General features: G+C 46.7%; 5 protein-coding genes, 2 long non-coding RNA genes and 1 pseudogene across 32 annotated transcripts; 3 read left to right on the forward strand and 5 right to left on the reverse strand.

Annotated features, from left to right (window-relative positions):
* Positions 1-6292: 6292 nt before the first annotated feature.
* On the reverse strand, positions 6293-15461 carry DLL1 (delta like canonical Notch ligand 1). Its single transcript, XM_086708368.1, has 11 exons — positions 14610-15461; positions 14110-14406; positions 13358-13418; positions 12860-13117; positions 11016-11076; positions 10350-10480; positions 10057-10226; positions 9727-9943; positions 7410-8211; positions 7093-7210; positions 6293-6982 (listed from the first exon to the last, which is right to left on the reverse strand). Exons 1-11 carry the CDS (start codon positions 14661-14663, stop codon positions 6977-6979), a joined length of 2175 nt encoding a protein of 724 aa, XP_086564494.1. The 5' UTR covers positions 14664-15461; the 3' UTR covers positions 6293-6976.
* A 97-nt stretch (positions 15462-15558) lies between these two features.
* On the forward strand, positions 15559-128041 carry FAM120B (family with sequence similarity 120 member B). Of its 24 annotated transcripts, none has more exons than XM_086708348.1 (11): positions 31473-31629; positions 43311-44948; positions 47937-48117; positions 60896-60997; positions 69562-69734; positions 74341-74433; positions 103164-103370; positions 104699-104807; positions 106667-106759; positions 111578-111626; positions 123928-124538. In XM_086708348.1, exons 2-11 carry the CDS (start codon positions 43332-43334, stop codon positions 124199-124201), a joined length of 2898 nt encoding a protein of 965 aa, XP_086564474.1. In that variant the 5' UTR covers positions 31473-31629; positions 43311-43331; the 3' UTR covers positions 124202-124538. The 24 variants fall into 24 exon arrangements, 20 of the variants coding, with proteins under 20 accessions (XP_086564487.1, XP_086564489.1, XP_086564488.1 ...); XM_086708349.1 differs by lacking the exon at positions 31473-31629 and adding an exon at positions 40379-40505; XR_015251744.1 differs by lacking the exons at positions 31473-31629; positions 123928-124538 and adding exons at positions 112159-112347; positions 126787-128041.
* LOC147581390 (prefoldin subunit 1 pseudogene) lies at positions 26765-31431 on the reverse strand (annotated as a pseudogene).
* A 61881-nt stretch (positions 128042-189922) lies between the features above and the next one.
* Positions 189923-194016, reverse strand: LOC147581391 (uncharacterized). The gene is made up of 2 exons (XR_015251749.1): positions 193874-194016; positions 189923-190138 (listed from the first exon to the last, which is right to left on the reverse strand). It is a non-coding gene; the product is annotated as an uncharacterized LOC147581391 (long non-coding RNA).
* A 17933-nt stretch (positions 194017-211949) lies between these two features.
* On the reverse strand, positions 211950-229577 carry PSMB1 (proteasome 20S subunit beta 1). The gene is made up of 6 exons (XM_025912866.2): positions 229409-229577; positions 225272-225379; positions 221692-221773; positions 219270-219399; positions 213252-213358; positions 211950-212241 (listed from the first exon to the last, which is right to left on the reverse strand). Exons 1-6 carry the CDS (start codon positions 229519-229521, stop codon positions 212056-212058), a joined length of 726 nt encoding a protein of 241 aa, XP_025768651.1. The 5' UTR covers positions 229522-229577; the 3' UTR covers positions 211950-212055.
* Positions 229578-239907: 10330 nt separating this feature from the next.
* On the forward strand, positions 239908-269464 carry TBP (TATA-box binding protein). Of its 3 annotated transcripts, XR_015251750.1 has the most exons (9): positions 239908-240037; positions 243679-243885; positions 246574-246983; positions 252854-252941; positions 258494-258585; positions 260199-260366; positions 261271-261365; positions 262026-262321; positions 269010-269464. XR_015251750.1 is itself a non-coding variant. In XM_025912871.2 (8 exons), exons 2-8 carry the CDS (start codon positions 243832-243834, stop codon positions 262103-262105), a joined length of 987 nt encoding a protein of 328 aa, XP_025768656.1. In that variant the 5' UTR covers positions 239908-240037; positions 243679-243831; the 3' UTR covers positions 262106-262786. The 3 variants fall into 3 exon arrangements, 2 of the variants coding, with proteins under 2 accessions (XP_025768656.1, XP_086564495.1); XM_025912871.2 differs by lacking the exon at positions 269010-269464 and having other exon boundaries at positions 262026-262786; XM_086708369.1 differs by lacking the exons at positions 239908-240037; positions 269010-269464 and adding an exon at positions 240073-240586 and having other exon boundaries at positions 262026-262786.
* LOC147581392 (uncharacterized) lies at positions 246998-252422 on the forward strand. The gene is made up of 2 exons (XR_015251751.1): positions 246998-248566; positions 248798-252422. It is a non-coding gene; the product is annotated as an uncharacterized LOC147581392 (long non-coding RNA).
* On the reverse strand, positions 265378-271475 carry PDCD2 (programmed cell death 2). Its single transcript, XM_025912868.2, has 6 exons — positions 271133-271475; positions 269956-270198; positions 269466-269597; positions 268028-268131; positions 266750-266863; positions 265378-265982 (listed from the first exon to the last, which is right to left on the reverse strand). The coding sequence occupies exons 1-6, from the start codon at positions 271413-271415 to the stop codon at positions 265824-265826; spliced, it is 1035 nt and encodes a 344-aa protein (XP_025768653.1). The 5' UTR covers positions 271416-271475; the 3' UTR covers positions 265378-265823.
* Positions 271476-286386: the final 14911 nt, after the last annotated feature.

Consider the following 286386-nt stretch of genomic DNA (forward strand, 5'->3'; position numbering starts at 1 on the left):
TACTCACTCAGGTGTGTTATGAACTCTAAGCTGATGTGTTTTAAAATACCTGACACACAGTAGGTCCTCACTAACGGGCAGTGGGGGTACCTGGTGTGACAGAAAGAATGTGAACTCAAATAGCAAACAAAAAGGACTTTTCAGCCCCTCATTTAACAAACTAAAGTGGAAAACAGCTTTTATACACTATTCATCAGATTGGTGAATAAATGTTAAAATCATGATACATTTTGTTGGTAAAGAGCAGCTGGTTGGTTTATGTAAATTGGCATAAGTTTTCCAGTGGGAATTCATAAAGAGACAGCAAGTGTCTTTACAATGTTCATTCCCTTTGACAATATAATTCCACCTAAAAATTTATTATAAAGGAAAAATGAGACACAATGATTATGTAAAGATATTCAATAAATACTATTCGGATGCTAGAATTTGGAAACAATCCAAACATCGAAAGATAGGAGAAAGATCAACTCTATCAGGGTGCAGCTGGAGAACAGGACACACTTGTTCTCCACCAGATTCTTTCCAGCTGCATCATACAGTAAACGTTTGTTTATTACATCATACATACATCATACAATACTTACAATATGTACATACATCATACAATAAACATTTGTTTATTGGTTGGTTGGTTTGAACAACAAATGTTTGAAGTAAAGTTCTTCAAGCAAGACTTGGTTCAGTCCCTCCGTTCAGAAGACCCAGGGGTGTCAGGGTGTCCAGAGAAGAGGGGTGGGAGAGCCTCACCCCAGCACCTAACCCTTCAGCCTGAGGGACCTGACCCCCACTCCCATCTGCTGACGACAATAATCACACGGGCGCTCTACCCAAGCTTCAGGAAGCGAGACCCTCTGTGTACTCGTAGGAGGGGAACAAAATGCAAGCAGGCTTCGCCATGTTCCCCATCTTTCCTGCTGAGCTCCTAGGAACAACCTGGCATCTTGTTCAGCATTTATGCCCACTGCCAGAACAGGGCAGGGCACAGAGCAGGTCTCAGTGAGTACGGGAGTCAAAGAGACACATCTAAAAGGAGGAGATGCTTTCCAGGCAAGAATAGAACAAGCGAAGGAGGCAGGCAGACATTTAACAAGCACGTTTCACTTGACCTTGGGATTTCAAGGTCACACTACCCTGGTAATCAAGAGGCATTTTGTTACCCAGACTTATCCTTTTCAAGAAGATGGAGAAGGAAAGAAATTTGGGGGAAAAAGAGTCCAAGAACCTACCTCTGACCCCATCTGCCCTCCAGGTGCAGAAACACACACACACAACAGATGCCTTAAAGTACTTACCCAGGGCGCCTGGGGGGCTCAGTCTGTTAAGTGTCCGACCTCAGCTCAGATTATGACCTCACGGTTCGTGAGTTCCAGTCCCGCGTCGGGCTCTGTGCTGACAGCTCAGAGCCTGGAGCCTGCTTCCGATTCTGTCTCTCTCTCTCTCTCTCTCTCTCTTGCTGCCCCTCCTCTACTCGCACTCTGTCTCTCTCTGTCTCTCAAAAATAAATAAACATTAAACATATATATATGTGAAAAAAATAAAAATAAAAAAATAAAGTACTTACCAGTCTGCCGGGGGCCTCCGGGCACCCCCTCGAAACTAAGAGAGGCTTGGAACATCGCAGGGAAAGGACATGTGCTAGTCCAAATGCTTCATTCGGCAAACTCGCCGGGGCTGCTCCACTGAGGCTGGGCTCCCTCAGTCAGTGGCTTCGGAGTCCGAAACACCCCCCCGCCCCCCCGCCCCCGTACCTCCTGCGCTGCCACGCGTCCTCGTCCTCACAGGCGGTAAGAGGCAGCAGCTGCACTCGCTGCAGGAAGCGGGAAGCGTCAGGAGAGAGGGCTCAGCCCTCCACAGCAGCCTGCTCACCAGCGTCACCGAGCAGTGCGAGGACGCCACTCACCCTGGGCCCAGGGAGGGAGGGGGCTGCAGGACCTCAGCACACTCCAGGCCGCCAGCTCTGATCTCAACATTTGCTTGGAGAGTCCCCACCTACGGGAATCTCTTCTGGGCTGCTGAAAGGGAGCTGCTGGGCAGGTCACCCAAAAATCTGTTGATTGAACTCTCCTTGAACATTTTATTTCTCTCTGTTCCTCCCCATTCTGCCACTGCCTGGCACCCCGTGAGCCCGCCGGGTCAGGACCGTATAAACCAGGGGCCCCTTCCTGTGTTGGCACTGGCAACAGCCCAAAGGCTCGATAGCCTCCCTTTCCTCCTGATTGGAGGAACACAAAGCCGGCAGAAGCCGTGCCGACTGGCCCTGCCCTCTGGGTGGCTCAGGCAAGCTACCATGAGACCGGGGTGACAGGTACAGGCACCTCGTCTGGGGCGTCAAGAGAGGGTTCCCTGGAAGCTGGCATTTTGAGGAGGAGCTGGCTAGACAGCAGAGCATCCAACAGATGGAAAATGGCATCTGAGGCCTGGGCAGGAGGGAGGGTGGAGAGTGTGAGGCAGCAGCCGGCACGGCTGGAGCTGAAGTGACAGGCGGGATACAGGTCACACAAAGGACAAACCAGGTTAGGAAGTTAGACCCTTGCAGCACCTGGGTGACTCAGTCGTTGAAGCGCCCTATTCTTGACTTTGGCTCAGGTCATGATCTCATGGTAGTGAGAGCTAGCCCCCACTCAGGCTCCGTGCTAAATGTGGAGCCTGCTTAAGATGCTCTCTCTCCCTCTCTGCCCCTCCCCACTTGCATTCTCTCTCTCTCTCTCTCTCTCTCTCTCAAAATATAAAAACGAAAAAGAAAAAAGAGCTTTGAACTTCATGCTGGAGCAGTGGATGCCTTCGCTGGTTTTAACCAGGGGTGACACACTCAGAGCTGTGCTTTGGGAAGCCCCTGGTAGCCCGTGGGGAGTGTGGTCCGTATGGTGCTGCCCCACAGAGACCCTTAGCATCTACCTCTCACCGGCGTGGTGAGTAATGGGCCAACAGGCAGAGCCTGGGCCCGGACCCGGGACTGTGGCACCAAAGCTCCCAAGCAAATAAATTTGTGTCTCAGCCCGTTTGGTTTGCTTGGTTTCATCTGAACACGCAAACGGGGAAAACCTCCCTAAAGTCCACTGCATTTGAGATGCGTCATCTCATAGACACGGCCTGGCACGCACATCGGTCAATTACACCACGTGTGTGTGTGTGTGTGTGTGTGTGTGTGTGTGTGTCTATTCACCGTATAACTCACCTTCATGCATCTGCTCATGGGAGGTTTCAAACGTACGGAGGAGGGGAGAATGGCAGAGTCAACCCCACCAGGTGCCTGCATCCGGCTTCCACGAGTGGCCCTTCTTGTTCCGCCCGCGTGCCGCCCGCACTCCGTGCCCCGTCTCGGGTCATTTTGAGGCAAATCCCAAGCGTCAGAGGTAATACTGTCTCATCTATAAATATTTTAGAGTTTTTCCTCTAAAAGATGAGGGCTGTTTTTTATTTAACAATAATAACCTCTCACATCAAAAAAACCCGATGAGTACACTTAAATATCATTAAAATGCACAGCTGGCTCTGAATGTTTTTAACCAAGTTTCTTCCAACTCCTGCCATCCCCTTCCGTTCTTCTTACACCCGGGGGTGTCCTGACTGTGTCCTTCAGGGGTCTGATCAGATTCGTGTTCACCGTTCTTTGCAGAAATACCTGGTGAGTGGTGGTGTCGGCCTGTCTGAATCGACAGTGCGAGGCGAGTCACGGGGCCCCGAGTGAACGGTCCCGGAGCCGCTCTCGGGCTTTCACTCAGGTGGCCTGTCTGCAACTTGGCAACTACTCGTTGCTTGGAGCTTCCCAGCGCACGCAGTTAGAAACGTGGTCACTGCCGTTCCCCACCGAAGTGGCCCAGGGCTCACGGGGAAGAGGCAGAGCCCGGGCAGAGGAAGCAGCCGTGGGCCTGGGGCACCCGCTGAGCCTGAGAGGCGGTGCCCCTGAGGACACAGGGACACTGCCTAAATCTGCAGCAGCGACAGACCACGACCTGCTGCGTCCCAGGTGGCTTGCGAGTCTGTCCTGCCACGAGCAAGAAGGGAGTGTGCGCCCTGACTGCAGAAATGCAGACTCAGCAACACTGAAGTCCTGAGGGTTCTTTGCACCGTTCTGAAGTCTCAAATTACGTCCAGACGAAGGAAGACACCTCAGGAGAAGCACGTGTGCCTCACCTCACTCACTGGTCTCACCGGAGTCCCAGGGAGGCTGGACGGTAGAGGCCCTAACAGGAGACCCCGGCTGGGTGTTGTGCGAGCCTTTCTTACTGCGTGGCCACAGCCCACACTCAGGGTTCCTCTCAGGACCGGGAAGCCCGGCGCACGGCTCAGCGCGGCTCCTGCCGGAGGGACCCGCCACTCTCGCTGTTCTGAGTGCCCTATCGCTCCTTCCTGCCCCGGCAGGGCACTTGGAGAATGTGGCTGGAAGTGGTGGCACTGGCCACTGCCTGGCAGGTGAGTCACGGCAGGTCTACAAAGGCCCCTGTTTTTATCTGGCTCTTTTGGATCTGCCCACCTGATTTCCTGCTGCAGGTGACATAAACCCTGAAAGCTGAGAGGCCATCTGTAAATGTCAAATTAAAACATTATTCTCAGAAGGGACTCAGGGAGTCCAACAGAGCCCTGGGAGCTCCAAAACCTCAAGCTTTAAGTCTGATTTGTTCCTCAGGCAGGTTACTTGCCTCAGAGGAAAGATGGAGGGATTTCCTGACTTTACAAGGCTGAGGAGGTGAAGGTGAGGTTACCTTTGAGTATTTTGAGGTCCTTTTATGGAGTGGGCTTCACAAGAATCCCAGCAAACTCCGTACTTTTGAAAATAGATGAGCTCTCCAATTTATTACCCACACCAGGCCACTTCTGAAAGCGTGAGGGAACCACTAACACTACTCCAGGCTGGCAAGTGTGAACGGGTGCACGGCCACCAGCTCTTACACTGGATCCTGACTCCCGAGGGCAACACTGGCAGCTCCTTCGGTGATGCTAGAATATGCTGCTAACCCTTTCCAGGGAGCCTGGGGTGCAGGGCAAGGACGGAGCTGGTTCAGAGCCCCGAATCTGCCCCACTCACACCCTGGCCCTGCCACTAACTTCTTTCCATGGAGAAATCCCTCCACCGGAGCCCTCGCCTGGAAGGAGCTATTCCAAAATAACAACCCAGGCGACCCAAAGGGTCGGGATAGACTGGGTTGTGTCCGACACAGAAGCATCCACAGAGGGGTGCTCCGGGATTTGTGTGTGTCGTCGAGCCCACCTGGTGTTGTTTTGGGGGGTCTCGCTCATCTGTATACGTAAGGACAGACGTGCTGACTGGTTAGCACACATGCTGTCCTCCCCCCTCCCCGGAAGACCCCACAGTTTCCACCTGTACAGCAAGTGCCAGTGGGATAAACTTATCATGGTCACTGGACCAAGAACAGCTCACTGATGTTTTCCCTTTGGGTGATTAGACCAGTAAGTTCCGTTCCTCTCCCTGCTCCCCTCTGACCCCAGAAATAAGCCACCTGTCGCAACATGGGCTTGTCATCTTAGCTGACAAAGGACACTACGCTCTGGAGCCACCAAACCACACCGGTGATGAGGCCTATTAAATCCCCAGGTCCTGCTGTCAATGAGAAGCTGAGTGTCCGACAATTATTGAATAAATTATTACATAAATTAACAAACTGGGGTACGGAGCCCGACTGCCAGATTTGAACATTAACTCTGCCACTGACTGACCCTGAGCGAGAAGCTTCACCTCCCCAAACCTCAGCTTCCTCTCCTGTGAAAGGAGTAATGCCAGCACCAGGAGTAACCAGCCCAGCCAGGCACAGCGGTTTCCCCGGGGCCGGTAGTCAGCGTTCAATAAAAAACATTTTTATCTTACCGCTCTCTGTCCCCCCACAACTGTTGAGTTAGAAGGCAACGAACTCTCTCGAATTGACTGGAAATAACCCATAAACAAATGGATGAATAGTATTATCCTAAGACAAAAAGCCTTTGCCATGGCAATACAAAAGTGTCTCACGGGTATTTGATCCCAAATGAGGCTCTGTTCCAGCCCCTGAATAACAAGGCTCAGAAAGGTGGCCAGCTCTGAGGGTCCTCGGACCCGTCAGCACGATGCGGAGTTGCATGTGCCTGTGATACCCCCGGCGAGCCCAGGGGCTGCTCAGGAGCCGGCCAGCCTCCCTCAGCCCCTCCCGGAGACGCCCTGGTGATAACTGTGCAGGCTTCTCTGAGGCAGACAGAAGCCACTGAAACCAGGCAAAGACATTGAAAATCGACAATCAGAAGCCGTTTCTGTCTAGAGGGAGCGAGCACAGGGCGTGGTGAGGAAGCACACCTCTAGTCGTTGTTCATAATATTTATTTTGGAAAAATATTTTAAAAAGGATTTTCTTCATTAACAAAACGGTAAAAAACTCAAATAACATTTGCACAATATTCCATAAATACATTTATATACAAAAAAATATAGTCACATAGACCCGAAGTGCCTTTGTACATATTTACCAAAGATTTAAATTATAAAAAATGAACATCACAAAATACTCAAGCTTTACAGATATCATGAAAAATATTTTTACAAGTCCAAAAAAATAACACACATTTTTTTCCACCTAGAAAAAACACATTTTAGTATCAAAAAGGACGATAAAGGCAGTGTTTGTGATTCTAATTCAAGAAAAGACCGGCTCATGAGAACCCAAAATATACACTTCAGGCAGTGCATGCTTCTCACGTAGTAATTAAGTCCATTCATTTAAATATATATTTTTTAAAAGCCAACTGTCCATAGTGCAATGGGAACGTCCTAGAAGGCAGTGCAACAGGCCCCTTGGCCGCCGCCGAGCTGCAGCCACGCCGCGTCCCCAGCTGGCCTCGGAAGGGAGAGCCGGCTGGGTCCGGATCGGTTCCTCAGCAGCAGTCCGTGGGTCTCCCTTTCCTCTTTCAAGCAGCATCCACTGGGGCATATATCCTTGGAATTTTATTTATTTTAAGAGAAACGGGAACTTTGCCGTATCACCTCCATTTCACACCTGGTGGGCCCACAGGACAGGATGGGAAGTTAGTTCCGGACAGAGGTCAGCACCCTCTGACTTCTCCCCCCCGCTTCCGCCCCGACACCAGGCCCGGGCTGCGCACTGACCTCGGTCGCTATGACGCACTCGTCTTTCTCCTCCGATATGACGTACACTGACTGGTACTTTGTGTCTTTTGAAGTAGAATACACGGAGTCTGGTCTCTTTCTTTCAGGTGCTTCTCCACTGAGGGGAAAATAAAAGAACCACAAGAAACACGTGAGAACAGGAAAAACCGACCAGCGCCGGCCCAGAGTGCAGCACCCCCTTCGGGGGTAAAGCTCAGGGGTAGAGCGTCTGACTGCAGAGTGCAGCACCCCCTCGCATCGGGGCGCCCTCCCAGGCTGGCCTTCCCGCGTGTCCCCTCCCGGCCCGCAGCACGCACCCCCTGAGTGTCGGGGTGCTCTTCTCCCCTGCAGAGCCCTGGGGCTGGCCCTTGGCGTCACGCTTGCCATGGGGGTCCCTGACGGCGGCCGCAGCGTCGCCCTTGAGGTCCTGCACTAGGTTATAATCCACAGCAGGGTAGCGGGCCTTGAGACCGTTCTTATCAGCCCCGTGGTCCCCGTGGAAGTCAACCTTCTTGTTGGTGTTCTTGATCTGCGTGGCCCCGATGACGCTGACACAGATGTCCTTCTCGCGCTGGCAGTTGGCCAGGTTGTTCATCGTCTCCGCCTCCCCACGGCAGGGCTCGGCAGGGGGCCGGTCCTTCTGCAGCCTGAGCCGCACGCAGACCACGGCGGCGGCACAGCCCAGCAGCAGCATGAGGACAAGCACCACGCCGGCGCAGACGGCCACCCAGGGGAAGGGCCCGGCCTGGCCCTCCACGTACTTCTCGGTGAGGTCCACCACCACCGCCGGGCCCGGGGGCGGCTCAGGCAGCAAGAACTGGCAGTTGGGGCCCCCGTAGCCCCGGGCGCACTCACACAGGTAACGCCGGTCCCTCTCGTGGCAGGTGGCCCCGTTGTGGCAGGGCGCGTGCTCGCACCTGCTGACAGGGGCACTGCAGTTCCTGCCCGTGTAACCTGGGGGGCAGGTGCAGGAGTACTCGTTCACGCCGTCCCGGCAGGTGCCCCCGTTGGCACACGGGGAGGAGGCACAATCATCCACGTTGTCTTCGCAGCGCCTCCCGGAGAAGCCGGCCTGGCAGCGGCACAGGTAAGCATCACCAAGGTCCACACACTGTGCACCTGGAACACAGGACACATTCTGAAGCCTCGCCACGTGTCAGTCCTGCAAGGTACACCAGGGATGCGAGACAGACGAGGCAGCCGTGGCCTAGACACAAACATCAGGGGAGGGGTCTGGTCCAGCTCTAGCTCAGTAAACTGCAAACAATACAGCTAATATCTCTTTTCTTGAAGTATTGTTTTAGCGTTTGTTTATTTTTGAAAGAGACAGAGTGCAAGGAGAGGAAGGGCAGAAAGAGAGAGAGGGAGACACAGAATCCGAATCGGAAGCAGGCTCCAGGCTCTGAGCTGCCAGCACAGAGCCGGACACGGGGCTTGAACTCGTGAACTGTGATGAGATCATGACCCGAGCCGAAGTGGGACGCTCCACCGACTGAGCCCTCCAGGCGCCCCAAGTTTATTTAAATTTAAAGAGAGAGAGAGAGAGACAGAGTGTGAGCGGGGGAGGGGCAGAGAGAAAGAGGGAGACACAGAATCCGAAGCGGGCTCCAGGTTCTGAGCTCCCAGCACAGAGCCCGACGCGGGGCTCAAACTCACGGGCCTTGAGATCATGCCCTGAGCAGAAGTCGGACGCTGACTGGGCACCCCCGCAGCTAACCCTCCCAGCAGCTCCGCTCCCACCGGGGCAGTACACGGCGCTTTGGCTACAGCGTTGCATTCACTTTCACGACATCCCACAAAAGACCCGGTTTGCAGATGAGGAAACTGAGGCTTAATGAGGCTGATGTGCTTGCCTGCAGTTCCACAGTCAGTGAAAAGAGCAGGGCTGACAACAGAAAGGAAGAGGAAGAAAGGAGGGAGTGGAAGAGGTCTCTGTCCTTCGAGAGCCAATCTGTTAAACCTCCTGCTATTCTGCCTCTAAAATAAAGCAGCCAACCTTTCTGTTGCTTCAGTGGGTAGAAACAAACAGGAGGCAGAGCCTGAGCCCACAGGACCGCCACGCCCTCTGTACGGCACGTGGACAGCAGAAGGACAGGGATTTCCTCTCTGTCAATCATCGTGGCTAATGGCGAAGCTCACAGAAGGCCTGGCATGTCTGGCCCCAGCTTCTCTCCTCTACCCACTCACAGGGGAGCAGGGGGCCCGTCAACAGACCACACTTCTGCACAGACACACCAGACGGTTATGTTTGGGTGACAGAGCTGAGCCGGGCTTCCCTCCAAAAACAGTCGCTGGGCTGCCATTGGAGCGCAATCTACTGAATCATGGCCCCGACTCAGACACCTGTGGTGCGATATGACCTTGAGAAGTCATCCCACCTCTCTGCCTCAGGCTCCCCCTGTAGGACGTGAGAATCCACACTCCTGCCTGCCTTTCTTGCTCCTTGAGCTTTTCCAGGCTCGGGGATAACACTTCTCTGAAGAGTTTCTGTTCAGTTGAAAGGGCTCCGTAACCTCGGGGTAGCTTGCAAAGTGACGTGTTTGGTTGGAAACGAAACGCGTGTGCTCTCTAATGTATTCTCATCAGTGCTGACCACCTGACAAAGTCTCAGAGCGGCTGGGGCTGCCGTCCTACCATGAGAACAGGGTGAAGAGCTGCAGGAATCCACCTTCTTCTCACAGTTAAAGCCGGAGAAGCCCACGGGGCAGCGGCAGGTGTACCCTCCTTCGGGGTTGTCTGAGCACCGTCCCCCGTTGAAGCAGGGGCCGTCGGCACACGCCATGGCACTCAGCTCACAGATTCTGCCGTAGAAGCCGGGTGGGCACGTGCAAGAGTAGCCATTCTCAAGATCCTGCGTCGCAGAGAAGATAAAGCGCTGTCACAGGGTCGCTCCAAGAGACCCACGTGATGCGTATCAAACCAGCGCCCCCGTTCAACAGGAAATCCTGCTGGGGCTGGACTCACCGTGCAGCTGCCTCCATTCCTGCAGGGGCTGGCGCCACACTCGTCGATCTCTGTCTCACAGTTGGCCCCTGAGTACCCCGGCCGGCAAGAGCAGGTGTAACTTCCCTGGCCCGTGTTAGTGCAGGTGGCCCCGTTCCTGCAGGGCTTGTGGTGTGTGCAGTAGTTCAGGTCTGCGAGGGGCAGAGGCGGGAGAAGGAGGAGAGAGAAGCCCAGGGTCAGACTCAGGGAGACCACACCTTCCCCGTGACGAAGCCAGGGAAGCCCAGGGCTGCTGGATGGGGCTGGGGGCTCACCCTGGTTGCAGAAGAGGCCACCCCAGCCCTCCTGGCAGTTGCACTGCCAGGGCTGCTGGCAGGTGCCGTGGAGGCAGCCTGGGTACCGGATGCACTGGTCACAGTACCGGCTCTGCCAGCCCACTCTGCACCTAGGAAGAGAGCACGTGTCAGGCGGGCGCCGGCACCACCGGGCTCAGGGTCACACACACGCCCGACCCACGAGAAACCACCTTCCAGCGACACCAACACGTCTCTGGCTCTCAAACGAGGCAGAACACCGGAGTCTCCTCGGGAGCCTGCAAACACGCCAGTGCCTCAGAGGGTCTGATTTCTGGGAGTGAGGCTCGCTGGGACAGCATTTTTAGGGGCTCCCTAGGTGGTCCTAGGATGCCAAAAAGTTTGGGAATCCCTGAACTAAACCCATCTTCAATGTCAATTCCTTGCAGACAGCTATCCGTACGTTCCCATAACCACCGAGGGGCTTCCGTGACTGACAACCTGTGACTCTACGTGTTTCTGTATGTTTACTAAGTAGAAACACGAGAATAACGGCTCCAACCCCGACAGCCAGCTACTCTTACCCTGACGTTTTCAAACCATCACCCAGAGCTACTTTACAAATACACCAGGTACACCAGGTACAAGGAGAAGCAGAGAAGGGAAAAACCCCTTTTGCAAACTTACTTGCACTCCCCTGGCTTGTCACAAAACCCATGCAGCTCGTCGCATCCTGGCAAGCAGATTGCTACAAGCAAAGAGAAGACACGGGGTCAAGCCCCACCCCAAGATCCTCCCCAACACAACCGGGGGCTGCTGCCACAATGCGGTTGGGACAAAACTTGCTCGGCTCAGTTGGCAGACCCAGCGGAGTTAATCTCCATCTGTGGAGTATCCACGGTCCTGCCTGGTAACTGTGGACTTCACTCCGCCCTGGGATGAGCATTCTTCTTAACACAGCGGCTCCAGGACAAAAGAGCGCGGAAACCCCCACCCCCACCCCATCCCCTTTTCTTCTGAGAGGGTCAGAAGTCCTTCCCCCTCCTCCTCCCCCACTTCCCAATTCTATGCACAAAGCTCCACCTCTTAATACCCAGAAAGTGTGTGTGTCGATAAGGGTGGACAGCTGGTATGCAGAGTACCAGGGCAAGACAGCTGCTCTATTGTCTCTGCTCTCCCAGCAGCTGCCCCAGTGCGACAATACCGCCTCCCCCGCCCCCCGCCCCCACCCGCACACACACCCCCGGCGTGTGTGTACACACACACACACACACACACACACACACAGACACGCGTGTGCGCGCGAGCCCTTTCCGCCAATGGGAGCTGGCGTGCGCTCCCGCCGCCTTTGCCCGGAGAGATCTAATCGATGGCACGCGCTAGCTGGGGGCGGGGAGAGGCTCCAGTGTTTGAATAAGAAGAAAAAAGTTTAAGTTTACGGCTCCCCCGCAGCGAAGAAGAGGAGGGAGGGGAGCGGACGGAAGGCAGCAGGCAGGCCAGAGGTCCCCGCGGGGGTGGGGGCTGATGTGGAGCTGGCTTCCTTCACAGAGTTATGAAACTCATCGACGAGCTGCTCCAAGTTTGTAAGACAACAGAGCCCGCTCAGGCCCGGGCGCAGCTCAAAACAATGACCTACCCTCACCCCCAGGCACGAATCAGAACTGAGAGACCTCCCTGGCAAGAGGTTCTGGGCCTAAGGACAAGGAGGGAGGTTCGCCTGCTCCAGGGCAGGAGAAGGAAAAGTCACCAGGGTTTCTGGGGAGTTCCAGGGCCCACCCAACCCCTGGGTGTGCAGACTGGCAGTGAGGCCTCCGCAAGCTGAAGAGAGGCCTACCAACCTGAAGCAGGCCCAGGAGCCAGCGGAAGCCTCGCAGGCCTCCCGCTCTCCACCAGAATCATGGGGCAGGCAGGGCCCGTCGCCTTTTGGTGAAGGTATTTCTTCCCCAGGCAAGGTGTTTTGTGAGTGCAGTGTGCGCTCTGGCAGGCGGGCCCCTTCCCCTGTGGCTCTTGCCTACCCAGGCCTCAGCTGACACACACAGTCTCCTGTCCACAGACCCCTATGAGGGACTATGTCATTAACAACACACGTGCATCACGCAGAGTATTTGCAAATACGCTCAGTCTGCGAAAAGGCCAAGCACACCAACTCTAGAAAGAAAACGAAGCATTTTTCCAATGAGACGCTGTCCTGGCAAAGAGAACTGGTTTGGAGCATGCGCCTCCACATATAAACTCTCCTCTCTGTTCCTCCCTTCCTTCCTCCTCTCCCTCTCCCTCCGGCTCACTTCCTGACCCCTGGCCCTGTCTCCAAAATCCTCCCTGATTAAGAAAGGCAGCTTCCCATAGCGGAAGTTAAAACTTCTGAGTTGACCCCAACCCCGCTGCTGGCTAGCTGTGAGGTCTCGGGCGAGTTTCTCCAGCTCTCTGGCCTCAGTTTCCCCACCAGGGCATCACTCCACTGCTGACATCTGAGGACCCCACTGGCTCACAGAATACTCCCACCCCCACCAAGGAGGGAAGCAGGAACTCACGTTCAGTGCAGTACTGGCCTTTCCAGCCAGGATCGCAGACTTTTTCCCCCCTCTCCCCGCAGGTGAAGTGGCCGAAGGCGTCGTCTCGGGGGCGACAGAAGACGGAGCAGCCGTCCCCGTAGTAGTGCTCGTCACACACAAAGCGGTAGGAATACTTGAGGTCTGTTCGGCCGCTGCTGTGCAGGTCCTGAGACCACTCCTCGCCCACAGTCAGGTGCCTCTGCGTGGCCAGGCGGCTGATGAGTCTTTCTGGGTTTTCTGTGGGAAGACGGTGCTCCCGTTGGTTCTGACCAAGAACCCAGAGGCTTGGGGCACTGGGGGAGGTAGAACTGACGTGTGATGCAGGGGAGGAGGCCACAGGCCCTCCACCCAGAGCCTCCTGCAGGAGTTTGCAGAATGTAAGCACAGAAGCTGATTTCTGGTGGAGACAAGAGGTCAAGTGCGTACTGACTGGGGAAGCTGTTGACTTGGTTTTGGAGTTTTTTGATTTGTTTTTACCTGTTGTGAGGTCATCAGGAGAATCTGTGTGAAGGGCTTCAATGATCAGCGAAAAGGTGCCCTGGGAGAAAGGGGGAGGAGACAGAAGATAAACTAGAAATGTTAAAAACCAAAACCCAAAGGGACGCTCTCGGGTCACCCAAGTCCGGAACCGCCTGGGGTGCGGTGCAGATCTGTGTGCCCAGAGCAGGGTCTCCGGACATCTCTTGCCTGTTTTCACTTTCCTCAAGGAAATGGAAGAACTTTTTAAAGAGTGGTTTCCTGACGTGTTTTTTCAGCCTGTTAGTACAGGATATCACGTTAAAAAAAAAAAAAAAAAAAAGGCTGCGAGCAGGCGGGGCTGCAGGGATTGTCATCAGTCACCGGGTGGGGGGGGCTACACACAGGGGCCAGGGGCTGTCATGCTGCGAAAGCAGTTCAACCTGCCCATAGACGGGGCAACGAGAGAACTGTCCCCCGAGAAGGCGCTCGCTGGACCGGGGAGCTACGGTCAGAGGCCGGTTCCGAAACCTCCCAGACCCTCCGCCTCTCGGCCCCGCGGTAGCCCGGCTGTCACTCTGCCGCCTGAAGGGTCACTGGGGGCGTGGAGGTGATGCTCCGGGCCTGGCCCCTTCCGCCGCCACCCTGAGGACCGCGGCGCCCGCCCGCCTCCCCTCCCCGGCACCCCGCCGGTGCGCGCCCCCAGCGTGCCTGGCGCGGGGCTGACCCGTCGAGGCCCCCGCCCCGCCCCGCCCCGCAGGTGCAGCGCTCACCGGCCAGGTAAAGCCGAAGGGGAAGCGGATGGGGTTGCTAAAGGCGGGGTCGGCGCCCGCGCCGTCGGGCAGGCTGAAGGAGTCCACGCCCAGCACCGGCGTGACGGCGCTGCCGTAGGTACAGGGTGGCTCAGGAGACACGCTGGCCTGATAGTGCTTGAGGCACACGCGGAAGAAGGTCCTGCAGGCGCACGGCGGCGGCCCCGCGCCCCCGCGGCAGCAGTTGCGGTTTCCCAGCAGCCCCTTCTTGTTGACGAACTCCTGAAGCTTCAGCTCGAACACCCCGGAGGTCCAGACCTGGGGGGGGGGGCGGGGGGCGGGGCTGAGGGCGCGGGGCCCTGCGCTCCGAGGCTAGCTTTCGGGTTCACCGCGGGCTCCGCCGGCCCGGCTCGCCACCCCCCTGCGCCCCCTGTGCCCTGCCTGACGCCTCGCGGCTCCCGGGTGCCCCATCGACACCCGCCCTGACAGCGGGGCCCTGGACACCCCAGCCGACAACTTACCTGGCACAGCAGGGCCGACACCACGGCGAGGGCCAGGGCGCACCGGCGGCCCATGGTGCACCGCTGGACGCGCTCGAGCTCCCCTGCGCCCCCGCCTTCGGGCCCTAGAACTGCGGGGGGTGCCCGAGGGTGGCCGTGGCCCCCAGGAGCGTGGACAGAGAAGCGCCGCCGCTCCGCCGCGGGCCGGGGTGATCAGGGCTCCTTTCTTCCGGAGCCCGTGTCTCCTCTTTCGGGGGCTGCGGTCGTCTAGATCCGCCCTGCGCGGGTGACGGCGCTCTGGGGGTGCACGAGCAAAGGGCTGGCTCCGAGCCTGCTGATGGAGCCGCAACTTTCGGTTTTCCTCCTTTCTTCCAGTCCACCAGTAGGTAGGGGTCGTTGGCTTCCTGGTTTTGTCTCAAGCTTCTTCCCAGGAAAAAAAAAGGGGGGGGGAGGGGAGGAAGCGTCCAGATTTTCAGCTTAATTCCCAAAGAGCTTCCTCCGAGTCCGATTAGAGAGCCGAGGTCTGGAAATCCCACCGGCGAGGCGATAATCCCGGGCCCCGCGGAGCGCGCGCAGGGACCCCGGCGGCGGCGAGTGTGCGCGGCGCGCCCTGCGGCTCGGGCCCGTGTCACTCGGCGGCGGCGTGCGTGCCGGGAGCGTCCCGGACTCGTGTGTCCCGCGCCCCCGCGCAGACACGCGTCTCCCCGAAGGACCCAGCCGGTGCCATCCACATAAACAGCACGGGGTCCCGGCACAGGGCGGCGGGTGGCGAGCCGAGACGCCGCGCCACGGCTGCGCGTCCGGTGCGCGCTCGGCCCGGCCGCTCTCCGCGGGTGCGCGCCGAGGTCTGCGCTCGCCGGCGCCGGCCGCCCTTATATCCCGCCGGCCGCCCGCATGGCTAATGAGATGCAAATGAGCAGCCCCCCAATCTGGCGAGAGCTGTCACAAAGGAGCCACTTTTCCAAACCCTCCTCTCAATGGATCGCCAAATGGTCAGTGAGCTGTAAAATGTGCAACCTCCTCCCCGCCCCCACACCTCCCCGCCCCCGGCCCTCCCCTGCCCCCGCCCCCGCCCCCCGCCTTCCTCCGCACCACACAAAACGCGCTCATTTACATTCCTGCAAAATGTTCGCCGCGAGAATCCCCTGCGCTCGCGAGGCGGGGGCCCTGGCCGCGGCCCCTCGGCTCTGCCGCCGGCCGCAGGCTCGCGGAGCCCCGCGGGGACACGCGGGGACGCGCGGGGGCGGTGCCGAGCCTCCGGCCCCGCCGAGGGCCGCCCGCCTGGGGCCGCCGGACGCGGCCTGGGACACTCGCCCGGCCGACGCGGCGTCTGCGTGCCGTCTCCCCGCGCGGGCCGGGCCTCGGGGTCTGGGGGCGCGGGGGCCGCGAGCGTGGTCGGAAAGGGGCGGGCGCGCGCAGCGGGCGGGCGGCCGTGAGTTTCGGGAAGTTTGGGAAGGTCTGACATCGACGAGCCACCCGGCCGAGGACGGCGACGCTGCGTCCGGGAGTCCTCCGAAAGCAGGGCTGAGGCGAGCGCGGCGCCCCCGGGGACCCCGGAGTCCCCGCGCCAGCGGGAGGCCGCTGGTGGGGGCGGGGTCTGGGTAGCGCTATGCGCCTCCCCCCCCCCCCCCGCAAGCTGGGAGATCCTGACGCCTCAAACTAGTGCCCGCACCCCCGCCCCGCACACGCGTGCGCGCACATACACACGCGCGCGCGCACACGTCCTTCCCGGAGCGATTCTCGGCCACCGCCACCTTTCCTGGGTGTCCAGCCCCTCTCTCCTGGGTATTCCCCCCTCGGCCTCCCTCCGCTTGGTAAAAAGTGAGTTTGGTGTGTGTCGTTCGCGTGGCTGTCATTAAGGCAGTCTGTTATTGTGCGAGGCTGAATCAGTGGCTCTTTGTGCGCTCAGCTGTATGGTAATGCGGACCGCACCTGCTCCCCGCACAATGCCGAGAGAAAGAGCTCCCCTCCGCGCGCGCCGCGGCCTCTGCAACAATGTCCGGCACATGTTCTAAAGACCTTCCAGCCCGCCCCCCCCCACCCGAAATCTTTACACAACCATCACCTTATTAGGTTTTTACACGTCCATCAGACACTAGAACTTTTGTTTTCATTTTTTTTTAAGGGAAATGAGTTTATTGGGAGGGCTGAGAACACACGTATCACACAATGAATTATCTAAATTGCTCTCATGCTTGTGTGCTCAATGCAGAATTAAGGTGGCTCATGGACCCCTACTCTGGCATCCAGCTTCATTAGGCACACTTCGGGGTCTTTTTCCCAACCCTGTCTGCTCCCCTCCCCCTCCCCCAGCACCTCCGGCGGTGTCATCAGGGTGGAAGGTGTGAATGTGGGAGTAAATGTCACTCGGTGTGTGACACAGCCCCAGGGTGCCTGGCCACAAGGGCCTCGCCGCAGGTGTGCTATAGCCACCTTATTGGTGGGAACCGGCGCTGTCCTGGCAAAATGTGACCTTCATTGCAGCGGGTGTGGAGATCACAAAGTACTGTTTAATGAGCAGGAAGAGAGGAAATACCGAGTAAAACCACTGTAAACAACAATCTAAAATCACTTGGGGACTCAACCATGGCCATCCTTCTGGACGTTAGGCAACCAGAACCTTGTTTCTTTGGCTCCCAAATACCCGTAAAGTTCCTGAATTGACAGATCTGTACACGTTAGGTTTTCCACTGCTGCCTGGTCAAAAAGCAAAGAATGAGTCGAAAGTAATGTGCATGTAAGGGTGAAGTGAGAAAGGCAGGCTTGGACCCCACCAGAACCCCCTACTGTTTGGTTCAGAACAAATGGAGACTTCAAAGATGCTACACCCCCGGGATGGTGGCAATCCCAGTGTGGCCACCCTTTGCAGACTTTGTAAGGACGTGCTACATCCCCACAGGGCCGGGTCAGCATGAATCCTAATTTAATCTTGCCACCTAGTGTCAGCATCCTTTTCTCACTACATCCATGTTTCCTCTGAAAGCTAGTTTCTGAGAACTTTGCTCTCTCTACAGCATAGAAGTTGGTGTGTGTGTGTGTGTGTGTGTGTGTGTGTGTGTGTGTGTGTATGGTGGGGGGGAGCTGGGTGGGTGGGAGGGAGGTGAGAGGGTTCCAGGAGCAAGGGAGACACAAAGGAAGAAAGGAATGTGAGCTCTAAATCCTCTGTGCCTCTGAGTCTGAGAGTAGATTTCAGTAAGAAATGAAATTTCAGGAACCTTTTAATTAGAAAATGGAAGTGGGAAATAGTCTCGTCTGAATGCCTGTTTAGAAAACTGGAAATAAAAAGTTCCACGCGCAAGGGCTTAAACCTTGGGGGGAAAAGACTTGCCCCAAATCTTTAACAAACCCCCCTCAGTATCAAGTATTTGTTAAATTGACGTGGCACAGATTTCTCGATTACAGCGGCAAAGCGGAACTGAAAGGCATCGTAAAATCCATCAGAATCCTGCCCAAAGCGTTCATTCTTTTCCAACTTAATTTATGCCACGCGATTCTGTATTGGGGAAATCAAGCAGAAAGCTCTTTTCTTCTCCTTCCTCCTCCTCCTGTTCTTTCCTCTTCTTTTTTCTTCCTCTCCTCTCCTCTCTCCTTCTCCTTCCTCCTCCTCCCCTCCTTCTCCTCCCCCTCCCCCTTCTTCTTCTCCCCCCTCCCCCTTCTTCTCCTCCTCCTCCTCCTCCTCCTCTTTCCCTCTCCCCCCACCTCACGCTGGTCCCTCTCCCCCTCTCCCTTTCAAAGCTGAGCTAACGGGAGACTGTTTAACTTCTGTGTTTCTGTAGGGGCCTGTTGTAGTTTAACTCCTGCACACCAGTAGCTGAGATGAACAAAGGAGAGACTCGAGGTCCAACTATTCAGCCTTTCTTTGCACTTTAATTTTCATTGATTGGGAAGACAAGGGGAGCCCTTAGGGATTCAGGCTGAAGGGGGGGACACGCCTTTAGACGCCATCAGCCCCCTAGCCAGCCATCTGCTCCGAACCAAATGGCGTTTTTCCACTCCTGACTGCGTGTCTCTATACTCCCGCAACGCACTCTGAACCCCCTAAATGCAGGAGGAGGCTCCAGCTAGAGTATGTTAAATAGACTTGCCTCCACGCCGGCCCTAGTGGCCAGATCCCCTCCTCCCCGCACACCATAAATCCTCACCTTGCTTATTAGGAAAAAGCAGGAAACTTTCTTTTAAATACTTTTTGATTTCTCAGCAAATTTACTGTACAAAGTGAGACTCATTAGGGCTTAGAAGGCACCCAATCCATCAGACACAGGAGAGGACACAGAGATTTGCTGCCTGGTGGTGGGGTTTTAGTTTTGCCAGGCGTGCATAGCTCATAGCCTGAATAACCTAGTGGCTAGGGTAGGCTCGGGTTGTATGACCAGAACCATGGCCACAACAACTACAGCTAAGTTCCCTGTTTACTGGAGACCCTGGTTATTTTCTCCATCATTTTATTAGGCGACTTGGGGGAAAAGGCTCCCAGTCATCATTTTATCAAATTAAATGTGGCCACCTCAGTAGTGGTGTGACGAAATACTGTGGACACCCAAATCTGTTTCAGTCCCCTTTTGCCCAAAGAAAGGTTCTATTCTCAGGGTGTGTGTGTGTGTGTGTGTGTGTGTGTGTGTGTGTGTGTGTGTGGTGGTTGTGGGAAGAGGAAGGAGGGTCTGGGCAGATTGCAAAAAACAATGCCCAGAATAGGCTCCAGAGTCTAAGCCAGCCACAGGTTCAGTTTTCTGTATAAACAAGTCTGGAGACTGGAGTGATGTTTGTGTTTTCTTACACCAACTGAATACTGTATACCCAACAGAGAGGTTCTCTTATTCCTGAGAAGAATTAGAGTCCTTGTTCAGGACAACAAAATAAAAAAACTTCCAAGCAGCAAATCTGGTGTTGATCAAACATGCCAGGTTACTAGGAGAAGGAGGAGGAGGAGGGGACCTAAAGCATGTTTATTAATTAGTATCACATCCCCCAGCAATACATCCTACTGCCCCTTCTCATCAGTCACAGTTTGGGTATCTTTTTTTTTTTTTTTTTTTAACCATACAACGCTATTACAATCCCATTGACTATGTTCCCTATGCTGCACCTTCATCCCCGTGACTTACTTATTCCACAAACAGAAGCCCGTACCTCCCACAGCAGTTTTGGAATTACAAAGTGGTTAAAATAGCAGACAAATTGACCAACTTGCTGTGAAGGTGCAGATCTCTTCCGTAAGCCCTGGGTCTGTGTAGTGTAGTCACTAGGGACGCTTACTTCTTACTTCTTAAGGCTGTCTTGAGTCTCCCAGAGCCTCACACACACTGACCCCTATGGATATCCGGATTTGTTTAGACTTGACTGAGCCCTTGTGGATCCGTCGTCGAAGGTACATTCTGACCTAAGCCACCCATTCATACCCAGCAGGGAAAAAGAAGGGGAGGCGGGCAGAGCTAGCTTACATTTAGACACTGGAGGCCTCCCTGTTGCTGGAGAATAAACAGGTCACAGCAAACCCAGTGAGGCCCCATCCATAGCCTCTTCTGACCTCCTGGGGCAGCCCCCTCATAGCAGAGATGGCCCCACAGACAGCCAGGACAGTGACTTTGGGCCGTCAGGTTCATGTGGGGCGTGGGGGGGGGGGCTAGTGGCAGGAGGACAGACCCCAGCAGGAGAAACAGAGGTCCTGACAGTTTCTCCTAAAGCTTTCCCTTCTCAGAGCAGGCTGGGCCGCTGGAGACTGTAAGTGGCACGGTGGCCCGGCCTTCCCGGTGGGGCAGGGTCATGGCGTGTCATCTAACCTTTCCTTTTCAGTGGGAGCGGCGGCCGTGGCGCGGAAGGGAAGGCAGGTCCCAGTCCCACGTGGTTTCGCGTGGCGGTCGCGGTGCCGCGCACGGGGGACACCCCACCTCCGCGGATGCGGGGGCGGCGGGTGGAGGCCGCAGGTCCGCAGCGAGTTGCAAAGGCATGTGCTGATTTGCATGAGAAAGGGCGAGTCGCGTGCTCAGCTGGCGGCCCCGGCGCAGATGACGGGTCCCCACCCCCCGCGCCGCTCCCCCCCCCCCCCCCCCCCCCCCCCCGTCCCGGGCCGCGGCCGCGGCTCCCCGAACCCGCGGATCATCTGCTCGGGCTGTCCCGCGCTCATCTCCATGACAAAGCGCGTGTTTACCTGGCCCGGCACCGGCGGGCACGCCTTTGTCCCGGATCGGATGACCGCACAGCTGCTCCCGCCGCCGCGCGCCCGCCCCGAGTGGCCCCTCAGAACTTTCCTGCGACTGAGCGCGCGGGGGCCCCGAGGGGGGCGTGGGGCGGAGGCTGCTGCGGCCCGGGAGGGGCTGTGCCGGACCGCGGCGCAGTGCCGGAGGGCTCCCCAGAGGTGGTGGCTCGGAGAGGTGCCCGCGATGGGTTGCAAGGGCCAGGGGGGCATGGGCGTGAGGCCGGTCACCCCCACGAGCCACTGGCAGGTGCGGCGCTAGGGTGACGCAGGGCCACCCCGAGGGCCCAGGTCGACTTCGGGACGGGCCCGTGCCAGCCGCGTGCGGCGACCCGGAGCGGTGGCAGGGTCGCGGCGCGCCCTTCGTGCGCCCCTGGAGGGGTGCGGCCTCTGGGAGGCCAGACCTGAACGCGGGCCGTCCCCTGTCCGCGTCCGCGGCGGGAATCCTTGGTCCCGGGCCCAAGCGGCGCACCTGGAAACCGCAGCCTCGGACTTGGCACACAATGAGGAAGGGAAGAAAGGGCGTTGAGGGGCGCCGTCCGGCCGGCCCTGTCCCCAGGCCCTACTCCCCCAGGGCGCGCCCCCGCCCGGGGGTGGGGGGGCGGCGGGTCTCGGGCACCTGTCGCCCGGGCCCTGGGGCGGCCCGTCAATCACCCGGCTGGCGCGGGCGGGGGGCGCCTGGGGGCTGCGACCCTGTGCCCCGAGGCTCTAAAACGGAGTCGCCCGGAAACGTGGCTTGGCCCGGGGCCCTCCCCACGGAGGGTCCCCGCCGAACCCGCGCAGCCCGGGGCCGCGGCCGAGGAGCCCTGGGCGAGGCGAAGCTTTCGAGCGCGCTGTCCTTCCCACCTCCCCACCTCCCCTTTTCTGTGAGCATCTGCCCGGGGGAGAACAGATGTGGGCACCTGCGGTGACAGGCCGCATATGTTCCATCCTATTCACAGGCATTCAGACGTGGCCACAATGAGCAGCCTTTGTGCGCACAGTCACTAAATATATTAATCTGCACTCCCCAGAGCACCGGGCTGTTTAATTTTTCACTAGCAATAACATCTGATCTAATCCTTAAATCGGCTCCCGAAAGCCTGCCCTCCCGCCCTCCTTTTTTCTCTCTCTCTTTCCCCACCCCCTCTCCCGAAAAACGTGTGAAGCTATTCAACCTTCCACCTGTTGCCCGCTGAACTGGGCGTGGTTCTTGCAACATCTGATGTCGGTTCGGGCAGCGGGTGGGGGTGCGGGCGGGAGCGACCGTGTGGGGGCCGCTGTTGGGCCACATGGGCGTAGCTCGGGCATGTTTATCAGAAGGAAAATAAACACAAAGTGCAGAGTGCGGCTCCCCAAATGTTGTGCAAACAAAGAACGACAATTATTAAACAGCTTCCGAAGCAGCCCAGCACACCCATCCTCCCTGTGTACCGCCCTTAAAAACGTACGTGAAGTTGGCATTTATCTTTTTTTGATTAAACTCCAGTGGTTACTATAAACACCGGGCAATAGGCCGCGCAGCCAAAAGGTAACATAAATCTCAGACGTAAGACTTAGGTTTTTTAAGCAATTTTGTTGCATGGCTCTTTTTCTTAGCATCCCTTATTCTGTTTTGATTTGTTTTCGGCCACAATGGGTCCTTTAGTGCCATTGTGGGTGTCACAATGCAGACGGACATCAGGCTGTGAATGAAGACAGAGGCAGTTTAAACAAACCAGGCTCTTTCTTTCCTTCCCGTCCATTGTGATACGAATGGGCCTTCTGCACTGGCTGCTAGGAGACCGGCTTTGCAAGGCCCTACTCCAGTAAATGGGCTGGAGAGAAAGGGACCCCAATAAACAGCCTAAGTATTGGAGAAAAAAGAGGGGACAAATTTCGGCAAATGTCTTTCACCTTTAAATCAGCACATTTCTTAATCTCAAAAAGTAAGGCATGCTTTCTTGAGCTGCACTCCTTGCTTTTCGAGTTTCCTCCCTGCCCACTATGAAATTCTTAGTCTCTCCCCTATGATACGTCCCCGTCCCCGGAAGCAGAATGGGGACAGCACTGGCACTCCATCAAGGTTTGCTTTCAAAAAGCTATGGGAACAGGGCGGTGGCTGTTTATCAATCATTATCACTAATAACTAATGATCATAAACTGCTTTCAAACTGTAAGCTGCTCACTGCTGGTAGGTATGTAGGGGCATGGTTGTGAGTCTGGATTTTTTTAGGAACAGTCACAAACCTATGCTTTCTTTTATTTTTTTTTTTTAATTTTTTTATGTTTATTTATTTTTGAGAGAGAGAGAGAGAGAGAGAGAGAGAGAGACAGAGCATGAACAGGGGAGGGGCAGAGAGAGGGAGGGAGACACAGAATCCGAAGTAGGCTCCAGGCTCCAGGCTCCGAGCTGTCAGCACAGAGCCCGATGCGGGGCTCGAACCCACAGACCTCGAGATCATGACCTGAGCCGAAGTCGGATACTCAACCGACTGAGCCACCCAGGCACCCCTGCTTTCTTTTAATGGTAGTTGGAACTGTTCCTATTTACATTAGTAGGTTCATTAAAACAAGAAATACAGTTGTTTTTAGGTTGTTAGGGGCCCTAACACTCAGTAGGAGTGAGTTAGGAAGGAGCCACCGCCACCACCTTCACTTCTCAGTGGTTGGAACTAAGTCACAGGACACCACTGAACCGACCATAGTCAAGGCAAATGGGAAAACCATGATGGGCTTATGGACGTCACTGTTCACAGCTGGGGCTACAGGCAGATTTACTTGCCCAAAGCACATGGCAGTGAGAAGCCCACTTCAGTCACTCACTCATGTGTTCATCCACTCACCTGTCTTGGAGGCTGGAGGTGCAAAGGAAAGTTAGGTCTTCTCTCTGCCACTACGTGCAGTATACAATGAGTAGCGAAGGCTTTTATTTTCAGAAAGAGTTTGTATAGGATTACTTTGCCTTCCTTAAATGTTTGATGGAATTCACCAGTGAGGCTACGTGGGTCTGGAGTTTTCTTTGTTGGAAGGTTTTTACTTAGAAATTCAACTTAACAAATAAATGTATGGTTTAATGAATATAGGATTACTCAGATTTTCTATTTCTTCTCAGGCTTGGTAGTTTTTATGGCTCAAGAAATTAAAAAACAATTTTTTTTAATGTTTGTTTATTTTTGAGAGACAGAGACAGAGCACAAGTGGGGAAGGAGCAGCGAGAGAGGGAGACATGGAATCTGAAGCAGGCTCCAGGCCCTGAGCTGTCAGCACAGAGCCCAACTCGGGGCTCGGACTCATAAACCGTGAAATCATGACCTGAGCCGGAGCTGACTCTTAACCGCTTAACCGACAGAGCCACCTAGGCTCCCCAGGCTCAAGGGACTTTTTCCTCTTACCTGAAGCTGTTCAAATAGTCTTCTTTTAACCTTTCGGTCTAAGTAAACTCTGTGGTTCCATCTTCCATCATTAATATGGGTGATCTCTGTCTTCTTTTTTTTGTTGTGATCAATATAGCTACAGGTTTATCAGTTTCATTGCTCTCATCAAAGAACCAGTCTTGTTTCACTGAGCACCTTTGCTGATCAAGGCTAGATCTAGCCCAAGCCACTGGGCTTGCCTTCCTTCGGGAATCTCCACCCTCCACTTCCTGTTGTCTACTCCCTGAAAATAATCATTTCATATATTTTGTCTAGATTTCTAGTTGTTTAAAGTGGAAGGACAAGTTCTGTAGGAATTATTCCTTCATGGGCAGAAGCTTGAAACAGGATACTTTCGGGGGCAAGTAACAGAAAATCCTAATTCAACACACTTAACTATAAGGAAGGGACACCATCAAATAGAATTCGGAGGTGGTCTTTGTGTGAGTTAATCTTTGGCTTAACCGCATCGTCCAGGCACAAGGCACTCTCCATGTTTCTGCTCCACTGGCTTTGGATTGACTTCAAATGTTGCTTAACTCCCTCCCATGACTGCATGATGGCTGCAGGGGCCCAGAAGTCACAAGCAGACATAACAATGACCAGAGGAAGAGGCTCATTTTCTTTCTGTGTGACACTTTGTAACAGCCATAAAACACTTCAGTAATATTCAAGGTGGACTAACCATGTAGAAGTCAGTGTATTGTTAGGGTTATGGCTTTTTTTCTTTCCCAGTTTTTGGATGGTGAACTATTGCTCTAATGAAACCACATCAACCCATGTGGTTGTGTTCAAAGAAATTCAGTTCAGCATTCAAATAAAATTAAAACTAACTCCAAATAAATGTCAAAGGCTGTTTGTTACCAAGAGAAACCCGCCCTGATCCCACCCTTCCCAAGCTCATTTCATGCTCCATGTTTCTTCTGTTTCTCAGTGGATGTGAAGGCTTTCCCTTCACCATTATTCTCTCCCTTAACTCCCTTCTCCCTACTTTCAACCTACAGTTTCTTTCTTTCTTCTTTTCTTTTCTTCCCTATTTTTCTCTTTTATGTAAATCTGCCATCCTGTTTTTAGGTTCTCCTCACAATTCATGTCTGATGTGCACAATAGGGCATAGGAAACATCTATGTATGGTGTCAAGCAGGAGGTGGGGAAAGGAGCTGAATAATCACATGTAACTTTTTTGCTTCTGTTATGCTGATTTCCATGTACAATTTTTCTTCTAGTGTCCCGGGAAAGGGGCCTGCAAAAGAATCTTTGGCTTCTCCCTTCCTTCACTATTGTGCACTGGAGTTGTAAAAAAAATTTTAAAGCCTCTAGAATTTAGACAGATTTGAGTTTGAGTAACAATTGTGCCACTTACCACTTGTACTAGTTACTTAACAACTCTTTAAAACTTAAATTTTTTTCTTTTACCAAAGTAATACAGTTCCAGATTTTAAAATTCAAGTAGTATTTCCAGATTATAACAAAAAATAGCAATCACCTACATCAAGCATTCCCACTTTCAATTCCTTCCTCTAACTTAACTCTTCGCTATTGTTTTTTAAAATTTACTCTCATATTTCTTTTTTAATGTTTATTTTTGAGAGAGAGAAAGAGAGAACGAGCAGGGGAGGGGCAGAGAGAGAGAGAGGGAGATACAGAATCCGAAGCAGGCTCCAGGCTCTGAGTTGTCAGCACAGAACCCAAGCGGGGCACAAAGTGTGAGATCACCACCCGAGCTGAAGCCAGAGGCTTAATGGACTGAGCCACCCAGGCGACCCCTCCCCCCCACCCCACCCCCCCGGGCCTTTTTTTTAATGTTTACTCTCTTATTTCTTATGAAAGAGTCTCTAATGCTATGCCTGTCTTATTCCCTTGCACGTATTGTCTATGGACTTCCCAGCTTTAGCAGATGAAGATTTAACTCTTCCACCGGATTTCCCACACGCATTTATGAACACGTATAAGATTGCCTCCCATTTTTTAAAAAAAAAATTATAGCATCCTTTTGTATTAAACTACCATTCTGTATTTACTTTATTTTTTTTTTTAATGTTTATTTTTGAAAGAGGGGGAGAGAGACAGAGTGTGAGTGGGGGAGGGGCAGAGAGAGAGAGAGACACAGAATCGGAAGCAGGCTCCAGGCTCCAAGCTGTCAGCACAGAGCCCGATGCAGGCATCGAACTCACAAACTAGGAGATTATGACCTGAGCTGAAATCAAGAGTTGGATGCTTAACTGACTGAGCCACTCAGGTGCCCCTCAATTTTTTTTTTTAACAGATGTAATTTAAGGAATGTTTTCCATTCAAATAGAATTTTCTTAAAAAAATTTTTTTTTAAGATTTGTTATTTTTGAGAGACAGAGACAGAGTGTGAGCAGGGGAAGGGCAAAGAGAGAGAAAGAGAGAAAGAGAGAGAGAGAGAGAGAGAGAGAGAGAGAGACAGAGAGAATCTAAAATAGGCTCCAGGTTCTGAGCTGTCAGCACAGAGCCTGACATGGGGCTCGAACACACAAACCATGAGAACATGACCTGAGCTGAAGTCAGACGCTTAACCAACTGAGCCACATAGGTGCCCCGTGTATTTGCCTTACTAAAGCTAGGTAATTATTCGCAGCTGAGGCATATGCGGTGACTACATTTTATTTTTTGTGCAGTTTTTTTTCTTTACTGGATTCAACAATTGCCTAATATATTTGCTTGACGTTTCTGTGTACCTCTTACTTATCATCACCAAACTCCAAAGATCTTCCTTTACAGTATTCAGACACATCAGGTGTTCAAGGGTGTCACTGTCCTGGATGAGGAAGGTATCTCTGGAAGGCACCTGCCCTAGTTTAAATGGTCTCTGTCTAGGACTTACTTTCCTCCTCTGTCTTCACTTGGATTCCCTGCTACCCAGGTCCTAAATATCCCTCTTTCCTGACTACTTAATTTTGGAGAGTATCCCTCTGCAGGTTTCTGAATGGATTTGGTAGATCATATTTTTGAGCTGCGTATCTCAATATATCTTTATTCTACTCTCACACTTAACTAATATTTTGATTGAGAGTAGAATTTAGTGTTAGAATTATTTTCTTCAGAATTTTAAAGTTAAGTCTCCACTGAATTTCAGCTTCCTGGGATTCAATTGAGAATTTCCATGCCCTTCTGATTTCCAATCCTTTAAATGTGACCTTTTCTTTTTTCCTATGGAAACTTTTTTTTTTTTTTTTTTTTTTTTTTAGGAAGGGGCAAGTCTGAATATTTATTACCCTTTTTAAAAATATGATTATTTACATAACTTGGTTTTTAATAATTGGCTCTCCTGAGTCAGTACAAGCCAGCTCCAGCACACCACTGCCCCTAAGCCTCTAGGAGGCCTTAGGATTGTACTGTCCGCCAGGAGACAGCCTGACTACATTTTCTTATGGAACATGTGGGAGTAAGCAGGGAAAGAATCTTTAGGCAGAATGCCACCAAGGTTCACTTAAATTCAGTTATCTCCTGGTCTCTCTTCTTCCTAATCTGCATGGAGGCTCAGAAGTAGAAGGATTTGCTCAAAGGAACAGAAAGGAACAAAAAGAACCAGGAAAGACTTCAATGCGAAAGGAACAGAGCCAAAGCTCTGGAGGGGGACAGGTCAGGGAAGAGCTGAGGTTGAAAGCCTCTGGCCCTCGGTTCTCAAGAAAGGCAGACTTAGAGTGGGGGCGGGGGGGGGCAGATGCCTTTTATTGGTCTAACCAGCATAACTAGTAGTAGGTTTGGGCAGAGCTCCCCTATCTGTCCTGGCCCCCATCTTTCCTGGGTGTTCCTGACTCACCCCAGGGGAGGAGAGTGTTGGGCAGGGGTGGCAGGCAGAGCCAGGATCGAAAAGGGGATCAGGGTGAAGTAGAAAGCACGGGGTTACCAGATCACTCAAATAAAAAGCCCATCAGGGCAGAAGAGAGGATGTTTCCCCAAACAGGCCCCTCTGCCCTTGCCAGGAGTGGAAGGGGGCAGGAAGCTTTCACTAGAGGTTTCCTACTGTGCCCTTTGTGCTATCAGCATCTCCCGGATGTGTTCCTTAGCTTCCTTCACACTCTGCTCCAGGTAGGATTTTTTCTGTTCCAAGTCTTTAATTTTTTCTTCTGCTATTTTCTGTTTCTCTGAGTTGATTGTGAATTACCTCCTTGGACTGAAGAATAAACATTCTTCCTACACCTTCATACATGTTAGTCTCATCTATCAAAGTCATAATCCCTGTATCTGTAAGATGTGCATGCTTTTTTGTCTGTTTAGCTGTTCAATCTGTATGTCTGCAACTTCACCTTCTGTTTAATGTCAATAACTTTGGCTTGAAGCTCTGTGAAGGCCCTCTTCAATTCCAGATCCACGGGAGCGGCCATCTTGGTTCACTCAGTGTGCCTCTCCTTATGGAAACTTTTAAAGATCTTTTCTTTATCGCTGGTGTCCTGAAATTTCATGATGTACCTTAGTGTGGATCATTTTAGATTTGTTGTGCTGGGCATTTAGCAATCCTTTTCAATATAAGAACGTGTCTTTTACATCTGGGAAGTTTTCTTGAATTATTTCTTGAGTATTTCCTCCTCTTCATTTTCTCTCTTTCTTGTAATTCCTATTTTTCACATGTCAAACTTTAATCTTCTAATTTTCTTATGTTTTGTCTTTCTCCATATTTTTCTCTTTGTTCCAATATCTGTGAGATATCATCAGATTTATCTTCTAACTTTAAACACTTTTTAAATTTAGGGTGCCTGAGTGGCTCAGTCGGTTGATCGTCCGACTTCCGCTCAGGTCATGATCTCATGGCTCCTAGTTGGAACCCTGTGTCGGGCTCTGTGCTGACAGCTCAGAGCCTGGAGCCTGCTTCTGATTCTGTGTCTCCCTCTCTCTCTGCCCCTAACCCACTCGCATTGTCTCTGTCTCTCTCAAAAATAAATAAACATTAAAAAAAAATTTAAACACTTTTTAAATTTATCATGGCTTTTATACTTTTCAAGAGCTCTTATTTTTGGAATGTTCTTTTACATATTCCCTCTCTGTTTCTCTCATGGATAATCTTCAGAGATTGCAAAGAACAATGTTCTTTTACAATATTTTTCTTCTTTCTTCTAGTTTTTTGTTTTTTCCTTTTCTTCTGTCTTCCTCACATGTCTGTCAATCCTCGGTCACAGGTGTCTATTTCGCAGGGAGGTAGACATGCTTATCAGAAGCTCTGTGGGATAGATGAAGACCGCCAAGTGGTGGGAGTCACCTAAGGCAGTTTGAGGAGCTTTGGCTGGCCTGTCACCCTCCGCCTCCACCGTCTGGGTCCCCACAGGCTGCAGCTGGTGTCTCTGCTTGCCCCTTGCTCCTTCCGAACTCCTTGTTTCCTGGGTTTTCTTCTTCTGACCTTCCTCTTCTGAGATTCCACTTCCTTCCAGGCTCAAGTCACACTTTATCTTCTTGCTGCCTTCTTCATCCACATGTTATAAACTTGACACTATGTTTCACTTGTTTCCCAGTATTTAATGTATGTTCATTTGTCTTCCCAACCGCAACGTGTGTCCCTTAAGATGAGAGACCACTTCACATCCTTCTTGGTGTGGCACCCAACCAGTAGTAGCTGCTAAGCACTGTTGATTTTACTGAAAGAAAATTTTAAAGTCAGCCAGAAAGGAAAGCCTTGTATGCCGGGTGCAGAGATTCCTTCTCAGATGTAATACATACATGTGGTGTCGCTGCAGTTTGGTAATGCTTTCTGAGCGCTTGATCTGTCAAGTGCTTTGCAAGAGACTCTGAAGAGAGCAGCATTTGATCATCTTACTTCAGCGGAAGCCTCTCGTTCCCTGGGGTTCACAGCAGCACTACCAGATATGTTGTGTGTACAGACAGGTTTTGAGATGCGGCCTAAATAATTAGGTATTACTAATAATTTAACTTCCTCCGTAATTTACCTAAAAATAAATTAGATTGGTTTAAAGGCTAATCTGCTATCACACTTGGCCAGTGAAACATTCTCTTGGTTGTAGAGAAAAGGGTGGCATTGCAGCTAGAGGAATGGACATTGAGTATAGTCTGGACTGCCTGATATCTGAGCTTTAAGGGAGCATGTCCTGACTGTGAACTTGACCGATCTTAAAGCGGTTTTCGAAATAAGGTGGATATGGTGGCTTACAAGCAGAGTCCAAACTCCTTAACATGAGATGGAGACGCTGCATGACCAGGTGATCCTGTTCACCATCCAGTTTTATCTGCCACCACTCTCTCATGTATAGGTTATAGTCCGTGAAATTCCTCTAAAACGTCCTGCTTCTGCACCTGTCCTTGCTTCTCCCCAGAAACCTCACTCCATTCAAACCAGAAAACCTGCCCAGTAAATAAATTCGGCTTCAAGGGTAATTATGATCATCATCATCACAGACAGCAATACCAACAAGTGGCTAAAATGTACGTGCTTACCAAGGGCTGAGTGCTCTGCCATATTCTTTGTTTTTTGGTTTGTTTTTGCTTTTTAAAATTTATTTTGAGAGAGCGAGAGCAGCAGAGAGGCAGAGAGAGAGAGGGAGAGAGACTCTCAAGAACCGTGACACCAAGACCTGAGCAGAAACCAAGGTTTGGTCGCTTAACCTCCTGAGCCGCCAGGCGCCCCTCTGCTATATTCCTCGTAAGCACTGCCTGGGAAGTACCATTACCGTCCCAACTAAAGAGTCGAGGAAGCTGTGCGTACAGAGGTTAAAAAACAACTTGCCCAGGATCACGCACCCGATTCCGTATTCCCCACTCCCACTCCCCATACCTCACGCGTAAATGGGCACATTCAGAGTTGGTTAACACAGGTTTGCCCCGGTTTCCCAAAGTTTGTCACCCCACTTCGTCAGCGCGTTTCCGCTAACTCAAAGAAATCCGAAGAGGACTTCCGCTTGCATGAAAAAAGCCACCGGGGCACCAGTGCAGGTCTTTCCTAAAAGCGAAGTGGTGTACTCTTCGCTTTGCACCGTTTGGACTTAGAAAAGGTTTCAGAGAGCGCTCTGCTTTCCGACGGAGCGGCAACCTCCAAGAGCCTATCAGGACAGCCGGGCTTCAGGCAAGCCTGACCTTCTCCCGAGCCGGCCGCGGCGGTCACCTGGGTCCCCGAAAAACTGGCGCCAGGGGCTCCGGGTAGCGTCGGCCCCCACAGGCCAGCAGGGCGAACGAGCCCAGGCGGCCAGCCTCAATCCACCCGCGGCCCGCAGCGCAGCACCGGCAGAAAGGAGAGGAAAGAGGTGGCGCCCCGCCGACGCCCACGGGAGGCGCAGGAACCGTGTGATCCCGACCGAGGAAGCAACGCGCGGTTTCCAAAGACACGGGCGTGGCGCCTGCGCAGCTCGCTTCCCCGGAGCCTGGGGAACCGGCCGGGCAGGCCCCGCCCCCCGTGCAGGGAGGTTCCCGCGAGCGGAAGCGCTTGGGGCGGAAGCGGAAGTGCGCAGACGGCTGTGGCTGGGCCGAGGGCGGTGCGGGCGCGTCTCTGGCTGTGCTGGCGTATCTCTAGGTAGGGCCGGGTCTGCGGGGCCAGCGCCGTTCCGACCGCTCCCCGCCTGCCGGGCTCGGCTCGCTGCGCTCGCGTTTCTGCGCCGTTGCGGCCGCCCCGGCCGTGAACCCCGTCGCGGGTCCCTGGGCCCGGGTCCGAGCCCTCCGCGGCCTTGCCCGCCCTCAGCCCCGCCGCCCCGCTCCGGGTACCTGGGAATCGCCGCCCACCGCCTTTCCCCTCCTGGGTCTCTCCGTCCCTGTCACCTCATTCCCTGACCTCCCGACACCCCCCCCCCCCCCCCCCCCCGGCTGCGACCTTCGCTTCCTCCTCTTTGGTGTCATCGTGACCCGACCCTCAAGAGACGTGTGCCAATTCCGGGTCCTGACCTGACGGTCCCTTCAAGAGATGTGTGCCAATGCCGGCTCCGCTCTTCTCGGCTACCTGGCCGCACGACTGTGTGATCGCCCCCAGAGAGGCGTCCTCTGATGTCTGCACTCGCGTCTCAAAACTTGTGTGCCTTTTCCCCCAGGCATGTCTGGGCTGTCCTCAGCCGGGGCTCCAGCCCCTAGCAAGTGCTAAGTCCTTGCAGAAAGGAAGATGAAAAGACGGCAGACCAGTGTATGGATAGCCGAGAGGACGACTTGTCTACGGTGGCCAAGCAGGGGCAGGAAAGTGTCTTTGCAGGAGCGGGGATTTGAGCTGAGGTTTAAAGAAGTAGGGTTAGATAATAGAAGTAGAAGATAATAGCCTAGCGATGGGGAATGGCAGGAAGTTACAGAGAATTTGGAGCAAGGAAGTGAAGTGATCAGATGTCATTATTAAGAGTTAGCCTGGCAGGTGTAGGATGATGGCGTGGGGTGATGGTACATCATGACAAGAGGGCTTTTGCGGTTGTGCAGGAGAGAAGCTTTAAAACCTAAACCCGGAAATGGTAGTGGAGAGAACTTGGAGTGAGTTGGATGCGAAAGGCACGAGGTGTTGGTATTTCTAATGACTTGTAGGTTTTTGGCTTGACGTTTGAGATGATTCAGAGAGTGAGAAATGGCTTGGGGAGCAAGTCTGGAGCATCAGGCTGCTGACTGCTCACCTCCCAAGCGTATTAAGTTGTTTGGCCTGGAGCTGTATTTCACGGTTCCTCTAGTCACCTCGCCCTTTATTTTTGTCCTTGGTCTCTGTCATTTGTGAGTCATGGCCTCACGTCTGCATGTGCTCAGTGACCTGCCCGTGTTTGGGCCTTGCTCGTAGGAGCTAGCCTCTCTGCACCAGCACAGCCTTCACACGTTGTCTGTGTTTAGATTTCCTCGTCACCCTGTCTCCTGCCATCCCTAAGCTCTGCGAAGTGGTTCTCACCAACCGTGTGGTCACGCTGGTCTCAGAGCTGCACTTGTCCTTCCTCACCAGCTGTGCTCAGGAAAAGCGCTGACAGCATCCCAGCTGTGCCAAACCCCTCACTGCCCATGTCTGTACGCACACTGTCTCTGAACCACCTTCCCTCTTACCTACCTTGTATAATTTCTAAACCCCTAATCTTTCCGACACGTGGCGCCCTCTCCTCTGGTCACTTCTGGCCCTCTGTTTTCTCGCCTGCAAACTGAGAAGACAAGGAGGTGGCATCTGAGGTCCTACCCCATCCCTGAGCCTTAACCTGGGTGTCGTTTATGGGGTAGATTTACTGTGAAGCTAATGAAGACCAGGTTTCAGGGTCCCTCACTTTCATGAGCCCCTTCCAAGACACTGGGAAAGACCTCAGTGGTCTTGTGTTTATAATTTTGTAGTTTTTAAAAAGAAGGACCCCAACCGTGTAGGCTTCAGGCCCTGCACAACTTGGATCCCTGTGAAACTGGCCATTTGTCACATCCTGCTGTCTTGCTGTTTGCATTCTTGTCCTTCAGACTTTCCCCTTCATGTGTGTGCTAATCATCGGGGCTTGGAGACAGAACAGGAGTGAATGGAGCCCAGTTCCTGCTGGAACCCTCAGCCGGGGAGGGGCATGCATTTGGCAGAACCTTTGCAGCGATGCCTGTATTGATTTCACTGCTGCGTTGCCACCTTTTTCAAGAAAAGGTTAATGGTGAGAAGGAAAGTCTGTTTAATTGAGATCATAAAAGCAGTTCTTATCTCTGGAAGAAGCTACAGCAATACATGGAAAATCCTTCAGGGGAATTAATTGCATCCTTTCAGTAGTTTGAAAGTGAGGTAACCCTTATGCTGTAAGTTAGTTTCATAAGGCTTCATAATAAGTATGAATCACTTTTTATTTTGATTTGCTCTTACATATGTTTCTTTGTAAAGTGCCGTTGGGAAGATCTTCACAGACTAAAAACGTGTTGTTTAAGGCTTAAATTACTTACATAAAATAAGATATTTTTAAAGCATTTTGTAGCAGTAGGTTAAAATCTACCAAATTGAGAGGTAAATCATTATTTAATTTGTACAAAAAAGGGAATCGATGATCTACAAAGAGATTAAATGTTTTGTCTCCAGTCAGACATTGCCAACCAAAAACCCAGCTCCTGAGCATCCTTACAAGAAGGAACCCACTGCTTTTGCTGTAGAACATTTGCTATAGCGTGGACCAAACCAGTAGGTCCTTGAGTATGCCTGTCTAGCTGCAGAGTCCTGCCGGGACGCGTGAGGTTCCATGAGGCTGTGCAGCTGAACTACTGTTCCCATTAGCGCTGTAGCCCAGAGTGTTGCATTATTGTAAAGTCATTTATATTCAAACCATCGCCACCCAGGACAAGAGGAAGGTAATTCTGTTTGAAACAGTGGAGTTTTCTGGATAGTTTAATTCTGGGTTTTTGCCCAGTAAACACTAAAATCTCCCATTTCAGGGTGGCAGTCTTTGTAAAATATAACATTTCCCTGCTTTGTTAATAGAATGCATTGGATGTAGTATAAACTTTCTTTAATGATCTCAAACACTTTAAACATAATTTGTTAGTTGTGACGTAAACACTGTTAGAACTTGTTGAGGCGCGGGAAGCTATTCCGCTGTTATTTGTAAGGAGTTTTTGTGTCTCTCCGGTTTTTTTAGTTTTCCTGTTCTTCTGCTTTGTCCTTGTCAGCCCTCAGCAGTTCCTGCTGCTGTTGGTGTACATATGCCTGCTTCAGATGCCCTTTCCATATTTTTCTCTTCTGTGGACATAGAAGCTTCTTGTTAGAACTGAATAAAGAAATAGTCTGTAGATATAAGTAAGAGCTTGAAGAAGTCTCTTACGAATAAATTGTTTTAGCCTTAACTCATGAGTTTATATTGATTCTTACCCTGAATTCTGAATAAATGAAGCATAAATTTGTGCATGCATACGTGCGTCTTCACCTGTGTTCAGCGACAGTAATTTTCACATTATGTGTCATTGTCCTTTAAGGGGTTTTGTAGAGCTGCAGTGGGTTAGGGAAAGGCCCAGTGTTCTGGTTGCTCCTTCAGTCCTGATTATTCTGTTAATGCCCTTATGACTGGAGAACCTTCAGGAAGGAGGGCTCTCTGGCTGAGGACACCCGCAGGGTAATTCCCAGCACTGGAGCCGGCAGCAACCAGACCACTCCGATGTGACAGTTAGGTGGGGGTGTGGCTTAGTAAAAGGTGCATAGGCTTTGGAGGCCGATGGGTTCAAATCTCGCCTCTCCTATTGTCTGTGGCCTCCGGCAGGTGCCCTGATGTGGCACACACACTGCCGCCCAGCACCAGCTCTTTTTCCTTCTTGGCTGGTACAGCATGCCTGTCGCAAGTCTGAAAAATGGATCATGGGCCCGTGGGACTAGAGATGTCTGCTGCGGGGCTTTTAGAGGAAGTGTGCAATATGGTGCATTGTGACACACGTGTGCACACTGCCAGGCTTTCTTCTCTGATGGACCCTGTGCCTTTCACTCCCTCTCTCAGGGCTCATATCTTAGTGACTTTGCCTTGCCTGCTGCTGTGTCCACAGCCGCTAGCACAGGGGCTGGAGTACAGTAAACACTAGATGGACATTTATGGAGCAAATACGGGAACTTAGAACTCTTGCCTTTGGTACATGTGTGGGGGCCAAAAGAGGGTCTCTTCCTCTGTTGTCTTGCAATGGGAGTTAGGACTCTGCACCCCACCAGTGTCAGGGTTCTTCCAGAGTCGGTGTCTGGATGTTGGGCAGCTAGAGCAACCAGTGCCTCCCAGAGCCCCGTCGTTTATCTCCAGTCTTGTCTGTCTCCATCCTTTCTCCACCGCGTCAGGTGAGTGTTTCTAAAATGTTCTTGTTGGGGCGCCTGGGTGGCGCAGTCGGTTAAGCGTCCGACTTCAGCCAGGTCACGATCTCGCGGTCCGTGAGTTCGAGCCCCGCGTCAGGCTCTGGGCTGATGGCTCGGAGCCTGGAGCCTGTTTCCGATTCTGTGTCTCCCTCTCTCTCTGACCCTCCCCCATTCATGCTCTGTCTCTCTCTGTCCCAAAAATAAATAAACGTTGAAAAAAAAAAAATTTAAAAAAATAAAAAAATAAAAAAAAATAAAATGTTCTTGTTTAGGAGCCTTGACCAGTACCTGGTCTCCCTTGGGAAGAAGTGCAGGTGCCTGTGTGTCCTTTGGGAGCCCTGTGCTATCTGGCCCTGTCTGCAGCATCATCGCCTCACTCTTCCTCCTTTAAATCAGAGTTCTGGCCACACAGAGGTTGTTTTTTGTTTTGTTTTTTTCCATTTTCCATGTTCGAGGAACACATAAGTAGCGTTGCAGGTAAAACTGCTGAATAGAACACGTCTTAAGCACCTTAGAAACACCCATTTACTGATTAAAAAAAAAGATGTCTTACAAACTTTAAAACATTTTCACTCCTTATTTCTCCTGTGCCTCCCGCCTGCCTGCTGTCTCATCTCCATCTGGCGCACCCGTCTTTCCTGCCTTTCGTCAAGGCTCACTTCTAGTGCCCTGGCTCAGGACAGCCATTGTGGATCCTTGATCTGGGATGGGTCCTCCTGCTGAGTATTCCCCAGCTCTGTGCCATTTCTCTGGCCTGTAGCTATGCTCAAGTGACTGTTGTTGGTTGAATGTTTTCCTGATGAAGCATAACCCTCTGGAGGGCAGGGCCCCTGTGTCTTGTTGGTAGAGAGGGTCTGCCGTAGTCAGTGACCTAAGGTGCTTGCTGAAGGAGTAAACCAGATGTATGTTCAGACAAGATCCCTTGGTATTGTTGAGGAGAACTGAGTACTAATGAGTGGTAGCTACAAATGATATCTTGTCAAAAAAAGGACCAGTATGTGCTTTTACTTGACTCAGCAGTTTCATATCCAAGATTTGTCCCAAGGAAGTGCTCAGAGATGGGCTCAAAGATTTATATACACAGATGGGATTCGCTTTCTTATCTCTGGCGTTGTGCATCCATTAAAAGTAACACTGCAGGAGAAGTTTAACACAATGATTTGGAAATCTATTCATGATCAATTAAGACAAAAAAGTAGATTACAGAAAAGTATCCCTATTTTTAAAAACAGTGAGTAATAATAAAAAAGGCTAGAAATACGTACTCTAAAATTGTTGTAGTCATTGTCTTTGGAAGATGAGATTATGAGTAGTCTTTTTTTTCCTCCCCCTTTGTGCTATCTCTTACTTTTCTGCAAAGGACATGACTACTTGTTAAATTAGGAACATTTTTGTGAATATATTTCCGATAGTGAAAAGTAAACCAACTTGTAAAAATCATAAATACAGTAAAACCTCAGTAAAACTTATAAAGCTTTGTTTTAAATTTTGAGATAACTTAAGAATTTTGACTGGTGCTGTGATGATTTTACTAACTTTAGGCGATGATGGTATGCTTTATGAATAAATTTGTAATACAAGTGAAATTGCGTCACAGTATATGAGGCAGGTCTTATACACCTCATTTGGCAGATAAGAAAAATGAAGCTTATAGAATAAAGTAACTTGCTCAGTATTTTACTGCTGTTGAGTGGAAGTTAGAATCTGAATTCACTAGAGCCTTCCCTTTTATTGACAGTATTATACTGCCTAGCGGTCTGTCACTTCTCCCTAGGGCACTGCTTGGGGGGGACTGACCTGTTGACCTAGCAGCTGCTGAGTGCCTACATCAGCCATGCGCCAGTTTTCTGGATCTTGGCACCAGTGGTCATGGCCTGACTGTGTCCTGGAGGGCCCCCCAGGACACCCTGCATGTATGATGTACGTACGGTGTACATCAGAATAGCTATAGGCTTTCCGTTTCTCATGTGAAGAGCTTCATAGAGATGTGGTGTGGGAGAAAAAATGTTCTGACACTTGCTGAAACAGTACGGAAGGTTTTACTCAAGATTATTGCAATAGGGGTGTTCCACTAAGGGAGAGAGATGGGGCTCAGCTTTGAACACAGCAAAGATGCCTGGGGATTTGTAGCCTGCCAGCAGTAAGAACCAAGGGGATGACGCATTTGATCGGATCTTGAGGGTGATCATCTATTGAGGGCAGGGATCTTCTCCAGACAGACTCAGCAGGACTCTTGCTGAGACTGGACTCAGCCAGGATGCACGCAGATGCCCAAGGTTGAGGCCTTGTTGAGAGGAGGGCCCAGAGGAGTCTGACGGAAATCTGCCGCGGTAGGGCATCTTTTCAGTAGTTAATGAGTCCTGGGTGGAGGGGCTCCGAAGCATGGCCACCAGCGCAGTGGAGGCCGCCTGCAGCTTGCTTGTTCACCTGGTTTGTGCATTCATGAATATTCAGTAAACACTGAGCTAACCCTGTCCCATGTGCTGCTGTGGCATAGGTATTCATGTCACGGAGTTTTCAGTCCTCTTTCTTGCCTTGCTGTGCTGAAGGGGGTCCCTGTCGGTTTCCCTTTGTAGGTGAGGTTGGTGGGGAGCCAGGGAAAGAAGCCCCACGTCCAGCGACAAGGTGACCTTCCTGAGGCGCAGGCCCTGCCAGCATGTGACCGGGGAAGGAAACACCTGACTTGGAAATGAAGCAAAGAAAAAGGAGGACCGTGTGTTTTGTCACCATCGTGCAGGCCGTTATTTAACAGATTCACCCAAGATTGTTTGGTTTTCTAACCCAATGTGCCTCTCTGACTTTGCCACTTACTCTTGATTAGAGCCCAGATGCTGATGCTCCATGTGTCAATTTATAGGTTTTTGTCTTGTACAGATACAAATTATTTCTGTCTGATAAACGTAAACCCCAAAGTTTTGATTTCATTGCTTTGTAGGTCTTCAGCTGAATTTGTCTCCGGCTGAAAATAGCTCATTTCAGTGAACTCCAGCTCTTTGGTGCCCTCTGAACCAGCGTCCCCTGTACAGACTTCCTCGTTAACTTGCATGCTCATTGGAAAAGTATGCTTTGACGTTGTTGCATGCTGGTGCTTTAGGGTGGCCAGAGCTGCTGCTACCAATTGTCCTTCTGCAAACACTGATCTCTGGGTAGGAGGTGTCCCTCCCGCCCCCCCGTCTGTGGGTTGTCCACGAGTCCATTTGTCCCTGTGTCCAGAGGGACTCGGCCCCTTCTGTCAGTGGCGGTATGGAGATGTGTCTGTGCTGAGGCACTCACTGCACCTTTCATTTCTCTAAGGGTTCATCGTCGAAGGTTGTGAATAAAGAGACTTCGGGATTTCTCTTTCATCTTCTGCGTCCTCACTTCCCGGTAACCAGTATGTTGGGACGGGTCCAGCTGTATAGAGGGACGCCGTTCCTAGGAGGAGGCCCCTTCCCGTGTGACATGCTCTGTACTTGTGCGCCTGCTTCTCCTTCATCAACTTCCTGCCTTGAGGCTTTGTTTCCCAAATCAGTGTCAGCTCCTTGAGGGCAGGGTCTCTGCTTCCCACTCTTTATTTGCCTGCAAACGGAGTCCATAAACTTCAATGCCTTCTTTTCATTCATTTATTCGCAAGTACTTACTGGGCTCCTGGCATGTCGGACACAGTGCTGGGTGTTGGGGATGTGACACAGTGACATCATCTGCCCTGAGGAGGCCTGCATTAATGGAAGTGATTCCTAGATTCTACTTTGGGCAAGAAACTCCTCTAATGAGACATCTGTTTTCTTTCTGAACGATATCTAGGTAATGAAAATTGTGTATATGTAGGTATATGTACATGTATATTTATAGTCACCTTTAAAACCACCTTTAAAGAATGAAAACCTCAGTACAGTTGGCCCCTTTGCACAGTCAAAAATCTGCAAATAAACTTCTGACCCCCACCCAAGAACTTACCTCCTAATAGCATGTTGACGGAGCTGTACTGGTAACACTCAACTAACACAGTTTGTGTGCCATTTGTATTGTCTACCGTATTCTTAGAGTAAGCTAGAGAAAAGAAAACATTATTAAGAAAATCCTGGGGCGCCTGGGTGGCGCAGTCGGTTAAGCGTCCGACTTCAGCCAGGTCACGATCTCCCGGTCCGTGAGTTCGAGCCCCGCGTCAGGCTCTGGGCTGATGGCTCAGAGCCTGGAGCCTGTTTCCGATTCTGTGTCTCCCTCTCTCTCTGACCCTCCCCCGTTCATGCTCTGTCTCTCTCTGTCCCAAAAATAAATAAACGTTGAAAAAAAAAAAAAAAAAAAGAAAATCCTAAGGAAAAGATAATACTGTACTATATATATATGTGTGTATGTATATATAAAATCCACGTACAAGTGGACCCATGACAAGTGGGCCCATGCAGTTCAAACTTGTGTTCAAGGGTCAGCCGTACATGCTCTTCGCAGCAAAAGGCTTCACCAAAAAAAGGAAACCTACAATTATTTAAAACAGTAGTGTCCACAGAATTTATTTTCTTAGCCGTTTCATTTCATGTGAACTTAGGCGTCTCATTGAGGGGTGGGTGGCGTGAGCCTCAGAGCTGGAAGGACCGGAAGACGTCGTCCAGAGTCACCAGTCCCAGGTCTTCGCCTGCCCGGGGTTTTCTTTGTAAATACTGTAGAAGAGCACGTCGTAGCGGAACATTCCTGAGGTAATTTGCGATTCAGAATGTGAGAAATTGGCAGTGCGAAAGAGGAAAAACCCGTACATGTTTAATTACAATGGTGAGCTTTTCACTGCTGGGTGGGAAAGGACGAAAACATTTGAATAAAATCAAAGCAGAGGCTGAGCCTGACTTCTCCCAAAATAAAGAGGAGAGTGTTTGGAGCAGCTCAGTGTTGTCACTTGCAGTTTTAGTAGAAAAATGCTTGAAACAAAAATCCCTTTTTATTGGTGAGGGAAGGCAGCCAACCCGAATGTGGCGGAGCCGCCGCACAAATGGGAGCCCACGTCTGTGTGGGAGCGGGCACTGATCTCTTTTGCTCCAGCTTGATCTCCACGTGCGTCTTGAGCGAGCCAGTGGCCGACTGGGAGGTCCCACCGGCGCCGGTGGGCTGGATGGGAGGGGATCCTCCTGCGCCGGCGGTGGGCCCTGTCGGATGCTGGGCACCCCCCAGGGAACAAGGTGGAAGCGGGGGAGTCTCAGGTCATCGTACAGACAGAGTCGGAATCCGGAAGACCGCCTTCAGTAAAGCGCGCAAGTCTGCTGTTTTCAAAGCTGGGCACCGAATAATGGCCTGCAGTGTATGCGCTCTAAGCATCGTTTCTTTAATCCATCCTGACCACCCTTATGTGTGTTCTTTGGTTCTCTTTCCAAACCTGGGCCAGACTGCTGTGTTGGGACACCAGGACAAAAACCATCTGGCCTCAGAAACACAGCGGAACCTTCGTAAACAGAGGGTCCGCACCCAGAGGCCCAAACCGTAGAACTTCCTTGTAGCTGAAATAACCGTGAAGTCCAGCTTGGGCTTCAGACACTCCTACCTTGGTCATGTTCCCGAGGTAAATGCTATGAGGGTTCTTTCCGCAGTGGATTGGGGGGTATATTCAGTAACTTAATGGGCAAGATTTTCTAAGTTTCAACATAAATGTGTGAGGTTTATATCCACTCCATGTTTATATATTTTCAGTATTCGTGGCCATTAAACAGATACGCAACTTTGGATCCTACTAGGGGCCAGTGTCCATTAACAGGCAATAAATTCTTAAAAGACAGTCCTGTGTGAGGGTATCTTTTCTCAACATAGTGGTTTATTTGCGGTTTCTTCACTTGTAAAGTAGAGCTTATAGTGTTTTGCCTGTCAGAGATGTTTTAAAGACTGGAGATTTTGTGTGTTGAGTGCCCAGTGTCGTCTGGTAGGAGGCGAGTGTGCCGCGAGGCTGGACGTCACCGATGTGTGTTGGCAGCTGATGGCTGCCGCCCTCAGTCCCGAGCCTGGAGAGGCGTTGTTTGTCCTCCCATAGCTATTTGTGTAATAAGGACTTTTTGTTTGTTCTGTCGGTGGACATGAAGCCATGATGAGTCTTAAAAGAAAACCAAAGTGAAAATTATAGGCCGTTAAGATCAAAGGTGTCATCATGGAATTTTTTCTGACCAGTGACAGATGTTATTACCTACTTGAAGAATGTCATGGGGCGCCTGGGTGGCTTCAGCGTCCGACTTCAGCTCAGGTCATGATCTCACGGTTCATGAGTTCGAGCCCCACGTCAGACTCTGTGCTGATAGCTCCGAGCCTGGAGCCGGCTTTGGATTCTGTGTCTCCCTCTTTCTCTCTGGCCCACCCCTGCTTGCGCTCTGTCTCCATAAATGAATAAACTTAAAAAAAAAAAAAAAAGAATGTCATATGTTACATCCTTTATTATACATAGGACACCTTACTTTTTATACAAAGTACTCTGCTTAGGATTTTGCCAGATTTTCAGTTTGAAGTCTTTTTACTACTTTGTCAGTGTTTGCATTTTTTTTTAAGTTTATATATTTATTTTGAGAGAGAGCGAGTGAGTGACCGTGGGGGTGGCGCAGAGAGAGAGGGAAAGAGTGAATCCCAAGTAGGCTCCATGCTGTCGGTGCAGTGCCCAATGTGGGGCTCAATCCCACAAACTGTGAGATCATGACCTAAGCCAAAATCAAGAGTCACATGCTTAACTGACTTGAGGCACCCAGGTGCCCCTGTTTTTGCATTTTAGAGTAGACAGTTTTCCACTGAAAGCCAGTCACCAGCTCAGATGTTACATTTGACAGGGTGAAGTTTTATGTGTTTTTCTGTTTGATGCCTTTATTCAGGTATACTTGATAAATAGTAAACCACTTACAGTTTACAGTTTGACGAGGGTTAGCCTGTGTTTACCCGTGAAACTATCACCACAATTAAGGTAGTGAGCGTATCCATCACTCTAAGAGTTTGCATTATGTAAATCCCTCCCTCCCAGCTGCCCTACCCCAGACCACCACCGCCTGCTCTCTGGTGCCACAGATCAGCCCCACTCTCGGTGAAGTAGAATTTCATACAAACGGGTCACATGGTGTGTATTCCCGTTTGATCTACGTTCTTTCACTCAGCAAGATAGTTTTGAGAAGCGTCCGTGTTACGTGCATCTGTCTGTGTTTTGGGCTTTCAAAATTAACTTCTGCTTGAGTTCCTAGATGGGAAATGATGACTTTTTGAAAACTGTTACCCTTCATTAACAGTTTTAATACAAATCTTAGAGGACTGCTGCGCTGTGTTGTCCTTATGAAGGCCGACTCTGGTGACTCATGCTTAGGTTAAGGTTCCTCTTTGTCTTCAGTGAAAACTCTAGGCTTCTAACCGGTATGCCATGTTACATACCTTGTTAGTGCCTAGAGTGTTTTGAAAATAGAGTGCGAATATTAAGCATTGTCTTCTGTTTATTTACTTTAAAAGGTATCCTATGTCTAGTGATAATGTCATAATAACTCATTTATTTTCCTTTCCAGATCCTTTCCAGGAGGTCAGTTATGGGTGTGAGAGGTTTGCAGGGATTCGTGGGCAGTACCTGCCCACATATATGTACAGTAGTGAATTTCAAAGAACTGGCGGAACACCACCGAAGCAAGCATCCTGGATGTACTCCTACCATTGTGGTTGATGCCATGTGTTGTCTCAGATACTGGTACACTCCTGAATCTTGGATCTGCGGTGGCCAGTGGCGGGAATACTTCTCTGCTTTGCAGGATTTTGTTAAGACTTTTACAGCTGTTGGCATCAGGTTGATATTCTTCTTTGATGGCACGGTGGAGCAGGATAAGAGAGATGAGTGGGTGAAACGAAGACTAAAGAACAACAGGGAGATCTCTAGGATTTTCCATTATATCAAGTCACATAAGGAGCAGCCTGGCAGAAACATGTTCTTCATCCCCTCAGGGCTGGCCATATTTACACGATTTGCTTTGAAGAGCCTGGGTCAGGAAACTCTGTGTTCGTTGCAAGAGGCCGACTATGAGGTGGCATCTTATGGCCTCCAGAATAACTGTCTTGGTATTCTTGGAGAAGACACCGACTACTTAATCTATGATACCTGTCCCTACTTTTCAATTAGTGAGCTCTGTCTGGACAGTCTCGATACTGTCATGCTCTGTAGAGAGAAGCTCTGTGAGAGTCTAGATATCAGCCTGGCAGACCTTCCTCTTCTGGCCTGCCTGCTTGGCAACGATATTATTCCAGAAGGCATGTTTGAAAGCTTTCGGTACAAGTGCTTGTCTTCCTATACCTCTGTAAAGGAGAACTTTGACAAAAAAGGGAACATCATCTTAGCTGTAGCAGACCATATATCTAAAGTTCTTCGCTTGCATCAAGGTGAAAAAAAGCTAGAAGAGATGTTACCTTTGGGACCAAACAAAGCTCTTTTTTATAAGGGTGTGGCATCATATCTTTTGCCAGGACAGAAATCTCCATGGTTTTTCCAAAAACCTAAGGGTTTAATAACTTTGGACAAGGAGGTGGGATCCACGAGTTCAGCCCCCGAATCCAAGCAAGGAGTTCCCATGTGTACCGACGCTGAATCCAAACAAGGAGTTCCCATGTGTACCGACGCTGAATCCAAGCAAGGAGTTCCCATGTGGACAAATCCTGAATCCAAGCAAGGAGTTCCTGTGTGTACAGATCCTGAGTCCAAACAAGGAGTTCCTGTTTCTACAGACCCTGATTCCAAGCAAGCAGTTCCCGTGTGTATGGATCCTGGCTCCAAGGAAGGATTCCTTCCTGAATCCAAGCAAGGAGTTCCCATGTGTACACATCCTGAATTCAAGCAAGGAGATCCTGTGTGTACACACCCTGAATCCACGCAAGGAGATCCTGTGTGTACATACCCTGAATCCAAGCAAGGGGTTCCCATGTATGCATACTCTGAATACAGGCAAGGAGTTCCCATGTGTACATACTCTGAATCCAAGCAAGGAGTTCCCATGTATACACACACTGAATTCAAGCAAAAATCACCTCTGGGTGCAGACCCTGAATTTAAGCTAGAAGCACCTGTATGTACAAACCCTGGAATTAAACAAGAAGACCTTGTGAATATGGAGCCTGAAATCAAACAACAAGTAACCATGGTTTCAGACCCTGAAATCTTAAAGGTATGTAGATGTGCCCACCCAAATCTGACATGTCATGATTGAAAGTATATCCATTAATGGATTTGTCATGAATCTTTATTGACTACTTGCAGCGGTTAGGGCACTGTGGGGGACACAGAACAGGGCAATGTAGTTAGGAAGTATGACATAATGCATATGGAAACTCACATTATAAAGTATGCTGGATATTGTTACATGCCTGTTCTAGAAGAGAGCTCTAGAAATTTGAAGGAGAGGGCACTGTGGGTTAAGTACAGAGAGAAGTTACTGAAGAGGTAGAGTGGAACCAGACCTTCATGAGAGCCGATATTTGTTCTGAATAAGCAGATCTTTGTTGCTTTGGGGCACGTGGTAGAACAGTAGGCTGGAGGACAGGGTCTGAGGGGAGCCATGGGGAGAGAGGTTGGAAAGGGTAGAATGTAACCAGATTGGGAAGATTATTACCTGCCCCACTAGGAGTTTGGACTTAATTCTGAAAGTGACATAGAGCCCTTCAGAGGTTTTACGGAGGACTGCTATTGATTAACCACGTGTTACGTGTGAGGCTAGGGAGGTTACACGTGTTGTCTCTTACCCACAAACCTTCCGTTCCTAACAGAGTGTCACCATCTTCCATTCCAGGTGCGCAAGTTACAAACCTAGCAATTACCACTCCTGGTAACTGTTCTCTCCCTGTCTTGTTACTTGTACCCAGTCAGTTAGTCTCATCACCCTAGCATATGTGGTCTCTGGTCTGAATTACTCAGGAATGGCTGACAACTCTTCCGTGTAGACTTTTGCCCCTTCTGGTCCATTGGCCATGCTGCATGCAGAAATGAAGCCTTATTCTGTAACTCTTAGGGTAGAAACAGTAGCCTTAAGCAGGCCACGGCCTGCCATCACCTCACCACTGCCACTTCTCTGGCCTGGTCAGTCCCTTGTCTGTCATGGCCCGGCATGTGCTCCTCTGCCTCTTGGGAACCTCCCCTGCCCCTTTGCTGCTTCATGGCTACGAGTCTTCTGTCCCATCTGGGCGGTCACTCAGTCAGAGAAGCCCTGACCAGCCACCCACCTGCTGTAGCGCATGCCTCACTGGAATGTCATGCTCGGGACGGTGCCGCGAGGGCAGGGTCTCATTTGTTCCTCCCACTGCTGAGCCCCTTGTGCCCGTCACACTGTGTCTCACTGAATCTTGAAGGCAGTATTCCTTTTCCCTCGTGCCTTTAGGGCCTTTCCCTTGGTGGCTCCTTCCCTCCGTCCCGTACAACTACATGGGTTCCCCTGTCTTGAGAAGTCCTTCACCTCTTCCTCCATTACATACATTGTAGCAGATAAGTTCCTTTAGTAACATAAAAAATTACGGTAAAAAGTAGAATGCAATATGTACTTTAAGAGAATTACAGGTGAAAAAGTATTAAGGAGTTAAAATTATCCTACCTGGAAGCATCCTTAAAAGGTGCTTCATGGAAGGAAAAGAACGTGGGTTAGAAATTGGAGGGAGGGCAGAATCTGAACCCCAGGTGGAAGTGTGCTTGGACAGTAGAGAAGGAGAGGTACGCATGGGGAAAGGCCTGCTCTCAACACAGACTTGGACACCATCCGAGCAGACTCCACTCGAAGTGAGGGAAGTGGACAGAGAAGACCTAAATCTGATTCTGCTTGTTTATTTGGTTTGGTTTTATCATGAGGCTGGATGTGAGAATGCTAGTTTAATACGGACCATGCAGAGATGATTCTCCACTGACGTATCTTTGTACGGCTGTTTGTAGTTACTGGAGGCTGTGCCTCACATCGCCGGCCTTAATTGTCACGCAGCTCTCGGTAGACACGCTTGCCTCCCTCCTCACATGAGAACATGTTGCGAAAGGGCTAAATGACATTGCCTGCAGTCACACAGCCAGTACTTGGCAGACCCTAGCTTTGAACTCAAGCCTCTAACTGCAAGTCTGACCCTTTACAAGATCACATCTGTGCTCCCTCTCGCATGGGGAGAGGCGGGTTGGTCGTGGTCAGTAGTCTAGAAGTGCGAGCTCGGAAGAATTGGTCAGCTCCTGCTCAGGCCTGGCTTCAGAGAGAGAACTTGGAGCCACCGTAGCAGTTTGCCTGAAGGACAGGACAGGGAAAGGCACATGGGCAAAGGACGGCAGTGCAGAAGTGGAGCCTGCAGGGTACCTCAGTGCCTAGAGGAGGGCAAGGTCTGCCTTTCAGCCAGCCCGGGACTCGTGTGGAGTACGAGGCAGCATCACCCTGGGCTCTCTGCCTTTCCCGTCTTGACCCGGCCCCTGCTGGTTCCCGACCCACGCTCATTTCCCAGTTGTGTATGGCCTGAAGCACCATTAGGCAAGGGAAGGTGGGTTCTAGTTGGGAGCAGAAGACAGGGTGCCACTTGAGGTGAACCGTCACGGGAGAGGGGCTTGTGAGGTGGGGGGTGGGGAGGCCCAGAAGGGGTGCATTTCCGGGAGCCCCGGTGAGGCTGGGGAAGGCTTGACTATGCCTGAGGAACAATGGAGCTGTTCCACTGTGACCGCATGGCAGTGGTCTCTAGCGGGTGTGTTGGTGGACTGGAAAGAGGACACCGGGGCCTTGAATGTTAGGGTGAAGGTTTGTGGTAGCCATTCAGACGCTCTGGGGAGGGCAGTGGCTGGACCTTCTTCTAAGAACACAGGCTGTGGGTGCTGTGGAGGGTGGACTGGAGAGGGGAGGAATGGGCCGAAGTCAGTCGGACGTTTTCATAGTAATGCCTGTCATCGGACAGACAACACGCTGTGTGCTAAGTCTGTTGGTGATTGGGAGGCTCGAGGTGGAGGAGGAATAAGACGATTTCAAGCCCAGATGCCCCGAGGAAGGAAAACAGAGACGCCAGCTTGATGTCATGAGCTTGAGGGACGGTTGCTCCATTTCCGAGAGCCTAAAAACACTGGCATGTGATACAGGGGTGTTGATTTTTTCTCTTTAGAGGTTACTGTTTTGTTTTCAAGGAGAAACCAGTCATATCTGAATTTTGAACAGATTGCTAGAGCACATCACGTCCAGGCAGAGAGCTACCTGGTGTACAACATCATGAGCAGCGGGGAGATCGAATGCAGCAACACCTTGGAGGACGCGCTGGACCAGGCTCTGCCCAGCCAGGCTTTCGTCTACCGCCCCGTGCGCCAGCGCGTTTACTCCCTCCTGCTGGGGGGCGGCGAAGGTGAGTGGGGCGGGCCGCTTAGCAGCAGTGCTCTCTGGAGTTGGAGTCTGAGAAACGGGCCAAATGAGGTGGAATGCATTCTTTCAGGACGTGGAGACGATTGGAAAGGGGTTTGTTTGTCTTTAAAATCTGTCCTTGAGAAAACCAGTCACATCTGTACGGCATTAAGGGAAAATGCCAGGGGGCATCTCTCTCTAATTAGTAAACGGTTGATCAGTACTCATTAAAAGAAGAGTGCATCGTTGTTATAAAATCTTATGTTTTATCTATTTATATTTAATTTATTACTTCATAATTTATAATAATAATTCATATAATAATTATTTATTTATATTTAGTTTTGTATTTTTCTTCCTTAGAAGGTTTGGTGGTTTTTAAAAATGTGAAAACCCTTTTCTCCTGCAGGAGTGTGGGGTATGTTTATTATTAGAAGACAGTGCCTACTTACTCCCCCCTCAAAATGTGATTTTCATAAAATAATTTCATAAAATCTAGTACATCATTTTTTTTTTTTTTTCCAACGTTTATTTATTTTTGGGACAGAGAGAGACAGAGCATGAACGGGCGAGGGGCAGAGAGAGAGGGAGACACAGAATCGGAAACAGGCTCCAGGCTCTGAGCCATCAGCCCAGAGCCCGACGCGGGGCTCGAACTCACGGACCGCGAGATCGTGACCTGGCTGAAGTCAGACGCTTAACCGACTGCGCCACCCAGGCGCCCCTAGTACATCATGTTTTAAAGTATAAACGAAATTTTCCTTTAGAGTAGTTGTCGTTTCCTATCAATATTTTCATTGTGCAGTAGCAACAATTGTGTAGGGGGAGGACTGTCAGTGACCAGAACAGAGAATCTGGGGGCCTTCAACGCCAGGTATAAAATTAATTAGACCCTATCGCTCTCTTTTCGGAACAGTTTGGGGGGGCATCATGAGTGGAGAAGAGCACTTCATAGTAGAGACTAGGGACACATGACACATGGGTCACCTCCTGCGTAAGGTCCTGCTCCCCCGAGACAGGCCTCCTGGGACACTGCTGTCTGACTCGAGAGTGCTTTGATGAGAAACGGGGCCTCTCACACTGTGACCAGGACTGGAGATAGAAGCAGCAGGGTCCCAATAAAAGCGTGTCTTTGGTCCTTCTGCCTAAACTCCCATTATTTCCAAACATACCAATACAGTATTGGTGTTAGTATTATTCTGTTATTCCGGAAAGTAAACATTTACCTGACCTAAAGGTGGTGACAGAATTGTCAGATTAAAATGCTGTAATCATTCTTTTCTTTGGTGGGAGATGGAGTGGCAGAGTTCTTTGAATCCAGTTTTATTAGATTCCCGGCACTGCCCAGGACATACTGCCTTTTCCCATGTGTGCTGTCAGGCTTCAGAGGCTTATGGGTCCTAAGAAAGACACAAGAAAGATGCTTATGCTAATTTAAAAACAGAAGCAAAAGAACCTACGGGATAAACTTAGGGACCAGGTATTGTTTAAGTAATTTTTTCTATTTTCTTATGTGATTCTCTCTCCATATTCACTCTTCACATGAGTGATTTCACATTGATTCCCATGATAAAAAAAAGTATCTTAACCATGAAAGAATTTTTACATTACAGAACATTTCAGTTCCAGTGTATAAAGTTTACTAAAATTTCAGACTTTGTTAGTGTGATTTATTTGCAGCCATATTGATGACTTTATTACATAACCAGAATAACGGGAAAAATTTCTGTGAAGATAGGAACTCGTCCTCACAATTGATCTTTACTTTTTTCCTTTTCAACTTTGTGGCTTTCTACATGAAGTTAAGATCATTAGGACGTTATGTGGATGGAACTAAGAGGGTATTATGCTAAGCGAAATTAGAGAAAGACAAATATCCTGTGACTTCACTCATATGAGGACTTTAAGACACAGAACAGATGAACACAAGGGAAGGGAAGCAAAAATAATATAGAAACGGGCAGGGGACAAAACAGAAGAGAGTGTTAAATATGGAGAACAAACTGAGGGTGGCTGGACGGGTGGTGGGGGGGGGATGGCCTAAATGGGTAAGGGTTTAAGGAATCTACTCCTGGAATCATTGTTGCACCATATGCGAACTAACCTGGAGGTAAATTTTTAAAATAAATAAATTACTAAAAAAAAGATTATTAGGACGTGAACATACAGTGTCGCTACCGCCGGTTTACTTCCGGTGATGAGAATGGAGCGTGTTCTGTGTCGTTTGCTTAGCTGTTATCCCACGTGTGTTGGAAACCACGTCTGTTCTGCAGCTGCTGCTCCAGGAGTATCAGTGGTGTTAACAGGGCTGTTCTCCCAGTTTTCTTTTGACTTGTGCTTAGTTCTTGAGAGAAGAGTGTTGGAATCTGCACATGTTACTGTGAATGTTTTTATTTATTCCCTCAGTTCTGTTAGTTTTTGCTTCAGATATCTTTTTAACTTTTTCAAAGTTTTATTTTTTATTTACTATTTGAGGGAGAGAGTGCACATGTGTACATGAGCAGGGCACGGTGGGGGAAGAGAGAGAGAGAGAGAGAGAGAGAGAGAGAGAGAGAGAGAATGAGAGAGAGAGAGAATCCCAAGCAGGCTCTGTGCTGTCAGTGTGGAGCCCAACCCGGGGCTCTGTCTCATGGCTGTGAGATCATGACCTGAGCCAAAATCAAGAGGCAGGTGTTTGACCAACTGGGCCACCCAGGCGCCCCTGCTCCAGATATTTTTGAACTTCTGTTGTTAGGTGTGTATACGTCGAGGATTGTTATGTTTAGTGGTGAATTGACCCTTTTAACATTATGGGATTTCCCTTTAAAAAAAATCTGGTAATACTCCTTGTCTTAAAGTTGGCTTTGCCTGATACTGCTGTATACACCTTTAAGTTACCACAGTTTGCCTTCAGATAGTACGATACTGCATTATGTTTGATGTGGAAACCTCATAGCAGTGAACTTTAATTTTCCCCATCATTTTTGCTGTTATTGTTTTGTGTCTTCTGTACATTTTTAAACTTTTTATAGTGCATAGACTTTCATGTACCCTTACCCCAATTCCCCCCCCAAAGATGACTGTAGTAAAGTATATGTTAATTCATTAGTATGTTTTTTTTTTTTTTTTTAGAGAGCACGAGTAGAGGAGGGGCAGAGGGGGAGAGAGAGCGAGAGCGAGCGAGAGCGAGTGAGCGAGAGAGGGTCTAAAGCAAACCCCACACTCAGCACAGAGCCTGCCGCAGGGCTCAATCCCATGACCCTGGCATCATGACCTGAGCTGAAACCAAGAGTTGGACGCTCAACCAACTGAGCCACCTGGGTGCCCCACATTAATACAATTTTTATCACTTTTACCATTTTTTTACATTCGCTCATTTGTTTGTACGTGTGTATAGTTTTATGCAGTTCTGTTCTGTCAAGATACAGAATTGGTGCATCGCCACAGAGGAACTCTCTCATGCCATCACTTTGTACCCTGCCCTCTGGCTCTGTCCCCTGTTGGCCGCTCGTCTGTCTCCGTCTCTGCATTTTGGTTTTTTTGAGAGAGTCACAGAAATGGTTGGTCATGTCAAGAATATTACCTATAATGTATAATCTTTTGAGATTATGCATAGGTTTTAAATCTCATAATATGTGATTCTTATTTTTACTTTAAACCAGGGGTTGGCAAAGTTTTTTTGCGAAGGGCCTGATGACGGTAAATACTTTGGGCTTTGAGGGCCCTTGTAGTCTCTGTCACACAGCCCTGCTGCTGTCGCGCACACGTGACAGGGTAGAGCTCCGCGAGTTAGCTGTGTTTCAATAACGTTTAATCTCCTTGTCTCATGCCACAGAATTTGAATTTTATATTATCTTCCTGTGCCACAGAATATACTTTGTTTGATAATTTTCTGGTCATTTGAAGTAATGTGAAAAGATTTTAAGCTTTCGAACTGTATAAAAACAAGCAAGCGAGATTTGGCCCATCAGCTGTAATTTTCCAACCATTATCTTCAATAGTAAGTTGCTTTTGAGAGTTTTCAAATGAGAAGTCTTATGTCTACCATTTCTGGTGTAGATCCAAATTTCCTTTAGTATCATCTTTCTTCCTTTAGAGAACTTGGCTTTTACATTTCTTATCATGCTCATTTCAATTTCCTGATTTTTTTCACTGAAAATATCTATATTTCAGGAGTGTAATTTTGCTGTACATAGAATTTTAGGTATTTTTGTTGTTCAGCACTGTAAAGACGTTATGTTGTCTCTGGCTTGTGTTGGCTGTCATGTGGTGACAGTGGCCCTTCTTACTGTGGTTCCCCATCTGTAATGAGTGTTTTTCTCTCTGGCTGTCTGTAAGATTTTCTCTTGAGCACTGGTTTCAGCAGTTTGTTTAACTGAGCTTTGGAGTGGTACCCTCAGTGTTTATTCTGCTTGGGGTTCTCACGCTTCTTGGAGCAGTGAGTTTATATTTCCTATCAAATTTGAAACAAAGTGAGCATTACATCAACAAACATTGTTCTCTTGTCTCCGTTGCTTTCACCTCTCACACCGGGCCTCCAGCTTACGTGTGTGATTTACGGCTCATGTGCTCCTTGCATACCAAGGAGCACTTGCTTTTTAAGCCTCTTACCTCTGCTTTGATTTGGGTATCTCCTGTTGGCTTGGTTTTCGAGTTCTGTGAGCCTTTCTTCTGTAACGTCTAATCTGCTATAACCCATCCAGTGAAATTTTTATTTCAGATATTGTGTTTTTCAGCTGCTGTTAAAAAAATTTCCATTTCTTTTTTTTTTTTTTCCTGTCTTCACGTTTGCCTTTAAAACCTTAAATTTATTCATAGGAGCTGTTTCCAAGTCCTTGTCCACTAACTAACTCCCATCAGCCCCATCATTTGTGGTCCTGGGTCTGTTTACGGAGTTTCCTCCTTATAAGAGGGCCACAGGGTTCTGCTTATTCTCATGTATTTCTGCTTTTCTCATATCCATTGTGTTTAGATTGTAAGCTAGAAGATTTTGGATCACTGAAGGGTATTGTCTTGTGGTCCGTCAGGCAGTTAATTTACCTGATCCTTTAAATTTTACACTTTATTAGGATGGGTCTGTGGGAACTTCACTCTAGAGCTGGAGTGGCCCGGCTCCTGACTGTTGGCCTTCCTGGGCTGTCACCTGAGTGCTAGGTGCCTGATGAAGTAAGTCTCTGCACATTGGCTGGTAGGACTCTGATGTCACGGAGCTCTGTGCAGGCTCTGGTGGTTGCTCAGTGGGGCTGGTCAGTAGTTGTCTTGTCCAGCCTCCCTGAGTTTTGCTCTAAACACAGAGCTCAGTTCTCAACGAGGACCTCCGTGCAGAGTTTGGGAGCCCCTTTCTGCATAGGGCCAAGTCTTTGCTGTTCTGTGTTGCGTTCCCAGCTGTCCTAGCAGTCTTGATCTACAGGCTCTGTCTCCTCATCTCAGAGACTTTCTTGCTCTGCTCGGGCTCTCCCTCCCGAGGCCGCAGCCTGCACAGGCCTCTGTCCAACTCGAGAATGCAGTGGCTTCAGAAATTTGTCCAGGGGCGCCTGGGTGGTGCGGTCAGTTAAGCGTCCGACTCTTGATTTCGGCTCAGGTCATGATCTCGCAGTTTGTGGGTTCGAGCCCCACATAGGGCTGTACTCTGATGGTGCGGAGCCTACTTGGAACTCTCTCTCCCCTTCTCTCTGCCCCTCCCCTGCTTTCGTGAGCACACGAAATAAATGAATATTTTTCTCTCTCAAAATAAATAAATAAACAAAAAAAAAAAAGAAATTTGTCCAGATATAGAGGTGTCGGTGGGAACACTGGCCAAGCAGCTCTGCCCCCTCCTTGGCCACCTCCCACCCTGCTCTAGTATCGGGGGCGCTGATGAAGTCAGCGCCAGTGTGATGCCAGTGTGATTCTCGTTCCTTTTTTGGTGCCTCTCTTTTCTCTGCAAAGTTTTAATGATAGCTTCTTTATCCTTTATGTTTACAAATTTTTCTCCTCTCTGTTATCTCTGTTTCTGTTGTTAGAACTGCTAAGAAATGAATGTTTTACTTCCTAGGATGATATTCTGTGTTTCTTAATCTTCTAATTCCTGGTTTGTTTTTCCTACACTGTGGGAACATTTCACCACTTCATTGTCAACATATGGAAAAGTTTCCGTCTCTACTTCCTTTCTCCATCAAGGCCTGGTGCCCCAGTGAGTCCTCCACCTGTCTGCTCTCTGCAGACACTGTCTGTCCGCCAGCTCCTCCCTGGCAGTGAGCTTTCTGCTGGGACCCCACGTCGATGGCCCATGTCCCTCCCGGCCTTCCTCCCCCAGCCCCTGCTCTCTGCTGACCCCCATATGTGGGAGGTCCTCACACTGCGTTTGACCCCTTTACCCCCAAGTGGTCCCATCTACTTGCATTGCTCTAGAAACTATATCCATGTTGACAGGTACAACTTCTACTTTTTTCTAGCTCAGGCCATTCTGATCAATTCTGTTTGTTCCTTATGCCCTTAAAAACTACCTCCCCCAAATTCCTCCCTTATTCCTTTATCAAAAAAGGACCGTGTATGTTTGTTCTGATCTCGTCACAGTTTGTTTATGGGCTTGTTTGTCTGATGTCCCTTGTCCCCGTTTGCTGTCAGCTGAGCTAGCAGAGACTGTTCAGGTGGCATTTTACTGTGCCCTGCAGATTCTTGGTATAAACTAGGCGATTTGCGATCTGATTTTTGAGTATATGTTTAAAATATGACCATTTCAGGAGTATTTCCACTTAGCAAAGCTTTCCTCAGAAGAGGACTGTAACGGTGGAATTTCAGACACAGGAGAGAGAGTGATGGGCTTTCAAGTCCCACAGGTGAGCAGCCTTCTCTGAGCCCAGTCTGACTGGCAGGTGGGAGCCACTTGACTGAAGTGAGATTTAGAACCAAAGGCGCCTCTCACTCCACAGGTGTAGACCCTGAGTCTTAAACTTGCGCGGCCGCCGACACCGGAGGCCTGAGCCAAAAAGCGCGGGCACTGGACTGACAGGCGGGCGCTTCAGAGTCCCCAGTTTTGGGTACAGCTCGGATGGCTGGTCCGTTGGTACGCCACCTCCTCTGGTTATATTGGGGTGCTTGGCTGGCAGCTCTCCTCCGTGTATTCTGTCTGGCCAACTGTGTGCTGTTTAGACGGCCGGGTGGTGTCACGGCCCCAGACCGGCTGCCGTCGTTCCTGCCTCCTCCCATCCTGCCTTCATGCCCGTTCTCACTTTACTTCGGGTTCTGACTGTCTCCTAATGAAAAGCTTAGCTTACATCACCGTGAAGCCTTATACATTTTAGGAAATGGAAAAAACTCAGGAAGGTGCCGAAGCAAAGGCAAAGTGTGTCCTCCTTTACCGCTCCGCCGACGGAGAGGCCGGCCAGAGCCGTGCACGCAGGCAGCCGTCTGCAGTTGGGGGGGGGTCACACTCTTCCCTTGCCATTCTGCCCTCCTTCTCCCCCAGCGCCCTTCTAGGGACCCCCACACAGCTGGAGGAGGCTGGTGCTCTCCTGATGGGGCAGCCAGCCCCGTGGGTAAATAGTCACTGTCCAGGCCACCGGCTCATTAAAATCCTAGATACGTGTACACAAGAGAGTATGTTTGGGGAACTTTTTTAACTTTTTCAGGACTAAGGCCACATATAAGCATAGATTAAACTAGCAGTATAAAAATATTACAGAACCCTAAGGACAGATCTCTTTCTTTAAAAGCCTGAGGGATGTTATCAAACTTGGAAGTCCCAGTAATTGAGAGGTTGTGATCAACATTGCTTCTCCTCACTGTCTCGCCCCTTGCCCGCCGCTGCCCCAGCACACGCCTGCGGAGGAGCGGTGGGCATAAGCGAGGCAGAGTTTTCCTGGGGAGGGGCTGCCAGTGTGGACACTTCCACAACTTTGCTCCGAGAAGAGGTGTCTTCGTTACATACAGAAGATCGTACGCAGTGGAGCCGTGTGTCCGTCCTTTGGGAGTAGCAGAAGACCAAGTTTGATTATGTCTTTTTTTCCTTTTTCCGTATAAAATGTTACAGCTTGAAGGGAGTTAAACTAGCAGAGAACTTTTCTCAAGTTCTTCACTCCTTTGCACGCGCAGCCTGGCAAGTCGAAAGTCTGAGAAATCAGCCTTTTCTTTTAGGAATTACCAAACTTAATTTCCTCTTCTCTTTTTCTTGATTTTTAGGCATTTAAGAAGATTATTTCATTTCAATTCAGACACACCGAATTGTTGCCCATGTTTCTGCTGTAGTTGCAAAGTGCATGCCAGATTAAAACCTCTGAAATTTTGTTTTTCCTGTTAAACAGAGTTTTATTTTTTTAATTTTTAACATTTTTAATTGAAGTCTAGTTGACATACAATATTCATTTTAGGTGTACAACACAGTGATTCGACATTTATATAAATTAAAAAACGCTCAGCATGATAAGTATGGTTACCATCTGTCACCATACAAGCTTATTCCCACATTATTGACTACATTACCTACGCTGTACTTTCGTCTTCGTGCCTTATTTATCTTGTAACTGGAAGTCTTCTCCTTAATCCCCTTCCGCTGTTTCATCCACCCTTCCCACCCCCCACCTCGTCTCTGGCAACCTCCGCTTTCTCGGTATTTATGAGTCTCTTTCTGTTTGTACATCTGTTTTGGTTTTTTTTAGATTCCACGTGCCAGTGGAAATTATATGGTACTTGTCTTTCTCCATCTGGCTTGTTTCACTTAGCATAAGACCCTCTACACCCATCTTTGTTGTTGCAGCATTTCATTCTTTTTTATGGCTGGCTGATAATTCCTCTGTGTTTGCGTGTGTACCTTTATCCATTGGTCTATCGGTGGACAACTTGGGCTGCTTCCATATCTTGGCTGTTGTAAATAACGCTGCCACAAACATAGAGTCGCACATATCTTTTCAAATTAGTGTTTTCTTTTTATCAGGGTAAATACCCAGAAATGAAATTACTGTATCACGTGGTATTTCTATTTTTAGTTTTGTGAGGAGCCTCCATACTGTTTTCTGTAGCGGTGGCAGCAGTTTCCACTTCCACCGACAGTGAATAAGGGTTCCCTTTTCTCCACGTCCTCCCCAACGCTCGTTGTTTTTGTCTTTTTGATGCTAGCCATTCTGACAAGTGTGAGGTGGCATCTCATTGTGGTCTTGATTTGTGTTTCCCTGATGATGGGTGACACTGAGCATCTTTTCATGTGTCTGTTGGCCATCTTTGGAAAGATGTCTGTTGGATGTCTTTGGAAAATGTCTGTTCTGGACCTCTCTCCCATTTCTTAATCAGATTGTTTGATTCTTTAGTGTTGAGTTGTAGGAGTTCTTTATATATTCTGTATACTAACCCCATATTGGATATGTTGTTCGTAAATATCTTCTTCCATTCAGTAGGTTGCCTTTTGGTTTTGTTGATGGTTTCCTTCACTGTGCAGAAGTTTTTTAATTTGATGAAGTCCCAATAGTTTATTTTTGCCTTTGTTGCCCTTGCCTCAAGAGACAGATCCAAAAAAGTATCGCTCGTACCAATGTCCAAGAGTTTATTGCCTCTGTTTTCTTTAAGGAGTTTTATAGAAAAATCTCTGAAATTATGTGGCACCCCAGATAACAGGCTAACCCCTAGGATTTTTCAGCAGTATCTGTTTCTTTTAAGAGGATCTCAGGTAACACTTTACATCTAGCTCTGGGTTTTGGAAGGATTGCGGAGTTTAACCGCGTCTGTGAGAGGGATAATTTGAATAAAAGTGAAAATGCTGCCATCTGAATATTTAGGTTTGGAAAAGTCATTAACCAGACTATAAAACTTAATTCTTGTAAATGTTGACATTTTCTAGCTACCGTGCACTGCCCTTGTGGCCTCTCATGATAGAGGAAGGAAGTGAGGACGCACCTTGGGTGTCCCTGTTGCCCAGCAGCTCACGCGGGGAGGGGCAGAACCCACAAAGTGATTTAATGCTCCTTTACTTGCCCTGCACCTCAGAAAAATACTCATGTTAATATCTCTGTCACTTCCTGTATCCTGGCCCACAGCTTCAGATAAAAGTTCATTTAGGGAGTGAAAGTTCAGATCAGCAGGGCGGCTTTAACTTTAATCCTCTGGCTAGCTAATTTGTTATGTGATAGAAATTGCGGGTTTTCATATTCAAGCCTCTGTGTGGTGAGTAGCTGACAGGTACTGCGTTTTCAGCAGCGTGGTTCACTCTTGTTCCGTGACTGTATTGTGTGGTCAATGAAACTCATTGGGTTTAAGTCAATCACCTTAAAAGCAAAAGCTTTTGTTCTTTTGTTAATTAAGAGAAACTTTGTTAAGGGTTAATGTGGACTTAACCCTACTGGCCTAAATCGTGGAGAAAAGAAGGAATTTCCTGTCTGTGCTGATGAGAATTCTGGAGAAGAGGGGGAAGCCGGGGTCTCTGCTGGTCTTCGGCCCAGTGCGTGCCTTGCACAGAAGCAAGGTGTATGGATCCTATTGAGCTGGTCTCACTGGGCTGGGCAGCTCTTCCTGGATGGTAGCTGAGTAAGTGACTGCTGTGTGGCATTTCTCTTGGAATATGTGTCCAAAAACTGACTTCTCTAGGTCTTAACAGGAGAGGAAATAAAATGTACCTGGTGTTGTTTAATAAAGGATACCAGTGCCTATCATGAAACTGCTTTCTTCTCATGTTATTTGGAATTAAAACTCTGAGAAGTCAACCCCAAACCCTTATATGTAGAGATTTGGAGCAGTTGTAGATGAAAGATGACATAAAATGTGGTTTTGTAAATGTTTCAGTCTTGCTAAAGAGACAGTCGGCAGACTAGGCGCGTGACGGTGGTTGAGTGTCCTCATCCAGCGAGACGCCGAAAGCCGGTGAGGTTTGTCTTGGGTGTGAGAGAATGCTCTCCTTTTGGAAATAGTGGCTTAGAACACCATTCGCTCAGCTGACTGTTTTTTAGGGTGGTGAATACCTTGGCCAAGAGGATTACGTAGAAAGTGGGTTGGGTGTTTTTGTTTGTTTTTTTAGCAGCCGTAAGAATACTATTCAGAGTTTCTTTTTTTCTTTTTCTTTTTGTATGTGTGGGATTTAGGCTAAGTTGAATGTGTTCATTAAAGTTAGTAAGCATCTGCCCTGGGACCGTGATGACGACTCTCTCCTGGTACCAGGAGCTCGGTCGGGTGGGCAGTGAGGGGAGTAAGCAGGCACGTGCAGTGTCGGCCAGAGAACTGTGGTGGGGAAGCACACGGGTCTTGAGTGGAGGAAGGGGCGAGGGGAGGGGTGTGGACCACATCCACATGTGGAGATGAGAAAGGGCATGGTGGGGTGGAGGATGGGAGGTGCTGTAGCCGGGGAGCAGGATGTGAGCCAGAGCTGGGGTCCTCGGGGGCCCAGCCGAGCAGCACACAGCCCCAGGCACTGGTGAGCCAGAGACCTAGGGGTGCTGCAGGCCCGCCGTGCGCAGATCTAGGTGAGGACGCCAGGGCACAGGGCGTGCGTTGGGGCGGGGGCTGCGGGGCTCTACGTGCTCCCAGGTCCACGTTCTTATGCTGGCACCTTGGGCTTTATTGTGCGATTTCCATTTAGGGTGTGCAGCCTGGTCTAACTTTCATTGTAAAAAAGCAAAAGCCAAAAAGCCTGCATTTACATGGACAGTGGCTTGGATGGGGTGAGTCTGAAGACAGTCTAAGCAGGGCTGGGCCGTGTGGGGAAGGAAACCAGACCTCAAAGGGTCAGGGGGTGGTCAAGAGGGCCCTGGGGAAGGGGAGGCAGGCGTGGAGGCAGGAGGTTTGGGTGCTGAAGAGACAGCAGCCCGGAGACCCCAAGCTAGGCGAGTGTGTGCGGTAGGAGAGCCACCTTCCACCTTTGCTTACGGAGTAAGGTAGAACAGAAGACAAACGGAATTTTTTTCTAATTTCTTTTTCAAACGTTTATTTATTTTTGAGAGAGGTAGATGTGAGCAGGGGAAGGGGCAGAGAGAGAGGGAGACACAGAATCTGAAGCAGGCTCCAGGCTCCGAGCTGTCAGCACAGAGTCTGAGTGTGGTTTGAATTTGCAAAGGTCGAGATCATGACCTGAGCCAAAATTGGACGCTTAACTGACTGAGCCCCCCACATGCCCCATAAACTGAATTTTTAATAGCAGTTAATAATCCAGCACACAGAAATGCCTGTTTTATTTTTTACTTTATTTCTTTATTGAGAGAGAGAGAGAGAGTGAGCAAGCGAGCACACACATGAACAGGGGAGGGGGGGAGAGATAGAGAGAGAGAATCTTAAGCAGGCTCCACTGTCAGCGCAGAGCCCCACATGGGTCTGGATCCCATGACCCTGGGATCGTGACCTGAGCTGAAATCAAGAGTCGAATTCTAAACCAACTGAGCCACCCAGGCGTCCCAGAAATGCCTTCATTCTATATTATTCCTACCAGCTTTTTGAATTGTCTAATGTCATAGTAGTCTTGATAGTTGCATTAAATAGTAGATTGAAGACCAGAAAGGACTGTCCTCCCAGGTTTCACTAAATGCTATGTGGAGCAGTGTGAGGGCCCAAAAGGAAGGACATTATAGGAACCATCTAGGTGGTTACCTCTGCCCTCCATCATTGCTTACTTACCCAAGTTATCCTGCCGGCTCTCCCACCCCAGAGGTTCTTGTTCTTGTTGAAATGGGATCGGAGGGTAGGGAACTAATTGTTGGATGCCTGAGGTCCCTCTCAGTGGCCTTGGATGTAAGGACTCCCTGTACTCACCAGCTTGAAATTGGTCCCCGGGGGAGCTGGGTCTGTCTCACTGTTAGCCTGGTGACGTGTGTCGGTACTTATGCGTATCTATTGATCCGGCTGTCTCTACTCAGATGGCGCCAGCACCTGCCCCACTGTCAAGGAGTGGTTTGTGTACTCTGGGAACCCACTGAGGCACCCGGACCTCGTCAGGCCTCTGCAGATGAACATTCCAGGTACAGACAGCTTTGGTTTCAATAAATCAAATTTGTTCACCATTTGATACAAATCCAGTAATGGATCCATTGTGGAAACATATTTTTCTAGAACTGCGCTTAAGCCAATTTTCATTTTAACCCTGGGCCCAAGAGGAGTGTATCTAACAACATTCAAACATAGCAGAGGAAAGGGCGTTCGACAGCTGGGAACAGTCTGGGCCAGTCTGCTGCCTGACTGCCTCACCCCACCTGCGCTCTGTCCAAGGCCCACACCAGGGGAGAGCGAGCCACTCCGAGAGGAGCATGGCAGCCCATTGCTGCCAGAGGCCAGGCCTCGTGCCTGGTCATCGCTCAGTAAATGTCCACCAAATTCACAGGGTTGGGTTCTTGATATTCTGATTAAATTAACTCTTGTCTCCTCCCTACCCCTGGAAGTGTGTTTTGATGAACTGAAAAGGGAAGAGAAAGGGAAGTTATTTCAGCTGAAAAGTAGATTTTCCTTCACGAGCCTTATCTTAAAACCCTTAATGGGAGGGAAGGAAAAACAAAGTCACCTAGAAAGCAGCTGAAGTCCTTTCTTCCTGTGAGTTCTTGGTACCTACACAAGAGCACGGATTTATGACTCAGGTGGTGTTCTACACAGAGGCAGGTCCAAGGGGGGGTGGTGAGGGTTTATTTTTAGTGTCCCTTGTCATTGTTTCAGAGAACAAATATGTTCTAAAATTTTGATAATCTGTTTTTGTATGCATTAAATTCTCTCACGCCACTATTATTTTCAATCACATGGGCCTGTAGTTTACCAAATAAGGATGTGAGCACTGCAAAGTATTTTTCTTCTAAATAGAATTGTACTGGGGGAGAAGGTGAGGCAAGTTATTATACAGAATATTTCCTTATTCTCTCAGTCAGTGATAGACGCACACCTAAAAAGGTACTTATCAAAAAAACAAATGAAGATGAATTGACATTTGTGTTTACAGCAAGAAATATTTTGAAAGGATAACCAAAATAATTCTTCAGAAATGTTTTATTATTTCCATCTTATTGTGTCTTTCCAAAAATAATATGAAAAGGGATTATTATAGTTTTCTAAATTGTTTGAATTAAAGAGAATGTTTGGCTATTCGTCATTATATTATGAGTTAGTTTTAAAGGCCACTCCCTAAAATGTTTTAACAAACTCTGGAAGTCACAAAATTATCACAGAGACTCCTTCTGGGGCTTATGCAAAAAGTCTCCTTGGCATGACTGGCCCCACAAGGTTCTGCCTGTGATGCAGACCCACGCGGGGCAGCGTGCCAGGCTCTGCTCTAGGAAGAGCTCATGCAGAGGGCCGGGTCTGAAAGGCTCCTTTGTCCCCCATTGCCAGTGACCTGGATGTGGTCCTGAGCTTCCGTTGCTGATAATGTACATGAGTCGCTCTGCTTGTTTATGCTTGTGTTAATGATACAAAAATGACAAAATTTTAAATTTATTTTTTGAGTGAGAGAGCATGTGCAAGTGGGGGAGGGGGGGGAGAGAGAGAGAGAGAGAGAGAGAGAGAGAGAGAGAAGAAGCGGGGGAGGGGCAGAGGAGGGGAGAGGGGGGAGAGAATCCCAAGCAGGCTCCACTGTCAGCCCGGAACCCGCTGCTGGGCTCCATCCCATGACCCTGGGATCGTGATCTGAGCTGAAATCGAGTCGGACACTTAACCGACTGAGCCACCCAGGCGTTTCCACCCCCCCCCCCCCGCCCCCACCGCTGCTTTTTTAACAAGATTTTTTTTTTTAATATTAAATACTTTTCTGTATCCATGAGAAAACATGCCAAATGGTTTTTAAACTAAAATGGAGGAACAGACTGTCCATGCTTCTGTGACAGGCGTTTTTCGAGGCTGAGACTACATGTGGTTAAAAACCATGGAATCCTCTGACCGGTGCTTTCCTTACACCTACATCAGAAGACTTGACACCTGTAGGTGCCTCTCATGTGGGTGTGAAATGCCCCTGAGGTCTGATCAGAGCCCATGTTCCCAAGTGAGGCCAGTAGTGCTGTCGGTGGAAGGAGTGTCACCTCAGGACACACGTCTGATTTTTCTTGTTCTCCCGAGAGAGCTTCAATCAGGTTGATTCCATAAATGTTATATTTTCGGTGAATCTCCTGGTAGAGAGACCAGAGTGTTTTTCTCTTAAAGGCTTTCTTCTAACAGCACATTTGATTTAGCTTGCTTTCTTAAATAGTAGAAATAAAACAGAAATCATAAGATATTTTTCAACAAAATGGAAAGGAAACAGGGGAGCAGAAAAATTGCAGAGGTTACCTAAAAAGGAGAAAGAATTAAAATTGACCAGTCAGGGAGCAGAAAAGTAAATGTCATCACTGGCATATTGTATTCAGGTTGCTCACTGTTCTTCCTGTGTTCCCCTGTGTGTGCAGGTTGTAGACAGTCAGATGTCCCCCGTGTGTGTGTGTACAGGTTGTAGACAGATGTCCCCTGTGTGTGTATGTAGGTTTTAGACAGTCAGATGTCCCGTGTGTGTGTGTGTGTGTGTGTGTGTGTGTGTGTGTGTGTGCAGGTTGTAGACAGTCAGATGTATGTGCAAGTGCCTAATCTGTGTTACAGGGATCACGTGTTGCTACGTGTTACAGCTCTCATTTATCTCACTACGTATCGTGAGACATGCTGTTTCCAATGATGCAAGAAGGGTGTACCTTGAAATCTAGCTTCCTTTCCCCAGACACAGCTCTTGAAGAGCTGGGGACATGCAACCCGCTTTCTTTCTTCTTCCTCACTTACCAGTGTTCCGCATTTCGTGGAATGAGTCTTGGAGCAAACAACAGGCAGGCATGAGAAATAGCATTTTTATCTCCAGAATTGGAGATTTTTTTTCTTTAGACAAAGTAGTAGTGATTTTCTCCCCCCCCCCCCCATTGTCATTTTTCAGTCCCCATAAGCGTACCCTTATTTTAGAAACCTGGGACAGCTGATTATAGACTTCTAATTGGCAATTTGTCTACCTGCAGTTTTTTTCAAGTGTTGTTCAAGAATCAGTAAATAAACTTAGTATTTCTGGCTATATAAGGACATTTTACTCACCAAAATCTTTCAGGTCCTCTTAGGAGACTTTTACAAAGTGAAATGACATGAAATGGTACATTTCCTGAAAGAAGGGCTGTGTTTAACTCATGTCTCATTTGCTGGGAAGTGATAGTGAAGCTTTCTAATTTCAGCCTCTCTTCTATGTACTGTTGACGCTTTTCATCTTGACACCTGATGGGTGCAGATCAAGAAAGTTGTCAAATGTTGGCAGCTTCTATGGGTGGTGAGTAGAAATCCCCAGCTGCCATCGGGTGCACACCAGGTGAGGAGGTGATGACAGGACGGCCCACTTCTGGAACTGCCTACCTGAGATCTTGGATCAAGAGAAATGGGTTTGGGGGGCCGTGGTGGTTCAAGTCAGTGAGGTGTCTTGATACAAGCGTGGGTCATGATCTCGCATTTGTGGGATTGAGCCTCGTGCTGGGCTCCTTGGGATTCTCTCTCTCCCTCGCTCTGCTCCTCCCCTGCTGTGTGCACATGCTTTTCTCTCCCTAAATAAATAAATAAATAAACAAACATTTTTAAAAAAGAGAGAAATGGGTTTAAAACCTCAGTTGTGGTTTTCTTTCCATTTATAAAAATAGTTTGAAGATTTGTCGGATAATGTGTTACAAATACACATTTGAGTCATAAGCCAACAGTTGAATTTCACACTGCTTTTTATAGCCACATTCACTGTATTTTGAGTGCATTAGGTAGATGTGGTATAACTGTCGTTTCGCAAGCGTGAAATTAGACATTTCATCCATGTACGTTTAGAGCTGAATGTGTTATTAATGTATTCTGCTCTGTTTATAGCTGAATGAATTTTTTTTCCTCATTATAAATAGGCTCTTGAAGTTTACCCAGCCGTAGTGAAGATTCAGTTCACATATAAGTCCTCAGGGATTTTAATTTTGTTTTATTTTGGCCAGGAATGCTCTATTAAACAAATATTCATGTAAATCAAACTCATGAACTAATAAATAATAAAGTCTTCCCAGGTAAACATGAGACATAAGATGTATTTAACTTTGAGAACCTCGTCAGTCACATCCTGACAGTGGGCACAAACCAGACAGGTGTGTGGTTTTTATCACCCTAGTGATGTGCAAGGGAGATAGCCATAAGATAAGTCTTAAGACACAGCTATTGAAATACATATTTCCATATAAAAAGTGTACACAATGGCCATGGCTTAGAGTCTCAAGAGTGTCTTTACTCAGTCGTGTCCACTGCTGTAAAAACACAATCAGAACATTGCTCTATTGCTTTGTTACTCAAGAGGTGCAGCCAGCAGCCCTTTGCCAGCAGTGGGTCGTCCAGGTTTCTCTCGAGAAGGTCTTCACCCTTGCCATTCACAGAAGTGACTTCCTTCCCTAGCCCTCTGCCCCACCTCTGTGGACTCGGGTCCCCCGGAGGGCTCCTAGGCTTTCCTGACCATCTGTTCACACAAAATCTTTTACCAAGTTACATAAGCAGGTTTTGAAGCTGATGTGTTTTAGATGCGACGCTAGTTGATGACCTAAAGATGAGATTGATTTTTTAGGCCTGTGGCTCTTTGAAACATCTCAACTGCCCATGGAGCTCTGGGGGAAGTATAGGGGCCACCCTTGATCTTTTCTGGCACAGTCTTGTCTGTCCCCAGGAGTGAGGGTGTGTGTGTGTGTGTGTGTGTGTGTGTGTGTGTGTGTGTGTGTGTGTGGCTGTGGTGGAAAGAGAGGAGCTCTGAGCTGATCAGAATTGAAAATTCTGATCAAAATAGGTTTCGTGGGTTTTTTTTTTTTAATAATTTTTTTAAGTTTATTTACTTTGAGAGAGAGCATGTGTACATGAGTGGGGGGAAGGGCAAAGAAAGAGGGAGAGAGAGAATCCCAACCAGGCTCCAAGCCATCAGCATGGTACCTGACATGAGGCTCGATCCCATGAACCATGAGATCATGACCTGAGCTGAAAGCAAGAGTTGGACACTTAACCAACTGAGCCACCCAAGTGCCCCCAAATTAGGTTTCTTTTAATTTTGGCTTTCATTTTATTTATTTCAGAGAGGGAGTGCACAAGTTGGGGGGAGGGAGAGAGAGAATCCCAAACATGCCCCTTGCTCAGCACAGAGCCCAACGCAGGGCTCGATCCCACAACCCTGGGATCATGACCTGAGCCGAAATCAAGAGTCAGATGCTCAACCAGCTGAGCCACTTGGGTGCACCTTAAACTGAAATTACTAACAGTATCTTTTGTGTTAGGTAGGCCCAACCTCTTGGGTTATCATACCAAGGTTAAAAACCACTTTGACTAGAATCAGTTTACGAGTAGAAGAGAACTAATGTAAATGATCCTTCAAAGAAACTCACCCTTTATGGCTTAAGATGATGAAATGTATCAACTGAGGAGAAATCTGTGGGTAGTACTTAGGAAGAGAACCAACCTTATAATTACAGCTGTTACATGGGGTCATCAGAGGGTCCCCTTACAGCCCAGCGAGTACTGCTTGTGGCATGAAATGATGACAGCTCCAGAATATGTGGTCTTGTATTAAAGACAAAGACCCTCACGTTCTGGAGAAGGCTGTGGCGGTGTCTTACCTCCTACATTAACATGCAGATGGGTGTTCAGTGCCTATTTCTTGACTGAATAATTGATTGAATTTAGGATTAAAATTCTCTAATTTCTGAGGACATGATTTTTCTTTTTCTTTTTTTTTCTTTTTTTTCAATGTTTTTATTTATTTTTGGGACAGAGAGAGACAGAGCATGAACGGGGGAGGGGCAGAGAGAGAGGGAGACACAGAATCGGAAACAGGCTCCAGGCTCTGAGCCATCAGCCCAGAGCCTGACGCGGGGCTCGAACCCACGGACCGCGAGATCGTGACCTGGCTGAAGTCGGACGCTTAACCGACTGCGCCACCCAGGCGCCCCAGGACATGATTTTTCAAACTGGTAGTTTTCTATAATCTATTTTATCATTAGACCTCAAGAACCAATTTAATTATTGGTAAGTTATTCTTGTTTATGTAATTGATTTTTTAGCTTTTTTTTTTTTTAAGTTATTTTTGTCTGTGTAAATTATTTCTTAGCTGTTTTCGTGGTATTCAAACTTTGCCTGCACCAGAATCACCTGGAGAGCATGTTACAAAAGATTGCTGCCCCCTGTCCCCTGGAATTAGATTTAGGAGGCCTAGGGCAGGACCCCAAGAATTGGTAATTTAAAAAATATACATATTTATTTATTTTTTGAGAGAGAGTGAGAGAGAGAGAGAGAGAGAGAGAGAGGCAGGCGGGAGGGGCAGAGAGAGGAGGAGACCCAGAATCCGAAGCAGGCTCCAGGCTCCAAGCTGCCAGCACAGAGCCCAGTGTGGGGCTTGAGCTCATGAACCGTGAGATCATGACCTGAGCCGAAGTCGGACACTTAACCGACTGAGCCCCCCAGGCACCCCAAGAATTGGCAGTTTTAACAAATTCCCAGATGATGCTAAGGGTGGGAGTAACTGCCATCAGCATGTCCCACTGTTCAGAACATCTCATGTTCATTACTGCCACAATACTTGGCTCTAAATATATCTCATGAAGCTCATTCCTCCTGTATTAAACTCTTATGTGTAAGCAAATGAAACACAAGTAAAATCTTTCATTGTTCATCCCCTTGCACTGTAATGGGGACTTGGCCTCTTAGCTGGGTGGGTAGATGCTTTACATGCACTGAAAAAAGGACCAGAAGCTATGTTTTAAAATACAGCTATATCTGAGTGACAGGGTTGTCGATGATTTTTATTTTTATTTTATTTTATTTATGCTATTTTTTCTTAAGTTTTTTTTTACAATGCATGACTTGGGGAGGGTAGAGTCAGAAAAAATGTTTTTCAACTACTTTAGTATATTTGAAATAACTGATAATGGGATATTCATCCCTTACCTTAGATCAGGGCTTGGCAAACTTTTTCTGCAAAGAGTTAGATGTAAGTATTTTAGACCTTGGGGGCAACGTGGTCTCTGTGCTGCTACCCAGCTCTGCATTCAGACTGCGCAGGGAGCCACAGGCAGCACAGGAATGAATGAGTGTGGTACTGTTTCCATAAAATTTTATTTAGGGACATTGAAATTGGCACTTCATGTAATTTTCTCACATTGAGAAATATTTTTCTTTTGATTTTTTTCGGTCACTTAAACCCCCGAGAACCATTCTTAGTTTATGGGCCTACAGAAACAGGATGAAGTGCGTTTGGCCCATGGGCTACGGTTTGCTGTCGCTGCAAGATGATTATTTCCCTGAAAAGCGTGTTTCTGGGAAGTCATGACTGACCATTGTGATCACCTTGGAGTAGTATCTCTGTCTTATTAACTAGTGCGGGAGATTGGGTCTGGGGTTTTTTTTTTGCCAGTTATCTTTAGTATTTTCAGTCTTGAAAGAGAAAAATGATTTTTTTTTCTCCCCAGGATAATGATAAATGTTTTTTGATAGAGGAAACACTTCAGCCATTTCAGAAATGCAAGTGACTTTGCTCGGTTGTTTCACTTTTGATGGTGGGAGATACACAACTGAGAATGTTAAGTAATACTGTGAGCAGTATAAGGAAAAAAGAGCTTCCTTTTTGAGTCATTTAATTCTGATGCCATTTGGTTACTGGGTTTTAGACCCCAGCTGTCCTGGCTTTTCAGGCATGACCCTACAGAAATGCCCAGCAGCTGCCCGTACAGGGACCTGGCTCGGCCCGGAATCTGTAGCTCTGTCTGCCAGCACCAGCGAGGCCTCTGTCCTTCCTGCAGACTCACACTGTCATTTGTTGTGGTTTAAGGAAATGAGTGATGGCTGTCTCTTTGTTTTATTTTACTTTAATAATTTAAATGTATATGTAAAACATAGAAATGAAACACTAAAAATTATGTTAGGAATTTCTGCTTACTAGTTTTAGGGACATGCTTTGGAAAGCATGGGGTCCCCAGATGCCCTGCACCCAAGCCTGCAGGTTGTTCATTGCACACTCCAGGTACTCTCATAGCTGGTGGAGCGGGCTTTCTGCATGTAGGACCCAGGAAAACGTGGTTTTTACATTTATATCTGTCTCTGCAGCGGGTTCTTTTTACGCTCAAGTTTGGAAACTGCTGGTTAGGGGAATAAGAGAACACGCTAACAGGGTCAGTTGGTGGCCTTTCCAGCAGCGTTTTGTGTGGCTGTGTTGTTTCTCACACCCTGAGACAGGGCCTTTGACACATACTCTGAAAAGCACTCCTCACAATGCAGGATGCAGCGCAGGTAGGAAAAAAGCCCTCATTTCCCTCAAAACACAGCCTTTAAGAAAAGAAGAATGTTCTCGATGAAGTACATCTGTGTTGGCCTTTTAGGGTTGGTTTCTTTTAACCAGGTAGGTCTGTCCATGTTTACTTTCTAGCTCTTTAAGCCCTAAAGCCCAAGGATGTCAGAAAGAGAAGAGGTTTGTGTCTTTTATTCTTTTATTGTATTTCTACAAGAAGCATGTGATAACTTGGTGGTGCAAAGGATAATGATAAGTGGAGTTTGTGCTTTTACCTAGGGGGAACCCCTAACTTGAAATTACTGTGGCTGAACCAAGATGCAGGGATACAAGCCCGGCGCTTGGACGCGCTGCTAGGCTGCTTCGACCTCTCCTCCTCAAGAGAAGAGCTGCAGGCGGTGGAGAATCCCTTCAAAGCACTGTGCTGCCTCCTGACGTACCTCTTCGTGCAGGTAACCTGAGCTCCTCACCCTGGAGGCTGCAGTGGCTCCTCACTCCTGCCCTTGCCTTGTGGGAGGGTGGTGGCCTGGGGTGTGGCTACGGACTCTTTCCCGTGCCATTTTCCAGCATCTACCCCGTGAGCGCTAGCCCCCCGCGGTTCTCTAACTAAAACACGGGTTCCATGTTGGTACACACGTCAGAGGCCTGTCTGCTGTCGGACCTGGAGGCTTGCAATGCACGTGAGTTTAGTGGAGGCTGGGGAGACCTTGCAGGTGAGGGAACCTGCTTTCACTTTGCTTATGCTTTCCAAGCATTTTGACTCATGTGGTGCCTCCCCTGTGGCTGTCACTGTCTGCGAGGTGGCTCCCGTCCTGGGGTCCAGGGTTGTGGTGAGAAGGCCCAGGGCTGCTGGCAGCTTACTTCCACTGTCCAAGTCGCAGTCGCTCACTCCTCTCCAGATGTTTACTAAGCACTTCCCTATCCCAGTCTGGGACGAGGTATGGTTACTCCCTGGGGTTACTGGGGCATTGCACTGTGGGACACATGAAATGTGTTTTGTAGAAGGGCCCAATAAAGTGTCCACTAGGATCACTGTCGTCACAGTGTGTGTCCTCCTCGCCCAGATAAACCCGGGGTTGGAGGCCTCGAGTTAGGGTGCAGTGCTAGGTCTTGATTGGTGTTCCTCAACAAGTTGGACAGTTTGTTTCCTTAGTTTTACACTTAATGTGTGAGAATTATAAAGGCGCATGAAGGTATTTGCCTTTTTAAAAAAAATTTTTTTAAGGTTTATTTTTGAGACAAAGAGACATACAGCACAAGCGGAAGAGGAGCAGAGAGCAAGGGAGAGACAGAATCCAAAGCAGCTCCAGGCTCCTGAGCTGTCAGCACAGAGCCCGACACGGGGCTTGATCTCACAGACTGCAAGATCATGACCTGAACCGAAGTCGGGTGCTTCACGACTGAGCCACCCATGTGCCCCAGTGTTTGCCTTTTTAATAGTTGCCCAATGGGGCGCCTGGGTGGCGCAGTCGGTTAAGCGTCCGACTTCAGCCAGGTCACGATCTCGCGGTCCGTGAGTTCGAGCCCCGCGTCAGGCTCTGGGCTGATGGCTCGGAGCCTGGAGCCTGTTTCCGATTCTGTGTCTCCCTCTCTCTCTGCCCCTCCCCTGTTCATGCTCTGTCTCTCTCTGTCCCAAAAATAAAAAAAAAAAAAAAAAAAAAAAAAAAAGTTGAAAAAAAAAATTAAAAAAAAAAAAAAAAAAGAATAGTTGCCCAAGTGCAGGGTAATGTTTAGACACCTCAGTGAAGGAAGGACCGGATCACTCCCTCTCCCACTTCCCTTCCTTGTCTGTATTATTTTTAAATGACTTTTGTCTCACTTTTGTGGAGCAACAATAAAAAAAGGCCTTTGCAATCACTTCTCTATTTCTTTAGCCCACTTAGACCTCCCGTATTCTCAACCCCTTTGAGCCATCTTACCTTCTACTCTGGGCTCCGATGTGACAGATCTTGGGTCTCTTTCTTTGGCATAACCATCAGATTTTTACTTGGCTGGAGTAGAAAGTTACATGACTATTTCTCAAACCTGAATTCACTTTATGAATTATTGATTATCATTAAGAAACTTATTCTTGGGGCGCCTAGGTGGCTCAGTCGGTTGAGCGTCCGACTTTGGCTCAGGTCATGATCTCACAGTTCATGAGTTCGACCCCCGTGTCAGGCTCTGTGCTGACGGCTTGGAGCCTGGAGCCTGCTTTGCATTCTGTGTCTCCCTCTCTCTCTGCTCCTTCCCTGCCTCACACGTTGTCTCTCTCTCAAAAATAAATACAGATTAAAAAAATGAAAAAAAAAAAAAAAAAACTTACTCTTATCATGGAATTACATTTCAAGGGCACGTTACACTGATTTTTCTTTTTCTTTTCTAAATTTTTCTTTTGTCTCTGCCAGTCTATAGCTAGTTCTGCATTTTGCATTTTGTAAAAATGTGGTATGGCTAAATAACTCACAGAGATTTTATTGCTTCATTACTGGGTTCACATGCACCAGTGTAAACTTTAGTTTTTGCATTACTGGTTTTTTTAAAGCTTTTTTTTTTTTTTAATGTGTATTTATTCATTTTGAGAGAAAGAGTGTGGGGATGACAAGCAGAGACAGAAGAAGAGAGGGAATCCCAAGCAGGCTCTGCACTGTCAGTGCAGAACCCAACATGGGACTTGATCTCACGAACTGTGAGATCATGACCTGAGCCAAAATCAAAGAGTTGGACCCTCAACCGACTGAGCCACCCAGGCACCCTGCATTACTGTTTTGAGTAGAAAGTTCCATTATTTGTACCAGACTTAGAAATATAAATGGCAGAAGATAGATTTTTTAAGTGTAAAACTGCTTTTCTTTTGATAGTATTTATTACATACACATGCATTTATCAGCTCACATTTTTGGCTGCGAGCGGGCCATAGTGGGGACTGGGAATGGTGGATAACCAAGAGCTATAGCTTCGCATCCAGAAACATTCGTGTGTTTTCTTCCTAATAACCGTGTGCATATGGACAGTAACTTGTGGGACACACAGTTTGAATTACTTTTTCAGCACAAGAGACGGGCTGTTGGACCCATTGACGGTCACTCATACAGCTCTGTGCTTGTCACTTGTGCAGGTGACTGTCAGTTATGAAAATCCATTTCCAGCAGAAAAAAGTCCAAACCACACAACAGTAGCTCTACATCTCATATATTTATATAAACCTGAAGCACATAAGCATCAGGAGGAAAATTTCCACTTTTATCTTTCTGGTGATACTAATAATTACCTTTAAATAAGAATACTTCTAGTGGGAGTCAGCGCGAGGTAGACATGTTGGCCTGACTTAAAGGGCACATTTAAATGAGGACTTTTTAAAACTGAAAAACAATGAATCAACACATCAGTGGCATCTCTGAGATGAAGGTACTAAAATGTATTCACAGGTTCATTATTTTCTTAGGTTTCATAAGGCTAAAAATATAAATTTATAAAAATACTATATTTTTATATGGTCAAGCTTAAGTTAAATGTTTTGATGTACGGTGGGTGGTAAAGAACCTATGGAGAAGCTAAGTGGTCTCATAACCTCCAAGTTAGCAACAACACTTCCTATTAAAAGTTTATCTGAGAAAATTCCCTGGAAGAGTAAGTTTACATCAGAGCAAGTGTACGTATTTTTTATAATTTATAGTAGAGCAGATGTTTTATAATAATGTCTGTTATGTGAAATTCTAAAAAAAACTTTGGTGTTATTAAGAATTTGGCACTCTCTGCTGTGGTTTAAGATTGGTTAACTACGAAGATGGTGGCAGAATATGAAATTAGCTAAGTGTGAAAACCATGACATATGAGATAGTTATTCTTTTCTCATAAGTAGGCATTTTACTCAAAACTTGCTAATGGCAAGAAGTAGAATTACATGCGAACAAACCCAGTCTAAACAGAAGAGAGGTGGGCGCTTATGGAATAGAAAAACAGTGTGTTCTTTGCTTGGTCTGGCTTCTGTAGATTGGAGCCTTTCTTCTTGGTCATGAGTACCACACATCTGTAGACTTTTGTGTTTTTCCTGAAATCATTATAGCTGTCATTTATACAAAGGCAACAACTTCTTCAGAATAAAAATGGAACAGGGCAGGGTAGTGACAGGGTTGCTGCCTTGCGTGGGGCAGAGGTGACGGATGCCAGAAGTATTTGCTTCTCCAGGAGAGCAGGGGGGAGCAGGAGTCCCCAGGGAACAGTCGTTCTGGTTTATGATGGGGTCATTTTGATTGGGAGTAAACATATTAGCCATTTTTATCATTGATAAAGAATCGAAATTCTTATCCATGAGTTTGTGGTTGTTTCCCTGATTTTTTCCCCTTCAAGCGTTTACTTGCCACAGAATGCATTCCCTTCCAGAAAGAAGGTCTTGTGTTCCTACGATGGCAGTGAGAACGCTGAGCAAGGCTTCGTGTAGTGCTTTTGTCTGGCTGGCAGAATTTGGTGGCTCAGCTGGCAAAGTCACTGCCCGTAACCCTGAGAGGAGATGGTGTCCGAGAGTAGCCTGCTGTCGTCATTCCCATCATTCACTTGAGATCCAGAATTTCCACATCCACTCTTTCTCCATACCCCTGCCCCCCTGTTTTCACTCACACTTTGGTTAGCCCCGATTCCACGCAAGACTGGAGGGGCTCAGATGTGGGGGTTGTGGTTTCCGTCAGACTGGGATCTGAGGACACAGGTTTCACCGGGGCTGGCAGGGGCGGAAGTTTATCCCAGCCTTGATCTCGCCAGCTCACACTACAGACCCCTGAACCGCCAGCCCTGGGAATTGGTGCCCAAAACAATCACCTGTGTTGCTCTAAGAGTCCAGCTTGGTTGTGGCTCATGCCCCTCCCGGGTATCCCAGAGATTTCTGCCTTGCTAGAGAGTGACCAGGCCTGGTCCATCTTGGCCCCGGATGTCATGGAGAGCTTTACACCAGGACTGTGGACTCCTGCTCACCTCTGCCTCTTCTGCTGCCCTGTGCAAGTGCCTGCATTTAGCCATTGAGCCCATGGCAGGGTCAGGTTTTTCCCAGAGCTGATGCTGGTTCTCTTTCTCTGTCCCTTTCAGGTGGACACGCTTTGCCTGGAGGATCTGCATGCTTTCATTGCTCAGGCCTTGTGCCTCCAAGGAAAACCAACTGTGCAGCTCGTAGACTTACAGGTACTGCATGACTGACCGATTGTCACAGTTCTGAAGACACCCTGCCTCACCACCCCTTTGTTCTGTTTAGTTTTGGTTGGTGTTTCACAGAAAAGATAAAAAGGCATATTTAGCCAAGATGTTTTCCTGGTGCAGTGGTGTGGTTCGTCTGTCCACAGCGGAGCCCTGAGTCCTGCTGGGTTAGTGAACTTCAAGCAGATCTCTGTACAAATGGCGTCCCGCATTTCTTGGAAGTGGCCATCCAGACCTGTGTCACAGCTGTGTCATGTGCTCACAAGTGCTGCCTCTTTCCAGCGCTGAGAAATTGACAGTTCTTAATCCTGTCTCAGTGTTGTAGTAATATGAAGACAGCAGTCTGATCCCTTATAAGTCTTGCTAACTTTAGGAGAACAGGATGCCTTTTTCTGGTATTAGTGACTTTGGTGCATACACACCTTGTCTCCCATACTTGGTGTCTGCTCTCTGGGGCTGGGCTACATCCCACCTGCCTTGTGTCCTCTCCCAGTGCCTTGCTTGTGAAGTGTTTAGTAAACAGTGTTGGTCACCGGAGGTTATTCAGACGCTGCCATTCACGAGTGTTTACTCCTTTAATTTCACAAACTAGTCCGTTTGCAGCTAACCCCGGCTACTCTCCTTTGTGGCCACACCCTGTTACGTCTGATGGTTATTTCTTAGAAGAAGCCCCAAGGTCAGGCCAGTTGTTTGTGGAAACTTAAGACTGTGCTTTGTAAATGCCATTGGATGATGATAATGAGTTTTATCCATAGTTTCTAGTTAATTGAATTAGTTTTCACTTGTCTTTCTAGTGAAAAAAAAAGCCTGATAAATTTCATTTATAAACAATATTTAATCTAATCTCAGAACTCTTATGTACTAGGTTTACTTCATAAACTAATTCTCATGGTGGTCCAATTAAATGAACAGGGCCGGGTTTTTTTTTTGTGTTTTCACTTTTACATCCATCATATTCAAGAAAGTTCATTTTAAATTTTTTTTTTTTTTTTTTTCAACGTTTATTTATTTTTGGGACATAGAGAGACAGAGCATGAACGGGGGAGGGGCAGAAAGAGAGGGAGACACAGAATCGGAAACAGGCTCCAGGCTCCGAGCCATCAGCCCAGAGCCTGACGCGGGGCTCGAACTCACGGACCGTGAGATTGTGACCTGGCTGAAGTCGGACGCTTAACCGACTGCGCCACCCAGGCGCCCCGAAAGTTCATTTTAAAAATGGACTTTTTTTTCCTCCTTTGGCAAGACGCCATTTTAAATAATGGGTTTGGGGTTATTAGTAGGTTAGTGCTAATTCTTTTTTTATTGAGGTATCATTGACATTATAGAAGTTTCAGGTGCTCAACATGATGATTCAATATTTGTGTACATTGTGGAATGATCGCCACAGTAAGTTTGGCTAGTATCTGTCACCACACATAGTTACAGAACATTTTTCTAGTGATGAGAACTTTCACGGTTTCCTCTCTTAGCAGCTCTCAGATCTGCGGCACAGCAGTATTAACTATGTACATCCTATGGCTTATTTATGTTACCACTGGAAGTCTTACCTTTTGGCCCCCTTCACCTATTTTGGTCACCCCAGGGTCACAGATATGAGTGAAATCATATGGTATTGTCTTTCTCTGACTTACTGCACTTGGCATGGTGCCCTCAGGGTCCATCCATGTTACCACAAATGGCACGATTTCTTTTTTTTTTCCTTTATGGTTGAATAATACAGTATTGCATTGTGTATATATACCATGTCTCTCTTTTTTTTAATCTGTTCATCAGTTGATAGACACTTAGGTTGTTTCCATATCTTGGCTGTTGTGAGTGAGAATGCTGTAGTGAACGTGGGGTGCACGTATCTCTTCAAGATAGTGACTTGACTTCCTTCAGATATTTCCACAGAAGTTGGATCGCTGGGTTGTGTGGTAGCTCTATTTCTAACTTCTGGAGGACCTCCACACTGTTTCTGACAGTGGCTGCACCAGTTTGTGTTCCCACCAGCAGTGCACAAGGGCTCCCGTTTCTCTACATGCTCGCCGACACTCATCTTTTGCCTTTTTGATGATGGCACTTCCAAACCAGTGTGGCAAATTAATTGACCATACATGCTTGGATTTACTTTTGAGCTTTTTATTCTGTTCCATTGATTGTTGTGTCTGTTTTCATGCTGATGCCATACTGTTTTGTTTCACGATAGCTTTGTAATACAGTTGGAAATCAGGGAGCGTGATGCCTTCGGCTTTGTTGTTTCTCAAGATTGCTTTGGCTATTTGGGTCTTTTGTGGTTCCATACACATTTTAGGATTGTTTGCCATATTTCTGTGAAAAATGCCACTGGAATGTTTTTGAGGTTGCACTGAATCTGTAGATTGCTTTGGATAATATGGGCATTTTAACAACACTTGTTTTCCCATCCACGAGCAGGGGTGGTCTTTCCTATTCTTTGTGCCGTCTGCAGTTTCTTTCATCAGTGTGTTACAGCTCTCAGTACAGGTCTTTCACCTTCCTGGTTAAATTTATGCCCAAGTATTTAATTCTTTTTGGTGCAGTTATAAATGGGATTATTCTCTTAATTTCTCTTGCTGCTATTTCATTCTTAGTATATAGAAATGCAACATATTTTGTGTATTGATATTGTATCCTACAGCCTTATTAATTCATGTATTAGTTCCAACCATTTGTTGGTAGAGTTTTAAGGGTTTTCTCCATGTAGTATCATGTCATCTGAAAATAGTGACAGTTTTACTTCTTCCTCCTAGTTTGGATGTCTTATTTCTTTTCCTTGCTCGATTGCTCTGGCTGGGACTTCCAGTACTGTGTTGAATAAAGGTGGTGAGAGTGCACATCTTTTTGTTGTTCCTGATCTTAGAGGAAAAGCTCTCAGCTTTTCACCATTAAGCATGATGTTAGCTCTTCGAGTTGAGTATGAACACCTGATCGCTGTTCCTCCTTTTGGCAAAACACAATTTTAAAAAGTAGATTTTCAGTTATTAGTAGGTTCATACAGTTCTTAATACCAAATTGGGGCCTTCCTCCCAGACTGCTGTCCTGCTACCACTGGCCTGTCTGTTCCTTGACCCTCATCTGCTTTCCTCTCCCCTCCCAGTGAAACTAAACAGGCAGGCAGAAGGAGAAAGGAACTTGGAGGTCATGCTCTCTCCTGCCTTGTTACGTGGATGCGGAAACTGAGGCAGTGTGGGCAGCAGAGTGAGCTGGAGTTTGGGGTCATGCTGATAAGGGTAGGTTTGGGTTCTGTCACTAACCAGCTGTGGGAACTCTAACGAGTTCTTATGAACATACCACAGAATACAACTCCTCTCTTGTGAACTGGAGGGGATGTCTTAACGCCGGCACCATGTGGGACGTTCTTTGACTTTGTCCACATCAAGTGCATCATCCTACACTTATCTTGTCATTGGCGGAGCCAAAGTGGAATCGGCTCTTGACAACCAACCAGTGGTCTTTTCTGAAAGAAAGGCGCTATCACCGGGAGTGAGGGACCGGAGGGAACGTGCGCCTTAGAGTTAGAGTGACTCCAGCGGGAGCTCACCTTGCTGTGCCCTCTCTCTCTGGCTCAGCACTTACTCTGCACTCAAGATTTGTGGCCTCTCCAGTCAGACCAGGTACCTTCCCCGTTGTCAGAGCTTCTCCAGCAAAAATGGGATCTGTGCCAGCTGTTATTGGCGTCGGTTCCCTGTTAGGACCGTAACCGGGTGGTGTGTATTCTCCTCACGCGAAGGGCCGCTCCCAGGGGCCACTAGAGCCCCTGTGGGAAGTGTCCCAAGGAGGATGGAGGTTTTTAACCAGCGGTGGGGACTGAAAATAGATGCAATTTCAGTGGCCTACCTTCTCATCAGCCCAGGGTCGTTCCCTCTTGGCTGTCTTGGTTGATTGGGTTGGTTGTGAGGGTGGGCAGGGCAGGGCCCCCCCAGGGCTTCACTCCGCTCCCACTGCCGAAGAGCGCCTTGTCTGGGTGGTCCAAACGTCTGTCTTCACCATGAACAGTGGACCCACGTGGCTGCAGGGCTGGGCATCCCTGCTCGCTGGTACTCATGGGCAATTTAAAAAGTGCCCTGTTAGGTTTGCACCCAGCAATATTTCTCTTGTCCCAACAGCTTGACTCTAGCTTTAAGGTGGTATATGGCTTTACATATTTATTAAAAATCCAGGGAGGTAGATTATATATGTGAAGGTTATATCCCATATTATAGATACATTCATTTACAGACGCAGAAGTCTGCGATCTATGACAAGGAGTCATCTGCAACAGTTACATAAAAAAAAAAGAAAAAGAAAGGGCTGCAGTGTTACTTCTAGTGAAGAAAAATGCAAAGACAGCTTGCCTTCCTCACGCACAAAGGGCAGTCCCACAGCTAACAGGAGACGCTGTCCTCGGTGCTGAGAACACATGCGAGGAGCCGGGCTTCCCAGCTGTAGCTGCGTCCTCTCTGAAAGCTGGCTGTGTGCTTGCTGCTCTTCCTGTCCGTGTTGATGACTGTGCATGCATGTGTTCACCTTACCGTTCTAGAGGACATGGTTGTCGTTGTACTTTGAATAGCTCAGGGGGGCCTTTGGTGCTTGGCTCGTACAGCCCATGTGAGAGCACACACAAAGGTGGGGTATGTATGGGATTAAGTTGGGATCTCTGCATACTTAGGAGGGAAAGTCAGCGAAGCAATGGACTGAATTACACAGTGATCAGATAACTTGTGAGGCCCCACTTTAAGGAGCTGTAGGTGGGGGGGGCGGATTGTTGGGGTTTTGCATCTGTGCAATTGAAGACGAGGTTGCCAAGGTAGAGGTGATAGTCGCGTGTCTTGAGGTGTCCCGCAGACACTTCTGTCAATGCCTCGCCACCCCTTGCCTGGCTCTAATAGCTGGGCCCCTGGTGTGTGACGGGGAGTTCTGGGCCTCCGGGAGCCCTGGTTCCTGATCCATTCTGTGCACACTGGCTTCTGATGTGGGCATGCATGTACTTGTCCAGAAATGTAGAAGGGCTAGAAGTAGCTATCTCACTCATTCTCTGGTATTTTGTCAGACATGGGTACCTGCCCAGAGCATTTTGTGAAGTCCTCTAGAGAAGATGGGGTGTCCCCCTGCCACTGCTGAGCCAGGTAGAATGCAGCAAGCAGACGTGGTGCCTGCTCTCAGAAGCCTCCTGCTCTCCCCTTCCCAGAGCACAGTGGTGCTTTTCAGTTACCTCTTGCTGCTCTGTTTGGGAAGAGCCAACAGGATGCTTAGGACATTCCAGATGCCTCTCTGGTGTACCAGGGACCTGGGGAGCACTGTCTGAGTGCCCCAGCGGCTTCTTCAGAGCTTACAGGAGGCAGCAGCCACCTTTTCTGCTCATCACCACTCATCAGAAAGTGCCCAGTCATCTTTGATTGGGGAATAAAAGGAAAGAAATACGAATAAATGGAAGGAAAGTCCTGTTATAAAATCCGAGCCATACCACATCAGAAGCAGTGCACTTCAGTGCCGCTGTAAGACTTTTCAAGACTTAGTGGATGCACGGCTCTTGGGGCACACGTGCCTTGGTGGTGTCACCGTGAGCCATACCAACACTAACAGCACCATGCACGTGCAGGGAGCATGGTTTGGCCCACAGTGGACAGGGAGTCTCATACGGGTGAGCTGTGTGCACAGCCCTGCAGTGAAGGTCAGCTAACGTCCATGCAGCATTAGCTTCTGGTTGGACTGGCCTCCGCATGCCTCAGGCAAAACCTGACTGTATTACGGTCCTCTTTACCCTGGCACTCGGCGACCCGGCCCTGTTCATTCCGGGCACTCGGTGGGCAACGTGAGTGACAGCATTACTGAACGTGCCACTCTCGGTGAGGTTCCATCATCGTGTTTATCACACATAACACTCTTCACGCCTTTCCTGCGGGCGTCTCTGTTATGTGAGGCAAAACAGCCACCTTTGAACTCTAAGACTCTAATAGTCTTTGAGTCTTCACGAACTCCTTGTGTAGTATGTAGGTTTTAAACTTCCATACTTTAATAATTTATGTTGTAAAATTGCAGAAATAATCTGGAAGAGTACTTAAAATGGGTCAGCCTTACTGTTCACTGCAAGTGTGGGCACTGCCCTTCGCCCTGAGGCTTCTCCACCTGGGCCTGGAGCCTGCCCCTCGCCCTCCCTGGGGGCTGCTGTGCAGATGGGCCCCACTCCCTGTCTTTGCTTCCGCTTCATCCTCCGTCTTTAACTTGGTCTCTCTGACTGGCTCTGTCCTTTGGTGGATAAAGCAAAAAGCTTCTGCAGTAAACATTCCCAGCCAGTCACTTGCCTGCCTCATTCTTCAGAGGACGCCGCAGGATGGGGCTGCATGTTTGCTGGTCTTCTCTGCCCCCTTTCCTCCAGCCCTGCAGGAGCATCATGCCTCCGTTGCACAAGGTCACTGAAGCAAAGGTTAGGAAGCGCTCCACTGACACCGGGTCTTGTGCTGCCTTCTCTCTGCTTTTGAGCCTGTGGCACACCTTTTATTTATTTTTGTTAGGTAGTACCTTTCATGTTCTAGACATCTTCCATCAGATACGTTCACTGAGCCTCACTCTGGAGCACCAGTGTTGGTAGCTCGGGAGTAGAGCGAGGGCTGGCTGTTGTGGTGGGGACCTCGGTGAGGAGGCTGCGTGTCCCGAGTGGGATCTTCATGATGTCCTTCCTCTGCTAGACAAAGGCCTCCTTGGAGGGAGGGTCAGTGCTTTCTCTCCCATTCGCTTTCCAGTGCCTGGTACCCTGCCGCTATGGCTAGAGCCAGTTTGACTCCACAGACTGCTTGTGCAGGTGCAGCCCTTGTGAGGAAGCCCCCTTTGCAAAGCCCCTCTGCTTCTGACATGTCTCCACGAGGTTCCCAGCAGAACTGAAGAGATGGCTGTGGCTGGGTTCTGCCCTGGGGCCCCGGGGGCCGGCAGGGCAGAGCAGGAGGTGCAGGAGGCCCTTCCTCCTCCCAGCTATTCTCTTCGGGCAACTGCCGACATAGAATTTTACCACTGTGTTTGCTGTGGCTCGTGGTGGGAGGACCAGAGCCCTGGGAGCCACGCGTGGGCATGGGCGGCTGTGCAGTGGTTTCAGTCAATTGGCTCCTGGCTTGAAAAGCAGAGTGAGGACCCTACAGCTCACAGCATGAAAGCGGGGAAGGAGGAGAGGGTGGGGCAAAAGTGGCAGAGAAGGAGGGTGCAGGAGAGAGGGCTCTGTGCCCATCCCATTTCTGCCTCATCCACTGGGAAGGCAAACCCCACATGGTTTCCTATCCCACAGCTCCCACCTGGTGCCCTGCTCATGTGGAATTGAATGCATATATTCCTTTTTGTGAAACTGTTCACACTTTTCAGACATTTGGATTTTCTGAGACCAAAATGTGATACGCCAAAGCTTATGGGAGACTTCCATCATGGTTACATCTGAACATAGAGATAGGGATTCACATCGAACTTCAGAACTTGCCAAGAGTCGCAGGCAGAAGAGATGTCTGCACTCAGCTCCCGGACTTCTAGACTATGTTCTTGCTGTATCAGGTCTATGTCATTCATTCTTGGCTTTTTAAAACTATTGTATTTGGTACTTTCCTTTGACAGTATTTTATAATTATCTTGCATCTGAGAGATGTGTTTCTGCAGCTAAATTGTATGGTCCCAAGGGCAGGGACTGTATCTCATTCTTGTTTATAATCCTCCGGCATCTGGCATAAAACAGTGCCCAGTGAATGCTTGGTGAAGTGCCTCATAGCAGCGATGAATGATTTTTATGGAGCGGATCCACAACATGCAGTTTTATCTGTTTCCTGTGCTTTAACATGGGGTCCGTATCATCTTGCTAGAGCACTGTTGGACGTTTAGCTGCTAGAGTAGAAATAAAGAAACAAGGCATTTTGATGTTTCTGTGCGCAATTTTCTGGTTCTGCGTTGGATCTGGGACTTCACCCTTTGATCATGTTCCTCGTTCTCAAATAATCTCCATCTGAAAAGAGGTTGCCAGCAGTGTTATAAATGACAGCAAGTGCTAGACCACGAACCCACAGAGGAAAGAATCACCAATCAGGACCAATCAAATCATCAAGACAAGGGCCTTGATGTCTCCATTCGGGAAACGTAGGCCTCCTGGGAGAACCTAGGTCAGAGCTCTTAGCAGAGCTGGGAGCAAGAGCAGGGCGGGCCAGGGCTTGGGGGAAACACGCGCACTCACCCACCCATCAGGGCTGCAGAGGGCCTCACCATGGAGTTCCTGAAGATGTTCTGTTGCCACTGTTGGATGGAGCGACTTGTAACAGGCTTGGCATTTTTTGCTAAAACTGCATGCCTAGAAGTGGAATGTTTGATGAATCAAAGGATCTGTTTCTATCGAAGGACCAGGAAATTCCTTTCTTTGGTGATGGGGATGATCCATCTCTGGGAGGAATATTTGTAACATAAATCATTTAAGGAAAAATAAGTAAAATATAGGTTCAGTGAGGTGCCACCATTTGGTGAGACGTCAAATGCCCAGATTTTTAAGCTAAAATGAAGCCTCTCTGCAACTAATTGTTAGGAAGTGGCACTAAATTGCTTTTACTGGGGAAGAGTGTCTTACCGGCTGAAGGTAAAACAGACTTACGGGATGAGACCCGCGGTCTGAAGGGTGTGGTGTGGGTGGTGGGAACTGGTTGTGTTCTCACAGGAAGGGGCCGCCGTCCTTGGGGGTGCTGAGGAGCCGCCACTCGCCAGGTTTCTTACCAGAGTCTCCACTTGCCTTACAGTAGAGGGTGTTTGCGGACTCGGAAAGGGAAGGTTAGGTGATGTCTGCCTGGTCATGACCTGTGCGCCGAGTGACAGGTGGTACAGGGTGTGGGGGACAGAGGTGCACACACCTGCCCGCCTGTGCCCCTGACGGCCCGCACCTATCAGGAAGCCCATTGTTCTCCTGACGGGAGTGCAGGTGCCGGGGTGAAGCTCTGAGAGCCGGGGTGCTCGGGGCCTCCACACAGAGCGCCTCGGCCTGGGGCCACAGCCATAGAGCATGCTGAAAAGTAAACGACCAGGGTAAGGAGCATCCTTGAATTGCAGGCTTTGGAAAAAAACATTTTGCACACACGGGCAACTCACTGACAACTCATTGAACCGAGTCTGTAAAATGGACAGTGTTCATGGGCCTCTCCTCTTGGGACGTGGTTTCCGTGGACACGTGTCAGAGCACAGAGCTCACGGGGTCGCTCGGCGTCCTCCGACCACGGGTGGGTGCACAGCTCTGACGGAAGAGCACACTGCCTCAGCTGTCTTCTCACCTCAGAAGAGTATCGAAAAACTGCTCTATAAGCCACTTTGAAGTTTGGGAGAAGACTCAAAGAAGGGTCATGTCTCATGACGTGTGGAAATTATGTGAAATTCAGATCTCAGCGTCTAAGGTTAAGTTCACACTGCGACAGCAGAGTTGAGAGCTATGACAGAGACCGTAAGGCCCACAACACCAGAAATACTGATCTCTGGCCCTTGGCAGACTTACCTGCTGGCCCCTGGCTTAAACCAGCAGGTAAGTCTGCAGGCTCTTCAGTGAGCAGAAAGGTCACTGGATAGTGTGTTTCCTAAGGACAGAGTCCGTCCCACTGGTCATTGTGCTGGGCCTGGCATACATTCCTCAGGAACAGGAAAAATTAGAGCATTTTTGGGGGAAATTAGGAGGGCTTCGTAAACATTACACAGTTAATTTTTATATCATTCCTTTGAGGGAAATAAAGTCCTTGTTATGTTGGTAGGGAAATGAAGACAAAGATTGGTGTCTTGGCTGAGGTCCCTTGAAGGGTCTGGTGAGGGTGCACGTTCTGTGCTCCGGAGTCCAGCCTGCCCATGATGAAGCCTGGATTTGGGGTCTAGGGGGTGGGTCCGGGACGGTGGCTGGCTCTTGTTGGATCCTCTCTGTTGCTCCATGCCGTACAATGTCTGATGCTCAGTAAGTTTCAATACTGAAGATGATGTCTGCTGGAGCCAGATGAACGGGACCTTGGTGGTGGTGCAGGCAGGCTCTCCTGTCAGGCTCTCGTCACAGAGTGATTTGCCCAAGGTCAGCGCACCAGTGTGTGTCACAGCCACGTTAAGAAGTCAGGGCTGCGAGGTGCACCAGACATCATCATTGCTTCCCACCATCTCCCCGAACAGCCTCTAAAGTGAAGAGCAAACATGGCGTGTGTAACAGCAAGTGTAGAAATCTTCATTACAAGATCTTGAGTCAGTATTGCCCCTGCTGGCGAACTGTCACTTTCCAAATCAAACACTTCAAATTCTAGTGATAAAATCAAAATGCTTCAAGGAGATCACATTTTTAAAGCACATCAGAATAAAATCTATGAAATGGTGCTTTACTGATTAAACTACTAAAACAGCCATAGAAATACAGGATAGTGTAAATGTGTATTAAAAGAGATATTTAGAAAAAATGCTTTTACTGTTAGGCGCTCAAAAAGTTGATGAATGAATGAATGAATGAATGAATGAATGAATGAATAGTAGAAATAGAACCTATTGGGAGCGCCTAGGTGTCTCAGTGGGTTAGGTGTCCGACTCTTGATTTCAGCTAAGGTCATGATCTCATGGTTTGTGGGATCAAGTCCCGTGTCAGGCTCAGCGCTGACAGCACAGAGCTTTCTTGGAGTTCTCTCTCCCTCCTGTCCCCTGCTTGCACTTGCTCTCTCAGAATGGGAAAAAAAAAAAAAAAAGAAAGAGAATCTATTGAAACTTTTAGTAGGCTTTTTAAGTTGATATGTAAGCACAGAAGATGACTCCCCAGATGGGTTAAATTAAATATGTCAAAGAAAACAGGTGGGAAACCTTCAGGGGACAGGCCCTCAGTCTGATGCTCGTGTGTACGTAGGACTCGCAAATGCTTTTCCGGAGCATCCGCAGGCAGAAGGTCATTGTGTGACTGAGCAGGAGGGCACTCTCGGGCCCAGCCAACCCTCCTGGATCTGGCAGCAGATGACAGTGTCCCTTCTTGTGCCTGTGGCCCTGTGATGAGGGTTACACACGTCACCTGGCGTGTCCCCAGTGTGTGGTTCAGAGGATATTAGCTCTGGTAAGCAGGCACATTTGTGGAGGAGCATCATCAAAGGTGGAAAAGGGGAGCGTATGGAGGAGCAGGAGCGTCTCCTGCTCTCGTGACGCTGGCGAGCTACAAGCATGGGGGCCGCGGGCCGCTGCCTGGCCCTGGTGCTACCCTGGTGCCTTTCCTGTGCTTCCGTCCCTAGTACTAAGGGGAGCTGTTTCTCTCTGTGCGGAGAGCCCCAAGGAAAGCAGATGTCCTCAGTGCCCACAGCCACCCTTCCAGGTTGTTCCGGAGGAGAGCTGGTGGCCGCCCATAGTTTAGTGAGGACAGGTTGGGCTGGCTCGGGACAGCAGGTGGGACACCTCATGGAAGTTCTCAGGGGAGATCTCTGGTGCCCGGATCTCCAGCACATAAGGGTCCAGGACGATCCAGATGCCCCACAGCTGACTTGCCTTTGCGGAAGAGAGACACGAGTCAGAATAGAGGTGTAGAGCAAGGCAGGCCACACCCGGGCCACCGCCCCCAAGCTCAGTGAAGCTGCTTGCTACACAGCCTCGCCTGTCCTCCCATGTGGCGTCTGTGGATGCTGGCAGGCCACAACAGCAAAATTGAGCAGCCTCAGCATGGAGCCTGGGAGCCGGCCATACATCCGCACAGACACTCAGGCTGGCGGTACCCGGAAGAGGCTCCTGTCTGTTCTGGGTGCCATTCACACCTGCAGAGAAGCTGTTTGCAGATTGGGGCCTCAGTCCCTCTCGATTTGTCCTCTGCTGTCCCTGCACTTCTCACTGTGAACCCTCCCTGGGACTTTGAATCTGGCCTCTGGCCTCCCCTCTGTTCGCTGCTTGCATCTGGGCAGAGATGAAGGACTGGTGCTTAGAGCTTTCACGCTGGGCCCTGGCCTGGCCTGTCAGGCATCCACAGTCTGATTCTGTGTCCCCAGTCCCATCCAAAGCCCCCCACCACTCCCCTGCCCTGGAGGCAGGCCCTGCCCAGACCCCGGCCTCACTGCCTCCTGCATACACCTGCTGCAGGGGGGCTCCTTCCTCTGCTGGGTACCCACACATGGCAGTTGCTGATGTGCCCCGTGACACCTCGCCAGTGATGCCACATCTGCTTCAGGGCCTGTCCCCTTCCTCTCTCAGCGAATAACCCTCTCTCCTGCTCAAGGATACCTGTCCCCTCTCCTGGGGTTTCCCTGGGCCACGGCTCTTCAGGACTGGACACTCGGCCTCATTCACCCCTGTGTCTTCCCTTGTACCCGCACTTTCTGGTAATTTAGCAGGTACTCAGCTAGTTTTGTTTAAATGGATTGAAATACATCCTCAGTTACTTGGGGTGGAAACTGAGTCCTCTGTGACTTTCATGGGATCTTTGTGCCTTGTCAGCACTCTGATGTTGATTTGCTTAATACTGTCATCAGTACTGATGTGTGCTTATGTTCGTGCCGGATGCTAGCAGACGCATTCTGTCCTTGTGAGTAAGAATATTCACGGGTGCCTGGGGGGCCCAGTTGGTTGAGTGTCCCGACTCTTGGCTTCAGCTCAGGTCATGATCTCAGGGTTGTGCAGTCAGGTCCCACGTGGGGCTCCGCCCTCACCTGGAGCCTTTAAGACTCTCCCTCTGTGCCAATTCTGCTTGCACGTGGGCGCTTTCCCTCTCTGTAATTAAAAAAAAAAAATTTTAAAATAAGGAATCTTCAAATAAAATTTTTTTTCTATAGAAGAAACAAATCTCAGGATGGAATTTTCATTTTAGCTTTCTGTTTCAAACCCCATTCCACGGATTGGCAGAAATGTTCCCTGGCTTGAGGGGGGTAGGTGTCCCTGAGATGTCCTTGTCCCTCTCTCTATGCCTGTGGTCCCTGTGCTGCTCCCACACTGCCAGCCCACAGAACGTGGGTACCCCATGTAGCATGTCTCCCCTGGGCTTCAGCAGGCCCACAGGTGGTGGCAGGGCCTGTGCCCTCTTCTTCCTGTCTCTGTGCCATTGCTCCAACATTTCACGCCTGTGGCAGATCAGAGCCTCTAAAGTTCTCCCAGGAGCTAGACATTGGAAAGTAAGAAGCCAGAACTTCATGACTTGTAGCCTCATTGCTCCTGTGTATTGGTTGTAGGATGTCTTTGGTGACCACGATCCAGGCAGTAAGGGGGAAATGGTGGAATCACGGCTAACAGTTTAAATATTATCTCACTCTGTTTCTTGTAAAGGTTAGCCTTTTGTCATTCTCTTAAACTTTTCTGTGATTGTACATTCGTGAGTAGAGCTGTAGACCTCGTGGCGGTCGTGGGTCTGACGGCGGAGGGGGCAGTTTGGGTCTGACGGCGAAGGTGGGCATGTTGCCATGATGTGCGAGGATGTAGGAGGGCAGAGAGGTGGAGGTTTCACCGAGCCCGTCTTTGGTGCCATAGGATGGTGTGGGATCTCCTGCGTGCTCAGCGACTCGGCCTAGAGAGGGTCCCGGGTAGGGGGATGGCTGTGGAGTGGCCAGTGGTATGCTGGCCCACAGCAGCAGGGGGCTATACCCTGCGGGACGCACACATACTGTGCCGCTCCCTCCGTGGTGTCCTCAGGCACCCCGAGGTCTTCAGGTCGACACGCCTTACACCCAGCTCCGCTTTCTCTTCTTTGCCCTGTTCTTTCGTCTTTCGTCTTTCCTGTAAGCCATCCAAAGAATACATAGAAATTGTTTTGTTTGTTTGTTGTGCGTGGTCATCCATTCTGGACCTTAAGAGCGTGTCAGGAGGGCTGCAGAGGAGAATGGTTGGTGCCCTGCCAGCTGGCACCTCGAGGCTCCCATCCTGCTGACACTCGCTCCTGGGACAGCGTGCCGACCCGGCCAGGCAGAGAGTGTTTTCTCCACATGCTGCTCCCAGGGTGCTGCCGCCAGCCAGTCCCTGGGGCTCCGGGCTCCTGTGTCCTGCTCTTCTGGGCAAGTGTCCACCCATGCTCCAAGGGCATCTCTTGCACAGCACGCTCCTGCCTGGATTAAAGATGTGACACGAAGTGGCATTGGGTGGGAAGGGCGTGGGAGAAATGGCTCTCTTGTGTGGCTTCTCAAGACGGGCCGTGGAAGGGCCAGCCCTGCTGTTGTCACTGGCCCGGCACTGCCCCTCCCCTGCCCCTGTGCCTTAGGAGAAAGGGGAGCCCATTTGTATTTCCCTGCAAGGCGGCCTTAATGGATCTTCATGTATTTTCATGTAAATTTTTGAATAAAAACAACAAGAAAATTTTAATTTTCTTATTGAAATATAACTGATATACAATGTTATATTAGTTTCAAGTATATAGTAAACAGCTATTTCTAAATGTTTATTTTTGAGAGAGAGAGAGAGCATGAGCAGGGGAGGAGCAGAGAAAGGGGAAGACAGAGAATTTGAAGCAGGCTCCAAGCTAAGAGCAGAGAGCCGGACACGGGGCTCAAACTCAAAAACCATGAGATCATAACCTGAGCCGAAGTTGGACGCTTAACCAACCGAGCCACCCAGGCACCCCACTCAACAGCTATTTTTTTGTTAATGTTTATTTATTTTTTTTTTTTAATTTTTTTTTTCAACGTTTATTTATTTTTTGGGACAGAGAGAGACAGAGCATGAATGGGGGAGGGGCAGAGAGAGAGGGAGACACAGAATCAGAAACAGGCTCCAGGCTCTGAGCCATCAGCCCAGAGCCTGACGCGGGGCTCGAACTCACGGACCGTGAGATCGTGACCTGGCTGAAGTCGGACGCTTAACCGACTGCGCCACCCAGGCGCCCCAAATGTTTATTTATTTTTGAGAGCGAGAATGAGAGAGAGAGACCCAGAGTGTGAGCAGGAGAGGGGCAAAGAGAGAGGGAGACAGAGAATCTGAAGCAGGCTCCAGGCTCTGAGCTGTCAGCACAGAGCCTGACACGGGGCTCAAACCCATGAACCTTGAGATCATGACCTGAGCTGAAGTGGGACACTTCACCGACTGAGCCACCCAGGTACCCCTCCAATTTTTCTTTTTAAACATGTTTCTATTAAAGGAGGCTCGTGAGTTACCTGGCTGGCTCAGTTGGTAGAGCATCCGACTCTTGATCTCGGGGCTGTGAGTTCAAGCCCTACGTTAGGTGTAGAGGTTATTTATAAAAAAAATTTTTTTAACACTTTATTTTAGTTTTTGAGAGACAGAGTGCAAGCAGGGGAGGGCAGAGAGAAAGGGAGACACAGAATCAGAAGCAGGCTCCAGGCTCCGAGCTGTCTGCACAGAGCCCAATGTGGGGCTCAAACCCGTGAACTGCAAGATCATGACCTGAGCCAAAGTCGGACGCCCAGCCGACTGAGCCACCCAGGCGCCCCTCAACAGGTATTTTTAAATTACCTGCTATGTGCAAGGTGAGGGGCCTTGCTGATAGCACGGCCCCACACACTCGCCTAATGCATTTAACCTGAGAATGGTGTTCTCAGAGGCTCACGTGTTTATCAGGCACATCTGGCCATGTCGTTCCTGCACTTACAAATAAATGGCTTTTCCAGGGCCTACCAACTATCCTGACTCCGGAGGGTGGAGTAACAGCGGGATGTGAACAAAGGCCAGACCAGCATCCTCCGCTGGTCCTGCCCCTGCCTATCGAGTCTCAGGCAGTACCCTTGGGGGTTACTTTGTACCGTTGTGCCTCACTGCAGGCAGGGGACCCTAAAGGTGAGCGGGAACTTCAGGCAGAACCTCTAAAATCTAATCAGCCTTTCAGACCAGAGGAGCTCCCGGGTTTGTTTTTGGTGTTTGGTTTGTTAGTGTTCTCACCCCGTGTGGGTTTCCAGTTGCTCACGGGACAATCCCGCTGGTGAAGCACTGTCTGAAACTGAGTTTAGGTTGGCTCGGGGGCTGCAGCTGGCCAAGAATGGTAGTTTTGTTCCATAGGATCATCGTTTTACATAACTGCCAATAAGCCCTAGTTAATGAGCCTTCCTTGGCATGTGAACCCACGCCACACCGTTGACTGTTTACTGTTAAATATTTCCTGTGAAGCTTTGGGACATCAGAACTGGTTTTTCCAGTTTCTGGGTCCCCACCAAATGCCCCATCACCTGGGCAGGAAACATGCAGGGCTTAGCTTTTCCTCGTGTTTATTCTAAAGCACCTTAAATCCTATTTCTAAAACACGGGCTGCTCATCTTTATTGATTTTATTTATCTGTAAGGCCATACCTTTTAGCCACATGGAGCTGGTCCGTGCTTACTGGTGACTGAGCCTGGGCCAGGCCCAGCCTCCTGCCCTGACTTGGGCTCCCAGGGCCCTCAGCGCCAGTTGTTTGGGGAAGAAGAACGATGGCTCTGGGGTCCCTCTGGTGGGAAGGTGGCCTCAGAGTTTCAGGTGTCAATCCTGCAGCCTGTGAACACGGTCTGCTCTCCTCTTAGCCCAGTTAGTGTAAGTCCGGGGCTTTCTCTGCTCACCGAGGAACCGGGGAGTTGGTGGTGGTCAGCAGGCTTCCCCCGTCTCTTCACTCTGTTTCCCATGTAACTTCAGCCAGTTTGGGACAGTCCTCTCCCTGAATAGACTTGTGGAGGAGAGGGGGTGGGTGTAGATTGTCTTCCAGCCCTCACGTTATAATCAGAAAAGGAAAATCACAAGGCAAACGTGGCTGAGAAATGCTTTTTATTTTTAAGTTTGTTTTATTTATCTTGAGACCGCACACGAGCTGAGGTGGGGCAGAGAGAGGGAGGAGAGAGTGAGAAGCCAGGCAGCTCCACACTGTCAGTGCAGAGCCCGGCGAGGGGCTCAGTCCCTCGGACCGTGAGACCATGCATGACCTGAGCCGTACACCAAGAGTTGGCCACTCAACCGACTGAGCCCCAGGCGCCCCTGGCTGAGAAATACCTTAACATGTTCTGGGAAGTAGAACTTTCACAACCTGACGCTTACAGCGGTACCTTCTGCTTCCCAGATGTGGAGGCACAGGAGAGCCCCACCAGTGTGCCGGCTGATCCCGACACTAACGCAGTGCTAGCAAGCAGTTGTACGTGGCAGTGGCTCAACCTGGGTGAGCCAGCTGCGGGTCTGAGGCCCCGCCACCAGCCCTGCCTGTGCTGTCTGTCCCCTGGTCTCCCTGGGTTTTCCACGCTTGCTTGCTTCGAGCAGGAGGAAGAAAGCCATGTTTAGGAAACTGAATTAATGGCCGTACAGCTTCTTGAATTAAAAGTGTCCCTAAAGTGCCGGTGATGTCACCGCCCATCCTGTGACCCCAGGGCAGTGTAATGGCTTGAGACCAAAGTCCCGCATTAGTTGTTTCACCTGCTTTGACGTGGTTACGGGCTCACTTCTCTTACAGAAGTCATTTGTAAGCTGTGAGATGGGGCACAGCATGTCCAGTGCAGCTCAGTGAGCCTAGAGGAAGTGCAGTGAACAGTGGGCCCTCGGGGGCTCTGTTTCAGCTGCCCACTTCGCCCACATGAAGAACATGTCCTTGGTGCTGCCCTGTGCTCACTGGTGCCACCAGGACCTGGCAAGTCCCGACTGTACCCGACAGGGTCGCTGGGGATGGTGTTTGATGCTGAGGCTTTGTTTTCACTTAAAAAAGTGACTGAGCATGAACATTGTCTTTTACGGTTAGTTATTTTCCAAGAGCAGACTTTACAGTTTCCGTCACTCAGTCCTGAGTGACGCGCACGGTTGGTTGGGTGTTTACAAGATAAACTCTGCAGATCGCATCACTTGACCTTCCATCACTCGCGCCTTGCTGTAGCACATGACGACTTCGTATTTCTGGCAGTGGGGGAAGACTGCATTTGAAGGGCTTTTGGAGGACCTCAGTAGGTCGGGTTTGGGTGTAAATCTGTCTTCATTCCGTTGCGCTTTGGTTCTTCAAGGACCTACACGTTTGCAGCGCACGTGGCACTCATCAGTACCGATGGTGCGCTGGGACCAGGTGAGACCACGGAAACCCACACGAGGTATGTGACTCGCTCGCAGTTGCTCAGCTGGGACGGGGACGCCCAGCCTGGCTCTTCTTGTGGTAGCCTTGGCACTTGGGCCGCTCCTGAGCTGCGGTTAAAGTGAGCATGTGGAGCCTGTCCACTGTGCGACCATGGCTGTGACCCATATTCCGGCCTGGAGTTTGCTAGTTCAGCACCCCGCTGAACGAGGACTCACAGAGGAGTGCTCACGGTGTGCACACGTGTGGACAGCAGGGCCTCCTAGAGCGGAAGCTGGCACAGCACAGCTCTTAGGGCCGTGTGCTGTCCTCAGCGGCACACGGCCGGGCACACCGTGCCTGCCTGTGCTACAGAGAGAGGCCCCCGGCTTGTGCGGAGTCACGACCTGCCCCGTGTCACGTGGCACATGTACAGGAAGGCAGCGGTTGTATCCTTGTACACAGGCATCATGTTATGAACTGGAGCCGATGTACTTCCTAACAGAGACCCTCTGCCTGCCATTTGTAGGGTCTTAATAGAGAAGTAAATCTCATATGTCATGTTGATACTTAAGCAGCAAGTTCACTCTTTCAGTAGAAACTGAATGCTGGCCCAGTGCCAGACCTGTACTGGGGGCGCAGGGGCAGGAAGGTGGTCGTCCCGGGAGGGTGGCTCAGCAGGAGTGCCACCGTGGTGACCTCCTCCTGGGGCGCGGGGGCAGGGAGGGCATTCCTGTCCCCCCAGCTCCTCCAGGCATCTACCCCTGCACTGGGATTTGATGAGTCAGAGGTGAGAATAGAGTAAGGGCGGGAGGGCCTCAGAAGGGAACAAAGAAATTTGTTGGGTTCATTGAGCAGCTTAGAGCCTCTAGAGGTGGTCACAGCTGGTCCGAGCTGTGGCCTCTGGTCACAGCTGGGACTCCCCTGGCTGTTGAGGAATCCAGGGGGCTTCGGACAGCAGAGTGACATGAAGCCCAGCCCTTCATGGGGGGGCCACGTGTGCCAGTGCAAGCGGGGCCTAGAGTGGGGACAGTGGGTTCAGCGAGGGGCCTGGCATGGTGGAACTGAAGGTCGAGGTGAAGAGAAAAGTGGTGCAAAGTGTGCAGGAGGCAGGAGGAGCCTGGCGTGGGATCCCGTTTTCCTGGATCAGCAGTCCGAGGCGGGAGGGGAAGAGCTCCGTTTGGGGAGGGTCACATGTGAGATGTATGTCTGCACAGCGGGACTTACAAGTCTGGAGCTTGGGGAGAGTTGGCGTTGGAGGTGGACTTGGGCAGCATGAGCACATGCGGGTTTATCAACACAGGGAGAAGAAAGAGGTGTGGCCTGAGGACGTCCGCTGGGGGTCTTGAGAGCACCCTCATTAGGGATGGCAGAAAGAGCGTGGCAGAAGACGGGCACCCAGTAGGCCGGGCGCCCGTGTGTGGGTGCGGTCAGGAGAAAGGATGAGGAAATGAACGTTGGACTTAGACCTGGAACAGCTTCTGGAGAGCAGTGGGGTGGAGGCTGGTGGGGGGTGGGGGTGCTGAGACAGGTGAGGGTGAGACCCCCTCCCCTCCATAGGGCCTGGAGAGGGGGAGTGTGGAGAGGGAGAGGATCGGGGGCCAGGTCAAGGGTGACTGAGCACAGGCACAGGGGCGTGGGCACCCTACAAAGGAGAAGGAAGTTTCCTGCTTCAGTACAGCCTGCTGTGTGAGCCACTCGTGAGTGGCTCATATGGTGTTTCCTGACCCCGCGTGTCCAAGAGAGAGCGTGGCCCATTCTTGGTAGCCTGGAAGCCCTGAGAAAGCTGGGATCAAAAGGGAAATGATTATGTTTGAGAAAGAAAACTATCAACACATCCAGCCCTTTAACACTGTGACCTTATTCCCAGTTTAATGTGCTTTTCTTGGTTTAGACTTTATTTTTAGTGTTTGATAATTAAATGGGTAATAGAGGCTCCAAAACTGCCCATGTCTTTTGGTGGAATTTCCTCTGTTAACACACTTTGCAAACCCTCCAGCAAAGATTACATCAATGTAAGGAAAGCAATTGCTGGTCCCAGGGTTACGGCCGTCTATTTAAAGTACTCACCTGCCACAGTGTGTGTTTATTTTTGTCAGACCCTGAATTGTTGTTGTACGTGTGGTATAATTTTGAGGATTCTTTAAATGGGAGTCTACGAACTGCAACAGGAAAAAAATACATCTTTATTTTCACCAACTTGTAACTGAAATTCATCATTTCCCTTATGTAGTCAACAAATCCTAATAATAATGGCAGCACCTGTAGCTTTGTCACCAGGAGAAATCACAGAGGATCCCACGTTACGTTACAGTTGGAGAAATTCATACATGTTATCTCCTGTCCTCATTTTCTCAAAATTATGGTTATTACAGCCACTGTTTTCTTTTTATCTTTTAAGGTACATATGGAGAAGTTACTGTAAATTACTGCATTGTAAATTTATGTTATTTTGAAAACTATACTGTAACTAATTCTTTTATAAACCTATGTATTTTATTGTATGTATTTAATGTTATTCTGAGAAAGAACCCATAGGTTTCACCAGGTTGCCAACAGTATTTTTGGTACGAAAACATCGAGAACCCAGCTGTGGAGACCAAGTGTGTGGGAGATACATCCTGAGGGTGTCTGGGTGGGTTTTCCTATTGAAGACAAATAGAAAAGCTAACAAAATATTTTTTAAAAATAATAAATCAAAGTATCAGATGGCTAAAAGGGCCATAAAGAATTACTGAGTCGCGACTGTAGGAAACAGAAGTCCAGGAAGGTCAGCCCAGCATTTGGGAACCACTTTTGCTCCAGAGTATTTGCCTGGTGAGAAAGGAGAAAATATAATTTGCCACCGTCAGGAGTAGATGAGGTATCGCCACAGACCTGCCGAGAGCAGAAGGGTTAAGGGAATGCTTCGGGCAGCTTTACACATACACAAATGCAGCAGCTTAGATGTAACAGACCAGATACCCCTAAAACACACATGACTGCAGTCTACTCATTACTAACAGATAGTTTAGACGGCCATATAACTGTTAAGGAAACTGTATTCATAGTTTTCAAAACTCTCTCCAAAATGCATCTATAACCTAGTTGGTTTCACCGGGTCCTTTATCAGTGTTCAAAGAATTAATGCCACTTCTACCCATTACCTTCCAGAAAATACAAGGAGATGGAATACTTCCCAACAAGACCAATATTACCCTGATACCAAACCCAGATAAATGAATTACAAAAAGGGAATACGTCAGACCAATGTCCCTTGTGAACATAGACACAGAAATCCTTAACAAAATGTTAGCAGATCAAATCAAGCAATGTGTAAAAAGAAGCACACGGACCAAGTGGGATTGTTTATTGCAGGGATGCATGGCTGATTCAGAATTCAAAAATCTGTCTCTGCAATTCTCTAAAATGCCAATGAAGAAAAATCACATGATCACGTCAGGTATTCAGAAGAATAGGCATAGAGGGGACCTTCTTCACCTCAGTAGAGAATATCTACAAAATCCCCAGCAGCTGGTATCATGCATACCATGGAAGGACTGCATGTGTCCCCCTGTGGTGGTGAATAAGGCCAGGAGGTCTGCTCACATTGCCCCTCTGGAGCTCAGGGCTGGCACTTGTGGCCTGTGCACCGAGGCTGGGAAAGGAAGCAAATGACATGCAGATCACTGAGTGAGAGAAAACTATCCCACTTTGCACATGACAAGATTCTCTACATAGAGAATCCCGAGGAATCTACCAAAAAACTCCTAGAGCTAGTGAGAGTTCAGCAAGACCTCAGGCTGAAGATCAACATAAAAAAATCTGTGTGCTGAGAATTATAAAATGCTGGTGGAAGAAGTCAAAGGAAACCCAGGTTCGTGGAGAGAGACGTACCATGCTCATGGACTGCAAAGCTCTGCACAGTGGAGAGCTCAGTTCTCCAAATTGATGGACTGTTTCTAGCCAAATCCCAGCAGAGGTGTTTTTGTTGTTATTGCTATGACAAGATTATTTTCAAATTTATATGGAAGAGCAAAGGAACTAAAATACAGCCAAAACCGTTTTGAAAAAGAACAAAGCAGGAGGAATATAGCTTGTCAACATAGCTTGTTGTGTAACCACACTGATCGAGACCGCGCGGATGGGCTGAAGGATGGACACGTGGGTCAGTGGAACCGAGCAGAGAACCAAGAAGCAGAACCACAAAGGTACTGCCAGCAGATTTTGGCAGAGTGAGAAGGTCTTGTCAACAACACGTGGTGCTGGAGCATTTGGACAACCACCCACAGTGGAGTCGTGACCTTAACCTTACTGTTCATTCGTGGAAAGTTGAACTCAAGTGGAGCGCTGAGCTAAGTGCAAAGTATAGCCCTATAAAACTTCCAGGGAAACAGGAAACCTTCGGGATCTAGGGCTCGGTAGAGAGTTCTTAGGTTTCACATCAGAAGCATGATCCATAAAAGAAAATCAATAAATTGCACATCATCAGAATTAAAAACTTTTATTCTGTAAAAATGGGGAGACACCAAGCTACTGACTGGGAGAAAAATATTTGCCAACATGTCTGACAAAGGTCTTGTAAGTAGGAAATAAAAGGAGTTTCAAAACTTAGTCAAAAACAAACAGCCCACTTAGAAAGTAGACAAAAGACACAAATAGACATTTCACTAAAAAAGATATTTGGGTGTGAAATATCAAGCAGTTAAAAGTCTTTCAACATCTTTGAAGCCACAGTGAGGGACCACTGCGTATATATCAGAGCAGCCAAAATTACGCACGGTGAAGGTGGCAAAGGCTGGCAAGCATGGGGGTGCTTGGAGGCCAGCTGCGCAGTGAGGGGAGCACTGGGAAAAGTTCGTCCGTTCTCTGAAAAGCTAAGCGTGCACTTACCGCGTGCCTCAGCGGTTCCCCTCCTGGGCACTGGTCCCACAGAATGGAAGACTTCTGCTCACACAGAACCTGGATGGGAGCATTCACAGCAGCTGCGTGTGTGGCAGCAAGAGCTGGAAACGAGAAATGTCTTTAAATAGGCGAGCGCTCAAACCCCTGGCCCATCCACACTGTGGGGTGGGACCAGCCATACAAGGGAGGGCCTCACACACACAACAGTGTGAGCGGAACTCAGTGCGTCGTGCTGAGCGAGGAAGCCAGCCCCGCACAGCCACACTCTCGGAACGAGACAGGGAAACGGAGAGTGGGGCAGGGCCCCGCCGAGGCTGTGCGCGAAGGGGGTCTTTGTGGTGATGGAGCAGCTGTGTCATGGCAGTGGTGGTGGCACAGGTTGCTCCTGTGATGGAAACTGTGTAGCACACACGCGCACACATGTACACGCGTGTGGAGGGGCCCATCTCCTGGTCTTGATGCTGCACTGTGGAGTGTAGAACGTTAGCACTATGGGGAACGGGGTGCGTCCATGGGACTCTCCATGCAACCCTTGCAGCTTCCTGTGAATCTGTCAGCACGGCAAAATAAAAGTCCCAAAGTAGCCACGCGCTGCCTACGGACACACACCTGGGGTGGAGGAACACCAAGAGTCTGGGAAATAAGGACAGAAGTGAGCCACGTTCTCGCCTTGAGAAACTGGTGTGGCCACGTTGCAGGAAGTGGACTTCAAGCGGGGATCGCCGGAGACGAGGGCTGTGTCCTGATGACGTCACAACTGGCTGACAGCGTAAATTAGCGTGAGCAGCTTCAACGGTATTTCCAACGAAGAGTGGCAGACTTGAGAAGAGAGCTCAGCAAACCATGGCCCTGTGGGCTGGATCCAGCCCATAGCCTGTTTTTGTACCATCCTGCGAGCTAAGAATGGTTTTTACGGATTTTTTTTAATGTTTGTTATTTGAGAAAGAAACAGAGAGCAAGCAGGGAAGGGGCGGAGAGAGAGGGAGGGAGACAGAATCCGAAGCAGGCTCCAGGCTCTGAGCTGCCAGCACAGAGCCCGACGCAGGGCTCAAGCCCACAAGCCGTGAGATCACGACCTGAGCCGAAGTCGGACGCTCAACCGACTGAGCCCACCAGGCGCCCCGGTTTTTACATTTTTAAAGTGTTGTGTCTAAAAAAGAATGTTCAACAGAGACTGCACAGGGCCAGCAAAGCCTGGCATCTTTACTGTCTTGACTCTTCACAGAAAAAGTTGATCGATTGAGTCCTGCTGTAACACATCCCTCTCCAGGGCTGATGGAGCGAGCAGAGGGAGAGTCACTAAGGGTCAGAGCATAAGAACACAGTGCACACACTTGACCTCCTCAGCATATAGATGTGCACCCCAGCGTTGCAGGACAGAGTGTACATGGGGACCGCTGGCATCGACCGTGTGGTGGTCCTAGTGCCAGCCAGTCTCAGACCGTGGAGGCTGTCAGTCTGCTTTCTGACCACAGCAGAAGTGAGCTGGAAACCAACAGTAACGCAAAAATTGAAACTCCCAATTATTTGCAAATTAAATAGCATAGCGCTGACTAACTCATGGGTGGAAGTAGAACTCACAGTAGATATGAAATAATCTGAATGACAGTGAAAATGGTAATATTGAAGTTTGCACATGAAGCTAAAAGCTGTTCTTAGCAGGAAATATACAGCATCGAATGAATATGTTGGGAAAGAAGGAAGGCTGAGAGCCCGTGGTGTGAGTTGACGTCTCTGTAAATTAGAAATGAGCAGGGGTGCCTGGCGGGCTCAGTTGGTTGAGCGTCTGGCTCTTGATTTCAGTTCAGGTCATGATCTCCCGGTTTGTGGGACCAGGCCTCGCATTGGGCTCTGCGCTGACTGCTTGGGATTCTCTCTCTCCCTCTCTCTCTCTCAAAATAAATAAACGTTAAAAAAAGAGAAATGAGCAGATCAAACCCAAAGAGTGTGACAGGAAGATCATAAGAGCAACTATCAATAGGAAATCATAGGAAAGGAGAAAGCATAAACGGCCCATTGGAGCGGCATCCTTGCAGGTCATGTGGGCACTAAGGAGATAATGAGAGGGTATTATGAAAGCATTACAGCAGTGAATTTGGAAGGTTAGGTAAAATGAACGTACTCCTCAAAAAATACAGTCTATTTAGTAAGACTGAAACAGGAAGAAATAGAGAATCCAAGTGGTTCTAAATCGGTTGAAGACATTGACCCTGAATCAGGAAACCACAAATCCCGATGGCTCCTAGCGAACGTCCCTAACACCTAAGGAGGAAGCAGCATCACTAATCCAACTTCTCTTAATGAATCCAGCAAAACCTTGGTACCAGAGACAAAAACAAATGAAAATTATAGGCCACTCTCTTTCATGAAATTAAATTCAAGACTTCCAGATAAAATGCTAGCAAATTAAATCTGGCAATATGTAAAACTGATACAGAGTTGATTTAACATTTGAAACCAGTATGATTCACTGTAGCACAATAAATAAGAAAAAGCATACGGTTTTGTTAATGGATGCAGTAACAGTATGTGATTCAATTCAGTACCTGTTCATGATAAAACCCTCAGTCCACTAGGGTTAGAAGGGCACTTCCTTAATCGAGTCAAGATTAAAATCCACGGCAGAAATCACACTTAATGGTTAAATATTGAAAGATTTTCCTCTCTAGTGGGCGTGAGTGTGGGGTACCTTCCTTCACCATGTCTGTCGAATCGGAAGCCATGGCCAGAAAAGTCAGAAGAAAGAAATACAAGGTGTAGGGTTTGGAAGAAATAAATAAAACTTGTCATCGTTGACAGATGACATGATTACGTGAATGGAAAATCACATCTACAGAACCATCATTAGAAGTAATAAGCAGATTTTACAGGTGCTAGATTCAAAGCATATACAACCCAACTGTATTCTGTAAAACAATACCAGGTAAAAATAACACCCCAATTTTATGTTTATACTAACCTCAAAGAAAAAACAAGGATAGGAAAAAACAAAAGTTGTATAAAATCTCTACATGGACAGGCACAAAACATTTCTGAAAAAACCTAGCTTGAAGAAGACTCACCATTTAAAGGTGTCTGTGGTCCCCAAAGTCATGTTAGAATCTGTGCGTTTCCTGCACAAAGTCCGTGCAGTGGCACACGGGAGGGCAGTGAGGACAGCCTTCACACTCACAGCATGAGACAGCTTCACAAGCAGTGTCACCATAAGCCAGAACCTATGCTGCCTGATTCATTTCTGTAAATTCACAAGCAAGTAAAACCAGTGACAATTTGAGAGGCTGGTGGGTGCTTACCATTTGGGGGCAGTAGGGGTGACAGGGAGGCCACCAGGGCTTCCTTATGCTGGCAGCATGTGCTTTGTCGCCTAGGTGTTGGTTACACGGTTTGTGAAAATCCAAGTGGCACACGTAGGATCTGTGCTTTGGGGCTGGCATAGCTCATGTATAATTGGGATGTATGATCAAGTACACAAGGGATGAGCACAAGACATGAACAAGAATTGATTCCATTACAGAAAAATCTGCCCAATTAGAGAATTTCTCCCGGCGCCTGGAGAAAATACGTAACATCTGTGTTAGGCACATTGCCCATTGGTCTGCCATTGAGTAGGCGCTGTGGTCTGAGCATTGGGGTGAGGCCCACGGTGCTGGGGCCAGGGTGAGGAAGCTGAGGACTGCTCACAGTCTGCAAGGTCGAGGCAGAGAAGAGGGGGTGTTTTAGACCGAAGTGGTCCCGTGGCACACTGTCCGGTTGGGAGGGCTTAGCTGCATGTGGCCCTGAGCACTCGAAGTGGGGACAGTGCATCTGAGGAGCTGACCCAGTTTGGTTTGTGGTTCATTTAAATTCAAATATCACACATGGCTCCTGGTGGCCAGCTCTGGTGGTGCAATTCTATAGATGGACAGCTACAGCGTGTGCATAGATGAGGAAGTGCACGGGCTCGATGCACTGAACACGCAGTGATGATGGAGGGTTCCTGAAGGGCAGTGAGGTAGGTCGTGTGTCGGGGAACGGCCGGCCAGCACAGGCCTCAGCTGGAGAAGCCTGTAGAGCAGGGAATGAGGACCCCCACCTTGAATTAATCAGCGTCCCCGCAGCCCCACAAACCTCTTCTGTGGTGGCTCGTTTTAGGACAACTTAAAAAGCAGTGCTATACAACAAATACGTTTTCTTTTTTTAAAACGTTTATTTATTTTGAGAGAGCGTATGTGTGCACACGTAAGCCAGGGGGAGGAAGAGGAGGAGAGAGAGAATTCGACTCCACGCTCAGCAGTGAGCCCAACGCAAAGCTCCATATTACAACTGTGAGATCATGACCTGAGCTGAAATCAAGAGTTGGATGCTTAACTGACTGAGCCACCCAGGCGCCCCAACAAATACACTTTCCTTAAACCTTAGATTAACTCTAGGGTAATCACAGTTGGTGATAACTTTCTTAAAATGATGATCTTAAAATGATCAATAACTGAAGTGAACCCTTAAAAAGGAGTTAAAATGTCTTTGATTTATTTTGTGGTTGATTTTGGTTTTATGAACTCTATTAGAGATGCAGTGACATTTAAAATAGCCACCATTGGGGGCGCCTCGGTGGCTCAGTCAGTTGAGTGGCCGACTTCAGCTCAGGTCATGATCTCGCAGTTTGTGGTTTTGAGCCCTGCATCGGGCTCTGTGCGGACAGCTCGGAGCCTGCAGCTTGCTTCGGATTCTGTGTCTCCTTCTCTTTCTCTCTCTCTGCCCCTTCCCCACTCATGCTCTGTCTCTCTCTCTCTCTCTTTAAACTTAAATAAACTTGGGGCACCTGCATGGCTTAGTCTGTTAAGCATCCGACTTCGGCTCAGGTCATGATCTCGCAGTTCGTGGGTTCGAGCCCCACGTTGGGCTCTGTGCTGACAGCTCAGAGCCTGGAGCCTGCTGCGGATTCTGTGTCTCCCTCTCTCTCTGCCCCTCCCCTACTCATGCTTTCTCTCTCTCTCTCAAAAATAAATAAAACATTAAAAAAAAAAAATTTTTAGATAGCCACTGTCGAATTGGAGCAGCCTAGGTCAACCAGACACCTACAGATTTAGTGGAGCTAACCTTGACCAAACCATGTGGACATGTGCTTAGGTGTCAGTTCACCTGTGTGCGTTCAGCACAAGCCAAGAATGCCAGAACCGTGAGCGGCGGCAAGCTCTCACCGAACGCAAGAGCCCGCCTGTAGCACAGCCACAGCCAAGCACAGTGAGCGTGTGTGATGTCAGGGTAGATCTGGCAACGAAAAGAGAAATTTAGATTCGTATGACCTTAGTTTGTGAAAAGTTACTCACCAGCCCTGTGCGATAATACCTATAATTGGAACAACTGAGTGTGATTTTTTTTTTTAATTTTTTTTTTTCAACATTTATTTATTTTTGGGACAGAGAGAGACAGAGCATGAACGGGGGAGGGGCAGAGAGAGAGGGAGACACAGAATCGGAAACAGGCTCCAGGCTCCGAGCCATCAGCCCAGAGCCTGACGCGGGGCTCGAACTCACGGACCGCGAGATCGTGACCTGGCTGAAGTCGGACGCTTAACCGGCTGCGCCACCCAGGCGCCCCGAGTGTGATTTTTTAAGAATGCGGTGAACTCATCGGTATCTCAAATGATACTCTCTTGGCTTCTCTTCCTTTGCCTTCGCTTTTAAAGAAACTCAGAGGCGAGTACCCCTGAAGGAGACGACCTTGCAGGGTTTCATGGTGAACCGCAGCTCTGACACGTGAAGGAGCCGTTCCGAGTCGTAGCCCGGTGGGCGATGTACGCACAGGCCCGGGCAGATGCCTGAGGTGTGCACAGTGGGTGTGCGAGTGAGCACGCACACTCACGGGTGCCGCTCCCTGTCACGTCCCCCTGAGCAGCAGAGTGAGCGCACAGCGCTGAGGGGCAGCGTCCGCTTCCCCACACGCGTGACCCCTTCTTTACGTTCTCCGTGTGCCCCCACAGCTTGACTACATCGACGCCCGAGCCGTGCAGCTTGGCTCCCTGCTGGTCCGCGGCCTTACCACTTTGGTCTTGGTCAACAGCGCGTGCGGCTTCCCCTGGAGGATGAGTGACTTCATGCCCTGGAACGTGTTTGACGGGAAGCTCTTCCATCAGAAGTACCTGCAGTCGGAGAAGGGGTGCACCGTGGAGGCTCTGGTGGAACAAAACGTGAGTCCGTGGTGGTTTCCCATTCAGAAATAACGAACAGGCTTGGTCAGGTCTCAGAGGCGTCATCAGGCTCAGAGTCCTTGGCCAGACGTCCGTTCTGTCTGTCCCAGCGGCCACCTCAGGGAGGAAGGCACACACACGTCCCAGAAACGTCCCACTGGAGGGGGCTCGCATTCCCACCTGGGATCTTACACCGTTAGCACAGATGCTGCTTACCTTGTGCAAACCACTGCTCTTCTGACCCAGAAAGCCAGAAGCGCGGGATGGGAGGCCTGAGGCCTCAGGGCCAGCGTACGTCCTAGCTTCCCCTGAAATACCACCGTGGGGCTTGAGTCCCCCAGACTCCCGCTGAGGGAGAATGCGGAGCACCCCGCCCCGTCCAGCACAGCCCGTTTTCAAGTGCTTTCTCTCCTTTGCCCTTTTTGAGTGAAGAAGGAAGGTTTGTCCAGAGGTGACCAACCTGATGTGTATTACCTGAAAATGTTCCCTGAAGGCTGTGGTTTAGTCAGGGACATGGGCTGCTGTCCTGCTACATGAGTGCAAGTGCTCCGTGGTTCCTGGGAGGTCTCCACACGAGGCCCCTGTCAGGCTCACGTGGAGTGTGCATGGATAGCCGCAAGTGTGCGTGAGAGCGCGGGGTCCCAGGAGGACTCCCCAGCTGTGAGGATGACGAACGCTGAGCTTCGCATCAGATAGGAAACGTTTGGAGAGGTGCTCCCACCTCCGTCCCTCACGCGAACAAAACCAGGGCACCCTAGGGGTTCAGGGGTTCAGGACTGAGAAGCAGTCTGGAAATGTTATGTGCAGCAGCGGTGGGGGAGCAGGGAAGGGCATTGCTCAGATGTGACTTGTCACCGTGTGTGGAACTGATGCAGGAGCAGAGCAGAGCCGACTGCAGCCACCACCCGTGAGCCCCCAGTCGTGGCCCCATGTCTGATGTGGTCGCACACCAGGTGATCGCACTTGTGGTTTAAAACAAGTCGGGGCAGATGGGGCCGAGTGTCAGCAGTAAATGAGGCAGCACGGAGGGGTGAGTCTGCCCGAGAGCGGTCACCAGTCAGGTGACGGGCCCAGGTTTGTTAGGACCGCCCGGTGGCGGCCCAGATTCACCACAGAGCTCGACCTCTTGGCAGTGACCATCAAACCCGTCAGACCAGAGAGGGTGTAGCGCTACCTCAGGAGAGTGTCGGTTTTCTGAGAAGCTCTCGTTAAGTTTCAGCCGTGAAGGGAGTGCTCGCCCAGTGTCCTCGGACACCGTGGTCACTGTTGTTGTTTCCAGAGGGCGCGCACGGGCCTGACGCTGCTCACGCTGTCTGCTCTGTCCGCAGAGGTCCCGGCTGACCAAGTTCCACGCGCTGAAGTCGGTCGTGTGCAAGGCCTGCGTGAGGGAGAACCGGCGCATCGTCAGCAGGCAGCACTGGCACTCCCCCCAGCCAGGTGGGCACCGGGCCAGGCCGCGCCGTGCAGCCTGCCACCCGCTGGCTGCTGAGATCGGGAGAAAGCGCGCACTTAACGCCACAAGGTGCCACCCAGCCTTTTAAATCCTGGTCCCTTGAGGAAAGGCATCTCAGATGCGTTCTGCGTGTCCCATGACCGAGAGCTCCACTGTGGGCCCGTACTCTCCCCTCTCCTCTCCTCGGCTCCCTGCAGCCAGACGCTGCTTGCGTGGCATTCGCCTGACCAAAGTTGTTTCTCTTCCCAGTAAAAGTATGTTAGGAACATTTAGCATATAAAGAAAACAGATTTTAAAAAGGAAGCGTAAATAACGTGTATTCCGTCCCCTAAAGATAGCAGATGTTGGCAGATGATTTTTTGCAGTATTTTTCTGTGCTTCTACCTCATTGTGATGATCTTCTGTGTGGCTGTGCGTCCTCTGTGTGTCCAGACCCCTCGCACCCGGTTCGCTGCTGTGCCTGGTGGGAGAGCTCTGAAGTGGCTTCCGTTTTATGTACGTGATTTTCTTCAAACAAAGCAGCAGAGCGTACAAATTATGGAACGAAATGCAATCGAATCTTAGATAAATCTTGCCAGCTTGTCTTCTAAAAGCCTTTTGTCACTTTATACCTTCACCAGCAGTGATGAAGAGTTTGTTTCGTGGCCCCTTGTCAGCATTGGCCGGGTGTTGGTTTTTTTTAACTAACTTCATAGATTAAACAGTGTATCTCACTGACTGGATGATTCTTTAGCACTGAAGTTGACGTCTTCTAGATTAGCTGCTCGACGAGTTTTTATTACTTCACGTCCTCCATTGGTGAGGGTCTGTGCCTGTGACTCTAGCAGCCCCATTGCTTTCTTTGGTGGAATCTGAGAACTCACCCCTGTTCCGACCCAGCAGACTGTCTTCAGGGCCTCTGCTTGGTGTCTGCCTTGCTGGTCTCACTCTGAGAGGCTTTATGTCGCGAGGTCCGTAAGCCCCCGTTGGGCGCTGTGTGTGGGACCCCGCGGCCCACAGGAGAGCCTGGGGGGTAGGAGCGGGGCCTCCAGCAAGTGAGGAGGGCACTTCCTCCCCCGAGTCCCGGGAGCGACAGACTCCCGCCTTGTCCTGTCCTTTTGTCTCTGTTTGGCCTCCTCCTGCCAACTGTGGACAGGCAGGATTTGACCCCAAAGCGAGAGCTTGTTCCTTGCAAAATACATGTGTGGCATTCTGCCTCTGTCGCCTGTGCCCGAACCGGTCTGCGTCCTGTCCTGCACACACAGTGCCTGGGTTCCCGAGCGGTGGCCGGAGGCTGCAGATGGCAGAACGCAGGCTGCTTGAAGTTGGCAGGAGACTCTGAGTCAGACTTTCTCATGAAGACGGTGTCAGAGCTTAGGAATTTATGAGAGGAAACGCCAGAGCAGTTGAGTGCGTGGAGGACTGGGAGGGGCACGCACACCTTGGTCTGGTTCTCGGGGTCCCAGGCCCCCTGCTTACCCAGAACCCAAGTGCAGGGGGTCCAGAAGCTGTGCTGGCAGCCTGCAGAGCTCAGTCCCCAGGCCTGGGAGGCAGGGGCCCTGCTTGGTTGGAGCCCTGACAGAGCGCCCCTGCTCTGCCTCGGCGCCTGCCGGTCTGCTCGTCTGTCACCTGCACGGGGTCTCCCGGGGAACGTGTTTAAATGTGGACGTCCGACTCCCACCCCCCTCGGCCCAGCTGTGGCCCCTCAGTCTGCATTTCTCACGGGCTTTCCCTGTGATTTAAGGGTACCAGAAGTTTGGGAACTACAGACCTGGTGCCACCCTGCTGCCCTCGTAGACAAAATGTGTCATTTGGGGTTAGGCATGTGGTGGCCTCCTAACGTGCTGATCACGTGTCCCTACAGGCAGGTGGGGGAGGCAGGGATCCGGCTCCCACAGGACGAGCTCCGGGTACAGCCGGGCAGGCCAAGGACAGCACTGGAGGGATCAGGGTCCAGGTAAGAGGCCGGCGGCCATGGGCTGCTCGCGATGGTGCTGTTTCAGCTTCGTGCTTCTGCTGAAGGCTGGCCACCCGACGTCTGTTTGGGCGTCGGTTGGTGTTTCCAGGTAAACAGGTCATTATACTGATGATGTCTGATTTCATTGCTGAGTGAAGTAGAGACCAGTAATTTCCAAGCTCGGCGCTAGTCGGTCTCTGCTCCTTGCCACTTTGTTTCTTCTCTATCAATTCGTTTCATCTGTTTGAGACCCATTGTTTTTATAAGTTTGTCAAAGAAAGGTTCTTGTAAAGGTTTCATGCACAGGGATCCTTCTGATGAAAAAATAGCACAGAAAGTAGCATTTTGCCAGTAGCAGCATTTTGATATTTTCTGTGATCTGGCTTGTATACAGAAGAGCCTCTTGGGTGATCCAGGAAATAAAATGAATCCTTTACTTCTTGGGTGTGTAATACAGATGTCTGATTTTGTGCGTAAAACTGAATTTAATATGTAGTAGTTTACGTTTTAAATACAAAGAAAACCTCATCAATATTTAAACTCAAAATTCCTTACAGTTTTGAAAACCTAACTGTACAGATCTTATATTAGCTAAGGTTTACAATTTTATCCTTGCAAATACAAACATGCCTTTAATTTAATTTAGTTTTTTGCAAACTCTAAAATGTGTAGAGATTTCACAGATTACTCACATTGTCCCCCTAGAGCACAGCCAGTCCGTGTCATTAAGCAAAGCCGCCTTTCTCGGTCTGTCTGTGTGGGCGTCCACGGTGTCTGCTCACTTGGGATGTTGCTGAGGGGAATGCGAGCCTCTCGTTCTGGCAGAAACATCAAGGGTCTGCTGTACGGTTCAGCGCTGACCGGAGTTCATGGTGACTGGTTTTGAAATGCCCACCCTTGGGGACAGAGGGCAGGCAGCTCTGTCAGATTCGTAGCTGTTTCAGGTGGCCCTTTTAGCTGGCGAGCCTGCACAGTCCACCTGGCCAGTCCTGCCCACCGTCGCCTGCAGCTTCTGGACGGTTGGCCAAATGCGTGTAGCAGTGTCCCGCCCTGCCCCCGCCTCGTCCAGCGTAGGCACACGGTGCCTCCACCTAAACCACCTGAGGGTTGGTGCTGGTGCAGCATGACTGGGATTAAGGCACATTCCTTCTTTCCGTTGTTTCAAGTATATTTGAGATTGCTTTTAATTTAGAAGGTAGTGCAGTTTATTGAGCTGAACCACAAAGAGAGAACCCCGAAGACGAAGGAGGGTTTGTAAACTTACCTAAAGTCAGACTCTGACACCCGGAGCTGTGGGCTCGCGTCTGCGAAGGTGGCACTCCAGGTGCCCTCTGGTTGGACCCGTTGTGTGTGCACGACGTCAGCGCTTACTCAGCCTGTCGAGCTGAGCTGCCCTAAGGGTGCATACATGCAGCAGGTGGCCCCCCCAGCCTGGAGGCTCCACAGTGTGTGGCCTTGCCCCGTCAGGCTGTCTGCCTCTCCTTGGGGCTCCTAACTTGTTAAGAACGACACGTCTTCCAGCAGCCAGGCGGAGCCGGACAAATGCACATGGAGTGTGCATCTCCCCCGTCTTCACTGGGGTCCGAGAAAACCCCTCTGAGAGGTGGTGTTGAAGCAGAGACCCGGTGAGAGGGAGCAGCCACCAGAGGCCTACGGGAGGGGTGTGCGCAGAAGGCGGGGCCCTCGGGACCCTGTGTGGCTGGAAGGGGAGCAGGAGGCAGGCAGCAGAGGAGCTGACCTTTCAGAGCCTCACGACACTGGTCAGAGCCCTGGAAGTTCACTTCAGATGAGATGCTCCATGTGTCCATTCTGGAGAGATGTTCCCTTAGTCACCAGACCACCACCCACAGATCTCAGAGCCTGTGGACCTTCAGTACAAAGCTGGTGACGAGCCTCTTCTGTAATGCTAGCAGGGTGTGACCTGTAGGCCCCCATCCTGTGTTTGAAATACGTGTGTGATGGGCTTGGAGCGGAGAGCGGGTCCAGCCCTGTCCGTCTGCATATCCCGTCCCACGGATGTTTAAGTAGCAGGACCCTGGGTCCCTGTCACCCTTAAAGCTACGGTGCTGTCAAGCTCGCAAGGCCCTGGCCCCTCCAGGTGAGGATCAGAGTGCACCCACCGAGCACAGGCAAGCAGAATGAGGGCAGGCGTGCTGCACGCCTTCCAGGCAGCCCGGCGTGATGGGGTGTACGTGGTCCTCCCCGCGTTCCTCTGAGCAGATGACAGAGGCTCCCCGGCAGCCGCTCTCCCCGACATCACTGCTCCCCACGTATGGCCTGGTGTGGGAAATGGAAACCTTCCTCTTAATCCCCTTTGGCTTAGGCTTGTCTCCTTTTCTTCCTGCTGGTGTTGCAAGTCAGGAAAGATGAGATAGTACGAAGTCAGGGAGAGGAGGGCTGCAAGGGAAGCCCGGGCACGGTAGAGGGGAGGAGGTGACGAGTTCTGCGGGGAGGTGAGCACAGTCACCTGGGGTGGGACAGACGACCACCACGTGCGCATTTCCGCTTCCAGGCCGCCCGCTCACGTGCTACATGCCCTCAATCACGGCCTGGCAGCCTTGGTGTCCTCCTGGCCCTGAGCCCTGTGGTTCCGCCGGGGAGTAGCGACACCCGAGTGATGATGGTGGCGCCACTCTCAGACATGCCGTCGAGGACGTGCCTCACCTTGGCCCAAGCCTGGTGCCCTTGAATTCGAGCTTTTCGGAAAAAGAGAAGGCTCTGCAGGATTTCTTAATAACTCATCTCCTCTCTTCCCGAGGAGGCCTGCTGCAGTGGGTTCTCACGGGCAAGCGCAGCCTCAGATCCTGGGCTCAGCACTCGCCCGTGGACCTGACCCTAGCAGGTCGCAGGGCCTCTAGGTCTGTCTGCCGTGAAGGCCACACAGAAAGGGCTTCTCGCTTCGGGTGTGATTCCCCCACCCACAGGACCAGCCTGGATTTCCGGGAACATTGGGAACTCTCGGGGATGTTTGTCAGGCTGGGTGCTAGACCACGGAGAATCAAGGAAACGTTGATGGCCTCAACGGCCCAAGCCTGCAGCTGCTTCAGAAGCGCCCTGGTTTGAACCCAGTCCCTCCTCAGGGGACGGGACCGCGGTGGTAACATAAGAGTCCGGGAGTGGTGGTGCCTGAGGGATTGGGGCTGAAAAACGTGCCCGGGAGACCTCGGTCAAAGGCAGATGCGGTGGCTTGCGTTAGGGTCAGATGTCAGAATTTGGGGACGGGGATGCGGGCCTCCAGAGCACAGTCCCTGGCACTGGACGCAGCAGCACGTGCAGATTTGCCGAGCGGGACATCGTGTGTCAGCTGCACTCAAAAGCAAAAAGAATGTGGGCGTGGGGGCGTGAGGAATTGAAAGGCTCCTGCAGGACAGTGGTTAAGCACGGACACCGTTTCATTTGCATTTTGCCTCACGTGGAAAAATGTTCACAAAAATTTTGTTGGTGGTACCAGTATGTTTTCCAATTTCAGATGTGTCTGCATAAAATACATGTTCACACGCGTATGTCACGCCTTTTATTTGTTAGGACTGGAGCATTGTTTGAGGTCACGTCATCCCCTTGTTCAGCTTTAGTTGCTGTAAAAGAATTACATCGTCTTTACTTGGCCCCCACACATTTTGCTGGGTTTTATCTACCCTTGAACTCCTATTTTAGCATTTTTTAGAGGTATCTAAGTAGTCTAAGTAGAAAGTTGTCAGTACTGCCTGGACAGAGTTAATGGGAAAAATTCTTTGTTTTAAGTGAAAAACTAAAAACGCCTCGGAATGAACATATTGAGTTACTGAGACAGTTGGGAAGTTTCCGGGGCCAGTGCCTGCCTGGCCCGATGGAGGAGCGGGGAGCCTGCCCACTCTGCCGGGCAGGGAGACTCAGACACAGAGCTGCAGGGCCCTTCAGCGGCACCAGCCTCCCTGTGAAGCATTTGCTTCCAGACCTGTGAAGTGCAGTGGGGAACATCAAAGCCGCTAAAGTGAGAACATTTGAACATCTTCCTTTCTGTTGGTGAGACATGTGTTAAATTCCACAGTCAGTAGCAAAGCACATTTGCCTGTGATTTCTTGAGCTTCTCACTTATCGGTGGTAAGGTGGTAATTCTGTAGGAGGCCTGGGCTGTTGTAAAACCACCTCTGGTCATCTGTGATAACAAGGTGGGGCCTGGAAACCTCATTCTGGCCTTGCTGTGACCTTCTCCTGCCACCCAGCCCTCTGCCAGAGCCCCTGCCAGCCTCACACTCCTGGGAGGGACAAAGGCCACCCTCAGTGGGAGAGGCATGGGCGTCGTCAGTCAAGCAGAAGCATGGAAAGCTTTGTAGGAAAAGTGTCATTTTCTGAATGTGAAAGCAGCCACCTTTTTTGATGGCAGGCTGGCTGTCTTCTGGTTCTCGCCTGCCACTCCCTATATAGCGGGGGACAAAAAGTGGCCGGCTGCGCTGGGAAGGGAACCTCCGCACTCAGCTGTAGGGCCACACGTTGCTTTTTCCGTCCTTGGCAAAGTGTCCTCCGTGAGCCATCTGCTTACGAAGTTCCTTTCCCAATATCATTGGCAGCAGAGGCCGTCTAGATTCAGTGCAGGTGGTTGGACACTGCTCCGTCTAACAGCAGAACCGCCTCTTAATTAATTGCTTCCTACTCTAATGGAAAGTGTGTGCAACAAACTTTTAATCACAGTGGCAACATCAGAGAAGAGAGTAATAAGTTATGTCCTCCAAGTACAACTCAGCATGTTTTTATGCATACTTAGAAATGTGCGGTTTTCGCAGTTTGAATTTAGAGAAATGTAATTAACTTAGTTTTGGTCTGCATGTCTGTTTGGTGCAGGAAATAGACAGTATGAGCCTGACCATTGGAGAAGATACTCCTCTTCCGGGTAAGTGCACCTCTTACAGCCTCAGATAAATCCATCTAATCAAAGATGGAAGTCAAGTATCTGCCTTTGTAACCTAAATCTTTCATATCAGTTGCTAAACTTTAAAATAATTTAGACGTTAAATTCTGACGTGGGGCTAAGTGAACACGGTTTTCAGATAGATGAGTTTGCTTCTAAAAGAGTGTGGACAGAAAGAGACCCCGAGTCTGGACTTAGAGTCCTGGGGATACGCCCTTCTTGAAAGTGAGGCGCTCAGAACAGCATAACAGTTGTGTCCTTGGGGAGAAACAGTCTGTGAGGTCTAGACCTAGCTTTTCATGAAAAGGAAAAACATCCTTTTCAGTGACTTCTCCCTTGTATCATACAAAAAAGCTCTCTGTTGACTTATTTTCAGAGGTTGTGCCTGAGTCCGTGGCCCCAAACAGTTGTTAACAACCATAAGTTCTTCATCTGTGTCTGTGGGGAATGGTTGTTTTTTCTTTTCTTTAATGAGGTGGAATCTTACTGTGTCTTGCTTTTTTTAACTTAACAGCAGATTGTAACGATTGGAGACATGATGCCCTGTGGTTGTAGAATATTCCAAGAATTGCTTTCTAATTATAAATACAGAGAAAGAAGTCACAACCTCCTTCTCGCCTTCCTGGCGGGAGACCCTGCTCTGCATGGAGGGCCCAGCCCTGCCTGGGAAGCATAACAGTGTGTGGCCCGCGGGTCTGTTCCGGTAGTGTCGTCCTTTCCATTTTACTTTTGCCGGGCCCCAGCTCAGAGTTCTGACAGCAGTTGTGTGGGGCAGGCCTGGGTCCATCAGACAGGAGGCCTGGGGTGGGGGGGGGGGGTATGGGAGGAGGCAGTAGTTGAGTGTCAGCAGCCTACTTTATGACGCCACTAATGAATGGTTCATTTGTTGCTCTGGTCTGAACATTGAAGGGGTTTTGTTTTTAAAAAACCATCCTAGACACATCCAAGTTTCATGGGAGAATTTTCAGGTAATTCAAGAATTGAAATTGTAAGGCCAAAATTGTACGGAGCTCAACCCCTGGGGTATTGACAATGGAAAGAAATCTAGATTAGAGGTTAGGAGACAAAGGCCGTCCACCACACGCCGTGGCTCTGGAGGTTCCCAGAAACTCTCAGAAATGTGCGTACGTGTTGCCCAGAGGACACGTCCAGCTGCTGCTGTCTGGAAAATCCAAAGAAGCCCTGAGCATAGTCACAGTCTGGTCTGTATATTGCGCTGGATGAATTCCCCCAACAGCTCAAGTATGCAGAGCTCCTGGCTTTGTCTTGCCTGAAAATCCCAGCTAGCATTTACCAAAACAGGGATACAGTCTCCAGATATTTTTATGTTTGAAGCATCCTCACCACTTCCTGCAATTCCTTATGAAGGACATTTCCATATCTAATTACTTTTCATGCAAGTCTTGTAGGACCTACAACCTAATTTCCCATCTTTACAAATAAATTTTTTTCATTCTACTTCTGGTGTTTCCTATCTAAGTAGTAATATTCTTTCATTTCTGCTCATTGGAGACCACTGCTGCTTCTAGAAGTTTCACTTCTTTGCTGCTATTTTTATAACTTTGAGATAAATTCTCATCCCTTAGACTAAAAGAGTAGACCTCCATGAAAATTATTTCCCCCTTTTATAATATCTGAATTCTAACTTGAGAACAAAATATTTGAGGTCCGTTAGCAAGCTTAAGTAAGCCATTGAGTTTGTATAATCTTTCTTGGGTTTGAAAAGCCAGTACAGTAAGTTTCTGTGATCTTGTTATTGTTCCGTAGGTTAATTACCTCTGCAGCCTAGTCTTTTGACAAAATGTCCATATATCAATTTAAAGGTGAAAATAAAACAATATATCACTCATAAGTAAATATAGTTTCAGGGATGCCTGGCCAGCTCGGTTGGGCGTCCGACTTCAGCTCAGATCATGATCTCACGGTCAGTGAGATCAAGCCCCACATCGGGCTCTGTGCTGACAGCTCAGAGCCTAGGGCCTGCTTCCGATTCTGTGTCTCCCTCTCTCTCTGTTCCTCCCCCACTTGTGCTCTCTCAAAAATGAATAAACGTTAAAAAAAATCTTTTAATAATACAATAAATATATTTCACATTTCTTTCATTATTTGGACATTTCACCATCCAATATGTTGGGATCTTGGTGAAGGAAAAGATGTTGAATTTTGTCAAATGCTATTTCTGTATCAATTGAGATGACCATATAATTTTTTTATTCTTCATTTCTCAATGTGGTGTATCATGTTGATTATTCTGCATATGTTGAATATTTCTTGCGTCCAAGGGATAAATATCACTGATCAAGGTATATGATCCTTTAAATATGCTGTTGAATTTGGTTTGCTGGTATTTTGTTGAGGATTTCTGCATCCTTGTTTATCAGGGCTATTGGCCTATAGTTTTCTTATAGTGTCTTTGTCTAGTTTTGATATCAGGGTATCATGGCTTCGTAAAATGAGTTTGGAAGTTTTCCTTCTCTTTCAGTTTTTTGGAAGAGTTTGAGAAAAATTGACATTAATTCTTCTTTCAATGTTTGGTAGAATTCACCAGGAAAGCCTGGTCCTGGACTTTCCTTTGTTGGGAGCTTTTTAATTACTGATTCAGTCTCCTTTCTCATTGATTAGTCTGTTCAGATTATCTGTCTGATCATGATTCAGTCTTTATAGGTTGTATGTTTCTAGGAATTCATTTGTTTCTTCCAGGTTGTCTAGCTGTTGGCATATAATTGTTCATAGTAGTCACATCTGTAGTATCAGTTGTCATTTCTCCTTGAGTGATCTTTTTCTCTTGTCAGTCTAGCTAAAGGTTTGTCAGTTTTGTTTATCTTTTCAAAAAACCAATTTAGTTATATTTATCTTTTTCATTGTCTTTCTTGTCCCATTTATTATTTTTCTTTTAATCTTTGTTCTTTCTGCTGTCTTTGGGCTTAGTATTTTTTTTTTCTAGTTTCTTGAGGTCTAAAGTTAGGTTGTTGAATTGAGGTGTTTCTTTTTTCTAATGTAGTAGGCATTTATTACTATAAATATCCCTCTCAGAACTGCTTTGGTTGCATCCTATTAGTTTTGTTTCCCACTAGTTTTTGTATGTTGGATTTCTGTTTTTGTTTGTCTCAAGATACCTTTTGATTTCTTCTTGACCTACCTGTTGGTTGTTCAAGAATGTGTTGTTTAATTTCCACAGATCTGTGAATTTTCCAGTTTTCCTCCTCTTATTGGTTTCTAGTTTCACACCATTGTGATCAGAAAATATACTTAATATAATTTCTATCTTGTTAATTTTTTAAAACTTGTTTCATGGCCTAATCTATGATCTAGCCTGAGGAATATTCTGTGTGTGCTTGAGAATAGTGTGTATTCTTCTGTTTTGTAGATGTCTGTCAGGGTCATCTGGTCTAAAGTGTCGTTCAAGTCCAATGTTTCTTTATTGATGTGCTGTTTAGGTGACATACTCACTGTTGAAAGTGGGATATTAGAGTCCCCTCCTGTTATTATATTGCTATCTATTTTTCCCTTCAGTTGTGTTAATATTTTCTTCATATGTTTGCAAAATGTATCATCCTTTCATGGTAAAAGCTCTCAACAAAGTAGGTATAGAAGGAACGTACCTCAACTTAATAAAGGCCAACCAACCCATAGCTAGCATCATATTCAATAGTGACATCTTTCTCTAAGATTAGGAATAAGAGCAGGATGTCCACTCTCACCACTTCTCTGCAGCATAGTACTAAAAATTCTAGCCAGAGCAATTAAGCAAGAAAAAGAAATAAAGGAAGTAAGATCTGCTTGATGACATGATTGCATATGTAGAACACCCTAAAGACTTCATCCAAAAACTGTTAGAACTTTGAATGAATCCAGTAAAGTTGCAGGACACAAGATCAATATAACATTTCTATATGCTAACAATAGATTATTCAAAAGGGAAATTAAGAAAATCTAATTACGGTGGCATCAAAAAGAATGAAATACTTAGAAATAAATTTAACCAAGGAGGTGAAAGATCTGTATAATATAAAGTACAAAACACTGATGAAAAAAATTGAAGACACAAATAAATGCAAAGATATCTTGGGTTCATGGATCAGAAGAATTAATATTGTTAAAATGTCTACACTACCCAAAACAATCCACAGGTTCAGTGTAATCCCTATTAAAATTTCAATGGCAGTTTCCCCAAAATAAATAATCCTAAAATTTGTATGGAACCACAAAATACCCCAAATACCTAAAGCAATCTTGAGAAAGAATAACCAAGCTAGAGGTGTCACATTTCTTGATGTCAAACTATATTACAAAGCCAAACTAATCAAAATAGTGTGGTATTTACATAAAAATAGGCTCAGAGCTCAATGGAACAGAATAGAGAGCCTCATATGTATGGTCAACTAATCTTCAAAGTGGCTCCGAGAACACACAATGGAAAAAGGACAGTGTCTTTAATAATTTATATTAGGAAAACTGAATATCCACATGTGTAAGAATGAAATTAGAGCCTTAACTTACATAAAAATGGATTAAAGACTTAAACATAAGATCTAAAATTGGAAAACTCCCAGAAGAAAATATAGGGAATAACCTCCTTGACATTGGTCTTGTAAATATTTTGGATATGACACCAAAGCACAGACAACAAAAGCAAAATAAACAAGTGGTACTGCATCAAACTAAAAAGCTCCTGCACAGCAAAGGAAACATTGTGATCAAAGTGAAGAGGCAACCTATAGAATGGGAGAAAATATTTGTGAACCATATATCTGATAAGAGGTTAACATCTAAATATATAAAGAACTATTATAACTCAAGAGTAAAAACAAAACAAAAAACAAGCCCCCCCCCAAAAAAAAACCCCAGATAACCCAATTGAAAAAGGGGCAAAGGAAATGAATAGACATTTCTCCAAAGAAGACATACAGGTGGCCAACAGGTACATGAAAAGATGCTCAACATTTCTAATCATCAGGGAAATGCAAATCAAAACCACAGTGAGCTATTACCTCATACCTGTTAGAATGGCCATCATCAAAAAGACAAGAGACAAGTGTTGGCGAGGATGTGGAGAAAAAGAAACACTTGTGCACCATTGATGGAATGTCAAAAATTGATACAGCCACTGCGGAACACAGTATGGCAGTTGCTCAAAAATTAAAAATGGAGGGGCACCTGGTGGCTCAGCCAATTAAGTGTCCAACTCGATTTCAGTTCAAGTCATGATCTCACAGTTTGTGAGTTCGAGCCCTGCGTTGGGCTCCATGCTGACAGCACAGAGCTTTCATGGGATTCTCTATCTTTCACTCTGTTCCTGCCCTGATCACACTTGCGCGTGCGCGCTCTCTCTCTCTCTCTCTCTCTCTCTCTCTCTCAAAATAAAGAAACAAATAAATAACTGACACCATGGGGGACGCCTGGGTGACTCAATGGGTTAAGCATCTGACTTCAGCTTAGGTCATGATCTCATGGTTTGTGAGTTTGAGCCCCACATCAGGCTCTGTGCTGACAGCTCAGAGCCTGGAGCCTGTTTCAGATTCTGTCTCCTTCTCTGTCTGCTGCTCTCCACTCAGGCTCTGTCTTTCTCTCTCAAATAAATAAAGATTAAAAAAAAAAATAACCAACACCATGGAAATAAAAAGAATTATAAGAGAATCCTACGAAAAATCACATCCCAACAAATTGGACAACCTAGAAGAAATGGATAAATTCCTAGAAACACAGAGTCTTCCACATTGAATCAGGAAGAAATAGAAAATCTGAACAGACCAGTTACTAGTAATGAGATTGAATTGGTAATCAAATAACTTCCATTAAGCAATAGTCCAGGACCAGATGAATTCTACCAGTCACTTTTTTAAAGTATATTTACTTATTTTGGGAGAGAGAGAGCATGTGTGTGAGGGAGAGGAGCATAGAGAGAGGAGGAGAGAGAGAATCCCAAGCAGGCTCCACACTGTCAGTTCAGAGCCCAACACAGGACTTGAACTCACAAACTGTGAGATTATGACCGAAGCCGAAATCAAGAGTCAGACACTTAACTGAGCAAGCCACCTAGGTATCCCTCTATCAGTCATTTAAAGAGGAGTTAATACATATTCTTCTCAAACTATTCAAAATAGAAGAGAGAGAAAAGCTTCCAGATACATTCTGTGAGTCCAGCATTGCCCTTATATAGAAACCAAAAATATTATAATAGGAGAAAATCATAGTCCAGTATCCCTGATGAACATAGATGCAAAAATTCTCAACAAGATAGTAGCAAACTGAATTCAACAATATATTAAAGGATCATTCACTCCAATCTAGTGAGATTTATTCTGGGGATAGAAGGATGGTTCAATATCTGCAAACCAGTAAACACAATGCACAACATTAACAAAATAAAAAAACAAAAATTACATGATCTTCTCACTAGATGCAGAAAAAGCATTTGACAAAATTCAGCATCTGTTCATGATAAAAACTCAACAAAGTGGGTTTAGAGGGAACATCAACATAATAAAGGTCATGTGTGACAAACCCATTGCTAACATCATACTCAGTGGTGAAAGAGCTTTTCTGCTAAGATCAAGAACAAGACAAGGATGTACACACTTGCAACTTTTATTCAACAAAGTACTGGAAGTCCTAGCCACAGCAATCAGACAACAAAAAGAAATAAAAGGCATCCACTTTGATAAGGAAGAAGTAAAACTGCCATTATTTGCAAATCACGTATTATACACACAGAACCCCAAAGACTCCACCAAAAAACTATTAGAACTAACAAATGCAGTAAGTTGCAGGATACAAAATTAATACACAAAATTCTGTTGCATTTCTATACACTAATAATGAAATAGAAAGAAATTAAAAAAAAAATTCCATTTACAATTGCACCAAAAAGAATAAAATATCTAGGAATAAGTGGTTTTAATGAAGGGGATGAAAGACCTATACTCTGAAAACTATAAAACATTGATGAAAGAAATTGATACAATGGAACAAATGTACAATGTACATGTACAATGTACATGTACAATGTACAAATGTACAATGTACAAAAGATACAATGTACAAAAACAAATGGAACAATACATCATGCTCAGGGATTGGAAGAATTAATATTGTTAAAATGTCCATACTATCCAAAGCAATCCACAGATTCAGTGCAATCCCTATCAAAATACCAATAGCATTTTTTACATATTTAGCATGAATAGTACTAAAATTTATATGGAACCACAAAAGACCCTGGATAGCCAAAGCAATCCTGAGAAAGAACAGTGTTGGGTTTCACAATCCCAGATTTCCAGATATACTACAAAGCTATAATCAGAACAGTATGGTACTGACACATATGTGTCAAATATGTGTATGTGACAAACAGACATGGATCAGTGGATCAAAATAGCCCAAATGCACACTTACATGGTCAGTTAAGCTATGACAAAAGAGGCAAAAATGTACAATGGGAATAAGACAGTCTCTTCCATAAATGGTGTTGGGAAAACTGGACAGCCACTTGCAAGAGAATGAAACTGGACCGCTGTCTTACACCACACACAAAAATAAACTGAAAATAGATTAAAGACACCAGTGTGAGATCTGAAACCAAACCTTGTAGAAGAAAACCAAGACAGTAATAGATAGGTCTCCTCAGGCAAGGGAAATAAAAGCAAAAATAAACAATTGGGACTACACCGAAATAAAAAGTTTTTTATACAGTGAAGGAAGCCATCAACAAAACAAAAAGACAACCTACCGAGTAGAAGATATTTGCAAATGATATATCTGATAAAGTGTTAATATCCAAAATATGTAAAGAACTTCTAAAACTCAACACCATAAAAACAAATAATAAAATTTAGAAATGGGCAGAGGACTTGAACATTTTCCCAAAGACATGCAGATGGCCAGCAGACACATGAAAAGATGCTCAACATCACGAATCATCTGGAAAATGCAGTCAGAACCATAATGAGGTATCGCCTTACCTCTGTTAGAATGGGTAAAATCAAAGGAAATAATGTGTCGACAAAGATGGATTCAAAGGAACCCTTGTGCACCATTGGTGGGAATGTAAATTGGTGCAACCACTGTGGAAAATACTATAGAGGTTCCTCAAAAAAATTAGAAATATCATATGATCCAGTAATTCTATTACTGGCTATTTACCCAAAGAAAACAAAACACTGTTTGAAAAAGATATATGCATCCCCTTGTTCATTGCAGTATTTACAATAGCTAAATTATGGAAGCAACCCAAGCGTCCCTCTATAGATGATTGGATAAAGAAGATATAGTGCATATACACAATGGAATATTACTCAGCCATAAAAAATGAGTTCTTTCCATTTGCAACAACATGGATGGACCTATAGGGTATTATGGTAACTGAAATTAAGTGAGACAGAAAAAGACAAATACCGTAAGATTTCACTCATAAGTGAAATCTAAAAAACAAACGAACAACAACAACAACAACAAAAAAAACCAAAACAGAAACAGACCCATAAGCAAAGAACAAACTGGTGGTTGCCAGAAGGGCAAGGGATAGGGGGATGAGCAAAGTGGGTGAAGGGGAGTGGACGTTACAGACTGCCAGTTATGGCATGAATAAGTCACGGGATGAAAGGCACAGTAATGGGAATATAGTCAATAGTACTGTAATAGTGTATATGGTGACAGATGGAAGCAACATTTGTAGTATAATATATAAACTTGTCAAATTACTATGTTGTACACCTGAAACTAATGAGTTGTTGTGTGTCAACTATAGTTCAAAAAAAGTTTCAATACACCAGGAAGATAAAACAATTACAAATGTTTGCTTACCAAATTACAGACACTCGAAATGTATGAAACAAAAATTGACAGAATTGAAAGAAATAATTCAATAATAATAGAGACTTTAATACTCCACTTTTAATAATAGAACAGCAGACAGAAAGTAAGGGAGGAAATAAAGGAATTAGACGACATGATAAACCAACTGGACCTAACGGACATCTGGAACACTCTTCAGGTTAGGCCTTATATTAGCCACAAGGCATGTCTCTTTGATACACAGTGAGAGGAAGTTAGAAATCAACAACAGAAGGAAAACTGGAAAATTCATAAAATTGAAAATTAAACAGCATACTACTAAACAACCAATGGGTCATAGAAGAAATCACAAGGAAAAGCAGAAAATACTTAGACGCAAATGAAAATGAAAACACAAAATACTAAACTCATGGGGTTCACCAAGAGCAGTGCTTGGAGAGAAATGTGTAGCTATGAACACCTACATTTTAAAAGGAAAAAGGATCTCAAGTCAGTAGACTGTATTTCATCTTGAGGAACTATAAAAAGAAAAAGCAAACTAAACCCAAGGCTACCAAAAGGAAAGAAATAATAAAGATTAAAGTGGAGATATACAAAATGCAGAATAGAAAAACAATAGAGAAAAATCAGTGAAATCTAGAATTGGTTCTTTAAAAAGGTAGGGAAATTGAGAAATCTTTAGATGAAAACGGAAGATAGAAATAAAATCAGAAATGGAAGTGAGGACACTGCAACTGACATGACAAAGATAAAAATGATTTTAAGAGCATGGTATGAAAAATTATATGCCAGTCTAGGAAAAATGGGCACATTCCTTAAAACTTAATAAATCACCTAAACGGACTGAAGAAAAAATAGAAAATCTCAATAGACTTTAATAAGTAACACGATTGAATTAGTAATTAGAAATCTCCAACAAAGAAAAGTCCTGGACCGGATTGCTTCTCTGTGAGTTCTACCAAGCATTTAAAAAAGAACTGACACCAATCCTTCTCAAACTGTCCAAAAAAAATTTTTTTAAAGACCAAACACTTAACTCAATGAGACCAAAATTTCCCTGATACCTAAGCCAGATAAGAACTTTACAAGAAAAGAAAATTAGAAACCAATATAGTTTGTGAATATAAATGCAAAAATCTTCAACGAAATATTAATAAGTTGAATCTGATAGAATATTAAAAAGATTATTCACAGTGACCAAGTGGGATTTATTCCGGGAATGAAAGGGTTATTCAATATAAAATAGGTGTAATATACCACATTATTAAAATGAAGACGCAGTCACATTCGATGCATTAAAAAAGACATTTGACAAAATCCAACATCCTTTCATAATAAAAACCCTCATGGGTGCCTGGATGGCTCAGTTGGTTGAGCATCGGACTTCAGTTCAGCTCATGATCTCATGGTTCATGAGTTCAAGCCCCACATCAGGCTTTGCACTGACAGCACAGGTCCTGCTTCGGATTCTCTGCCCCTCTCCCTGTCTCTCTACCCCTCCCCCATGTGCACACTCTCTCTTTCTCAAAAATAAACATTTAAAAATTTTTTAATTAAAATAAAGTTGATAAATATCAAAAACTCTCAGAAGACTAGGAATAGAGGTAAAATACCTCACCCTGATAAAAGGTATTTATGAAAAACCCATAGTTAATATCATATTCAATGGTGGAAGGTGAGAAGCTTCCCCCTTAAGGTCAGGAACAAGGTGCCCACTTTCACCACTACTGTTCAGCCTTGTACTGGCATTCTAGCTAGAGCAGTTAGATAAGAAAAAAATAAAAGCATCCAAAATGAAAAGGAAGATGTAAAGCTGTCTCTAGCCATACATGTCATGAACTTATGTATAGAAAATCCAAACATTCCACAGGAAAGCTACCAAAGCTAATAAATTCACCAAAGCTGCAGAATTTAATAAGTCAACAGACAAAAATCCATTGTGTTTCTAAGACCAGCAGTGAGTAATCAGGAAAGGAAATTAAGAAAGCAGTTTATTTATTCATTCATTCAAAGTATTTAATAGTGTGGGAAAATTGGATATCCCATGCAAAAGAATGAAATTAGACCCCTTACCTCACACCATATACCAAAATTAACTCAAACTGGGTCGAAGACCTAGACTCAAGGGCTGTAATATAAAACTCTCTCTATTTTTTTTAAATGTTTATTAATTTGGAGAGAGAGAGCACCAGGGAGGGGCAGAGAGAGGGAGAGAGAGAAACCCCCAAGCAGTCTCTGTACTGTCAGGAGCAGAGCCCAGTGTGGGGCTGATCCTATAAACCATGAGATCATGACCTAAGCCACCCTGGTGCCCCTAAAACTCTTTAAATAAAGCATTGAGAAAATTTTCATGGAATTGGCTTTGGCAAAGACCTCACGGGTATGACACCAAAAGCATAGGCAACAAAAAAAAATAGATAAATTAGATTTTATCAGAATTTAAAAATTCGGTACAATAAAAAATAATATTAAAAAAGTGAGGGGCGCCTGGGTGGTTCAGTCGGTTGGGCATCCAACTTCAGCTCAGGTTATGATCTCACAGTCCGTGAGTTCGAGCCCCATGTCGGGCTCTGCTGACAGCTCGGAGCCTGGAGCCTGCTTCAGATTCTGTGTCTCCCTCTGTCTGCCCCTTCCCTGCTCACACTCGGTCTCTATCAAAAAATGAATAAAAGTTAAAAAAAAAAAAGTGAAGGGGCACCCGGTGGCTCAGTTGGTTGAGCGACCAACTTCAGCTCAGGTCATGACCTCATAGTTCATGGGTTCAAGCCCCGCGTTGGGCTCTGTGCTGGCAGCTTGGAGCCTGGAACCTGCTTCAGATTCTGTGTCTCCCTCTCTTTCTCTCTCTCTCTCTCTCCCTCTCTCCCTCTCTCCCTCTCTCTCTCTCTCTCTCTCTCCCAAAAATAAATACTAAAGAAGTGAAAAGACAATGTACTGAAGAGAAAATGCTATGTTTCTGATAAGGGATTAATATCCAAAATATGTGTATGTATAAAACCTCCATAACTTGACAACGAAAAGGTAACAGGGCTTGAATAGATTTTTCTTTTTTAAAAAGAAAATTTATTTTTTGAGAGAGAGTACACGTGAGCAGGGGAACGGCAGAGAGCAAGGGACAGAGGATCCCAAGCAGGCTGTGTACTGACAGCAGCAAGCCACTGTGGGGCTTGAACCCCCAAACCGTGACACCGTGACCTGAGCTGAAGTCACATGCTTGACCAACTGAGCCACCCAGGTGTGAATAGACTTTTCTGTGAAGAAGGTGTGTAAACGTCCAGGAAGCTCATCAAAGGATGCTCTGCATCATTTGTCACAGGAAACACAAGTCAAAACTGCAAGGTACCGCTTCACACCTACTAGGATGATACTACTACTACTAAACAGAAAATACTAAGTATTGACAAGCATGTGGAGAAACCTGACCCCCATGCGCTGCCGGAGGGAATGTGAAATGGTGCAGCCATGATGTTCATAACATCATTATCCACATCAGTCAACAGATGGGAACAACCCCAGTGTCCATCGGCAGAGAAATGGCTCCTTACTTGGCAGCTCTGCAGACAGGCTGCACCCCCGAGAAGTCGGTGGGGCAAGTCCTAGGAGCAGCCTCAGGCTTGGCTCCTGTCCCCACGGCCCAGCCTCTGGACACCTGGACTCCAGGAGAGCCCCCGCGTGGAGTGCGATGGGGAATGCCACGGAAGGCAGCCCAAGCCAGCAGCCTTCCTGTCTCCAACACGCCCGGCCAGCCGCCTCGCGGATGGCAGTGAGAAGCTGGTCAGCGTCTTTCAGATCTGGAACCTTCTTCCAATGATTTCTCTCGTGATGTCCTTCCTTCCATTCTCTCTGCTCTCTGTTACTTGTCTCAGAGGTTAGACACTATATTCCAGCCCTGTAATTGTCCTGTATTTTCTCTCCTCGTATCTTGGTCTTTTGCTCTGCTTTGTGGGAGATTACATTACATTTGTCTCCCATTCTTTCTGATCTTTAATTGTGCTGTTTGTAAATTCTGAGAGCTCGGAATGTCTTTTTCATAGCATACTCTTCTGTTTCGTGGCTGCAACATTTCTTTTGCATCTGAGTAAATTACACCAATAGTTGTGTTTTGTTTTTTCCTTCTTCCTTCATAGAATCTTCTTCTGTTTCTCTTTCTATATGTTTCTTTTGGTCTTTGTTTTTATTTTAGAATAAAAAAATTTTTTTTAATGTTTATTTATTTTTGAGAGAGACAGAGACAGAGCGCAAGCTGGGGAGGGGCAAGAGAAAGCGAGACAGAGAACCTGAAGCAGGCTCCAGGCTCCAGGCTCTGAGCTGTCAGCACAGGGCCCGATATGGGGCTGGAACCCATGGGCCAGGATATCATGACCTGAGCCGAAGCTGGACGCTCAACCAACTGAGCCACCCAGGCGCTCCTACTTTAGATTTTTGTTCTCACGTGGCTGGTAATTCTTCAGGGCAGATTGTGTTGCAGAGTCACGCATTGTAAAAGTGATGGGAAGCCAGTACCCCAGGTGAGGCTTTCAGCCACGGGATCCTTGGGGAGGTCCTGATGCTGAAATCCTTGACTCTTACCTCAGGTCATAGGAAGAGCCTTCCTGCTCTTCCTGGAGACACCAAGGGAATGACGTAATTACAAAAATCTGAGGAAGTCCTGGGGGACCATTTGTAACTGGGGTGAGGGGAAACAGTAGAGAAGGACCCTAGAATGATCCTCAGGTCCCTGACTTGCATTGAGTTCAGATTTCAGTGCTATTAACTTGGGTAGGAAATACAAGGGAAGGAGAGTGAGTGTAGACAAGCTTTAACTTTTGGGTCCATTGTGATTGCGGTGCCCCTGCTGGCTGTGGTTGACTTTGGAGCAGAGAAGACCGGTTCAGTTTCTGCTCTGTGGCCTGCTGTGTGTATGGCCTTGGACGGCACACCTGGCCTCTCCACTCCTCGCTTCCTAGTGAGGGTGATGTCACCCCTGCCCCCAAGATTCAGTGGGAGGGTGCATATGCTCACATGCATCTTGCAGTGTGCAAACCCACAGTGAACATGTCCTCTGTTGCATCCGCAGCGGTGAGCTCCTGTCAGAGGAGGCATCCGGGGGGTGACCGGAGAGGGATTCAGCAGGGCCAGCATTACTCAGCACATCATAGAGACCTAGGCATTACATTTGTCTCCCAAGTCCTGGGCACCAGCACCTGCAGACCTGTGGGAAAGTGGGGGAGGCCTATGCAAGTGCCTCTCTAGGGGTCTGGAAAGACCAAGTAACACGGTGCCCTGGGACCTGGGGGGGACGGCATTTCAGAAGAGTGGTGGGCAGTTTCCAGTGTTGTAGAGGTAGGAATGATCTCCAGAATATGGAGGGTGCCAGCACTGAGGGCTACATGGGTCAGCACTCAGTAAGCACTCAATAGGTGACATCAGGACTAAGTATCTGGTTGAAACGGTGACCTTTGGTATTAACAATTAGGAAGTCAACAGTGATGGCCACCATTCTCCATTCAGTAAGGGTGTGCCCTCAACTCATTCTGGAATCGGGCAGGACATGCTTACGTGAAACATTGTCTCCTCTCCCAGACCCAGGGATACACCACACACACGCACAGACACGCACACCCCTGTGGATATGCCGCACGCACGCCCCGGTGCATACGCCCCGCACACGCGCAGACGCACACCCCGGTGCATAAGCCCCACACATGTGCAGACACACACACCCTGGTGCATACGCTGTGCACACGCACAGACACGCACACCCCAGTGGATGTGCCACACACGTGTGGACATGCGCACCCCAGTGGATATCCCGTGCATACATGCAGGCACGCAACCCCAGTGCATGTGCTGTGCACACGTGCAAACATGCACACCCCGGTACATCCGTTGTGCACACACGCAGACACGCACACCCCAGTGGATATGCCATGCACACACGCAGACACACACACCCCGGTGCATCCGTTGTGCACACACGCAGACATGCACACTCCAGTGGATACACCACACACATGTGCAGACACGCATACCCCGGTGCATATGCCCCACACACGTGCGGACACACACACCCCAGTGGATATGCCGTGCACACGCGCAGACACGGACACCCTGGTGCACACGCTGTGCAGACGCGCAGACACGCTCGCTCCAGTGGATACACCACACGCGTGCAGACATGCATACCCCGGTGCACATGCCCCACACGTGTGGACACACACACCCCAGTGGATGTGCCGTGCACACGCGCAGACATGCACACCCGCTGGCTCCGGCCAGGCCTGCCAGCTGTGGGCCCTGGGCACTTTCCTCCCTGCGGCCAGCTTGCAGGACGCACTCATCAGGGAGGCTCATGCAGTCACTTGTGTTTCAGGTGGTCCAACTGACGCCCACCAGCTGGAAGAGGACAGACCCGCTTGCAGGTGAAGAAGGAATCATTGTAAACGTAGACATTGAGCATAAAGCCAGTACAGTACATCTTGCTTACCTACAGCCAAGACCTAGAACGAGATTGCTGTATTTCACCCATTACAGGCACACAGTACAGACATGTTGAGTGAGGTGACCTGAACGTGGTATGTGTTTTTAACTCCACTCTACTGTGCCGTTTACGTGGCACCAGGCAGCCAGGCGGAGCTGAGGGCGTGTGAAGAACTGCCTGCTGCCTCCCAGAAGCTTTGCTGTGGCTCCACCCCAAGTGCGGAGATTCCCTGTAGTCTCTGACAGCTTGTAAATGTACAGACCTTCGTGGGGAGAACGGAGAAACAATGAACGCCTGTGTCATCGAGGCCCTGCTCTGCGTGAATCTGCACAGCATGGGCCACAGCATCTCCCGAGACAGGGAAGCCAACCCAGAAAGGACCGCGTAGCTTCGGGCAGCCGCCCTTGAGTCCCTTGTGCTTGGGTTACACGTGCGGTCGCAAGTTTCTTCCTGAGTGGTTGGCCCGGGCCTGGGATGTGCAGGCCCTTGTGAAAGTTCACTGTGGTCCTTACGGCACAGCTGAGGTCTCTGTGGTCACTTCACGAGTGCTCAGTTGGGGAGTGGGAAAGACTGTTTTGTGGTTACCATTGTGTTCCAGGTAATATGGCCGGACCACCCTCGTGTGAAGGACACATCCGAGAACAGGCAGCACAGGGAGCCCAGCGGCTCCCACGGGACTGGGACGTGGGGCCCCGTCTCACATGCTTGGTTCAGCAGCGGTAGGGATGGTGTGGTTGGTTGGGCTCATCCGCTCTCCTTTGTGTTGTGACGCTGATCCGTAATACGCATTTCGCTCTACCAGTTACCAGTGGTTAGTCTGCTGTTACAGACAAGTGAAGACCCACTTCTTCGTCCCGGTTCTCATTTGGCCCTGTTGTCGAAGTTCTACAGCTGGAAAGGCCTTGGGCACCGGACATAGTCTGGCCAGGTCTCCTATGGGCTCTGTACCGCCCCCTTCTCAAATGTAAGTCTGTATACCCGTGAGAGGAAAAAGAAAGTGGTGATTCCTGAGTCAATCTATTAATTGTTATTCTCATGTTGTTTAAATATGTGCAAACATGCATCAGGGTCCTTAATGCTCAGAGCTCTTTCTTAATGCAGCTTTCATTCCAACACGTCATTTAAATAAACTGAAACTAGATTCTGAGTCAAGTAGCGTTGTTACCACAGTCCCCCAGCCGCTCCCTGGGGGGGCCGGCCAGAGCCCTCATCTCTGGAGCTGCCGTGCTAGCGTCCACGGGAGGCATAGACGCCAGCGGAAGGCAGAGGCAGGGGACTGAGGGTGCCCATGACGGGAACCCTGTGAGTGCGCCCCTTCGTTGAACGGGCAGGGGTGCCTGGTGTGGCTGAGCCCACAGTGGCGTCTGGTGCGCTCGCCTGCACACAGGACTAGGTTTCAAGAGGGACGTCTGCCATATCCGTGAATTTTTGCCACAAGAATGACTTTGTGTGTTGTGTAGTTGAAAATAAAGGGAAAGAAATAATCATGGCCGGTGACCACTTTGGTATCTCAGGTAAAGTGGGTTTTTATTTCTAAAGTACTGACCAGTTGGATTTAATAAGTTCAGCACCCAGAGGATTGGACACGTTCACTTTTTTCCCATCCTTTGAACTTTGTGTTTAAAATTTCGAGCTGTTTCAGGCATTGCCACAACTTAGGATGAAAAATAAGTTGGTAGCGGCACCATCTTCTGACTGTCACAAAAAGGAAAAAAAAACCCTGGGGCTCCTGGGTGGCTCAGTCGATGGAGCGTCCGACTTCAGCTCAGGTCACGATCTCACAGTCTGTAAGTTCGAGCCCTGCATCGAGCTCTGTGCTGACAGCTCAGAGCCTGGAGCCTGCTTCTGATTCCGTGTCTCCCTCTCTCTCTGCCTCTCCCCTGCTCATGCTCTGTCTCTCTCTGTCAAAAATAAACATTAAAAAAGTTTTTTTTAATAAAAAGTTTTTTTAAAAATGCAAAAAAGCCCTTTGCTTGGAGAGCTGCAGCTCCGTGTGGGGAGAGGGGACCCTGGCTTGTTCCCCTCCTAGAGGCCAGGGACCCTGGTGTTTCTTATCTCTTCTCGTTTGATGCCAAGTGGACCATCCTGGGGCCTGAAGCCCGTCCACACCAGCAGCCTCCGTTACTCTAGTGAAAGCTGACACGTGCCTCTTCCTCGTCGGCTTCCGTCCCCCAGTTGTCCAGGGGCTCTTGGTAGAGCTTCAGGAAGGGCCCCAGCACTGGGGGCCAGCTTCTCCAATTTGACCCTGGGGTGCGGTGGTGCAGTGATGAGAGCCGCCAACGACTGACAGACATCGCAGTTTGAGCCAAGTGCGCAGGGAGGTCCTACATCGTTAGAGAACTGCGCCTACACATCCCTTTCCGTCTCTGGCCATGGCTGAAGCCTTGTAGCCTGTGCCCCTGTTGTCCCCGCTCGAGGCCAGGGGTCTAGGCACATCGCATCCCCCACCTGCAGACAGCCCTTACTCGCAAGCTCTTTGTGGTTCTGAGAGAGAAGATTGCATGGGGAAAGCCAGTGCAGGCATCCGATTTCTCTCATTATGGCCAGCTCTGCCAAGTGTTAGATGAAAAGTAGAAAGTTAACTGTAACCTTCTGTATTTGACCAGCCACCTGAACTTAAAAAAGCCAAGGAGCAGCCATTCAAAAACAGACCAACTTCACTTGTTTGTGGTTTCCCCAGAAGCCTCTTTCAAAGGCCTGGGGAGGCCGAGGTCAGGAGACCCCATGGGACACCTAATGAGTCATGGCGATCCCTCATGGCGCCAGCAGCCAGGCTGGGTGGGCCTGGTATTTCCCCAGGAGACCGAAGCTGAGGGCAAGTGTGACCCAGCCCCACGGGCCCTCCAAGGGCATGTTGGCCCATTAAGGCACATACGTCCATATATCCTTAATCTTCAGATGGCGTGTCCCTCTTAGGGGCCATTGAATTGATAGTTTTCAGTCAAACTGAACAGTCATCCAGGGAAGGAACGTCTTCCAGGAAGGTTTGGTCGACAACAGGTTTTCTCACAGGCTGCCTGTGCACTTTGTCTTTTCATCCCATTTTGTAGGAGACACGTTTTACCAGGTGCAGAACTGGCTGAGCTCTGTTCTTTTTTTTTATCTTTATTTTTGAGACAGAGAGCATGAGCGGGGGAAGGGCAGAGAGAGAGGGAGACACAGAATCCGAAGCAGCTCCAGGCTCCAAGCTGTCAGCACAGAGCCCGACGCGGGGCCCAAACTCCCAAACCGCAAGATCATGACCTGAGCCGAACTTGGACGCTCAACCGACTGAGCCACCCAGGCACCCCATGCCGAGCTCTGTTCTTGATGGTCTCTCAGCCTCTGGGCATATCGGCCCACCGTGCTCCGTTTAGCCTTCAACCTGTGAGTTCCTGTAACATGGTGTGAGACACATGCTCCCTTGTCGTGGGTCCTGTGGCTTTCAACTACGGGAAAGTCTGTTAAAGGAAGCCACCGATCTGTTTACTGAATGCTTCAAGCCACAGCCTTTAATGTACGATCCAAACAAAATGAAAGCCTGTCCCATGTGAGGGGACAGTAGGAGAGTAGGAGCCGCAGAAATAAGCTTAGAGCCCTCTTGAGCTGGTTCTGTGCTCGTGTCCCGGATAGCAGAGCAGGGGACCGGCCACTGTGTGATTGGGGACATGCAAGTCCGCTGGGAAGGGGGAAGCGGCCCCAAAGAAGCTGTTCCCAGGAGACAGATTTGTGGCAGCCGAGTGGTGACCAGAAGGAGTGGGCGCCAGTTGGGGTTACAGTTTTATTTTGTTCTGAAAAGGTTTTCCAAAGAGTCAAGACTCTGTTATCCTCAGAAACCTTTTTCCTTCGCTCTTTTTTTGCACATTTCCTTCCAACAGTTTGACCTTTCTGAGTCTGGACGCTGACTTGAGAGAGCTTACCTCGGCTCCAGAGGTTCAGCCGGCCGACCGTGAGGCCCGGCAGCAGGTGGGGGTGAGCTTGGGCCCGGATCCCGAGCTCATGGGTGTGGACGTCACAGCAGTGACTCCTTGTTTGGGTCCTGAAGGGTTTCCCCTCTCAGAGAAACACGGATCATTATACCACAAACCTCCTCAGTCATGTGGATGGTGACAGGTGTGTAGGGCAGAAGTTAGATGGTTGTGGAAACTGGCTTTTTATCCAGGATCCACATTATTCAGCAGTTCACTCTTTCTGGCTTTAGTACCGAGGACGCCTTTTTTACTGTATTGAAAATTTTAAATGACAGAAGTTTTAAATATGTATTTATTTAAAAATAACAGTGCACCGATTATATGCCAACATTTTTATATCTCCTCCCCGCCCCAGGAAAAAGCTGGAGGAATGCCTTGTTTTACACTTTGGCAAATGGGTTTAATGTCTGGTTTTATTACAGGCAGAGCCTCAGGCCTCTGCAGTCATCTGTGGTCGCGTATCGTTTTGGCTAAAGTACAGTTGAAGACCCCTCCTCACAGGCCTTCAGATGAAAGGGGAGGAGGCCCTTCGGCCCTTCCCAGAGGTTTCTAGATGCTCCCCTTGCACGCACCTCTCGACTCAGCAGGCGCAGGAAGGGTCTCAAAGCACATCGGATGTGGGCGGCTGCCTGCTTGCTGCTTGCCGTCCGTCCGTCGGTCTGTCTTGCTCCCTGAATGGATTTTTCTCTGCACAGTTTTGTGACATGCTTCGGTTACTGGGACAGTACTGGTTATACAGATGAGCCGTGCGGGTCTTGTAAATGCTCCTCACGGGAGATCAGAGATGTTTTTGCTAAACCACGCCAGTTTCATCAGCGGACCTTCAGTATTGAGAAGCCCTGGACCTTCCGTGGCTCATACAAGTATTCCAAGTTCTAATTCTTGCTTGACGTCTTGGATCTCCTCACTGGCAACAAAGCTGTCCAGTGTTTTCCTTGAAGTGACAACTTCAGACCCCCTGGAAAGGGGACGAGGGGCAGAGACTTGGGCAGGGTGGTTAGCTGTGGTTCACGCTTTTAAAAAAGGCATCAGAAAAACAGCAGAAAGCTAGTGCCTATTGAGTCTAGACAGCCAGCACAGAGACGTCCCAGGCATTTTGTGTATGTTTGCAGTATTTTGTAATAAAAATTTACAAAGTAGTGAATAGGCCTGGAAACCCTGCAGCCCTAAAGCCTGGCCTACTCCCAGGGGAAGGGGACACAGGCACCTTTTACACTCTGAGGTGGAGGCCGAAATGCCTGATCTCAGGAACACCTTAGGGAACCAGAAGGAAGGAGGGGAATGGGCAGAGGTGACCAGGAGCTTCAGGACAGAGCAGAGGAGGGCGGGGTCCCCACGTTTGCCGACAACTCTATGGCTGCGTTCCTGACGTGGCGTTTGCGCTGGGGACTGCAGCGGCCGGGCCCGGGGTGGCTGTACCCGATCCTGCCACCCAGAGCGTGCTGGGAGGCACCCTACACCCACCTCAATGGCAGGGCGGGATGTGTTCGGCCCTAACTGAACAGAGAGAAGGTGGCCTGTGCTGTGACCTGGCAGGTGGACGGCGCTCATGGGAGCCTGTCTGTGTGGAGTGCAGCACTCCAGGAAGAACCCAAGCAGGGGGCAGTGTCCGCAGAGGCTCCTGGGACCTGCTCCCAGAGCCCCTGATGCCCAGAGAGACTGGGTTTGACTGTGCGTTACTGGAGTTTGGAAGAGGCTGTCATGGCGACAGGAGGGGCCAAGTTGGAAGTGAAGAGGCTAGTGGTCGTCACGAACATGGGCCCGTGGGTTCCTGACCTCGCTCAGAAACCTGGCGCATGTGCTGGAAAGACAGGGCCCTTTGGAGACACCTGCCTGTGAGAGCCTGGGGTAGGGAAGACAGGTGTCTGCACGCACCCATGCATGGCCCCGCATCTGCTAGGTCATTCCAGATCTTGTCTACTTAGAACACAATGTTTGGAGTTGTGACATCAACTAGCAATTTGGATTTGAGTCTGCAAGGCGTCTGGGAGTCTCCTCTCCGTGCAGACTGCCTCTGGCAGGTGAGCCCCCTTCTGCAGGATGTGGTTGGAGTGGCCCAGGGCCCCAGCTTCTGAGTGAGTGAGAAAGCACCAGAATAGAGCACAAGGAGGGGAGAGAGCAGACACCAAGTAGCAACAGGAAGGGGCCTTTGCGGTAAAAGAGAAATAAAAAATGAACTTTAATTTTTTCCAAAAAGATAGCCATCCGGTGATGTTTCCTTTACTTCTTTTTTTCTCTTCGTCCACGGCACAAACTCAGACCTTTGATGCACTGTGAAAAAGGTCAAGTTAAATACCTAAAATATGAGGGATTCGGGGGCAGGTGATTCAAAACCGTAGCCAGCTTCAGACATTTATGCAGATAAAAAAAATTCATTGTTAAAGCGGCAGATCAGCTCTGATGCCCTCCCCCCGGTCCAGCGGTTTCTGCCCTGTTCACCGCACATTCTGACCCATCCCCTTGGGAGCACTCACCCCCGGGCAGGGTTGTTTGGCAGCTGTGCGGCTGGAAGGTGGTTAGAGAGTGAAGGTGGGTACCGAGAGCCTGGAGCCCAGACGGGTGATGTAGCCGCGGCCGCCCCCTGGGGTTCAGGTGCCGCCAGCACAGGGCCCAGCACCCAGGACCAGCCTGTGTGATGACTACAGGTCACTGAGGGATGCTTGCAGCCGTCTGGACAAGGGGCCCACGCTGTGCCCCTGCCGTGCGCTCAGCCTCAGCCTGGGACCACGTGTGCACACGCGTGTGCGGGCCAGACCCGCAGTAGGTGTGTGGGCTTAGCCTTTCAGAGTTCAGGGACACACTCCAGCACCTGGTGCAGTGAGCCGGGCACCCTCCTGGCTCACGGAGACGTCTTCTCGCCCCGTGAACTGCTGCCCTTGAGCATTCTTTGTAAATCACTTTTACTAGGAATTGATATCAGTAAACTGGCCATTTTTCCCCAAAGTCTAATAACTGTTGGAAAGAAACCAATAAAAAAAGAACAAGAACATGCTTTTAAATTCAGGTGTTACTCAATGTCATGTAGCTTAACGAAATCGGTGGGGCTTTGAGATCTGGAAGTCTGCTCGAGGCCCCTGGTTGCCTAACCCCGTTTTGAGTTCACTTGCACTCCTTTTGTCTCTGTCTCTGTCTCCCCAGGGACCATAGATTGCCTTGTCTTTACCTAAAATAAACTTTTGTTTCCTAGCCAGTTGCCCCCCAGGCCCTCCAGCAGCTGCCATTTCTCTTACCTCTGGTCTAAGCAGAGTTTACGTCTGGCAGGTGCCCAGGGGTGGCCTGGAGGAGCTGGGGTGCAGGCTGGCCCTTGCTGTCCAAGTGAACCCCTCACATATGTAGCCCAGCATTGAGCAGGGGCAGGCATCCTCAGGTGCCTGCCCTGTCACTGTGGGGCACCAGGCCCCCACACACCAGTGTTGGTGTGAGTGGGCCTGTCCGGGCCCAGAGGCCTGTGCAGACCCCTTCTGCAGTGCAGGCCACGGGCCCACCACAGGCAGTTGACAGAGCAACGTGGATCTGCCTCCTGCCACTTGGCCAGCCAGACCTAAGAGGTCATCCCCTTCCTCTGTGGCCCAGCTAATAGCCTTGATGCTCTTGGGGCCCACAGAAATATGTCCAGGATCCATGATTGGCTTTGAAATCCTCTTGGGCCCTGAAGCTTAACCCTTCCTATGACCACTTGTGCATCTCGGTTCGGTTCAGGCAGAGGTGGACAGGAGGCCAAGGCCACGGCACTTTGTGTCCCCAGGGTCCCTCCCCTTCAGCCTGTGAGTGGAGGATATAGGGTGGGGTGCTCTGGTCCCCAGGGATCCTGTGCAACTCACCCTACAGCCGCACCCCCGGACTGCTTGGCGTGCTCGGCTCTGCCTGTGCCCGCTGGCATTTGCTCAGGAAAAGGGAGCTAACTTTAAAGCTAGCTGAGAAAACACACAATTGCGGAATTAATCGTGTGCCAAGTACCCATGAGACGTTCCAAAGCCTGATATGGGTTACGGATGGAAAGGCAGCCTCCTGGGACTGCTCGCCGTAGAGCATGAAGGGAGTCGGTCGGACACAGACCCCGCTGCTCTGCAGGTGATTTCCACCCCCCCCCCGCCCCGCCCCGTCCCATGGCACCTGAGGATGGCACCACTCCACAGCTCAGGCTCTCCCCCTGCCTGGCACATCCCTGAACATCCTGGTCATTTGGAAAGAGCACGAATAACAGTCCACTGAAACTGTAGTGTGACTTTGGGAGGACAGTGAGCTGCAGGCCACACAACAGCCCATCAGGAGCAGGCCTCGCCAGGAGCCCTCCACCCCACCCCCACCCCCACCCCCACCCCACCCCCAAACGGGGCCGGGAGGCGTGCGTCCCAACTGCCAGAATGGCCTGTCTTCATTTAGTCTCCCAATGGAAAACATGTGAAAACCGTCGGCAAAAGGCATCCAGGAAGAACGTTTCACAGGAAAGAGATAAATGCACCAACCCGCGTACCTGTGTCTCAGGCACCAGCCGTCACATGAATGCGTCTGAACGAAGTGAAGCCCACTGGGAGTCACATCTGCTTTCCGTAAACTTCCCGAAGCCGCGAAACCTCTCTAGATGCCAGCTGTCTTCCCGTCAGTGTCATTATTCATTCATTTGTCTACAGAAAACTGTCTCTTTTAACTCAACCTGAAGCTTGGTTTTTAAAACAGAACAGTCCTCAGCAGACGCAGGGTGACATCTTCTCTGGGGCTCCTGGGGCCCCATTCAGTCACCTGTTCCTTCACATGTATTGAGCAACGACTGTGGGCCTGGCGCTGGGGCTGCAGGGCAGGAGACGGTGCCCCTTCCTGGGGTCCCCAGCCAGCCGGAGAAAGCCAGGGGCACGCCGCAGCATGTGGCCGGGTCAGGAGGGCGTCACACAGGTAGGACTCTGGGGAGTTGCGGCTCATCACGGGGATGCGGCCGTACTCTCGGGCTGTGCATTTGTTACGAAACCAAAGAAAAGCTATGTTGTTGCTCTGAAACGAAACAGAGGCTCACTACGTTCTTTTTGGGTCTTATGTGACTTATGTCCAGGACGTTTATTCAGTCAGTATTTACTGAGCACGGAATGCATGCCAGGCACTCGATTCACCACACATCTATAGTGGTGTTTGATTTTGTTGTTACTGAAGATTCTAAAGTCCGAGTGACAGATGAAGGATCGTGAGAGAAAAGTGTTCTGAGTTTTAAACAGCAGAAAGACTGTTAAATAATATCCTGACATTTCCCACCTTCAGGAAGTTGTTCCGTGGCCGGCCATAAGGATGCCTGAAGCCTGCGCCCTCTGCGCCTCAGGGAAGAGCAGCAGCCTGGCTCCACAGCCCCGCTGGAGGCTCTGGTCCCCCGGACAGGCCAGCCCACATCCGTCCACACTGTCACCCAGGTGACCTGGATGTCCAGTCCCCAGGCAGCCTCTGAGATGAGCCGGTTCTGGTCCTCACCGCTGCATCCGGCTTCCCTAAGGCCTCCCAGGGGGTGGTGCCGCAGGGGGAGGGTGCTGGCATTTGGGACACTCAGCTGTTAAATGACAGAGAGGCTCTCCGAAGGCCACCTCCACGTCCCTCCGCGCCACGAGTCCACCCTGCCAGGCCCTGAAGACAGGGGCCAGTAGAGAAGAGTAAACAGCTAAGGTGCTGTCCACACGTGCCTTGGAACCCTTGCTCTTCTTGTAGAATCTTAGAAGACCCATCAGCCCGGGACATAGTTGACTGCAAACGAAACACTTGGGTGTGACAATCCAGTTCTGTGGGCTTGGTTCTCAGAGTGTATGTGGACAAAAGCTGTGTTCTATGTCTCCCTCTCCTGCCCTGGTGGTTCCAGAGAGCAGTCCACACTGTGTCACTCTGCAGGGCCAAGCTAAGTAATGAAGTGACTGTTGGTACCCAAGGAGATAGGCAGGGTACAAGGTATCCCCGGGGGCTCAGGCCAGAGGGGATGGGCTTCCTGGGCCAGAGGGGATGGGCTTCCTGGGCCAGAGGGGATGGGCTTCCTGGGCCAGAGGGGATGGGCTTCCTGGGCCCGCTGTCCTCCACGCAGTGCTGCACCTTCCAGGTTCCCTGCAGACCACAGAGCACCAAGTCCTCCAGGCGCAGTAGAGAGCTGGTCCCTGCCAACACCACCCCAGAGGGCAGAAGACACCCCCAGAGAGCCCCTGCCTGCTGTCCTGCCCACTGACGGTGGAAATGTTTGTGGCGTGGCAAGGCCCCAGGGACACAGGGTGTCCCAGCCCACTTACCGCCGTGGAACTGGATGCCACAGTCTTTGGCTTATCCATAAAATTTACTCAGCCACACGCATTTCCTCAGACCCTTGCCGATCAGCGGAGACACGAGGCCTGTCCCTTTGAACGTTCCTCTGTGGTCCGGCTTAGCCGGGAGTGATGTGAACTTGGACATCTTAACCCAAGTGACCTCAGAGAAGACACCCAGAGGGACCCAACCCAGATGCCCTCCACTGCTCCATGCTGGGCGATCCGGAGGAGCAAAGAGGAGGCCTTCTGCTCTCTCGGCACATCACAGGCACCTGGCAGGTGTCGGGGGTGCCACCAAAGGAAGCCAGACTTTGTTTTTAAACAAATTGAGTTCGTCTCTCCTGATTTGTTATGGAAAGGACACCTATTGAGACCGCTTCCTGGTCACTTTCCAGCTGGCACGGATTTCCAGTGTCTCACCCAGAGGCAATTTGGGAGGCGTCTCCGGGGGGCTCCCAGCAGGGCCACTTAGGACTGGGACACAGCAGCCCAAGCAGAATCTCCTGAGGACATTCCTCGGGAGGAACAGGCCCTGGAGAGCCGTGTCCATGCTGGTACTGAGCACCAGTGAGCAGTGAGTTTTGAGACCTGCGGAATTGGACCCCGGCAGCACAGACAGGCCAGGAAGAGAGCTGTGATGGGGGCAGGTGGACGCTGACCCATGCATACTCACTCCGGGTGGAGACATGCTCCCAGCCTGCAGACCCTGGTTCAGTAGACCGTCTGCAGGAGAAAGTGTGCCCGGCTCTCCTGGAGGTGGCACAGCCCCAGGGCGGGGCTCTCCTCCCGGGCCTGGCCACACACAGCCAGCCCAGCCCGTGCCCAGTGACCGTGAGGCCCCAGCCCACGCACCTACTCTGCCCAGGCTGCTTGGCCGGCCTCGGGAAGCCCAGGACGTCTCCAGGATCTGCAGTCGCACTGCTGGTGACTGGACGAGCACAGCCTGGTCTGTTGGCCATGGTGGAACCTGACATTTAAACCTCACTTCAAGGGGGCAGACGAGGTGCGGAGACGGTTAAATGAGGAGCCTACAGGAGACAGATCACTGGCCGACACCAGCTGGCCGTGGCCTTGAGTCCGAGAGTCCCATTTCACCCCTCACCCCACTCTCTGCCCGTCCCCCGCCCCCGAGAATGCTCCCGGCATCTCATTTCTTGTGTAAAAGCCACAGAAGCTGAGGCAGGACAGCAACGGGCTGTTAGGGTCCTCAAGGAGCGTCTGTGTCCCTGGCAGCCCCACCTGGTTGGGTGGAGCCTACTCTGCGTGGGGTGTCGCTAAGGCCCCGCAACCCCGCCACCTCCGGAGGACAGTGCAGCGCCAGCGAGAGGCAGAGGGGACACGGCTCCCAAGCGCCCTGCCCACCCTCCATCTGTGCCCGTGTCAGGGCTTACGGAGCATATGCTGCCTGTTGCTCACTGACCATCTGCTCTCGAGCTGATGAAGTGTCCCCGTTACTGTGGCAACAGAGTCCTTGACTGGCGGTGGCACCACAAACATTCCCTGCTCAAGTTTCTCTTTTATCTGTGCTCCGGAATGGGGCTGGGGGAGGGGGAGGGGAGGGGCGGAGCTGGGGGGGGGGGCAGGTTCCTCCACAGCTTCCTTTCCCCTGCTTTCCGGCCCCAGCCCCCACCCCCACCCCCACCCCCGGCACTCCCCCGACCCCACCGCGGGCCTGGCCTCTCCCACCCTGTGAGCAGGTGCGTTGGGAGTTCCACTGACAACTCTGGGGGCTGGGGGACAGAGCTGCCAGTAGAGCCCTGTGAGGACCCTGACCCTGGGCCCAGCCCCTCCCTGGGGGGTACTTCTGGCTTGGGTCCCCAAAGCGTGACGGAAGCATCAGGCACCTGCCGAGGGTGTCTTCTAGGGCAAGACAGAACCTCTGCTGAGTCCTGGGAATTGAGTGCCACAAAGTCAGATTCCATTTCTCCCAGTAGTTCTCAGTCTGGTAGCCAGTGTCCGTAGGGAGAGCCACCTCCCCGGTCAGGGCTGTGACTCTGGGGCTGCCTTCTCTTCGGGTCAAGATTGGCGTGTATGTCTGGGGGTGCCGCCTGCCAGACACAAACAGATGCCATTGCGAGTGGAGGCTGTGCCGGGCTCTGGAGCCCTTGCAGGCAAAGGACTGCCTCATGTTTTATTGTGAGAGAGAGTGTCAGTCTCCTCTCAGAAGAAAGAGCACCAGGCCGTCCTGCGATGTTCCAAGATGGCGACACCATCTGGGCAGCCTGTAGAACTGGAACCAGGCGGGAGGGTCTGCTCTGGGCCTTTTCTGGGGCCTCCTTAGCACTTCATGAGGCCAGACCCTATGTGGCAGCAGGGGGGTGACATACGATACCTGTGATGTCAAGTGCATTTCCACGGATGTGATTTCCAGTGTTCCTGCAGGATCGTGTGAGATAAGGAGAAGCCACCTCTTAGAACAAGGTGAGCCCCTCTCAGAGAAAACTCGCCGTGCCCAACCCAAGCCTTTCCCAAAACGCACTGGCCAGGCTGCCGTGGCTCTCTCTGCTGGTGGATGGCGTGAACCCCCAGAATTTCAAGAAACTATCTTTAAGGGTTCGTTTGTGCTAATACAGAAAGTGACCTCCCCTCAGTCACAGGGGTTGGTGTCACTGCTGTGGTCTTGGTGCCCCAGGGTGGTCATTTTTTCAGCATGGCGTCTCTCGAGTTCTGCAGTGGCCCTCATCCCTCCACACAGCCACAGGCCCAGCCAGGGTTAACTGTCTTCAACCTTAACTGGAGTCCCTCCTCCCAACCCCCCTTCAAAACTCCAATCACATCAGCTTCTCCAAGACCCCATTGATGTGCACATCTGTTTCCGTGTGTGTGTGTGTATGTGTGTGTGTGTGTGCATGTGTGTGCACGTGTATCCATGTGTGCATGTGTGTCAGCGTGCGGGTGCGTGTGCACGTGTGTATCCACGGGGATGTCCGTGTGCACGTGTGTGTCAGCGTGCAGGTGCGTGTGCGGTGCCCTCCTGGTGCTTGTCCAGCAGGCAGCCCCTCCTTGTCCTGTAGGATTCTAAGCTCCATAAAGCAGGCACTTTGTTGCTTCTTAAATTACATTTTCCTGTCATTCGTTATTGCAGTTTATGAGCATGATGTTTTTTAAATAGAATTAAAGTCTGGCCTCCAAACAACTTCCAAATTAACCAACAGACATGTGCTAGGCACCAAACGGGTGCAAGACAAGAGCAAATCAAACTTGGAATTTTACCAAAAGTAAAACCCCTACCATTACACTGTATTATCTCAGATTAAAATATAAATTTCTCCCTAAGTATCATTTATCTCCTGGTTTCCAACAGATGTACATAAAAGACCCATTTCCAGGTTCCTTGTGTAGAGTAGAGAACGCCAAATTCTGGCTGCGTCACTTCCGTGTCTGTTCCAACAGTATTTAGGCTGTTCCAAACATAGAAATCTTCCACTGTTTTATTATTGAAGTATGACTGGCATTCATGTCATATTTGTTTCAGGTCTACAACATACTGACTCAGCTTCCAGGGTTTTTTTAGTGAAACAAGCACAACTTTGACACCAAAGAAATCAGTACATAGAAAACCATCGACTAATCGAATGTACAAATAACAATGTGAAAATCCTAAATAATTGGCCAACATAATCTAGCAGTGTGTTAAAAGGATTATACACTGTGACCAAGTATTTTTTTCAGTGTAGCAGGAACAGCTCAATATCAGATCCATTGATACAAATCCCCATTTAATAGAACAATAGGGACAAATAATATGATTATCTCCATAGATGCGGCTGAAACATTGGATGGATTCAATATTCATTCCCTTTTTAAAATGCTCCTGATGAAATAAGAATCAATGACTACTTCTCTAATATCATCAGTGATGTGTCCCTGGGGACGTTCCCACCCACTTCAGTGTATTGAAGCCTCGAACACCAACAACCCACGTGCACTTTGACGTGGTGTTTGTAACACAGACCCACACGACGTAGTCATGAGTAAGAAAGCAGAAGTACAAAGATAGTTACTTACAGGTTATTTTATTATACATCTGGAACCCCTAGAGAAGCACCTAAAAAAAAATGCACAGAAATAGGATTTGGCACGTTGTTTAAAAGCAGAAACGAGGGGCGCCTGGGTGGCGCAGTCGGTTAAGCGTCCGACTTCAGCCAGGTCACGATCTCGCGGTCCGGGAGTTCGAGCCCCACGTCGGGCTCTGGGCTGATGGCTCAGAGCCTGGAGCCTGTTTCCGATTCTGTGTCTCCCTCTCTCTCTGCCCCTCCCCCGTTCATGCTCTGTCTCTCTCTGTCCCAAAAATAAACGTTGAAAAAAAAAAATTAAAAGCAGAAACGAGAACCCCTAGGAAATATCCTAGAAGGAAAGACTGCATTTATCAAGAAACAACCCAATACCGACAAGTGTGGGAGGAAATACGGATGCTTCATAGCAAGAAAATTGGGCAGTGCCTCTGGGGGGGCCGGACAGACGGGCGGCAGGCACACACTTGACCGACACTGGGTCATGAGGGTGCCTGTCTTTGCAAAGCTAATCTTCACAAAGCATGCAATCCCAACTAAAATGTTAGCTCTTAAGCATCCAGACAAGCTCGGGGCGCCTGAGGGGCTCATCGTTATGCCCGACTTTGGCTCAGCTCATGATCTCACAGTTTGTGAGCTCGAGTCCCACATCAGGTGAGCTCCACTTCTCTGTCTCACTCTCTCCCCCTTTCTCTCTCTGCCCCTCGTGGGATTCTCTCTCTCTCTCTCTGCCCCTCACTCTTGCACCCTTTTTCTCTCTCTCAAAAAAAAATATCTAGACAAGCTAAATATAAATTGGTATGAAAGTAGAAACAAGAGGGGCGCCTGGGGAGCTCAACTGGTTGAGCATCTAGACTCTTGATTTCGGCTCAAGTCATGATCTCACGGTTTGTGAGTTCGAGCCCTGCAGTGGGCTCTGCACTAGCAGCATGGAGCCTGCTTGGGATTCTCTCTCTCTCTCTCTCTCTCTCTCTCTCTCTCTCTCTCTCTCCTCTCTCTCCCTCTCTCTGCTCCCCCCCCCCGTTCTCTCTCTCTCTCTCTCTCAAAATAAATAAACTTTTCTAAAAAGCACATTGTTTGAATCAAACATTGGTTTAAGAAAAAAAGAATAGGTAAGACAACCCTAAAAGAAACAAATGTCATCTCAGATGTTAAAACATATCATGAAATTATATTTTAAAGTCTACCCTACTGGCAAATGAATAAGTACAAAGTGTAGACATAGACCCAAAATACATGCAAATTATATGATAAAAGCATTTAAGTCATTGGGGAAACAATTTTCCTATAATGATGTTAAGATAAATGGGCAGACATTTAGGAAACAGGCTGCTTTTTTATCATGCGATTGATTCTAGACAGGTCGAAGATTTAAATACAATTGAGAAGAAACAAAAGAAACATGGGAGAATCCGTTTAATGTACCGAAACATGGGAGGCCTAAAGATAACACAAAACCCAGAAGCTGTGATAATATGTTAATAATATTAATAAATGTGCCTACATGAGAACAAAAAAATTCTTCATGGAATAAAACACTACCATTAGCCAATCAAAACAATAAGCTGGAAAAAATATTTGAACTTGTATCAGAAACAAAGAGTAATTTCCCTAATATTCTAATCGATGAGAAAAGACTAATAAGGAAAGAGAGGTACAGGACATGTTCAGAGAGCTCACGTGGGGTGATGCCCGATGCTACTCAACGCTGGCCGGCAGCCATGTCACCTGTCGGCTCAGGCGGGTGGGTTTCGCCGTGCTTTTGGTGGCGGTGTAAAATCCATCCCTTCTCAAGGGAAGAAGACTTGGACACGCCCACCAAAATTACAAATGCACGTGATATGTGTACTAGTAACTCCATTCCGTGGATTTATGCCACAGACAACGGACACACACATGTAGAATGGCACGTGTGTGCTTGTTCATGATCATGTTTCCATAAGCGCTGGCAAGTAGCAGTTCCACCAACAGAAGGCTAGTTCTAGAACCTCCCTGCACGCACACATGCTACCATGCACACGGCCCTCGCCCGGGATTCATGTCCTGATGTTCACTGTTCTTCATTCATTCCTTTGCCTGCAGAGGCTATTGCTCATTAAGTAACAGGCATGTGCCAACCCCGCTGAACAGAAAAACACCATACACTCCCTCTGGACCTTGGAGCTCGGCACAGTGGCCATCAAGCACCCTCACTCTAAGCTTCTGACCCCCATGCACACCGTTGTTCCTATTAGGACCCAGGGATGAAGGTTGCAGCTGGGCTGGCCAGGGGCAATCAAAGGACAGGCTTGGGGCAAGTGTGACCTCCAGAATCCCCTGTGGCTTTCTGAGCTCCGAGCTGTGGGGAGTATGTCCTATCCTGGTCACAGACCATCCTACAGGGACACCTGGCCTTTTGCTGTAATGCCTTCAGGGTACTTACCACCTGGGTGAATACCACCACCAAGAGAGAGCAACTTCCTGAACGTGGCTGCCACTAGGCTCCACACCAGCTCCACGCGGCAGTGGGAGGAGGGCGCCTCTGTGCCTGCCCGGCATGAGCGGACAAACGTGGGAGGGCTGTCCTGCTGTCAGAAGTGGAGTGGAGCCCACACCGGCTTCCCTGCCCACAAGGGCCACGGAGCCCACCAGCTAGGGCCCGCCGGACCATGACCACGCTCTGCACGAGCTTGCAAGCATGTGGCCCATCCTGAGCGGCTCCTGCAGAACCTTCTTGCCTCCACTCAGAACATGAGTGTTTTACGTCCCTTTGTCATATTTACAGAGTACAAGGGACAGAAACACCCTTAGTACGTTTGCTGGTAATTTGTTCAAAGCTGTCATGCTCTCCATGCATGGCAGCGGGGTTCAGACTCCACTACGGGCCCGGGGCAGGGTAGCATGTGCGCGTGTGTGCGTGAGCGTGTGCATGAGCATGTGCGCGTGCATGAGCTTGTGCGTGTGTGTGAGCGTGAGCGTGTTCACGCGTGTGTGCCTTGCGTGTATGTGAGCATGTGCGTGTGTGCATGTGCGTGAGCATGCATGTGTGCATGCACCTGTTCGTGTGTGAGGCGCTGTGTGAAGCCAAGGCATTCGACCCCACGCGGAGCGTGGTGCTGGGCCTTTGAACCGGAGCGGCGGCAGCCCATCTGCCCCTTTCTGGAAATGCAGTCCAGTCACGCGGAAGGCATCAGTGGGTCGTGTGGGTGAATTCCCTTGGGGAAGACGCAGACGTTAGATCTTCATGGTCTCCACCGTAGGCGAACTCAGCGTGGACACAGTTGGAGGGCGGCACAACTAGGACGCGGTTTACAGTCGGGCTCTCTGGTTCCGACAGCCGGCCTGATGTGGTGTTGGCTGTGCCGCTGCCACGTCCCCGCCGGGACTCGGTCACACCCCAGTCACATGCAGGCCCCAGCGAGCATGCACACAGCAGGGCAGATATTCCCATGCTTTGCCTCGGGCACAGAACCAGAGCCTGCCTCTGGGGACCGGGTTGGTGGGTGGCCCTCTCTTCCCCCTCTCCCAGCCTGCCCCTCCCCCCCTCCCCCCAGCGCTGGCACACAATTCTCACTGTGTCCTCCCCCCGGATCTGAGAACTCCTGGCTTCACAAGGTGGTGGGTGAACGAAAGTATCAGAGCCTTGGTAATTTCAGAACTCCACAACGTGCAGAAAACCACAATCTCCAAAATGAGCCATGTTTACTTGTTTATCCCAAGTGCCTTGTCTCATTGGGGAATCGCACAGTGTCCTGATTTAAAGACAAACCCCGGTTCTGGAAGCCTCCACACACGGTTAGGAGTTCCGTCCTGGCGTCAGGCAGGTGGGTGGGCACAGACGCCCCTCCCTGGCAACACCCAACTGCCCGGCCCGACTGTACGTTTGCCCCCAGGGGTAGATGGTCTGTTTGGGCCACGTGATCACGATTACAACCATTTTTAATTTCTGGGCTCAGTGAAGCAGGGGCTTCTCAATAAGTGTGTTTGGTAAACATGGAGGACCCACCCTGTGACGAGAGCGTTGAGTGTGCTCGTGGGGACGAGGAATGTGACGGGCGTCCCGGCTGGCTGTGGGTGGAGAGCAGCCCGGGCCTCTGGCCCCAGACTTTGCAGCCCCAAGGCCGACTCCACGTGCTTCATGGGATAACCTGGGATCCCATGACCTGACCTGGCCACCCTTCATCTCCCTCCCAGCACACACACGCGCGCACACACACGTGTGCGTCACACAGCCTGCGTGAACGCACACACTCGCAGGCACTCGCCCGCGTGCCCACAGCTGGAAGCAGCTTCCTGGGAGCGTGGCTTCCCACTGCCCTCCACCCGCTTCCCTCACGTGGCTCCTCCTCTGAGCCCGTGGCTGAGGGGTGTCGCCTGCATGTCCTCCCCACTTTGCTGCCAGAACCCTTCCTCACCGGCTGGCCCCCACACCTAGAGGCTCCGTCCGTCACCCTCCGTCACCATCCGAGCACGGACCGACCGGGTAGCCCGGGCCATCCAGCCACTGATGCCCTTGTGTTCTACGTGCCCCCGAGTGCGCACGCCCATGTCGCTCACCCCAAAAAGCCCTAGGCTCCCGGCCTGTATCTGTATCTGGTTGCCAGGAGGGGACTTGCTTGTGGAGAGTCATGGGCCACCAGCGAGGGAAGGCCTGGTTGCCTCTGCTGGATGCCCCTGGCTGTGCCCCTGTCCGGGTAGGAGTCCGGATAGCGGCCTGTGGGTAGGCAGCAGCTTCTCACACACGGACGTGGAAGTAGGTCCAGTCCCTGCACAAGACTGGAGACCCACAGGGCAGGGCCTTGACCCCAGCTCGCCTGCCCAGAGCATGCCGCTGGCCAAAGCACTATGACCCTATGCCGCGTGGCGGAGACCAGCACCTGCTCCTTTCTTCTGACCCTGTTCCCTGCCCAGCTCTTCACACGGGTGAGACAGGTCCCCATAAAGTGGGGATTTTGAATGAGTGGAGTGTGTGGATGGCAGAGGGTGATGAAGAACGTGTGAGTAAATGCAGTACGTGTCACACGCTGAGTGCAGAGAAGCTGGGAGCGAGGACCGTGAAGGAAGAGACTTCTGGAAGAGGGAAGGACAGAAGCAATCGGGAGGGTCGGCAAGCAGACCCCCGGGCTCCTGCCGTGGGGTCGAGGCCGGTGCACAGTGGCCCTGGCATGCCTCTTGAAGGGGGCTGTGTGACACGGCCTGGCTGCACAGGGATAGGTGGCCTCTCCACCTCGGGGACGCCAGGCGAGGTGGCTGGCCCTGAGCACAGGAGTCGCAGCCCGGTGGCACCGCCATCGCTGATGTGGTTTTGAAACGCGGCGGCTCCTGAGCCTCGTCTGCCTGCCCTGTAGCTCAGAAGACCGGAAGAGTGGGTCCCGACAGCCAGGGGCCGAGTCCTCCCCGGTGGAGCACCCACCCGCCACATCCTCTGGCCCCCGGCCTGTGTCTGTTCTTGGTGCCGGCCCAGTGAGCCACCTGGGGACACCTCTCAGGGAGGCTGGGTCCCCGTCACGGCGCTTCCTTGTGGCTCGCTCGGGCCCCTGGGGCTGAGCCCCCACTTCTGGGCTGTAGTCTCATTTCTGTCCCCCCCCGCCGCTTCTCTGAGCTGTTGTTTCCCGCCAGGGCCCTGGCAAGGGAGGAGGCTGACGCGGCTCCATCGGAATAAGCACAGGCGTCACAATGTGGAAGGCGGGAGGACCGCCCCGCTTGGTGAGGGTGGTGTGCAGACTGGCTGTGACCTTCAGCAGTTAGCTTCCCCTCTCTGGGCCTCAGTTTCTTCAGTTTCTCGAAGAGCGAACCAACCCACTAGCGGATCATGTAAGAACCTCCAGGCCCCGCCTGGCGCGGACAGCGCTGAGCAAATGCAGCTCAAAGCCCTGAGGCTTAGGAAGGCTTGGTGTGCCTGGGAATCACACGCCAGCGGCTATTCCTGCTTTTCTCGGCGAAGCTGCCACCGCCCGCGTGTGGCTGATCTGCACTGAAGACAGGTGCAGAGCCCCTCTGAGGACAGCGTCCGCTCCAGGGGTGCAGAACCAGCTGGGGGCCCAGGGAGCCAACATGTGTCTGCCTCAGACGCTGCTCGCAAAGGCAGCCGGAGATCCGCAGCTACTGTGTTCATGTTAGAAGCACCGTATTTCACGAAAGGGTCTTTGATGAGCTACTGTGCCCTTGGGATGACTTCCTGATGTGCCCCATTGACAGGAGACATTCGGTGGCGTTCCAGACCCGGGAATTGTGGCAATCTCCTTCATTACGCTGAGAACATGTAATTCGTCAGTTGAACGAATTTAGCACTATTTTGGGAACCTGTTGCCACAACAATTGAAAGGCTGCCATGTCTAGGCCACAAACCTGTGTGTGTGTGTGTGTGTGTGCACGCCTGTGTGTTCTTGTGTGTGTGTACGTGTGTGTGCCTCTGTGTGTGTGCCTGTGAGTGTGCCTGTGGGACGTGTGCCTATGTGTGCCTGTGTGTGCCCCTGTGTGTGTGCATGTGCCCATGTGTATGTGTGCCTGTGTGTGCGCCTGTGGGTGTGTGTGTGCATGTGCCCGTGTGTGACCGTGTGTGCCTGTACATGTGCACTAGTTCTCCCTCTCAACAACCGTTGCCCGTGCAAAGTGTCCGTTTAGAGCTCCCACAAGCAGGCACAGGGGAGCTGCCCAGCCGGCTGCTGCCCCCACCACCTCCCCTCCTCTCCTCTCCCCTCAGCCCAGGCTGAGAGCGGAAACTTTTGGGGTCACTATAATCCCTCCCTCCACCGCAGGAGTCCCTGTGACTTTGAGAGACACGAGGTCTCCGCCCTCTTCCGAGAGGGGGAGGGAGGACTGTGGGTCTGGGAGGAAGCAAAGAAGGTATGGAGCCCTGCATGTGGCCGGTGCCCCTGTGTGGCCACCACCGCCCAGCTCTGCTTGTCCTGAGCAGAAGACAGAGCAGGGCAGGGCCAGGCACCCCTCCTCGCCTCCAGCCAGGGGCTCTGGTGTCTTTCATGGGATGGTGTCGTCACTGCCCTCCTACGGGTCCTCCGGGCGCCAGGGATATCTCCTTCCCTGTCTTCTGAACGAGGACCCAACAAGGCTCTGGAAAGCAGGTTCGCCTAAACCTGGGGGAGGAGCAGGTGTCTGGCTTTGGGCAGTTCGCTCGGGCTCAGCCACAGCCATGCTGGCTGGAGGCAGAGACGCAGAGCTGAAGGTGAAAGCCACCAGCCCGAGACCCCGCCTGCCCCAGCTGCTTGCTCTCTTCCCACAAGACTCGGTTGGTGTCTTTTCCTTGGAATGGAGATATTATTTGTCATCCAGACTTGGGGTCAAGTGCCTCACGGATGACTTAATTCAGCCCCCCTTTGGCCACATTTCCTTGAGCGCTTTTAAAAGGGGTAAATAAAACAGGATCCTGTGGGTGGATATCAGAGTTCCTGCACAGAACCACAGATGCTGGGCCCTGCCCCGGGTTCAGGACAGGGTGGGCCTGGGAACCTGCATTGCTAACAAGTTCTGAAAAGCTGCTGTTGCTGTGTCCCAGGAACCCGCTTCAGAGCCCCAGACTACATTAAAGGCACCTGGGGCACCTCAGCCCAGTTTAAGCCCAAGGGGCAGGAAGGCACTGGTTGCATGTAGACCAATACTGCCCAGCCTGCATTTGTGAAGGTGCGACCTGGAGGCCCGGTGCAGGAGGCTGGGCTCCTGCTGATGCCAGCCCCCTGAGCCACAGACGTGTGGGCAACACGGCTGAACATCTCAGGGGCCCTGCCCTTCCTACTGTCTGCCCCCTGGTCCCCATACCACCCTTCCCTCGGGAACCTGTTCTGGGCTCCGAGGATGGGAGTCGGGACCCCTGACCACCCTGCTGGGCCTCTGGGAGAAACAAGCTGTCCTCATGGCTCTCAGCTGCTGGTGGGGAACTGGAGGAGACAGGACCGGCCGGGCAATTTCCAGATTACCACCGGAAGCACAGTCATGGACTTTCTTCCAGTCTCCCCAGCCTCCCCTGGGCACCAGGACCTAAATACCTCACAGACTCAGAGCCCAAGAGCAGCCTTGAAGTTGACAGAGGGCAGTGCCCCTGCCAAAGAGGACCTTACACTCACTTCCATGGGCATTGGGCACAAGGACGTTTCCTTTGTCCCCAGCCCTTTAGGCCGGGGGTGTCTCTAGAGCTTATGCCCACTCCTCCCTGAGGCTTCCCCTGCAGGAAGCTTCTCTCGCTGGGCAGGCAGCCGCAGCTGCGGACTCCGGCTTGGGCGCCCATCAGCTGGAGACATTGTAGCGCTAGGGGACTCGTATGACCCTCGCAGGCAGGTGGGGATGTGTGATAAAGAAAAGCAAGCCCCCTTGCTGGCTCCTGTTTTTGGACATCGCGTGTCCCTCCTGCCCCGCTGGCGGCTCTACCTCTGATTCTGGGAGTCCTCGACAGGCCCCACATCGACATCACAAATCAGCGTCCAGACTGAGACCCCAGCATGAGCTGGCTGAGCCGCCCACCCTGGGCACAGCCGGCAGGCAGAGCCCACAGCCCAGTGGCCGCTAGGAGCAGGGAGAGAGGGAGCCCCTGCCTCTCGGTCTGAATAAAGTGATTCGAAGTCAGCCGAGGGCTGCGAGCTACAGACGCAGCTGCCGCAGGAGACATGGCTCACATTTTCTCGGCTTCATTTGGCCTCATGGGTTCGGGCAGCAGAGGTGTGTGCGGCTGCTAATGGCTTCACACTTGGACTTCCCACCTTGGAGAGCAGCGCTAGGGGCTATGCAAGCAGGGGTGTCAGGGCACTGCCCCCAGCTTTGGGACCCTCCCGGGGCTTTGAAGTGGCCAGGCCTGCACCTCTGTCAGCAGGATGTCAGCCACACGTGGGGCCTCTTCAAAGGGAAAGAAGCTTTGTTGTTTTGGGAATCGTAGGACTGCATAAACTCAGAGGAAGGGGGAAGGGTTGGCAGCTGGTCCTGGGGCCTGGCCCACCTGACCCCCAGTTCTGTGTGAGTGTGTGGGAAGGGGGGCACTTCCTGCAGAGTCCCTGTGAGTCCGGGGGTCCACCAGGCCCGGCCCTCAGTGTCCCTCACACCCCGTAAGGGGCCAGCCCACCTGTGAGCCCACCACAGAAATGTCTGCATGGTTCTAGTACTTTGTTTCACCTCCTCCCAGGCCTGGGACAGGTGGACAGTGGCTGCACTGTGGGCAGCATGCTGTCTAGGTTTCAAACCTTCTGCTTGGCCATCCTTCCTGCTGGTCTCTGTCTCCCTCTCTCTCTGCCCCTCCCCAACTCATGCTCTGTCTCTCTCTGTCTCTCAAAAACAAATAAACGTAAAGATTGCGGAAGGAGCTGACAGAGGTGTTGGCTCAGAGGAGGCTTGTGTACAACCCTGGGACTCAAGGCTGGGGGTCCACGAGTTCTGTGAGGGCTCCCCAAAATATGTTACACTTGGAAAAAACATCATATGCTCCAAAGTATGAAGTTACAAAGTCAAATTAATATTCAAATATTTATAAACATATCATACTTAGGAGCTCAAATCCACTCCATTCTCACATCATACTAATTATATTTAACACAGGTTACTGGTTCAGTTCAGTTCACCACATTTGCTAGGTTGTGGGCAGAGGTCCAGAGGTGAGAGGGCCGGGAGCTGGTCCTGCCACTGGGCCACCTCACATGGCCCAGGTGGCCCGAACAGCGGACTCAGGTGGGGCTGCAGGTACCTGCATGCCTCTCCTCGGGGGCCCTCCCCTCCACGTGTTGAACCTCTGCTCGGGCACCACTCTCTCGGGCAAGCCTGCGGCTCCACGCCTGGGACCATCCCTCTCCCCAGAGCGCTGGTCTCAGGCATTACGTGTACACCCATATGTGGGTTGTTTCATCAGCAATTAAGTAACTGCCCCTCACAGTAAGCCACATGTGGGCCAGTACATGGCTTTGTTCAGTGTTACACCCCAGTACCCAATATGCTACCTGGCCTATAGTAGGTGCTCAGTACGTGTTGATTACATTACATTAATGACGTTAATTGTGTCCCCTGCTCTCTCTGTCCAGCTTTTTTTTCTCTGACCAGCGTACACCTATTGGTCTTTTCACCATCCCATGAACATAAAATGTTGTCTAGCTTTTGATTCCTTTCTTTTGCCTGGAATGATCTCCTTCCCCTCCTTGGTCAATCTAAGTCCTACCTGTGTCACAAGGAATGCTTTAAGCTGTTAAGACTCCTAGAATAATGGTGGCTTCAGCAAACAGACTTTCTCATGGAACCAGAAGTCTTGAGGTGGGAGCCCAGGGCCGGGTCTGTATTCACTGATACCAGGGCACTGGGTGAGCATCTCTGGGATTCTCCTCTCTCCTCACAGTGACAACATGGCTGCAGCAGCCCCAAGTATCAAATGCTCAAAGCACCCAAAGTCAGAAAAAAGGGAGTGGGTATGAAAATGTCCAGCTAGTAGGAGTTAGCAAAGAAGAATCGTGTCAGGGGAGTAGCTGCTCTGTCCAGCCTCCAGAGACCCCAGAGTCTCTGTTCTTGACCAACAGAGTTGCAGGGTCTGTGTGGACCCATCCAAGGAGAAGGAAACAGTGGGGATGGGAAGCAGCAAGCCAGTTTTGTGGGTAGCAAAGCTGAGACAGAAGAAGTGAACCGAGGACCACTTTCACTACTTGGCTAAAGCAAGCCAAGTGGGACGTGGAAACTGAACCACATGTGAGCAGCTGAACCTCAAACAGACGGGGAAAGTGGCCTCACTCCCTGTTCCTGAACAGTCCAGAGGCTCCACCAGAGCAATAGACTAGACTGAGCAACCTCCTGTGTCAGAGGCCCCCGTGCTTGCCTGCTCCCTCTCCCCTTTCAGGAAAGTCACCAGTCGGGCCAACGCCAGCGGAGGCCACAATTGCTCCCAGACTCACAACGGCTGCAGGAACGTAGAGGGCTCTGGGCTCCTCTGAACAAGGCAGGAACGCAGACGGTACATTCGGAGGGAGATACCGTGCCGTGCTCCCACGGATGGAGGTCTGCAGGAAGTTTGTATCAGAGGTCTCCCTTGGGCGTCAAGGGGCTTCCCGACCAGGACTTGAAATGGTTCTCACCGTGCAGGCCCCTTTGTGTGGAGATTATTGGCAATACTCGGTGAGTACACAGTGCTATGAGGACAGATGTGTCCTCCTGACGGCAGAAAAGGAGGAGGCTCCGTCCGAGTTTTTGCCTTTGGGCCTCACACTTAAGCAGCCTCTGGCTGGCTAGAACAGGTGCGGTGAGCAGGGCTCCAGAGAAGAAGGACGCCAGTGCCGCAGAAGTTTGGGAAATCGGGTAAACAAATGTGCCCAGTGCGCCTCCTGCGAGATCGCTCACGGACACCACAGGGCTCCTGTCATACATCGGGGGCTGTGAGAGCGCTGGGCACGGTCCCATCAGCCCCCAAGGGCCTCTTCCTGGAGGCTCATTGCCTGGTGGCATTTCTCAGTGAGAAGTGCCATTGTCGGCGGGGTCCTGCTCATCTGTGTCACTCCCCAGGGTTCTGGACTCTCCTTCTTACTCCTGTAATGTGCTGGGCACTGTGGGCCTGAGCCCCGGGGCCACAGGGTGCGCCCGAATCTAGTCCTCTACCTGCACCCATCGTCGTGGAGGCAAGTGTGACCTGCCTGCTGTCTCCACGTTGCCCTTTGCCCCAAAACCCTCCCACCAGTTAGTAATATATCTGAAGACCTCGTGTGCCATAACGGTGGACCTTTCCAGGGCTACTTGGAGTTGCTTGTCCACAGCAGGGCGCAGGGAATAAATGGAGAGGGGCTGCATGGAGACGGAGAAAGAATGTTCTTTTTTCATACGCACCGCGCAAGAAAAAAAGAGACAGAGAAGCTCTTTGGGCAGTCACTTTGCCCTGATCCAAACTGGTAGCAGTCTGTTGTTGAAGCTAGTTTCCTTTTGCCCATCTGCTTTTGGAAAAAGAAGGAATTGGCATAGAAACACTGGAATCCCAAATTCCTCCCGGGTTCCTGAGCCTGTCCCTAGGACTCAGAGCCCGAAACGGATTGCAACTCTGCATGGCAGTCTAGGGGCTGCAGATCCAAGGAAAACGGAACCTTCTACCTCCCCTGAGCGCGCAGGGCCCACGTGGAGGGCAGTGCTCATTAGGCCAAGCTTCTTAGACAAATCGCTATTAAATACACAACACTGTGACATACATAAAACCCTTGTATCAAATGGCAGGCGATGATGAGAAGCTGACACAATGAATCTATGAAATTGGCATGATTTCGTCGGACACGGGAGCTGCCAGCAACTGCTCCAACCACATGCACATGAGAGTCCTGGAGACGAGGGGCCCCGGGTCTGAGCAGGCTAAGACCTGCAGCAAAAGTCCTCATATGCCTGGCAGTTCAAGAACAAGGGTGTTCAGGGGCAGCCTAAGAAATGCTAGAGCATTTTCCAGAAACAACAATGCGTGATGTAGCATGCATAACACCTAGCACAGAGTAGGTGCCCAGCAAATGTTCACAGAAGGACTGAATGGGAGACGGGCATTCACACATTTGTTTTATCATCGTATAACCGAAGAAATCCAAAATTCACAGCAGCGCCCACCCAGCCAGCAGGCCCACGGCTCCCTGTGTGCTCCCACCCCTGCCTCACTCCCGTCCGGTGCCTGCGCCCTCCGCGTTCCCAAAGCGACCACAAGCGGCCAACACCTTCTCTCCAGGGGTAACTGGAGGACCAGGAGGTGGAAGGAGGGGCTTCTTGTGGCACCGAAGTGCCCCGTGGCTCCCATGCACCCTTAGACAGCCAAAGCACACTTCCTCCTCCTTCCCCCCCCTCCCCGCCCCGGCCGGTGCCAGGTAGTGCCTGCCTCGCACCCTGAAGGCTGAGGAGGGGAAGTCTCCTCTTGGAGACAAGGACACGGACACGGACATGGACACGGTGTGCCGTGGACGCATCTGGCTTAAGGAAGCAAGCGAGCAGGGGTGCCTCCCTCATGCAGGTCTGGAGGGTGAGCTCATGCCCCTTTCTCCCACCTCCATGTTCCCTTAACAACACAGTGTTTGCGTGAAGCAAGGGGTCCGGGAGAAGACCGTCGTCTCCAGGCCTGGCTCAAGTGACCTGAGAGAAACCAGAGGAACTGTCCCCGAGGCCTCAAAAGAAAGAAGAAATTTGGGGCAACAGATGTATCTGGAAAGTACGAAACATAAGCAGACATGGCCAAGATGTGTAGGAGCCTCGGGAGTGACCCAGGAGGTCACACATAGTGGAAGGGTCCCGACTCACTGTCAGGACGGGGGTAGGTGGGAGCAGAGGGAAGGGGCCGTGAGACTTCGTGCCCTAAGAGAAGCACACACACACCAGGTGACGGCAAGTGAGGGGGGCTGTGAGTCGCCCCCTGGCTGTGAGCAGGGCTCCCGCAGCACTGCAGTGCCCCAGGCCCGGGATCAGGGGGCCTCAAGGCAGAATAGGACTTTGGGCACCTGCAGGATCGAGTCTGCGGAGTGGCTCCATCTGAGGGTTCCTCGCCCAACCTCACGCCGTCACCCCTCTTCCCAGGCACAGAGCAGGCCCCTGAGGGTGAGAAACAGAATGTCTCTTGAGTCGTGCTGGACAGGTGTCCTTTGGAAGACTCTGGGGTCCAGGAAGCCGGCCTGTACGCCAGCAAGATGCTGCTGACCTTCCCCCAACCCCGACACTGTTCAGTGGTGGGGCAGAGTCTCCTCAAGGAGAAACCCTGGTGAGCAGTGAGCTCTGACAGAGGCCTAGGACGCGCCTTCAGAGATGACCTCACGCTGGCAGTGCTGGGCTCAGCTCTGCTCAGGGTCACCGGGCACAGTGAGGAGGCGGGCCTGTCTGGGCCACAGGAAAGTGAGACTGAGCCAGTGGGCTAGGACGCAGATCCGGTGAGAACCGTCCAACACTCTGAGCGCTGGCCCCTCCCGGCAGCCCGGTGCCGGGGTCCCCACCCCACCATGATGGGGGCTCGCCGAGCACTGGGAGCACCGGAGGAGCAGGATGGCAGTCACGTTTCTAAGGGCTGCCTGGTGGTGGAGGACACGGTCACCCCGGGCGCTGTGGCAGAGTGGGTGTGAGGTACAAGAGCGGTGAGTGGGAAGGCCACTGTGCTGGGAGCCCGGGCCTCAAGCGAGCTGGGATCGTGGCCACATCCTGTGGCCTCTCTCAATCTTTGAACGTTCAGGAAAGGCCTGAATTCGCTTTGGGGTCTTCCTCCTGAGGCCCTCCAACACTAGGAAGCTCAAATGCAACTGAGACCCCTTTGAAGGGATCAGGGTGACAGCCCACCCCCACCCCCGCCGCCCCAGAAGGTAGGTCGTCTGCAGTGGGTGACAGGACAGGCGTTCGTGCTGGAGGTCTTGCCCTTCAGAAGACAGGATGGGCTCAGGGAGGGTGCAAGCGGCTTTGAAATCAAGAGAGCGGTTCTGACGTTGCCTCGTGGCGGCTATTGGAGGGACTAATTGCTCAGGCCATAGATCCACATGTGAGTGGCAAGGCAGACCCCGTGAGCACCCGACGGGAGGAACTTGCTCTGGAGTGGTCCGTGTGGCCCTGTGTCTGTCCAGCATCATCATGGGCGTCCCTACCCTCAGGACCATACAATCCTGTTCTCACCTGTCAGCTCCAAACATAGAGGAAACAGGCCGCTGGCCACATGGGCCGCAGAAGCCCTTGCTGGGCACAGACCCAACAACCCGCTATCTGGCCTTAGCCGGGGACTGGCCCTGGTCAGCACGGACCACAGGGTGGCCACACAGCCCCCGCAGCTCTGTGGACCAGCACTGCTTACTGCCCACCGCCTACAAGGAAGGCCGGGCCTTTGAGATGGGATTTTCAGGAAAAGAAACAAAAAACAAACAGAAAAGGCACAGAAAAGAGTGTCAGAAATCCTGAAAAAAAGAAAAAAGAAAAAAAAGAAAAGAAAAGAAAGAGAAGGAATCCAAATGAAGGCCCATTTCAGTATCACAGAGCATTTTGATGGTAGTTCTTAAAACATCCAGTAACAAAACTTCCAATGTTTTACTGCTAGGCAATAACACTGAATGAATCTAGAAACACAGCCACAGGAGGACAGACTTCACAAGGGATGCCACTTTTATATATATATATAATTTACATGCAGATTAGTTACCATACAGTGCAACAATGATTCCGGGAGTAGATTCCTTAGTGCCCCTCCCCCATGTAGCCCACCCCCCCCACCACAACCCCTCCAGCAACCCTCAGTTTGTTCTCCATATTTATGAGTCTCTTCTGTTTTGTCCCCCTCCCTGTTTTTATATTATTTTTGCTTCCCTTCCCTTGTGTTCGTCTGTTCTGTGTCTTAAAGTCCTGATATGAGTGAAGTCAAATGATTTTTGTCTTTCTCTGACTAATTTCACTTAGCAGAATACCCTCCAGTTGCATCCACATAGTTGCAAATGGCAAGATTTCATTCTTTCTCATCGCCGAGTAATACCCCATTGTGTACATAGACCCCATCTTCCTTATCCATTCATCCATCGAGGGACATTTGGGCTCTTTCCATACTTTGGCTGTTGTTGATAGAGCTGCTATAAACAATGGGGTGCATGTGCCCCTTCGAAACAGCACACCTGTAGAGGGATGTCACTTTTAAATAAAATAGACCTTTGGCTTTGTTTTGTTTGTTGTTTTCGTTGTTGTTGTTGTTGTTGTTGTTTTTGGTTACCTTGGTGCATCTTTTAAAAGTACTATTGGGGGCACCTGGGTGGCTCAGTCGGTTGAGCGTCCAACTCTTGATTTCAGATCAGGCTATGATCTCAGTTTGTGGGTTTGAGCTCAGCTTTGGTCCGTGTACTGACGGTGCAGAGCCTGCTTGGGATTCTGCCTCTCTCTGTCTCTCTCTCTCTCTCTCTCATCAGAAATAAAATAAAAAGTACTTTCGATTATGGCGTGACGTACGTATGGTAGAGGCATAGTATTACGTGCATGTGCCTGTGTCACTGCCACTGAGACACAGATACAGTTTTAGCATCCCAGAATGCTTGCTACATTTTTTTTACTGAAATAGGGAAATGCAAATGAGCAGAGAAACCTAAGGAATTTTAAGTGACCCGTATGTCCAATTGATGAAGTTTTAGGGTGATGGTGGGGAGGTCCGGAGCCAATGGCCAAGAAAGAATGCTTGAGACACCTTTGGTGCAAAAAGATGATTTTATTAAAGCACAGGGACAGGACCTGTGGGCAGGAAGAGCTGCACTGGGGTTGTGATGGGTAACTGATTATAAACCCTCAGGTTGGGAGAGGGTCAGGGATAGAGTAAGTCTCTAAGGAATTTTGGAAGCAAGTTTCCAGGACCTTGAGGGGCTAGCTGTTATTAGAAAAACGTCATTTATTACCGCTTCATAAAACCTCAGCCATGAGACCCTTCAGAGGTACGTCAGGGGCCATAAGTCTGGAGTATGATTGCCTGCATGTATCATGGGGGAGTTGAGATAAAGGAAGTTTCCAAAGGAATTTTTATATGTTAAAGGAGACTTACAGAATCCTTGAGGTTGGGATAATGTTAAGCTAAGACTCCCTTTTGCCCCCAGCAAAGTGTCATCATGCAGGCAGCTGAGCTCCTAGAGGAAGGTCACACTGCCCGTTTCAAGGACTTGTCACTGGGCTGTAGGCAGTGAGGGAATTTAATTTTTCATTCACTTTTGTTTCCCACATCAAATGGCCAGCACTTAAACCCCTTTCGATCTTGATGAGGGTGATATTAGGGCTTCAGGAAACGGAGTCTGTAGGCTTCTGGGGACTAGGATGTGGATGAGATTGCCTCTTTCTTGCAGTTACCAAGTTCTCCGTAAACTGAAGGAGACCCCTGTCCTGCATGACTGTGATCTCCATCAGTCAACCACATGTTTTCTTTCCTTTCCCCTGCTCTCGGGCAGCCAGGAGAGTCCGAGGAACGTCACCCACATCCCACCTGAGGGGGTGGGTGCTCTTAGCCCGTCCTCTGCCCTCAGCTTGCCCCTCACTCCCTCATCACAACGAGACCAGTACAATCTGTTTGGAGCCCAAATGGCGCCACCCCACACGGGACACGGTACAGAAAGCCCCGTCACCTGCTCTGCTTCTGCGGGTGTGTGGCTCCCCAAAGCCCCCACCCACCTGTGGGCAACACACAAAGACATGCTCACGCTCACATGCACAGCAGACTGCACACACACACACACACACCCTTCCCTGGAGGAGGCGGAATCGGTGACTCCGTGAGGCTGGTCGCCGGTGCTAAAAACAGAGACAGCAGCGCCTCCACACCAGTCTGTGCCTTCGATCCCACCTCAGCCCCTCAGCTGCCTCTCTCCACAGCGTCCGCAGCCGGCCTCTGTGGGCCTCCCCACAGCCCTCACCGGTCACCACCGCCTAGCCCAAGTATTGATCTTCCTGATGTATGTTTTATGTGTCAAATAAGTAACACAAGAAAATGCTAGTAGGCTTTGCAATAGCAACAGACGTTTGTTGAGCACCTGCTGAATGCAAAATTCCAGTGCCGCAGGAGCAGGGTTGGGTGAGGGGTGGTGAAGATACAGGCCCCCTGAGGACTCAGGGCCCACGCCGCCCCCACAGACAGGCCAGCAATGTCACCCAGGCCCAGGTCAGGCTGTGTGTGTGTGTGTGTGTGTGTGTGTGTGTGTGTGTGACCAGCATAGGGTCCACACAGACCCCCCCCCCCACACCGCACGGCCCACGCACAGAAGGTTGGTGCGGAGCCTGGAGCCCAGCACATGTCCTTCCAGATAGCAGCTGTGGAACCAGTGGGCCTCCAGCCCCCACTGCTCAGCAAAGCGGGGCTGAACCTCAGTGTCCTGCCTTCCCTTCAACTGGCAGGCGGCCATCTGTCCTGGAAACTTCTAGGTGTGGTCCCGCCTGGAGGCAGGGGGCTGGATCAAATGAGCTTTTGAGGTTCCTTCCCTCACAAATCCCTAAAGTCTATTCAGTGGAGCCCATGAAAGGTTGAAAATCAAAGCCTTACAGAGTCAGATTTCCACATAAAACAAGCGTGAATATAAAAGTGTCAAATGGAAGATTTGGCCTTCACTCCCCGCCTGCTCCCTGCTAACACCCCTGCGCTGTGCTCCAGAGGGCTGCCTCCCTGTTCGCACTTCTGTAAACTGGAGAGTTCAATGGAATGGGGCCATCAACACTTGGCTGAGAAGTGGGGGCTTCACCTCCTTCTGCCCCTCCCCCAGCCACAAGTGACCCTGAAGAGTGTCCGAGATCAAAGGAAGCAGGCCCCCCTCCCTGTCTCCGCTCAGACCCACAACCACCCCCAGAGGACGGGAACTCACACCTGCTTGGGCTGGAGCCCAAGTTGTGGATGACCGAGTTGGCCCGAGGCATCACCTGGAAAGATGGCTGAGCTTGGGCTTTCGGAGCGTGGCCACCTCCGGGGGTAACAGCGAAGGGGGCCTTCCGACATTGCGGAAGCCGCTGCTGGGATCCACACTGCAGCCCAGCTCACAGGGCCTCGAGGCCTCCCAGCCTGCTTTCCGCAAACTGACCCGAGGCCTTCCCTCCTCTGCGGCTTCCCCCAGCACCCCTCCCCAGCCAGGAGGATTGCTGCCAGCTGGCCGGGGAGGCCTCAGCCACGCTGACACGTAGAACTTACCCTGGCAGCTGCGGGCAGGTCACACGGACCCCCGCAGACAACCCATTTGCCTGAACTTGTATCAGTGGCTTGACCGTAACTGGAGCGAGTCAACTGGCCTCTTGCACGTGTAGCTGTGGCCCCTTATGTATTAGAAAGGAGACATTCACCCCAAAGATTCTCTAGAATGGTGCCTGTGGCTGGTGGAGCCTCACCCGGCGGGGGTGGGGGGAGGGGGTGGGGGTGATTGCTGTGCTACCATACCTTGCACACACTTGGTGCTCAATAAATGTTTGTTGCGTAAATGATTTGATATTGAGATAATGAGTCCTGTGGTTTGGGTCTGTCATGGAACAATATTTATGGAAACTCTTGAAATGATGTTTTATCGTTGTTTCTGCTGATTTCAGTTACTGCTTAAGAGTGATGTCGCTCACGGTTCAGTCGTGTGTGGGAACCTCAGCCCCAGTGTTCAGGCTGCTTTCCCAGGGCATACCATTTCAGGAACAGCTTGATCTTTGTCCACGAGGAGTGGACACACGAGGAGTGCCACAACAATAGCTGACACGTGCCATAGTGGCAAAGCTTCTAGAAGAAACAACTTTCTACTCAAAATTTGCTGACACGACACAAGATTGCTTGTTTCTGAGTCTTTCTAAACCCTGACTCACGGCTACACATGGGCTCTGCCGCTCGTCTTACTGATTTGAGAGTCAAACCAGTTAGTCTGCTTTCAGACAACGGCTCCTACAGCAGCGGGTCCGGCAGGTGTGTACCTCAGGCCCTTCAGCAAACACCACCACGTGCAGAACCCTGGCCTGCCCTCCCACTCCACTCCGACCGGAGGCGAGGGTGTGACCCCCACAGTGGGCCCGTCCCCAACAGGCACAATTCGAGAGGTACACTGAGGGCTCCGGCGGGGGGTGGGGTGGGGGGGCTCCGGGTGCGTCCCAAAGCCCCAGTCCTGTGTCGAGGACGCAGAAGATTGGCCCAGCAGACACTTGTCCTCCCGTCTCCATCACTTGAATGATGAGCATTCATCATTCTAATGAGCATTCATTAGAGAAATGAATGGAAGAGTGAACGAGTCTGAACACGATTGCCTGGTCCCTCGACCGGTTCTGTCAGCAGAGGGATGGGCTGAGAGCGGGCCGTGGTCGGGTCACAGCCGTCCCTCTGTGTCGGCGAGAGACCCATCACCCGGCAGCTGTCAGGCAGCGGTGGCCTCTGGTCCCTGTGCCCGGCCAGCCAGACTCACACAGGTGGACCCCTGTCCTGTTCCTGGCTCCCGGCAGCTTTGATTCCACTTCTGTCTGGAAGAACTTCGCCGTGAGCAGAAGCCTTGAACACAGCACTGCGTCCTCCGCTTTCTCCCTGTGCCCTCAGCGCAAGAAGACCGGGCTCCTCGGGGACGCTGCAAGGGAGCCGCGGGAAGGACCGCACAGCAGAGACTGTCTGCCAGGAGGCAAGGCTGGGCGGCTGGAGTTGAGGGGGCAGTGAGGAGGCTCGGGGATGTATGGGTACCGATGGTACCCGTGCCCGGTTGCCAGTAACCCCGTGGTCGGCTGGGCTTGTGGCCATTCCGAGGGGGGCCGCCTGGCGGGCCAGGTGCACTCAGCCGGTGTCTGCGGTGGGCCCTTTCACCCGGCTCGGGTTTCCACCGCTCAAGCCTGCTGCCTCAGAGCGGCCTCTGCAAGTAACCCTCCGTTTAAAAAGGGGAGTGATCGTTTCAACACCCTGTTCTGCAAGTATTAGGAGATTGCATGAAAATGTGTGTAAAAGTCCTTCACCATTGTGAACCCTGACACAAATGCTAAGTGTTGTAATGAGACACAACTGAGTCACTGTGGGCTTCATATTAAATTACATGTGGGTTTTGCCCCAAATTCTTGCAATTCAAAGAAGTCCTCCACGTAGTTTTTCAAAAGGTGGTAGGGAAAAGACCTCGATCTGACAGTTTGAGAAAGCGAAAAGTAGATATTTGACTTTGGTGTTTTTCACTGTCACCTTTTAATTGCTTTGGCTTCTCTGTTTTGTGACCGTGTCTTCTCAAATGACCATGTCTGAGCAAACGCCGTGCTCTGGAGCAACAAGACAGTCGGGGCAGTTGGGGGGCGGGGGGGGGGGGCTTCCTCTCTTGTCTTCGCTAGGCAGCCAGGCCCACCCGACGGTGGTGCAGTGATCCTGGGGTGCCTAGAGTGAAGGCAGCCCCTCCCGCCCCAGCCGGAGCACCGGCCCCGGCTTCCTTTGTCATCTTAGGGACACTGCGGAGAGCTGCGCGGGCTCATCTTGCTGATGGATGACCAGTGCCTAGGACAGCGAAAAAGGAAAAGAACTGTGTCCTTTGGTCCCTCTTCCCATCCAGAAAGGTTCAAGGGAGGCTGCTGTGGCAACCAGACACAGTCTGGGCTTTCTGGGAGACTTTCCAGCTCAGCCAGAAGGACAAGTCAGGGGTCTCAGATGTACCTCCCACCTGCTCTTCTGTCAGGCAGGGCCTCACCGATCATCCTCAGGCTCCAGCTCAGGTTTGGCCAAAGAAAGACAAATTGTGAGAGGTCGGCTGAGAGCCCGGCCCTGGGGGCCACCTGGGCTGGGGCTTGCCCCAGGTATGAAAAATGTGGCCCACATACTCCGTAAACTCGTGGTGGATGGAGGAGAAAGGTGTTCTTCTTTTTTTTTTTTAAGTTTACTGATTTTGAGAAAGAGAGAGAGAGCGTGTGCAGGGGAGGGACAGAGAGAGGGAGGGAGAGAGAATCCTAAGCAGGCTCCACGCTGTCAGCACAGAGCCCAATGTGGGACTCAAACTCACGCTCACGAACCTCGAAATCACGACCTGTGCCTAGACCAAGAGCGGCACACTTAACCGACTGAGCCACCCAGGTGCCCCAGAAAGTGTTCTTATTCAACTCAGCCTAAGGCTCCAGCCTTGAACATCCTGTACCTGCTGTAGCACCTGGCATGTCCAATTCCTCCATGAGCAGGTCCTCCCAGTCACTCTCGTTTGGCATTTTACTTCAATTATGTCATTTGTTCCTCATAGTAACTCCATGGAATGAGGGCATCAGTTAGGAATTGAGTTGAGCTGCCCGTGACCGAAAGGCTTAGCGATGGAGGCCCAACAAATGCCAGGGTCTGTCTTCCCTTCCACAAGAAGAAAGTCCACACGATGGCCCCAGGCACCCATCTTCTTTACAATCCAGAGAGGAGGGTGGTTTCTCCTCCACGGCCTCTTGGAGACTACAACAGTGTCCTCCGGGTCCATGGGGAAATTCTAAGATCCTTATTCAGGAGACCTGGGCAGGAGTGTCTTGCAAACCCTTTCACAGGTGACTGGACAGAGGTTTGAGAGGCTGCCATTCAGCCCCAGATCGTATAGCTAACGAGTGGAGAGTCTAGGGTTCCAGGCCGGAATTCAAACCCAGGTCTGACCCAAAGCCTGTGCTCTGTCGTTGTCTGTAAGTGGATACACGCATATATACACTCTTGCTCCCCAGTGCCCACGCACACGACTCTGAACAGCCACAAAGACCACCGTGCTCACTGTGTAGACTTGCTCGCTGTTGGGATGGAAAGCTGCTCTGTTTCCAGTCACTGCGTGCAGAGGAGCCTGGGAGTCCCCAAAGATTACCTCTTGTGCTTTAAAGAACCGCCGAAGGCCCGACTGAGAGAGCCCTGGGAGGTCTGTCTCCTGAGCTCTGCTTGGCCTACACGGTGGCTTTGATTGTCTTGAATTCTAACCCTCGAGACCAGGTGGGTGCTTTCCAGCCCGCTTCACATAATGCCTGCCTTGCTGGCTGTCTGAGGTGGCCACTCCTAGTCTAACCCCACGGCCTGCTTCGTGCCAAGTGGTCGTCCAACCTGAGAGTACTTGCAGGGATAGGAAGGCTCTGGTAACTTCTGTGACACTACCCAAAGCATATTATTTCTCTCCCTTTCCCAGAACTCCAGGAAATGTCCAGAGTGAAAAGCACGCCTTTCCACAAAGTCATTTTAAGAAGCAAAACTAATAGAAAATCCTACCTAACACACACCGCAAACATCGTGTGTGTGTACGTATGCAGACCCCGTGACTCCCACCTGCAAAGCCCTTCGCCACACCTGCTCTACTTCCTGGCCAGACCAGCAGGTGATACCCAGGGTTGCACCTGCTTCTCCTATCAGGTATCCAGTTTTTCTGAGACTCCTTTCCAGATCCCGTCCTGTCCCAGAGCCCTGTCTTTGCCAGGCTAGATAGCTCCCATTGTCCCAAGCTTCGGGAGCACTTAATAGATCTTTTCAAACTTGATTAAAGCCATACTCTCCTTCTCTTCACTAGCAGCCTTGCCTGCCACAGTCGGTGCTCGTCTTTTTCCGGGAGTCACAAGTCACCTGCAGCTGCTGCCTCCCCAGCGATCCCCCAGCAGCAGCCGCCAGAGAGATGAGGACCGGGACCCTGGCCACCTCACTCAGCTCCCCGTCTCCCACCCTGTGCTCTGGCCTCTCACTGTTGAACGTGATGACATCCTTTTCGGTCTTCATGGACTTTTTTACGTCTGGTTTCCAGGGCCTCTTTCCTATAGGGGCAACCACAGTCCAGCATGAGCCATAGGTGCTCAGGAAGGGAGGGTTTAGCCCAAGGATGAATGGGTGTAACACTCCAGGATTCAGCTGAGGGAGAGGAAGACGCTCCCAGGCCATGAGCATTCCTGAATACTCCAGAACAGCACACAATAACGTTTTTAGCATAAAAGTTTTCTAAAGAATTTTTAAACCCATGAACCCCTTCACACGTTAAGTTTACACTTAAGATTTTTATCATGTGTTAAAATAGTTATAAAGAATATTGTTTCTGGTCTATGGTAAAAATTTACATTTAAAAATAAAACTGCTGTATCACTCTTTTAAATTGATCCAATGGATTCTGAAGAAAACATTTGAAACCCCCAGAATTTCCTATTGCTTTTCTTTGTCCTTGAATTCATATTCTCAGTCTCTGCCTGACAGAATTTTACCCTGAAGTAATATACTTTTAGGGTTTGCAACTTTATTTGTTTTACCAATCACCCCATCCTATTTTCCGTGATTTAAAAGGTATAAAATAAAAGTTGATGTTTAAGAATCTGCCTTCAGGGGGCTTTGGGGAGGGGATGAGAATATTTTGGACACAGGTGGTAGTTGCCCAGCAGTGTGGACGTGCCAAATGCAGCTTCATTGTTCACTTTAAAAAGGTCACTATCATGCTACGTGCATTTCTCCTCAATAAAAACAAATTAATTTTAAAATTCCATTGTCACCGTAAGCCACTGATTCATAGATTTCTCATTTTTAAAAAAATTTGTTAAAGTTTATTCATTTTTGACAGACAGAGCATGAGTGGGGGTGGGAGGGGCAAAGAGAGAGGGAGACACAGAATCTGAAGCAGCTCCAGCTTCTGAGCCGTCAGCACAGAGCCCGACGTGGGGCTTGAACCCATGAACTGTGAGATCATGACCTGAGCCAGAGTCCAATGCTTAACCAACTGAGTCACCCAGGCGTCCCAAGAGGTTTCTCATCTTTTTTGACTTGGAAGGTGGTCTGGTGAAGCCTAAAGACCCCTTCTCAGAGTAATGTTTTTAAGTGCAGAAAATAAAATACATAGGATTAAAAAGGAAGCCAGGTGTGTTAGGGATATAGTTTTCAAAATAGTTTTAATTGTGATGCAGTAATAATACAAGTAATTCTTTATCACCACATTAACAAGATCTAGCTGTAAGTTCAATAACTACGGTAACTTTGAAGCAGAAGTAGAAATAATGTTTCAAGTTATGTGATACAAAGCTCCTTCTGATTTCTCCTGGTGACAAAGTTAGAGACGCTAATACCAGTAACATTTGTTGTTTGCATATGTGATAAAAGGAAGCCCTAAATGTCACTTCGAGTTTGGTGACACAAAGATGTAATTTTTTTCACCTGAGTTCATGAACACACTAAGCTAAGAACCCCTACTCTAAGCATAAAAAATTGTATCTATCTAGGATTACACCAAAGTAAAAAGCTTTTGTACAGTGAAGGAAATCATCAACAAAACAAAAAGGTAATCTACTGAACAGGAGAAGATATTTACAAATGACATATCTGATAAGTGGTTAATATACAAAATATGTAAAGAACTTATACAACTCAACACCAAAAAAATAATCTGATTAAAAAGTTGGCAGAGGACCTGGATAGACATTTTTCCAAAGAAGACATCCAGATGGCCAACAGACACATGAAAAAATGCTCAACATCACTCATCATCAGGGAAATACAAATCAAAACCACACTGAGAGACCACCTCACACCTGTCAGAATGGCTAAAGTAAAAAAGGTAAGAAACAACAAATTTTAGTGAGGATGTGGAGAAAAAGGAACCCTGCTCGGTCGGCACTGTTGGTGGCAATGCAAACTGTGCAGCTGCTGTGGAAACCGTATGAAGTTTTCTCAAACCTTAAAAATTGAATTACCATACAATCCAGTAATTTCACTTCCGAATATTTACCAAAGAAAACAAAAACACTAATTCTAAAAGATATATGAACCTCGTGTTTACTGTAGCATTCATTATTGACAGTAGCCAAGATTGGAAGCAGCCACGTGTCCATTGATAGAGGACTGGATAAAGAAGATGTGGTAGATTGGGGGGCCTGGGGGGCTCAGGCAGTTGAGCGACCGACTTGGGCTCAGGTCACGATCTCACGGTTCGTGGGTTCGAGCCCCGTGTCGGGCTCTGTGCTGATGACTCAGAGCCTGGAGCCTGCTTCACATTCTGTGTCTCCTCTCTCTGCCCCTTCCCTGCTCACACTCTGTCTCTCTCAAAAATAAATAAACATTTAAAAAAATTTTAAAGGAGATGTGGTATATATATACACAATGGAATATTATTTGGTTATAAAAAAGAATGAAATCTTGCCATTCACAACAACATGGATGAGACTACAAGGCATCATATCAGTGAAATACGCCAGCCAGAGAAAGACAAATGCAGTGAGATTTCACGTGTGTGGAGTCTAAAAAACAAAACAAACCAACAAACAGATAAAAAACAGAAACAGATTCATAGAACAAACTAGTTGCCAGAGAGGAGGGGGGTGGGTGAAATCGGGGAAGGGGAACAGGGGGCACAAACTTCCACTTATCCAACAAATGTCATGGGAATGAAAGTACGGCGTGTCGGGAGTACAGTCAGTCATGTTGTGATAACACCGTATGGTGACCACACTTCACCGTGGTGGGTACGAGTGACACACAGACTTGCCGAGTCGCCATGTTGTAGACCTGAAACTAACACAACATTGTGTGCAAGCTGTACTTCAATTTAAATTTTTTTTAACGTTTATTTTTGAGACAGAGAGAGACAGAGCATGAATGGGGGAGGGTCAGAGAGAGAGGGAGACACAGAATCTGAAACAGGCTCCAGGCTCTGAGCTGTCAGCCCAGAGCCCGACGCGGGGCTCGAACTCACGGACCGCGAGATCGTGACCTGAGCCGAAGTCGGCCACTTAACCGACTGAGCCACCCAGGCGCCCCTGTACTTCAATTTAAAAAAGTAATAAATTCACTCCACATAAAGCTATCATCACATTTGTTAGTACTACACAATTGATCAGAACAGCATAAATATGTTATAAATCTTGATAAATAAGTAATATGAAGGATAACTTATAAAATGCCTCTCTTAATAACATGGCTGAGGCTGGGGGTTTCCGACGCATTTCTCTTTGCATGACTAATAGTTCTAAAGTCACAGAGAGCTCAGCATCAGTTCTCTTCCCAGCTCTCGTTTTTAGGGATGTAATTTTTGAGGAAAACTTGTTTATATAAAGAGTGCTGCTATAGCAACAATACTCAATTATTTGAGCTTCTCCAGAGTTATATGTCAAACATCATGTGATAACGTATCATCAAAAACTATTGGTGATGACCTGTTAACATCAAGTGGGACCTTCTCCGATTCTGATAAGAAAATAGGAGGTCGGGGCGCCTGGGTGGCGCAGTCGGTTAAGCGTCCGACTTCAGCCAGGTCACGATCTCGCGGTCTGGGAGTTTGAGCCCCGCGTCAGGCTCTGGGCTGATGGCTCAGAGCCTGGAGCCTGCTTCCGATTCTCTGACTCCCTCTCTCTCTGCCCCTCCCCCCTTCATGCTCTGTCTCTCTCTGTCCCAAAAATAAGTAAACGTTGAAAAAAAAAATTTAAAAAAAGAAAATAGGAGGTCAACCTTCCTTTGAAAGACTTGTATTTAGACATGAAACGCCCAAAGATGTAGCAGATGGCCACTTCTACCTGCTATTCAATCACTTAAAGGCACCTAGGGTCCCCCCCCCATGCCCTCAGGGGTGAGGAGGGGAGCCCTGGCAACCGTTTCGCTGGCACAGATGCTATAGAAGACACCAGGTGACCTTGTGGCCACAGTCTGGAGGCAGCTTGCCGAGCTCTCCGTTGGTATAGGGGTGGTTTCCAGAAGGTAACCTAGAGCCTGATCCTCTCTCCATATCGATGGCTCTGGAAGGGCCTCTTCCCTGTGTTAAACAGTTTTCTGCCTGAACTGGCTGAAGTACACGTGGTGGATATCTGCAATGGAACTGCGGAAAAAATCCTATGTTTGCCCCTCGTTGGGCCCACGATGCTCTTACCGGAGGTGATGTGCCACGGAAGGTAAGAATGCTGCTCGTTAACAAATCCACCTTCTGGGCCTCATTTTTTCTAACCTGTAAGATGAGATGCTCAGTGAATGCTCACTCCTGATGCTTCCCTGTGTGGGAGGGGCACATCCCACATCCACGGATATTGGGTTGGCCGCCCACGTGCTTGGATCAGTGGGAGCGCGCCGCACGAGAGCCAGGCCAGGAAAGCACTGCGGAGCTTTCTGCGGAAAGTTTCTGCTGAGCTTCCCCTCCCTCACCCCGTGAGAAGGATTTGCTTTGTCCCCGGATGGGATACCTCACAGCCGCAGCCGGAAGCGGAGCTGACCCACAGACTCCGAGAGAGAAATGAGCGCCTACCAACAAGCCCTGGGTGACCTGTCACACAGCTTTGCTGGTCAGCACCCCAAGGGCTGAGAACAGAGCAAGGACATAGGAAGCCCTTCCCATCACCTGTGCGGCGTCACATAGTAAGCCCTCGTGTCCTGTTTCGTGAAAGCCACCCCCCCCGCCCCGGTTTCTGTCATGCAGCCACATGCTTACAGTTCTTCCTTCCTTCACCAGGGCCAGAACCGTATGTGGGATCTGACTGCAGGAGCTTCTCCTACAGGTTCTCCACCTTTCGCCTCTCACCTGCCCTCGCACCCTGAGCGTCAGACACACACACGGCTCGGGCAGCTCCTCAGACACCAAGCACGGAGGAGAGAACCCTAACCCACCTAACTGGGGCGGCGGGGGAGCTTCCCAGGAAGTGCCCGCCCCCACCCCGATGGGGTCAGGTCCCCTCGACAGCCCTCGACTTCCTCTGTCACCATGTCTACCCTCCTCCATTCTGTCCCGAGTGTACGAGGTCTCCTCCCCAGGGACCCTGTCACTAATTTTATTTATTTGTTTGCTTGCTGAGCTCTGCCACCGTCCAGCTGCTGAGGCTGCTCGGGCTGGATTCCCAGCCCGGCCTCCGTGAAACACTCTTAGGGAATCTCTTCCACACCAGAGAGCCCTGCCGCACCCTCCAGACCCCGCTGTGTGATTTAATCAACACACACTCCACATTCTGCCCCCCGTAACCAAGCTGCCCTCTCTCCTCTCAGGGAAGTGATTATATTGGCCGCCACGGCCTAGCTCACATTTGCCAGTCGACTTCTTCTAGTTGATTTAGGAACACACAGCCTCTTCCCACTGTCTGGAAAGTGGACGAGTGCTTCTGTCTTTGGCAAACAGGCCTCGGTCACAAGGCAAGTATTTAGTGAGACTCGGCCTCTCACTCTGTCCTTCTAAATTTCCCCTGCAACTTCTCCAAGAATAAGGACTTGGAGGTTTGGAGCCAGTCGAGCTGCACAAACCCAAACGAGGCCCCGAAGCCCCCTGCACGTCCATCTCCTCACCCGCGACACGGGGCAGGCATGTGTCCCTTTCAGCGTGCCGGCGAGGGCTGGCTCAGACGCAGCCGTGAGGAGGACACTGTGTGCACTTCAGCAAACACACGTGCCCTCTCCTCCCTCCCTGCGTTTCTCTCTCTGCCTCCCACCACTCCCTAGGTGGCTGTCTCTGACTCTGTCTCTCTTTCTGTCTCTTCGTCCCTGTCTCTTACTCTCTCTTTCCATCTCTTTCTGTCTGTCTCTGTCTGTGTCTCTGTTTGTCTCTCTCCTGCCATCCACCTCTAACAGTCGTGTCTCAGCTACCCGCCCCCACGCTATGGTCTGGACATCCAGAAGACCACATGTAGGGTCCCCTGCAGGACTCACTGTTCTTAAGTCACCCTAGTTCAAGGGCAGACTCCTTGAATTCTCCCTTGGTCCAAAAGGCAGGAGGCCCAGGGAGCTGATGGGAAGCTAAGGGGACCTTCAGCCTCTCTGCAGGAGCTGGACTGGGAAACAGACAGAGAGGACTAGCTGCTGAGCACAGAACAGAAGCAAAAAGGCAACAGAGAGAACAGGCCACAAGAAGAGAAAACAGCACAGGAACCAGGCACAAGGAGCTGCTTCTGGGGGGGTGCTGGGTCTCTGACCACCCTCCTGAAGGTCACCTGACTGCCAGGGCTAAGGCCAGGACACCCTCCCTTGGACGACTGTCTTCCTCCCTTCCCTGAGCCCTTATAATCCGAAGGCTGCCTCTTTCCCTGGTGATCTGAATGAGCCCCAGTGGTACAGGTGAGAGGTTCAGACCACCTCATGTGCTGAGGTTTTGTTTTCTCTTCACCCAGGCGTGCGAAGCTCCAGCCTCACACTGATCTGCTGACACACTCTCCTCTGTGCGATCTTTGGCACCTGGAACGAGTCTCCTTCGAAGCAGCCGAACAAATCAGCTCGAGGAGAGAAGGCCAAAACTTGAAAAAAATGAGACGCCTTTGAAAAGAAGTCAGAGAGGCTTGACTCGTATAAATAACTTGCCTTTTCTTCTCCACTCAAAGGCTGGTGCGCGGGGGGCGCCTAGGCGGCTTAGTCGTTAAGGATCTGACTTAGGCTCAGGTCATGATCTCACAGTTCGTGAGGTCCAGCCCCGTGTCGGGTGAGCACGAGCCCCAGGTGAGCCCTGCTTCTCTCTCAATCTCTCTCTCTCTCTCTCTCTCCCCCCTCTCCCTTTCTCTGCTCCTTGCTCACTTGTACCCCCCCCCTCAAAAAAAAAAGGGCTGGTGCTTGGGGACCTCAGGAATGTTTAGGTGAACAGGATTGTTTGGGTGAACCCTGCTGTCCAAGCACTTCCTCCTCACAGATCTCTAATCTGGAACAGAATTAGAGAAAACATCAAGATACCTCTCTGACCCCAACAGCAAAGGCAACATAATTATCCATATCCTTCAACACCACCCTGAACTTAAGGTCTTTCTTTCTAAGTAGAGAGTCCCCAAATACACATGCACTGCCGGGAATTTTATGCCATTTGTTAAGATGTGACATTGGTGGTTGCCTCTCACTGCAGAGTAAACGCATAATCTTCAGACAGCATTCCCACCATCAGGAGGGGGGATAAAGACCCTCAGGGCCTTTCCAACATCAGGACGTGGGCGGTGGCTAAGCACACACACTTTGAGACCCCTTAGCTCTTTGTCCCTTGGTCAATAACCCAAAGAAATGATGGAAGGTCCCCTCCAGAAACACCCTGAATGCCTTTCTTGCTGCTGGCTGTCCCTGTGGCTCCTGACTTCCCACCCAGGCTGTCTTGCCTCTTGCCTTTTTGCAAAATTTCTCATGAATTTCTGGACGTCCTTACAGCCTTACAATATATCTTTGTGTAAATTGCCAGACTCTGTTTCTTGGCTCACAAACTAAAGAATGGAATCAAATCACTCTCCACCCTTCTTGCTCAGGGCATCGTGCATGCTGTTTATCAGCTCCATTTATAAGTAGAAACTTCGAGAAGAACATCCTTGGCAGGTGCTGCTGGCCTTTGTTCATTTGCTGGTGCGGCCACTGCCCCACGTGAGTGGCGCCTCCTCCAAGCAGCCTGCGGCAAGGGTGTGCTTACACTTGTCTCTCAGGGCCCTGCTGTTTGAGGCCAACAATGGTCATGTGGTCAGGACTTTCACCCAGGCTGGTATGTGGACGCTTTGACATCACAGGTGAAGACTTGTCTGGGCTCTTCCTCTGCCATACTCTCCACATCCCTGAAAGGGCATCTGCCCATCCAGAATTTTAGAAGACACCTGTAAAATTAAACCAACCTCTCTCTTTGAGAAGTTGGAAGGTTAGAGAAGAAACTGGGGGGAGGGGTAGTTGAATATTTAACTGGGTTTGGTAGTGAAAAACCCTTTTCCACTAGAATGCATGAAAGATGCATCCAGCTCCCTTGAGATCCTCCTATGAGGTCCAGGGACCAGGACACAGCAAGGCAAGGTAGTCTGGGACCAAGGAACGTGACCTGTTTGTGTGTGTGTGCGCATGCATGTGTGTGTTCATGTGTATGTGTGCGTGCGTGCACATGTGTGTGCTTGTGTGTGCGGTGTATGCATGTGCATACATGTGGGCGCATATGTGTTTGTGTGTTGTGTGCACGTGCGTGTGCACGTTCTCATATAAACATATTCACACACATGGCCTGGAGCCATAGACAACAGTACAGCCCACAAAAAAATAAATAATTCAATTACAAAACCACTGGGCGTTCTTATAGTTTTCTAGTAGAAAAAAAATCTCACAGGAAGAGAATAGGCACTTAGGCTTGAGGCGGAAAGGGAGGACAGAGCCAGGGCCAGAGAGAAACACCTCAAATGTGAAATAGATCTGTGGCTTCAGCACACCTCCTAAAGGTAGCATCCTTGCAATGGAAACCATGTGCCAGCTGAGCACGGCCTGCGGCCCAGGGAGCCAACCAGGCTCCTGTTCTTCGTGGCAGACCCTCCCTGCAGGCACATTTGACAGAACAGATTCATAACCTGAGAGGAGCCAAGGCTTTCTGCTTTGAGAACCCTCCTACACTGCCTTCCACTTCAAAACTAGCCATCACCTTAAAACTGACAAGCCACTCACTCGTTCAGAAAGACCTCTAAAAAATCTTGAAGGCGGTTTGGGGCTGGAGGACTTGGAATGCCCAAAATGGCTGGAGCTGACTTTAATCCTGCCAGGACTTGGTCTTTTTACTTCCAAAACATGGACACACCCATGGAGCCCATACATGTCCTGCCCAGGTACCAACCGTGGTGTCTCCCACTGTATTCAGCACCCAGAAGCATCTGCTGTGTTGAATGATGGCCTCACTCAGTTGCAGTCCTATTCAGTTGAAAACACCCAATAAGTATTTTAATTTGAGTAGTCTCCTGTAGGACATGGATATACTTTGAACCAGCGACCAATATATGGTGCTCTCCCTGCCATAGCCAGAGTCCAGAAATCAAAGGGTAGAAGTGAACCATTGTACTTAATAGCCCATGTGACAACTTTTGCCGTCTGTCCCCTCAACTTGGCACTGTGCTGGTCTGAAGTTTCTATTTCTCAAAAGAAGAACCAATAATTGTTCTAATGAATCAGAAGCTGAAGCTGCCGCCTGTCCTTTTGTGCTTCTTGTCCCATCGGATCAACAGGCAAAGAAAGGAGGCACTGTGCTGGCCGCCAGATGGAAACCCCATTGCTGCTGTGCGAGAGGAGAGCTGAAGTCCAAACCCAGAGGGCTTTGTGCCCAATGGTAGAGGTCAGTGGAAAACCAAGTGGAAATGAATGTTTGGGTCATCTCATCATGGAAAGAACCCCATCAAGAGTTGAGAGCAAATGCAGGGTGCTCGGGTGGCTCAGTCTGTTAAGCATCTGGCTCTTGGTTTTGGCTTAGGTCATGTTCTTACAGTTCATGATTTCAAGCCCCACATTGGGCTCTGTGCTGACAGTGCGGAGTCTATTTGGAATTCTCTCTCTCTCTCTCTCTCTCTCTCTCTCTGCCCCTCCCCTGCTCACTCTCTCTGTCGCTCTCTCTCGCTCAAATATACATATATATCTGCCAGAACAGGGGTTACATCAGACACAGCTAGTTTATTAAAAAAAAAAAAAAAAAAAGAGCTGAGCACAAATGGAACACAGAGAGGAAAGTAGAAAAAGAAAATTATTATGAAAAAATAAATCTGGGCACAGAACTTATATCTTCACAAAATTAACTCAAATGGGTTGTAGGAATAAATGTAAAACATTTAACTATACAGCTTCTAGATGATGACGCAGGAGGAAATCTGGGTGGCCTTGAGCTTGGCAATGAGTTTTTAGATATTTCACCTGAAGTGTGACACATGAAAGAAAAAATGGATGAGTTGGACTTTATTAAAGTAAAAAACTTCTGCTCTCTTAAAGACACTGTCAAAAGAATAAAAAATCAGGTTATGGACTGGAAAAAATATTTGCAAAACACGTATCTGATAAAGCACTTGTATCTGAAATATATATAGCCCTCTTACAACTCAACAGTAAGGAACAAGGAACTCAATTTAAAAATAGGCAAAGATCTGAACACACACTTTACCAAAGTAGATATATATAGATGTTAAGTAAATATGTGAAAATCTCAACATCATATGTTATTGGGAGGTTGCAAATTAAAACAGCTATAAAATGCCACTACATACCTATTAGAATGGCTAAATTTTTTTTTTATTGACAACACCAAATGCTGGTGAGGGTGCAGAACAACAGAAACTCTCATTCTTCGCTAGTAGGAATGCAAAATGGAATAGCCACTCTGGAAGACAATCTGGAAGTTTCTTACAAAGCTAAACATAGTCTTTCCACACAATCCAACATACATACTCCTAGGTATTTACCCAAGCGAGCTGAGAACTACGTCCATAAGAAAAACCTGCACACAAATCGTTATAGCAGCTTTATTCATATTACCTAAAACTGGAGGCAACCAAGATGGCCTTCGATCAGCGAGGGGATAAACTCACTGTGACACATCCCGCCAATGGGATATCACTACGAGCTGTCACACTGGAAAAAGACATGGAGAAACATTAATTGCATATTACTAAGCGAAAGAAGCGTGACTAAAAAGGCTGCGTACTGTGCAATTCCATCTACGTGACATTCCGGAAAACATAAAACTGTAGAGACAGTGAAAAATAGGTGGTGGCCAGGATTAGTAGGAGAGGGAGGGATGAACAGAAGGAGCACAGATTTTTAGGGCAGTGAAACTACTCTGTATGCTATTGTAATGGAAGACACACTACATTATGAATTTGTCAAAACCCCTAGCATGTACAACACAAAGAGTGAATCTTAACATGAATTATGGACTTAGTTAATGATGATGTATCAATATTGCTTCATTAATTGTAACAAATATGCCACATTAATTGAAGATGTTAATAAGAGGCGAAATTGAAAAACAATAATAATAGGGGACATTGAGTGGGTGGTAGGGGTGGGCTAGGAGGAGTAATATGGGAACTTTCTGTACTACCTGCTCAATTTTTCTGTAAATCTAAAATTGTTCTAAAAATAAAGTCTATTAATTTAAAAAAAATGAGTAGAGCATCAGTAAGCTATAGAAAACCTTCCCAAATCTGATGAAAACTATAACCCAGAAATGGGTTATAGTTCATGCAACTCAACCAATTCCAAGCACAGGGAATGTGAACACCATGGCACATCGTCAATGGCTTAAAACCAATTATAAAGAAATAATCTTAAAAATTGTCAAGGGGCGCCTGGGTGGCTCAGTCGGTTAAGCATCTGACTTCAGCTCAGGTCATGATCTCATGGTTCATGGGTTCGAGCCCCCATTGGGCTCTCTGCTGACAGCTTCGGATCCTCTGTCCCCCTCCCTTTCTGTCCCCAACCCCGCTCATGCTCTCGAACTCTCTCTCTCTAAACTAAACATAAAAGAATTATTTTAATTAAAAAAAATGGTCAAGACAAGGGACACCTGGGTGGCTTAGGCAGTTGGGCATCCATCTTCAGCTCAGGTCATGATCTGGTGGTTCATGAGTTCGAGCCCCTCAGAGGCTCTCTGCTGTCAGCCTGAGCCCCCTTCACATCCTCTCCCCCTCTCTGTGGCTCTCCCTGGCTTGTGCACGCATGTGCATGAGTGTGCACTCGCTCTCTCTCGAAAATAAATAAACATTCAAAAAAAGTCAAGAAAGACCCATAATGTACAGAGGAAGAAAGTTATGGCGGCCAACTTCTTATCAGGAACAGTGTGAGCCAGAGGACAGTGGGTCAACATCTGTAAAGCTTTGCAATAACACTGTCACCCTATCATCCACGCCTATGAGAGCTCCTTTCCAAAGGGAAGTCAAAATAAATTGGTAGACGCACAAAAGATAAACGAATTCTTCAGCAGTGCACCTGCATATGTGAAGCTTCTCGTACACTTTCTCTTCCCATCTTTCTCCATGCTCACGTACTCTCACACGAACACAAGCACACACCTCTCTTGGCCTTCGGTGGGTGTCTGTATGCAGTAATCATGCAATCATTTTATGGCCTTTCTGAATCCTGCCATTTCTCACTCACTAATATGCAAAGGACATCCTACACTGTCAACCTTTTCAAGGACACATAGTACTTCATGGTACATGTATTCCATCAATTACTTAATTCCTCGTAAAAAACGAAATCACTAAAGTTAACTGTGGCCTAGAGATAAATCACAGAAGAGAAAAACTATCAAAGTTTTGCATTTGCTTCCGTGTTGTGTATACATATGCTTGTATGTATTCATTATTTCCCCTTGTTTTTCTCTATTGTTTTATGTAAGAATTATTTATAGTGGTTCACTTTAAAAGTTATTTTCAGTTTACAGAATACTTGGGTGTGATTTTGCGCACACTCAAGTGAAACTTACTATTGCACAGATAGGGCCAGGATCTAATGGCACTTTCTGTCTCACCCTTCTGGGAAGAGGGCGAGAACAATAGCATTGGTACAAATGTTACAGTTCTTGTGTGGAAGTCAAGTACAGGTGAAGGGGACGAATGGGAGCTGAGTGGCAAGGACTGGACCAGACGCTGACCTTTGTGTGTGAACTCACTCTTCTGCATTCTCTGCTGAAATTCTGGGGCCAACACTCTACCAACTGCACTTCCCAAGACTCAACTAACTTCTTCTACAGCAGCTCTGCTGCTGGGAGACCCTCAGGGGTCCGACAGGTGCAGCAGGAGAGGACAGACTCGCCTCGCTTTCCTATTTGCTCAGTGTTGCTGGAGCCCCAGCTTGCGTTCACCTTGGCCAGAGGCCCCAGCCCCAGGGCCCCACCCCTGCCCGCCTGAGTCCTCTGCCACAGCCCAGCCATTGCTTCTTTCCGTTCTTAATCTCTGGGTTCTTTCGGCTTCCTTTGTTTGCTCTGTCAGCCTGCCAGCACCGTGCAATCAACTCGTTGGACTTCCCTGTTTGAATCGCTGGGGTGGTTTCCACTTTCCCATCTGGACCCTGGCTGCCACGAATCCCATCTTACCTAAAGACTTAGAGTCTAACAAACGTCTTTGCATTCCAACCTTGGTCAAAGAGCAGAAGCTCCTAAGTATGGTCTCACAGTCTGTGGGACGAGTGAAGGGGCATCCACACGGCCTCCCTAGTCCAGTGCCGGCCGCAGTAGCGTGGTGCCACCGAGCACTGCCTGACCATCACATTTACCTCTTGTCACTTGGGAACGTGGGTGTAGAAGTGACCCCATCCCTGCCTGCCTCCAAATGCTCATAACAGGGGAGTCCAGTGTATGCTAAGAAAGGCCCGCCCAGAGGTGTGTGCTAATAATTTATGGGGAAGAGGAAGAGAAGATCCGAGCTTCCTCTGCACCAGCCCTCACTACGCCCCTCCCTGCTCTGTCCTCTCCTGGCACTTATCTCCTTGACACAGGATGCTTCATTTACTGTCACTGCCGACTAGAATATAAGGGACACACTTTGTGTGTTTCACTCACTAACGCATTCCCGGCACCTAGAAGAATGACACACGGTAGATACTGAATAAAAATTTGTACAACGAGTCAACGGAATTTCCAAACAGGAGAGCAAAGGAAGGCAGTATTGTGTCAACAAGGTACAAGCAATGTCGATAACAAGGTAGGGTGCATCGAGTAGGCTTTGGCAGATAGACTGAGAAGCCACGCATCCATTCAAAAGGACACCTGGAAGGATGCTTGTTCACACAAAGTGGTTCCTGATGTAGCATTAAATAAAATTTAAAAATTTAAAAGAAAGGGGGCACCTGGGTTGGGCGTCCGACTTCAGCTCAGGTCATGATCTCACGGTTCGTGAGTTGAATCCCCACATCAGGCTGTCTACTGTCAGCCTGTCAGCACAGAGCCCATTTTGGATCCTCTGTCCCCCTCTCTCTGTGCCCCTCCCTCACTTGTGCTCTCCCAAAAAGAAATATTTTTAAAAATTTTTAAAGAAAGTGTTTGCTGTCCATGATTTATTCTTTTTCCTGGAATATAATACCCAAATCTATTTTGGAGAACCGTCTCTTTTCCATCTGAGCTATGGGTTTGGAGGGACTGACTCTATCATCTGGAGTGGCTCCTTCACTTGAACCACTCAGCATCCAACTGGCTACAGGGGTGGGATCCATACCCAGTTACAGAAAAGTGTCCCAGGGCTTCTGTGAGAAGGACTCCTGTTTTCTTCAGAAAGAGCCCCTCATCAGGCCCTCTGTCCTACCCTGAGTGGTGCATGATGACATCATGGCCACTTGCCTGGAACACCTGCAGAGCACACAGGCCGGGGGGCCTGCCACTCAGACTGCAGTGTGGACAGCTGGAGAGAAATCAACTCATTCCAACCACTTGCTCAAGTGAACCCTACCTCTGGATGTTTCGTTGGTAAGCTAATAAATTCTGCTACTGTTTGGTTTTCTCTCACTTGGTATCAGAAAAAGTCTCAAATGATACATGGGGCTCGATCCCATTTTGATTTTCTAAATATATTTTGAAATATTCAGTTACTTAAACTTGCTGTCTTCCCTTCCAATCCACTCTTCAGCGTCTTCAAACAGGCATCTGGGTGCATCCCTCTAGCTAGGGTGCACGGCGACATTCATACCTACACAGCTGGAAAGGCACTATACGCTTGGGAAGATGATGATGGCTCGGATCAGGATGTTTGTTACCACAAGCCGTGTGTGTGTGTGTGTGTGTGTGTGTGTGTGTAGAAAATGTCAAGAGGAACATATAAGAAGGTTAGCAGTGGTTGTCTTTGGTTAGTATGTTGTATGGTTGTTTTTTAACTATATGTATTTTCTAAAGTTTGTAGATAAACTTGTATTTTTCAGGTCATATTTCTGGGTCTCTGTCCAAATATATATATATATATCTCAAAAGGTTAAAAAGATTGGCCATACTCTAACCTCAACAGGATGGTAGAGTACTTTCAGTTTCCAATTCCATTTGCTTAGAATACAAATGTATAGAAGTCATAATCCGGTGACTGTGGTGCTTAGCTGAGCAAACAGACAAGAGCCCAGATTCTGTTTCCAGGGTTTATATTCCATTTTAGCCTCAGATTTTATGCCTAAATTTTACTATTGTGAACAATATGAGAACTAGAAAAGAACCTTCCTTCTCAGAAGGGTGACAATATCTTCTGAATCAGAAATAGAGACACAGGGCGCCTGGCTGGCTCAGTCAGTGGAACATGCAACACTTGATCGCGGGGTTGTAAGTTTGAGCTGCATGTTGAGTGTAGATATTATTTAAAATTTAAAAAGGTGTTTGTTTTTTTTTTTAATTTTTTTTAACATTTATTTATTTTTTTTTTTTTAAATTTTTTTTTTTCAACGTTTATTTATTTTTGTGACAGAGAGAGACAGAGCATGAACGGGGGAGGGGCAGAGAGAGAGGGAGACACAGAATCGGAAACAGGCTCCAGGCTCTGAGCCATCAGCCCAGAGCCCGACGCGGGGCTCGAACTCCCGGACCGCGAGATCGTGACCTGGCTGAAGTCGGACGCTCAACCGACTGCGCCAGCCAGGCGCCCCAACATTTATTTATTTTGAGAGACAGAGGCAGAGCATGAGCAGGGGAGGGGGGGGGAGAGAGAGAGATACAGAATCCGAAGCAGGCTCCAAGCTCTGAGCTGTTTGTTAGCACAGAGCCTGACGCAGGGCTCGAACTCACGAACCGCGAGACCATGACCTGAGCTGAAGTCGGACGCTCAACTGACTGAGCTGTCCAGGCGCCCCAAGGTGTTTGTTTTTTTAAAGAAATAGGGACACATTTTATTACACTTGCTAAAATCATGAGGGTCTATATCACCTCTGTCCCAAGCTACCTGTGATTGTTTTCACCTAGTTCCCAGTGGCTCCTGAGTTTGGGGAGCACCAGGAGAGGGAAGGTCCGGAGGCTGGGGGCCACAGTCATCTTAAGCAACACGGACGTGCAGAGATCTATAAGCTAAGCAGGTCCCTCTCAGTAAGAGGAGCTGGGTGGTGCCTGAGACCAAGCTGAACATCTGCCAGGCAAACAAAAAGCAATGGAGAAGAACAAAGGGGAGGATTATTTTCCCTCAAGTTCTTCTTGAGGCCCAGCAGGCAACACCCACCCTCCTTCCTCGAGACACTAGACATCCCTGAAGGGCGTGCTGCTGGCTGCAGACGAGGGAAGAAAAACACAAAGCATAGGTGGAAAATTCAGGCAGATCCACACTGTTGTGATATTAGTTTCCCACATGCTTGCTGAACTGGGAATCAGAATTCCTGCGGAATCATTTGGTTTGCGTGTGGAACCATTGATCCCCAAGGACCTTGAAATTCAGTCAGTTAAATTCTTACCCCACCTCTCTTCTATCCTTAAGGCCAGAAGTGGAGGAAGGGTGGAAAGTGGAGGTGCCATGGTGGGGCTTTGTGAAATGGACAGAGCTCAGAAACGTCACAGAGCTATGGCCATTAGTAACCCAAATGGCTCACAGTGGGAAAGCCCAGTCTGGTACCAGGTTCCCTAACTTTCTGTCACCTCCAGCCCTGTGAATCACATTGTGCTGGGCCCAGGGCTTCTGTGTGTATCAGATGCACAATCTGTCCCCTGGGGTTGGGAGCTTGGCAGCCAAGAGCCTCCTGATTTGACTGATAACAAACCTGAGTCACAAGGGAGCTCTAAAGTCCCACCACTGGCATGTAGCCAAGTTATACTGCATTACAAATCTACCAGCAAAAGTAGACCAAATGACATTATTAGGTGTGTTTGTGGGCCAAATGCTTATGGATCAAGTTTAGACATACCCACCACAGTGATTTTAAAATATGTTCACAAATTCTTTGATATCCCTTTTGTGGAAAGGTAGAGTCTAATTCCTCTCCCCTCGAGTGTGGCAGGAATTAGCAACCCATTTCTTATGAATAGAAGGTGAGGCAGTGAAGGTATGTCACCTCCAAAGTATGTTATAGAAAGTTCCACGCATCCTCCTTGCTTGCTCTCTCAGAGGAAAGGCACCCAGTCACGTGGCAAAGAGCAGAGGCTGCCCACCCCTGGTGAAGCCTTCAGAAGACTTCAACCGGCTGACAGCTTTCTGCAACCTCATGAGAAATCCCGAGCCAGAATCACCCAATGAAGCCACCCTGCAGAGACTGAGAGAGTAAACTGTTTCTTATTTAAAGCCACTAAGTTTTCAGGTAGTTGATTATCCATCAATACGTAATGGATGCATTTACCTGTGTCACCTGATGCCTATCGTGAGGTTCAATGACTGTTCAGGTTAAACTTAGATGCTGCCCTTCTTTTGGTGGGACAGAGAATTCACAGGTTCAGCAGAGATGCATTTTCCTTCCCTTGTAGGCACAGCCTTCACTTGCAGCTGGGGGAGGGGGGGCATGTGACAGCTGTGGCCAGTGAAAGTGGTTATGCCACCTCCACACCTGGTTCATGGAAACTGACCACGTGGTCTCACTGCTGTGGACTGAATTATGTCCTCCCCAGGAATTCATATGTTGAAGCCCTAATCCCCATTGTGATGGTGTTTGGAGAGGGGAATGTTGGCAGGTAACTAGGATTAGATCAGGTCACCCTGCAGGGCCCCTGTGATGGCAGAGATGGGAGAAAGGCCCCCACCCCACCACCCCTTTCAATGGGCACACATCGAGGAAAGGCCCTGTGAGGACGAGAAGGCAGCCGTCTGTGGTGCAAGAAGAGAGTCCTCACCAGAACTCTGCTGGTACCCATTCCTCACCCCTCGCCTCTAGAACTGTGAAAAATACATTGCTGTCGTTTGAGTTGTCCAGCCGATAGTGCTTTGTTATGGCGGGCTAAGCCTACTACGATGGGGTCTTCCAAGTTCTGACGCTTCCTGTCTGCCAGCTGGACATTGAGACCCAGGCAAACCTTGAACATCATCATCAGCTTGGGTACCTGAATGGCGTGTGGAACAGGGACCCACCACCATTTGTACGACTGCCTGTTGGGTGTTCCTACTGTGAACCTCAACATGGACAAGGATGCTCCTGTTGCACTGACTCCCTCGGACTTCAGGATGTGCTTGTTACAGCAGCTAGGGCCGCCTTTCAGAGCAGCGCTACAGCAGTTTCCTTTGTATGTGTGTTCACAATAGGAAATCTCTGTGCCATTAATTTACTCCACTCAGCTGTGGTTTCAACTGTTGCACACCCAGAAAACAATAATATACAATTGCCTTGGGTGACGGCCAGCTTCTTTTTCGGTACCAGGCATGCCGGTGCCTCTATATTAGCTCTGGGCAGTGGCTCTGGGGGGCATCTGTTTAAGTCGATGGATGCCATCAGGCAGCTCTTGGTTATTCTGTTCACAGCTTGAGAAGATCTTCACTTCTCAGTGATGTCTGTGAATGCTGAATCAGAGATAAGACAAACACGGGCTTCTTTGACAGTGACTAGGTAAACTCTTTCTATGCCTTCTATCTGTTCCTGAAACGCATTGATTTCTTCCCTGCTCGAGCAGGACGCATGAGAAAACTCCCTCAAATTCTTTCCCTTCTCCTGTCATGGAGAAAGTCACCGGCACCCTCAGAAGCACGCAGCATTTGCGTGCAGAGTTACAGTGGCTACAGTGCCCCAGTCTCTAACCCGAAGGCCCAAACTTCAGGTGGATATGAATGAGTTACTTGAGTTCTGTGCCTCAGTGCCCTCATCTCTAAAGTAGGGGTGATAATGGCACCCCCCTCACGGGGTATTGCGAAGATTGGGCAGACTGATGCTCGTACGGCAGGCAGTGCCCGATCCTTAACACTCAGTAGATGACTACTGCTGGTGCTATGATGGAGTGGGGGTAATACTATCCCCACCAAGGGACAAAGGGACCTGGGGAGTTCCTTTCTCATTTCCCATGTGAACCCCTCCTGCCTCTGTGCCTGTGCAGCCCTTCAGCCTGGCTGGTGGGCACAGCTCGCCTGGGCATTCTTCCAACTCTCCTCTCTGGCTGCCAGCTATAGATGCCACCTCTGACCTCCGGCCTGTGACAGGACAGCTGCCCTCTCCCTGGTCACTGCTCCACCCAAAAATAGTTCCTGAGGGGACAAGGCCTTGCAAAGCTCACTTTCTTTGAGACTGTTGAGTCCTGATAAATAGGGCTGGCCGCAGGGATTCACGGGAGCCCGCCCACCTTTTCCCACTCCACCGCTTGTCCTGGGCTCTAGGTCCTGCCTTTTGTGCCCATTTCCAGTGTGGGTGGGCGGGTGGGCAGGGGAAGGGTAGGCGAGAAGGCCGGTGGGGAGTGAGAATGCTTGGGGTTCAGGCATCTCGGACTTCCAGGAAGACGGGACTCACTGCCCTCGCTCCTCCACACCCTGCCCACGGCCACGGTTTCTCCGCTGCTGTCTAAACACCACCGCAGCCCACCTAACCCCTCTCTACTACCGTCCTCTCTGTCAGAGCCCACCCTGCACGCTGAATCCCTAAGTGCTGCTCAGGTGTTACGAACGACCAGGATGACGTCCAGACTTCCCGAAGATGGAAGCCCGGCCCCGCCACCCACTTTCTCCCGATTCTTCTTGGCAGCTTGCCAGCCGCCGCACGCTCATGGCCTGTTTCTGCATTGCCACTCCTTTAGATACCTCTGCCGGGCCCCCAACTGCTTTACTTCTCCTCTCTCTTTCCCATGCTTTAAGTCCAGGCAGGACCTACATGGTTGTCTTCACGCTATTAATTTTTCATTCACCCCTTCTTTCATTTATTCAATAAACCGACAAACATTTATCTGGCCCCTTCATACCAGGATTGGAAAGGGAGGAAAAGCAGGCCACATGTCCAGCATTGTACAGTCTAATGGAGAGATGAGGACAAATACAGAAACAAGCATGGAAATGAGGCAATGCCAAGTGCCATAGGCAAAATCTGAACACGTTCTGTGGGAGTTGAGAAAAGGCAGAACATGTTTTATTGACAACATCAGGAAAAGTTTTATGAGGCAGAAATTTCACTCATTCATTCAGCACATATGTACTGAGGACATGCTGTATGTCAGACACATAGGCACTGGGGACGGACCTGAAGCAAGGAACACATTCTGACTGGGTAGGGGTCTAGGGGAGAAGCTTGGCAGAGGGAATACCAGGCAGGGTGGCCAGTAGGAGCAAAACGAACCCGACCTAGGTTCTCTCCATCTACTGGCCATAGTGCTCTGCTTTTCCTGCCAAGAACTGCTGCTTCCCTGGTCATGCACTTGGATAAAACTGACCCTTGCTTCCCGTTCCAGGGGCCTGCCCACATCAGCCTGAGTTAGCCGGCATATCCTGTCTTCCTGGTCAGAGCGACTGGTCCCAGGGTGGGCGTGTAAACCAGGTGGGGCCATTGTGCCAGACACACAAAGAGCAAAACAGAAGTAAAGGGAAACCATCTGAGTGGCTCGATCAAGCCTTGCTGGGTATCCCTCTGTTGTTTAAGCTGGTTTCTTTTTAACTTGCCATCTAAAAAATCCTCATAGAGTAAAGATAGCAAAATCCTGGAAACCGCAGATTATTCTAGATGGTAAGTAAGCAACAGCTGATGAACCTGGAAAGGTAGACCTCACCCTCACTGTAATAGCTCTTTAAATATAACAATGGTAGCTGGTGCTAGTGGTCACTTAATACATGTCAGGTATAATTTTAAGCTTTTTATATTAACGAATTCACTTATCCCTACAGGAGAAACACTTATCATTATCCCCATTATTTTACAGATATGGAAACTGAGGCAGGTAGGTTAAGTGACTTACCCGAGATGGCACCAGGAGTCACACCCTACATCTGACTGTGTCCCATGTGCAGTTTTCAAAAAACTATAAGAAGCTAAAAGATCTGTAGCCTTTTAGGCTTTGGAGTCAGACACCACCTCTTCCTCTTTCCAGCCGGTGTGACTTCGGGAAAGCATCTAACCTCTCTGAGTCGCAGGTTCCTCCTCTGCAGGACAAAGCAGAGCTGCTGTCAGGAGTAAACAGATGGCGTGTGTTTACGGAGTTCAGCACAGGACCAGGTCTTCGGGCCCTTGGCCTTCCTTCAGTGTCCCTGTCTTCTGTTGTGCCCACTGTTACCCTGGAGGGCTCCTGGGGGGGCCCCTGGGAGCTGTTTGTTCTTTGCTGATCTCCAGTGCTAATCATACCCAAATGCAGACCTGGGAGAGGCCAACCAGGATCACTTCTTGAAGAGTCTCCCAAAGAGAGCAGCCCTAGGCCGCCCCTGCCTCCCCTCATAACCCAGGACTCTTTCGGATCTGCTCCTGGACTGTGGCGGGGCTTCATCTCCTGATGCGTCCGCTGCAAGTGGAATGCAGCCATTGTCAGAGCCCAGGCCCAGACAATCTCCTGATGAGGCCGACGGATGAAGGCATAGGACTTTAGGTGGAAGTTTTCAGAGATCCGATTGTCTGTAGCTAGATGGCCTGGGTGCTGAGCTGGGCTGAGATTCCCAACTTCCCCTCTGTGAGGAAGTTCATGCATACTGCTCCCCACCTTGTCTGAGGCCCCTCAGGACACAAGGAAGCCCAGGGCATGGGCTCACAGCTCTTGTGTAGGAATCTGGAGAGGCAGCTGAGAGCAGGGCAGGGTAGGAGGCAGCGGGCAGAGATGGAGAGAGCCAGACTGCCTGGTCTGGTGCGGTGGGAACATCCCAAGGATGGGACACACCTGCAAAGGCTTTTTCTTTTTTACTTTTTGTTTTGGGATGATTTCAGATTTCCGGAGACTTTCCACATTCCCTTCACCCAACTTACCCTGATGTCAAAATCTTATATAATCTTGGAGCTTTTCCCAAAACTGAGACTCAGCATTAGCTCAATGCCGTTACCTGAGCTCCAGACATCATTCGCTTCTTCCACTCACACCCCCTCCTGTCCCAGCACACGCCCAGTGTCCCCATCATCTCCTGTGACCGCTCCTCAGTCTTCCCTCGAAAGTCCCTCCATTTGGGCTTGCGTGATATCTTCTCATGGTTAGACATGCTGTGGGCTTCAGCAGGTGTGTGAGCACCTCCTGGTGCTGCTGCAGGGGCAGGCGTGTGATGGGATTTTGCTGCCTTCTCCCGGCTGAGATGCTGTCTGCCAGGATGTTCTGAGTGAGTATTTTTAAGCTCTACCCTCCTGAGCAGGCAGAGTATCTACATGTATTATTTGGTGCTCAGAGGCTTTTAAAGTAACCACAGCCCTGCGTTAGGAAACCCTCTGGGTCAGACTGCTGCTTCTTGGAGAGAAGTTCCCATGGAGCTGGGCCGCCACTTTGGCATTGTGGGAGAGCTGACAGGAGACAGACGTGGAGAAGTGGGGGCAGGTGTTGGCAGTATGAGGATAGGGTGCTCAGTGAAGAAGCTGAGAGAACCCCAGCCCACCCAAGACCCCCCTGCTGGCATTCCCCCAAATCCTGCCTGATCATCAACCCCTCAGGAAGGTGGTCCTTCCCCACATGACCCCAAAGACTCCTTCCCTGACCCTCTAGAATTTCTTCTGGACCCGTCTTCTCTATTCTGTTTGGTTTTCTGACTTAATTGCTCTCTCAGTTACTGTTATGGAGCCAATGTGCACAGAAGACATCCCTCCCAATCAGAACCAAAGCTCCACGCTGAGGGGGAGCTGTCTGGGATGGGATGAGGTACTCCCCTGACACTACCCCTTTTAGGGTTTCCAGACCCAATTCAAACAAGGGGGAGGGGGTCCCCCCACACACAATACCAAGCTATTCTCAGACACCACCATAGTGTCTAAGATTTCAATCTAGTTCTGACACTGTCTACCCAGAGACAACATCAGATCTCACAGGTTAGGGTTCAGTCCTACAAAACTGTCTTCCACCCCCAATTCAGATGCCAGTCACAAGCCCAGGCCGTTCCCTATGCTTTTGACCAGATGGCTATAAATTAGAGGTTCCCAGGACCTCCTTCTTAGGCTCTTTTAATTTGCTAGAGCAACTCATAGAACTCAAGGAAACGCTTACATTTACCAGTTTATATAAGGGTGTGATAAAGGATAAGAATCAACAGCCAGATGAAGGGATGCATAGCACAAAGTACAGGCAAGGGGCATGGAACTTCCACGCCCTCTGCAGGGCACCACTTTTGCCACATCTCCACATGTTCACCAACCCGAAGCTCTCTGAACCCAGTCCCTTGGGTTTTTATGGAGGATTCATTATGTAGTCATGATTGACTAACTCATTGGCCATTGGGTGATCCAATCTCCAGCCCCTGTCCCCTCCCTGGAAGTTGAGGGAGACATTGGGGCCATGGGCCCCTGCCCTGAGATGGGGTCCAAAAGCCCCCTTCATTAGTAACAAGACACCCGTGTCACCCTTTTGGCTCTGAAGGAACTGTGGATGAAGACCAAATGTGTCTGAGAAATATATTTTGGTCATCTGAGTGATCTTTCATAAATCATCATATCACAGGTGCTGATAAGGGAGGGAGTCTGAAGACTACTCCTGGAGCAGCTTCTGATGGCGTTCGTCTACTAGGGCATCCTGCCCATCCATTTCTGGACAAGGACAACTCTCCACCTAGAGGCTCACTGACAGCCAGGTGACTATATTTCCTGTCTACTAGCTCTCAGTGTGGTTTCATGTTCATGACATGGAATCACAAAGTCTCCTCAAAACCTACCTTGTCTAAGGAGCTGAGGCAGTCTGTCCATGTCACAGGCTGTGTAGTAGAGATGATCCCCTGTGCAAACAGGTGCAGCTGGACCCACTCAAAAACCAACAAGCATTTGCCAAACACCCTGAATGGCAGGCAATAAGCGAGCAAGACAGATGAAGCCCTGCCCTCCTGGTTACAGTTGGTAAGGGGACAAGATTATAACCAACAAACATGTGAATAATGGCCCAGGTATCGACCAAGCCAGCTATAAGGGTAGTGAGGAGATGGTATTTCAGAGGCCAGAAGAAATGAGGAGCACATAATGTGGCACCTTAATAGAGGAGTGAGTCCCTGGGACACCTAAGCCAACGCCCCTCCTTCCCTGTCTTCTAAGCAAGCTACACATGCACAGTGTCCCACAGGCCCATGGGGTCCCTGCTGGGAGAGGATGCCCAGTTTCCAGCCTGCTCTCAGTGGGCCTTGCTTCCCAGGATGGCCCTAGACACAGCTCTCTGCCAGGTGAGAGGGAGCCACACTGCCTTTTCAGCCCAGGCTCTCAGAACCCTCACTACGGACAACAGCAAAGGAGAAGCGTGTGGGTCTTCCCAATATGAGGCACAGCAGCCTGGGAGACCAGCAAGGGCTCCGGACAGAAGGCTCAACACAAAACTGAACACAGCTGACCATTGAGCAACACGGGTTTGAAATGCACAGGTCCCTTATACATGAATTTTTGTTGATCAATACAACACAGTACTATAAATGTATTTTTTCTTCCCTATGATTTTAATAAGATCTTCCTTTCTCTAGCTTACTTTATTGTAAGAATACAGTGTATAATACATATGACATATAAAATATGTGTTAATTGACTCTTTATATTATCAGCAAGTCTTCCAGTCAACAGTAGGCTACTAAGTAGTTAAGTTTTGGGGAAATCAAAAGTGATACACAGATATTTGATTACACAGGGCATGGTCTACCCTAACCCCACTTGGTTCAAGGGCCACCTGTATTTGGAAATAGTTGGCTAACCCACACACCACAGAAAGAGAACATGTCAGCTTCCAGAAGCATCCAGGTGGTGAAGCCACCTAGGTTGCAGCACCAAACCCACAGCCTACTGGAGGGGTGAGGGGTGAGGGCTCAGAGATCCCCAGAAGGAGAGGGAGAAAGCATCTCTCTCCTCTTACCTTTAAGCCCTTTCTTTGCCTTCATCATCGCCATGACCATGTCTGTGAATATCTGGATTGCCAGAAAATCATGGCACTGAATTAGGTCCTTAGTAGCCAGATTCTTTAGGAAAATCTTTTTCCCTTTAAACAAATTAAGTCTTTTAAAGAATCTGAAAAATGGCAAACAGTTCTGGATATAGGGTCTGTTGAGGCTGAAAGAAATGAAGGTTTCTTCCACTGGAGAGAGATTTGGGGGTCTTCACCACAGAAAATAGAGCACAGCTAATATCTGGAAAAAAAGACTATCATGCTCTGGTATTATTTTGAATGTTGATGACTTTTGGGTTGAGTTTTGCTCACTTGGTTTCATTTTTGCAGGGCCGTACATCTCTAAGCTGCTCCTCCCTTGAAACAAAGACTCTTCTAAGAGTTTGCAAGTTCTTTTCTACCCGCCCTCAGATTTGCTGGGATAGAGGACAAAAATGCCGAGGGGTTGGAAGCAGGAGATAGCCTGTACACATTAACTGCCTACCCAACAAAGGCCCAAGGGCAGCGGGTCAGTCCAGCACAAATGTGGGGAGACCTGTTTCAGCCTCAAGGCCCCTTGGCCAGGCAGAAGGGGCAGAAAAGGCTCTGTCTCACTCTGGCGGATGATCCTGCCATACATGTCCAGCCTCGCAGACATTGGCAGGGTGCCTCTCTTATGTGAAATGATCAGACGCCTGAAGATATAGGGCCAGGCTCCAAGCTCCCGCTGCTCAGTTGGCTACAGCCTGGTGTCTGCATGAGGAACTGTCACACAGCCAGGAGGGAGTTCAAGGACAGCAGGAGCTGTAGAAAAGAAGCAGACACCCATCTTGGTGAAGTCAGGACTGTCCATTCTTCCATTCTCTTCAGAGGTTTTTAAAAAGGCTTTGGCCAGGGGCACCTAGGTGGCTCAGTTCATTGGGCATCTGACTTGGGCTCAGGTCATGATCCCATGGTTTGAGTTCAAGCCCCATGGCAGGCTTGGCCATTAAGTTCTTACTTAAAGTATGGTCTTTAGTCTGTACTTATATATAACTTTTTTAAGTTTATTTGTTTTGAGAGACAGAGAAACAGAGCACTGAGGTGGGGAGGGGCAGAGCCAGAACCTACCAGAGACAGACCAGCATTTGGGGGAGCAGTGCTGAGAGAGGAAGTGGGTGCAGTAAGACGTGCAGGCAGAGGCTCTTCACTTGGGAGGTGATCAATCAATTCTGGTCATGAGGCATGAACTGAGAATAAGTCTAAGAAAAGAAGGAAGAAAAGAGTCTGAGCAGCTGCTAATTCAGCAGGTTCCCACCTTAAAATGCTGAAACTATCCCCGATAAAGTAGAAGGCTCCCTTCCTTTAAAAACATAGAAAATAGAGAATTCTATTTTATTAATATAGGTTGAAGAAGTCCTTTCTATGAAAAAAACAAACCCAGAAGCTACAAAGGAAAAGACGGGCAGATTTGATCTTCTAAACATTTAAAACTTCCCTCTGTGAAAAGACCACAAAAGTGAAGTTTAAAGAATGGCAACGGGAATGCAATATTTGCAAAGCTTGTACGAGATAAAGAATTAAGGGGCACCTGGGTGGCTCAGTCGGTTAAGCGGCCGACTTCGGCTCAGGTCATGATCTCACGGTCCGTGAGTTCGAGCCCCGCATCGGGCTCTGTGCTGACAGCTCGGAGCCTGGAGCCTGTTTCAGATTCTGTGTCTCCCTCTCTCTCTGACCCTCCCCCGTTCATGCTCTGTCTCTCTCTGTCTCAAAAATAAATAAATGTTTAAAAAAAAGTTTTTTTAAAGAATTAATATGCATGACATATAAATTATTTACATTGATAGGAAGAAGACAAAAGAAAAATGAACAAAGAAAATAAGCAGTCAATTCATAAGAAACAGACAAAATACAAACATACACAAGTACATACATTTTTTCCAACATCCCCCTCAACTGATAATTGAGGGAAGCAAACTGGAGATAGATAGATAGATAGATAGATATTTCCCATCGAGTCTTCTTATTTGCAGTAATTATGTTCTATAAAGTCAACACAAACCCTGAGTTACTGAAGACTAAGTCATTGTCCCTGGAGGAAATACATGGTTAGGTTCCTGGGAGCCTCTGGTCACATTGTCAACAACTAATCAATACATAACCCTGTTTTAGGTGCATTTCTGTTCAAGAAACCTTATTTAATATTTATTGTTGACTCGTGAATGTTGAGCTCACAATCAGCAGACCTCGAACTCAGGCCTGGATAAACCATCTAGCAAGTGTATTTTTTCCATGAGGCACATCACAGCGTTTTTGTACTTAGGAACCGTAGACAGCACTTCAGCACTAGGCTTGGGGGCCACTTTAAATGGCAAAATCGCCAACAAAAAGCACAAAAATATGAAAACATGAGACTAACTAGGTGGCAAAAGGATGCCTCTTTCCAGTGAGAGTTGAAGAGTATCGCCTGGTTCCTTCCCAGCTGGGAGTATGTGCAGGTGACTCACTCTCACCAGTTCTGTTCACATCCACTTGCAGCCACGAAAACATGCAAGTGTTGGTTATGGGGCTACAAATAAGGCTTAGCAAGTAGGCAAACACACAAACACAGCATCGATGAGAACTGAGGGTTGCCTGTATTCGTGAGTATGTATACATGTAGCCTCTGTGTATGTAAATCTGAATTTGCATACACACAACTCCTGGCTTCACGGGAGTTGTTACTGCATTGCTCTCATGTGCACTGTTTGTTCCAAGCACTGGGACAGAGGTGCTGCCTCCAAGGGGTTTGCTCTAATGGAGGAGACTGGTTATCTTCATGTGGAATGAACAAATGATTGCAGATGGTGCTAATTACTAGGAACAACATAATCTGTTTGCTGTGAAAAAGAACATTCACCCAAAGTAGCTGAGAGAGGTAAAAGCTGATACCTGCAGAGCTGAGAGATTTTCTATCAGCATGGAAATGTCTCATCTGGGAAGGGAGAGGAGTCTGGGCAGCCAGGGGCCCTGGGGACACAGAATGACTGGAGAGGCCGCAGATACTGGGATACAGTAGGTCCTGGGGGAATAGGGCTGTATGTGGGTGGTTAGTAGAATTTTAACTCATCATATAAATGTGGACTTCTTTTCAATGAAAAGACATCATGTAGTGTAATATCATTTTAAAAATTATATCACAAAAGCCAAGTGTTTTCAAGTTTCTTCAAGAGTGGCCTTATGAGCTCTGAGACACATCCACAACCAGAAGACAGAGAGAAAAGGAGAAAGTACACAGGAATCCAAGGAGCAGCTAGTGAAAGAAGAGAAAACACTAGGGAATACGGCATCACCAAAGCTAAGAGAAGAGACTGCTTCAAAACAGAAGGCAGTGGTCAAGTAGGAGAATTCTTCACTAGATTTTGCCCAAGTAGATCAGTGGTGCCTTGACAAGAGCACTTCAGTGGATCAGAGGGCAGGAAAGAGGGAACAGGAAGGGAAGAAGTGGGGCCAGCATTTATAGAAAATGCTTTTGAGAAATTTGAGTATAAAGAGGATCAAAGAAATAGTAGCTGGAAGGGAATTAGGGGACAAGAGAGGTTCTCTTGTTTCTTTATGATGGAGGATACAAGAGCACATTGGTTTACTGGTAGGAATGATCAGTTAGGTGCTGATGAAAGATCAACAGTACATGAGAGAAAAGGGAATAATGGAAGGAAAGTCCTAAACAATGTGAGAGGGGATGGGATCAAACACTCTTGTAAAAGAATTGATCTTTGTTAGGAGGACAGACACTTCTTGAATTACATCAGGATGGAATAAAGAAGGACAGGTGTAGATAGGGTTATAGATTTGGGAGTGGGAATAACAAGGAGGTCTACTGTGATATTATACTTTTTTCAATCATGAGTGAGGCCATCAGAGCAATACTAAATTGGAAGATGAAGTTGGAAATACAAACAGGGTCATATTAAATAAGACCCCATATGCCATGCCAAGTATTGTTCTAAATGCTAGGGAGCTTTTTAAAAACTAATGAAGATGCAGCGATAAGAAAATAATCAACTCATTATAAAAAATGAGCAAAAGATTTCCAACATTATTAGTCATCAGTAAAATGCGAATTAAAACCACAATGTGATACCACTACCCACTTAGCAGAATGGCTTTAAAAAAAAAGTGTGACAATATCACATGTTGGTGAGATAGTGAAACGACAAGGATTTGTTTCTAACACTGACAGAGATGTTAGAATCATCTGGCAACAATTTTAAATCATAAAAATCCTTCAGCAGGCGCATCTGGGTGGCTTAAGAATCCAACTCTTGATTTTGGCTCAGGTCATTAGCTCAGTTTGTGAGATCAAGCCCCACATTGGGCTTTGCACTGACAGTGTGGAGCATGCTTGGGATTCTCTCGCTCTCTCTCTCTGCACCCCCCCCAATAAATAAATGAACATTTTTTTAAAATGCTGCAACAAGAAATATAAACACACTGAAAATAAATGGAAAAAATACAAAATATCAGCCAAAAAAAGAATATATAAGAAGAATCAAAGGAAATCTTAGAACTGAAAAAATACATTAAAGGAATAAAAAATTCAATGAATGGACCCAAGAGCAGAAAGGAGGGGAGAGAGGAAAGAATAAGAATAAGAAGATAGAAAAATAGAAATTATCCAATCTGAACAACAGAAAGAAAATAAGGAAAAAAGAAAGAAAAAAGGAACAGAGCCTTAGGGACCTACAGGACCATAACCAAAGATCTAACATTCATGTCACTGGAGTCTCAAAGAAGGAGAAGAAAGAGGGTAGGACATAAAAGTATTGAATGAGGATGAGGATGATGACTATTTCCCAAATTTAGCAAGAGATATAAATCTATACATTCAAAAAGTTAAGTGAACCCCAAACAGGATAAACCCAAAGAAATCCATGCCAAGACACATCATAGCTAAACTTCTAAAAATTAAAAACAAGGAAAAAATGTAGAAAGCAGCAAGAGAAATGAGACTTTACCTATCGGGGAAAACAGTTCAAATGACAGTAGATTTCTCATCTCTCATCAAGGAAGTGACACAACATTTTTCAATTTCTGAAAGAAAAGAACTGTCAGTCAAGAATCACATATCCAGAGATAATATGAAGGAGAAATAAAGACATGCTCAGATGAAGGACCAGTAAGAGAACTCATTGCCAGCTTGACCTACCCTAAAATAATGGCTAAGGAAAGTTCTCTAAACAGGTAGGAACTAAGAAAAGAAGGAATCTTGGGTCACTATATATATATATATATATATATATATATATATATAATATAGAAAGAGTATACAAAGAGACACTCTTAATTTAAAACAATATAGATTAATTAAAATCGAATTGTAAAAAAAAAAAGGTAATCTACAAAAAAGTAAGAAAAAGAAAACAGAGACAAAACACAGAGAGAACAAACAGAAAATAAAAAATAAAATGTCAACTTATGCCCTAACATCAACAATTTATTTACTTGTAAATTGTCTAAACATTCCAATTAAAAGAAAGATTGGTAAAGAGGATTAAAAAGCAGTGACCCAACATTGTGCTCTTTAGAAGAAACCCACTTCAAATATAATGAAATAGGCAGAAAGTAAAAGGGTGGAAAAATAGATATTGTGCAAATATTAATCAAAGGAAAGCAGAAGTGGTTATATTACTATTAAATAAAGTAAACTTTAGAGCAAAGAAAATTACAAGAGCCCAAATAAGTCATTATGTAATGATAACAGGACAAGTCCACCAAGAAGACACAACAATCCTAAATTTGCACACACCAAACAACACAGCTTCAAAATATGTGATTCAAAAACTTTTAGAACTGAGAAAGAAATAGGCAAATCCACAATTATAGTTGGAGATGAGAACATCCCTCTCTCAGCAACTGATAAACCAACCAATAAGTTTTAATCAGTATTTATATGGCAGTCCTAACAACAACAGAATACATGTTTTCAGGTGCCTGCAAAAGATATACCAAGATATCTTGGAGGAAAAAGGAAAGAAAGAAAAGAAAAGACCTCAATAAATTTAAAAGAATTAGAAACATACACAAATATATGATATGCTATACATCATTTTTCTTTAGTTCAGTGTATTTGTTTTATTTTCCTTGAGGCTTCATAGATGAGATTTTCCTGTTATTTTTATGTTTTCTGTCATTGACTTCTAGTTTGAGTCTACTATGGTTGGAGAACACATTCTGTATGTCTCAAATCAATAACCTAAGCTTCCACTCCAAGAACCTAGAAAAGAGCAAAAGAAACACAAAGCAAGAAAAGCAGAAAGAAGATAATAATAAAGAGCAGAAATCAATGTAATTTAAAATACTAGAAAAAAATTAAAACAGAAACTACTTTGGGGTACATGGGTGGCACAGTTGGTTAAGCTTCCAACTTCAGCTCAGGTCATGATCTCATGGTTTGTGGTTTCAAGCCCCGCTTCAGGCTCTGTGCTGACAGCTCAGAGCCTGGAACCTGCTTTGGATTCTGTGTCTCCCCCTCTCTCTGCCTCTCCCTACTCAAGCTCTGTCTCTCTCTGTCTCTCTCTGTCTCTTAAAAATAAATAAACATTGGGAAAAAACCAGAAACTCCTTTGAAAAGATCAATAAAATTGCCAAACCTCTAGCAAAATGGAGAGGGGAGGAGAGAGACAGAGAGACAAAGAGAGAGAAGACACAAATTACCAATATCAAGAATGAAACAGGAAATATCACTAAAGATATCAGACATCAAACGGAACATAGGGGAACACTGTGGACAACTCTGCACACATAAATATGACAATTCAGATGAAATAGACTAATTCTTAAAAAATCCAGTCTCCCACAACTCATTCAATATGAAATAGATCATTTGAACAGTCCTATAACTCTTAATATTGAATTTGTAATTTTAAAACTCCCCAAAGAAATCTCCAGGCTCAGATGGTTTTATTGGATAATTCTACCAAATGGTTAAAGAAGAATTAACACAAATTCTATAAAGTTTCTTCCAGAAAATAGGAGAGGTGGAACACTTCCCAATTAATTTTATGAATCTAGTATTTTCCTTATTCAAAAACAAAGACAGTACAAAGAAAGAAAGAAAGAAAGAAAGAAAGAAAGAAAGAAAGAAATTTGTCGACAAATATCCCTCATGAATATAGGTGCAAAAATCCTTAACAAAATATTACCAAATAGAATTCCACAATACAAAAAAACGAATTATACACCATGACCACGTGAGGGCTATTCCAGAAATGTGAAGCTGTTCAATATTCAAAAATAAATAATTTTTAAATATACTCATTTTTAGACTTATTAGATACTACAATAATAGAGACTTTGTGGGGTTGGCAGAGGGATAGACACAAACTGTTAACATCTACAACATGGAATCCTACTCAGCAATAATTTAAAAAATAATTTCTAAATATAATTTAAATTATATCAATTATATGAAATTGTATTAATTTTAATTTGTTTTTTTTTTAAGTTTTTTATTTATTTTTGACAAAGAGAGAGAGAGCGTGTGCGTGCAAGCTGGGGAGGAGCAGAGAGAGGGAGACACAGAATCTGAAGCAGGCTCCAGGCTCCAAGCTGTCAGCACAGAGCCTGACGCGGGGCTCGAACCATGAGATCATGACCTGGACCAAAGTCAGACGCTTAACCAACTGAGCCACCCAGGCACCCCAATATTAATTTTATTTTGAAATAATTCACAAAATTAAAAGGTTAAGAAGAAAAGTCATATGGTCATATCAATTGATGTGAGAAAAGATTTGATAACATCCAGTATCCATTCATGATTAAAAAGTCTCAGAAAAATAAAAATAGAGGGGGTCTTCCTCCACTTTATAGAGAACATCTACAAAAAAACCTACAGTTAACATTATACTTCATGATGAAAGACTAAATGCTTTCCCCCTAAGATTAGGAATAAGGCAAGAATATTTGTTTTCACTACTCTTACTCAACATAGTGCTGGTAGTTCTAGCCAGTGCAATAAAGCCAGAAAAGGAAATGAAATGAATACAGGTTGAAAAGGTAGAAATGAAACTGTCTGTACTTACAGACACAGAAAGTCCGAAGGAACCTACAAAAAGAAATACCTAAAACTATTCTTGGAATTCAGTAAGGTTGCCAGATACAAGACAAATATAAAGAAACCAATTATGGTTCTATACATTAGCTATGAATTCATGGACACCAAAAGTAAAAATATGGTACCATTTACAATCACTTTTAAAAAATTATATACTTAGGTGTAAATCTAACAAAACATGTACAGAGCTTGTATGCTGAAAACTACACCACACTGATGAAAGAAATCAAATATGGTCTAAGTAGAGACATATGTGTTCACGGATTGGATTACTATTCAACGTAGTAAGGATGTCAATACTCCCCAAATTGATATACAGCTTTAACACAATTCCTACCAAAATCCCAACAAGATTTTCTAATGAAGATAGACGAGAAAATTCCAAACTTTATATGGAAAGACAGAGGAACTAAAATAATTAAAATAACTGAAACAACTCAGAAAAAGAGGAATAAAGTAGGTGAAATCAGCCTCCTCAATTTTAGACTTATTAGATAGCTACAATAATCAAGACTGTGTGGGGTTGGCAGAGGGACAGACACATCTGTGAACATCTACAACATGGAATCCTATTCAGCAATAACAAGAAACAAACTACAGATACATGCAATAACTTGGATGAATCTCCAGAGAATTAGACTGAGTAAAAAAAGTCAATCCCATGGGGCACCTGCATGGCTCCATTGGTTAAGTGTCCAGCTTTGGCTCAGGTCATGATCTCATGGTCCATGAGTTCAAGCCCCACTTCGGGCTTTCTGCTATCAGCACAGAGCCTGCTTCCGATCCTCTGTTCCCCTCTCTCTCCAATCCTCTGTCCCCCTCTCTCTCTGCCCCTCCCTGTCCCCTACTCACGTGCATACTCTCTCTCAAAAATAAAATAATTTTTTTTTAAAGTCAATTCCAAAAGTTTACATCCTGTATGATTCCATCTATATAACATTCTTGAAATTACAACATTAGAGAAATAAAGGACAGAATAGCAGTTTCCAGGGGTTTAAGGAAAGGGGGAGGAGGAGGGTATAAAAGGGCAAAAGGAGAGATCCTTGTAGTGATGGAAATTTCTGTTTCTTGACTGCATCAGTGCACATCCTGGTTGCAAATTGTCATCATTGAAGGAAATAGGGTGACGCATCTCTCTGTGCTGTTTCTTTCAACTACCTATCAATCTACAAGTACCTCAAAATAAAAAGGTATTTTTTAAAAGGCTACATACTGTATGATTCTGTTTAAGAGATATGCTGGAAAGGGAGAAATTAAAAGAACAGAAAATAGATCTGTGGTTGCCAAGGGCTGGGGGTTGATTTTTGTGAGGAGAAGCAACTCTTGTCGATCTTGGTTGTGGTGCTGGTTACTAACGGTATGCATTTGTCAAAACACATACAAATGCACCTAAAAAGAGTTAATTTTATTGTATGTAAATGTTTTTAAGTGAGTAAAAACAAAAGCCATGAAGAATTTCAAGGAGGAAAGTGGCATGGTCAGATTTGCATTTTAGGAAGATCATACCTGTTGCCCTGTAGGGCACAGAGGGGTGAAGCAAAGACGTGAAGGCCGGGAAATTGGTGAGGAGACTACTGGAGTCATCCAGGTTCAATACAAGCAGAGCCTGCACTAGGAACTAAGTAGCGATGGAGACAGGGAAGAGAAAATGGTTTCAATAACTCCTTGGACTCTTTTAGGACTGGAAATAGAAAGATGGATTCCAAGCAAGTGGGTTTTTTTCATAGAAGTGTGTGTGTGAATCTTCTCATCCAGTGAACTAGTACGCAAAATGGTCATTTACACGTAGTAGATAAAACTTTAAAAGCCATGTGCTTGGGAAAACTGATTTTATGAGATGTTGAAAGATAGGGATCCAGGACTAGGATTTTATAATTTTAGTTCAAATACAAGGTTATTAAACACCAACTAACTGAAAAGAAAGTTTTGGGGTCTGAAAACAGCCAACATTTCATACTGGGTCATTTCCTCAATTTTGCACGTATGGAATTTTAACTGCTAAACAGAGGTGACAGGAGCTGGTCCCAAATCGCAGGGCTGTAGGTAGCGAAGTGACCCCAAGGGACCTTAGGGAGTGGCCAGGGGCTGGAAGCCAGCCCAGAGAAAGCCAACAGGAGTGCACGCCTGGCCTAGTGGAGGGAGAAGCCAATTCAGGAAGGGTACTGGTCAGCTGCAAAGCATTGTATCCTAACCTTCTGTGGCAGCTGCTGCCTCCTAAGCTCAGAAACAAATGCTTAATTTGGAGATCAAGCTCCCGCTGGGATGGGAGGAGATGCTAGCTCAGTGGTTCCTCAAACTTTCTACCACCAAGAATTCTTTTCATCTTTTCCACTCCACCCCCACTGATCCACCCTGTGTTGGGTAGGGTTTTCCTACAAAACTAGATTTAGTTACAATACATTTTTCAAGAATCAAAGACATTTATAGTTGCCAACCAGAGTTTTATCAAGAAACCACTAGGGGCACTTGGCTGGCTCAGTCGGTGAAGCGTCCCAATTCAGCTCAGGTCATGGTCTTACCGTTTGTGAGTTCAAGCCCGGCATCAGGCTCTGAGTCTGGAGCCTGCTTCGGATTCTGTGTCTTCCTCTCTCTCCTCCCTTCCCCTGCTCACACTCTGTCTTTCAAAAATAAATAAACATCAAGAAAAAAAAAACTACTCAACTGACATGATTAACCAGTTTAACAATATTTATTAAGCAATAATGGTGGACATGGGTCTGGAGCCAGGAGTGCAAAGCAGGTGAGGTCTCTGCCTTCTGGGATGATGGTGGACAGCAAGTGAGGAGTTACCCTCGGCAGAGAATCTGCACAAGAGGAGAGAGGACAGTGAATTAGGAGGTGGGGGTGGAGGGCAGGTGGGAGTCAGAGATGGCTTCCCTGAGGTACTCTTGAGCCAAAAATCAAAGGCTCTGAAGGGTAATTAAGAGTTTCCAGGCAGGTGGGAGAGGAGTGTGTGGTAGTCCCCTCTGAAGAGCAGGACTACCATCAAGGCCAATTTCCTGAGGAGGTACTACGTGTCAGGCTCTGGGCTGTGCACTCACACACATTTACTCTGCACTGGGAGGAAGTACTGATAGTACTCTCCTTCACGGGTGAGGAAACCACAGCTTCCCCTTGTCGAATACTTCTCCAGAGGACACACACGGCTTGGAAGTAATGGGATTGGACCCCAGAGCCTACATCCAGCAACCTGCAGGTGTCTCTGGGCAACAATAAGCAGCATGTGTTGCCAGAAAAGTGAGTGTGGGAGAGGGCACCACAATGTGCGTGTGGCTGGACCACAATTCCAAGGGCTTGCTCTGGCAAGCACGTGAGGGGCCGGTGGAGGTACAAACCTGAGAGGAGCTCCAGGACTGACCCCACTACTGTCCTGTGAACATACAAGTCTCCTTAATCCTTGGGCCCTATTTCATGTAAATGCCCAATTTCTGTTAGATTTTCCCAAATATTGCCTGGACACCCACTCTAACCTGATAGCTTGTAAACACCCAGGGGCTCAATGGACATTGTGAGTTCCTCTTGGGGGCCAGACCCAGCCAGGCTGCTGCGTTAGCCCAGCTCTCTTTCTGGATGGAAATCCATATAAATTCGCTTCCAACCTAGAACTTTTCCTGAAGTCCTCCCTAATTTGACCTCCTGGCACATGCATTTGTCACAGCTGTAGCCCAGTAGAGAAAGGGGGGGTGGCTGTAGACTTGCCCAGGCCATCAGCCACATTTGCCTGGAATATCATCCCTATAGAAGCTGATTTTGGAGGGTAGTCATGAAGGAAACTGGGATAAACAAGCTTTTCCTTTTCTGGGCAATTCTTTGAGATGGAATCTACTCCCAAAAGCAAGATGTTTGGTTTCTGCCCACATACTGATGTCTCATAGGCAACTTGTGGTCCCTACAATACACCAATGGAAGGTGTCCGTAACACCCTCAATGTTAGCTGCACCTTCCCTGGCACATTCACAAATCGATGTGTCTCGTCACGTTCCATGTGATCCCTGGTCACAGAGGTGACACAACTTCAGTTTTAGGGAAACAAGGGGGAACAAAACACCTCGGGAAAGAGTTTCAATCCAACTGCTCTTCATGTGGCACAAACATAAAATATAAATAGGTTTCCAACAGCTTTGCATAGATTGTGGGTATTTGATTCATGGCAGGCTATCAGGGGAAGCTCAGGACAGCCGGGCTATTTTGAGGCCATGCTCTTGGAGGACACCCTCTTGCCCCCACGAGCCGTTCCCCTGGCACCACTCTCAGAGAGAAGCTCCTGCCTGTGCGGCCCACAGTCTGACTCAGGGCAGCATTTCTCAAGACCTTTCCTTTTAAGGAGTCAGGGATCGGAGTCCCCGCTGCCAGCAGGGAGCAGGCATGGCAGCTGGAACATGAGGAGTCATCACTACGAATAGCCTGACTCTGAAGTTTCTAAAAGGGAATCCAGACCACCTGAGCCTCCCAGAAGAGGTACCGGGCACACTTACCCTGTGCCATTTGTGCCCGGGCCGAGCCATGTACATAAGCTGGAACATGAAGGGCATTTTGTAAGACATTTCAGCTGGCAGGTTAAATGTGTCCCACAGCTGTCACTGAGGCACTCTCCCAAAAATAGTCCCAACACAGAGAGAATCGAGATAATGGCAGAGAGGAGATGAGACTAACAGTGCATTATTACTATTACCCCATGAATAAAACATGTAAATAAAGGTGTTGAATGCAGGGGCTGAATTGTAAGAGGGCTCACAAAGCAGGCAAGTGGATCAAAGAGGCTGGGATGTTTGCTATTTGAGGAAGAAAGTGACATTTCTATTACTAACACAGAGCAGGGAAATGAGATAGAGTGGACTGTCTTTTCAAAACAAAAACAGGAGCACCTGGGTGGCTCAGTCAGCTCAGGTCATGATTTGTAAGTCATGGGTTCGAGCCCCGCGTCGGGCTCTGTGCTGACAGCTCAGAGCCTGGAGCCTGCTTTGGATTCTGTGTCTCCCTCTCTCTCTGCCCAACGCCCACTTGCATTCCGTCTCTCAAAAATGAACAAACGTTAAAAAAAATAAAAAAACGGGTGCCTGGGTGGCTCAGTCCATTGAGCATCTGACATGGACTCAGGTCATGATCTCACAGTTCATGAGTTCCAGCCCTGCATTGGGCTTGCTGTTTTCAGCAAGAGCCTACTTCGGATCCTCTGTCCCCCTCTTTCTCTGCCCTATCCTCACTCATGCTCTCTCTCAAAAATGAATAAACATTTAAAAACAAAAAAACAAAAACTTTGGCAGAAAGGCTCGGCCCTGAAGAAGAAGCTGAGACCTTGTAGCCTAGGGGAGTGGCCTGGCAGATGAGATCCCCATCCCTCCCTCCCCCCCAGCTGCTCTTGCAGAAGCCAAGAGGCGACCCTCTCCACCCCCCATGTGGAAAGAGGCATCCTCCTGCCTGAGGGGGAGGCCATCTGAGTCTGAAACCTATGCTCTAATGAAGGCTTTTGGCTTCAGAAACTGAAGCCTATCTGAAAAATCATTAATACTGTGAGATATACATCATATCACAAAAAGTACCTATCACAGTACACTGCTGTTTAACAGAAATGTGTCTAGTTTGCTCATCTAAGCAAATTAGTAAGTCTCATATAAATATCTCTTGCTCTGTTAGTGAAAAATTGAACTGAATTTGATCAAGCCTCTAAATCCACCAATTTACAAGAAAAGATATTTATAGAAACTACAGAAATGCAATCAGTAACGTTCAGAAAGCAGGGAACTCTGCGGGACAAACCACCTGGACTCTTTGACAATGAAATTGCAAGGCAAAGAGAGAGAGAGATTGCTTTCTTTCGCTCCAGACTTGAATGAACTATAAATAGAAATTTGTGAGACAATCGAGGAAATTTGAACATAGACTGGATATTTGACTAAAGGATCATAGTTAATTTTCAAAGGTATGATTGCGATACTGTGATTGTACTTTAATATATGGTCATTATCTTTTAGAGGGCTGAAACATTTACAGATGAAGTTACAGGATTTCTGGGATTTGCTTCGAAATAATCTAGGGGGTGGGAGGGAACGAAATAAGGCTGGCCATGAGTAGTTATTGAAGAGGGTGAGGGGCACATAGGGTTTCACTGTACTGGTCTCTCAACTTGTTTTGTGTCCATTTGAAATGTTCCATAATAAAATACATGGATGAATGGATGGAAAAAAGGATGAATTCAAGGAAAAACATAGCTTGTACTTCATAATAAACCAAAGCATGCTGTCACTTCAGATGATAAACAAAGATAAGATCTGGCCCTCTAGGAAATTACTTAATTTAGGACAAACACATCGGCACCCGTGCCCACAGCAATGGGAAGTGTCAGAATAAGAGGGCTGAAGCATCAGGAGGGCCTCGCTCCAAACCGGCTGTACATTTTGAGCCACTGAACAGCCACTTAGGTTTTATCTACTGCAAAATTCCAAAATTATGTTTCTTATAGAATTACGAGGGACATGGAACAGTGTAAATTTATTAAAGGGATGAAAGTAAAAATACCTCCAAACCTACACCAAACTTCCTGATAAGTTTTGCCTGGTAATTGCTTCCCTCCAATTCGTGAAAACTGTAAGAAGGAATGTGACATTATTCCAAGCTTCCAATGGAGTAAGAAAGGCATTGGTCATTTTTCCCTAACACCAGTCTTTTCTGAGGGAAATTCTACACCCTTCAGTATTACTTGCCTTGTTAGAATTTTGTAATGTGCATAAAGGTTAAAACTCCGTTCACCTTCATGAAACTCAAGGAAAGTCAGAATTTTCTGTGGTTTTCTCCAGACAACCCAGAGGCTTTGTGCGCATCTGTCTAAAAAGCCTGGGGTTTCAGTTCCACAATCCAACAGATAAATCAGACTGTTCTTCTGCCCAAGCCCCCATCTAGCTGTCCAACAGTCTTCCCATGCGGTAGGCAGCACCAGCCCTTTGCAGTGAGCAAGTGAGCAACCCTCCTCCCAATCTTGCCCCACACACTGCCTGAAAATACTTGTGGCTTATGGAGGCACAGCTCATGAAAACAAGTCTTTATTTTCTTACTGCTTAGGAGATGATCAGGTATATCTATCGACTTCATTATGGCTGGTTCAAAGTGAGATACTATGTCAAACAACCTGATTTTTCACCAACTCAAACCAAGCTACCACCTAGATTTTTTTTCCTATTGATTACTATACTGCATCTACGATTAAAATAAAATATTTTGAGAAGTTTGGCAAAAAGGGAAGAGGAGTGGGGTGCTTGACTGGCTCGGTAGGTGGACCACGGGACTCTTAGTCTCGGTCATGAGTTTGAGCCCTTGGGTGGGTGTGGAAATTACTTGTAAAAAATGGGAAGAGGAGTTGTTAAATTTAGAATTCTAAATTACAAAGCTTTGTCCTAAAATTAAAAATAAATAATAAAAGTCGATTACAGAGGTCTATAAAGATACCCACCCATATTGGGCTATCCCATTGTATTAATCAGGGGGCTTTCTCTACTGTATTACGATTTCATTTTTCCACATAGTCATAATTGTGGCACACAAACAATGTCGTATTCTGTTGATTTTCAGTTAGTGTTCTGCCCTAATATTCTGCCATGTTACATACAAGGACTTCATAGGTACCACTTTTAATGACAGGATAATATCCCGTGTAATGAGTATTTCCTAAGTTGTCTAACCATTTCCCAACTGTTGGTTATTTAAGGAATTTGAAACTAAAACACCCTCTCTTGTACCAGGTTTTTATTTACCCAGATGTGCCACATGTCACCACCAGCAATAGAGCTGCTAATTGATGAGCCCCACACAGACCATCTTCTAGCCCTTTCCTCAAAGACAGCTATCAGCACGGCACAGTAAGAAGCCGTGGTTTCAGTGCCAAGGAGTGGCTTCAGTGTCAAGGCTTCAGTCTCCTTCTGAGGCACAACACAAGAATCACCAAGCTATGGCTTCTTTCTCAGAAAGAATCAGAAGTAGAGTGTCCTTTCTGTTTAGCTGGAGGAAGCTCCTTCCCGGATACCTGCACTGCCCCCTGACCCCGCAAGACCTTTGCCTGTTTTGTTTTTCTCCCCAGCACTCATCACCTTGTAACTGCAACACACTATAACTCTGCAAGATACACTTTCTATTGTGTTGGTTGTCTCATTTTCCCCATTAAAACACAAGCTTCTTGAGAGGAAGATTGGAGTCTATTCTGTTCAGGGCTAGACCCCAGGGCCTGGCACAGAGATGGTGCTCAGCTGGCGTTTAGGAAACAAATGTGTGTTGCAAGCTCATCCCAAGACTCTCAAATCCCTGGCTTGTTCTTGTTATCAAGTCTCAGCTCACATGTCACCTTCTCCACAACCCTCTCAAGTAGACACCTGCCTACTCTGTTACCTCACACTTTTGGTGTTCCTCATAGACACTTAAGAGAGCTGTACCTTAAGAGAGCAGGGACTTCATATCCCTATTCACAGCTATGTCCCCATGGGACATAGAAAGTGCCTGGGACATGGTAGGATCTTGAAAACTACTGCTGAAATAATGGATAAATTGAACACGGTGAGTGTCTGAACAAATATCCTAACCCCACCCCTAAATAAACAACATAAACAAGCCAATTCTGATTTCTTAGAAAAATCCAATTTTGGTGTCTGTGCTCTCATAATATATCAATACTGGCCCCGTGCTGATTTATATTCTTTTGAGAGCCCACAGAAAGGATTGTTGCAAATCACACAGGCTCCTCAACGCTACCCAGGGTCTCCCTGGCTCTCTGTTCTTGTCCTCTGTGCCTTTCTCTAGGCCCACATCTTCCCCTCAGAAATGCTGGCCTCACTAGAGTCACTGTAATTAGCTTTCAGGAAAAGTTCTGAGGAGCTTCACAGGGAAACCCCAAATGGGGAATACTTTATGACATGTACGGGTTTCAGAGCCTCAGAGTCCAGGAGCAAGATGGCTGGCAGGTCTTCTGGAGGTCTTCCCCATGCCTGACAAGGTTCTAGAGAATTCGTAAATAGCAATGCTCTCAGGAAGCAGTAAGAACAGAGCTGGTAAGGCCCAACAGGATGGCTTCCTGAGAAGCTAACCAACATCTTCGTGTTTGTAGATGACTTTTCTTAACATTGTAAATGACAGGGAAAGCAGCAGCACTACACAGATGGTCAGCAGTGTCCTCACCTCCTAGGCCACTCCTGTGGTTCTCAACCACCAACTGTAATAGTAAATGAAAACTGCCAATATGAGAGAGTCAAAGACATAAACAAAATCAGAATCCAGTTTTAGTTTTTGAAATAATTAAAAATAGGGGTGCCTGGGTGGCTCAGTCAGTTAAGCATCCGACTTTGGCTCAGGTCATGATCTAGCAGTTCGTGAGTTCAAGCTCAGAGCCTGGAGCCTGCTTCAGATCTGTGTCTCCCTCTCTCTCTGCCCCTTCCCCGCTGATGCTCACTCTCTCTCTCTCAAAAATGAATAAACATTAAAAATTTTTTTACATAAATAATTAAAAAGAAATATTTAGAAAGAAAAACAAAATCGAATAGGGACTCCTAACAAGTCTGTTACAACTGTTAATATTTCAAAGACAGCCCTGAATTCAAATCTTTGGTCAGAGTCTACATTATAGCATGATTCAAACTTTGGTTAAGGAAACACAGTCATTATAATTACAGACTTTCTGGGGCACCTGGGCAGCTCAGTCAGTTAAGCGTCTGTCTTCGGCTCAGGTCATGATCCCATAGCTCGTGAGTTCAAGCCCCACGTCAGGCACGGTGCAGAGTGTGGAGCCTGGAGCCTGCTTTGAGTTGTGTCTCCCTCTCTTTCTATCCCTCCCCCACCCCTGCTCACTCTCTCTCTCAAAAATAAATAAACATTAAAAATTTTTAAAAAAATAAAATAATTACAGACTTTCCTTTTATCTCTAGGGCAGGTCTCTCTTGGACTTACATGATTTCTATTCTGAACAAAAGAGAAAAAAGGCAGGATTACACAAGAAAAATACATTTACTCCTAAATGAAAGCAGTACAGACCAACTCCTTTTAAGTCAAAGGCGTTAAGTTAAATGTGAGAAATGCAAGTCTTCTCTTGCATTTTCTTGGGATGTAGTTGAACACTACTCAAAGCAAGCAACTTAGAACTTTGAACTTAGAACTTTGCTAATCAAAGATCAAGCTTCCTCAAGCTTGTAAGTCTGCTTGAGGACAAAGTGGAAAAATTTGTAGAAAAATCCTATTATCAGCATCCTTACAAAATCCTCAACCAAGAATTTCAATGGCATTTATAGACTTGAGTCCTTAGATCATCATAACATCAATGTTCATTTGAAAGGAATTTGCTGAAGTACAAGACACAAGAGGACTCGCTGGTGGCAGAAAACAAAGAAAACCCAGAGAGTGAGAAACCAGTAGAATGAAATGAATACTGAGTCTTAATCTCATTTCTGCAGCCAGTCACCTGGTCACCATAATAAATTTCACCAGTCACCCCATAAATCTGTTTCCAGAGGAATTCTGTGTTTTAATTTTTGTCTCTCCAAACCACAACCCTTCTCCCCCCTTCTCTCTCCCTGAAACATTCCTCCCCCTCCCACACACACACAAGACCTCTGGCAGAGTTTACTACCTACCAACCTCTGGTTTATCCCTTTTAGTAGACTCCTACCAATTTTGCTGGGTTCATCCCACAGACTCAGCAAAGTCTGTGCACTGGCAGAGCACAGGCCAGCAACCTGCTTCTTTGCAGATCAGATCTTCTATGGCAGGGTGGCTTAGACTGGGCAAGCCAACACTGCCATCTGGCGGCCCCTGAGAGAGTGACTGATGCAGATCGGATCTCCGTTGAAGAACCTGGGTCCGACCTCTTCCCTGGACCACAGCCAACTCCCTGCAGAAAAGGCAACAGCCAACTTTACTGCAGAAAAGGCACAGATTGTGGGTCTGCTTGAGGACAAAGTGGTAGGAGATCACACTCTAGATCACCTATACTTCCTAAATCAGCCCATGGATATCAATCCACACCCCATGTTGTGCTTTGAATGGAGGTTTTCCCATTACAGAAAAATACTTTTCAAAGTTGATTACATACTCCAAGGAGCCACTCAGACCAGGGAGAGCCACACGGACAGCTGATCTCCTGGAGGGTAGAAGAAAGCACATGTCTGTGAAGCATCTTCAGGACAAAGACACTAGGCACCCATTCAGAGGGGGATCATGGCCTGCACAGTCAGGGCCTCTCCCTTCTTTGGACATCCCAGACTCACCACCTCCAAACTGTACACACTGTGAGCGCTTCCCCATCTAAGAGAGAAAATAAGCCCCAGGATGTTAACAGACAAACCCCAGTGATCCTGTGGGTGAAACTCCCTTCAAACCATTTTCATAACCTCTGTTCTGGTGGAAATCAAGCTAATGAGCAGAAAACAAGGCTGTGAGGAGGTTCTGTACCTCCAGCTCACCTTGCCTTCAGCCTCCCCCAACAGTCCAGATTGTCCATGGACACAGCTGCCACCTCCTCTGTACAAGCAACCACTTGGGAAGGAACCTGAAGCTCCTTCCCAGTTTAGGTGTAGCCTGCTGCTGGGAACTCTGGAGGGCTGGCAGGTGAGAGATGTAAGGCAATGGCCATCCTGCTTTGTGTCCACCTCCGGGGGCCTGGGCAGCACCTGGGCTCAGCACCATCAGCTCTTGTCTGACTCATTCTAGCTTTCCCCAGCTGCTGGGCCAGGTGAGCGTTTAGCCCAGTCCCTTGTCCCCATCACTGAAGCTGGACATCTGAAGGTAGTGAGACTGACACAAGTGTCCTCATGGTCCCATTTTGCAGGTTCCAGTCTGTTCCTGTGTCCCCCACTTCACACTCATTGTCCCTCCCCAACAGCCCGCACCGTGGATTTTAGGCTCCGGCACCTCACACAGCCCAGATCTACCTCCTCTTAATTGCACTTACAGGTCAAATACTATAATAAATCCTCTACTATGTCTCCTATGATTGTTTCTGATTAAAAGTGCCTGAAGAGGAGTTAAGGGAGTTTTTTAAAATTGTGGGTATTTAACTTAAAAATATAGGTCCAGCTCTGAGACTAGGAAAATGTCTTATGGGGTGCCTGGGTGGCTTAGTCGGCTGAGCGTCTGACTTCGACTCAGGTCATGTTCTCACAGTTCGTGAGTTCAAGCCCCGCATCGGGCTCTGCTGACAGCTCAGAGCCTGGAGCCTGCTTTGGATTGTGTCTCCCTCTCCCTCTGCCCCTCCCCCTGCTCATGCTCTGTCTGTCTCTCAAAAATAAACATTAAAAAAAAATTTTTTTTTAAGAAAATATGTCTCGGGTGCACCCAGGAATTAGTTTTTACCCAGTGTTCTACATAATTCTGATATAGGAGATCCCACCCTCTGAAAGGCACAAGTAGAGGGAAAGGAGATCTAGAGTCAGAAAGCAAGTTAATGAATTTTCTTGGCCATGAAAGGCTCTTCTAGGTATTAGGTACAGAAAGGCAAGGGAAAAAAAAAACAAACCAAAAACCCATCGGGGTAATAGTTGAGCCATTTTGGTAATAAGGACACTTTCCACTAATTGGTCCATATTCCTTTCAAGTAGGCTTGCAGTCGGCCTCATAGCCTGTTTTTAATCTCTGCAATTCGAGAAAACATGCTTGTGTATGACACATGAAGGCGTGAGTGGCACCTGCTGGTCACAGGCTTAGCTCTGAGCCAGGACAACCCCACTGGGCAGTTCCGTTGAGCAGACTTTGGAAAAATATTTCTGCCCTTTCTCATCATTAAACAAAAAACATATACACAACATTCCAATTCAGTGTGTGTAAGTCAAGTCACAGTTAACACATACAAAGAGTAATAAGCACTGTTTTCCCACAATTCCTAACATTTTCTGATTCTCAACCCCCTTTCATTCTGTGCAGCAGGCAGAAATGCGAATCTGACGTATGAAGGGAAGTCTTGACGTAATGGCAGCTTTTTCACCAGAAACTTAAAGCCTGGCTAACTATAAATTAAACTCTAATCTACCAAAGTGCTAAAAGGCTCCCTTTTTCAGGTGAGGTATTGTGGTTAAATGATCTATAAAAGCCACCCAAACAACTAGAGTTAGCTCTGGAAGGACCCACGGGCCAGCATATTCTGGGCAAGGTAGTATTAACTGCAGCCTCCTTCAAACACAGGCCTTCAAAGGAGACCACATTCAAGGTGTAGAGAATTATTAGGTTAAAATAATTCATACCGGAAGGTGAGAAAAAGACATCATGAATTTGGAAAACTTCCCCAGAAAACTTTGGAGGTGAGGATCTTATACAAAGTTCCAGGCACACAAATCTATATAATTTTAAATAGTGGAAAGTTGAATCCCAATATCAATGGGACATCCTTTGAAACAAAAAATAAAATACAACTAGTTTATATAATTGTAATGATTAATGTTATATTAACTTGGCTACATCACAGGGTGCCAGATATTCTGCTAAGTATTTTGGGGTGTCTGTGGGGACTTTTGGGTGAGATTAGCATTTACACTGGTACACTGAGTACAGCCGGCTGCCCTTCCCAGCACGGACGTGATCCAATCTGCTGAAGCCATGAACAGAAAAGGTACAAGAATCTGCTCTCTGCCCAAACGCTGAGCTGGAACAGCCGTCTTCCCGGTCCTTGGAGGCAGGGCCCCACCACCGCCTCTCCTGGGTCTTCAGCTTGCAGGTGGCAGATCAACAGACTTCTCAGCAAATGTTAAAATATGTATCTCATAGGAGTTTCTGGTAAGTCCAGTTCTGAACAGGAGGCCAACAGGAAAATCCTGTTGTTAATATGCCACAAAACCAATGACACCCCCTAGGTTACACCATATCATCGGACTTGTTCACACCAAAGAAACTGCTCCAGCATTACATGTAATGGAGATAAAATGTATTTTATATTAGCTCTATCAAGATTTAGGTCTCAGATTTAACATGTTTTTTAAATGTTTATTTTGAGAGACAGCACAAGCAGGGGCAGAAAGAGGGAGAGCATCACAAGCAGGCTCTGCATTGTCAGCACAGAGCCCGACGTGGGGCTCAATCCCAGGAACTGGGAGATCATGACCTGAACTCAAACCAAGAGTCAGACACTCAACTGGCTCGACAGAGCCACCCAGGCGCCCTTCGGATTTAATATTCTTAAAGTGTTTATAAAAATTCTTCCTGGGGCGCCTGGGTGGCGCAGTCGGTTAAGCGTCCGACTTCAGCCAGGTCACGATCTCGCAGTCCGTGAGTTCGAGCCCCGCGTCAGGCTCTGGGCTGATGGCTCGGAGCCTGGAGCCTGTTTCCGATTCTGTGTCTCCCTCTCTCTCTGCCCCTCCCCTGTTCATGCTCTGTCTCTCTGTCCCAAAAATAAATAAAAACGTTGAAAAAAAATTTAAAAAAAAAAAAATTCTTCCTGATTACTGGCTAAAGCTCATTTAAGGGGCTATTTACTTTTGTAATTTTCTTCTATGCTGGTTGATTTGCAGATTTTTCTCCCAGTCATTTCAGACCGTTTAACATCCCCAGGGAATATCTTAAGATCTTCCATTTCCCTTTACATTCATTAATAAAACTGATAAAAGCAGTGGTTTAAAGGTAATCTACCCTTTAAAGAAAGCTGGGTGGACTTTATAATCAATTCCAAAAACCCTCTGCATAAGATAGGCTGGCCATCAAGCAATGATAAGCTGATCAAAACAGTCATCTTTTCCAGATTAATTTCTTGCTCATAAATATAAGGAAAAAGTGACATGACCGGTTTGTTTTTTTCATCTTTAAAATACAAAAATAAAGGCACCTGTCTGGCTCAGTCGGGAAATGTACAACTCTTGATCTTGGGGTCGTGAGCTTAAGCCCCATGCTGGACATAGAACTTACTTAAAAAACTTTTTTTTTTAATTAAAAAAAAAATAATTAAAATACAGAAATAGCTCTGGAAGACAGAAAAATATGAGAAGAATGAAGAAAAGGAAATGAAAACGAAATTATACTTTCTAGATCTGTCCTGCTTAGAATAATTACTTCAGGTTTTATTTAATACATCAGTCCAATAGTTCCAAGATACAAAATTAACCAGTTGTGAAGTGATTAATGATAACAGCACACAAATCAATCCTTCCTCAGGGGAACGGTCTCCTCCCTGATGCCCTCCTTGGTCACGATGCAGATTTTGAGTGCATCCCCAGTGTACACGTCCCTCTCTGCCGCTGAAATGAAGACATCTTTCACAAGCCGCATGGCTCTGTCCAAGGACAGTGGGACATGCTCCACATTCTGCATGTTCTTAAAACCAACCTGGTGGGACAGGAAACTTGAATGAGGCATCACGTGACAGTACAAAGGTGGTTCAAGCCTCCCCAGTGCCTTCACGTATCTAAGGATTCATCATGAATACATCACATACATTTAAAATATCTCTCAACTGAAATGCTTCCAGACCTGGCTAAATTATACATTCCTAAAACCTGACAAATGTTCACGGAGACAAAGCTGCTGCTCCTGAGAAGCACACATCACCTAGAGAGGTGGACATACGAAAGCAGAGTACCATTATACAGTGTGCTACCACTAAGAAAAACAAAAAAGAGCCACGAGAATCCCTAGCAGCCATAACTAAGTCTCCCTGAAGAGAGAGGCTTCATCAGAAGACACACTTGGGTACAGAGTGTGAAGGATAAACCAGAGTCAGAGAGGAGTAACACTCCAGATCCAGGGTGTGCTATGCCCAAAGGCCTGGTGACGGGACAGGCACACCACACCAAAGGTCTAGGTGGAAGCGGAGTGACGAGTGATGAGGAAGATAAGTAATATGCACGAGTAACTGTACACACATATTTCAGAAACACAAAGAAGTAAGCTTGGCGGCAGAAAGGATGATGGGAAATGCAGGCCTGATTTCAGGCAACGGTAAGATTTGGAAAGGGGGCAAATTAAAAATGTACTTGGAAGTTAGAATATAAAATCAGGTGACAAACAAATGGTGAATGTGGGGAAAAAGATATTTGCAAGTGCTTCAGGTAAGGTGGCAAGAGGAGAACTGAAAACATGGTGGACCGTTGTAGACACAGGAGACCTGGAAGTCACGGTATCAGGGGAAGACACTACAGAGTAGGTGAGAGGCCACAAGAGAGCCAGCAGAACACAGAGAGACAAGAAGGTCTGGGTAGGGCAAATCAGCCCACCGAAAACAATAGCGATGCACAAGAAACCCTTGATTTCTCCACTCTCCTGAGCCGGTGAATAGGAGAACTCAGAGGAAGGCACTCTGTGTTAACGTCACAGCAACATGGATGCAGTCTCCTTACCTGGTTGTCGAGCAGGGGCTGTAGCATGGCACTTGCTGAGCCTCCGGCCTTGAAGGAGTCTCTCTGGTAGGACCCTACTGGGTCAAAGCTGTACACAGCTCCCTTCCCTGAAACAATAAGACAGTTTCCATAAGGATACATCCTGACTACCATCCCAAATCACGGCAAAAATAGATCCAGTGGGACACAAAACGGACTATGAACTTAGCTAAAATTTCAGCCACATTCACTGTTAACCCAGCAGTGTGCTTGCCTCCACTCACAAGGGAGTCAGAGGTACACCTGCCCACTCTGGTCTCCTTATGGCGTGTTTGACACCTGGAGCTTCAGGCTCTCGTCAAGCTGACATCGCCAATTACCACCCAGTGGATCCCAATATGTATGTGGTCTCACAGGCACACTGGTTAGCAGTCATAGGTCCTGCTCTGAGTTCTGCACCAAGCTCCTCACCACATTCCTAAAAAATGCTATTGTCGTTCTAGCATAGACCTGAGTTTAAAATTCTACTACTGTTGAATGTGAACAGTCACAAGGAAAACTTACTGTGTGTTTTTAAACAGTAAGCACCTTTAGCATCAACACCATAAAAAAACTGATTTAATACAGGAAAATTTTCAGAAAAACACAAATGCCACATGCAAAAAGTTAGTTCTGCCTAAAACATAAACATTGCTTTGTACTACCAGAGTTAAGAACCACTTTTGCAAACAAAACACAACACCAGAGTTTGAATGTACCCATTCTTTTTTTTTATATATATATTTATTTTTGAGAGACAGACACAGAGTGCAAGAGGGGGAGGGGCAGACAGAGAGGGAGACACGGAATCTGAAGCAGGTTCCAGGCTCTGAGCCCAATGCGGGGCTTGAACTCACAAACCACAAGATCATGACTTGAGCTGAAGTAGGATGCTTAACCGACTGAGGGACCCAGGCGCCCCTGAATGTACCCATTCTTTTTTTTTTTTTTTTTAATATTTAAAAATTTTTTTTTTTTCAACGTTTACTTATTTTTGGGACAGAGAGAGACAGAGCATGAACGGGGGAGGGGCAGAGAGAGAGGGAGACACAGAATCGGAAACAGGCTCCAGGCTCTGAGCCATCAGCCCAGAGCCCGACGCGGGGCTCGAACTCCTGGACCGCGAGATCGTGACCTGGCTGAAGTCAGACGCTTAACCGACTGCGCCACCCAGGCGCCCCTGAATGTACCCATTCTTAACAACAGTTGCAGAGTACTATCAGTGTAAGGATAAATGGGCCTCTCAGGCTCTCCTGAAGCGTGCATAAATTGCTATGCCTTTTTAAAGAGCAATCTGGCAAGAGAATCTATCAAAATATAAAGCATGCACCCAATGACCCAGTAACAATCTAACTTGTAGAACAGGATATACCCATAAGAAGGCTTATTCTGTCTCTCTTAAAAGAGCAAAAATTTCTAAGCAACCTAAAATCCATTGGCAAAAACCGGTATGGAAGAGGAAGATGGGACTGGGGACATAACCGCAAGACAATGTAAAATGAGTAACTCTATAATGTGTATAACAGAATCCTATTTCCTATTACAGGCATTAAAAAAAAGCAATAAAAAAAAGCATATAATGTATTTGTATAAGCACACAAACAAGTATGGCAAGATAAACTGAAAACTGTAGTTATCTTCGTGCGACTGAAGGCAAGAAAAGAAGGGAATCACTTATATGCTTAGGTACTGAATCTGTTACAAAGCACACGTGTCACCGTAATTTTTTTTAAGGCCTTTTAAAAACAGCTGTGTTTGGGGGGGTGCCTGGGTGGCTCAGTTAGCTGAGTGTCTGACTCTTGGTTTCAGCTCTCAGGTCATGATCCCTGGCTCATGGGATCAAGCCCTGCATCAGGCTCCATGATGATCGTGCGGCCTGCTTGAGATTCTCCCTCCCTCCCTCCCTCCGTCTCTCTCTGCCTCTCCTCTCCCCTGCTCACCAGTGCACACACTCTGTCAAATAAAAAAAACGAAAAATTCCCTGTGTTTTGGGTGTGAAAAATCATGGATCATTTGACGAGGTATGACTTTAAAGGGATATAACTGATCTCTAAAACACATTACGCCAGAACTGAAGCACCTCAGTAGCTCACCTGGGAGATGTGGGATAAGGACAGTCTTCTTCCTACCCATGGACATCTGCCACCCGTAGCTCTGTGTAGTTTTTCTGTTGCACAATTACTTACAATTCTCTGCTGAGAAGGCAGCATGAGAGGTGCTGAAGTCACTCAGGAGACCCCCAGGTTAAGTGTTTTTGTTGGAAGCAAGCTTGGGACAAGATTGAGATCACAGTGGGCAGTTCACTAACTTCAACACACAAAGAAAGGGACAGGAAATACAAAGCCAAAAAAGAACAACAATCTCTCTCAGGAGGCCAACAGGCCACAAGTAAAACGAGGCCCAAAAATTTCAACTAAAGGCAGAACCAATTTCAGAAAAACCATACGCCACGGAGTTGAGAAAAACAAGAGCAGAATAAGTCGAAGACCAGAGTTTCAAAGACCTTCCCACTTAGCAAAGGCAAAAGAGACTTTTGTAACACGAGAGCAGAATGGCATGAATCTTATCTGTAGAGTGCTTTTCGTCACCAAAATAATTCTTTAAAAAAGCACCATGGCTTCAATGTAAAAAAATAAAGTCAAAACAAGTGCTAGAAAGAAAACCTTGGATGGGGGAGTCTAACAAAGTAGGACACTCAATGCCACAAAGAAAAGACCAACAGATTGGACCACACGAACTTCAGAAAATGCTGCACAGGTAGACAACCCCCAAAATGTAAGAGACGAAGAACATTCTTGGGAGGCATCCACCACCACGGATATTACAGAGTTGACACAGTTAGATGGCATGCTTATAAATAATTTTTTAAAAAGACTAACCTGCAAATAAGGAAATAAGCAAAGGTTAATACACAGGTCAGTCTCCAAAGAAGAAAAGCAAAGATCAAAAAACACAAATAAATGCCCAACTTCAGCACACAAAAATTACATATAAATTAAAATAATAAAATATTTATTGGGTAAAGATCTTTAAGAGTAGTAAGGATGCCCAAAGAACCCCAGGTACTCATGCCCCTGCTGCCAGGAGGGTCCACTGGTGGTCTTTTCCGAAGGGCAAACTAGTGATGGCATCAAAATGCCAAAAATATATATCCTCTGACCCAGACACACAACTTCTGAGAATTTTTTCCAGGGAAGTACGCATGGTTGAAAAAGTATACAAATATATGCTAATTTGGATGTAAGTTTAAAAAAATAAAATTTAAAAAAAAGAAAAGAAAAAGTATACAAAACTGTATGTACCAACACATTCATCACATCGCTTAGATTAAGGAAACTGGAAACCACCTGAATGAATGACCTGCAGAGGACTGGGAGGCAAACTGCAGTGTAGCTGTACCCTATGCAAGTCACTGAGTCATTACGCATCTTTATTCACTAGCATAAAACGATCTCCATGACAATACATCCAACATAAAGATGCATACACCACATTCTACTTGTAAAGTGCACAAACATGTATGACTACCAAGATACCTGTAAGCGGGTTTACTGGAAGTTTAATTGTAATTAACTCTAAATATAGGCTTTGAGGTGATACTACTTTCATTTTTGTCTCTTCCAGTACTATTTGAAACTTCTGCAACTACTATTGTTTTTGTTACAGAAAAACTAAAGCCATTATTACTTTTGGGTGGAAAAATTTTTAAAGTATGACTGCAACTAGAGAGTTAAAGGCACAGAGGTCCAAGAAGACAGCTACTCACCTGGCTATCCTGAAGGGCAGCTGTTCGATCCAGTGTCCTGAAGGGTAACTATTGATCCCACTGTCCTAATTTAGCCGTTGACCCCAGTGTCCTGAAGGACAGCCAATGACCCAACTACCCTAAAGGTCTCAATAAAGAATACTGCTCTCCAAGTCTCCACCTCCACAAAAAAGAAAAACTGGAAACAAGGTCCCAGATACCCTGGACTTGGGGACACCTGGCATATGTGCAGTCTGGGTACAGGGCAGTAAATGGAAAACTGTCAGGCCAATACCACCCTTTACTCAGATTTTGGCCTACCATTCTTCAATAAGAATGAATGGCCAAAAATCAATGGAAATTTGAAGGAAGCCTCCAGCATAGAAAACAGAAGTCAAAAATAAAATGAAAAAAAATTAATCCGATAAAATGCGGAGATCACAGGAAAATATCAAGGGGAGTACATCTAATGAGAACATACTTAGAGAAAAAAAATAAGGAAGCCAGAGAATTGGAAAAGTTCTTGGAAATTAGTGACAGCAGAAGTAAGAATGTAGTACAGGATAAAATCTAAACCTGAGGAAATCTTCAGAGAAGAAAAAGACAAAGGGATGGACAATATGCCAGGGAAGAATTATAATAAAATAGAAGATCACAATCCAGGTGATTGTCGAGACAGTGGGGAAGTGAACAGGAGAAGACACAAATAGGGAAAAGATCTTGTACAAAGGGTATCACTATAAAATTGCAGAACACCAGAATAAAAGCAAAGTCTCAAAACAAGTTCTCCGGATTTCTTTTTCCAGAAATCTCTTGAGAGATACACACCACCAAAGCAAGGAAATAAACCAAGAAAACAGGAAAGCATGGTACAAGCTGAAGTGTCTTGGGGGAATAGACAAAAAAGACTGCTTTGCTACACAAATTCCTCTAAGAAGTGAAAATAAATTTAAAGGACAATCAAAGCAGACAAGATTATAAAAGACAGAAATGCCTGACCAAAACATCAGAGAACAGGGCTTTGAACTCGAGAAACAGATCCAACCCAAACCTTAGCTTTGCCCTTCAGTAGATGTAAGTGTTCCCAAATTAGCCTCTGACTCTCAGTGAAACTCAAAGGACATTGTCTGGCATGCTAAAATTCAATGATAGCTATGACTAATGTTGCTAAAACCTGAATTTATTGATCTGACATTCAAGTCAGACATAATTTAGGTGGAAAAAAAAGTGTCCAGCAAGCTGGGCTAGGCAAGCTAATCTGTGGCTAGAATTTAACTTGTTAAGGGTAATGAATTTTTATTGGCTGTTTCTATGCTTTATATTCTGTCTTACTTTCAAGGAAGGCTGAGAGACTCGAAATAAATTGTCACCCTAATTTGTCTACATCTAAACCATGCTGGGTAAAATGACCAGAGTGCTCTCGGGGGCCATTTATGTGGGCAGCTGTTAAGACAGAGGGAAAACAAAGGAAGAGCCCATGGAACAGAAGGGACAGGAGGAAAAGTGGGGAGAGCAGGAGAGGAGCCCAACTCCCTACTATCCAGAAAGTTTTCCTCTCTGTAGAGATATTTCAATACGTTGTTCTCCGCCAAACATCTCTAGAACTTCTTTCTTCAATGGACTACTGTAAATGGTGGCACAGATCTGTCCTGAGAGATAGTATAGCATCTGGTTGTTGGAAGCAACCGAAAGTCAATCCAAATGAAACCTGGTGAAAACCATCCGTGTCCCTACTGCGCAATACAGCTTTAGATCAAAAACAGGATGGACGTGTCAAATAACGAGACTGATTTTCTTAGGCCCTCCTGGTCTCACTGACAGAAAATCAAAGAGGTGTTTCAGAATGTTCTGAAAACACTGTTGGAAATGCATACATTTCTTTTAAGGCATCAGTTTTAACAACTTAAGTCAAATACATTTGTTATGTAGAATCATAAGGTCAAGCTCCTCCAAGTCAGATTTTTTCCGCAGGATTAAAATGCTAATTATCTACTACTGAACTCCTGCAAGATATTCAGTAAACAGTAAAGGAACAGCATGCCTAACAGTCATTATTAGAGTTTTAGTACACAACCTGTGGTGTGTCTTTGGATCATCTCTTTATTCCCCTTTAAGCTTCAGTTCCTTATTGCTTTAATTAACAGAAAATAAAAGTGTTGGGCAAGATGCTATTTATTATCCTTTTCAACTCTAGAGGGAAGCATACATATCTAAAAAATACCACCCCCCTTCATTTTCCAGAACGAGAAGTCTACCTTCTTCATCCAGTCCCCCGATGATGTTGTAAACATAGTATGGAAAGAAGCGCCTTGAATAGAGGATTGTAGACAACATTGCAGCAATCGCCCCCGTAGTCATGGTCTTGTTGTTGGAATGCTTATACATCTGCAATTATTAATGAAAGTAACAGGCACGGAGAGGCAGAATATATTACAGACGTGAACAAGGAACTGTGAATTAAAGGATGAATGCAAATCTTGGTGAAACGATGTCTATTTCTTTCAAGAACACACAAACATACTAAGACAAAATAATAATTTATTGTATCATGCCATTTTGGGGGCTATAAAAATTAAGGGAAAGAATGCTAAATTTTCCTCAGTTGTCTGATTTAAAGACTCTATTCTCCATGCCATCCATATCTCAGGAACTGCTAATTCAAGAGCAAATGCACACATAATATGTTTATACAGTGACCTGGGAGGGTGTTTTAAATCCAGCTCTCCTTTACTCTGCCTCTAGACCAGGGTCAGCAAACTGTATAGTCCATGGACAAAATCCAGCCCAACAACTGTTTCTGCAAATAAAGCTCTATTAAAACATAATTTTTCATTACATATTATCTATACATCCTCGTGCATTACAACAGCAGAGCTGATAGTTACCACAGATATCAAATGGCCCATAAAGCTGAAAATAATTACTATCTGGCCCTTTACAGGTAAAATTTGCTGACCTTTGATCAGACCCAGATAGAAGTCCTTCTCTTTGCAAAGGAGGTATCTATGAGAACAGAAGACATGAGGGCAGGACCCTTACTCTGCATGATTCTAGTACAGGGAAGCAGTCCTGCTCCTTAAAGCATCTATAGTGGAGACCAGAAGTATCCAAAACAAACCTTTTAGTGATTTTGAATCCTAGATTTATTTACTCTTAGGGAATCCTAAATTATCCAATAGAGAAATTCTACAAAAATTTCAAACATAAAATGAGTTCACCAATTTATCAGCCACATAGCAAACATCTCCAAAGATTTACCTAAGAACACAGACCAAAATAACAATAGCTAAATACGGAAGATTAGAAAAAAATCTTCATTTCATTTCAAAATCAAGCATCAACAGTATAATCACTGCATCATTTATGTAATAACACATGAAAGAGAAAGTTCAAGGATTGTGTAATTAAGTTGAATTCCCTGCTCCTTGTTATACTTTGTTAACACAACACTATTCTGCTGGTCTGTGTACTTTTGTACTGTAAGTTCCATCTGCAAAATATGCACCAGGAATCGAATAAATATGTCAATAAATGTAAATCAATAAAACTTTCAATGTAAAGAATTTAAATCAGTATTAACAATTGATCAATACCAAATGAAATCATTTCTGTATTTTACTGAACAATTTGAAATTATTCCAAAACAGGTATCTGTTAAATTTACTACATACTCCAATACCTAGGACATCATTCATAAGCGTATACAATTTCAAGTGTTATTCACTAACAGGCAAACATAGAACGTGACCACCTCTGGTAACTTCTTCATGTACCAGGTTGGCCTTACCAACTACATAAAATTATGACACATAACCTAAAAAATTAAATCCTACACCAGCCCTGCATTTTTGCCAGCTAAGAAGAGTTTGTATTTACTGGTTATTATTACAGATAAAATCCATTTTAATATGGTTTAAATTACTCCTATCCTACTCTCCTTGAAATTATTTGTTACATGCTTTTTAATATACACGGGCCATAATAAAAATCAAGACGTGCCTTTACTTTTATTAAGAGTCAGTACTCCTCTGTTCCTCACACCGTCCCCATCTCGCACAGAAGACATGGAGGCAGTGACAGTGTCAGCCTCTTTACAAACTGCAGAACAGGCTGGTTTGCCTCCTTCCTCACTTCCTCCTCATACCACCCTTTTCAGCTCTTCCGCCCCCATCTATTCTATGCCCAAACTTCCTCAGCTGGCTGTCAACTAAAGCCTACTAAGGTGTTAGGTGGCGATAGCTTAGGTTGTGCCTCTCCTCCAAACTCCTGACTTATCTATTTCTATTCCTGCCCGTGCATCCTGTCAACTAAGAGTCCAATGCTTGAACGAGGGAGAGCACGTCAGTTGATGGTGTTCCAAACCAAGCACCTGTCTAAAAGCTTGCCTCCTCCACCGAATTTTTGTTTTTGAAGGAAGATTATCTTCAGAAGAAACCCTGACCAGGCTATCTCCATAAGGGTAGAGAACCCTTTATACTGTACAGAGATTTTAAATACCCTGCAGTTTCACATTACGCTACTTTAATGTGGCTATCATTTCATTAACAGTATCATTTCACTTCTAGAACAGGTTATGGTTTCACCTGCTAACTTAGAGCTTCTCCAGCTATTCTGAGTGACAATCTAATAAATCATTACTAACTTTCTAAAGTGCAGACACGTAACAAAAGTATCTACCTTTAGTCTTGCTTCAATAATCTTTGTCAGGGTAAGACAGTCTCCATGAAACCCGCTGCATCCAATGACTGTTTTGTCTGTTCTGTAAAGAGCACATTTCAGGAAACTGGGCTGGTTAGATAGTAAAGTAAAACATGTCTTCAGCAATTTTAAATATAAAACCCCTATTCCCGTTATTCACCAAATGGTAACAGGACTAGTTAGCCCTTTGTTGCGCGGGGAGGGCAGTGTCATCATTTCATACCTAAATAAATTATAAGTGAATCAAAGACTTCCAGAAAAATTAAAGTATGAATTGCCTAAAGAAGACATAGGTGATACAATCTTGGGTTAACAGCCACCTATTTAAATAAGATACAACCCAATGCTTTCACAGAAAAATTTCATAAATTTCGTCAAATTAAAACTTTTATAGAGAAAAATGATAAAGTAAAAAAAAAAAAAATTGTAGTAGATATGACCAAAGTCTTATATTAACTTCCTTTATCTAAAAGGGTTCCTACAGGGGCACCTAGGTGGCTCAGTCGGTTAGCATTCAACTCTTGATTTCAGCTCAGGTCATGATTTCACGGTTGTTTGGATGAAACCCCACATGGGGCTCTGCACTGCTGGTGTGGAGGAGTATGTCTGGGATTCTCACTCCCTCCCTCTGCCCCTTCCCTGCTCGCGCGCACTTGCTCTCTCGCTCTCTCAAAATAAATAAACACTTAAAAAATGAAATAAAATGGCTCCTACAAACATCAAAAGCATTAACACAGTGCATCATGGTATATAATGTACAGCATGGTGACTATAGTTAATAACATTGCATTGAATTTTTTTAACTTTTTTAAAAGTTTATTTATTTTGAGAGAGAGAGAGATCAGGAGAAGAGCAGAGAGAGGAGGAGAAAGAGAATCCCAAGCAGGCTTCACACGGTCAGTGCTCAAACTGACAAATCGTGAGATCATGACCAGAGCAGAAATCAAGGGTCAGATGCTTAACTGACTGAGCGACCCAGGCGCCCAACATTGTACTGAATATTTTAAAGTTGCTGAGAATAGATCTTAAAAGTTCTCAAGACAAGAAAAGATTCTGTAATAAATATGGGGACAGATGTTAACTGGACTTATCGTGGTGCAACATACACAAATATGTAATCATGTTGTACACCTGAAACCACTGTTACATGTCAATTATATCTCAATTTAAAAAAAACCTCGCAATGGAAAGATTGGTAAAGTTACAGGAGTCATATAAAGAAAGACGCAAGTCACCATAAATGTATGAAAAGAGCCTTCATGTCATTCACAGATCCAAATCTACACAGGTGATGATTTCAACCTGTTAATAAGGCCTAATGCTGGTGAGGGGTTGTGGAAAATGGGTACTCCCCCCTGTTTTTAACGTTTATTTTTGAGAGAGAGACAATGCAGGCAAGGGGCAGAGAAAGAGGGAGACAGAGGATCTGAAGCAGTCTCTGTGCCGACAGCAGACAGCTGGATGTGGAGCTTGAACCCACAAACCGTGAGATTATGACCTGAGCCAAAGTCGCATGCCCAACCAACTGAGCCACCCAGGCACCGAAAATGGGTACTCTTAATAACTGGGCAAAAATATACATCAATTTAACTTTTTAGAAGGGCCATTTGGCAGTATCGAGTAAAAATTTAGGTGAACGTCACTTTTATGCAATAATTCCATTGCTATAAATTCATCCCATCAATCTACTCACATAAGTTTGCAAAGATATACTATAGGCTTACTTGTGAAGTATACATAATATACTATAGGCTTTCTTGTGAAGTTACATATTATGTTAATGGCTCTCCAAAACAAAACAAACAAAAAACAATTTAATGCCCACCACTGGGGAAGTGATTCAATTTTGGTATATCCATACAAATTCAACCAGGTCTCAAAAATTCCTAAATCTTAATATCAATCTATAAGAAAACCTACACCAGTCTCATCAAGAAACATAGGACAAATCACATGATAAACTCTTCCTTTCAGATATTTATGAGGGATTCATACAAACCATATCTGTCCAACTAGAGGGACTAATGACACCTCTGGGGGCATCAATATTTCCTGATCTATCCCTACAATCAACCTCACTGCACTCAGTTAAAGAGCTCCAAGCTCCCATAAAGCTATACTGCCTTTACTAACAAGATGGGTTAATAATACCAATAGGGTAGGACAAAATCTTAGAGCTTCAAGATGCTTTTCCCAAATCTTCACATATATCAAAGGAAGGAGTGTTTGCATGCAAAGAATAAAGTTAAATGTAGAGTCTCAAACAGGTGGGCAAGAGGCAAGTTTGGCTCTAAGTCAGCCCACAGGGTATGGGATTAAGTGCAGACAGGCAGTTTTAGCTCTATGTATGATTTAAGGCTAAAGACGGATGACAGGGAGACATATGAAATCACTAATGTTGTATCTATCTATATACCTAAAGTACTGCATAAAAAGGAAAAAAAAAAAAACAGGTATTCCCTTCAGTAGCACACACACTAAAACAGAACATTACAAAGATGAACAGAACCTTGCAAGAGAATGGTATTTGTATGTTCTTAAATTTTATCTGTGACATTTACTACTTTCAAATTATAAAACATCTTAGAAGAAAAAAGATAGCATGGATGCACTATGAATTAAATATCAAAAGATGGAAGAAGAATACAGGAAGAGAACTGGGAAGATGAAAACCGGTATTGATTGTTCTTTAGGTAGGGTGTGTGCTAGCCCTGGACCCAGGAAAGAAGTCAGAGTCCTCTTTACCTACTTCTTACAGCACAAGGCCCTGTCCAAGGTACCCAAATCCCATCAATCCATTCCTGTTACAATTCAGGTTTAAAAGGCTCTTGTGGCCTAATTTAGGAATTAACCACCAACTGTAACAGTTCCCAAAAATGTCAAATACAAACTATTGGTCATCAGTGCATATGACTTCACTTTTATGTTTTAGAAAAAATATACCTGGTCCTTAAGACAGTGGCTCACAGATATAACCGCTTAGGATATGGCTAAATTAAACATTTCAGGCTAAAAAAAAAGTGGGAGATTTAAAAAACACGTAATGGATTAACAGATAGAAAAATACAAAGCTATGTGATAAAATATTTACAATATTATAAATATTTTATAGATATTTTATAAATAAAGCATTATAGTAAAATGCTAATAATAAAAGCGATGTGGGGGCACCCGGGTGGCTTAGTCGGTTAAGTGTCCAACATCGGTTCAGGTCATAATCTCGCAATCTGTGAGTCTGAGCCTCACGTCTGGCTCTGTGCTGACAGCTCATAGCCTGGAGCCTGCCTCGGTTTCTGTGTCTCCCTCTCTCTTTCTGCCCCTCCCTGCTCATACTGTCTCTCTCTCAATAGTAAACAAACATTAAAAATTTTTTTTAAAAACACTGCATATCATATTAGGGAATACTAATTTAGAAAACTGTTTTCTAACAAAAATGCAAACTAAGCTCCAAACAGGCAATCTAAAAACTCATGAAACAAACTGTTTAGAAGTGGAATCTCTTACAGCAATAAATCATCACAAGGTGCCAGGAAGTATGTCCTTAGAAATATTTACTTACAGTCTGTAACACTTGGGGCTGTCCCTGGTGTGAATTGAATATCCTTCACTCAATCGAGTGTCAGAAGCCACAATTGAAAAATCTTCTCCAGCGATTGCCAATACAGTCCTGGGGGGGGGGGGGGGGGGACACAAAAATTAGTGAATACTTGCGGATGGTAATACTACCTCTCTAGAGGAGAGCTCTTCATAGCACATATTGGACAAAACCCACTAGATTTGAGCAAGAGCAGGACTCAGAAGAAAGTTGAAAGATCAGTGGGAAAGGATCCCTGGCTATAAGTCGTCTAGGAAAAAAAATTTAAGTACTCCCTAAAAAACAACACAAGCCTAAGTCAAAGCGTAGGTCACTTCGCAGAAGGTAACAGAAAAACCACTGAATTATCATAACATCAAAAAATTAAATACCTACTTATGCAAGGTACTGATATCACAAAACAGGGCCATGAGGATCAGGTGTAGACAGTGGTGCCACACCAAAAGCTCTCTGAGCTCAAAGGACTTAATGCTTTTCATTTTTTATCCAAGTCCTTATTTAGTATCTACCACTCAGTGGACACCCAAATATCTGTTAGAAATGAACAAAGAACAAACTTTCTCTTTCGTGGCTGTATGATTTATGATTCAGTTTACTGAAGAGGCTAGAGCATGAACTCCCAAAGCAGTCTGTCCAGTTCTAATTCTGGATCTCTCACTTATTAGATATGAGACTGCGGGTAAGCTGTTCAACTTCCCCAGGCATCAATGTCCTCATATAGATCAGAGATTGTAACAGTAACTACCTTACTAGGATTCCGCAAGAATTAAGTTAATAATTACAAAGCCCTTTTACTAGTACCTGAAACATAACTGGTCCTCTAGTGTTAGCTATGATCGCTATGGCATAGATATATGAGGCAGTAGATTGTGACCACTGAGAACCTGGGCTCTGGAGTTACTGGAGACCTGTCCTTGCCACTTCCTAGCTCTGTGACCTCAGACAAATTATCCAAGTTCGAGTTGTTGGTAGTAACAGTTCCTGTGTTACAGGATGACTGAGTCAAATGACACAGATCACATAAAGCACCTAGCACAGTACCTCACAGAACATAAGCACTGAGAAAATGTTATCCATTATTTTTACTGAGGTGGGATCTGCACTGAAGTTCTGAAGTACAAAAGGATGGCATTTCAGGTAACGTGGACAATGAATAAAGGGAAACAGGTAATAATACAAATAAACAGGGGCGCCTGGGTGGCGCAGTCGGTTAAGCGTCCGACTTCAGCCAGGTCACGATCTCGCGGTCCGTGAGTTCGAGCCCCGCGTCGGGCTCTGGGCTGATGGCTCAGAGCCTGGAGCCTGTTTCCGATTCTGTGTCTCCCTCTCTCTCTGCCCCTCGCCCGTTCATGCTCTGTCTCTCTCTGTCCCAAAAATAAATAAACGTTGAAAAAAAATTAAAAAAAAAAAAAAAAAAAAAAAAATAATACAAATAAACATTCAAACAACTTACTAAGGTGTTCTGTGTGAACTAGTGGAGGAACATAAGGCTTATGTGAGGGACATGGGTCTGACTTGAGAAAATCCCAAATGCCAAACTAAAGATTTTGGAATGAGAACAGTTACATTTGCAAAGTGGAGTGAAGTTTTAAGAAGCCACTGTGACAGGGGCGCCTTGGTGGCTTAGCTGGTGAAGCGTGCGACTTCAGCTCAGGTCATGATCTCTCAATCAGTGGGTTCAAGCCCCACATGAGGCTCTGTGCTGAGAGCTGAGAGCCTGGAGCCTGCTTCAGATTCTGTGTCTCCCTCTCTCTCTGACCTTCCCCTGCTCACATTCTCTCAAAAATAAGTAAAACATTAAAAAAATTTTTTAATAAAAAAAAGAAGCAACGGTGACAATAACATAGTACGTGAAAGGGGATGAAAGCTCTGCTCCAATAAGACTAATGCAATAGCAATAGAAGGGCGCCTGGTGGCTCAGTTGATTGAGTGTCAGACTTTTGATTTTGGCTCAGGTTCGTGCGGGTTCGTGAGTTTGGGCCCCGAGTCGGGCTCTGTGCTGACATCACGGAGCCTGCTGGCGATTCTCTGTCTGCCTCACGCCCCCTTGTGCTCTCTCTCATGCAAGCTCTCTCGAAATAAAACAAACCAAAGATATGGTGCATGTTAAAAAAAAAGACTAATGCAGTAAAAAGGCAGCAGTGGTACTGGAAGAAGTGGGGATACTGAGGAAACACACAAATTGTACATGGTTTTTCTAACTACCAATATGCGACAGAAGTGGGAAGAGCAATTGTGACATCCAAGATTTTAAACTTGGTGGAGCAGCACAATGGCATAATTATGAGCATAAAGAAGGAAAGGTAACTGAGAGGAATAATTAGCTAGCTTTTTGTTTTAGTATCTTGAGTTTTGGTAACAGGAAAAAATTCAGGTAGAAATGTTTCATTTAAGAAGCCAGAAAGGAGGAACTCATGAGAGGTAAACCTAGAGAAACAGATTTGGGAATTATCCTTCTGCAAATGAGATGTGAGTGCTAATAATGGGATTGAACTGCATTTAACGAGACAGTAGAAAAAGGACATGGAACTAAGCCCTGTTCTGCCAAAGCAAAGGCTGCCCATGAGCCAGCAGCAACAGGCGCTACAGAAAAAGAAGACTGAAGAAAGGTAACTTAATAATCACAAGGTCACAAGTTACTAATGTGTAAAGCAGTAATGGCTGAAATTGGATTACAAGGGGTTAAAGAGTAATGAGTACTCTACACACTGGAGAGTCATTCTTACAACTGCCTCACAATGTGCCTCCCATGTTGGGACGTAACTACTTCGTTATCACAGAAAGCGTTTAGAAGTGCAATGGTAAAAGCATACATAAAATCAGTGGCCAACGACGAGCTATGGATTCAAGTCCTGGCTCAACTGCACACCAGCTTTATGACCAGAGCAATGACAAGAGCCCTGGCTCATTTGTAAAAATGGAGCTAATACCACCTACCGCTCCGTTATCCTGAGAATTAAAAAAGGGAACTGCCTGCAGTACACAAAATGCTTTTCTACGGATTCTCCCTCTAAACTATGACCAGCTAAGAAAGAGAATGAAATCTGGGCTCAAGAAGTCGAAACACCACACTGTTCAAACACCACACTGTCCTTCGGTGGCAGAAACGAGGCTAAAATTGGAGACTTCCACTCTCTTTCCAACATATTTCAAAAGTCTGCATTAAAGTTTCAAATCCATAAAGACATGATTAATTAACATGGTTATGTCCAAGAACCGTCTGTTTGTTCAAATCGGGTGTGTGTACAAAGTTTAGTTGGTAACCTACAACCACTGCCTCAATTTACACCTCTTCATTGTTAACAAGTCCTAAACGCAGGGTCCTTCCACATTGCTAGTAACACTTTTAGCGTACAATGAAGGAAAAGTACTAAAGATAAAGCTAATTTTAAAAACACAACTTGAAGGTAACATGCAAGAGTACACATATTAAAGGGTCCCTCTTCTGACTTTTTTTCCCCTGAACTTAAGCTTAAACTTAACTTAAAAAAATATTTTAAAACTGTAAAATATAATATTCATATAAGGGAGTGCATAAACACATGATAAGATTCACAAATGGTGACACATCAATAAGCCTAGTGTTGCCGGGGCTGGAAACTCCATCCCATAGTCCAAACAGGTTCTTACCAAGCTCTCATCTACGAAACTAAGTCTAGTCAACCAACGCTGCCTTCCATTTAAAACAACAGAAAACGATTAAGCTGTTTGATTAGAATCATCAACTGCAGACACGACCGTGCATCCAACGACAGTGGCCAACCAATCCCAACTTTTTAACATCAGGCGCTAAACCCGTCGCCTCGCCTTTGACATGCGAAACCTATTTAGGCCGTAACAGAAGGTTAGGCCCATTTTTAAACCTCTTTCGTAGCAGAGCCCAGGTTTCAGTTTCTATCTTCTGTCTCACTGCAACAAAGAGCAGGCTACGCACAAGTGACCGGCCTGCAAGGTGAAGCACTTAAGGCCAAAGCTGCCCCTCCGCAACCCATGGAGAGGGAGGCCTGCGGTCGGCGGGGAACGCGGGCTCGGCCGCGACTCCCAAGGCTTCAGCAGGCACGAAGGCGGTGGGGATTGAAAGGTCGGCTCTCTGGTCTTTACCCTCCGTTGAAAGCGTAGGGCGAAAAGCGCATCTCCAAAGGGCCGGCGGCGCCGTGGGGCTCCACCGCCAGGTCTCTGCCGGGCCCCCAGCACCCCGCGGCCGTCGACAACATCGCGCTGCTCCGGCCGCTGCTGTCTCACGGCGAGATGGCGCCCAGCCGGACATCCCGCCGCTTCCGGCTTCTCGCGGCGCCAGCTCTGGCCGCTCTATCTCGCGCCGCTCGTTGGTTGCTCCCGTCGGTAGCCGGGCGCCCCCTATCCCAAGGAGGCGGGTCAGGTTTTTTGTTGTTTTCCTTAGAAAGGTTTCTTTCCTAAGAAAACATTCGAATTTGCGCCTGATGGACAAACATTTTAAAGTCTTACCATACAAAAAAAGTTGGCAAAACTGTGGAGTAGCGGAAACTCGAATGCTGTATGGGAGTGTAAGTCGGTGCACCCGAAAAGGGAGTGGCATCGCTTGGCGGATTTGAAGATGCATACAGCTTATGACCTAGCAACTCCCGGCTTAGCTGTATGTCGTCCTCGCCAGAAGACAAGTACAAAAATGTTTTTGTGGCATTCAGTGTTCTTCATGGTTCCAAGTTGGAAATGAAACAAATGTCCGTAAACAGCAGAGTGCGTAAACCAATTGAGGGTTATGTCACAACAAAACAAAGAAACAAACAAAAAACCAAAAAAATACTAACCAATTTCAACGAGAAGAAAGATACAGCAACGTGGATGAGTCTTAGAAGGTTGAGCAAAAGAAAATATGTTACATAACTTATGAGTACACAGTGAGTAGGAAGAACCTGTTTGACTGGACTATGGGATGGAGTTTCCAGCCCCGGCAACACCAGGCTTATTGATGTGTAACCATTTGTGAATCTTCACATCTGTTTATGCACTCCCTTATATGAATATTATATTTTACAGTTTTAAAATATTTTTTTAAAAAAACAAGCAAACAAGCAATTGGTTCTTTTAGGATGGACCACCTGTTATATGCGTGCAGTTTGGGAACCACAGAAGATTTTTGAAAAGCACTTGCTTAATTAAAAATTTCCCCAAGTTTTGGGGCGCCTGGGTGGCGCAGTGGGTTAAGCGTCTGACTTCAGCCAGGTCACAATCTCGCGGTCCGTGAGTTCGAGCCCCGCGTCAGGCTCTGGGGTGATGGCTCAGAGCCTGGAGCCTGTTTCCGATTCTGTGTCTCCCTGTGTCTCCCTCTCTCTCTGCCCCTCCCCCGTTCATGCTCTGTGTCTCTCTCTGTCCCAAAAAAAATAAATAAACGTTGGGGAAAAAAAATTTCCCCAAGTTTTATTGTAAACATAGGATAAAACAGGATTTTCTTTGATGGTTATGGACATAAAAGTATTATACTTATTTAGATTCTGTCCTGGATCCAAAAACTTATATAATACATTTCCCGTCCTCATGGCAACGACAACCTTACTGATTATATAAAGTACAGCTGACCCTTGAACAACACAGGTTTGAACTGCATGGGTCCACTTATACCCAGATTGTTTTTGATACAGTTTAGTACTGTGAATGTATTTTCTCTTATGATTTTCTTAATAACATTTTCTTTTCTTAATTATAAGAAATACAACATATAATTATAAGAATACAACATATAATACATATAACATATAAGATATGTGTTAATTGACTTTTATGTTATCAGCAAAGCTTCCAGTCAACAGTAGCCCGAACAGAGTCAAAAGTTATGTGTGGATTTTCATCTATGTGGAGGTTGGTGCTTCTAACCCCTGCGTTGTTCAAGGGCTAAGAGTACAAAGGAAGCAAATTATAATACAATATATGATTATGCCTAAATGAGCCATAGGAGAGATGAAGATACTCTGGTCCAACCAAGCATACGGAAATGAAAAGACTAAGAAACAACTACCCATACTCTTGAAACTGCCTTGGCCCCTCCGGCCAACCTAGTAGTCTTTGAACTTTATCAAGCACCCTTAGCCTGACTGATTAACCTTTCTTTATCTGTATGTCATGCATTCTTTCCTAGAAAGAGCAAAGCACTTCTGCATGTGAGGAAACAGAAACCAGACCCCCTTGCACAACCTCTGAGCACTGCAATAATATCTGCAGCTGGCACCATCGGGGCTGCTCGTAATCAAGAAATATTACGGACCACTGCACTCCTTTTACTGATTATTTGCCCTAAATTCCTTTAAAAGTCCCGGCAGAACCTCTTAGCTGGCCTTTGGACAAGAGTTCACCTTCTCCCCAGGTGGCTGGCCTCCTGAAGAAAGCTCATATTCCTTTCCAATCAAAACTCATCTCTTGAGTATTGGCTTTTCTTTTCTTTCCTTTTCTCTTTTCTTTTCTCCTTCCTTTTTAAAATTTTAACTAGCCTCCAGGCCCAATGTTAGTGTTGAAATCACAACCCCGAGATTAAGAGTTGCATGCTCTACCAACTGAGCCCGCCAGGTGCCACTTGAGCATTGACTTTTCAAGCCCTGGGCAGCCAAATTTGGGATTCACTAACAAATTTTGGCAAGCCATTCAGGAACCAATGCCCCCGTGGCATCCGGTCCCCGCCCACCCACCCCCCACCCCCCCCAGGGAATCCTAAGGCAGAGCAGAGGGCCACGGCTTCCTTTTAGTTTCCTGGGCTTGTAGCTTGGAGGACCGCAGGACGTTAGCTTCTCAGGGCTAGTTGGTCTCCAGGAGGAAATCTGAGGGATCTGTCTGTACAGCTGATGAGACTATTTTTGTCTCCGGGAAACTCCCTGCTGATTCCCGAATGACATTAGCTGCCAATTTCGCTTTTTGGTTTGACTGGAAAGGAAAGGAGCATTTGGGGGACTTGACAAACTTCTGGACCGGATAAGTCCATCGGAGTGCCTGCTGATGCAAGTTTCTCATTTGTGAAGCATTGGGTGCTTTTGTTTCATTGTCCATGTTTTTTTGTTTCCCATTAGAAAGTCACAGCTTTCAGGAGAAACTAAAAGGGACTTGAATAATGGTCAATTTATTTGGAATTTGGAACAGATCTGTTTTGGTGTGTGTGCAGGGGGAGGGGGTTGTGTTATGTTAAATGTGTGTATAATGGGAAGTTCCATTTCTATCCCACCAAATAACCCACTGGACTGAATTTTGAATAAGTGAAAGGAATATAGGCAGAAACCTATGACTAAGAAGAAGGTGGTCTTTTACTGTAACACAGCTTGGTGGTCCATGTACCATTTAGAGATGAGATGGCCACTAAATGACTCTCTTGGGTTCCTTCCTCCCATTCAGTTGCCTCCAAACAAGGGGTCTTGGTTTGGTTCTCTTAGGAAGCCATTTGGGAACGCCTGGGTGGCTCAGTCAGTTGAGCGTCCGACTTCGGCTTGGGTCATGATCTCACGGTTTGTGTGTTTGGGCCCCGCATCGGGCTCTGTGCTGACAGCTCAGAGCCTAGGGCTGCTTCAAATTCTCTGTGTCTCCCTCTCTCTCTGCCCCTCCCCTGCTCTCACTCTGTCTCTCTTTCTCTCTAAAATATAAATAAAAAATTAAAAAAAAAAGGAAGCCATTTGGTTCAGTTAGTGAAACTCCAACTTCGGGGGTGGAACCAGAAACTAGGAAGTGTTCAGTTCAATTGGTGAAGCCCCCAACTTTTAGGAAAGAACAAATGCTAACGGAGATACTCTGGGCTTCATTCAATCATAGTTGTGTGTCTTGTGTGTTCTTTCTGAACCTTTGCCCAGGAAGATTGGGAATACACCTTCTCTTCCCAAAGAAGGTCCATTAGGACGTAATTTAAATAAAAGGTACAGAGAGCTGAAAAGCAACCAGACAAAAACCCTGTTTTTCAGGAGAGAGAGACAAGAGACAGAGAAAAAAGGGATGTTACTCTAAACTCTGAATCTGCCTCTGGCCTTTCTGGTGGCACCTTCGCACCTCCGCCTCCCCCTCCCCCTCCCCCTATTTCTGTACCTCTGTGGGCACCCGCTCACATAGCTGGCTCCTCTACCATCCTTGGTGCCTGGGGCATCGTCAGCTTCTGCTCCTCCTCCTCCTTTCCTTATCAAGAAGCAAAAAGCACCCTGAGCCGTTGGGCCCCTCCTGTGAGGTTCAAGCTAAAGCACCTCCCAAATTCCCATGGAGGGATCCAGGGACTCCCCAAACTTAAACCACTTATCTCAGATTTCCCCACAGATGCCTCAAGTAAAAAGTGACAGTGGGGAACAAATTAATTGAATTTTAGTGGACACAGGCACAACACACTTGGTATTAAAGCTAATTCAAGGTTGGGGCGCCCGGGTGGCTCAGACAGTTAAGCGTGCGACTTCGGCTCAGGTCATGATCTCACAGTTCGTGAGTTGGAGCCCTGCTTGGGATTCTCTCTCTCTCTTTCTCAAAATAAATAAATAAAATTGAAAAAAAATTTAAAAATAATAAAAGCTAATTCAAGGTTTTTGGTTTAATTAAAATAAACATGCTTTTGGAGTTATCAACATGGAATAGGACACAGATAATCAGCTTTTATTCTACCTGAATTTATTAGTTAAAATCATGTCGTATCAGTTGCAATTTGTCAACAAAAATGACTTAAAATGATGGTTGATTTTGTCTGTCTCAAAGTTTTCCTAATTGTTAAGAATAAGTAGTCTGAATAAATAAAAAATTTTATAGCTTTCAAAATGTTTGGCAACCCAAAACTTAAAAGTTTTTCTAAGTTAAATGATAAATTGGGTTGAACTCATTAGATATCTAATTCTTTTCCAAATGAGATAAAGTACTGAAATATTTACTAAACATAGGCTTATCTGTTTCTGGCTCCTTCATACAGAGAAACTAAAGGTACTTGGGTCTGCTAACAAACACAGTTCATACTTAATTGAAAGAGTGTACAAAAAAACATGTTTTTAGAAATTATGAAGGTGTTCATAAATTTGCCATCTAAAGAATCTTAGTGTAACAGACAGTTCACAATTGGTTCCTACTTAATTTTCACTGGAGACTAAGGTTTCTAAGAGTTAAAATTCTTCTACATGTCAGTAAGACTGATGGAAATAAGGAAAGCAACTCTATATGTAGGAAAGTAAGAGATGTGTAAGAAAGATATAAGAAATGAGATTACATTTTTGTTGAGGTAAAAGTAATTTTGTCCTAAAATGAGACTGGTTATTTAGACAGAAAAGGCTTAGGACAAAATCTGAGTGAAAAAGAAAAATTGTAGGAGGTTTGTGAAGGGAAAACTTTGGTAAAGAATTTTATTTGTGGTCAAAACTAAGATTGAAATGAATGGATTCTGGGGCACCCAAGTGGCTCACTTGGTTGAATGTCAGACTTTTTATTTCAGCTCAGGTCATGATCCCGAGGTTGTGGGATCAAGACCCATGTCAAGCTCTGTGCTGATGGTGCAGCTTGTTTAAGATTCTCTCTCTCTCTCTCTCCCTCTCTCTCTCTCTCTCAAATAAAATTAAAAAAAAGACATTTTCTTCGATTGTCAGTCTGTTCTTGATAAGAAAGTATAAACAAAGTTTTTTTTTTCTTTATCTGCACAGAAAGTTTCTATGTTTGTCTTTATCAGGTCTTTGATTACTTAAGAGAACTAAAACTTCCCAATATCAAAGGAGGTAAGTTTTGCTAACAACTATATAACTTCTGTGTAGAATCTCTTATTGCCATCTTGGCTAAATAGGTAATAAAGGGTGCTTGCCTGCCTCAGTCAGTAGAGTTTGTGACTCTTGATCTCCAGGTTGTAAGTTCTGGCCCCACAATAGGTGTAGAGATTACTTAAAAAATAATTTTTTTAAAAGATAATTATATATTGAGTGTTATGATAATGATCCTATTTAGGCATGTGCTTTAGAACTTTGAGGGTTTTTTTTTTAATGTTTATTTTGAGAGTCAGAGATAGAGAGAGAGCACCAGCACATGAGCAGGGGAGGGGCAGAGAAAGAGGGAAAGAGAGAATTCTAAGCAGGCATCTTGATGTCAGCTCAGAGCCCAATGTGGGGTTTGATCTCATGAACCTAACTGTGAGATCATGACCCAAGCTGAAATCAAGAGTTGTGTGTTCAACTGAGTGAGCCACCCAGGTGCCTCTAAATAAGTTTTTTTCATTAATTAGGCTTGTTTATTTGGTATGTTAAGCGACTTGGGAAACACTGTCAAACAAATGATGATAAACCTTACTTGAAACATTGCTGATTCTCTAATGTTTGCTTTTCCACATTTAAAGAAATTTTCTCTTAAGGTATCTATGCCTTACAGAAATATGATAAAATATTCATTTGTGAACGTATTGAAACATTTAACTTTTCTCCCTATATGAACCTTCCTGAATCCAGAAACTCTCAGTGAGTATTCTTTCTTTCATGGCAGTTATAATTATTTGCATAAGTTCAATAAAAATCTGTTCTCCCTGTAACAGGACACCGTGGGAAATATTGGTTATATTACCAAGGTTTTGAGTAGAATGTCATATTTGAGAAAGACATGAATAGATTCAGATATGACCAGGGACCTTTAAGGAACTAAGATTGAGTTTATAGAGTCAATAAAGCTCCTTGGAGATATTCATGGGATACCTTGCTTACAGAGTTCTCAGCAGCCTTACTAGGTGAGTAAAGAATGTCACTTCCTGGAAGGTGGAGGAAACCTTAGAATATGTGGGGTATCTCAAGAAGAGGAATTCACCCAAATCTACAGGTATTACAGGCAAATCTGATGGCAAGTTATTGGCTTGGTATCTGGCCTCAAGTCGTTATTAAAAGTTCAATCTAGAGATTCCTTATGAAAAGTTCTAGCAAAGCAATTTTGTGTTTTTTGTTTTGTTCATTTGTTTGTTTTGGCAAGCAAGTTTTTAAAATTTTTAAAAATATTTTTAAAAGTTTTCCTTTCATTTATTTTGAGAGAGAGAGATAGAGAGCAGGGGAGGGGCAGAGAGAGAGGAGAGAGAATCCCAAGCAGGTTCTGTGCTGTCAGCACAGGCTCCATGGAACCATGAGATCACGACCTGAGCCAAAATCAAGAGTTGGGTGCTCAAATGACTGAACCAACCAGGCACCCTGCAAAGCAAGTTTTAAAGAATTTATATGGTCAATCACTATTCTTGCTGAGCTTATGTAAATAATCAGACCAAGTCTGTTAAAACTAGACTTGTTTTTCAAATGAATTAGTCTCAATTTGGCTATCTTTGGAAATTGCTGGAAGCCGAGCTACCCAGCCTGAGTGGCAAAGCCCGGGCTGTGGATGGATTGGTGACTGCAGGGCGGCCGCTGACAGGGAAGCTTCTTGTGCTCCCGCTTTTAGGTAATTTGGCCTTAAAAGTACCTGGGGTATTGTCTGTTGGGGAATTGCCCTCAGCAGACCCCCGGGGAAAAAAAAAAAAAAAAAACATTAGGGAAGAAAATAAGGTTCCGCAAGAAATTGTGCGACCTTGCGTTTAGCCCTTGCCATTCCCCATGGAGGCTCCTCTACTTGCAGGAAGGATAGCCTCATTCATTTGCCAGCAAAGATGGCCAACGAAGGAGAGACGTATGGATCCGAAAGCCCCACTCCGGTAACTAAGGAGTGTCTCTATGGACACAGGTCACTCTGACCCCTGGGCCCACTTGGACCCCAGGAGGCATTCCAGATGATGATTGAACCTAGTCAGTTAAAGTACAGAATGGTTCATTGGTTCCATTGTGTCTCTGAGAATGTATAAGACATGGGTTTCTAAGGCCCTCTTGGCCCCCTTCCTGGCACCTCGGACCCAGGCGAACACTTTTGTTCTTCAAAACCACGAATGATTCAGGGAAACAACTAAGAGGTCGTGTCCCTGTAACTGTTCCACTTGAGGTGTTGAGAGATAAATGACCTTTCGTGAAAACAGCAAAGCAAATACTTCATAAATTATAGATAAACATAGATACATAATAAAAACAATAAAAGAAATTAATCAATAAGCAAAGGGCAGGAGGGAACGTATGACAAAACAATCATGTTATTCCTTATGGGGTAATTATACAAAGGAACGTTTTCAAAATTAGATAATGTTAGAAAAACATAGATGACGTATGCTACAAGGAAATCACTAGCATATATAATGCCACGTTTACTGCAATAAATCGGCCAGTTCAACACACTGCTGTTGTCTGTGTCCATTTTTATTTTCGTTTTGTTTTATTTCCACTTTTTCGCTAACGCCGCTCATCCTTTGGGAACCCCTGGACCTGCTGGAGCCGGACTCCGGCAGGAAATGAGGGTGACTTTAGGAAGAAAAATTATGTTTCAATAACACACCTTTGTGGATGTTAAATTCTAGTCTGATTGTCTTTGAGTGTTTGTTGTTTGCCTAAGCTAGACAACTTGAGGTAAACTTCAGAGAGATTGTCACAATAGCTCACGTATAGACAGTCTTTGTGCTTGTTGCTCTGTGAGGATAATAACAAGCCCCATGGGCATATAATTTGAACAGCGGACATTGGGATGGACTCTTCAACAACGGTTAACTCAACTATCACCTTGACCAATTCTATGTGGCTGGGATGACAAAACCATTCTTTTGAAGCTGGAGCTCACCCCATTCCATGGGGTTAACTGTGTACTTGTGGAAGTAGTGGGTGGCCTCGCTTTTTCTTATGACTGGATTGGATGATGCACTTGGGGATGCCCTTATCTCCTGGGACAAGTCATCTCCCACTTGACAGCGATTCCTGGCACATCAAGTAAAGAAGGCCTTTTGATGGTTTTATGCCTTACCATATTTGTCCCAGGAGCTACCTTTATTGATATAATATTGCAAGTAGAGGCTTTAGCCAAGCATACAGCAGCCACCTGTAACCAAACCCGACGTGCAGTCACCCACAAATTTGAAATGTGGCGCTCCAAAACCGAATGGCCTTTGGTATCCTGACTGCAGTACAAGAAGGCACCTTAAGGAGAGCTTAAGGAGGCTCTCATTAAAATAGAGTGTTGTGTATATACTCAAAAAATGTAACTGAAGTCATGAAAGATTTAAACACATTACCACTATAGATGCCCTAGCTCTAGATCCTTTTAGCAGTTGGCTAGATTTAATTCCTTCCAAATGGAAATATACCCTATTAAACATTGCTATATTTCCTGTTCTCTTTCTCTTCTGTTGTTTGACTTTTTGCATCCATCAAGCAGGAGCTCATGCTATTCATACAAACTTGGAGATGTCTTTAGCGTCCCCCTCAGTGGAAATGCCAGAAACAAGATTCTCCCATCCTGTAAAAGGCTTTATTCCAAAATCCCTAGGTGGTCCCCAGTCAGCAGGAAGTAGCTACAGAAGACGGACCTTCACCCTTAATCTCATAGATATGGAATGATGAAATGGACAGTGGGAAACTAAAGCCCCTTCAAGCCCTTCCCACCAACCTACTAGTCTTTGAGCTTTAACAAGAACCCTTAGCCCAAGTGATTGACCTTTCTTAATCTATCCATCATGCATTCTTTCCTAGGAAGAACAGAGCACCTCTGCATGTCACAAAACAGAGACCAGACCCTCTTGGACAACCCTGGGCACTGAGGAACCACACCCCTTGCACAACCTCTGAGCACTGCGATAACATCTGTAGCTGGCACCATCCATTCTGCTTGCAACAAGAAATATTATGGACCACTGCAGTCCTTTTACTGATTAACTGCCCTAAACTCCTTTAAAAATCCCTGGGCCAGGGGACGCCTGGGTGGCTGTTGGTTAAGCATCCAACAGCCCAATCTCAGGGCTCATGATTGGGCTCTCTGCTGTCAGCGCAGAGTCAGCTTGAGATCTTCGGCACCACCCCGCCCCCCCCCCCCCCCGCCCCCACGCGACCGCGATCGCGTGCTCTAAAATGAACATTAAAAAAAAAAAAAAAAAAAAAAATCCCTGGCCAGGCAGAAACCTCTAAGCTGGCTTTGGATAAGAGTCCACCTTCTCCCCAGGTGCCTGCCTCTTGAACAAAGCTCGTATTCCTTTTCAGTCAAAATCATCTCCTGAGTATTGCCTTTTCAAGCCAGGGGCAGCAGAATTTGGGGTTCAGTAACAGTCTCTTTGTGGCAAGTGTGACAAGAGTGCATAAAATGGTAGTAGCAGAAACAAAATAGAATTGAACCTGTAAACCAGGCTGTTTTTTTTCTTTTCATTCTCCAAGTTTGAAAATTGCTAACATGCGCGGAGAGTTTACCATGTGCCTGGCATTGCTCCTGCATTTCCTTAATCCATCTCACAACTTCCTTAGAGGGTGACCGTTACTATTATTCCATTCTACTAACTGAGGCGCTGAGGTCGGGTAACTTGCCGAAGGTCACACCGCTAGACTTCAAAAAGTCAACATTTGAAAATCATTATCTTGCCTCCCCTCGGCAAGGACCAATCAGAAAACGTTCTGGTCCGGCGGCTCACCCCCTAGAACTCCCGGGGAGCTCAGCCCGCCCCTTCTTTCCCTTAAGCCAAATACCCAGCGGAACTGTTGCGGAAACAGCGGAAGTGACGGAGTGCCCACACTTCCCATGGCCGCCACTCTAGTTGGACAATTGGCTGAAGCCTAGGATGGAAGAACTGGCGGAAGTGACATTATCAACGCGCGCCAGAAGTTTAGTAGGGTCGGGAAGGGTCGCCGTGGCGGGCGCCTGGGCCGCCTGTGGCTTAACTTCGTTTTCGCGGCCCCGCAGTGGTCTCTGCAGGGACTCCAGGTAACAGCCCCTTTAGCTTTACCTCTTCTCTGAGGATTGGTGCAGAGGCGACCACTGCAGCGAGGCCCTGGGGCGATAGTGAGGGAGACGCTGAGTGGGCACGCAGGCCGCGCGGGGGCCGCTCCTCCCCGCTCGTGCCGACGCCGCTCCGGCCTGTACCGGCCGCCCACCCACCCCGGCCGCCTGTCCCGCCCGGTGCCCTCATCTGCTGTGCTTTAACAACGGCTTTCATCGTGCGAGTTCGGGTGCAGGGCTCCGGGAGTGCCCGGGACACAACAGTCCGGCACATCCAAGACCCGGAGTTCCTGTCCTGCCATCCTTTTCTCCTCGTTGATGCTGGAGGGCAGATTCAACCTGGCCTTTGTCCTCCTTTTTTTGCTATCAGCAGGAATGGCTTTGTTATAAAGTTGTGCTTGAGACTTTAACGTTTTATCAGAGGCTAGAGATTTCCGGCACGATAGAGCGTAAGCTGTGAATACACAGCGCTTGGTTTACAAGGCCTAGCTGTCTAGGCCCCAGGCCGTGTGCTTTTCTAATTTAAAATTCTAGGTAGGCTTCTGTGTGAAAAATAATACGCTTGAGTGGTTTATGCAGACACTGGGGGGCAATGCAAAATTAACGGATTCTTTTCCCTTATCTGTGATTGCCTTTTAAAAAGATCAAATTTGATGCTTCAGTTTCCAAAATATGAACACACTCTGCAAACAACTTTCTTTTCAAAGGATAAGTTAGTATTATAGGATAAGTTATAAGTAATAGCTAACGATAGTAGTAACTAAGTAGGATTAAGTTAGAAGTAATAACTGTGGTTTTAATGGCACAGGTGAGTAAAAATGGTCGGTGCCATCACTGGCAATGAGGGATGACCTCTGAACAATCGTAACATCGGCCCGGACCTAGTGCTGCAGATTTCTTATGTAGACTCTGAGTTGCACTAAGGGGTCAGGAGCCACCAGTTTTGGAGAAAGCTCTTGTCATGTTTATGAGTGCTTGAAATCCTGCTCTCATTATTTCTTGCTTTAACCATAGCAGTGACTGCCTTAAGGTGAACTTCCAGCCTCTAGTTTTATCTCTTTGAATTCATCCACACTTGCCAAAGTAGACCTACTCATGCTGCACTTCAAAATCTTGTCCCTGCTCTTTTGCCTATGTGATATGTAAAACTGGTAGACAGTGTGACCCCACTTATATTTGCTACCTCCTCTCCAGAGCTTGTTGCTTGCATATTGCATGCTTTTGCAGTCTTTGTCTCCTTGTGCTTGGTCTTTTGCCTGCAGTGCTGATTTGTAAATTCCTGCTTACCTTGCTAGACCCAAGTCCAGTGATCGTGCTTTGTGAACACATTCCCCTTCAGGACACTTGGCAGTTGCTATGTCTTATCGTCCACAGCATGTGTGCATTTGTTCTTGATGACCTACTATATGCCAGGCATGGTGCTAAGACATTGGCGAGATTCTGCACTCCAGGAACTTGGCATAGTACACCTCTGTTACAGCACTTAAGTTTTGGAGTAATTATTTGTATACCCTTCACATGGAACTCTTTGATGCTAATGACTATTTCCTCTTCATATTTGCATCACTTCTATTGTTATTATAGGATAACAATTTAAAAAATATAATTTTATTATATCTGACATTTTCTGAACCAGAGTTTTTTGGGTTTTTTTCCCCCCTTTTTCAGTGATGAGTATGTAGGATATATAGTCTTTGGTCCTTTGTCCTGTCAAAGTGATTGATTCTTTCATTCATTCAACAAATATCTGAGTGCTTACTTTGTACCAGTACATGTTTGAAGCTCGTGTGTGTCTTTGGTATATAATTTGTAACTTTCAGACCAGCAAGTTCTATATGTGCCAATATCTTCTTAGATTTTAATGTTTAAACTGAAATCTACTAATAGCTAACATTTATCTTGGGCTTACTAAGTGATAACTAGATGCTGTTCTTGATATGTTGATGAGCCAGTACTGTTTGACTCTAGTTCTCAAAGCAACTCTAATCAAGGTAAGGAGCCATCTGAACTAAATTCAACAAAAGGTCTTTCAGTAGTCACTTGATTCTTTTTTCTAAAAGAAATAAAAAATGTGTAGCCAGTAAAGAAATGATGTGTTAAGGAAGCTAGATAGAGGCATAGTTTGTATTTATGTGTTCTAAAGAGGTCAAGTTATTGCATATATAAAAACATGTTTTATTTATTTTTGTGTCTGTACATCTTCTATCACAGTGTTGTATTCAGTTAGATTGGGGCACCTGGATGGCTCAGTCAGTTAAGTGTCCAACTTTGGCTCAGGTCGTGATCTCATGGTTTGTGGGTTTGAGCCCCATGTTTGGCTCTGTGCTGATGGTGCAGAACCTGCTTGGGATTCTCTCCCTCTGCCATCCCTCACCCCCTGCCCCCCAATAAATAAATAAACTTAAAAAAGAATAAAACAAGGCAAGAATGAAGCAGTATTTTTTAAAAAATAAATAACTTAGTAGATCAATAAATATCACGTTAAAGTATGTTGGATCCAATTCACTGTTTATTGAAATTAACACCTAAGACATTGTGGAGGATATAAAACTGACTGGAATATTTAAAAACCTCAATTTGGCCCAATAGCACTCTGTACACAGTGCTTAATACATTTTTCTACTCAGGGGCATCTGGGTGGCTCAGTCGGTTGAGTGTCTGATTTCAGCTCAGGTCATGATCTCGTCGTTGGTGAGTTTGAGCCTCACATCGGGCTCTGTGCTGACAGAGCCTGGAGCCTGCTTCAGATTCTGTGTCTTCCTCTCTCTCTGCGCCCCCCCGCCCCCCGCTCTGTCTTTTTCAAAAATAAACATAAAAAATAAATGTTTCTACTCTGATTTGACAGTTTCCTTAGGAATGTGTTTTCTCTGAGTGTTTTTTCCCAAAAGTTTTTTTTGTTTGTTTGTTTGTTTGTTTGTTTTAGTGTTTATTTATTGGAGAGAGAGACATAGAGTATGAGCGGGGGAGGTAGAGAGAGAGACACACACACAGAATCTGAAGCAGGCTCCAGGTTCCAAGGTATCAGCACAGAGCCCAACTTGGGGCTCGAACCTACAAGCCTTGAGATCATGACTTGAGCCGAAGTTGGCCGCTTAACCGACTGAGCCACTCAGGCGCCTCGATTTCCCAAAAGTTTTTAAATATTGATTATGACACCTTATTTTTGAACATTCTAAGTATTAAAAACTAAGTTTTTAATGTTTATTTTTCGAGAGACAGAGAGACAAGAGTGTGGGCGGGGGAGGGGCAGAGAGAGAGGGAGTCATAAATTCCGAAGCAGGCTCCAGGCTCTGAGCTGTCAGCACAGAGCCCCATGTGGGGCTTGAATTCCTGAACTGTGAGATCCTGACCTGAGCTGAAGTCGGACTGAGCCACCCAAGCACCGCTGAACATTCTAAGAGCATTTAAATTAAACATGTAATAAAACACTTTTTGTTCTAGTGGTAGTTTTGCATGCGGTCACAATAAACATGGGAGGGAATAGGATTTCAGCATTATAAGGTTAAAAAAGTATATTCCAAAATAGCTTCATTGCTTTTTTCTAGTTTTTTGTGTAATTATGAAACTGGTTCATAAAAGACTGTACAGCTTGTATTCTTACATTAAACCTCAAACTTTTTTCAAAGTGGCGTTACCGTTTCTTGGTGTGCACGAAGACAACGCAAGCAGTTGAGGAAATTGCTAAGAAGTGTGTACTGGGGATGCTTTAGGAAGAGACTGAATGCCGAGGCGAGTTCCAGTCCAAAGGTGTTTAATTTACCAAGAAGAAAGTGAACATCATGGATCAGAACAACAGCCTGCCACCTTATGCTCAGGGCCTGGCCTCCCCTCAGGTAATACAACTGGAGGGAGGGTGTAGATGGGACAGAGTCTACACTGTTAGAGGCAGTAGAAAAAGAAAGGAAGGGAATTTAACCATCTGTCGTTGAAATTGATTTATCTGATTTTAAGCCTCTTACTTTGTTGAGACATTGTATTAGGCTTTGAGTAGGCTTGATAGTGTTAAATTTGAGGAGTTTATTTGGAAGTTAAAATAATATATTTGTTTGTAAATCTTAATCTTTTGATAAATGTTTATGAAAGTGTTCCATGTGACTATCGGGCCTTTGATTTTGAAAGTAACTTTTGCCAAGTTATTTTCTGTTTTTAGCATTTCTTTTTTATGTTTAAGGTTCCAAATAACATCTACTTTTAAAAAATTAACTCATGATAAGAACACCCACTTTAGGTGTGTTTTGATAATTGTGTACACCTGTGTGTATGCAACTGCTCTGCTGATCGAGAGCTGAAGATAGTTTTGCTTAGCCTAGAAAGTCATACAAATGGAACCATACCAGTATGTGCTTTTTTTGTGTATCTCTCTTCTTTGCCCAATATAGCATCTGTATATCAGCAGATTCCTTTTTATTGCCGAGTAGTACTCGATTGTATGGATGTACCACATCTTGTGTATCTACTCTCTCCTTGCTGACATTGTGGGTGTTTTCAGGTTGGGGATATTATGAATAAAGTTGCTGTAAACATTTGTGAACAGGCTTTGTGTAGACTGTTTCTGTCTCTCTTGGGTAAATACTTATGAGTGGGATTGCTAGGTCTGTGGTAAGTGTGTGTTTCACTTTATAAGAAACTGCCAGACCATACTCTAGGTCCACCAGCAGCAATGTGAGAGTTCTGCTTGCTGTACATCCTCACTGACACTCTAACTTTTAGCGATTCTAGTGGTTGCTTAGTGCTGTTTCTTTGTGATTTTAATTTGCATTGTCCTGATGACTAACAATCTTGAGAATCCTGTCAATGCTTATTGGCCAACTGCATTATTTTCATTTGTAGAATGTCCTTCACATCTTTCGCCCATTTTTTTAACTGGCTTATTTGTTTGTCTTTTATTGAATTGTAATTGTTCTTTGTGTATTCTGGATACAGGTCCTTTCTGAGATGTAGGTATTGTAGATATTTTCTCTCAGTCTGTGGTGTGGCTTACTTTTTAATTTCTTAATGATATCTTTCAAAGAGTAGAAGGTCTTAATTTTTCTCTGAAGTCCATTTACCAATTTTACTTCAGCGTCAGTGCTTCTGTGTCCTAAGAAATCTTGGTTAACCCAAAGTCTTAAGGATTTTCTCTTTCTGATAAAGTTTTAGCTTTTACATGTGTGCCTGTGATCCATTTTGAGTTCATTTGTATACGTGACATAAAGAAAGGCAGACCTTTCAAAACCTCACTCTTTTTGAAGTCACATAACCTGAATTTTTTCTAGCCAGTATTTTACAGATGTGAGTGATCAATGCAGTATGATCGTACCTATACTATCAGGGCTGCGGTGTATGTTTGACCCTCCTCCTCTCATACTCTTTCTGCCACTATGTTGATGAAACAATTTAACATAAACCTTAGACAATTTTGGTTTATGCTTTCTGCCAAATAAAGTGGTGGAAGTGGGAGAGGATTGTGGCTCCTTTTTGGATTTTGCACGCATTTGAGCATCTGACGAAAACTATGGATTCCTTGATGCAGAAATACTAGGTATACTTTGAAGAGGTTCACAGAGTCACTGCAAACTCTGCAGGCTCTATGGGCTCTGTAGAGTTGGTGCTGGGTGAGGGCATTAGACTGGCTCCCAGAAAAACTTGGCTGTCATTGTGGCTTCTCTGCTGGTGAGACCTGTGGTCTTGGGGAAGTCCTTTAGCTTCTCCTGGTGTCAGTTTTCTTGTCCTTAATGTGGGAAGAACATCGAGTTTTTCCTTTCCCAGAGGGCTGTGATGAGATAAATTAATTATATCATAAATTATATATTAATAAATATATTATTAAATTAAATTAATAAATGTGACAGTATCTGGAAGTTAAGCATTCAGAAAAATAAATTGATATTATTCTGATAGATGCATTGGATTTTCTTGATATAAACTTTTTGTATATGTGCTGCCGAAGCGAGCACGATATAAACTTTTTGGAGAGCAAATGATCCACGTTTTTGAATAGTATTCTAATAATTGTCGTCATTATTGTTGCTAACACTTCAGTATCTTCTGCGTGCCTGTCATCGTGTTGAATGGGTTCAGTGGCATCTCTGGGCTAACTATATAATTTATTAGGCAAACTTGGACAGATACATTGCGAGTGAAATGGGGAACTACCCAGGTAGTATGCCAGGATAATAGTTCAAAAGCATGGGCAGTCGCTCCAATTATGTCCTTTATACTTTCTAGCAGTATTAGAACATCGTCACCCTGTTGATGTGCCTGAACGGTTAAGCAACTTCCTTGAGTGTTCACATGTAATAAGTGGCAGGGTTGGATTTCACACCCGGGTATAATTCTAAATACCAGGCTCTTACCTACTGTGCTATGGTGAAGAAGAAAGTGACGTGTGTAAGGACAGCAAATGCCTTTCTGTTATGCATCATGACTCCATTTATATTCGGAAAGCATCTGTCTTTGTACGTCTCACCTCCTCTTCTACCAGACAGGTGCTGGAAACAATACCAGCTGGCCTGACTTACTGTCCTCCTGACCTTCCACAGGGTGCCATGACTCCTGGAATCCCCATCTTCAGTCCGATGATGCCTTACGGCACAGGACTGACTCCACAGCCTATTCAGAGCACCAACAGTCTGTCCATCTTGGAGGAGCAGCAGAGGCAGCAGCAGCAGCAGCAGCAGCAGCAGCAACAGGCGCAGCAGCAGCAGCAGCAGCAGCAGCAGGCTCAGCAGCAGCAGCAGCAGCAGGCAGTGGCGACCGTTCAGCAGTCAGCATCCCAGCAGGCGACGCAGGCGGCCTCGGGCCAGGCACCACAGCTCTTCCACTCACAGACTCTTACCACTGCACCCTTGCCGGGCACCACTCCCCTGTATCCCTCCCCCATGACCCCCATGACCCCCATTACCCCCGCCACGCCAGCCTCTGAGAGCTCTGGGATCGTGCCGCAGCTGCAGTGAGTAATTTGTGTCTTTCCCTCAACCCAGAAGGGCCCCTTGCGGCGGGTGCTGCTCTTCTTTGTTTCAGACGGATTGAGTTGTTGAGGGGGTGGCACTAGTGGTCATCGTATGTCTAAATTTGCTCTTGCTCTGTCTCCCACAGGAGAAAGGATGCAAAGTTGCCTCAGTGAGTCAGTTCCCTTAGTAAAAGGCTCTCATAACATCGCCTCATATTGGGTAGATTGGGTAGCTCGCGTTTATGTCCTTGGGCCAAGCTATCAAATTGTTGTAGACATTTCCCTGCAGCTGATTTGCTGAATCAAGCCTTACATGGTCTCTTTCCCTTTGATGTTTTCTTTGGGAAGGGAAGATTAGTTACTTAGTTCACAATGGTCCTTGTTTGTCTTCATTGGTTATTATAAGGGCTGCATATAACTCTTCGGAGAGCTGTGTCCTTTCCACAAGCTGAGAATGTCTGTTCTTGCCCTCAGTGGATTTTTCTGTATAAATTAAATGGGTCCTATATGTATCAGAATTGGACGCAGGGTGGAGGTAGGAAAAAAGTCCTGAAAAATACACCAGTATTCTCTTGTATCTATCAGTGTGAAGTACATAGCTTTTGCTTTTAGGAAGCATGGCCAAAGTGAAGGGTCATTTGCAATAATTAGTTCACCAGCCATCGCTGGTCATTTTTGTCACTAAGTAATATTTCATCGTAGATCCTGTTATCCAAATCTTGCCTCAGATTTTTGATCTGATGTGATTTTAAAAATCAGATGATTTTCATTTTAATACTTTAGAGAGATAATCCCTTGTTAGTTCACATTTTTCAGCAACATTCCCTGGTGTCTTGCTTGCTTGTCTGGCTTTTATGGCCATTTAAGTTTTTACCTCTTGTTTAAATCATAAGTTATAACCAGTTGTGATGGGGTGTTTGTTTCATCTTGGCACCTTAACCCTTCTGGTATTCCACAAAGCATCTAGTCAGACACGTTACTGAGTTTCCATATCCATTAAGAACCCTGGTAGGTTGGGAATTCAGTGGCCTCTAAATCCTACAAGCTTATGAAGACTTGGGATAGATAATCAGTGAAAATATATAAGAACACATTTTTAAGGGGCGCTTGGCTGGCTCAGTTGGAAGAGCATGCGACTCTTGATCTTGCGGTTGTGAGTTTGAGCCCCATGTTGGGTGTATAGATTATTTAAATTAGTAAACTTAAAGAAAATCATACATTTTTAAGAAGAATTCTGGGGAGGTGGCAGAGCCAAGAAAATCCCTGGACCGAATGGCTTTGGTGAACTCTACCAGACATTTAAAGAAGAACTAATACCAGTCCTCAAAGTTTTCTACAAAATCGAGGGAACATTTTTTAACTCATTCAGTGAGGCCAGCAGTACGCTGACACCAAAGCCAAAGATACTAAAAAGTCTACAGACTGGTATCCCCATTGATCATTGATAGAAAAATCCTTAAAAAAATACTAGGAAACATCATTAAGCAGCATGGTGTAAGATTATTCACCATGACCAAGTGGGATTTATTCTTAGAATGAAAGGGTAGATCAACATACAAAAATCAACCATTGGGGGCACCTGGGTGGCTCAGTCAGTTAAGCATTCTTTTTTTTTTTTTTTTATTTTTAAAAAAAAATTTTTTTTTTCAACGTTTATTTATTTTTGGGACAGAGAGAGACAGAGCATGAACGGGGGAGGGGCAGAGAGAGAGGGAGACACAGAATCGGAAACAGGCTCCAGGCTCTGAGCCATCAGCCCAGAGCCCGACGCGGGGCTCGAACTCACGGACCGCGAGATCGTGACCTGGCTGAAGTCGGACGAGTCAGTTAAGCATTCAATTCAATTTTGACTCAGGTCATGATCTCACTGTGAGTTCGAGCCCCTCATTGGGCTCTGTGCTGACAGCATGGACCCTTCTTGGGATCCTCTCTCTTCCTCTCTCTCTGCTCCTTCCCTGCTCATGCTCGCTCTCTGTCTCCCCCCCCCAAAGTAAATAACCTTAAAAAATCAACCACTGTAATATACCACAACAATAAAATGAAAACTGATACCTCAACTGATGCAGAAAAAGAATGGACAAAATTCAACACCCTTTCATGGTAAGAACACTCAACAAAATAGGAAAAGATGGAAACTGCCTTAACATAGTAAAAGCCATATTTAGAAAACCATAGCAAACCTAATACTTAACATTGAAAGACTTAATGCTTTTCCTCTATGATCAGGAACAAGGGAGGGACAACCTCTTTCTCCATCTCTTTCTTTTTTTCTTTTTTCTTTTTTCTTTACATTTATTTATTTTTGAGAGAGAGAGAGACAGAGAGAGACAGAGCACACATTGGGGAGGGGCAGAGAGAGAAGGAGACAGAATCCGAAGCAGGCTCCATGCTCTGAGCTGTCAGCACAGATCCCGACGCGGGGCTCGAACCCACAAACTGTGAGATCATGACCTGAGTTGAAGTCGGATGCTCAACTGGCTGAGCCACCCAGGCACCCCGCTCTTTCTCCATTTCTATTCAACATAGTACCAGAGCAAGACAAAAAAAGGGTATCTAGAGTAGAAAGGAAGAGATAAAATTATGTGTTGGCAGATGTTATGATCTTATATGTAGAAAATCGTAATGAGTCCACAAAAAAACCTGTTAGCTATAATAAGTGAGTTTATTTAGCAAAGTAGCAGGATACAAAGTTAACACTTGAAAATCAGTTGCATTTCTGTATATAGACAGTGAACAATATGAAAAGGAAATTACAGGTGTCCCTGGGTAGCTCAGTCGTCCTTGGGTAGCTCAGTCAATTAAGTGCCTGACTTCAGCTCAGATCGTGATCTCACGATTCGTGGGTTTGAACCCAGTGTTGGGCTCTGTGCTGACAGCTTAGAGCCTGGAGCCCACTTTGGATTCTGTGTCTCCCTCTCTCTCTATGCCCCTTCCCTGCTCACACTCTATCTCTCTTAAAAATAAACATTAAAAATTTTTTTTGAAAAGCAAATTACAAAAACAATTCTATTAACAAGATCAAAAAGGATAAAATACACTAAAACCTTGAATTGTGGGTGACTTGTTCTCTGCATGTTTCGCAAGATGAGCAAACATTTCTAATAAATTTTAACTTGACAAATGAGCAGTGTCTTGCAATACGAGTAGCACGTGATGCTGAACGTCACATGATCACAACCTAGCCAATGGTTCTTGAAATTTGCTTTGATATACAAGTGCTTTGGATTACAAGCATGTTTCTGGATTGAATTATGCTCTCAAACCAAGGTTTTGTTGTACTTAGGAATTAACCAAGGATGTGAAAGACGTATGATGAGAACTATAAAACATTGCTGAAAGAACTTTAAAAAAGACATGAAAAGTGGAAACACATCTCAGGTTCATGGATTAGAAGATTTAATATTGTCAAAATTTTAATATTGCCCAAAATGATCTATAGGTGCAGTGCAATTCCTATCAAAATCCCAATGATATTTTTTGCAGAAGTAGAAAAAATCATGCTAAAATTCAAATGGAATCCCAAGGAACTTTGAATGGCCAAAAACAATCCTGAAAAGGAAGAGCAAACCAGAGGGCTCTCACTTCCTAATTTCAGAACTTACTACGAAGTTTCAGCAATCAAAACTGTGGTATTGGCATAAACGCAGACATATAGACCAATGCAGTAGGATAGAGAGCCCAGAAATAACCCTTGCATATATGGTCAAATGATACTTGTCAAGGGTCCCAAGACTGTTCAATGGAGAAAAGATAGTGTTTTCAACTAATGGTGCTGGGACAACTGGATATCCACATGCAAAAGAATGAAGTTGGACCCGTAGCTAACACCAAATAAAAAACTAACTTAAAATAGATCAAAGACCTAAGTGTAAGACCTAAAACAATAAAACTCGGTGAAGAAAACATAGGACAAAAGCTTTGTGACATTGGACTTCACAATGTTTTCTCAGATGTGACACAAAGGCATGGGTAACAACAGAAAAAACATAAAGTAGACTACATGACAATTTTAAAACTTGTAAAAATTTTTTTTAAAAAGAAAACTTGTATACCAAAAGACACTGTTCACAGAATAAAAAGGCAACCAACAGGAAGGGAGAAAATGCATCCCATAAAGGATTATTATCTAGATACTTAGAGAACTACTGAAACTCAACAATGAAAACCAAAGAGCCTGATTCCAAAAATGGGCAAAGGACTTGAATAGACATTTTGCCAAAGAAAATACACAAATAGCCAATAAGCACATGAAAGGATGCTCAACGTCACTAAACATTATGTAAATGCAAGTCAAAACTACAATGAGACCACCACCTCATACCCATTAGGATGGCTATTATCAAAAATAGTATAACAAGTGTTGGGGATATGGAGAAATTTGAACCCTTATGCACTGTTGCTTAAGAAGAAAAAAATACATGTAGCAAATATGTGACTAAATTTGTGGTAGATGTACCACAACTTGATTATTTCTTAAGTAGAGAAATGCTAAAGGCAGGTGTGTATATAAAAGTAATTGGAAGGAAATAGGTGAGGTAGAAATGAAAACATTCATTGGGTTGATCATTTTTTTTTTCTAATGCTCATTTGTTTATTGAGTGAGAGAGAATCCCAAACAGGCTCCATGCTGCACTCGATCTCACGTACCGTGAGACCATGACCTGAGCCAAAATCAAGAGTCAGACACTCAACTGACTGAACCATGCAGGCACCCCTTGGGTTGATTATTCCAATTGGCCTTACAATTGTCTATTAAAGAACACAGCTTGGGGCACCTGTGTGGCTCAGTCAGTCTGGCGCCCGACTTCAGCTCAGGTCATGATCTCATAGTTTGTGAGTTTGAGCCCCATGTTGGGCTCTGTGCTGACAGCTCAGAGCCTGGAACCTGCTTCGGATTCTGTGTGTCCCTCTCTCTCTGCCCCTCCCCTGCTCATGCTCTGTCTCTGTCTCAAAAGTAAATGAACATTAAAAAAAAGTTAAAAGAGAAAAAAACACAGCTATCCTCTTATCCAACCCAGTTGTGAGCCATCAAGTTTTCAAACTGTTGCATTTTGACAGGACAGGAACCAAAAGCAGCAATGAGCTGGAAACAGCTGGAGATGTATTTGCAATCTGGAATCGGTATTCATACGACAGTGATGTCCCATGCCCGTGCATGATGGTTTATGGGCAATTAGTGTCATTCAAAGGGCAAATAAGGGCTTCGTTCAGAAGGCTAAGGCATGGCTCTGCAGATAGATGGACTCAAAGCCTGGCTACCACTTAGGAGCCGTGTTTATCTGGAGCAAGGATCCCATTTTATCTGGAGCAACCATGCCATTTAAGCCTCAGCTTCTGCATCTGAAGATGTGAATATTAATAGTTATTACTTCATAGTGCATTGTAAGTATTAAGTGGGGTAACCCATGTAAAATGCTCACCATGGTGTGTGGTAAACATTAATAAATGTCAACAATGTAAATTTTTTTTAATTTTAATTTTTATTTTTATTTAAAAAACTTTTTAATGTTTATTTATTTTTGAGAGAGAGAGGGAGGGAGAGAGAGGGAGAAAGAGAGACAGAGCATGAGTGGGGGAGGAGCAGAGAGAGAGGGAGACACAGAATCCGAAACAGGCTCCAGGCTCTGAGCTGTCAGCACAGAGCCCGACACGGGGCTCGAACTCACGAACCGTGAGATCGTGACCTGAGCTGAAGCCGGATGCTCAACTGACTGAGCCACCCAGGTGCCCCAATGTAAAATTTTTTTAATTAAAATTTAAACTGACCTAATTACATTGTTCTAGTAAAAGAATCAGATTTCTAGATAATTATCTAACACTTCATCCTGTAAAAGTTAAATGATCATGCTTTCTTTTCAAATTTCTTGCAGAAATATTGTATCTACGGTGAATCTTGGCTGTAAGCTTGACCTAAAGACCATTGCACTTCGTGCCCGAAATGCTGAATATAATCCCAAGGTCAGAGCAATTACAATGTATTTCAAATTATAATAATACAGGAATTTGTTGTTAAAGGTCCCTAGACCAAAACGTGTTATGCATAAGTTTGTTGATACCAACAAAATGAGGAATTAAAGAAAATTGTGTATTGTTTTTTATTGAGAGACCCTAGAATCACAGCAGTCTACAAGATAAAGTACTAAATTTATTTACCCATTGTGATGGGGATCCTGTGACATTAAAAAACAAAATATGTGGTATGATTTCATTTATGTTTTGAAAACCATATAGAATGGAATGATACGCTGTCTGGAATTTACTTGAAAATAAAACAATTAGAGAATTGGGGAAGGGCACATGGGTGAAACAAGATAGGCCAGAAGTTAATAATTGTTAGGGTTGGGTAATAATTACAGGGAGTTTATTATATTTTTCTATGTATAACTTTTAAACTTTATAATAAAAATATTATGGGGTAAAAATACCTATGATACTTTTTACATTAACATAAGCAGCCTGAGTACATGGTAAGGCTTTTGTCTCTGCATTGGTAGATAAGTTGTTTTTTAAAAAAATAGTAAATATTTGCATTCACAAACGGACGGACATTCTTCAAGGACTAGACAGACCAGGCCTCTGAGTGGAGATGATCGGATTGAAGAAGAGCTCTCGGGTAGGGCCCTGTAGAAGACAGTTCCCCTAAAGTGGGAGAATCTATTAGCGTGCTGTTTACTTTCATACATGGGGAACCACTGTTAAACTGGTTTCATTTAACAAAGGAAAAATAAGATTTTATATAAGAAAAAAAGAGAAGGCAGAAGGACACACTTGAGAATCTGAGTATTCTATTTGACAGGCTATCTGTGTCAGTGTCTGTGCCTCTCAGTTTTTCCAGATTACCGCCATATCCTTTACTGATGTCCCTTGTTCCCCCTTTGGTGAAACTCCCAGTCTAGGTTGCCCATGCGGATTTGACTCCTTTTCTTTTGTGGTGTCATTATTTGAATGTCATCTTGAAATAGTGTCCAAGTGGCAGCATGTAAGCTTACCTGGATGTTAGACAATGGAGAAATATCATAAGAAATAAGTGAAATTCACTTCATACATCCAGTATTTTTTAGTTTGCTTACACCTAACCAGAAGGATTAACTCCCCAAGAATCAGCTTGGTCAATTTTAGGAACGGAAAGTCTTTTTTCTCAACTTATTGATTGTTCTGTTATGTGCCTCCCTGCGCCCCCCAAGTATTTATCCCATTTGTTAACAGTTGTGCCAATACTACTTGGCCGGCCAATAAATAGTTGAGGACACTTTTATTATCTGGCTCTGTTTTAGCCAGTGAAGTTATGATAAAGCATTTGTTAGGTGAGTGGTTTCATTTGTTGTTTGAGCCACAATCCAGAAACTTCTGTTTTAGTTTGGGAACTCCTGGTCAGGGTAGAGATCTCATACACTGGGTGAAATCATGTTCTTGTACCACATTTTGTCAACAGCACAAAATGATTAAACACAAGGGGAAGAAGTGAGAAAGAACAGGCAGTATATATACCAAGTGTGTTGTCCTATCCTTGATTCCAAGCTCTTGGGAGGAAGCTGTATTTTCGGGAGTCATCACTTTCTGGAGGCCTTTTAGTAGATTCGGGGTCAATCTTCAGGCAGAACCCATGCCCAGTTGGATTCTGAGTACATGCAAACCGGGGAAGTTATCCATGTGTCTAATCCTGGTGCTTGAGAATGGTATTTCAGTTAGAGTCTCAAATGTTTTCTTCTACGCAGTTTGAAGCTGACTTTCACTGATAATCGCTTTCATGTTTCTGTCTGCTGCCTGTACATCACCTAGAGATGTGTGCGGTGATGTTTTCTTTAGAAACGTGGCTTACCCATAATGGGGCATGCGACTGTGTATACGACTGACATTGGTTTGACCAGGGCAGGTTTCCTATGCTATCCAAAAGTTTGCATTAAGTCACTTTGCTTTCATTAAAGACCTACATTAGTGCCTGTTTTTGCCAACGGAAAGAAATCTGAAGAGAATTTCTGCTTTTACAAAATGGTGATTGTTCCTCACTTTACTCCATTTGGGTTTATGAAAGGTTTCACAGGAACACTCTACTTTTCAGTAGCAGGGGAAACCTGTTTTTGACAAGACCAGGATATATCAAGGTTGGGACAGTTAGTGGGAGCCAGGCCAGTTTTCATGCATCTTTCAGGAACAGTGTCATAGGGTGAGAATTTGCAGGGATTTTGGGGTGTAACACCCTGTCATTAGGGCTAGGATTGTAGGCCAAGAAAAATAAAACTCTTTTTGGAAACTTGGACTGTTTTAGCGCTTGCCTTTTAACAAAGGAAAACTTCAGTCAACAGGAGAACTATGTACATACTATTAAACGGTGTATCTAAACTTTGGGCACTCAATCAAATCTAAGAGGAAGTTCAGAGCCTTGCCCTCTATTATGTGAGAACTGAAGATATGGCATTTCTCAGCAGCCTTTTGAACTTCTCAAGTTGAATATCCCCAATATTTTTGTAAAATTTGAATCAATGTACGTATTTGTTTTTTTTTTTTTTCAGTGTGGCTTTTTGTGTGTGTGTGCATATGCATAAGTATTAAAACTTGAGGATGACTTTGACACCCAACTATTTTGAGATATTTAAATAAAACAAAGAGAAAGACAATGACCAAGTTTCTGCCTCCCTCCTCAACCAGAAAAACTATATATATCATTGTGTCGTCATTGGCAGCTAACCCTAGTAAGAACTGCATGAGTTAGAGAAGCCATTTTCCTTAGAGTAGGCTGTACAATCAGAAATCTGATTGTACAGAAATCAGAAATCAGAAGTCTGATTTCTCTAATAAGTCATTAATTTATTTTTAATGTTTTAATTGGAGATAACCAAAGAAAATAGACAACTCTTATTGTCCTAATAACATAAACCCAAATCTTATTGAATGTTAATATTTACTCATGAACCTCTAGTAAGATAACTGTTTTAGTAGAATGAGCTTTTGTAACAGAATATATCTTATAACAACATTTAAAAGTTACGCTGTATCAATGTAAAAATATTAATGTAAAATATACCTTGATTATTTTAAATATATGAGTCGTTATTGAATGACTTATTCTAGCATGTATCATCAGAACAAAACAGAATGAAGTAGGTTTAGATTTATTTTCATAGTTTACTAAAATACGTTTTCTTAAGGAAAGGGAAGTAAAGTGGTTGGGTTTAGGTTGGACTAGTATTTAAGAGTTATATAGAAAGCAGACAAAATAATTTTGTAGAAGTGTAGGGGTATGTTTGTCAGCTGAACCAGGTAAGTTGGATAAATATATGTTAGCTGTACATTGAGAAAAAAGTTAAGTGATGGTCTTGGAGTGAGTTTCTAAATCTCTGTCTTTTATATACAAGTGAGAAAGACGTAGCCTAGGTAGAAATGTCCAAAATAAAAGTTGCTGTAATAACTGTCTAAGAAAGAAAATGACTCCTTTAGTTATTGAGACTTTTTGGTCTGCTTGGTTGAGCTAATTAAAATTTGGAGGACATCAAATATGGCTAATTATTTTAGAACCCTTTCTTTTTACAGTAAGAATAAATCTTTATGGGGCGCCTGGGTGGCGCAGTCGGTTAAGCGTCCGACTTCAGCCAGGTCACGATCTCGCGGTCCGTGAGTTCGAGCCCCGCGTCGGGCTCTGGGCTGATGGCTCAGAGCCTGGAGCCTGTTTCCGATTCTGTGTCTCCCTCTCTCTCTGTCCCTCCCCCGTTCATGCTCTGTCTCTCTCTGTCCCAAAAATAAATAAACGTTGAAAAAAAAAAATGTAGCAATCTGTACTTTAAAAAAAAAAAAAAAAAAAAAGAATAAATCTTTATGGTTGCCCAGTAGCCATTGAGGAAACCACAAAGATACTTCAATGTAAAAACAGTTCTTTTTTTTTTTAATTTTATTTTATTTAGAGTGAGAATTTAAGAAAGAAAACGGAAAAGCCAGAACTGTTGAACTTCTTTCATCATTTAAAGCATTTTACCTTTGACTTTGAAATGTAATATCAGCATATTAAGTTAGACAGTACATATCTAATGTTGAATTTTTGAAGGTTAACACACAAACCTGAATTTGTAAGGTTGAATTTGTGATAAACTGTAACAATTTCCTTAATGAGAAGATAAAGTGTATATTTATTATCTGTTGTGCCTCCTATAGTCTCAACCATTTCTATTAGTTATCTTCAGCCAGAGCGATTCAATGTTGTGTCCTACGGACATAAGGAAAACTAGCAGGTAGATAACCAAGAAATGTCTTGCTGTCTGTTCATCGGTACACGTCATATGTCCCTTTTTTAATCGTTTAAAGTGGTAAAATAAACATGTATAGCTCCATTTGTCCTTCCACCAAGTAATAGAATGGCTCTTATATAGCATATAAAAATGAAAGTAAAGGCTAAATAAAAACTGTTTATTGGCCAGGTTTTTATCTTTATCTTAAGAAATTATGTAAATATTAGACATTTTTAAAGTATTTTTCTAAAATCCCAAGGTAGCTAAGATCTGGAAGTAACCATTTATGCACTGTGGTAAGCCAGTATACAGTGTGTATGTAGCATTATAATAATCTTTTATCTATTATTTTATTTTGGATACATAATTCTACAATGTTATAGTCTCTAATGAAATGATATTATTTGATCAATAAAATCAGTAGAGGGAATTTAGGAAATGCAAGGTTAGGCTTTTCTGAGACTTGTACAAACTAGAATGTAGTGCTTGTATTTTTGCATGGTGGTAAAATCAGCAGGAAGACAGAGCAGTTTTAAAACTAAAATTGCAAAAGGAATCTAATTTGTTAAAGAGCTATCCTGATTAGAAATACATGAATATTTCTTATGTAATCATCATATTAAAATTTTAGAGTTATTTGCAAGTAATTTTTTGCTTTTTATCATGTAAACTAGTAATGGAGGCCATTCATTCAACCCACAGCTGAAATATGTTCCCCTCGAGTTACGATGTTAGCAGTAAAAACATTGTTAAAAAGTCGAAATTAAAAATAAAAAGTTTGATTTTTTTCTTAATTTGCAATTTTATGTGTTGATACTTTAATACTGTTTCTAAAAGCTAGTTGGAAACAGAAGGTCACTCCACTACATATTGATATGTTTGTAATTTGATTTACTCCCTCTGGAGGTAGAAAAGGTTTATCAATCGATTTGCCAAAAAAAATCAGTAAGTTAACAGTTCTAGGAGCTAGCAAATATAAGGTAGAAACAGAGGCACTGATATTTATTAAGGACGTAATTAAAGTAAAATTTTTTGCAAAGATTAGTTGTTGTTGCAATGGTGTGGAAGAATACACAGATCTTGGTTCAACGTACTCAGTAGTCACTGTATTCTGCTCCCTGTGCAAAGAAAAGCATGCGTGCTGCCCGGTGATGTAAGAGACCCATGTACAGGAACATGTGCCAGGGATTTTGAGAACTCTCCATTTTACCAGTCGTGACGTTCATTGTCTTACTCTCCTAAAGGAAGTCAGTCTGGCGTGACCTCATTAACAATTGTCTCTGACCATTTTAGCGGTTTGCTGCTGTTATCATGAGAATAAGAGAGCCCCGAACCACTGCACTAATATTCAGTTCTGGGAAAATGGTGTGCACAGGAGCCAAGAGGTAGGTTTAAGGAGTTTATTCTCCTGGTTGTACGTTACCATGGTTACTCAGTTGCATTTTATGTGTCTTTGATAAAATGGAACATCCAAGCTGTTACTAAGAATCCCTTTATGTAACAAATTTTATGTATAACACAAATTCATCCCCAAGTGAAAACAAATTGGTCATGAATCACAAAATTTCCGAGCAGATGGTGTGAGAGTGTATAGATCTGCTTGGTACTGGCAGTGGGACAGACCACGTGTGTTGGTCATAGATGCCCGCTGCTCCTTGTTGTAAATAGGCTTCATCATGAGAGTTAGGGTTTATTCAGGTCTTAAGATGTCTACCCCTTTCATAAATGCTGTTGCCTATATTCTGCGTCTGTTTGAAGTGATCCTGTCTGTGAAGGTTAGTGCTTTGGGGCCTTGGCTGTAAACCTTGTCTTACAGAGTTCATGTAACTGGTAGAAGGCGAAGGTTGGAGGAAGATTAGTGGCATCAGCTTCATAGAGCTTGAATAAGTGAAGTAAATTAAGCTCTTAAAATAAAAATTAATATGACTTGGAGTTGTCTACACACCAAGAGGGCTGCAGATGTTTTTGCTTATTCTGAACTTTGAAGTTGTCTTTTTTTTTTTTTTTAATGTTTGTTTAGTTTTGAGAGAGAGAAACAGTGCAAGTGGGGGAGGGGCAGAGAGCTAGGGAGACACAGAATCGGAAGCAGGTTCCAGGCTCCAAGCTGTCAGCACAGAGCCGGAAGTGGGGCTCGGACTTGTGAAACAGCGAGATCATGACCTGAGCTGAAGTCGGACGCTTAACCCACTGAGCCACCCACGCGCCCCTGAAGTTGTCTTTAATGAGGGGAAGGCCATTGGTGTGGACACAGTGGTTCCTGATCTCCTGTGTTGCCTTTTTCAGAAGGCAAGGTGTGGGTCTCTCCCTGGCTTCCACATAAGTCTTCATTTCGGAGTCTTGCTTGTTTTTTCCTGGATGCGTCATCAAAAGTTTCTGGCTTATCAATAAATGCTGGGTGTTTTTTTTCTTTCCCAGACATGCTATTCATTCACTGTTTAGCTGTCTTTATCCATTTGCTACACACTGAATAGTGGGTATCTAGTTGCATGATTATTTTATCAAGATAGGAATCCACAAATAAATTTATTTTCCTCAAGAAAAAAAAAGCATTGCAAGTAGGTATGTTTAATTTCTGTTATCCCTAACCCTTGCACTTGAGAGTCTTTTGCTTATGACAGTATTATTGCTTCTATTTTGCTTTTCTTACATAGGCTGTACATTACTAAGCCATAGTTTTATCCAACAGATGAGTTATAGGAATGGATAAAGAGAGATTTAATATAAAAGAAGATACAATTAGAGTATGCATTATCTAAGTATAAATCTCATTAATATTTTCCTATTAAAGTGAAATTGTTAATTTTCACCTTAGGAATTTGTAGGCTAAAATACAGTAATCGTAATGATCATGGTGATGATGAGATGTTCCACATCTGTAAAATCTGGGCATATCAGTAGTCTGATGAATTGAATTTTGAATTCAGTAATTTTGAATTTCGAATAAAATTTTATTTTAGCTGGCTTTGACTATGACTATCTCACTTTTTCTTCTCCCTAGTGAAGAGCAGTCCCGACTAGCAGCAAGAAAATATGCCAGAGTTGTACAGAAATTAGGTTTTCCAGCAAAGTTCTTGGACTTCAAGATTCAGAATATGGTGGGGAGCTGTGATGTGAAATTCCCTATAAGGTTAGAAGGCCTCGTGCTGACCCACCAACAATTTAGTAGGTGAGTCTGAAATGTATTGTGATTGCCTTTGGCAACAATTCACTTATAATCTGTGTAAACATTATTCATGATAAAACATACGCAGAACAGTCGGTATGTAAGAACAAGGGATGTACTGATAGATGTATTGAATGTTGAAGTTTCTTCTTTCTGTCTTGGAAAATACATTTTTCTCACCATTCTCCTACCTCCCATTTCACTTATTGACATCCACAACTCCCCTTGACTGGGATGAAATTGGCTCCCTGTTATTTTATTGCTCAATAAGTGCATTTTAAATGCATGAATTAAATCCACAACCTGTTATGTCAACTCTTGTCCCCAGTTGTTTGAATTTCTCTAGTGAACATTATACGAGCTGTACCAGTAAAGTATAAACTTGAGTGAAATGATTATTATTTCCTCTTACTTTCCCTGCCACCTACAAGGCCACTGCCCACTTCTCCAGCCTCTCTGCTCCCAGCACCGCTTAGACTTGCCCTGCCCTTCTTGGACCAGGGCTCTTGGTCCAAGTTTTATACTTGGCACCTTCTTGTTATACTTTTCACCTAGGAAACTCCCACTGGCACTTCAGATATCCACCCAAGATCCCACTTCCTCAGAGAAGCCTGTCCTGCATTTCCCAGTAGGTTAACCACACACATCGTTACTGTTTTCAGTCTGTCTGAACTGGGAGCATGAGGCTGCTACGACATCAGAAAATCCAGACTCATTAGAAATAGAGTTCGTTGGTCTTCAAGTGCCCATGACAGGTCACCCTCACTGGCCTTAAGTTCTCTTTCCTGTGGGTTGGCCTCGCAGTGAATTTGCCGTTTAGTCAGTATTTTCCCTGCGCAGGTCCTCATTTTACCTGAAGCATGGACAGCTTTTAATTTCTAAACTGTTTTTGTAATTTTCCTCCTAGTTACGAGCCAGAGTTATTTCCTGGTTTAATCTACAGAATGATCAAACCCAGAATCGTTCTTCTTATTTTTGTTTCTGGAAAAGTTGTTTTAACAGGTAAGTTGTAACAGGAAGTAGTATCCAGAGGTTTGCAAGAGTTTCAAGAACAGCATTTTCTCAGTGCTGAGAAGTAATTTCAGTTGGCTGGCAAGTGGTGAAGACACCTTTGCCCCTTTCTTCTCCTCACCCTAACACTCTGATGGGAAACATACGCACCAAGGGGGTGAGAGCAGGGAAGACGGCCATTACATTGCTTAAGAGATGGCATTTTAAGCTGGAAATCCTCCTGTAAAGCTTTGAGATTCATCTGTGTCGTTAGGAGACAACAGAGGGAAGTTTAGAAGAGCTTGCTTAAAGGCAGCAGGTGGGAGAATAAGATTGGGTCATTCCTTCTGCACTGCTTGGGTCACGAGCTGCTCAGGTCACAAGCTGGTGCAGGGACTAACACTGGTCACATGTGGTGGACTGCAGGGCAGGAGGCTGGAGTCATCTAGGGCACTGTTTTGTGGCTTAAAAAGCCATTTTAAGAAAATAGTACTTTAAAAAGAAAAACAGGGTTGTATCAAGGGATTCCCTCATTAGTGTTCTAATGTCTGCATCTGTCAGTCTAACTGGGAATGGAGAGAATTGTGCTTGTGGTGTTAAAGTAATTTTACCTTTTAAACATGTTAAGAACAGCTATTTCAGACTCCTCTCTTCTCTGACTTGTCTTCATAGGTGCTAAAGTCAGAGCAGAAATTTATGAAGCATTTGAAAATATCTACCCTATTCTAAAGGGTTTCAGGAAGACGACATAATGGCTGTTAATGTACTCCTGCCTCTGCACCCACTTGTTCTTTTTTTTAAAAACAAATCAGTTTTGGTACATTTAAATGGTGGTGTTGTGGAGGGTCCCAGTTTGGTGAGAAGATGGGCGTTCTGTGGGTTGCAGCACCAGGTGAAGCTCTCCAGCGTGCACTCCCCGTGGCGATACTGGGAAGTGGTCTTCTGTGCAGAGAACACTGCAGCATTATGTAAGTTGCTCGTACTGTGCTGCTGTTTGAGTTGTGCTGCCTGTTTATTTATATTTAGATTTTAAACACATACTGCTGTTGACAAGTTGGTTTGAGGTACAGAACTTCAAATGTTAAAGCCACCTCTGCAGTTGATTGGACTTTTTCTTTTAATTTCTTCCCCATAAACCAGTTTTTATATTTCTACCAGAAAAGTAAAAATCTTTTTTAAAAGCGTTGTTTTTCTAATTCGTGACTCCTAGGGGTTATTTTTGTGCCAGACACATTCCGCCTTTTCAGTATTGCAGGACAGAATAGATGTATTAAGGAAAACAAATGGCTGTACATATTTTTCTTCCTTCGGAGTACTCTGTACAATAAATGCTGTTTATAAAAGTGTTAGATTGATGTTATAAATGATACCTTGTAAGATTCATGTGACCATACTGGTAAAGTTTGTATTTTAGATATAATTGCCTGAAACCATTTCAGTGTGTGCTTGCTTGCTTGTTTGTTTCAGTCAACATTTCATTGTATGTTGCAGTTTTAATGGAAGAACTACCTGAAAATTTAAGGTTGGTCACGAAACATGTATTTATGATGTTCCATAAATTGAGCACTTCCTGTTTCCCAGATACATTGCCTGTAATTCTCACAAAACCTGTAACTAGGTTTTGTTCCTTTTTTTTTTTTTCCCAACATTTTTTCTTTATTTTTGGGACAGAGAGAGACAGAGCATGAACGGGGGAGGGGCAGAGAGAGAGGGAGACACAGAATCGGAAACAGGCTCCAGGCTCTGAGCCATCAGCCCAGAGCCCGACACGGGGCTCGAACTCACGGACCACGAGATCGTGACCTGGCTGAAGTCGGACGCTTAACCGACTGCGCCACCCAGGCGCCCTTGTTCCTCTTTCTTAGGTGAGGAAACTCTGGCCTCAGCTGAGGGATGAGGCATTTGTCCCAGGTTACATAGCCAGTGAGTGGCAAAATCAGGCTCCAGGGCAAAGTCCTTCAGTATTAAAGCTGGGGTATGTGTACAGCCTAGTGAGGTGTTTTTTCTCATGAACATTAGCTGGAAATTTGTAAGTTCTTGGGTGTTCTTGCTGGCGTTAATTGTAAAAGTATATTTTCAAACAGTTCAGAGGCATACAATCAGAAAGGAAAAAGTTCTTCTGCTTACTGTCCCGGGGTATCTCCCAAGCCCCATTCTGTACAGGTCCTTTCCTTTTGGGGTGCTTTTGATCCCATATTTAGAAAATACTAAAGCATATGTTCAGTTTTATATAGCTTTGCCTTTTTTTCCCCATCAGTAGGTCATAAACACATTTCCATGATAGGGAATCCAATGGCATCACAAATGTATGACATCTCTTAGGTACCATTATGTATTTACCTGTTTCCTTAATTATGGCCATTGATATCAGTAATGTTAAGGATCATTTGGAAAGACATCTATCCAAGAAAGAAATCTCTCCACGTGTAGATCTTCTCTTAGATTCTTCAGTAAAGTTTTATAATTTTTTCATATAGGGCTTCTACATTTCATAAAAATTAATTCCTAATTATTCTCTGGTTCCTATTAATGAAAATTTTCATTACATTTTAGTTCTTGTTGACATATCTTCTTCCTAATCACTCTTCTGAATTCTGAAACTTCTACCTGTGAAACACCGCACACACAGATAGCCTAAACAAATATGTCCAGCACAGTGTACTCCTCAGTAGACACCCCTGCAGCCACCACCTGGAACCTTGCCTGTGTCCCTGAAACCCCTCCTTCTGCTCCTGCCCAGCCACAGCGCCTCCCACCAATAGATGTTATCTCGAATTTTGTAGTCATCACCTAAATTACTAATATAGGGCAGTCTTCCATTAAAAAAAAATTTGGTGTTTTTATGCACGTATTCCTTATATTCCTCTTCCATCTCTTTTCCTTAAAATTTACAGACCATTTAGCTGGTAGTTTCTTTCAGTATATGTTTTGCTATTTTCAAATTCATGGTGTTATTCAGCCTGTTCTTCTGTTCTCTGTATTTCCTGCAAATGAGTAGCTGCATCCAGACAGAGGCTTGATACCTTTGTAAAGACTACAGAAATGCCATGTTCTTTTGTTAGGAGTCAAGTCTCTGGTGTTCTCTCTTTTAACATTTGTTTATTTTTGAGAGACAGAGCATGAGCAGGGGAGGGGCAGAAAGAGAGAGGGAGACACAGAATTGGAAGCAGGCTCCAGGCTCCGAGCTGTCAGCCCAGAGCCCAACGCGAACTCGAACCCATGAGCCGGGATATCATGACCTGAGCCAAAGTCAGACACTTCACCGACTGAGCCACCCATGTGCTCCATTTCACTGTATTTTATACACAAATCTTTTTTAAATATAGGTACACGTATAACATGGGCTAACACGCCAGGACTTGCTCAACTAAAATTACAGTCAAATAGCCAAGTAGTGGGTGACATTAACAGATGGTGTAACATCCAAGAAGATGTACTTAGGGTGGCAGTGCCATTTCCAGGCCAGCGGGGATAGGTGTGGGAGAATATGAACCAATGTAGATTAGCTGTCGGTCTTCAAGCACTGACCAACAGCAATGTCCTTCATGCTTGCTTTAGTCCTGGGCTGGCATCACTCCTGTTCAAAGACGTCACTGTAAAGCACTCGGGGCTAGGAGCCTTAGCATGGTTAACAGATTTGGCTGACCTCAGGGCCTTCCCTCAGGCTGCTGTGTCCTGAGCTAGATTTCCCTACGGAAATTCCAGCGCCTCATTCCTACCTCCTTCCTCGGGTTTACTTCCCATGTGGTACTGAGATAGAGGGGAAGGCCATCATTCTTGCCTTGCAGTCTCTTTTGAGCAGTGCTGCTGGCTGATCAAGGTTGTTTTGAGGTAGAGCTTCTCTTCAAATTCAGTTGAAGTCCTCACACGCACCAGCCTATTTTTCTCATTGTTCTGGACCTCTATGTATACTAGAGCCTGGCTGATTACCAGACAAATCTCTTCAGGTTTTACCCAAATAATTTTCTCTTGGTTTTAACACTGCAAATTTTAGGAGGAAAAACACTCTAATAGATTGTCTTAATTAGGCAATTAACCCACTTTTATTCAAGTAGAAAGAAACAAACACAGGTAAACCAATCACTTCACTTAGTCTTACCATTCATAGTTAATTAGTTCACACCAAGTATGTATCTTTCCAGATTTCTGTGAACATAAACATATAAAAATACTTTTATAAAGGATATGAACATACTATGAGTATCTTGGTGTCCCTTTAAACCTGTATCTTATTTGATGTGCATATAGGTCTGTATCATTAAGACTGCATTACCTTCTGCTGTAGGAATACACCAAAATTTATTTACTTGTCGCTGGACATTTTTGTTTCACTAATATTTACACATTGTAAACTCACCAAAAACAACATCTTTGTCTCTGGTATAATTATTTCCTTAGGATAAAGTCCTAGTAATGGAATTGCAAGGCCTAAGACAGTATGAGCATTTGTAAGGCTTTATGATGTTGTCTTTAGGGTGTATCTGTTATATCTTGCTTCCAGACAAATTCCTCTGTGTAGCCAATCCCCAGTCTGCAGCTTTCAGCACAGGTGAAGACAGCCACAACACCCCAATCGACACTCCTGCCCAGAGTGTCGGCCTTCAGGTAGTTGAGCAGCTGAGGCATGACCTGAGGAGAGGATGACACAATTAGGTCTGTTTTCAACATACCTTCCTTGCCAGAGTGATAGGGATCTTGGGTATTTCAGTCTCCGGCTTTGACACTAACTTAATTAATTTTGGATATAGTTTTCACAATTCATTTTTTTACTCAAGAAACAAGTATCACCTACCACTTTGTAAGGTTAGTAAATCCACAGTACAAGAGCATTTCTACCCAACCCAAATGGATTGTGATAACAGTTCCTTTTGAAAACCCATTTTCATGATTCTATCCATTTTTTCCCTACCAGATCCAAAAACCCTAAACTGAGAAGGGCCTCTAAAACACTTCCTGTCACCAAGTACAAAGGCCGTAAGTGCCAGAACAAGAAAAGAAGGTATATTTAAAATTACAAATGTAACAAAATGGAGACACTAAAAATGATGATTTAACCATACTGAGAGGTGGGGAGGGGTGGTCAAGATGATAGAAGCAACTGCATTTAAATCCTTTTTATTGTACAAGTCAGTCAACGGATAATGTCTAAAAAACTAATAAACTGACAAGTTATCAGAAAAAGCACATTATTTAGAAAGAGAAAGGACTACCAGATAAAACAGTAAAAGACATTTCCCTCCAGGGAACAAGGTGGGACCAAGGTGTCCCTTAGGTGGGACAAGGCACTTGCTGTAAATAACAGGACCCATGTGCATATGTTACTTCAGTGAAGTTTTATAGCATTTAATTACATAACCCAGGGTGACTGTATATTAGAATACTTTTTGAGGTCATACCTGGAATTCAAATATTCTCTTGGCACCACAGGGGCAATCTGGAATATCCTTTTCTTGAGGGATATTTTCACCAGAGATCCAGATGGGTGCAATCCCTCTGCCATATCTGAGAACCTAAAATCAATCAGGATCATGTTCAAATCACAAACATCTCACCTAAGTCTCCCTTGGTAACATGTGCTTTGATAATCTGGAGAAACTCTGCACATGCTCCTACACATGAGTTCCCCTCACTCATCTGAAACACAGTGAGGTTCCCTCACCTCAGACCTGGCACCATTAATGCTTTCTCAGTGTCATCATTTTAGCTCATCTGACTTGGGTTATCAAAATCGTATTTCATAAAAGATAATACGGTTAGAATCGGAATCCTAAGAGTATTTTGTGTAGTTTCTGAATCCAAAATGTAGCCCAGAGTTTGTGCTTACTTTCACACAGATAAAAGGAACCTGTTTTAAACTCAGTTAAAAATTTTAAAGGGACAAATGCCAAGTGAAACACTTGTTTAGATAAATACTACAGAGATAAATTTCATTAGGTGTTATATATCAACGGAGTGGCCTTCCTGTTTTGTCACAAGCATATACATTGCTAAAAACTACCTTCTCAGTGTTTAGGACCCGGGTCTGTTCTTCCCATGATCTTCTTCCCCTGGGTACTTGATTCAGTGACTGCTTTATAGGAGTTTAGCTGAGTTTCCTTCAGTGATTTAGGTTTATGGCGAATGTCTTTAAGAATGATGTTAATGGAAGAACAGAGATGAAGAAGAGAAACGTCTGCTGAGCACTTGCTATGTGCCTATACCCTCCCTTCATCCGCACAACCACCCTGTTTTTTCACACTGGAGATGGAGTTACATCAGAGCTTATAGTGTAAGTCAAGGATCCAGGACTCTCGCCAACACCAAGGCGCATTTTTCTTTTCACAAAACCAGGGTTTGTGTTACATGTCATGTTGGTTTCATAAGCAAGAGTTCCCTGTTGGACACATGGGCAAAAATATTTTTTTCTTTCTGCTACTGGTGCAAACTTCTTGCATCACAGGCAGTATCTTACTCATCTGCTATCTCTGATCCTTTCTTTAGACGATAGACCCTACATGATAAACAGGACAACCTGTAGTCTTTCAGTAACTACTGAAAGGATCAGCAGACCATCTGTGTGAAGGATTCCTGTAACAAGACCCTAGCTTTATTGTAGTTCTCTCTTCTCAGGGATCTTACCCTGAAAATACCACCTGAAAAGAACACAAGAAAGAGTTGTATGAATTCTAGTTTACCTGTTCTGGCTCAAGGGCTATTTTAGTTTTAAACTTCTGGAAAATTTTATCTTCCCTGGATTCATGTTTCGCCATGGAATCCAATTCCTCCTCAGGTACTTCACCTGAAAAATCATCAATGTAACTGTTAGGACAATAGGAATAATCCCCATGGCCTGACATCTTCCACATGCCGAGGAAAGGAAATTTCAAACAACCAACTTAGTGTTAAATTGGAGTGAAGGCCAGATGTTCCCACAGGCTTTCCCTAAACTTTTAATTCATTGAAGTTGGTGCTTCAAGACCATCTGACTTTCCAGGCACTCCACTTTACTGTGTAGGTTCCTAGTAAGTACCTCTCTTTAAAGCTTCAAATGAAAAGAACAGACCCAAGTCCTGGGTTTAGGACTTGTGTCCAGCAGAGATGACAGGACACCCAACAGATATTGACCCTTTTATTTTCACTACTGCCCTTTAGGCATCTGGACTCTCCCTGTCTCTTCGTGTTTCATGCATTTTTCCCAGCTGTTATACTCATTCAGCCATCACAAGCTCCCTGTTGACCTACCCACTTGTTCCTCACACTCCTCTCCTGGAATCCCAGCTATCTGAACCACTGCTGTCCTCAACAGAATTTAGTCTGTGTTACATGTACCAAAGAATATTTTTGATATCACCTGAATATGAACTATAAACCAGTAAGCTGATATTCTAAAGTCTATTTAGATTCTAAAACCTCCTTTTGTAGTGCCTAAGGGCTCAAATTCTGGAGTCAATATCATGTGAGCTCAAACTACAGTTCTAAAACGTTAACAGCTTCGGTTACATGACCAAACAAGTTACATGGAAAACCTCAAATTCCTCACTGCAAAATGAAGTACAGTTTCTAACTCTACTGCTTTCAGGATTTTAATGAGATCACGCACAAACAGCCCTTGATACAGACTAAGTGTGGGATAAATTTGGCTACTAATCTGTCTCTTAGGTATTTGCTTTGGCCGAGGCACTACACCTAGAGTGTGTTCATCTCTAGATAACCTGTAAAACTGCGAATCTGAAACCGGCCACACGAAAGAGAAACATTTAAACGACCCTGGTCACCTGCCAAACACTAAGCACTCTCACTTATTTGATCTCGATCTGAAAAACATATCTTGGATCCAGAGGAACGTACCAAGTTTCAAGCATCTTGTGGAGCCCTACCCAAATGACCACGTGGATACTTGCCCTGACATGTCTTTATCAGAACTAGAATATATCTGATACATATGCCAAGGAGGGGAGGTACAGGAAGTATATTTTCAAATGATATAATATTTGAATAGTATAGGCTACATACTCCAAAGTGGGTTAACTTTTCCTATCAGTACCTACCTCTTTTCTTGACATACTGAGCCTTTTCTTTCAAGCATTATATTTAATCACTTAATGAATAAAGGTTCTAAAACTGATCCCTTACCCATGCTTCCTATAATTTCTGATTCATTTTCTTTTTCAACAACTTCAGGTGTAATCTCATCTTCTGTTTCTATTACAATTTCAAATTCTGGAAAAAGGAAGTTGTGGTCTGGAATTGTTCTGTCCAAATATTCTGAAACAAGAAAAGGTAACTAGCATAATTACTAGTCATTTAGTTTTATAGAGGGTCTAATAATTTCCCAATTCTAAGGCATATTCTATGTAGTTAACATTTTTGCCAAATAAATATATGTAGTTCCAGCATTTCAGGTTATGGGTCATAAATTAAATGCCTGTATTGAGGCAAGTGTGGGACATAACTGAGTAGGTGGGACGTCACAGTTCCTTTCATAGAGCTGTTCATATCACCAGTTACCAAAATTTTGGAAAAGTATCATACTTTCTTTAATCTTAACTTTTATCCTCAAAACAAAAAACCTGGGTTGACAGATGCTATGAAACGGAGCTGAAACTTACAAGAACTGACTCACCTGATTGTGTACAAGCCTGCTTATGTCCCAATCTCCAGTCTAGAGTCTGATGCTCCTTACTGCAGTAATGTGCCTTGTGACATCTGGAGCATGTTTTGGGGCCTAAACAGCCACAAACTCTGCAGAGATGAGCACCAGACTTGAGCTGGAGGCACACAGACTCTCCTGTCTCTGGAGGAGGATTCTCAGAAGGTGGTTCATATGAGTAAAAGTCATTTTTCCTGGGTAGCTGATTTCTAAAAACTATAAGAAAATGAGAAGAGATGTTGTAAATACCGTAAGTAAAACAATGTAGCAATCCAAATATTGGGGACTCTGGTCCACACAGGACTGAAAAGACCACAGGTTTTGATTTCAGTGATCTTATTTTCCGAAAGGGGAGAAAAGGGAAAAAAAAGTGAAAAAGAACAAGAAACCAGTTTGGTACCCACAGCAATTTGAATTGGATCTTTGGGCTTATTCAATATAATTAAATAATGAGACTAACAGTTAAGTTACATTGATTCTACACAAATATGGAAACGTTATTGGGCCCAGCTTTCTAAAAAACAATTTTCGGGGCGCCTGGGTGGCGCAGTCGGTTAAGCGTCCGACTTCAGCCAGGTCACGATCTCGCGGTCCGTGAGTTCGAGCCCCGCGTCAGGCTCTGGGCTGATGGCTCAGAGCCTGGAGCCTGTTTCCGATTCTGTGTCTCCCTCTCTCTCTGCCCCTCCCCCGTTCATGCTCTGTCTCTCTCTGTCCCAAATATAAATAAACGTTGAAGAAAAAAAGGAAAAAAGAAAAAGAAAGAAAAAAAGAAAAGAAGAAAAAGAAAAAGAAAAAGAAGAAAAGAAAAGAAAAAAAGAAGAAAAAAAAAAGGAAAAAAAGAAAAAAGAAAAAAAAGAAAAAGGAAAAAAAAGAAGAAAAAAAAAAGAAGAAGAAAAAAAAAAGTATTTAAAAAAAAACAAAACAATTTTCATTATTTCAGTATAACAACGCCTACTTCGTACCAATCGATTAAACTCAAAAGCTGGGGCGCAGAATGCGTGAGGAAGCTGAGCGGGGCGGGGGGCGGGGGCCAGGCGCTGCGCTGGACTCTACACCGCCCCCCCGCCCCCCCCCCCCCCCGCCGTCGCCCCCAGGCGAAGCCCTTCGCATACATGACCCGGGCCCTGGCTCGGGAGCAGCGGCCGCTCACCGCGCAAACCGGCGCAGCACGGCGGCACCCGGCAGCAGAAGAGGAAGAGGCAGCGGTGGAAGGCGTCGGCTCGGTCGGGCAGCGGCGCGTAGAGCTGCAGTAAGAAGGCCAGCGGGCGGCCGCACAGCGCGCAGGCCAGCTCCTCTGGCCCCGGCAGCCCGGCAGCGCCCAGCCACGCCGGCCGCCCGCCCACCTTGCTTGGGAACTGCTCGCTGCGCAGCCGCCACGCCGGCGCTGCTTCCACGAAGCCCAGCTCAGCCGGCCCCACGCTGGCCACCGCCATGCAGCTGGAAAGACCGGCCACTCGCACGCTTGGACTGTCTGGCCGGAAGGCGGAAGTTGGCCACCGGAAGGCGCGCGGAACGGCGAGTCAGAAGCGATTGGGTAACAAGGGAGAGGAGGCGGGACTAAGGAAACAGCCCGATGTAAGCACGCTCGGTGCGACCCTAATTTCCGGTCCCGTGACGTGAGGGTGGGGGTAGCTTTTAGGGATTAGGGGTTAGGGTTAGGGTTAGGAATTTATCCTAATGAGCCAATAGGAGGTGTGTGCATGTTCACCAGCTGGTTCAAGTATGTCAGCTGTGTCCTTGGTTTTGGTTTTTTCCTCTGCCCTGCTCTTCGGACTTGTCGGCCATTGCCACTTCAAACACTGAGAGTTTTATTTTAAGTAAAAGTTTACAATAAAAATTCAACTAGAAATGCAACAAGTCTGAAACTGCAATCTACAAAAGTGAAAAGGACCATGGAGCTACTGTCCCTGCTCCTTTTCTAGCAGCAGCCTGCCACCTGCACGTGGCAGCTGACACTGGGAGCTACCTGTGGGCCAAACCCCAAAACCTGCCCGTGCGGGGCCAACGCCTGGCCATCCCATTATCCTGGGCCCCTTCTCCTGGCGCCATGAGGATTTTATTGGCTGTTTCTTGTTTAAATCTCAAGGAGGCATGAGCGAATGTAGGTGGGATTCAGCTATGGCCCAGATGCTTCTATTTCTAGTACCTATTTTATAGCAAAATTACATCTAACATTTCCTTTCTTTTGAAAACAAGTTTCCTTAATTTTATTTAAACTTTATAGAGTTAAAACATATAATGGGGTGCCTGGGTGGCTCAGTCGGTTAAGCCTCCAACTCTTGTTTCAGCTCAGGCCATGATCCCAGGGTCATGGAATCGAGCCCCTCATCCAGCTTTGAGCTGAGCGTTGAGCTTGCTTAAGATTCTCTCCCTCTGCTCTTCCCCTGCCTGCTCTCTCTCTCTCTCTCTAAAACAAAAACCACTAAAACCACCAAACAACCATGAAACATAACAACATTCTTTCATCTTAGTGTTACCTCTTTAGTGTTATTTTGTTTTCAAAAGCACATCTTAATCATTCTTGGATTCTTAAGCAAATAATTAAGTTCTGTTTTACTGAAAGGAAAAACAATATGAGAATGTTTATTTTTAAAAACTGCAATCCTGGGGCGCCTGGGTGGCGCAGTCAGTTAAGCCTCCGACTTCAGCCAGGTCACGATCTCGCGGTCCGTGAGTTCGAGCCCCGCGTCAGGCTCTGGGCTGATGGCTCAGAGCCTGGAGCCTGTTTCCGATTCTGTGTCTCCCTCTCTCTCTGCCCCTTCCCTGTTCATGCTCTGTCTCTCTCTGTCCCCCCCCCCCCCAAAAAAAAAAGTTGAAAAAAAAAAAAACCTGCAATCTTGAAATTGAGTAAGCAACATCCCTTCTAAGATTGGGTATTTGTAGATATGAATTGAGTTGTGAGGGAGAAGAGCTAGTCTAGTCTATTCTCTGTCCATTGAGGCTAGGGAAGAGTGAGAGCCCCGCTCATGGGCAAGGTAGCTTTGACTTCTGGTTAGGTCCACAGTACAGGATACGTAAAAGCAGATTGTTGAGTAACGGTTTGCTTCATGCCAGTGACAACCTGCTCCAACTCAATTGTTCTTAGCAAACTTCTTTCCAGCAGTGGAGTCCCAGGCTTTTTAGGGAATCCCGTGACTTTTCACACCACAAGTTTGTCATACATACAATTCAAGCATATGAAGATGGGGTAATGCCAGAGACACTTCTTCAAAACTGAAACCCAATTGTGAGATCTGTTTCAGTTCCTACTGTAGACACCTCTGTATTTTTATTATTAATTACCAAAAACATTTAACTTGGAATCAATTTATTATGAATTCTAGCATATTTTTAGTGGACAGATGTTCAAATCTGTGCCCTCTTTCCCCTGAATTACTGTCAGAATGCTTGTAGTCTATGGTTCAGCTTTAGTTTCTGTCTTTATTACAATGGATCTGAAAACATCAACTTTCATTTCAGGGATTGATACGACCTTTACTCCTCTGTCTTCCTAAGTCTCTGAGTGGATGTTCTCCAATGTGATCGTTTTGGTCCTCATGCCCCCTTCCTACCCCTCTGTTGAGGTACACACCTCCCCCTGGATATGATCTAGCATCTCCCAAACTGTCATCTCAAGGCAATGTTTTTTTTTTTTTTTTTATGAGTCTTTATTTTGCTAAGGTTCAGATGACATTCCCTGTGACTCACTTCATTACCCCCAAGTAAAAGGAGCAAGCCAGCAGTTCAAATCTTACATGTTGCCAATATTGCAGAATATCTGCATTGAATGAGCCCTGGTGAGTATGAGTCATTTTGCTGCTGAACACACATGCTCCCACACTGCCCGCCATTGGCCTCAGATCACCTAGACACTAGACTCTTCCACCTACAGAAGGGAGTTTACAAGGACCACTTAATAATTTTAGGTCTATAAAGAGCAAAAGGTGTTTTCCTAAAACACTGAGGAGAAAATGAGGCTTAGCAGAAGAACTGCCCCTAGGTCACAACTGCAGGACAGTCTCTCGTGTATTATTGGTGGGAATGGCTAGTTTGTCCTTTGGAAGCCACCAAGAACAAGGACTCTTTGAATCAAGTCTCTACTCAACTCTGGACAAAAAATTGGCATATTTGACATCCTCACCTTTGTTTAGGGCCTTTAGTGTTTTTGCACAGCCATCACAGCCCCGAATACGCAGCCAGACATTTGAATCTCCACAATCCACATTGGACCTGTCTTTTGGAGTCTAGTTTCTCATTATTCTCACTTGATATTCCTTATTTGTTGGGCAGGGTCAGGGGCTAGGGACTGGGTCAGGGTCAAGGTCAGGGTCTTGGTCTTGGTCTGGGTCTAGGTCAGCCTTACATTCTGGGTCAGTGTCAAGGTTGATATTTGGGACAAGGCCTTGTTCTGTGTCAGGGTCAGGGTTTGGCTTTATCGTAAGTGGCCCCCTTCCCTATCTTATATCGCTTCTCTGTTTCTCCTCTTTCTGAGCCTCTAGGATGGACAGGACTCTCACGCATTCGGAGTTGATCTGGGGAGCACTGGTTTCTTGCCTCTCAGTCTTGGGCTCTAAAAAAAAGAGTGAAATATCCACCTGGTCACTGACTGTTTCAAATTCAACTCGACTCTGATCATGGATTGTGAATAGCCTCAGAGATCATGCAGGATCCTTCCACTGTCCCTCCTGGGAAGGGTGCTGCTGGCTCCACTCTACCTGGGGGTTCCCAGGTTCCAGCACAGCTCTGACCCATGAGGGCACTCAGTAGACATATGTGGTTTTATATAGGATGAGGTGTGGTGACTTACCAGCCCCCTTCTTGTGGGCTGGTGGGGCCCTCCTGGCACTGGGTGGATCCTTCGTCCCATCTGAGTGATCACCAGTAGATAATCAGGTCTCAGACAGGACAACCATCCAGGCAGGCATCTGTGGTCCTTCAGCTCAGGGCAGCCTGGCTCCTGACAACCCTCGTGGCCCATTACTGAGCTGACTGTGCTGCTGGGCAACTTAACAGGTTCATAGGCAGTGTAGACAGTTCCAATGTATGTTTTCATTCCCAGCATCTGTGTGGTTGAGACAAGCACCTCCTCCCTCACTCTTAGCCTGCCAAGAGTGGTAATAAACCTCCAAATACAGAATGTGGCCCTGGCTACAACGGGCATACAGCAGACTGGCTCTGCAGTCCTTTGGCCTCCAGATTGTAGTATAAACCTTTGAAATGCATACTTGTTAAGAATCAAGGAAATAGGAACAACTGTGTCTCCTAGTGAGTAGTTTCTCACTGAGGCTGTGGGGTCTCAGAGAACCACATGCATGACCCAGGGACTGTGGCCTCCAGAAAGCCTGCCAACTGGGGATTTCATGCTGTGGAGTAATCCTCGGGTCTCCTACTGCTTCACTGAGCAATAAGTTCCTTACTATACATTTGGTCTCTGCTCTTTGTAAAGGAGAGAGAGGAGACTGTAATATGGACCAGTTTGTTCGTTGAGAATGGGTGATTAATGTGGTCAGGGGGCAGGTGTTACTCCTGGGCTCCCTCCTTCCAGGGACACGAGTGAGGTCTGTGTGTCTTCTAGTCTCTGAGACTTGAGGACCCAATGCCCAAAGCAGGAGCCTTGAGTTTACCACCAACAGCAAAGTTAGTTTTTCTGCAGCTGGAAGAGTGTTTTGCCATCGTGGGAGGACAGCAAGAGCACTGGATGGACCACTGCAGTCCCTGGCCCTAAGTGAACCCCTTCCTTTCTTGGGCACAGCAGATTACAGTGCTGTGCAGTTGGCCATCAGTGATGTGGAGTTTGCTGCTTTCCCAACCTGGCATCCATTGTCATGCCCAAGTCCAGTAACTTAGCTTGCCTTTGGGAACTACATCTCACTTGTCTCCCATGCAAACAGTTCCAGAGGGCAGCCCCCACCTCCCATCTGCCTCAGTGTTGGGCACATGATCCAAGTCTAGCCAACCCCATCTCCAACCTCTGGGTGCTCTGATGACTTCAAGGATGAGAATGTGACCCAAGCCAGGCCGAAGATACTTAACCCCATGACTTTTCAGGGATCCTAAGGGAAATAGAAACCTTTCCCAGTAGAATGGACAGTGAGTGGGTGTCAGCCTGGAGTTGATGGAGGCCCCAGACACAGTGAGAGAAACCTCTGAATGGAGCCTCCCCAAAGGCATTTGGCAGGGTGGAGGTTTGGAGAGGGTCCAGGTCACCCTGGGAGAGTGTGAGCCCCTGGGCCTGCCAGATCCAAACCCATTCCTAATGTGCTTCTGGCAAGTATTACTTTATTTCTACCATTAAAAAATACTAGGTTATTTTACCTCAGTAAGTATGTTCATTTGCTTGCAATTCAAACAGTCATAGCTGACACAGCAGGATGAATAATCCCTGAGCCCCTCTGTGCACACTGTTCTCACTGGGTGGGCCATGGCTGGGATGATGAAAGCTCTCATCTCCTCTAGGTTTCCAGTCTGATGCAATAGGTTTCTCTTATTTGACCTTTAATTTCTCCTCTCTTTCTAGTTTTCTTCATAATTGTCACAATTAATGAGCCAATATTAATGTGTTATTTTAACTGAGGTCTATAATTTATCCATGTTCCCTCTGTTCTACCTTTTCCTGCTCCATGACATGTGGTCAGCATGTCGTTTTGGGCTTTTCTTTGCTGTGACAGTTTCTCAAACTTTTCCTTGTTTAGATGACCTTAGCAGTAGTGAGGAAAACTGGTTGGGCATTTAAAAAAAATGACTTATTGGGGCGCCTGGGTGGCTCAGTCGGTTAAGCGTCCGACTTCGGCTCAGGTCATGATCTCACGGTCTGTGAGTTCAAGCCCCACGTCGGGCTCTGTGCTGACAGCTCAGAGCCTGGAGCCTGCTTCAGATTCTGTGTCTCCCTCTCTCTGACCCTCCCCCATTCATGCTCTGTCTCTGTCTCAAAAATAAATAAACATTAAAAAAAATTAAAAAAAAAATAAAAAAAATGACTTATTGGTTTTTAAAATAAAAAAAAAAACCATTTTAAATATTTTCCCGGTTTTGTAATTTGTTTCAGGAGGAGAATTTAGTTGTCCATCACTTACATATATAACACCCAATGCCTATCACAAGTGCCCTCCATAATACCCATCATCCATTTAGCCCGTCCCACACCCCACCCCCCTCCAGCTACTCTCAGTTTGGCCTCTAGTTAGGAGTCTGTTTTATGGTTTACCTCTCTCTTTTTCTCCCCGCTATGTTCATCTATGTTTTGTTTAGTAAGTTTCACATGAGTAACATCATATGGTATTTATCTTTCTCTGGCTTATTTTCCTTAGCATAATACACTCTAGTGTCATCCATGTCATTGCAAATGGAGGCATTTTCATTCCTTTTTATGGATGAGTAATATTCCATTGTATATATATACCACATCTTCTTTATCCATTCACCAGCTGATTGACATTTGGGCTCTTTACATAATTTGGCTACTGTTGATAGTGCTGCTATAAACATCGAGGTGCAAGTGCCCCTTCAAATCAGTATTTTTTTATTCTTTGGGTAAATGCCTAGGAGTACAGTTGCCGAGTCGTAAGGTAGCTCTATTTTTAACTTTTTGAGGAACCTCCATACTGTTCTCCAGAATGGCTGCACCGGTGTGCATTCCCACCAATAGTATAAAAGCTTTCCCCTTTCTCCCCATCCTCCCCAACTTCTGTTGTTTCCTGAGTTGTTAATTTTAGCAATTTTGACAGGTGTGAGGTAATATCTCATTGTAGTTTTGATTCGTATTTCCCTGATGATGGATGATGTTGAACAACTTTCAATGTGTCTGTTGGCCATCTGGATGTCTTCTATGGAAAAGCGTCTATTCATATCTTCTTCCCATTTCTTAACTGGGTTATTTGTTTTTTGTGTGTTGAGTTTGATAAGTTCTTTATAGATTTTTGGAACTAGCCTTTATCAGATATGTCATTTGTAAATATCTTCTCCCATTCTGTAGACTGCCTTTTAGTTTTGTTGATTTTTTTTCTTCACTGTGCAGAAGCTTTTTATCTTGATGAGGTCCCAATAGTTCATTTTTGCTTTTGTTTCCCTTGCCTCTGGAGATGTGTCTAGTAAGAAGTTGCTCTGGCTGAGGTCAAAGAAGTTGCTGCTTGTGTTCTTCTCTAAGATTTTGATGGTTTCCTGTCTCACGCTTAGGTCTTTCATCCATTTGGAATTTATATTTGTGTATGGTGTAAGAAAGTGGTTCAGTTTCATTTTTCTGCATGTTGTTGTCCAGTTTTCCCAACACCATTTGCTGAAGAGACTGTCTTTTTTTCCGTTGGATATTCTTTTCTATTTTGTTGAAGATGTGGACCATATAGCTCTGGATCCACTTCTGGGTTCTCTATTCTGTTTCATTGATCTGTGTGTCTGTTATTGTGCCAGTACCATACTTTCTTGATGACTACAGCTTTGTAATATAGCTTGAAATCTGGAATTGTGGTGCCTCCAGTTCTGTCTTTATTTTTTGGGATTGCTTTGGTTATTCAGGATCCTTTCTAATTCCATACACATTTTAGGATTGTTTGTTCTAGCTCTGCAAAAAATGCTGGTGGCACTTTGAAAGGGATTGCTTTGGATGTATAGATTGCTTTGGGTACTAGAGACATTTTAACAGTGTTCTTCCAATCTGTGAGAATAGTGATTTTCCATTTCGTGTGTCTTCTTCAATTTCTTTCATAAGAGTTTTCAGAGTACAGTCTTGTACCTCTTTAGTTAGGCTTATTATTAGGTATTTTATTGTTTTTGGTACAACTGCAAATAGGATCAATTCCTTGATATCTTTTTCTGCTGCTTAATTATTGGTGTATAGAAATGCAACAGATTTCTGCATGTTGATTTTATATCCTGTGACTTTGCTGAATTCATGTATTAGTTCTAGCAATTTTTTGCTTGAGTCTTTCAGTTTTTCTACATAGAGTATCATGTCATCTGCAAATAGTGAAAGTTTGACTTCTTCTTTGCCAATTTGGATGCCTTTTATTTCTTTTTGTTGTCCGATTGCTGAGACTAGGACTTCCAGTACTATATTCAATAGCAGTGGTGAGAGGGGGCATCCTTGTCTTGTTCCTGACCATAGCAGAAAGGCTCTCAGTTTTTCCCCATTGAGGATGATATTAGCTGTGGGTCTTTATATATGGCCTACATGATGTTGAAATCTGTTCCATCTATCCCTATTTTGTTGAGAGTTTTTATCCAGAAAGGATTCTGTATTTTGTCAAGTGTTTTTCTGTATCTATTGACAGGATCATATGGTCTTATCCTTTCTTTTGTTAATGTGGCATATCACGTCGATTGATTTGCGAATATTGAACCAGCCCTGCAGTCCAAGAATAAATCCCACTTGATCGTGGTGAATAATTCTTTTAATGTGCTGTTGAAATTGATTTGCTAATATTTTATTGAGAATTTTTACATCCATGACCATCAGGGATATTGGCCTGTAATTCTCCTTTTTGGTGGGGTCTTTTTTGGTTTTGGAATCAAGGTAGCGATGGCCTTATAGAATGAGTTTGGAAGTTTTCCTTCCATTTCTATTTTTTGGGAACAGTTTGAGAAGAATAGGTATCAACTCTGCTTTATCTTATTTTATTTATTTTTATTTTCTTAAACAATTTTTGTGATATAATTTATTGTCAAGTTGGCTAACATACAGTGTATACAGTGTGCTCTTGGTTTTGGGGGTAGATTCCCATGATTCACAGCTTAATACCTCACCCAGTGCTCATTCCAACAAGTGCCCTTCTCAATGCCCATCACCCATATTCCCCTCTTCCCCTCCCCCCATCAACCCTCAGTTTGTTCTCTCTATTTAAGAGTCTCTTATGGTTTGCCTCCCTCTCTGTTTGAAACTATTTTTTCCCCTTTCCTTCTCCTGTGGTCTTCTGTTAAGTTTCTCAAGTTCCACATATGAGTGAAACATATGACATCTGTCTTTCTCTGACTGACATATTTCACTCAGTATAATACCCTCCAGTTCTATCCGTGCAAATGGCAGGATTTCATTCTTTTTCATTGCCAAGTAGTATTCCATTGTACATATAAACCACATCTTCTTTAACCATTCATCAGTCAATGGACATTTAGGCTCTTTCCATAATTTGGCTCTTGTTGAAAGAGTTGTTATAAACATTGGGGCACCTGTGCCCCTATGAATGAGCACTTATGTATCCTTTGCATAAATTCCTAGTAGTGCTATTGCTGGGTCATAGGGTAGTTCTATTTTTAATTTTTTGAGGAACTTCCACACTGTTTTCCAGAGGAGCTGCACCAGTTTTCATTCCCACCAACAGTGCAAGAGGGTTCCCGTTTCTCCACATCCTCGCCAGCGTCTGTTGTTTCCTGAGTTGCTAATTTTAGCCACTCTGACTGGTGTGAGGTGGTATCTCAATGTGGTTTTGATTTTTACTTCCCTGATGATGAGTGACATTGAACATCTTTTCATGTGTCTGTTGGCCATCTGGATGTCTTCTTTGGAAAAGTGCCTATTCATGTCTTCTGCCCACTTTCCCCTGGATTATTTGTTTTTCAGGTATTGAGTTTGGTAAATTTTTTATAGATTTTGGATCCTAACCCTTTATCCGATATGTCATTTGCAAATATCTTCTCCCATTCCATTGGTTGCCTTGTAGTCTTGTTGATTGTTTCCTTTGCAGTGCAGAAGCTTTTTATCTTGATGAAATCCCAAATAGTTCATTTTTTGATTTTATTTCCCTTGCCTTTGGAGACGTGTCAAGCAAGAAATTAATGCGGCTGAGGTCAAAGAGGTTTTTGCCTGCTTTCTCCTCTAGGGTTTTGATGGTTTCCTGTCTCACATTGAGGTCTTTCATCCATTTTGAGTTTATTTTTGTGTCTGGTGTAAGAAAGTGGTCCGGGTTCATTCTTCTGCATGTCGCTGTCCAGTTTTCCCAGCACCACTTGCTGAAGAGACTCTCTATTCCATTGGATATTCTTTTCTGCTTTGTCAAAGATTAGTTGGCCATACATTTGTGGGTACATTCTGGGTTCTCTATTCTGTTCCATTGGTCTATGTGTCTGTTTTTGTGCCAATATCACGCTGTCTTGATGATTATAGCTTTGTAGCAGAGGCTAAAGTGTGGGATTGTGATGCCTCCTGCTTTGGTTTTCTTTTTCAACATTATGTTAGCTATTTGGGGTCTTTTGTGGTTCCATACAAATTTTAGGATTATTTGTTCTAGTTTTTAGAAGAATGCCAGTGCAATTTTGATTGGGATTGCATTTAATGTGTAGATTGCTTTGGGTAGTATTGACATTTTAACAATATTTGTTCTTGCAATCCATGAGCATGGGATGTTTTTCCATTTCTTTGTGTCTTATTCAATTCCTTTCATAAGTTTTCTATAGTTTGCAGCATACAAAACTTTTACATCTTTGGTTAGGTTTATTCCTAGGTATTTTATGGTTCTTGGTGCAATTGTAAATGGGATAAATTTCTTGATTTCTCTTTTTGTTGCTTCATTATTGGTGTATAGAAATGCAATCAATTTCTGTACATCGATTTGTATCCTGTGATTTTGCTGAATTCATGGATCAGTTCTAGCATCTTTTTGGTGGGGTCTTTTGGGTTTTCCATGTAGGGTATCATGTCATTGCAAAAAGTGAAAGTTTGACTTCTTCTTTGCCAATTTGGATGCCTATTGTTTCATTTTGTTGTCTGATTGCTGAGGCACAGACTTACAACACTATGTTAAACAACAGTGGTGAGAGTGGACATCTCTGTCGTGTTCCTGATCTCAGGGGGAAAGCTCTCAGTTTTTCCCTATTGAGGATAATATTAGCTGTGGGCTCTTCATATATGGCTTTTGTGATGTTAAGGTATGTTCCTTCTATCCTGACTTTATTGAGGGTTTTTATTAAGGAAGGATGCTGTATTTTGTCGAATACTTTTTCTGCATCTATTGAACAGGATCATACGGTTCTTATCCCTTTCTTCTCTTAATGTGATGTATTGCATTGATTTGTGACTACTGAACCAGCCCTGCAGTCAGGAATGAATTCCACTTGATCATAGGGACTAATTCTTTTGCGTGTGTGTGTGTGTGTGTATGTATGTGTGTGTGTTTTAAGTATAACCTTTATTTTTAATACATTTATGCAAAATGTTTGAGAATTTAACAACTGGCTTCTGCTGGCTCTAGCACACCATGGATGGGTAGTTAAATAAAGTTGTAGAGGTTGAAAGCACAGAAATTCATAACTTATTACTATACAGGGAAGGAGGGGAAAACAGTCCAAAATGATTCTTAAATTTTAGCCCTGAATAGCAAGGAAAGAGAGAGAGGGAAGAGCAGATTTGAACAGAGAAGATGCTGATTAATCTTGGAATTTATTTATCTCTAAAGAAACTTGAGGGTGGCTTGAAATATAGGTCTCCACTTATGCTCAAAGAAAAATCTATCACATTAGGAATCATCTGTTTGAAGATTATTGCTGAATCATGAAGGGGAATGAGAGAAATGAGGACAGAACTTTGGGGATATTGTCTACATTTTGGCATCTGGCTAAGGTATGTGAATTAGAGAAAGAGATACAGATGGAAAAATCCAGAGAAGCATGAGGATTATCAGTACAGAAATTAAACAGAAACCAAGGAGGAAAGGCTTTTTAAGGATCTGCATTTAGAATTGTTGAACACTACTAAAGGAATGTTGTCGAGGGGTGGGCCACAAGAAAGGCACCATTTTTTTTTTCTGATGCAACTGGCAGAAAGCAGTGTGAAGCAATGGCAACACTATCGAATGTTGTGCTAAAGTTTAACATCTCACAACTTACAATTGAGCTCCTCTTCAGCCATTTACTATTAGCTGTGGGACTTTAGGGCAGCTCCCAAATGTTATAAATCATAGAAGGGAAAAGGGAACTGACAGACATTTGCTGAGTGCCTCCTGGGAACCAAGCAGTGTGTTTGGAAGGCACTTTGCTGGCATCTCATTTACCATGACAATATATGTGAAAGTAGGAAGTTCTTCAGATGTAAGGTATTATTTATTGGAAATCTGAAGAGAAAGGGGAGAACATCTTGAGGGGGTAGATTAAAGCAAGATGTTGAAAGCCTAATCTTAAATGATCCTGCAGTGATGGTATCACAATTTTCTCAGCATTAACATGATCTATTCCTTTTGTCAGCTTCAGAGTTAGAATTTTAAAATGCAGTTTGCACCCACAAAGTAAATGTGTGTTCCTTTGTGTTTGCAAACACTTGGCATGTTTTTTTTTTCTTTTTTCTTTTTTTAATTTTCTTTTTTCTTTTTTTAAATTTACATCCAAATTAGTTAGCATATAGTGCAACAATGATTTCAGGAGTAGATTCCTTAGTGCCCCTTACCCATTTATCCCATCCCCTCTCCCACAAGCCCTCCCATAAGCCTCAGTTTGTTCTCCATATTTATGAGTCTCTTCTGTTTTGTCCCCCTCCCTGTTTTTATGTTATTTTTGTTTCCCTTCCCTTATGTTCATCAGTTTTGTCTCTTAAAGTCCTCATATGAGTGAAGTCATATGATTTTTGTCTTTCTCTGACTGACTAATTTCACTTAGCATAATACCCTCCAGTTCCATCCACGTAGTTGCAAATGGCAAGATTTCATTCTTTTTGATTGCCGAGTAATACTCCATTGTGTGTGTGTGTGTGTGTGTGTGTGTGTGTGTGTGTATGTGTGTGTGTACACACACACACACCACATCTTCTTTATCCATTCATCCATCGATGGACATTTGGGCTCTTTCCATACTTTGGGTATTGTTGATAGTGCTGCTATAAACATAGGGGTGCTTGTGTCCCTTCGAAACAGCACACCTGTATCCCATGGATAAATACCCAGTAGTGCAATTGCTGGGTTGTAGGGTAGTTCTATTTTTAGTTTTTTGAGGAACCTCCATACTGTTTTCCAGAGTGGTTGCACCAGCTTGCATTCCCCATAATTCTTTTAATATACTATTGAATTTGATTTGCTGGTATCTTGTTGAGAATTTTTGCATCCATATTAATCAGGGATATTGGCCTGTAATTCTCCTTTTTTGTGGGGTCTCTGTCTGGTTTGGGAATCAAGGTAATGCTGGCTTCATAGAATGAGTCCAGAAGCTTTCCTTCCATTTCTATTTTTTGGAACAGCTTGAGAAAGATAGGTATTAACTCTGCTTTAAATGTCTGGTAGAATTCCCCTGGGAAGCGATCTGGCCCAGGACTCTTATTTGTTTGGAGATTTTGAAAACTGATTCAATTTACTCACTGGCTATGGGTGTGTTCAAATTTTCTATGTCTTCCTGTTTGAGTTGTGGTAGTGTGTGGGTGTCTAGGAATTTGTCCATTTCTTCCAGGTTGTTGGGTTTGTTGGCATATAATTTTTCATAGTATTCTCTGGTAATTGTTTGCATTTCTGTGATGTTGATTGCGATCTGTCCTTTTCCATTCGTGATTTTATCATTTGGGTACTCTCTCTTTTCTTTTAGAGAAGTCTGGCTAGGGGTTTATCAATTTTGTTTATTTTTTCAAAAAAACAGCTCTTAGATTCATTGATCTGTTCTACTGTTGTTGTTTTTTCGTTTTGTTTTGTTTTTTTTTTTTTTGGAATTCTATATTATTTATTTCTGCTCTATTTATTATTTCTCTTCTGCTGGCTTTGGGGTTTCTTTGCTGTTATGCTTCTAGTTTCTTTAGGTTTGCTGTTAGATTTTGTATTTGGGATTTTTCTTGTTTCTTGAGATAGGTCTGGATTGCCATGTATTTTCCTCTCAGGTCTACCTTTGCTGCATCCCAAAGAGTTTGGACTGTCGTGTTTTCATTTTCATTTGCTTCCATATGTTTTCTTAAATTTCTTTTTTAAATGCCTGGTTGACACTTCATTCTTTAGTAGGATGTTCTTTAACCTCCATGCATTTGGAAGTTTTCCAAACTTTTTCTTGTGGTTGATTTCAAGTTTCATAGCATTGTGATCTGAAAATATGCATGGCATGAACTCAATTCTTTTATATTTATTGAAGGCTGTTTTGTAGCCCAGTATGTGATCTGTCTTGGAGAATGTTCCATGTGCATTCAAGAAGAATGTGTATTCTGCTGCTTTTGGATGAAAAGTTCTGAATGTGTCTGTCAAGTCCATCTGGTCCAGTGTATCATTCAGGGCCATTGTTTCTTTATTGATTTTCTGCCTAGATGATTTGTTGATTGTTGTAAGTGGAGTATTAAAGTCACCTGCAATTACCATATTCTTATCAATAAAATTGCTTATGTTAGTGATTAATTGATTTATATATTTGGGTTATCCCAAATTGGGTGCATAAGCATTTATAATTGTTAGCTTTTCTTGATGGAAAGACCCCGTAATTATGATACAATGCCCTTCTTCATCTCTTGTTACAGTCTTTAGTTTAAAATCTAGTTTGGCTGATATGAGTGTGGCTACTCCAGCTTTCTTTAGACTTCCAGTAGCATGATAGATGGTTCTCCATCCCCTCACTGTCAGTCTGAAGGTGTCCTCAGGTCTGAATGGCATATTACTGCTGGTGGGAATGTAAACTGGTGTAGCCACTCTGGATAACAGTATGGAGATTCCTTAAAAAATAAAAAATAGAACTACCCCACGACCCAGCAATTGCACTACTAGGTATTTATCGAAAGGATACAGGTATGCTCTTTCAAAGGGGCACATGCACCCTCCATGTTTATAGCAGCACTATCAACAATAGCCAAAGTATGGAAAGAGCCCAAATGTCCATCGATGGATGAATGGATAAAGAAGATGTGGTATATATATATATATATATATATATATATATATATATATATATACACAATAGAGCATTACTTGGCAATCAAAAAGAATGAAATCTTGCCATTTGCAACTACGTGGATGGAACTGGAGGGTATTATGCTAAGTGAAATTAGTCAGTCAGAGAAAGACAAAAATCATATGACTTCACTCATATGAGGACTTTAAGAGACAAAACAGATGAACATAAGGGAAGGGAAACAAAAATAATATAAAAACAGGGAGGGGGACAAAACAGAAGAGACTCTTAAATATGGAGAACAAACAGAGGGTTATGAGAGGGGCTGTGGGAGGGGGGATGGGCTAAATGGGTAAAGGGCATTAAGGAATCTACTCCTGAAATCATTGTTGCACTATATGCTAACTAACTTGGATGTAAAATTTTTTTTAATGTTTATTTATTTCTGAGACAGAGAGAGAGAGAGAGAGAGAGAGAGAGAGAGAGAGGGAATGAGTGGGGAGGAGCAGAGAGAGAGGGAGACACAGAATCCATCTGAAGCAGGCTCCAGGCTCTGAGCTGTCAGCACAGAGCCTGATGTGGGGCTCGAACTCACAAACTGTGAGATTATGACCTGAGCCGAAGCCGGGCGCTCAACCAACTGAGCCACCCAGGTGCCCTTGGATG

Source organism: Puma concolor, chromosome B2 (genome assembly GCF_028749965.1).
Source record: "Puma concolor isolate L17-30 chromosome B2, mPumCon1.1.hap2, whole genome shotgun sequence".
Classification (NCBI taxonomy): Eukaryota; Metazoa; Chordata; class Mammalia; order Carnivora; family Felidae; genus Puma; species Puma concolor.

Bases quoted from the DNA above. Each gene is read 5' to 3' on its own strand.
- DLL1 (XM_086708368.1), bottom strand. From the start codon at position 14,663: ATGGGCCGCCGGTGCGCCCTGGCCCTCGCCGTGGTGTCGGCCCTGCTG. The intron at 13,419-14,109 runs GTGAGCGCTGCA...CCTTTCTCCCAG, and splicing joins CCTTCGGCTTTACCTGGCCG to GGCACCTTTTCGCTGATCAT. The intron at 10,227-10,349 runs GTGAGCCCCCAG...TGCCCCTCGCAG, and splicing joins TGGCCTCTTCTGCAACCAGG to ACCTGAACTACTGCACACAC.
- FAM120B (XM_086708348.1), top strand. From the start codon at position 43,332: ATGGGTGTGAGAGGTTTGCAGGGATTCGTGGGCAGTACCTGCCCACAT. The intron at 103,371-104,698 runs GTGAGTCCGTGG...CTCTGTCCGCAG, and splicing joins AGGCTCTGGTGGAACAAAAC to AGGTCCCGGCTGACCAAGTT. The intron at 106,760-111,577 runs GTAAGAGGCCGG...TGTTTGGTGCAG, and splicing joins CTGGAGGGATCAGGGTCCAG to GAAATAGACAGTATGAGCCT.
- PSMB1 (XM_025912866.2), bottom strand. From the start codon at position 229,521: ATGTTGTCGACGGCCGCGGGGTGCTGGGGGCCCGGCAGAGACCTGGCG. The intron at 219,400-221,691 runs GTAGATACTTTT...TAATAATTGCAG, and splicing joins TTATTGAAGCAAGACTAAAG to ATGTATAAGCATTCCAACAA. The intron at 213,359-219,269 runs GTAGACTTCTCG...TTATTGTTTCAG, and splicing joins CGGGGGACTGGATGAAGAAG to GGAAGGGAGCTGTGTACAGC.
- TBP (XM_025912871.2), top strand. From the start codon at position 243,832: ATGGATCAGAACAACAGCCTGCCACCTTATGCTCAGGGCCTGGCCTCC. The intron at 246,984-252,853 runs GTGAGTAATTTG...AATTTCTTGCAG, and splicing joins GGGATCGTGCCGCAGCTGCA to AAATATTGTATCTACGGTGA. The intron at 252,942-258,493 runs GTCAGAGCAATT...TGACCATTTTAG, and splicing joins ATGCTGAATATAATCCCAAG to CGGTTTGCTGCTGTTATCAT.
- PDCD2 (XM_025912868.2), bottom strand. From the start codon at position 271,415: ATGGCGGTGGCCAGCGTGGGGCCGGCTGAGCTGGGCTTCGTGGAAGCA. The intron at 268,132-269,465 runs GTAAGGGATCAG...ATGATTTTTCAG, and splicing joins AGAAATTATAGGAAGCATGG to GTGAAGTACCTGAGGAGGAA. The intron at 266,864-268,027 runs GTAAACTAGAAT...GATTGATTTTAG, and splicing joins TAGCCCTTGAGCCAGAACAG to GTTCTCAGATATGGCAGAGG.